Source organism: Numenius arquata, chromosome 1 (genome assembly GCF_964106895.1).
Source record: "Numenius arquata chromosome 1, bNumArq3.hap1.1, whole genome shotgun sequence".
In the NCBI taxonomy this organism is placed as follows: Eukaryota; Metazoa; Chordata; class Aves; order Charadriiformes; family Scolopacidae; genus Numenius; species Numenius arquata.
Window position 1 is genome coordinate 22,571,388 of NC_133576.1, and position 288,358 is coordinate 22,859,745.

The window sequence follows — 288,358 nt, forward strand, 5'->3', positions numbered from 1 at the left end:
GACTTTCTTCTATTAATGACAGTGTTAGGAACCCAGAATTCAGTGCTGACAATGATCTCAACACTGTGCAAAGCACAAATTAAGAAATTCCTTGCCTCCCTGAAAGTCGAAGCTTTGTTTATATTAGTAAGCTTCAGGACTATGATTTACCAGTGAATTTCAACAGAGCTTGCAGTTAACACAGGGTAGAGGCATTTTTACCATTCCATTTAATCTTTCTGTAACGGTGCTGTCTTTAAAAAAAAAAAACAAACAAACAAACAAAAAACCCCCAAAAAAACCCCAAACCAAAAAAACCCCAAAGTTATGTCTGTCCAGCCTTAATGTTCATGACCAGCTGTGGAGAACACTCACTTAAAGCATTTATGTGAAAACAGGTTCTGAGATGGTGAGGGCCTTATCTTGCAAAAACTTTTCTCACACTTAAGACTTACTTTGGAGAGCCAATGTCGAGAGTTCAGTTTTCCTGGAGAATGTGGTTACAGCTATGGAAAATGTAGAGTGTTCACCCAAACCATCTAGAGATAACCCAACTACAGGGAAACCTCATCAGTCTTTTTTGTTCGCAGCATGCCCACCCACACTGCCCTGCAGTCTTTTCTCTCATGCCTGTGCTTTTTCTTCTGTCTCATCCTTCCCGTAAATCAACTTTCAGCCATGAAGAGTAGAAGGCAAGGATCATCTTTTCCTCCCTCAGTGGTTGGGAGGGGCCACATGTCCATTCCTTCTGACTAAATGCTTTTTCCCAGATGGGGATTGCTTTTATCCTGTAGGTGTCCAGAAAAAAAAGACACGGGAAAAGAATTACATGTTTAATGGCATTGCTTTTTCCATAGTTGGATGTGTTGATCCTGAAAATTGGGTTAAAGATGGACAGAGGGCATTCAAGATATCGAAGCAGAAGTTGTCCATGCTAACCAAGGAATGGAATTCTGGAGAAGAGGTGTGAGGAACATGCTTAGTTTGTGGAACATAATGGAAACTAGAACTGTTTGTGGGAAGGGAATGAAAGTGGAGAAATAAGTACAAGACAGGGTCTGAAAAACTGTCGTGTGGGTAGATGGGAATAGAATAGTCATTTAGGCATTTACCTTTGTTATAAATATTTGTATTTCTCACATATGGAAATAGTGAAAAAAGATGTTAGCGGGGCTTTGGTTGCAAAGGCAGCAAATGAAGTCAGGGGCAATTCCATTTTTCATATGGATAGCTCAGCACACATGTTCTGCATTAATTACCTCCATAAATTCTGTTAACCTGGCAAACAATGAAAATATCATGTTGGTGACATCACTGTACTGGAAAATAAAACTGGTTTTAGCATCTTGATTTTCTCAACATGACATTTGAGGAGATTTCTTATGCTATTGGCATTTTACTCCCCCAATTTGCACGAAGATGTTTAGTCATTTGTTCTGTGGGTTTATTTTATCTGTGGAGTAGCTGTGTAAAGACCCAAGAATTTCATAGCCCATGCAAGCTGGAACCCTTGATTCACGGAAGCAGAGAAGAAAAGCTTCACAAACCTCTGTCAGGACACACCTGAGTAGGTGGCTTTCCAAATGCAGTACTTCAGGATTCTCAGAAAATTTTTTACAGGTATTTCTGTATTTCAAACTTAAACAAAACAGCCCACAACCAAACCCAACACAACTATATTCACTTGCAAGGGTTTTATTTTTCTGTGCCCCATACAAGGAATTTCTTAAAAGCAATTTTTTTTTTTCTTTTTTTTGAGTTGTGGCATGCTGCCAGCTGCTTCAGTTGAGGGGATATTACAGCCTTTTTAACAAATGAATGGTTGGTTGTTGGACTTATGCTCTGGTCCCTATCTCAAAAATTTCTGTCCTCAAAGACGTATTGATTACTTGCTGTGATTTTTGGTAATTTCAGGACCTTGAATATGTTTGAACTGCAGTAAAATTTGTAGGAGCTTAGGAACTTTTAGTCATGGGTGCTGCATGTGCCCAGGTGTATTTATCATGACACTTTTTGATGTCTAGAATTCTAGAAACTGAGCATGTCATACTAGGTTTTGAGTTCCCAGATTACCTTAAGTGAACATGGACACTGTGTTGCAACATCTTTTTACCCTTTTAAGCTGCTAGAAGCTGTCCCAAGGGGGATCTTTCCGACACTGTGATAGACCTCAACTCTCTCAGATCTTCAGAGAGCTCAATTCTGCAGAACTAGTGAATACTGAATATTATTTTTTTCCAAGGGAGGAGGAACGCAGAAGTAAAAAGATTTAGTTGTGCATAATCCCTTTTAAGAAGTGATTTAGACCTTATTAAAATGATTTGAATAATGTTTTCATTATTTGTTTTGGCTTTTGGTTTGGCTTTGTTTTGGCCAAACACAGTTTTGGAGTTTTGGCTAGACACAGGCATATGGTGCCATTTTATGTGCCTCAGGATTTGGGCACCCAACGGGACTGGCAAACATGACACACCCTACAAGAGACCCACTTATATTCTGCACTGGGCCGCTTCTATTCTGAAGTGTTTAGGTTTAAGTAACTGAATCTCATCCTTAATTTCTGGTATTTTTTTCCCCTGAGAAAGGTGAACTTGGGTTTTGCAGGTTAAACTCCCTTTTAACGTGGTGCCCCCCACTTTGCATTTGCGTGTGTAATGCTGTGCTTCTCTTAGGTCAGACTTAACACTATAGTGCTAGAGTAGAGTGAGATTTGGAGGATTTGAATGTGATTTCAGCTGAAAAGTAATTCAGGTATGTAAGGGTTTATGCCTCTTGGAGGAGGTACTGGAAAAGGACCAATTGGAAATGTTTTAAAAAAAAAATGAGTGCAAAGAAGTGAAAGCGACACAGTAATTTGGAACCCATTAGGTTAATCCATTTTTAATTTTTATATCCTTGTCTTAATGAAAAGAACTGGCACATATCAACTTACAGGAAATAGCCTAATAAAACCGAAACCTTATTAGGCCCCTTTGATAAACACTGCATTCCAGCCCACCAGTCATATGTTTTTGCATACTTGGAAATTGAGCTTTATGCCACTTTAACAATATTAAGAGAACTCTCATGTTTCAAACTACTAAAAAAGAAATAAAATCTGTTTTGTCTGTGTTCATCCAGGAGAATGGATGGGCGGTTGTCAACATAATGCAGACAGGTACTCTGAGAAAAAGCAGTGTATAGATTTGTCACCTCACTCCTACAAAAAGAGCTGCTAGTTCATATGTCATCATTGGTGCAGAAATGGCTTGTCTTTGTTTTTTCTTTACAGTAGTCAGAATAACTTCTGCAAGGTGCTAAGGTAGGAGGTTCGCATGTATCTGCACACATATATAGACTCAATACAGACTGACATGAGAATAAGATGAAAGATTTATGTATGCTGTGTTGCCTTGGCTATTGCTTGGAGTCCCTCCACAGGACTGGGGGGGACGGCTTTTGAGGTTAGGTGAACACTCCTGAATTTTCCAGCAGCAAAATGTTTACTTGTTTTGCACTTTGAAATCAGCTCCAGTTTTGTCTGCTAAGAAACAGTATAGTTCTGTAGTTTTGTTCTCTGAAACCTCTCATGTAAGGCTTTCATTTTTGGAACTGACTGACATTGTCCTGTCTCCTGTTCAGGAGATTTAGGATAGCGTTGTCCCTTTTCTCCACGGGGGCTCCGTGCATAGTGGAAGGAGGAAGACTGCTGGAGATCTTCTCCTTGGCGTCGTGTGCAGTTGATGAGAACCAGGCTGGCTGGGCTGAGGCACGCATAGAGCTGTGGCGGCATACCGGCTAGCACAGTCTGAGCCACCGTGAAGGGGGCCCAGGAGTGTCGCTGGTGCCTAGCAGTATTGACCATGATGCTGGGAGAGGGCTGCTATGCAGTCATAGAGCCTCCCTGTTTGTCTCTAGTTTTGCAGTTTACAACCCATGCTTTTACTTATAAGCATTCCTGCATTGCTTATCGCTGTCCTGTGTTCCCTCCTTTGTGGCAACCTTTGAGAGAAACAGTAAGTTTCGTGCTTTGGCTGCTTTAGTATTCAGCTGTAGGAAAACCCGAGGTATCTAAATTTGGCCTCAGATGCTCTTGGGGAGTGTGTTTGATGAGGAGAGTAAATCTGGGAGGAAAATGAAACTCTTTCTTTTCAAAAGCTAAAGGCAACTGCCATAAAAATAGAATTTGTCAAATAATCCAAACTGATATAGGAACCTTATATGTTCTATAGAAGCAATAATCTATAGGGTAGCTTGACACTTATTGCTAGTCTTTTCTCTTTTCATCTGAGATTTGTGACACAATCTCTTAATTTTGGAAACAGTTATTTACTGAACTTTAAAATGAAAATAATGGAGGCTTTGGCTATCCAGTCTTCTCTTGTGAAGATTCCTGTGTTTAGCATCGGTGCAACTGTTTTTTAATTCATTTTGGTTTTCCCTTGTTTGTTCATCTCTTGCCCCCACCCTGGTGAAGTTCTTCAGTCAGCAGTTTAACCACAGATTGAACATGACGGTTGCCAAATTTGGAATGTTCTGCACAAAATCATATTCGTATTGTACAGTCTTATGGCGCAGGCAAGAAGGGTTGAAAGTGCAGACCTCACAGTGTTGTGCCTCTCGAAGGACTGTAGTCTGGCTTTGAGCCGTAGCAGAAATCTCACTGAGAAATCTTGCATTTGGAAAATAGTTGTGTAGGAAGTGGGTCAAACTTTGTTGGCACTTGGATTGGCTATGTGTTACAAAGTATGTTCTATTGGGTCTTTTTAGGGGACTTTGTCATATAGTGTCGCTTTGCTTCCTAGGGTGTCCCAGGCTGGAGTGAGACAAAACTGCAGAGCTAGTAAATGGAGACCTAGGAGATCTCTCTTATGCTAAGATCATTTTTTTCTAAGCAGTAATAATGTCTTCACTGCAACATTTGAGGGGAAATGCAGGACCATAAAATCATGGGAGACTTGATTTTAGTTAATGGACAAGCAGCAAACCAGGCCCCAGAGCCAGGCTTCACTGTTGAACATCCTTCCATGAAGAGAGTATTGCATTGGTTAGTGTTCCTTCATGGAGTAGTTTCTTATATAATGATTTTTTTTTGGTTTGGTTTTTTTTTTGTGTCCCTTCCCAAGGATTTCGTGGTCTATCTTAGCATATTTCAGCATGATTTCAGCAACACCAGTATGATAGCTGATCCTAGTTGGCAATTATGGTGAATGCACCAAGGTGCAACTTTGGCCTTGCCTGAGCCCCAGCCTTGCTTCCGGCCTCAGAAGAAACCAAAGACAGAAAGCTGATCTGCTGCCACTCTTATTTCACTTTCACTAATGCTGGGAAGAACAGAGGGTTGGAAAGACTCAGATCTGTACTCATAGCAGGATGAAAATCCAGGTGCAAGTCCCCTTTACCGGGACGAGGGCACCATTCTAAAAATGTACGTCAGGGTTTGCACTGACTCCGCTCTGTCCCACCCCAAAACCAAGCTCTGGCTGACTTCCTGCCACAAAATATTTTCTTTGCTGCTCAGGATTACATGACACGTTTCAATTATGGGCATTCACCATTTTTATATTTTTTTTTTTTGGTTGCATAGCAAATTTAATTTTCCCCATTTGTTGGCATTTTTTTAATAACTAACTAGCATATTTCTAAACTGAGGTTTGCTGCCAAACAGGAAAGGGCAGCAGAGTGGTGGTTTCTTGTTCTTTGGGGTCTTTTTAAACTTTTAATTGGAAATGTTAATTAGTTGGAAAAAAAAAAAAATATGTATCTTACTTCATTGGCTATTGCTCTGTATTTTCTTTGTAAAGAATATGATTTGGAAATGCTTTCCAGTGGTGAAGTAGTTTGTACATTCTTCCTAAGATACTGTAAGTTGCCTCCTAGCAGGCTTTCCTCCCCATTTCTTAGTGAGGGCAGTGAGGGGCATCTCGGGGTGGTTCTGCCTGGCACAACATCTGTTTGTTTACTTTTCACCAGGGGAGGCATTTATACTGTGTTCAGTTCTTTGTAGCAGTCCTTGCTCCACGTGTTTCTGGAGATGCTGCTGCTTTCAGTCTGTATTCAGGTATCTTGTTTGTTCTACAGTTCTCTCTCTTTCATTGACATTACTCCTGATGAAACCTGCTGTTAGTGAGCCTCACGGCAGGCCCTCTGCCATCACTTTCAAACTGGAAGCAGTTTCTGGTAGCGTGAGCAGGCCGGCATGTCAAATTCCACCCAAGCCTCCATTCGTCTTCTGCCTGATGCCATGAACACGAGAGTGAGCGAGCTTTGCATTTCACATCCACCTCCCTGCTCTGGTTGCTGCCAAGAGATTCATCTTTACCTCCCGGGCAGAAATGTGTATTGAGGAAACTAATAACGCTTTCTCTTGCAGTTGTGAACGGGAAAGGCCAGAAGAGTTGGGTGGGAGAGAGCTTCTAAAAAGAGAACATGTTCTTAATCGGTGTTTTCCCAGTATGCTGCCACTTGGCAGAAACAGCGGTAGTGTACAGTACGGTGAGCAAGGCTGATGTATGGAAGGACCAAGTCATTGATTTTCCAAGCCAGAAGTAATGGTTGCTCAGTTTGTATAGCACTGCGGTATTTTAATACAAGTAAATTCTTCACTAGTTTTAAAGTGAGTTAATTGCATGGTAGGAACCAATGCAGGACACTGAGATTATTAGACAGCACTTTATTTATTTATTTATTTAAAGTTGTTTTATGAGACCTCCTCTGTGTCTCCTTAGCCTAACCCATGTTCCTTTTCAAGGCATTCTGTAGGAAAGAATCGTCAATAGCAACAAAACTGTTCAGCTAGTCCAAGGGTTACCCTTAGTAACTGGCTGGTCAACCTCAGAGATTTCTGTAAGAGGTAGCTGAATGATACACTGTTTTGCAGGAGATGGAGATGCAAGGAGAACAAATGAGTTGTGTGAGAAACCCTTAAGCTTCAGAAAGAGCCTGGAAATCCTGATTCTCTTTCATGTGATCTGACTTGTAAAACTACCTCTTCACTGTCTTCTGGAAAGAGTTAATGGGAAGGAAGAAGAGATATTAGTTTTATTTTTGGGACATAATATGCCAACTCTTCCGCTCCTTCTGTTTCCCAATACCCCATTTAAGAACATGAGAGTTGTGGGTAATCAGCCTCCGAAGTTGGGACCATATCTGACCTGCAGTTACGGTTGCTTGCACAGCCATGCTCTTCACTGGCTCGGTTGCTGTGGAGTACCTGGTTGTTACACTTGCAACAAAAGAAAATGTATTGCCTCACAAAGTATCTTGACCTCTTATTTTGTTTTTGTCTTAAGTCATAGAATTCCCTTCATCCTGGTGTGGCTGGAGGTACACGCCTTGCACAGGACAGTGCCAGAAGAGAGGTTAGAACTCTCTTCTCTCCAGTTCCCTTTCATCTGGTAAATCCGTGGCTATAGGCATTTGTAGTACACTTAAACATTGGCTTTCATTTAGTTTTAATTTTATGTGAAAAAATGTGAGAGTCACAATGATATATGTCTGCTGATGATGATCTGACTGAATGTATGCACCTCATGAATTTGTGAGGTCAGTTTTGTGAACTAAGTGTTGCCTTTTGTTACACTAGAGGATTTACCAAGGTTGAAAGAAATTGAAGTGAATCGTGTGAATCAGATACTTGTGTACAGTTTTAATTTTTCACTTTTTACCTAACCCTACAAATCCATGCAAAAAAAAAAAAATCAGACAATGAATATCTAATCCACTCTTTATATATTTCTTCAGTTTTAGTGTAGGGAAATGCTATCTTCTCCTTCACTTATCAGATCAATATGTAATGGTAGGACATATGGTGACACTTGTAACACTATCCTTCCCTATAATTTTTGGTCTTGGGACCATGATCATTGCAGTCTGTAAGTTCTGTATTAATTGTTTGCTCTCTATCGAGGTGTACAACTCTCTCTTGAAGTCACAGGAAAAATGAGTGTCATAGAAGCTTTTTTTTCAGGGCGAGGGAGGTGTTTTTTTTTCAGGTGACTACCTGAGAGGAAATATGTTTTGCATCTTGGCTACTATTAAAGAACAGTAGTGAAACATATATGAGCATGGAAAAGTAGTTTGCCTAGGGATGCCAGTTTGAAGGAGATGAGGAAGATAAGGAAGGTGGAATGAAGGAGAGATGCTGAAAGAAATACTATTCTTGTCATAGATTTCATCCTGATGTATTGCAACAAAAGTTGCCCCATGGCTGAGGCATCTACCTGTTGTGGGGCACACGTGGCGTGCACTGAAGATTTAATTGCCCCCCCATGGCCCTATCGTAATGTCTGTGGGTGTCCCCTGTAGGAGGACCTGGTAAACCTGCTCTGAGAGATAGGGAGGCAGCAGGGAGTCGGCTGTTATGGAGGTGGCATAGAGAGATATGGACAGTGATGCCGAATGCCGATCTTCTGCACCTCGAGGGCATGCTGTAACTGCTAGGCTGCTTGGCAAGTCCAGAGAGGGAAACTACCACCAGTTTGTGAGTCCATTGCCTGTTTATTTTTTCCAGATGAGACTGATGAATTTGGACTGAATTCATAAATTTCAGAGTGGCTGCAATCATGTTTTCAAGAAGCTCATTCTTAAAGAGTAAATACATTGCATAAGTTTACTCCTTAGTGATTTGCCTTAGCAACTTATTGCCAAGTAATTTACCTCAGAAGTCATACTTCCTTCACCACCATGTATTGCAGATGCACAACAAACATATCTGTCTTATCCCAGGAGATCCATAATCTATGGGAATTTGTAGTCACAAAAGCAAGTGCACTTTTTTCTTTTGAATTTTTATTAGTATTTCCTTTTTATAGATGTAAACCTTGCTTCAGAGTAGTCTGCCTAGCACTCAATAAAGGACTAACTGATTTTTCTTTGTGTAGGTGATGGAGAATTTAATTATTGATAAGTTCAGAGCCAAGAAATATATAATACTGGATTATGTTCTTTCTGTAAGATTAGGAATGATATTTTGTTTATTGATGTAGGTAAAAATTCAAAATACTTTTGTTTTCTTTTAAAGGGGCGTATAATTGCAGGGGAAACATTTTTCTTCACATAGATGACAAAGCAGCTCGCTCATGGTAATATAGCACTGCATATGTACACATACACAACACAAATGCGTGTGCACACAAATGTTGACAAACGTGTATATTTATGGTTGTTTATAACATGGTCTTATTTCTGATGCTGTTCACTGTTTTTTCCCTACTGTGTCTCCTCCTGTATGTTCCAATAATAGGAAAAATAAAGCCTTCATAGCTCTCTTTTTTTTTTTTTTTAGAGTGATGTCCAAAATTAAACAGCAATTAAAAGGAGAACGATGAAATAATACAAATAGCTTAGCTTAGCAGATTCATAGATAATTTTCATCATTCCTTTCCTAGTTGTATTCTTTTATGTTCTCTGAGCACCAATACCCAGACCATCTGGTTCTGGGAGCAGTGACAACCCTTCAGGCTTACAAATAGAAGCTGAAGCTGTTCGGACTGCTACAGTAGCCACCTCTAATAGATCCATCATTTTCAGGTGCTAAAATTCCTTTGCATATGATATGATTTATTTCTTTTTTCATCGCCAGTAATTTCTATATTGAAGGAAAAAGAAAAATGGGGGAAGGGTGGGCGGGGACAGACAATGAAAGTAAGCCCAAATTGCAGATAACAAATATTGAAGGGGCATAGATTGGTGCACTTGCAAACAGCATTGTCATGTTGTGTACTAATACTTTATTGGTTTGTATTTATATAGAGGCTTTTTTTTTTTTTTTGTATGATACTATGTATCAGTTCACCTATTCTGCTTCATGTTAATAAAGAAATGGTTAGTTAGGGAACTGTGTGATTAAGCACTTGGAGACTATACGGCCAGGAGAAGGAACAGAATTTAATTTTGAGCTTGTAAAAAAAAACAAAAAAACAAAAAAACAAAAAAAACCCCCAAAACAAAACCCAAAACAAACAAAAAAAAAAACCAAGTAAAAACCAAAGAAGACTATCCTTTAATTTGTATTTATTTATTTTAAATACCTGTCATGTTTTAAAATGGGTTTAAAAACACTATGATTTGATTGACTGCAAAATGTCTGTATCAGACTGTTTACAAATAAATTCTTCATTCTTGCACTGAAGATTGTTGCGTGCCTCAAAAAAACCCAAAGATAACAGCAAGATTAGCGATGAATTGATGGCCCTCTTTAAAAGTAGGTTTGTCTGAACTTGTAACGTTGTAAATAATTACTTTTGTGTCTAATGTGTTACACATGACATTTAGAAAACACTTCAGTACTGCAAGACAATTTGAGAACAAATTAGATCAGAAAGAAGAAAGAACTGCAGGAAAGACTTTAATCAGCATTCATTATTTATCCCTGTATTCTGAGAAAATTATATATGCCAAATACAAGCCTTTAATCAAATAATGATTAAAATATTCAGATCTCACCTATGTAGTTAGATGCATTGACCCAAATTTCAGGCGTCCAAGGGGAAAACGCTGTAGTTTGTGCAGCTGAAAGAAGCTCTCTGTTCCCACCCCCTGCTGTAATTAATTTGGCCAGCGATCCATTGTTTGTTTTTTGTCACTTTTTTTGTTTTGAAAAGTTCCCCGTCTGCTGTTCATACCATGTTTAAGATAAACAAGACGATCCTTTTCATTTGTCTGTCTTTTTCTTCTTTGTAGCTAACTGCCAGGCCACCTGAACAAATCAACTGCTCACAAGGTCCCCAAATAAACACGTCTCTTGGTACGGGTAACTGAGGTTAACTGGACAGATGCAAACGAAACTCATTCCTCTTCATTTTGTCTTCTTTTGTAGTTAATCTGCTGGATTCAAAAACAATTCAAGGGGAGCTGGGCTGGATCTCCTACCCATCACATGGGGTGAGTGCACTAGACTGTGAAATGGAAAAGTGCTGCTATAGACCAATGTGCTATTTAACCATTTTTTCCTCTTCAGAGGACACTGTGCAACAGCACTGGTTCTTTGGAGCTTCAAAAATAGTCTACTCTAAACTTGGAATATATGGCTTATATAGATATGGTGCCTTCTCTTTAGAACGTACATCACACTGCATGTAATCCCCAGGAAAAGCTCGCTCTTATTGGAGAAAATGAAAGCAAGATGTGCATTGATCAAAAAAAAAAAAAATTGTCTTTACATACTTTTCAAAGTGTATTTCTAAAGGTATCATGGGACTGTTTCATAGTATTACTTGCTATTTTATTCAGATGAAAGTAGTGGAAGGTGAAAAATGTGTGGACATAAGCGCGTGATGTAAGTTCTTATTTGATAACTTTTATGCTGAATTGCTCAAGAGCTATTACTTATGAGTTGAAATGTTATTAAAGAAATATCTAAATAATTCCTGAAATTTTTTTTATTTATTTATCGTGTATCTAGATCTAATGAAACTAGGAGTTCTATTTGGAGAAGTTAAAGTGCAGTCTTAACTGCACTTTGAACTTGCTACCTGTGTTTTTGAACTTGCTAACTCCACAATTTTTAATAGCATTTGCCACTGGTCTCTTTTTAAAATTTTTGATGACTCAATAACGGAGCACGGCCATCCACAGGTGCTGATACTTGGTCACTCCCCAGCTTCTTGTGTCTGTGGAATGCATATGTATGTTTGTGTGCAGGAACAACGCATTAAGCTCTTTCTACATTGCATAGTGCAGATAGGCAAGGAGACTCTTGCATTCCTTCACTGTGTCCCCTGGACAAAAAATCCTGCTTGGCAGGCTGAAGCCCTGGTGTCTGGAGCTTCTCTTGCCCTCAGAGAAGCCTGTGCCATCAAGTCTTTGCTGAAAGAAGGCACTCGGAGACCTGTGGCTCCTTCTCTAGCCATCCTGTCACTTGTGCCCACCCTCATGGTGCTTTGTTTCCTTCCTCTGTGGCAGGCGTATTTTGGTTTTCTACCTTTAGGATGACAGCTCCTAGAAGTTTTCATGCGTCTCTGCCTGTGTCTTCTACCCAAGGAGTAAACCTCTGCCAGCGAGTACTGCCACTTCTAAGTCCTTGTCTCTAGGCTTGGTAAGGGTGAGGAGTTGCTAGCTAAGATACCAGCCATTGTCCTTTTTCGAAACCAGCTGCATTTTGAACTCTTGGCATTGGCAGGTATTTGCTCATTGGTTTGTTTGTAGGATCGTGAACATCCACTTTTTGATTCTTCTGCAGCCTTGGGCAAGCTGTTACTTCACCTTTGTCACTTCTACGGAGATTAATGGTAACAGTACTTTTGCATCTCTGACTTACGGGACTCAGTTGTTAATATTTAAGTAGTGCCACCTTGATATTAAGTGTTATGTAGGTGTTTAACAGTATTTAAGGATTAAGGCTTGGTTGTGGGGTTTTTTTTTTTTGAGTTTATATGTGTATCTCTCTGTGTCTCTGAACAAATTGTTCCATTCTCATGGGGAAGAACTGGGAAGAGGGCTCGTGTTTCTTTCTAGTGGCTGTTCCTGCTGACTTTTCCCAATAAGAAATCTCTATAAACAGGATGTCCAAGAGGGAACTCTCCAGCAATTTCTAGCTCATCAGTTTTTTTTTCCTTCGCTTGCATTTTTTCTCCCCCCCCTCCCTTTTTTTTTTTTTTTTTTTTTTTTTTTTTTTGCAAAGCCTGTGTAAGTTTTTGGGGGTTTTTTTGGTGGTTTTTTTGTTTGTTTCTCTCCCAGCTGCCCTGCCCTCCTCTCCTTTACTCTTCTGCTCTGTTCATCTCCTTGCAGCTGTGCAGATCTACTGCTCTGCTCCCTGCAGCTGTGCCTCTCTTGCCTTGGATGCCTAAAGCAGTTGGTAGGGAGTGATACAGCGTATCTTGGGGGCTGTAAGAAAAACAGATGTGCTACATTACCCCACCAAAAAGGGCCCCCAGATCTCTCAAAGCCATTTTACTACCTTCTGCAAGTTTTTGTCAGGTAAATCCAGCACAACTTGTTTATGTGTGTCTGTGCTTGCTGTTCCTATTTACTGTAAATCATGGAATTGTACTGATGTTCTCACAAGTTAATGAAATTCTTAGTTAAAAATTGCACAGTTGTATATTAATGTAGAACATGTACTGTGAGTGTTTTTGTAAGACAACTGAGACTCTAAACTGCAGCCCTCAAATTAACATGAAATTTTAAGCTTACATGTTGAAACATGATTGTAAAGTATAGAAATAGTAACCTCTATCCTACCTGAATTGGTGTTTTGCTGTAAAATGCTGACAACTTGAACATCATGTGAAAGAGACGCCTTCTTTTTACAGCCCTTTATTTATAGTCAATTAATTAAACCTGGTAAATATGGCTGCATCTGTCTCTGAGCTAACTAAAATATGAACTTAAACTTTAGTGGAAAAACATTATAATAAAGATGTCACATCACATTGAAAGATTGCTAATAGCATAGTGATGATTTACAAGGTAAAGCTAATAGAGCTACACTTGAGGCTGTGATTCACAAATGAGAATATTGGTGGTGTGCCAATTCTTCTTCAGCATGCAGCACTGTTCTCATCTGAAGCCATAAATGTCAGTATACTGAGGCTGGTGACTTAAAGAATTTTTAAAAATAATTTAGCCAAAGTGTTTAATAAACCTTTTACTAGGTTAATAATTTTATCTTATCGGTAGATGGTATTGACCGACTTCTGGCAAAATGACCCAAATTGATTGGTTGTCATTTTCAGCACTCAGTGGTGGTTCTTTATTCTTTTAAGTCTGCCTCAACTTGGGCATATATAATAATAGCTTTCTAGAAATTCCTGAATATTCAGGTTAAGATTTATAACTCGTTTGTATTCAAAGATTTCTGTGTCCTGCATAAGAACACACTAATGGCAGTGTTTTAGACCACAGTTAATAATATCACCCTGCAAGAATGTGATCTCTCCTTGAACCATCCCACACAGCCACAGTCTTGGCGTCAGTAACACTGGTCTGGTCAAGCTCATTAAAATCCCTTAAGTACAAAACATCGGCCCCTCTAGATAGCAAGGCAACGGAATTAAAAAATATAATAGCAGGCTTTGCTGATGCTTGAGCATGATTGGCAGCAGCCACAAGGCCTGTATCCTGTACTACCATCTCCAGCACCTGCCTAGGCAACCTTTTTGTAATGCCAATCAGTCAAATACCAGTTCCATTTCTATAGGTTTCATTAAAGGGGAAAGAAAGAAGAGCTACTTAGTCTGTGCAGAGTATATTATTGATATGCTGATTAAGCATAACGCAAGTAATCATTAACTGCAATTCACGTAAATTACAGCAGCACAGATGTGGGGGTTGGGAGGATAAAAAAGCAAGTCACTTTAATAATATACAATAGAAATGTGATGGATAATTCATACGGGACAAAAAGAGTACAGTCTAAATCCTGCTCTGCATATTCATGTGAGTAGTTGTATTGGTTTCAGCATATTTTTTTTTAGTAAGAAAGATGTTTCTTATTTGACACTTGCTCCGTGTTCTTTGGGAAGTTTGGAAAAAAATAAATAAATTTGTGATATAATCACACTACATCGTTTTGCAGTCACCCAACTTGTGACTTGATCTTTACATACTTATTACTCATATTTATGGACTTAAAATTTGGGGCTTTTTTTTTTTTAATGTAGTCAGTACAAAAGTAAAAGGGAAATCATGCTTATCTCGTTTTCCCTCTAGCTAGAGAAAATAATACTCTGGCATTTATTATTGTAATGTAACAGATAATTGTGAAAAAAAAAAAAACCCAAACCAAACAAAAAACCCAAGCCAAACTGTTCTGCACATGACCAAAGTTAGTTAATTGTGAGCAAAACTTTTAAAGACTGGTTAGGAAATAAAGATACACTGTCTTTGATCATGACCGTTTTCTAGGGTCCTCGAGTTTTTTCAGAACCGTTTGACTTTTTTTGTGCTCAGTACCTTAAACTTTTGGGCATGTACTTCAGCTACTGACTGTACACTGAACTACTTTGAAAATCTGATGTGAATAAATTAGCTTTTTCTTAGTGGCAACTCTCGTAATCATTTGGGCAAAACAAGCTGATCATCTCAGTGATGGAAACTGTTTCATAAGCATTACAGGACAGCAGGATAACATTCCCTGCTTCTGTAATAGTTTGTGCTGGCCTAGGAAGGCTAGAGCATGCGTGACTGAGATTAATGAGAGTTTTTCCACCAACCAAAATTGGGTTAGAATCCAAAAAAACAAGTGAGATTGAGGAAAATGCCTCCTTTCTTATATTTCAAAAGCCTGAAAGCAGTTTGTCACATTAGACTGTCTTACTGCCTACCCATGGCAGTGGCAGCCTCCCTGGCTGCATTTGTTCTGATTTAAATAGTGGGCTAATGTGTGGCATTGTAAAAACTTTTTGGCTTTTTTTTGTGGGATATCAAGGACACAGTGACTGAAGAAGCCTGCCTGAATAAGGATTCGAATATCCCTTGTGACTAGGTGAAGGCAGAGGAGAACTTGTGCAGAGTTACATTTTGCCTGTGATTAAGGTGCATTCAAGTAAGCTGCATTCAAGAATCAGTTATTCAGGCCACTGTGAATGGAAGGTTTACCTGTATATATGGAAGATGTTTTAAAGATTAATAAGTATTCCCATGAGCGGGGGAAATAATGAGGTTTGTTTTCCTGCAGCTTTGTGTCTTGTGGTTAATTGCATCCTGTGATTGAAGGGTTTTTTTGCAGTAGGTCCTGAATGCCAGTGGGTTTCCTGGTGTCACACTTCAGCCTTCCCCTCAGCTGGGCACACTGCAAGTTTCTCTTCCCTACATGTGTCTCTGATTTTCACACCACTGCAGAATCTTAGGACAGCTGAACTGTCAAAAAAACTTGAAACTGGCCAACAAATACAAAAATTTATGAAACGATCTAATTTTAGTTTTCTTTTGGTACTGATTGACGTCTTGGTCTGTATTCATTTTTTGTCTGACAGCAAACTTAGCTTGTCGACTTCTAAGTGATACTGTATTTGAAGTGGGGAGTATTACCAAAATCACCAGGTGGTTGTGAAAATGAGTTTCAAAGTAAAACAAATTATATCAAACAATTGGCATGAGACAAAAGATTGAAACTGAAAGGTATCTTTGTAAAATCAAAAATTAAGTACTTTTTCGGAAATGAAAACAGTCAAGTTAACTATTACACGCTTTCTTTTTCCTATTCATTAGCAGTGGAATTTCCTTAGTACTTCTTCAAACAATGCATTCTGTTAAAACCAAGATTTATCTATGTTTTGCCTGAGCTCTGTCTCCTTACAACTTCATGTATTTCCTACTGTCTCCCTGCCTCTCACGAATTGTGGATGAGGTCTGAAATGCAAGCAGACTATTTTGGCGATTGAAACGAACCACTTGGGATTCTGCCTTTTGTGAATCATAGATTTTGTTTTGTCTTACACTGAATATCTGATTGAGAAAGTAATTTTTTTTTTTAATAATATACTGGTATTTTTATTAATATACTTTTTTCACTAAGGTATTTCCTTTTGGGGTGCACTGAAAGTATATATGTTTCATTTTACTCCCCCTTTTTCCAAATAATTAAAGACACTGAAAAAATAAGAGCACTTCTACTATAGCTTTCATAAGTTCTTCCCTTCACCTCCAATTTTCTGTAATCAAATGCATGCTATTTCTCGTTTTTAGACTTTTTGTTTTCTTCCTATCAGAACAAAACTATTTGAATTTTTTTTATTACTGTGAAGTGAATGATTCTGTTTTGGAGAGGGGCATTTAAAAATCTGCCTCTTGAACTAAAATATCTTCATTCATACTCAGAGCCTTGAGCCAGGATGCGGTGGTGGTTTCTTGTCTCTGGGTGCTGCTTTACACGAAATCTGAACATGAGAAAAAAAAATACAATTATTTGTACTATATTTTTTCCCCTTTCTGATAGGTGGGATATTTACTTTTAGCAATATAAAGCTATGAGATATGCCAGATGATTATTTTATATGAATATTGTTAAACTGATGAGAGCATTGTTTGGTACTGCTTTCTGAATATAATATGAAAGTTTTGCTGACGTCTTCAGAAGCAGTATGCGAGTAGTCAAGGGTAGAATGTACTTTTGGTGCACTTCAGCTGGCTTTGACTTTTGTGTACTATCTTCAGCTGCTTGCACTAAGCATTCATTTAAAATGGAAGTTTAAATCAAAAAAATTAGGTGGAGTTGACTAAACAAATGGGGGAAACGTTTTGAAAAAAAATTGAGATCATGTGTTATTACTGCAGAATTATATTTATGCCTGTCTCTTGTTATGAATTGTTACCAGAAAGAAATGCCTTTTTAAAATGTGCTGTACTGTGATATTCTTTAGATGTGTTGTTTTGATAATTGTAGTCTGTATTGCATGTATTGCATTCATTTGAAAAAAATCGATATGATCATAACAGTACTGTGTTTTGGTACATTTTTGAAAAAAGCTTTTAACTTGACATAAAGTAAAAAGTCTGCAAATTGCTATTCCATGATCATCATTAATGGAGCCACACCACCTTTGTTTCCCCCCTTTCATTTTGAAGCTAGCATTTTTACCATGTTACTTCAAATTCTGAGATTTTGATTTAAAAAAAATAAAAATTGCAACAACAATGAGCTTAATGTACAATATGTGCAATGCCCTTGTACCATTTTTTATAATGACAAATATGGCAAAATCTCCCATATTTCATTAGCCTCATCAGTCATTTTATTTACTGGTAATAGGTTGCTGAAGGTTGGGTATCAGTTTTCTGTGGTTTCAAATTAAAAAAAAAAAAAAAAGAAAGTTTTGGCTTCTATTCCAAGAGTTAAATAAAGATTTTATTTAGAGTTGGAATTGCAGATACTTCAGCTTCCAATTTTTCTTTTTAACTTGCAAAGCTTAGAAACGACATCATTCTCTTCATGGGCAGAATTTTATTTCTGTCAGCCCTGTCAGCATAAATGTAGGCTGTTTGTGAGAAGTTCTCTCAAATGGCCTGATCACCATGAGATATTTTTCCCTTTGTATAGAAACGCTTACTTTATAATTTTATTCATTTTCTTTTGTGCTGAATTTATTTGCATAAACCAGAATAGAACAAAGTAAACACAGTAACTGTCATGAAATGCAACATTATTTATCACAGGGGCACACTACGCTTGATTTTCTGACTGTTTTTATAGCATCAAGACTGCGAGAAGAGTAACTACGGTCTCAGTTAAAAATGCCCATAAAGGTTTTCGCCTGATAGCTTTGCTGCGGTTCTGCATTATTTTTTTTATGGTCTGAATAGTTTTGGTCGGTAACTTATTCTGGGTATATATTTTTGTTCTTTTTGGTTGTTTTTCCCCCCCACACACCCCCTCCCAGATTTTTGAAAGCATTCAGTGTGAAATGTTTGTCCCTGTAGAATAGTATTTTCAACAATTTAAAATTGTTCTTCTAAAAAGGCATTGGAAAGTAGGCGTGTAAGCGCAGTGGCGGCTTGCCGGCTGTTGCACTGAAATAGCGGGACTGAGAAGGCAGGAGTTTTCTAGGCAGGAGACCCTCGTGTTGCTTACTTTCCCCCCTCAGTCTCTCAGAGCCGTTTGTGAAAACAACCTGAGGATGCTGTTAATTAATTTCCTAATTTCGCGCAGTTTAACTTCTCCGGAGTGATTTCCCACGCCGTCCCGTCAGCCTTTCCGAAAGGCGGGAAGCAGCAGCGGGGGGGGGGGGGGGGGGGAAGCAGCCTGCGCTCCCCGAGTGCGAGCGGTGTCGGGAGGTGCGGGGGTTGCCGGCCCGGCGGCGGGGCCCCGCGCTTCCCCTTCCTTGCCCCGGCCAGCGCCGGGCCGGCTCCAGCGGCTGGAGGGCAGGTGAGCAGCAGCCGGGAGCGCCGGGGGACACCTGGGAGCTCCTCGCCTCCCGCCCTGTCAGAGCCTGCGGGCCGTTAACGCCCAAACGGCCGCGGCCAGCGCGTGCCCTTGGAGCGGGCGACCCCCCGCGCCTCGGCGTCACCCCGGCGGGGCTCGGGGCTTTTTGCCAGCCCTGGGGGGTCGCCGTGACGTGAGCGGCAGGTTTCCCCGGGGAGGAGCGCCCACAGGGGTTCGGCCAGACGCCGCGGTGCCCGTCTGGGAGGTGCGTATTTGAAGGAGGGAGAGGAGGAGTACGGCGGGATGTCTGAACCGCCTCGCTGTTTCCCTCCCAGCCCGGCCGGGCGGCGGTGGGAGGCCGCTGGGTTTCCTCCCTTGCCAAGAGGCCACGGGCTGCCTCGGGTAAGGGTTAAAAACCTTAGAGGAGAGGGGACGACACTAGGACAACGTTCCAGATAGCACCTTGTCTTTCCGATACGGCCCTCCTACTGTTAGGAGTAGTAGTCAAAGGCGAAAGGGTTCAGCCAGCGCGGCGCGACTGTCAGGGCTCGCACCGAGCGAAGCGGCCCCGGCCGCCCCGCTCCTTCCTTCCTGATCTTTAAGGTCCCTTCCAACTCTAACCATTCTGTGATTCCTCCTTTCCCCGCGGCCCGTCCCGTGGCTGGGAGCGGCGCGGGCGGCTCGGCAGGTGGCGCTGTTCCTTCAGGCGGGCTGCGCCACCGGCTGTGCCTGCCAGCCGCGCTCGGGCCCCTGGGCGAGGCAGGGAGTGGTGCCTTGGGCTAATGGCCGGCACCTTTTGGCTCCCGCATGGTTAGGCTTGCCACATCCTTTTAGGCAGCTGCTGTGGTTGCCTTTTAGGGATGCCATCCAGATCCGGAACGGAGCAAGTGGCTGATATTTCAGTTCTTCGTGTACTTGATTTGGTTTGGAGCGGAAGGTGTTATGGTGAAATGCATGTTTCATGCCTGTGTTCTGCTTTTAATCAGTAGTTGAGCTCTATGAAGGATATGCTGGGGTTAAGGGGCTCTTTGGACTGTTTGTAGATCCTATCTTATACATAATACGGTGATGAAATCTGTGAGTTTCACTCTGTGACATTTGGTCCTTGCATCTGTATGTTAGTTTGCCCTGCTATTCCTTGATGTCTCTCAGACTAGAACTTTATTTCCAGCTGTTGGATTTTCAGGGGCCCAAAGGGTAATTAAGACACACAGAATGATTGCTAGTTGTCTGTTAGCACATGTATGTATGGATGAGTGCTGTGCTGCTATGTGGTTTGTGTGCTGTTGCGTTAGACAAGCAGGGGCAGTCAACACCATTCTTCCTCAGGGGGCTGACAATTGATTTTAGGGAAAAAAATTGGAGTTGTGCTATGTTCTTGTTTTTAAAGAAAATAAAGACCTAAACACAAAGTGGATCTCTTAAGTTTACAGGACAGTTGTTGTTTACAGTAGCTGGAGCTTAGGTTCTAAATTGGATGTCAACATTCACATACAGTGCTTTCTGTCTAGAAAAGCTAGGGAATGGTAGGAATTACAGGTTTTGTATCCTTTATCAATTGTTCATCTTAGAACATTGCAGGTAGATTTTGACCATAAGTCCTTTAATTAGTGCGTACTTACTTTTTGTCATTGATGTTGACAAAAAAATAGTGCTTCAAGTTCTGACGCCCAAAAATTATCACTGATGGGAGAGGTTGATAACATTAGTGCTGGTTATGGATCAGGCTGCAGCATGGTATAAATCAGAATGTACTTTTCACTTGGAATCTTTTTAAAAGTTTGATATTGATATATGTCTCAGTTTCAGAGATGCCGATTACCAGAGAAATCATAAAATGTTGTTTGGAAGAGTGTTTAGGAAGCCCTCTAGTCCACTCAGTCTACTGCTCAGTGTGGAACTGTTGTCAGCGTTGTATTAGTTGTATCAGGTCCACACCTATAGCTTTGGATAGCAGAGTCTAGGAAACCTCTGAGGATGGAGGTACCACAGCCTTTCCAGGCAGCCTGTGTCAGTGCTGCACGGGCTTCTAGTGGACAGAATTCTGCCTGATACCTAATCTTAATATCTCAAGACACAGTTTGTTGCTGTTTTCTTACACCATCTGCCACTACTGAGGAGAGTTTGGCTGTGTTAAGTACCTTTCAAGTTGTTGCAGTCTGCAATTGGATTGCTCCTTAGCATTTTTTTTTTAGAAAACTGAACAAGTGCTGCTTCCTCACATCATGTGCTTTTGTCCTCTAACTGTCTTGGCAATCTCATAAGTTACCATGCCATGCTCATTGCCATAGTAGCTTCCTTAACTGGGGGGTATGAACATGTGGAAAACCTCTACTAGGATGGCAGAAAAAATCGAAGAATGGGAATGAAGTGGGAGTGTAGGTGCTGTATCTAGGTAACTGATCAAGTGTTTCAGTCTAGAAACAGTTCACAGGCAACATTGTATTTTATTTTGCATTCCTTTACCACCCAGGGATTTGACAAGTAGAAGCTAAAGGGGTTCTGGAGGAGTTGAAATTTCTTGGAAAGAGAAGATAACAGCATAGTATGGCTTACTTCTCCACAGCTCCTAAAAATGAGAAGTCTGGTCCTATAGTAGCTTGCTATCCAGAAACACTTATAATGCGAGACATGTTTATCTAGAGTCTGAATGTTTTCAAGGCCTTTTCTGTTCCGAAGAGCTTTTTCCATAATAGCAAAAAATCTTAAGCTTCTATTTTCTGCCTGAAGGGAAGATTATATTTGTTTAAGATTTGGTAGCAGGAGTGCTTTTTGGATTTGAGTATTTTCTTGGTTAATTTTATTTATTTATTTATTTATTAAAAGGCAAACACCTTTCCTGAGAGTGAGTAGGGCACAAAAAAGAGGGCTAAGGATGTAATAGCAGCTGAACTGAAAATGACAACTCTGGGTAGAATGACGGTAAACAGTCAAAGCCTGTGTGTTTCATGAGTGAGGGCAAGTGAAGAATCAAGATTTAAATCCAGGTTGCTTTCTGCAGAATTCAACTAATTTTGGAGCTATTCATGCTAATTTCCATCTGGAAGACTTGGAGGTTCTTTCCCATGTGGCAGTAGGGAATAAAGATGCCACAACAACTTTCATGTTCCAGAGGAAAGGCAGGAACCTTTGACTTCTGCAGCAGGCAGAGATTTTGGGTTAACTCCTAGCTTCCCTGTGACTCTGACTCCCTTCCTTCATACTGCAGAGCTTGATGCAATGATGTTTGTGCCTGTATCTGTTCAAAACTCTGGCTTCATAAACCTCTGTGTAAATCTGTACTAGAAGTTCAAACAAACAGGATTCTTGCTTTTTCACTTTTCACTTAATCTTAATGCAAAATCACAACTCCAACCAGAACTTCAGAAGTTAATTTTCTTCCCAGCCATGTAGTTTGATACATAATGTGCAGTGCATTCCATCAAACTTACGGGATGTGTGACCTGACAAAGCAAACATTGCTACTGGAACTTGAACATTTATGTTCTGTGATGTCCTTGTGTTACCTGTTTAACTTTCACTAATATTTTTGTGACACTTTATTAATAAACATAATGTATCCATGACGGTAATTTAATTTTACTCTGAAACCTGGTAATAAATGTTTGAACAGTAGAGCATTTATGCAGACGTGGTTTAGCCTGAAGAAATTTTTAGAGGAGAAGCTGAGCTGTGCTGCTCCAGATGCCACTGTAATTCAGCAGCGTATATTCAGAAGTAAATGGTTTTCAGATTAGAACATCCTCTTACAATGAAAACATCCAGAGACGTGAACGCTAGTAAGATTGGTTGAAAAGTACTATGTGGATGAAGGACAGGCAGGGATGCTGAAGCAGTGCACAAAGTAAATGTGCAGCCCAGGTGGAAAATTTCCCTCTGCTATGTGACTGATTTGTCAGGACCAGGACTCCTGCATTGTTACTCTCTGTTCAGGAACTAACTGGCAATATCTCCAAAGTACATGTGACTAAACAGACGTATTGGCTTCAAAGCACAGAGGATGGGATTGGATGGGCAGACAACAGTTCCCAAATCTTGGAACAAACCACTTACAGAATGTCAGTACTGTCAGATCTTTAATTTACATAGTGTTTTAAGAGAAGGCCATGCATTGTCTGTCTTGTGCTGCAGCAGAGGGTGGATTGTGGACTACCCCACTTAGTTCCTGAAGAGTTTGTGATTTTATTTTAAAGTATTGATAAATAAAATGTAAGCAGAAACTGAGAGAATAGAGAAGAATTTGGAAATATAAAGTATATGCTGAATGTTGGTGTTTTTAAGATTTTAGGAAAAGTAATAGATATGTGGCATACTGGATCTTGAAAATTCAGTTGTTACGTGTGACTGCACTAGTGCAATGTCTTGGTTTAGAAGGTGGAGGGCAGCATTGAACTCATAGAGCTACTTGGTTAAACCACTATTAATAGAGACACAAAAGAGAGGTCCACAATTTGTGTTACGTAGGTTGAAATGTGGTAACTTTGAGGACTGAGTGAAGAAAATAGTTTTACTTGACTGGGAGTTGTGTTTTAGTCTGAAGAATGGCAGGTCTCCATATAGAAGGTGTAAAAATGTAATACAATCTGTTATTGAGTATATAATCTGTATTAAGTATATAATCTGTGTATGTCCTTTTAAAAATGAAAATAATTCAACAGTAGGGCAAGGAAGTATCTGAACTGAAGATGTGCTCTTACACTCTTGCAGTGACTGGCGTACAAAAGTTTGGAGGATTATGTCTGCCATCCTATTTTATGTTAAATATAAAATGTATATTTAATTGTTTCTGACATGTTTGGAAGTGAACTTTTTTAAACCATATGCATTTTAACTGGTGCATGTTAGAGGTGTTTACAAACACTGGGCCAATGCGATGTAGGTTTGTTTAACCTAGTTTACTAGTTGAGTTAAAGGCAGTGCTGTGACCAAATGTAAACAAGTTTTGGCATGGTCATTTGCAATGTGTTTTATTTAGAAATCAAGTTCATTTAGTAACTAGGGCACTGTTTTGTGTTTGTTTTTTTTTTTTCTATTTGGTTATGCCTTCTTTAGAAAAACTGATTTAAACACACAGGTTCAAGTTTTTCTTTTGCAATCTTCTGTAAAACAGAGATTTTGAATAATAACTTTACAAGTTCTTTTCCTTTTATTTGCCTGTTCAAATTCCGCAAAAGGTACTAATCCAGGAAAGACTTAGGAAATGGATGAGAAACAGTCTGCTTATAATTTCTTTTCCTTTTTTTTTTTTAAAAAAAAAAAAAAAACAAACAAACCAAACGAAACCAAAACTTTTTTATGAAATAAAAAAAAGAGGGAGGGAAGGACAAAAATAGAGCTGCAAGTGATAGCATTTCATTCAGCTTATCTTTTTACTGCTAAATTTCCCTCCTTCACCATTACAGGAAGAACAGACCAAACTTCCTGTCTGTGTTTCTTGCCAGCAAATGCTTTGGTCCCGTTGTTTTCTCTTGTTATATGCAGTGAGATTCTACCAACTGAGCGTTTGCTGAATATAACTGAGTGCCAGGCTTGGAGGCTCCTAAAGCTCCTGTAGGATGGGAATAGTGCAGAGGTCTTCTCCGGTGCTCTGCTATGGATTGTGCAGAATTAACTGTGTGTGTTCTCAAAGTTGAGTGTTCTGGAAGAATGTAATTTATATTGCCTTGTACCTCAGCTATTCCTTTAGAATGTAAATATTCTTGAGTTGATTTGGTGACCTGTCAAAGGTTGAAAGACCACGTAAGGTGCGTTGTCAGTGCAAGGATGTTTTTCAACTGTGGCGTTGCTGCGTATCTCTGGAAAATATGTGTATACAGATACATGCTCTTGTATGCTGTATTACTAAAAATGATGATATTATGTAACTGGAAAAAAAATGGCCATTTACAGAGTTGCAATATTAGAATTGAATCCTGCCATGTTTAGCTTGATCTATTAAGGAAATAGGTTTTAGTAATCCTGATATAAATTTTGTTATTTTTCATCCATTCCCAATAACTTTTGAAGACTGTCCCTCTGATTTCAGCCACATTTGACTGGAGGCAGCCAGGCAGAATAGGTCTCAAACATACTCAATTCCTACATTTCATGTAAAAAGGACTTAGTCTTCTGTTAAGTAGCCCCACTCAAGCTGTAGTTATTAACCATTGCGGTACCTACATGGAGGACAGCCATTATAAAAGTCCAGCTTGGGAAAATCATTTATCTAAAGCTCTGCATCCCTAAACCTAAAGTCACATGAGCACCAGATAAAAATCTGTATGAAGCCAGGCTTCCTTAGTTCTCACATGCATAGGAATTACTTGTTCTGGCAAGTTTTCTTTGATGTTGGAGGGCTTCTAAAGTGTGGTACATGAGATGCAATAGCGAGTGAGAGGTATGACCCCACACAGGATGTACATTTCTGTTTTGTTGCATAAAACTATAATGTGTGAATAGAATTTTAAAAGCCTTAGAAATATGTGTACGTTTGAAAGTTGATGTTATCCTTTAGAAAATATCAAGCATGTGATTCTGCATTTGAGAGAAGTGCCCCAGGGATGTATGTTCATGCTCACTATGTTTTCCACTGAAAAGAGATTCTGCATCCTAGTAAAAAGTTGCATTGGGTATTAACAATATTTGAAAATTATGCAAGGACAACACTTTCTGCAATATCTGCTATTAACGATATAGAAGAAAGTGAGTAAAATATTGGAGATGGAGGTGGGAAGTAACCAACTGCTTCTCTCTCTCTCTATATATATATATACATATATTATGCAAACCTATTTATCTTACATATGCCAGATGGCAAAATGATGTTAGATGGTCTCTGCTTCCTAATGAGGAACATCAGAACCCTTACTGTAGCTGACATAGTAACTTGCCATCTGAATACTTTTAACAATGTGGAGTAGTTGAAAAGGTTTATTTAGAAAAACAGAAGAATAATGTAAAGGATGTCTGAAGGGTTACCCTGATAAATTTCCTAAACTTAGTTCTTAGCAGGAGACAAAATCCCTTTTATCCTAGCAAGTTTGTCACTCTGGACAAAGTGAAGGCTGGACAGAGCTCTAGGGTCCATAGTGTATTAAAGTTGTTGTTAACCTACCTGTGAACCCATTTTAGACATAGGAATTGTGTTCGATTTACATTGTAACTAACAGCAAAATATGGCTTCATGCAAGTAATGCTCCTGTACTGAACAAAGAGACTAGTTAGAGACTAGTTAATGTGGTCTCCCCACGCCCCCCCCCCCCGACCTCTGTCATCCTAAATGTGAGTAGTGTTTTGTAGATGTGATGAACTGAAATGAATATAAACTGTTATATTTTGGTACCACATTTTGTGCCAGACATTCAGTGGGATAAAGTCATGGCCAGAAAGGACAGAGGTGAAATAAATGTCTGAAGAGAAATCATTGGTTCAAAACAGCTATAAATGCCTTTGTTGTGAAGAGAGAATGATACTGAAGTGTAATAAGCAATCACTTGTGGCTGGTGTGAGCAATGTATGTAGTATAGTAGGCAACTGGAAAGGTTATGGCATGGTTAATGGCAATATTAAAATGATGATAAAGTAAAAATGCCAGAAGGTCAAAATAAGTAATAGAGACATATTGTATTATCTGAGAGAGAATGGGCTAATAAAAAAAGAAAAAGTGAAGAATCTTAGAAATAACTCAGAATAATTTAATTAATGTGGAATTTGCATAAACCCCAAATTAGATTAAAGTATTGTTTCAATGTCCACAAATCTCTAAAAATGTGTAAACCAAGAATAATGCAAGAAAGATCATACTGGGCTTGGTGACATTTGACATTTTGTGCGCTGAAAGGAACAGGGATGTGGGTGAAAACAGTAGATAACAATGTAATAGACATTTAGAGCATATGTTGCACAGAAGAAGATTGAACTAAGGAGAAGAAAAGCTAGAGAGGAAATTCAGAAAGAGGGAGAAAAAAGAAAAATGAAGGATACAATCTTTAAAATATATAACTATGTATGAGCAAGCTGTAAAGTGAGAAAGAGAGCCGTGTGGTTTACAGATCAAGTATTCACCTGAAAGGTGAAGGTGAGCAATAGGCTGCTCTCAGAGCAGTGAGTCGTTCCATAGCAGCTCTCTGTAATTTTGTCAGGAGCTGTAGACAGTTTCACATTGAATCACTGGGGTGTTACTCTCTGGGTAGTTGGTGAATCCTTTTGCTGGACCTGTAAAGTAATCACGAAGTGGTGAGGGGTAGGAGTGGGAGACCAGAAGGTAGGCAGGCAGTAGGATCCTGTTGAGTAATGCCTGCCCCAAATCATAACCGCCCATGTGTCATCCATTTAAAATTTGATTTAGTTGATAAAAAAAAAAAAAAAATTACAGTCAGCTCTGAATTTTAATGTTAAGACTCAATGCTTTTAAAAGTTTATCAGTGGCTTTAAAACAGTTGGCATTGCTCTGTTTTTACAAGTCTGTTGTTTCTTTGTTGCTTAATGAAGAGAATAATTAAAAAACCACGGGCAACTATAAGACCTCCTATGCCATTCCAAACCACTTTTTTTGCTGCTGGGAATTATCTTTTTTTTTAAAAAGACTGTTTTTCAAGGTTCAGGAGATACCTTAATGGATAGAATAAATACAGAACCCTGGTCAAAAGTATTGCAATATAAAGCAAAATTGTAATAGTTCTTTGCATACACTTTTATGAACATAGTAGAAGCTCTCTGTGGTCTTTTTTCCTATGAAGGTTACCCAAATGCAGATAGCTGTATAACCATGTACACACTGACTCTTCTGCCTGATAAAGTAGTTGAAAAACATGATTGTGCGGTTACGTACATTTAATACTGTACGCGGCCTTTTCTGTATGTAAACAACCCCCCGTCCCACCCCATTTCATAGCCTTAGAGTACATACACATTATCTGTGAGCTGCATAAGTCTTTACAGTTTGGTTTATAATGTGTTTGTTTAATGAATTAATTGTCAGGCACTTCCAGCCATAGTTTCATAGATTGTTTCTGAACACTGAAAATTCTAAAAGAAAGTAGTTAAAGTGTCATGTATACATTGTGGAAATTTAATTTTTGCCCAAAATTACTCTGACAGAGGCGAAAGATTATATGGTCACAGTTGTAAAAGGACTCAATGTCAGAAAATGACACAGAACTTGTATGTGCAGTATAGCAAGTATTACATCTGTCCGTCCAGCCAGGAATTGATTGAATCCAGTGGGCTATGGACAAATGATATTTTGGCTTCCTTTAAGCAGTTTTAAAATTTATTTCTTGTATTGTTTATGAGAAGGCTTTTCTGTGGATGCAGGAAAGAAATAGAAAACATTTTGTTACTATAAAAGATACCATGTCTCCCTTTTCCGCATAGGTAGCATCTTTTGTCTGTCAAAAGTAACAACGCCTCCCTTTTAGAGATGTTCCTAAACTCTAGTGGTATCGAGAATTAATTCAGATCTCAGCAGTAGGTCGCAGAACTTAGTAAATGTGATTCTAGTTCACACACTTACTTGAGTCTTTAAATAGTCAGCTCGCGTTCTGGATGCAAGTGTTTTTTAATCAGTCCATTTATCTTTCTACGTTGTTTCACCTTCCTTATTAAGCTTTCAAACTTCTATGGACATGACGTCTTTGAGTCAGCTTGCATATTTTGTCATGCAAAGATTTCCAGCAGCAAATTTGAGACATATTCTTGCTCCATAAATGTAGCTTATATTGCAGGTAAGAAAGGATGCTGGGAGCAAAGGCAAAGAGCTCCACATTTATGTAGGAAGCAATAAACAAGAAGGGGGAGAGTGAGAACTGACTATGCAGGGAAAGTGTGCGTGCAGCTTGACGGCATGCGGGCTGCCTTTTCTAGGGAATTTGCAGAAGTGGTGATAATCTTTGGGTCCTGTGGGATTTCCTTCTCTGCAGATTTTTACTTTATCAGATATCTGTGGTACATGCACGCGCACGTGAGAATTATTTACCCCTTCATTGCAAGTATTATTTTAGGATTTTAACCTGAATGACATTGATTGTCATGGAGATCTGAGTTCTCTCTTTCCTTTCCCGTTTTCTGCTACTTGTACCTTGTCCCCAAGAGTAGAAATGGAGGTGAAGTTTCTGCTCTTGAATTTCTGAAGTAATCAGTACCTTGATCTGCAAGGAGCTCTTCTGTCTTCTGTCTTTTTTTTTTTTTTTTTTTTTTTTTTTTTGATTACAATTTACCAATTTAAGACTTCGGATTCAAGCATTCAAGACCAATTTTATGGAAGAGAAATTTTTTCATATGTATTACTTAGTTCCTTCTGTGTTTGGTTCTGATGTGCTATGCTGGTGAAAGATATCTCTCAGCTGTGGAGTAAGGTCTTTCTTTGAGGATGGGAGGGTGAGGGTGGTAGCACCAGCAGGTATCACAGTTATTGTTCAATAGAAGTCTCAGATGTCAGCACTTTGAGAATTTGTGAATTTCTTTCGAGAACAGTTTTTTTGCCTCTCATTTGTATTTTGACAGTGGTCCATATCAGAAGATATAGTCCTTGTGCTGTTTGTAAATACCACTGTTCTAGTAGTGTAAGTGTGAAATAAAAAGCTATTGTCCAAGTTGCTGATTCATGTGACTGGCAGCCAGTACAAAAAGTCCTGCCATCTGCTACCAGATGGCAAAGGGCAAGATGGCAAACATACAGCATTTTAATTTTCAGCTCTGGAAATACAGGTAAGATTTAGGGAGACTGTACTACTTGTTTCAGTAATTTGATTAAATTCATAATGGGGAAATAAAGTATTTGAATCACTTTCATGACAGAAGTTTGGTGTTATGAAGGATTTGCTATTGATCAACTGACCTTTTGGTGCTTGGTGTCGTATGCCAACATGTTAGCTCTACTTTCCTATTAAGAATTTCCCACTGGAAAATGAGCTGTTGCCAGTGATTTTAAAAAAACAACAGTAACATCCCTACTCTGGGGGCATTGTTATAGCTTATAAATTATGAACTGAATTATATGGCACTAAACACAGAAATATCTCACAGATCAAGGTTTTTTATTATTAGTCTGCTATACAAATCTTGTCTTCTTATCATGCAAACATGTCTATGTTTTTTTAAGCATATACAAACTTATTTAAAAAATTATTCCCTAAAAGAGCATGAAGTATGCATACTTTTTCATAACTAATTTTATTACACTAGAACCTAGAGCACTAAGCAGTGTGCTGGTATATCACAGTGTAGTGAATGTGAACTGAAGGAAACACTGCCAAGTCTTGGAAATCAGATATTTATTTTACTGGAAAAAAAGACCAACCAACCAAACCCTATAAATGAAAAAAAGTCTTACCATTCCCAAAGAAAGCATTAGTATTAAAAAAACTCAATTTAATTCAAATGAAGGCCATAGACCGGATCATTGTATTGATATCAAGTTCTTCATGATTTATAGTACAAGAGTGAATGTGAAATTAACTTGATAGTCATTGATCTTGTACTGCAACGTATTGACAAAGTGCAATGTGATTTCCAGAGTTTGACTGCTTTCTTATCACTTTTAAATTTAAAGGTTATTCCTTATAGCTCTACTTCCTACTTATTTTATTTCTTAATATGAAGGAGAAGCAAGAATTCTAATCTTGTTCTCCTTACTGTTTTGAAACACTTATGTGGTTTCACTGGCATTAGATGGTTTGATCTGGACCACTTTTATCCAGATTTACATTTGAGAAATTAAGTCTTCATTAAATGCCTTGCTTCAGAAGTCTGCATAACAAAATAAGACTTACTGGGTGATTATATGTATAAAAGTCTCCTCATGTATGCAGAGTTAAAGTCAAGGCAATAAATTCCTCGTTCTTGTACCAGTTTACTTGCTCTATATTCTCTAATTTGTCTCCCTCAGGTCTATTGCCTTTGTTCCATAGCTCTGAATAGTTCCAAATAATTTCTTTGAAAAGTCATCAAACCACATAAATGTGATTTGTTTTAAAGACTTTGGAATTTAAGTTGCCGAATAGGCAGCATTTAGACATGAATACATTGTTCAGTTTAATGTCACGTGTTATGTTAATGTTTTTCACGATACTACCTCTGGCTACTTGGTGCTTGTAGGCGTAGGAAAACCATTGTAGATATTCTTCAGAGCTTTTGGGTATTCCTCTGATCCATTCAGATCTGCTTTAAGGGCTGACTGCAAGGAGTAGCCATATATATGTCTCTCAAGTATCACTTTCATAGAGAAATAGAAAAACCCCAGTGTCTGTTACAAGTGTAAAGGAAAGCAGTTGCATATTGTACAAAATCCTTTAATGGCTGGACTTTCATACTAGAAATAATGGACGTTTCAGCCTACGTAACAGTTTCAGGTGAGATGTAAGAATATGGTGTGCAATGGCAAAAAAAAGTTCATTTTGTCAAGCTTAGATTCATGGTATTTCTGATCATGGAAACTTAATTTCAATTGTCTGTTAAATCCTAATTTCTAGGAGTAAGATGTAGTAATGCATCTCAATATTTCTGGAGGGAAAAGAAGGAGCTATTACTGTTCTACACTAGTAACTTGTAGTGACATGTGACATCAACCTAGCAGCTCTAATCTGAATTCATTCAATATACTACAGAATGGTTCTTATTTAGGTTCTGGTCTTACTAAAGGTTGGTATATGGAACTAGTTTCACCAACCATTCTGTGAACTCAGCATTGAGTCTTCCAGTGCTGTTAAAGTAAATCCCTTTATGACATGAAAAGCATGAGAATAGAATGTGCCTGTGACTGACAGGCAATTTGCAGTGAGCTTTTCCAGGGCTGCAGTGTAACTTCAATAGCAGCTATAATCATAGTGTCTGAAGAGTTTTGAATGTGTGCATGTGCATGCTCTAGTGATTTGTATTTTTTTTTCCTTCTTCTTCTTTGTTGTTTTAAATATTAATAGGAAATTCTTTGGATGCAAGTCCGATCTCAGTTTTACTACCTTTTACCGTAGCATTAGTGTGACTATTTCAGAGGAACAGCTCTTATATGCTGTGGTTATATCACTATATAACCAGAATAAATGCTTATTTTAGAGTACTGTTAATAAAATAACATTTTCTTCTTAGACAATCACTAAATCTAAGTGGGTAAAAGTATAATAGCAGCTAGAATTGTAAGTTAATGAATTTTTGCTGTTGTTATGATACTTATTTGTGTCAGGCTAACTTTACAGGTTTGATTTTTGATTGAACCTTCATTCACTGACTGCCTTTTTTTTTTTTTTAAGGCATAGGCACATAGTTTTTTTTAACATGAAGTATTGCTGGTTTCTGAAATTAAGTTAGTAATCTGTGTTATTTAGTGATAAATAACAAGATAAAATGTGTTTTCTTTTTAAAGAAAAAAAAAGGCCAGCCAGGGACCGGCAGAAAAAAAATAATAAAACCAGGATTTTTGAAGGTATGAGAAGGTGAATAAGAAAGTAATTTTTAATAAGAAAGTAGTTTTATGTTTTTTGATGATGATTTGTGCGAGTTGCTGCAGTATAAAATAAGATTTAAAATTTAAAAAAAATGGTACAGGAAGTAAAATTACTTGGGTATGGAGTTTTCATCTGAGCTCTTAAACTTTGAATTGTGATTTCTATTATATCATTAAGCATGTCTCAAAAATATGAAGAGTCTTGATGTTTGGAGATCAGTAACTTGTGTAACTGTTGTTATAAGTCCAATCCCTGGACTTGATTTTTGGATCTTCTGTAATGTCATTTTGAGCAGAAGTTCTTTATTTTTCTGTTAATATGGTTTGATACATTCTAAACTACAAGATAATGCTTTATTGTGGTGGTATTTGTAAATAGTAAATTTGGTACCAGCAAAGAGCGTCAGGTAGGCATTTTTGTTGTTTAAAATTAACCATAAATCATTGTTTGACAATGCTTCAATAGGATCACTAACTCATTTTACTAGGGTATTGGACCTACAGGTGTGAAACTTACTGTGTGAGCTGTATCCCCTTAGTCACTCCCTCCTTGAAAGTGCAACTTGCAGCAAAATCCACATATTTGAGGTTCTGAATTGGAATCATTTGCCTACGTTATGTAGAGTGTACCATGACAGTTTGCACAAAAATGGAATACTATGGTACATGGAAGCTGGGGGCATGAAAAATAAGTTGCAGTTTTCCTGAGACATCACACTGTTTCAGTAGGTATAAGCTTAGCTGGAATTGACCCAAGGCAGAGTTTTAGTTCAGCAAATACAAATGTTTTAGTTTGGTGGAATTATCCCAGCAAAAAGCTGAAAAAAATAGCAAAAATTAAATAGTTCAGTGGGCGAGTGCGGTCATTTTAGAAAGAACTGCATTTTATCATGGAGGATTGAGGATTGCTGTCCATTTTTTAAACAATATTATGTAACACTGGGTTCCTCAACAAAACCATATTTAAATTTAGTTTTCATTTGTGCTATGTGATCTGTATTCCATGCACACATGATATGTTTATGGCTAATACATTTATCAGCTGTCACAATGACACATCACATTTTTGAGCTTTAGCATTTTAATTATATTTCTTTGATTTAAAATGCTTATGCACCTCCTTTGGTGGTCAAGTAACTGTGTGTCATAAATCAGAGGAAACCAAAAAAAAAGGATCATCTTTGGTGTTGTGTCTTTTATGACTTAAGAGTTTGAGACTAAAATAATTTTCTTGCCGTTCTTAAATTTGCATGACCCAGATGCTACTTAGGCGTAAAGAATGAATGTGGACCTCTATAGAATATTTTTGTAGGAGCAAAATAGTTAACATTGTATTTCAATCACATCCATAGCTGTTAAAGTTTATATTATTTGGAAAATTTATGGATAATATATTGCAGGTGAGGACTGCAGTGTGATAAGAAAGCACAGGATATTAAAAGAGATTATATGTTTAAAAAAAAAAAAGATTTACTGTAGTCAGGAACTGCAGCATGGATGTGGAAAAATGAAACTGGAAAATTAGCTTGCAGATAAAGAAGAAAAAACTTGGAACAATTGAAGGTCAAACACTGACAAATTTTGCGTTTGAGTGATAGAGAGGGCTTTGTTACTTTCTCCAGTATTCTCCGACTCTCTGCACTTACTTGAACAGTGGTCTACAGCCGAAATAAACTTCCTTAGTCCTCTCCTAAGGCAGTCTTTAGATACATTTATGTCAATGGTAAGTAGAGGCAGCAGTGATATGCAGAGTTTTCCAGGCTTTCCTAGAAAACTGAATTGCAGACTGTTTTATGATCATGAAATAAAACAGCCCTCCAGGTTTTTTTTTGGTTTTTGGGGTTTTTTTGGGAGGGGGGTGTGTGTGTGTGTGTGTGTGTGTGTGTTAGTCTGTCTTTTCATTTCTGAACACCAGCCAGTCTTTTTCACCCTGAATTATATGTATTTCACTACATGTAACTGACACCATAGTTCACAGCATCTCTGAATTTGTTCCACAGGTTGTCATAAATACATGATACTTCATTGTCCTGTTGTTTTTAGCCTGCTTGTGCAAATGCAGTGAGCGGGATTTTCCTTTTTTATAAATATTAGTTTACTCAAAGCAGATGTTTTGTGACAAATATTTTGAGGGTGTAGCATTGAAGAGACATGAAATAAAGCCTCGAGAGCAGCATTGTCTGGAGAAAAAATTGAGGCATGTGGGGAAAAAATAATCCAGCTGTATCAAGCCACCGTAGTTGAAAAACCAAATGTGTTTATTATGGTGAAATTCACTGAGATTAATTTTTTTAAGGGTACTGTGATGTTAGAGTGGAGTTCCTAGTATAATTTATTGTATTAATCTGTTTTATGGTAAGATTTCATTAGTTCCTAAATAATATCTGGATGTAATGAAACAAGGGTAAAATATTTGTAGGTAACTCTAGTACTAAAAATGAGCACTGAGAGGACTACTAAGAAACAGCTTCAGATTGAAAGGGAACAGGTGGATCAGAAACAGATGAAGTTTTTAGAGGCCAGTACAAAAACTCATTACTTTTTTTTTTTTTTTTTATCTTCCACCTTCCTTTGGGCTTGGAGTTGTCAGAGTTTTATAACTAGGTGAAATGTGCTTTAAATACAGAAGAGCAGGAAGCACCGTGCGTTACTGTGGAGTTTGTGCCCAATATGCTACCACAGGAGTGGTGTGAGACCCTTGTAGGTTAGAACACTATGAGTGTTTGTGCTTGGATCGACAGCAAGGTATTTCACCGATCTGTTCCTGAAAAACGTGATAGAGTAGCTAGTACTTGAAGTAGCAGAGTTTTATTTCAACACTGCTGTAGAAAGTAACAGTATAGAATATGTATGTCTTCAATTTACCTTTGCATCTCTCTCATGTTTCCACCTGATACAGAAAATGTTTAAAAGAATGCTACAGGTAGAAAAGAGTTAAAATAACTGGAGGCCATGATTTCATATTCCACCTTGTGGACCCTCACCCTGGCAGGGGAGAGTGCAAACCATTTCCTTAAGGACTGATAACTAATAGTTCTACCTTATTAGTCATACAGCTACTGCGGCAATATCTATAAGATTAGTGGAAATTTTATTAATAGCTACATTTTCAGTAGTCCACCTGAACTATTTAAATCTTGCTATATTGGGCTTCTTGGAGAGAAGCTAATTAGGCCTCTAAGAATTGTGGTCAGGAGGTGCTTTTTTATGGTATTAGACTGTTTTCTAGCTTTTTTTTTTTAATAGGAACAGGAATTCGTAGTATGTAACTGCAATAAAAAAGATTTTGCTTTCTTTAGTTGTTCTGTTTAGCAATCAGTATGTAAACATGCTGGAATAAGCTATTTGTTAAAACCTAATTCGGGCTTTTCTCTGTTCTTTGAAGTGCATGTAGTCTTACTGTTTCACTTTCTTCTCAGTACTTTTCTCATTTCCGACCTTCTAACCAGATATCACACAAAGAAGCAAATAAATCCAGCTAAAGTGGGAAAGTAAGATACTTGAAAGGGCATCTTTCCATCCCCTAGATGAGCAGGTTGTATCCCCGAAGTATGTGTTCTCATATGTTGTTCAGCCTAATTTTAAAATTCCAGCTAATGAGGTTCCCCTGGGAGATCTTTCTGCAGCCTGTTTTATATCTCTTGCTCTTATGAATTATTTGCTAATAATCAGTCTTCTATTTCTTAATAGTATTGCTTTTTTTATGAGTGCTTTTTGAATTTTACCCTGGTGAATCACATGAAATAAGTCCTTTTGTACTTTTTTGCTCTTTAAATAGCCGTTATGGGTAAAGAGCTGGTTTGGGTTTGCTCTATTTAGCAAAAATACATAGTGCTCTAGCTCCTGTTTCTTGCATCAGTCTACCCAGTTTTCATTCCTTTTTTTTTCTTTTGGGTTCTCTGCCATTGTTGATCCCTTTCTGTTGCTAGTACTAAAAAGCAAACTCACTGGTCAGTCTCCAGGTTTTGAACTGATGGAAGCATATGTATCATTTGAAGTAATCTAAAAAGTTTTTTGCCCATAATAAGTAAGTGATAATTAGCAATGAAGAGAAGGTCAGGTGACTATTTATGAGAATGAGTATGTGTGAATTAACAGTGATTGCAAAGGGACTGCTCAAATGAATCCAGAATAATGGAAATAATTCTCCTTGAAAGTACTAGTTTATTAATGATTTATTAATTGCTTACATCCAATTTGTATACAAAGCTGAAGTTACTCTGAACTGTGGTAAATTAGAAATATGGAGATAGTAAAAGAGGGAAAACACTTTGATTTATACAGTAAGCAGGAATGCTAGGTGCTGTGTATCACTTGCAGGAAAATTAACTGTTTCATATTTTGATATCGTCAAAGGAAATCCTCGTTGTACAGGGGACATAAGAACCCTTCTAAGTTTGGGCTTTGACAACTGTGACTCCAATGTACTTGACTTAGAGAACAACGGGTACTTTCATGAATGGTTTCCATAAACATTTTAAAGTAATGTGCACTAGAATCTTAACCCTGCAATTTAAAAAATGTAATTCCTTATAGGGAAGCAGATTAGGCCAGGTTAAGATTTAAATAACCAATTTCAACATAAATGCTACTTCTTGTTCAATTGACTTTGTAATTATTTCATTTTATGAAAATTGTATTTTTCATTTCATTTTACCACATTAAAATCACAAAGTGACAAAGAGAAATTCTAAACACCTTTCATTTTGTGTATTGGTCGAGTGATTAACATGCAGATGTTTCTAAACTACATTCCATGACTTTTAAAAATTAATACTAATTCTTCTGTTGTATATACAGCTTAAACTCTAGTTTCTGTATGTATATATCAATTCTAAACTTCATGTATGGTGGCAGGAAAAAAAATTATGATTACTGGTATTTATACTACCTGTTGGTTCTAGCTGTTTTGAAAACTTCGCTCCTGACAAAGGTTTCTAGTTGTTCATAATAAAAATAAATTTACTTTGAGGAGCATTTAGCAATCTATACCTTACACTGAAGGTGTGTGTGATGGACAGAAAACAGCTGAAAGATGAGTTTATGCTTTTGTTTCCTCCTTACGGAAAATTAAAGTAGAAAAAGGTCTCTTGAATCCTAATACTTAGTCCATCGTTGTTGCATTAGTTCAGTCTTGAAGGACCTGGAGACATCTATTCTACAAATTGTAAAGCAGTTCCTAACTCTTTGAAACAAACACAAGTAGACTGGTAAATAATGAATGTCAATAGTATAAGATCCATAATAGTAAACCAGCCACAACTATATTCAACACAGAATTGAGATCAGACATCAGCATCATCTCTCTCAGCAACAGGAAATTTGGTATGTAAAATTGCAGATGTTCCTTGGAATTGGGCTATGATGTGGGCAAGATAGCAAGATATGGAAATGAAAGTTTCTGAATGTTATTTTCTGATAGAAAATATTTTGATAATAATAACTTTATACCTCAAATGTCAAACAAGTTGTATCAACTATATACACAAGAGATTTTAATGACATGGTGGCCACAAGGATAAACTGTAGAGGAAGTGAATTTATGTTCTTTCCTTTTCCATATCCATTCTTCAGCATTCACTTCTTCACCCTTTTTCAGTTTACTTTATCTGAGGGTTAGAAATACACAGTTTGCTCTGTATAGTTCAGCGGGAGATGCCCTAATACAAAATAATGTGGTGAAAAGACGTCCAATGCAGCTGTCTTTCTAAATCAGGTGGAGATGCCAAGGCATCTGACACTCAAAAGATCTGCACTGCAAGCTTTGTTTTTTCTTCTCCTGTTTGGGAAACTTGGTAAGCTGTAACTTAAAACACATTAGCTTGCTTCGTCTGCTGTCAAAAGTCTGTTGATGATGCAGGATTGTGTGTCAGCTTTAGAACTGATCAGACCATGTAAACTTCATCTGTTAAAATCTTCAGAATATCTGATTTTAATATAAGAGCTATTTATATTTAATGTTTTAAGTAGTTATCCAGAAGACAGCTTGAATTCATGTTTTCTTCTGTTTCCTTTTTAATAATGTCTTACGTTTTGTTACTGAATGTGAACTTTTAAAAAAATTGGTCTCTGCTTTGATTTTCTTTTTTTTTTTTTTTAATTGTCTTGAACCAGGAAAGTACCTGAGCATATCCTTAGCTAAACGACTTTAGAATTTAGCTGGACTGGTAAGACTGCACCTCTTACACTGTTTAATGAACAGTGGAGTATTTATCATCCTTGAGAGATCTGATGTTTGTGTATTCATACCTGAATGGAGGAATTCATAGATGGTTTTCCCTGTGTAAGCAACACTTGTAATTTGTGCATTGATAGCTCTGGCGACTGTTAAATCTTTTCTGTTGTCTCTTAAAGTGACACATCTGTACCGTGTTCCCAAACTGGAGTAGTGTTTAGGAATTATCAGTGGTATGTACGCTTAGTTTTTTGTATGATACATGTTTCTTCTCCTGAAAGTCTTTAGGGTGGGTTTTCTTTCTTTCAGCTGTTCTTATTTTAAATCTGTAATTTTAGTATTTAAAGCAGCACAACAGCGTAGAAGGTACAATCATTATGATGAATGAAATAAGACTGTAGTTCTGCAAAACCTTCTACACCTACATCGCACACCTCTTTAGCTCCCATCGAAATTAACGAGTTTGCTTATCTGTAAAATTAAACAGATACTTCTGAATTTGCTGTAGCAAATGTTTTATCAATTTTTTGTTGTTGTTGTTTAAGTTGTCAGTGTTATGAAAGTCTTCTCCTTTTCTCCATAAGGAGTTAGAACTATAATAGGGAAAGTTCTAGGCACTGAAAAAGCTATAATTTTGGAGCATCAGAATTTACTTTGAGGTTGAGGAAGAGGAATGGTGCTTTTCTAAAGAAACTTGTTCCGCAGTCATACAGGTAGGTTGCATGTGTTGACCTTGTCTCTGAAGTTTTTCCTGTTAGCAAACTTGTTGTCGGGTTGTGAAATACAAAGGCATTGTTAAAAAAAGAAGGAAAAGGGGATTTTATTGGAAATGTTTAAAGCATCATAAAACTACTAATAGAAAGGTTAAATGTTGGCATTGTATTAAAAAAAAAAAAAGTAATCTTGAACTAATTTAAAGTCCGCAATTAGCCTGGATCACAGGTGGCAAGAAGCTTTAATGATAGACTGGCCCAGGCCTTGAGGTAAATTATGCATAATTATTCATAACTGCTATTTTTGGCTTGCTTGCATTTGTCCTAGACCTCTGCCTGAGGAAACAATTTGAAATAATTAGTGTGTGAGTGCATTGACAATGATGAATGAATCAAATGCATCTGGTGCCAAACGTGGATCTTGATAAGAAGCAGATAACTTTGGCAACTGTGGATTTTTTGTTTTTAAATCTCTGAGACTGGGAACAGTTTGTTCATTTTATTAGGCTGACATGCTCAAGGTAGAAAATTACCACTCACTGGGCCATGATCAAAGCACAGCTAGGAATTCTAGCATTGCCAACACGAAACCGTTCTGCAGTCTGTGTGCGCAGATATTCGGGGCAAAGAAAATGATGGGGATATTAAGGCGGAACATTTTGAACGCACGGGTCAGAAAAGCCAAAAGTTAATGTTCCAACAGCAAAATGCATTGCTTATCTTACATAGGTTGCAGGCACATTTTACGTAAATATTCAGCAGCATAAATACAGCTGTATGTCATTACTCGGGGAAAAGCAAAAGCAGAAACAAAAAGATTCTGTTTGGAGTCATGCATTGTAACTTAGTTAAGAAGGCTTCTGGAGTCTTCAGGGGCATTTGTTTCTTTCTCTGGCTTGAGTGCTCAGTTTCTCATCTATGTAATTGACTTTACGTGGTTTTACATGCGGATGAATATGAGTGTCTTTTTAAATGAAAGTGTTTAACGAAGAGGGGAAACAACACACTTCAATTAGTATGCTCAATATAGCTTATTTTTGTCTTATTGGGCTAATGAAAGACCTCTGTTCTGAGTTTCCTCGTAATAAATTGAATAAAACAAGAAGAGGACACAAGACAGTGTTCAGGTCAGTGACTCAGTAAGTTAGCTATGACTGGCAGTCTCTCAACGTAGAGATTATGTGGCTTGTAGTTACTATACTGAAATTACAACATCGGGAGTAAAGTTCTCTGAAAAAAATGTGGCTGTAAAGAAAGATTTTTTCAGCCTGAAATACAGGGTATAAATTTGGCAGAAGAGCTGACAAGTTGGGAGCTGAGCTGTTTATTTACTTTTATCTCTAGGTGTTTCAGGTAAAGTTGTTACAATGAGTATTTAAATTTTCCAGCTTATCAACTGCTGCTGCATGGGCTGTCTTTTAATGGACTTTCTTGGTGACGCACATTTTACACATTTGGTTGGATCTTAAACTGTATAAACTCAAATAGGAGTAGTTTAGTAAGGCTTCTAGCTAGCCTTCCTATCTTCTGCCTCTGTATGTAATTAATGTTTTTCTAGTGATGGAACTTGATGATCTTTGAGGTCCCTTCCAACTCTAACCATTCTATGATTCTATGAGAATCCTAACATTGCTGCAGAAACTTACACCTGTGTGGATAGTACTCACTACAGAGCTCTAATGTGTGGTGGATGCCTTTGGCAGAATATGGATATAAAGAAATTTTTGGCCTATCTAAGCAAAATCTCGGTTCCTAGGAGAAGTTTTGCTGTGAATATATGTTTGTATGGTCAGATATTTTTCTTGTAAACATCTCTCAAGGCCATGTCCAAATCCCATAAAATCACTGAAGTGTTTTGTTTGTTTGCTTGTTCTTTAATCTCAGTGGTCTCTGGATCTGCTGCTTGGTATTAATGTGGGAGTGTAATGTGAAGGGCTGTATGTTCAGAATCCTTAATTGACCAGTTCAGAAACTTAGAAAATGTGAGCCTAAGTACTAAATGCTGACTGAGTGCGTAAGTACCATTCAACTTGTAGATTCACAGGCAACATGTCTGACTAGCATGGGTCGTTTTATATTTTTTCAACTGCCAAAGATCGCAGAAACAAAACTCCTCACAGTCCTGAGGCTACCAGGTTAAAATGTCAAACCAAAGGCTCTGTCACAGTCAGACTGCTGAGAGCTTTTCTTGTTGCCTACATTCTGGATTTTGCCTCTCTCCATTACTGGTGAGCTTTTGTGTCCAGCTGCTGAAGCTGACCATGCTGAAGGTTGTCTCTCTGCAGCCTGGGCTGTCTGCTGAACAGGTGTCCTAAGATGTATCTAAGTGGATACTCCATATCCACTGTACCAAATCCAGGGGCATCTTGACCTGTGGCCAAAAGTTGGAATACAATTTTTTGGTTGCCCTGTAAACTGGCATTCTCCAGAATATCTGAATCCAGGCCAGATCTTACTATTCAGCACGATTTCCCCCTCTCCTGGAACTCAAAGGTCCCGTGGGAAAAAAGATGTATAATCACCTAATTAAGTGGTATCATAATGTATATGCACAGTGGAGCAGAGTCAGATTTCTATGTCTCTAAGAGCATACAATTGATTCACGTTTCAGTGGCTCTTTGAAGAATGAGAGGAGATGCTTTTATTTTCTGTGTTGGTGTCTTCTTGAGGATCTGTTAGGGATGCTCTCTTTCGGTAGGTGTTACTGGCCTTTTAGTAGAGAGTTTGCAGCTCTGGAACCAGCCTACCATTTGTCTTCTGTACTGTCAGCATCTTTTGACCTGCAGGAAAACCCAGCATTCTTGATTCATTCCTGTTTCCCATTAGCACTTGGTGTTCCATGGGAGATGGAACAAGGACAGTGTTTCTTGGTAGGCAAAAGTGTTCGTTGACAGTGCAGTAATTGATAAAGTATGATGACTGGAGCACTGGATGAATGTCTTTTTTCAAGCTAGCAGGACTAAGATAATTAAAAAATGGGTTGTGACCTCTTGTTAGCTGTTGAAGCTGTTTATAATCACAACATTCACGTAGGCTTTTACTTTCTTGAAAACCTTGCCACATGTTGCAAAATGCTAATGCCTGCTCCAGTTCACTCAGCTGTGCTTCCTTACGTGAAGTGGCTTAAAATGTAATGAAATTCAGACTATTTTGTCAGTGTTACTGAATTATATCTTAACAATTAAATTTAGTAGCTTGTTCCACAAGTGGTAGAACAAAGCCATTTTTATTTTCTCCAGACTGATACCTTAATCCTAGCTTGCCTGCAAATGTCTTGTGGTTTCTCTCCTTTGTAGCGCTGCCATTACTCTCGTGTCCATTGTCATTCCTTTTGTAGAGTTTCAAACTGATTCCTGTATACATTAGCTTTTTCACTTTGCACTTTTCTTCCTTCACTGCCCCCTGAACTCCAATGGGCAACCGACAGTCCTCTTACAGAATCACAGAATCTTAGTGGTTGGAAGGGACCTTTGAGATCATCGAGTCCATTGGATTTAGCTCCAAAAAGAGTCTGTGTGTATGCGTGCGCACTAACTGGATGGCAGGCCAAGCAGCTGTTAAGCCACAGTGTAGTGTTGCCCTTCAAAAGGAGCATTGTATTTACCTTTCTGCTATCTTTTACAAGGCCTATAGAAATCCTTTACGACCCCACTCTTCTAAAATTTAGTTGAAATCGTCCAATAGGTTCAAAATGGAGAAGAAAGAAAAATAACTGGTTGGCATAACTATGTAAGAAAAATCACTGGTTGGCATAGCTATGTAAGCAAACCAGACTAAAGCTCCCTAATTTCTGCCTTTTGCAGAGAAAGTAATGTGTGATTAGCTGAATCTTATCTGTTTGTTTGGGACCTTAAAGTTCTTCAAAGTGTGTTGCATATCTGTCTGATTCCAAAAAGTGTCATATTTGCATGCAGATCTGACTAGAACTGAGAGATGTGTGAAATCACTTTTGGTAGTCAGCTTCTTATTCCCTAAACACCTGGTGAGGTTCATGTAGGATGCGTATCAGGAGTTACATGGAGTATATTGTACTAGTAAAACGTTACCTTTAGACACCCTAATCTTTCTGCTCAGTTTGGATGGCATGGACCTTGTGGAAAAGGCTAAAAGCCTTTGCTTTGAACACGTTATTTGGAGAAATTTTGTGTTGGGAGTTTGCTATAGACCATCCAACCAGGATGAGCAGGTTGACGAAGTATTCTATAAGAGGCTGGCTGAAGTCTCACAATCACCAGCCCTTGTTCTGGTTGGGGACTTCAACCTACCGGATATCTGCTGGAAATATAACACAGCAGAGAGCAGGCAGTCTAGGAGGTTCCTTGAGTGTATGGAAGATAACTTCCTGACACAACTGGTAGGAGAGCCTACCAGGGTAGGTGCCTCGCTAGACCTACTTTTCACAAACAAAGAAGGACTAGTGGGAGATGTGGAGGTCGGAGGCTGTCTTGGTCTTAGCGATCATGAAATGGTCAAGTTTTCAATTCTTAGTGAGGTAAGGAAGGGGGTTAGCAAAACCTCCTCCTTGAACTTCCGGAGGGTGGACTTTAGCCTGTTTAGAACCCCGGTTGGTAAGGTCCCTTGGGAGATAATCCTGTGGGGCAAAGGGGTCCACGAAGGCTGGACGCTCTTCAAGAAGGAAATCCTAAAGGCCCAGGAGCAGGCTGTTCCCATGAGGCGCAAAATTAAAGGGCTGGGAAAATGGTTGAACAAAGAGCTTTTGATGGGACTTAGGGGGGAAAAAAGGAAGGTTTATCACCTTTGGAAGAAGGGACAAGCAACTCAGGAGGAGTACAGAGATCTTGTTAGGTTATACAGAGAAAAAATTAGGAGAGCAAAAGCCCAGCTGGAACTCAACCTGGCCATTAATATAAGGGACAACACAAAAAGTTTTTATAAATACGTCAACAAAAAGACCGTCAGGGACAATCTCCATCCCTTACTGGATGCGGGGGGAAACATTGCAACCAAAGACGAAGCGAAGGCTGAGATACTTAATGCCTTCTTTGCCTCTGTCTTCAATAGACAGCCCAGCTACTCCCAGGGTGTTCAGCCTTCTGAGCTGGAAGATAAGGATGGAGAACAGAACAACGCCCCCATAATCCAGGAGGAAGTAGTTAATGATTTGCTTATGCACCTGGACACGCATAAGTCTATGGGGCCGGATGGGATTCACTCAAGGGTACTCAGGGAGCTGGCGGGAGAGCTCACCAAGCCTCTCTCCATTATCTGTCAACAATCCTGGTTGACAGGGGAGGTACCAGATGACTGGAGGGTGGCCAATGTGATGCCCACCTACAAGAAGGGCTGGAAGGATGATCTGGGAAACTATAGGCCTGTCAGTCTGAACTTGGTACTGGGAAAGATCATGGAGAGGATCATCTTGAGTGAGCTCTCATGGCAAGTGCAGGGCAGCCAAGGGATCAGGGCCAGCCAGCATGGGTTTATGAAAGGGAGGTCCTGCTTAACCAACTTGATCTCTTTCTATGACCATGTGACCTGCCTTCTTGATGCGGGGAAGGCTGTGGACATTGTTTACCTGGACTTTGGTAAGGTCTTTGACACTGTCCCCCACAGCGTTCTCCTGGAGAAGCTGGCGAATCATGGCATAGACAAGTGTACTCTTCACTGGGTAAAAAACTGGCTAGATGGCCGTGCCCAGAGAGTTGTTATTAATGAGGTGAAATCCAGTTGGCAGCCGGTCACCAGTGGTGTCCCTCAGGGCTCAGTTTGGGGGCCAGTCTTGTTTAATATTTTTATTGATGATCTGGATAAGGGGATTGAGTGCACCCTCAGTAAGTTTGTAGATGACCCCAAACTAGGTGTGAGTGTTGATCTGCTTGAGGGTAGGAAAGTTCTACAGAGGGACCTGGACAGGTTGGATCAATGGGCCAAGGCCAATGGGATGAGGTTTAATAAGGCCAAGTGCCGGGTCCTGCATTTTGGTCACAACAACCCCAGGCACCACTATAGGCTTGGGGAAGAGTGGCTGGAAAGCTGCCCAGCAGAAAAGGACCTGAGGGTGTTGGTGGACAGCCGGCTTAACATGAGCCAGCAGTGTGCCCAGGCGGCCAAGAAGGCCAACAGCATCCTGGCCTGTATCAGGAACAGCGTGGCCAGCAGGAGCAGGGTAGTGATGGTGCCTCTGTACTCGGCCCTGGTGAGGCCTCACCTCGAGTGCTGTGTTCAGTTCTGGGCCCCTCACTACAGGAAGGATGTTGAGCTGCTGGAGCGTGTCCAGAGGAGAGCCACCAAGCTAGTGAGGGGTCTAGAGAACAAGTCATATGAGGAGAGACTGAGGGAACTGGGCATGTTTAATTTGGAGGAGGCTGAGAAGGGACCTCATTGCCCTCTACAACTACCTGAAAGGAGGTTGTAGAGAGGTGGGTGTTGGCCTCTTCTCCCAAGTGAATAATGACAGGACCAGAGGAAATGGTCTGAAGTTGCGGTGGGGGAGGTTTAGATTAGATATTAGGAAGAATTACTTTACTGAGAGAGTGGTCAAGCACTGGAACAGCCTGCCCAGGGAGGTGGTGGAGTCGCCATCCCTGGAGGTATTTAAGAAACGTGTAGACATGGCACTTCAGGGCATGCTCTAGTGCCCGAGATTGTTGGTTTGTGTCTGCTTGTGGGTGGTGTGGTGTGTGGTTGTGGGTGTTTGTTTTGGTTTGGTTTTGGTGTTTGATGTTCTGGGATTTTTGTTTTGGTTTTGGTTTTTTTCTTTGTTTTGTTGTTTTGTTTGTTTTGGTTTTGGTGGGGGTTTTTTTGGTGGGTTTTTTTTTTTTTTTTGTGTTGTTGGTTGGACTCTATGATATCAAAGGTCCCATCCAACCAAAAATATTCTGTGATTCTGTGAAATTCTTGAGAAAATGTGCGTGCCTTCTAGAGTAAATACCACTGCCTGTATTACATCCATAGGATTCTCTTTGTCAAGCATGCAGTTTGCACAACAAAACGGGTGTTCTGAGGGTTTGAGAAATGCAAATTTGTTCTATTACCTTTATTTTATAGCAGTTTAATTCTTGTGTTCTTTGTCTTAGCTCGTAAAAGGAAACATTGAAGAGATTTTTTTGATTGTAGGTAGGTGTGTTTCTCTGTGCACATGCTCATAGCAGGCTCACCTGCTGCCTTAAGAGGTGAGTCTTGGTAAGTATTTAACTTTTTCAGTAGGTCAAAATGATACTAATGTGGATTTCTCAGTTGATGATTAATAAGACCAATTGATAGTTCTCATAATTAAAACATGAAAAAGGTATCGGGAATACCTGCTGTCCTGAGTAATGTATTTGCAGGTGGAAGCCTGCCAGGTTCGATTTCATAGTGTCATGGTGTAAGTGCAGACATCCGTGGAAAAAGAATCAACTGCTGAATCTGATCAAATGTGAAACTAATCAGGATGAATGATGTTTTCTAAGGGAAAGAAGTGGTCTTATGCTGAGTAAAAAGAGACAGAATGTTTGGGGTTTTGCATGTGTGTTTTTTGAACTTACTGTAATTGATGTTTAATTCTTGTTTTCTCTTTTTTGTTGTTGTTGTGCTTTTTTTTTTCTTATGGAAGGAGTGATACTGCAAGGATTTGCTAGCTTAGAGCTTTATAGGCCTAATTTGCTTTCTGGAGAAAAGGACTGAACCCCAAGTTTAGGGGAAATTACTATTTCTCTTTTACAGCCATTTAAAAAGTAGATTTTCAATGTAATGAAAATTATAATCTTAACAGACTTAAATAAGTAAATAATTTAGCCTTCAAAGGCTATTCAGTGGTCCTAGCATCTGAGGCTTTCACCATCAGACTGTGGACTGAGTATGGTAATAGCTGGCTTGAAAGTTATTAGCATCTTCTTATATATGCTAATAGCCCCACAGAACATTGAGGATGGTGGGCTTTTTTGTTTGGTTTGGGGTGGTTTTGGTTTGGTTTTTTTTGTGATGATTTTTAATATGGGCCTAAACAGAAAAACCTTGTCATTCACCCTGTATCCCTGCTCTTCGTTGCCATGTCAGCAGTCCATGAGGCTAACCATCTCCACCTATTACTAGCTGCCTAATCACATCGGCTTGCAGTGCAGGGCCGAGGTGGGGTGCTGGGGAGGAGAGGACACTGGCACAGTAAAGCCAGTTGCCACTGACAGCCGGGTAGGTAACATGCAATTTAACCTGTCTCAGCTGCACCCTGCTGCAGAGGCAGGCCTGGACAACAAAAGGCACACATGTGTCCTTCATAAGCTTCATTAACTCTTTTAGAAGAGAGAGTGCTACTTTGACATATTAATTAGTTGCCATGCTTTCTTTTACTCCAAGTTAACCTTTGCTTTGGTCACTTGATTCAAATTACTGATAATTGCAAGGCTGTTAGAGGTCTGTTTATGCAAAATGTACTTAAAGGGGCTTTGCTGTCTGAATGAAAAGGCAAATGTTTCATATCACTTGAGACCTGCTGGATTGTGCTTGCCCCACACTCCTCTCCTTAAAAAGAGAAAGAGCAACCAAGGAGAAACAAAGCAAAGATAAAACAACAGAATACCGAAAAAGTTACTGCTAAGGAAACCAGTTCTTCATTGGAAAAATCAATGGAATAGTGGAAAAGTGGTCTGATATGAAGTCGTGAGGCAAAGAAAATATTTCCTGTTATTTCCTGCATTATATTACAATATACTGTGCTCAGAAGTTACTGACTTTCAGGAAGTTCAATACACTTTCTTCATTTTTTTAGATGACTGATGAATAATGTGTTTTACTCCCACAGAAAAAGAGTGAGATTTTGGATTGTTTGTTTGAAACTTTCTGGCTAAAGTATGACTGAAAAAATGTCCAGATTAATTTAAAGTGGTATAGTTTCATGGATTTAAATTCTTTTGCATAAATGTTTAATATTGTGACATATTTATTATTTTCCTTAACAGGTGTAAGACAAAAAACCCCGAATATTTTTTAAAACATACTTCTGTATTTTTTTTAACAATGAAAGCAAACAATGCTTTTCACAAAATGTTCTTTTGACGCTTTGCTTCAACTTTTCTCTACTATTTCAGTCAAAGCTAGTGCCTGAAATCTCTATAGAGTTTTGCCCCCAACCACGATCAGGTTTTTGTTTTTATCAGTAAGTTATTTGAGTGAAAAATTTCACTCTGACCTAATTTCTGGGGTTATTTAAAATGTCTATTTTCTGTTAGCTCAGTATTGGTTAATGAGTACTGGTAGCACAAACAGAAAGATGGTTTTAGCCAAACTTCATCCAGTTATGTCTTCTTAGCTAAGGTTTCAGTTTTCAGAAAACAGTGGCTTAAAAGCTAACTCTGTCGATTTGTATGTACAAACATTTGCATTCAAATGTTACTGAAATGTCCACTTGAGTTTTCTGATTTGTAGTTACTTTAAACCAGGACATTAGAGCTACTGTGAAACAGGACGCTTAGACTGATAAAACCTGAACTTCTGTTTTGAGATGTGTTGTATTCTTCTTCCTGTGATAATTCACTGTAAAAAGCATGGGACCCTCTCTCAAATCTGTGCTGTAAAATAGCATGTACCATTCAGACTGAAAGCTTTTTCTGGGCAGAGATGAGTCATTCTTACATATTCCTATTATGGCTTGCACAATGGGATTGTTCCTTCTTAGTACTGCTGCTTTTCAAGTAATAAATCGAGAAGTAAAAATACATTTTCCTGAACTTATGTCCTACAAAAAAGTGCTATTATCTCACTGTCAGGAACATGAAGTTTTCTTTTTTATTTCTTTAGGTGACCTACTTTGTAGGGTAGATACTTCTTAGAGTTCTTCCCTTTTCCACAACCAGTCAGTCTGTATTCTTTATTGTGTAAATCTCGGTTTCTTTGTCATTTAGTACATTGTAAATAATTTTAGTTCTAGCTAAATCTTCAATTTTAAGTTAATGTAATATTTTGATTGTAAAACAGGAATACTAACATGGATCTTAGGTCGTTTCTGTGAGACAGATTGTTTTTATACAAATATATATTTAAGTTCATCAATGTAGAGAATAAGATTGTTTTGAAAAATTAGAAATTAATTTTGAACTATCATAGTTTCATGCTAGGGTATTTACATTGTTCATTGTAGGAGATTTTCTGGCTGTTAAAAGATGTAAAGCACAGTAGTAGATGTTATATGCCAAAAGAAATGATATTTCAATACCTAAAAATAATATACTGCAGCTTTCTAAACTGGAAAAACTCTTCCAGTCTCTTCATGATCTGCTACTTTTCCAGAAGACCTGCAATAAAGGGAAAGTGACCTCTGAATGGTTTAGTAGTGATACGGGAAAAGAAGGGCTTTTTGTAGTGACAAGACAGCCTGAGCAGAAATGGCATAGGCTCCTGTCCTGCTAGCAGTTTTAGCTGCTAGTTTTGTGCTGTGCGTTCTCCCAAACTTGGTATGAGGTAGGTAATTCAAAATATTTTTCCTGCCATTACACATTTTTCAATATTGCAAGAACTCAGCAAGACCTTTTTTCATATAGCTGTATAGTGTGCGGTGTTGTGTTCTAAGATTTGACGCAAAGGATCATTTCAGCACAGGTATACCATAGCCCTCCACAGATACGTGTGCCACAGGTGACAGGGGTTAGTCTTCACTGTAAAGAATATAATCTATCTCCTTACAATTTTTGAAATTATTTGCTTGCTGGATGGTTATTGTGCAGGGCTGAGGTCTGTTGACTATTGCTTTTCATTTCATGTGCTGTGAGACAACTAGCTGGACTTTTTAGAATGAAGCATGTGACGATGGGACATGTGTTAGCATGCAGTCGTCTTACATGACCATCATTCTGTTCTGTCTCCTTTTCAACTTGTCACAGTTCGTTTTATTGAGGGGAATTCTATCACACTGATATGGTTATCATCTTTCTCTTCCCCTAGTTTAAAAAAAAAAAAAAAAGAAAAAAAAAAAGAAAATATTTAAATATTTCCCATATACTGATCTCAGCTACATCGTCCCAGAATGAGTAGAAGTCTGCCCACTGTTACAGGGCTCTCTCAGTCTGTTTCTTATCAAAGCAGGTGGCTGTGTATACTGTTGATGACATGAGTTTGGCCACCCTCAAAAATGATTTGTTTTTATCTCTGGTGTTATGCAGAGAATGCCTCTTTCTATTTGTAAGAGATACTTGATGTTGTCTTTTTTAAAAAACCCTTTCTTATATGTCCCAGTTGCCCTATATATGCCAATGACTACAGAAGTCTGTTAAAGACCAAATTGTCCTAATTAGAATAGCTGACATGCTTGCTTGTACTGTTCTTTAGAGTCATGAATGAGAAGTTGTTAAATGCAATCTCATTTCATTCTTCCCTACTTGGATCACACATATGCAGTTACCCCAAAATTGTTGTCACGACTGAATTAGTGCTGTTTAAATAAATGACTTCCAAGTATAGCCTGGAAAGAGTTAACAGAAATTGTGTTCCTACTATGAAGTGAGAATACCTTCCTTGCTGATGAAGGGCATGGAGCCCTTAGGGTACAGACTTGTGGAATAGAAAATGTTGATTGAGTCTGAGGGATCATAGAAGAAGGTGTCTGTGAAAGTGCTTTTATGTTAGAACAGAAGACCTTGGACAGGTGTTCTGAACTGACTCCTGTTTCTCATCCTTGGTTTAGATCACAGTTCACTTATAATTTAAAGAAGCAACTTTGTGACCTGTATGCATACAGATGCTATAAAGTGCAGTTACCAAGTTACCAGTTTAACCCTATATCACCTGCAAACTGTGGTTTGTGCTGTGCTTGCTGGTGCTATTGCTAAGATGGACAATTTCACTTGCACGGTCAAATGGTTTGTGCCAGACAAAGGATGCTCTTCTGAGAATCAGAATGAGGTCGTTCTGTAAATTATGCAGGAAACCAGCAGTGCTGGATCTGTTATAAACTCTTTGCTCCAGTGTACATAGTGGTATCAGTGTGGAAAGGGTAGTAATCTAGAAAGCAAGTATGTGAATCTAGGTGTCTTTTACCAAAGCTAGCTGCTTAAGTTTGGGCTATGGTGAATTGATGATGTGCTATGGGCAGGGGAATCCAGTTTTGCTAAGTAAAAATTCAAAGTTGCTTCTCCCCAGGTGCAGGACTTGCACTTCTCTTTGTTGAACTTCATGAGGTTGCTGTCAGCCCATTTATCCAGCTAGTTAATGGCAGTATGACCCTCTGGCACATTAGGCATTCCTCCCACTTTTGTGTCATCAGCAAACTTGCTGAGGGTACACTCAGCCCTATCATCCAGATCATTAACGAAGATGTTGAACAGGGTTTGACGCATTATTGACACTTGGGGTACATTGCTGGTCACTCGCCTCCAACTAGACTTTGTGCCACTCATCACAGCCTTCTGAACTTGGCTGCATGGGCAGTTTCAGTCCACCTGAAGTCTGCTTATCTAGCCTATACTTCATCAGCTTTCTCTGTGAGCATGTTATGGGAGACAGTGTTGAAAACCTTACTGAAATCCAAGTAAACAATATCTGCTGCTCTCTGCTCATCTACTAGTCTGCTCATTTCATCATAGAAGTTTGTCAAGTTCATTAAGCATGACTTTCCCTTGGTGAAGCCAATGCTGACTCTTCCTGATGATTTTTCTTGTACTTTGTGCACATGGAAATGGTTCCCAGGATTGGTTGTTATGCCATCTTTCCATGGATGGAGGCTGACCAGCCTGTAATTCCTCAGGTCTTCCCCACTTCCCATCCCTCTGTTCCTGTCCCAACCATGGAACTCGCGTCAATGCTGTGCTCATTGATCATAGTAGTCATTCCTGGGACTTGTTTAGGGTTTTTTTGTTTTGGTTTGATTTTTTTGCCTTTAGTCTGGTTTTGGTGTGTTTTTGCCACATTGTCATTCAGATGGATTTTTCCCTGTATCAGCTCCGTGCATTGTCATTTTCTCTTCTGCTCCCTGCATTAAAGTAGGAGTAGGGCAGAGCAGAGTCAGCAGTTAAGCTTTTGTAGAGCTGTGACTTCACTTACTGTGCAAGTTCAATCAGTTTTCCATGTGGCAATTAGAGGTCACACACACATTCTGTACGCTTTACAGGAAAAAAGATTTGGCTAGAGTATTATGGCATGGTATTTTGGTTTTGGTGTTTCAATTTCAGCCTGCTGTTACAGTAGTCAGGCAGTGGTTCTTTCTGGAGGGACAGTGTCTTGGCAGTAACTGAATTTTAAATTATGCCTTTAGAGTTTTGTGTTAGACGATCTCGAAAAAACCAAATTCATGTCCCAAATGTGCCATCTTGAGTATTGCAAGATTGTCACTCTTGCCTACATTGCCACGCTCTGTGTTTGGAGATACCCAGTTTGTAGCTGTAGTCAGGCTGCAGTTTGGCTCCAAAGAACATGAGCGTATTGCCTCCAGATTCTGTCACTTTCACAGCCTTCTGATTTAATTAGGAGTTGCCTTCCTGGCTTTTGGAAAGCTGCATGAATTTGCTACACTCTCTCTCTTTTACCTTCATTATATCTACTTGCTGATCCAGACCTTGGTTTCTCTGCTTCTTCCCCACACTTCCAAGTGGCTTGGAATACTCCTTGTACAAACTACCACATTTTTTGCTTACAATGCTTGCTTTTTTTCCCAACTTTCATTCTTTGTTTGTGTCTGTCTCACTTGATTCAATTACAGCTTTCTTTCTTCGACTCCTTTGTCTGTAATAGTTTCTGAATCATACCCACTTTTGCATTGGATTTTATACCATCATTTATTCTTTCCCCTTTTCTGATTGCAGCAGCATTCTTGTTTCCTCATTTCTTATCACTTACTGTCCTCCTCTGTGTTGCCTTGTCTTGTAAGCCTGACATCCCTTTGTCCCGACTTTTTCTCTCCCACCTAGGTTTCTGATATATTTGTTTTAGCTTTTTTATTATATTTCCCTAAAATATGTATTTTTGTTTTCTTTCTACTTGGTAAAAAATATCCTTGCCTTTTGAGATAGAGCAGGACAAACAATTTATAATTTGTTCTGTGCATTTAGATTTCTTCTGTAAAAAAAGTTTGTTCAAACTGGGATTATTCATAAGTATCATTTGAATGTTTTGTGTGAACAAATTTCAGCTGTTGGTGGCTCAGTAGTGAGACATTCTATGTGATTAATCACATACATTGCATGCTGATGTTTCTCTTTCTTTGCTAAGATTACAAAAACTTTGTCAAATGTCTACCTAGAAAACTCTTTTGCTTGCTTTTCTTCTCTGTCCCCCCACACCTCTATGAAATAAAGCAAAAGCATTGCTAAAACCAGTATGTAACCCCTGAACAACAGCAGCAAGAGTAAAAAGAGAATCAGTTTGGGATTTTTTTCTAAGTACTATCTACTTGCTAGTGCAAAAAGGAAAGACAAAACCCCACCCTCAAGAACAAAATTACAATGTTAAACTTGAATTTAAAAACCTGCATGTGCAAAAAGCAATACAAATCGTAACTAAATTATGCTTTTACTCTCTTGTCACCCTTTTTCAAAGCAGAAGGCTATTGTCTTTTTGTCAGTCCAGTGTTTTTTGTGGGAAACTGAGTTTTCATAGAGTTCAAAAATGCTTTAATTAAAAGAGAAATTACAGTACATAATAGGTATTTATGGGATATATAGTATGTCCTTTATAATCAAAAATGGTGCTTCATTATTAAAAAAAAAAAAGTTCTTGTATTATTTTTAGGTACTTGGGCTCTCTGTCCACACAATTATATCTAGCCATGCATCTAATTAATGTCAAAGACTGTTGTGTTAAGTAGACATGTAAATAATATTTTATTATTTTCTTTCCAAAATCTCTGCATATAGTGAATGAAGTGTTAAATCTGGATAAATTATATTCAGGCTTGTGAAGCATGTGTTTTCGGTATTTTCACTGACTTTTTATATTCAATTTAAGTAAATAGTTGCTGATTTATCAATAATGGAAACATAATGATTTTCCTGTTGGAAGTATTCTTGTTTATGGAGTGAAATAGATGCAGTGTAATTACAGTAAACCCAGTTTTTCATTTAGTATGAGATAATACTGCATTTAAAATTAGCAGACCAGAATATTCCAGAATGTTTGATGTATAAATTATAAAACTGCTGGGCACAAAGTGTATATTTAGCATCACCTGCATAAAATACTTCCATGAATTCAAAGATAAGTTGTGTTCTCTTTAGTTGTAAATCCTGCCTTGTTTTTAATTATGAATTTTTTTGTTATTATTATCCTGACGAAATGGAGGCAAAAAAATTTGTATTTTGGGGCTGTTTTTGGGGGCAAATTACTATTACTGTTAGAAATTACTATTTTCATGGCAGAACTGTTAGACTCACCGTTTGGCTTTCTGGTATATGAACTATTTTGTATTTCAGGGTTTTGTGCTATCAAAGATAATGTGTATATTTAACACTTTTTTTTTTTTTTTTTTTTTTTTTTTCCAAACTCCTTTGGTTTTGGATATTGTACCACAGAGGTTCGTCAATAATAATTTTGTTCACTATCCTTTCAAAAATGGAATTCTGTGTGTTACGGTTATCAGCTTCCTACGTTCCCCATCTCATTTTCTGCTGTTGTAAGCTGTAAGTGGCATATGGGGTTCAAGCTGTATTTCTCATTTCCCAAAACATTGCCAATTAGGATGTTGGCTCTGGGACATGTGAATATGAAACAACTATGAAATGCACTTTTGAACTATATTGCATATCAGTAAATCTGTATTACTAGCTGTATTTCATGGGTTATAAATCAGCGATACAGAATTTTTCCTGTTTCCTGTGGCTTGAAGCACATTCCAAATGTTTTCATGTGATGGGATTCTCACTAGGTCCCATCCATCTTGTAACAGAGAGTTCTGATTCCAGCAATGGCGAGGATTCTTGACAGCTCAGATTCTCCATTAGAAATGTTCAGGCTTTCAGTTTGATTCTCACAACATGTTCAGATGGACACTAGGAAGCAAGTGACCAAGCCAAAGATCTGAACGACAGTTGCCTACATATGGTAGCTTTCCTAACCAAGTATATTAAACTGTAATTTTTATCTTCTGGTTTATGGGACTTCAAAGACTTGACTCGCATAAAAAGTCTGTGATGGTCTTATCTCAGAGTCCTGAGATTGAGTCTTCTTTATCAGAAGCATAAATAATTTGACACAGTTCCTGACCTTTGGGCCGGAAAAGCCCAGGGGAGTGAGATAGTGTGAAGGTTAGTTTGTCTCTCGTCCTTTGAGTTGTGATTCACCCATTCCTGTTGAGGTCATTGTCAGGACAATATGGAAGACCATATGGTTACTACTGCAAGGCTACCTTGTTGGCAAATAGAAAGTCTCATTGTATTCTGGTTCTGCATAAACTTTAACCTCTCAAGCCACATTTCATCAAAATAAATAAAACAGTGAAATCCTTGTCTGATTTCTTTTTTTTCTTCTTTTCCCTACACAGTCACAAATGCAAAGAACAGAGTCAAACACACTCACATTTATTGATACACATTCCCAGCAGGCTTTCGTTCATGTTTAGTGCTGTGGTTTGTGGAAAAAGAAAAACACCCACCCCTCTCTCCGGTGCAGTTGTTTTCATTTTGAGCTTGTCACAGTATGTAATCAGTGTCTTACTGAGAGCAGTGCAAGGTTAACTTTTTTTTTTTTAACCGCGGGATCTAGAAGTGAGGCAATTTGAATGTTTGAATACAAAAACAGCAGTGCTGTACTATTGAGTATGTTTATATCCAAGCTAGTTATGGCAAAGAAATGAAGCTTGAGTAAATAAAGGAAAGCTACAGGCATATTTTCAGCATTACAGCTAATGAGCACTGTTTAGTTTTAGAGTAAATCTCTGAACCATATTTAATCTCTGCAGTAAGGTATTGATAGTAATGATAATAATTAGTGTAGCATATCTCTTGAAGCACATCATGCTCTGCTCTACTATAGTAAGCTAAAAAATGAAATAAAAGCCTCATATTTACATATAAGATCTTATGGAGGAATTTTGTTAGTAGGATTATAGGTCAGGGGTTTGTGTTCTTGCCTAACGCCTGTCAGCCTCCCACATAGTAAGTGTACAAATATACCTACATAAATGGATTTGGATTTGAGGTTCTTTGTGAGGCTTCTCTAAAATATGACAGTACTTCTGGTGTTACGTGTATCCTATTCCCAGGAGACATTTGACTCCTCCTTGGACTTGCAATGACCTGTGACCCAGGTCTACAGCAAAGATGCCTTGCAAGATGCAGGTAACATGGTGTGAACCACAGATTTTTTGTCAAGGTTTTTGTGTGTGTTCGTGAGCTATTTTATTTAATGAGCTTCTGTTTACGCAAGACTGAAACTGATTGAACCGGAAAGCTGACCAATGGCTTTTATTTTTCCTACATGTAAAACTACATATTTCTGTGACATTCTTGCTTTTTTTTTTTTTGTAGTTCCCAATGTGTAGTTTGTCAAATAATGAACTGAGAGTTTTTAGAAAATGGTGGATCTCCAACTTACTGCTACAGTATAGAAGAACTGTGAAAATTAGCTAATTCCGTTGCTCCTCAAGAGTCTTTGGTTAAAGTCCTGGTTGAGTTACTTCTGTTTATTTATCTCATATTAAATTAGGCATGAGTTCCTCTTTCATCCCTAGCTTGACATATGAAAAGTAATTGTTTAATAATGTTTCAGAGCCTTGAGAAATTAAGAGCAACTTAGCCAGAGGTTGAGAAGATATCTGGACTATCTCCAGAATTCCCAGTCTAATTACTTTCTTCTTGTTGAACTGAAGTGAATTTATCTTTAGAAAATATGAAATGTCAAGCTATGAGTTCCTGTATTAAACATATTTTTCAATTAAAGTAACTATGGAAATATGTGCATAGAACTAACTTTTCCTAATTGCATGGTGAGAAAATTAATTTACATAGAATTACAGTGAAAATATAGTAATTATAATTACTCTTTTGACCCAGCAGCTGACAAAAGAATAATAACCTTTTTAGAGGTATTTTTAACTTAGCCTTTTCAGCATAATGACTATTCTGTGATTTCAATATGTGCTTAATTTCCAAGACCCTATGTGATAGATTTAAAAAGTAATACCTGTACTGTTTTTATTTATTGCTATTTTTGCAGTACTTTCCAAGCAAGGGATTGGAGGAAACGTTGTACTTTTCAGGTTCATCTCATAACTAATTCTGGCTTATCCCCATTAAAGGGAAGGTGTGATGGCAGAGACGGGATTTCTGACATTGTTTCCTTTAAGAGAGGAGTGTGTGTGTTCCCTTCTAGGAATTAAAAGCCAATCTTAGAAGGAAAAATGTTTGGTTTTATTGATGACTTGTAGGAAGATCATAACATTAAGTACTTCACATTGTTAACAGCAGAGCTGCTGATTGACTTTTGTTAATCTGTTGTCACAGGTTCAGTTAGTTGATGAGGGGAGGTGGGGCCATGTTTGCGTACCAGACCAAAAGCCATTCTGTGTGGGTGAGAATGTTGGTTCTGAATACAGGCCTTCCTCAGTGCCTGAATAAGGAGGTTGAAAGTCCTTAATGTACAGCTAAGGTAAGGGAGGCAGTGTAGGCTGTGGTCATTGCTACAGGTGAAATTTGTGGCAAGGATGTAGGAGGGCAAGTCTGGACACTAGATGAAGATCTGTATGAAAGGCAGCATCTAGGCAATGGGATGCCATAGGTGCTTGCATCAGTTGAGTTGAAACTGAAGAAGTGACGGTCAATGACTAACATTAGTGTATGCCTGTTTAACATTTTTCTATTGGTAGTCATGACAGAACTTTGTAGTTTAAGTAATTATACTTAATAATGCAGTTTTAAATGAAAGTGTGAAACGACGAATGGAAAGAACGGCTCTTCAAGTTGTTATTAAGAAACGATGCTGAACTGGGAGCATGGCGATGTGTAAATGTGGAACTCTGCTTAGCTGAGGAATATCCAAAAAGAACATTACCATGTAAAAACAAAACAAAACAACACACCCCAAATGCCTCTAAATGATGGTAATTACACTGAGCAGCCTTTTATGGAATTGACTGTGGGCTCCATCTGTCATGGAAGTTTTTTGAGTTTGCAGATTAAATTGTTCTCTTATATGAAGTTATGAAGCATTAGCTACGCTTCACTCACGCAAATTAATCTTTCCCATTTCTAGATTAGTTCTCCATCTAGTTTGTGTCAGGAAATTGAAGAAAGTTTCAAAAGAATCAAGGCCTTACAGAAAGGAGTGACAGTACTTGCATTTTGCTGTCTGCTGTGCAGGATTGCATCCACTGGTGTGATCTTAAAGGCCGTTATGTTGGAGGCCACAGATGTGAAGTTTTTCTCAGAATCTATGAAGCGGCTTGTAACAGGGCCCGACTCTTTGGATTTACCGACCCTCTTGAGTTGGACGGAAGACTACTACATTCAGCAGTAATCTGCTGCACTGTTACTGTGGCAACAATGTAGTGGCCTTGCCAACATCAAGTCTGCCAGGAAGCTGGAAATAGGGACACAAACCTTATAGCATGTCCATATGGCAACTCTGTTATATTTGCATTCTCGGGTGCATTGTACTCACCTTCCACTCAACATAGAATTAATCTGCTTGTGGGAGGTAAAGTTGTCCTGCACAAACGTAGAAGAATTGCTTGTGGGAACAGGTATCGCTTCTGGACTGGCTGGTACTGTCTTCCTGTTTTCTGGAATGATCCAGCACTTTCTAAGGAATGAATAATGAACTTCCCCCCACCCCGGAAGCCTGTGTGGTGTCCTGTCTCTACCTCAGCACACTGCCCTTGCCAATTTCTTGTTATTCACGGTCTGTGGAAAATGCTGGTTGAAAGCTAGGTTGGTCTCAGAGCAGCTGGCATAAGGATGCCTGGTGGTTTTTTTCTGTTTAGTTTTGCACTTAGAAAACAAGCAAATATTGTTTGGATTAAAGGAAAAAGACATCTATGTAAAATTTGCTCAGAACTCTTCATCTATCTTTGGTTTAATCATCTAAGAACAAATCAGATTTTCTGTTGGGAAGTATTTATGTGTATTTGTGTTACTTGTCCTTGTGCAGTAGTACTGCCAATTATATTTATTAGCTCTAAATATTAAACAGCTGGCAGGATTCCATTGTATATAAATAAGACATTCGAGACCTGGAAAAATGCCATTTCTAATACAGACAGCTGGTGCTTTTTACAGTTACATTCAGCACAACACTACCGAATTTCACTGTACATTCACTGTTGTGTTAATGACAATAGGAGAACATGGGGTGGTTTGGGATTTCTGTAGGAAATGCCATTGTGTAAAAACACATTGTTTTGAAACACTGACTGTGCCACGGAAATGCTATATTATGCACCTGATTTGTGCATTTTGATGTATATACTTTTGTGGTTTTGTGTTTTGTTGGCAAATACAAAGCAAGAAGCTGCAGAAGCTTTTCAATTGTGAATTTTTAAGTGTTCCTGTGCCACAAATATTTTTCACTTTCTCTGTTGCGGTGGTGTTTTCCTCATTAAGTAATGATTTCATGCTTCAAAATTTCTGCTTGCTGCTGCTTCTGAAATCGTTTGCTAATGGTTTGGGGTTTTTAAAGAAGGCATGATTGACTTCCTGTTGGAGTCCAAGTAATAACTAAAATAGTAATAAACATGTCTCCCCACTGTTAATTTGCTCCTATTTTACATATTAGAAAATTGAGGTGTAAATGTGGACATGGGGTATCTTCAGATTTACCTAACCAGCAAATAGTTTGGAGAACTGGCTTCCATCTATTCTTAAATTACTATACAATGATCATTTCTTTGTCAAGTTTTTCCATCAGTACTTGTCTGGCTACATTGAGAGGTAGTGCTTTAGGTGAAGCAGAGGGTAATGCTGGAGGATCTGATGTTTTCTATTTGTGTTATTAAATATTAACAGGAGCTTGTTGTTATGAGCCGTATAGCTGAAAGTGTTATGTCTAACATGAAGTATGAAATCAGCTCCAGTTATAATTACTGAAGACCAAATTTTTCACCAAACTGCCATGTCCACAGCCTTGGGTGTGTTCCATCTTGGATAAAACTCTGCTTGCTGAAGTACCCATTGTACTAAACAGCTGCTTATTTCCATCTCTGAAACAGCTACGCTTAAAGGCTGAACCTTACCTAGTTTGTACAGCGCTCATGGATGAAAGGTGTTTCTATGGGAGCAGGAGTTCAGTACAGATTTCAACCATGGGGATTGTTGTGTTGAGAACTTCCCAGAAAATCTGCTTAACCTGTGACATAAGAAAGATTGAAACCTGTTTCTCAAGGCGACATGAAGCCTGGAGAAAGATAAAGCTGTAAATGTGTTGCTTGTCCAAGCTCTGAATGGACATTTGAATGCTGGATTCAGATGTCTGTTAGAAAGTTAGACAGTCAGATGTTTTCCTCATTGTAGTGACCTTTTTACCTCACTATGATTTAGAGGATTTTGCTTGGAAAGGGTGAGAATCAGCTGTCCTTACAAGTTTGATGATGAAGTCCTCGGCTGTCTAGCAATTAAAGATGGGGAAACAGATAGCTTTACTTATCTTTCTGCATTTTAATTATTAGTCTACTATTCCCATAATAAGGTATGCACTCTTGCTTTATCACATATTGTGTGTTTATGTGTGCTTAGTACCTTTTAAAGAGTTACATTTATTTATTTTTTTAACCCTACTTATTATGTTATTTTACTTCCCAGATGAAGATTCTGTAAAAACTAAGAGACGTTAGTGCATCCAACCCTTTTGGCGTTTTTGTTTACCAGTTGAGAGAGGAAGAGGGTCAAAATTTATGTGAAATTATGTACATATTTATTATGCCTTGGTGAAATTAGGTTTATTTAATTTGAAAGATATTCAGATCACTGTGGCAGTATATATTGTGCTGTAGGTAGCAGAGGATGGTGCAGTTGTAACAGGAAGAGGGAGGAGGTTCTTGCCCTTTTAACCCTCCTTATTTTTAAGAGTCTTTTTTTAAGGTCTCATATTTCTGACAGACTATGATTCTATTGTCACGTCATGGGACGTAGTTTGTCTCCGGTCCCCTGTCAGATCACATGCAAGGAACAACATGTTCTTGTGGGGAGGATAAGAAGGAGTTTGCCTTTTTTGTTTGTTTGGCTGGTTTTGTTTGTTTTTTAAAAACAACAGGGAAAGTGTTGATTTTCTTTTCCTGAATTGCACTATTTTGGCTTTACTTATAACGGAAGAAAGAAAAGTGAAAAAACAAAACAGGCAACAGGTTAGAGAAGAGTTTTTTCATTAGACCTGGTTGTGCTGGATAATTTATGGTAAATTTGGAGCTCTGCGTTGTATGGCAAAATGCTATATCTCAGCTTTTGCTGGCCAAATTTAATATCTGGATGCTCTTAATGAGTTTCTCATTTCACCTGAATGCTCATCAGACAAGAAATTAAGACTTTGTTTTGGTTTTAATTCTGAAACTGTTTTGCTTGGTTATGAAGAAAACCCAACTTTTAGCTTGAGGATATGAACAAAGTCTCCTAATACAGTGATATGCTGCCAGGTGTGTTTCAGCTGCTCCCACAAATGTGAAGACTTCAGTGGATAACTAAACAGAGAGGGAGAACACCACAGTGGTAATACTAGGTGGATCTTAGATTGAATATTATTGCATGTAACTTTTTACCAATATATCCTCCTTTCAGCCTTAAATTCTCTCTAATACACTTATTTCCTATCACATTAGAGTTTCTTCATTTAACAGTTATGACGGGTTGATTTAAAATCACAGACTAGTAAAACAGCATTAGGAGAAAGTGTACCAAAGTCTGTGTCTTAGAAGGACTTATGTAATGGTAATGATAATTTCACTGTGTGTGTAACTTAGTTGGGAAACTCTTGAAATGCAACTTCCTTCATTTGCAACTTAGAAAAAACTAAAAACAAAAACTGGGGGAAGACCCAGTACCAGCAGGTAATTTCATTGACCTTTGAAAGCCAAATAAAGAAGAAAATTACCATGCTACTTCCTAAATTTATTAAACTTCCAAATCAGATCATTTTCTGTGCTCTGATCTAAGCTGATTGGGATTTATGGGCCTTGCATAAGCGCCTTCAGTGATGTTATGCGGAAAGTGTTTTCATATCGATGAGCTGGTCTGGAATGCATTCTTCTATGATACAGTCATTACAGGATTTTTGTTAATAGCAAGCTTTCAGAGCTCTTGCATTCTGTTACTATTTTGTTAAACTTTTATCTAGTATATATGGGAAAGTTCCACTTCTCATTTAGATTTGAATTATTTTATTCCTAGTCTCAAACTATCCTAAAATATGTGCTAATATTTGTTGGCTGTTTGATTTCCTCACTTCTCAGATTTTTGGCAGCTGTTTATAGAAATCTCTCCTTGAATACATTTTTACTTTCAGTTAACTGAAAAAGTCCTTTTTCTCTGTGTATTGGATACAAATACAATAGTATTTGAGTAGGGTACGTTAGAATCACGTTCAACATATGTGAAAGCTTGATTGTTTCACTGATCTGAATTTGGACGTATTTAACGTTGCAGTAAAAAAATCAACAGAAGATCTAAGTACTGAAACAAAGGAGGCATCAAAGTTATTCCTCTTGTCTTATATCCTGCAACCTGTTTCCCAAGTGTGTGCTTTAGTGGCATACAGATGTTTGAAATTATAGAGTGCAACAGAGAAAGTGTTAGTCTGAAATATAAAGATATACGTTTAATTATGTTATAATTCCCTATTATCATACTGAAAAATGTTTAGGTCAATCTCTCTCCTGCAGTTGTTTTTTTAAAAGAAAACACAATACAAATGTTATTTAGGTAAGTGATGAATATTCCCATGACTGAAACTTTCAATCTTGGCCTGCTATGTTGCCATGAAATAAAGTATGTCAAAAGTTTCATACTTAACACGAATTACATTTTCACTTAATTAAGGTAACAAGCACGAAGTTGTCAGAAAATGACTTGTAGACCTTTTCGGTTCTTTTATAAAGATACAGATGTCTGCAATGGTGATGGTTTTTCTTTTTAGTTGTGGTTTCCCCCCACCCAATATTATGTCTTCAGTTTTTAGTCCTTTCTGAAAGTCTTGCTCATCACAAGGCATCTTTCTTAGGAGATGGAGTTTTATTCCAACATTTCAATTTGAGCAATGCTCATGCTCTTATTAAAGTTAATGGCAAATGTCCCTTGAGAGCAAAATCAAGGATTCTTAGGCAAGTGTCAGATATACACCAAAAACAAATTCAAGATTTGTATTGGGGAGGATTAATTTCCCACACTTAAGATAAATAGCAGGGAGCATTGTGTAATGCTGAAGGGTGCCTAACTATTACAGCAACAAATGTACAACACAATATGATATAATATCAACTTGACAAGGATGTCATTGGAACTGAATTTCTTTGATTAAGACTGTTCGTTGGTAGCACTTCCATTTTCTAAAGTAAGAAAACAAACTTAATGTTTATACACTTCTGGCAAAAAGAAATATGATTCTGGAAAAACTGGAGGGGAAAAAAAAAAGTCAAATACTTTTTAGTAAAAGTTGGTCTCTTATTTTTAATGGAATGAACTTTTCACCAGGAATGTCTGCTTTAAAGTTCTAGTCAGGACTTGTAGTGAAGTGCTGGCAGTAACTTTTTCCTTTTGTTAAAAAATTATTAATTTCACATAAAATTACTCAGGAAAATACTAATTCTAACTGGTGTTAGTATAATATAGAGTAATATCTCAAATGCCTGCTGATCAGTGATCTCAGTACTTCTAGAAATTGAACATGTATTATGCAGCTTTGGAGCGTTTCAGCATTTTTCCAAGTGCTGCATGAAACCCTCAAATGCCTAGCTTCAATCTCATAATAGAACATTTTGACCATTTTCATTTTCTGCTTGCAAATGTAGATATTTCTTTTTTCTATTAAAACCTTAATAGAAGTTCATAGTGTCTATGCTAATCTTAGTAGTTTTTAATACTATGCTTGGCCTGTACATGAAGCCATTGCTTTCTTTTTAGCATAATCTCTGGAGAAAATGGAAACTATACAGGCAAGTATGAATTTCAGTGTGTGTATATGCCAGGGAAAGGAGGATCCCACTTCATAGTTTTTGAACTCAGAGTTTCACAGTTTTTAACGGTTTCACAGAGGAGCAGAGGTCTTCAAAGGCTTAAGTCCCTACTAGAGTTATGAAAATAAGGAATAGGAGGAGACAGAGGAAGAAGGGGAGATACAGAGATGTCATTAATGCTCTCAATGAGGAAGACACTTTTTTCTGCTCAGCTTTTATTAGACATCAGCGTCCATCTTGGAGACCAAGCATGAGACACAGATTTGTAGGAAACTAGGCTTCATTAATTCTGTTGCTCATGGCATGGCTTGTTTGTTTACCTCTTTTTATTGTGATTGCCTGGCAACCAAGGGAGGAAAAAAAAAGAAAAGAAAATATTATTAGCCAGTTGGTATTCTGTCAGTAAAATGTTGCAAAGTTGCATGCACTGGCTATCTGAAATGTGAGATTCCTATCATAATGATCTTTTTGTTTGGGAAGGGAATTGCTTGAATAAATAGCAGAAGGCAGAAAGTGTGCATACACGGGCATGCATACTTTTCTGTCATTGCTCAGTAAGGCGTAATAAAGGTAATTTTTTTTTGCTAGCTGAAAAACTGTACTGCATACTAAGAGCCAGTAGAGGAGAGCAGGGTCAGTTTTCAGTATAAGAACAAAAAGTGTTTTTCAGGTAGAATTTGAAAGGTGATTCTGTAGAGGCTTATGTGAACACCTCACATAGTGAAAAACAATTATACTGACAAAAAAAAAGTATTTTAAAATTAGTTTAGAAATAAGCAATTATTTGACTGCTCTGCTTAGCAAGGGTGGGACATCCTAGCACATGAAGATGTTTTTGCAAGGTTTCAAAGTTATTTCACTCAGTTACTATTTTTCTTTAGATTTCTCAGCACTGTATTTCCAGTCTGTGTTCCCACGTGCACAGTAGTTATGTAGTTTAAGTTATGTTCCATCTAGCCACTATTAAAATTATTACTTTATGTTAAAAGGCAGTTGGACACTACCTGAAATGGTGCTCGTACCAAATTATACCAGATACATCAACATACCAAATTTATTAATGGAGAATAAAATTGTAAATAAATATCGCTAGACTGTTGCTTGAGATTGCCAATGGAGTCTTGGGGAGTTAGCTTTCGGGGTTCCACTGGGGCCTTGAAAAATTATCAAACTCCATTTTTAGTAGGAATTTTATAGTTCAGGAATTTTTATATTAATGTGACAGTAAAAGATAAAATTTACTTTATTGGAATCATGCAGCTGCATATGTGTTATATTGTAAATCACAATATAGCTTTCAATTTCTTAATGTAAACTTAAGAGTTTTGATATGAAGGATAAAAAGTCACAAAAACTGAAGTATGCCACAGGAAGGATGAAAGAATTGAGGAGATCACTCGTGTCCTAGATTCCCACATTGAGGGGGAACTTTTTAGTGAGACTGATCATGGCATCCTAGGAAATGGCCTACATTCACTTCTGTAGATTCCCTTTTGTAAAGAAAATGGAAGAAAAAAAAAAAAAACAAAGCCAGAAGTCCAGCACACTTGGCTAGATCTGTTCTGGAAAAGAAAATCTTTTCTGTCCCAACTTTGTCAGTCAGTATGATTGGAGCATATGAGTTAGACCCTCTCACTGGGGATCTCAGAGATTTTTCTGTACCACTGAAAGCACTCTCTTGTTTCCTACCATCAGCAGTATCCAAAGAAGGTTTAAAAAAATGAAAAGCAAACAAAAGAACACTTTCTAAAAGCCAAATTACATGCTGGGGAGGGAATAGTGCTATGGCACTTTTCCTGGATGTGTTTCAAAAGTGTTTAAGGTGCCTGAAGGCATTAGAGTAATATGATATAAGTACTGTGTAATAATGTGAATTCAGAAATAGTGGTCACACCTCTTCTCCTTCCCTGTTGACAATAGTAACAAATCCAGCACCTAAAGCCTCATATGACAGCCTCAGATTTCCAGCTCTCCGATCATGCTGTCATAAAATCCCTGACAAAATATTATAAATCTCTTTCTTAAAAAAAACCTATATGTATCATCCCTATTGGACTGCTTGGAAGATGGTTCTTTCACTTCATTCTTCCACTACCTAGAAACTGGCTACTAATTTCCAGTCCAAACATACCCAGGACTGATAAATATCCATTCATTCTGCAGCTGCACAGTACTGAGAGGGAGAAATGCCAGTTGGGACACCTTTGAAGTGCAATACCCCATGGACCAGATTTACCCAAGTAATTGCATGTGAGAATTAGGTTTGGGTCCCGCCTTTGTTGATTAATACAGTAAAGTACAGGTCTTTCATAAAGTCATTCTGCCAGCACCTCAACAAATTCTCTTTAAATTCTCAGCCTAACTCCCACCAGCACCCTTCCTACTCAATGGGAAGTTGGGTGGAATGGAATCCTCCCCAGTGCCAATTCCTTCCTTCCTGGCTCAGGTAACCTTCCCTAGGTCTTTCCTAACTCCTGGGAAGGTGCCTGTGCCCAGATTCTCTGCAGTATTTCTCTGCTGTCACTGCTGCATAGTTTGTCTGTCTCTTTGTGACAGCTTCTCCTTCATCTTTCTGCTTATTCCTCTGATACCTTCTAGTTTATCTTTTCCATCTATCTGGAGGATGAAAACTTCAACTGTTCTTACTTTCTCTTAGCAAAGTCTCAACAGGATGAAATTTTTTATGGGAAAATGCAGTATCCTCGGAAATAGATCTATTTTTTTTGAGTTCCAGGTGCGTTTCCACGGAAACTAAATTTGGGTGGCCATACTTTCTTGCTGGATGCTTTCTTGCCCCTTGCATTACGTTCTTGTTCCTGCAGAAATACTAGTGGTTGCATGATGTACTGTTTAGGACAGTTGATTCACTAGAAATTAGCCCCCCACCCCATGCTAGTTTTCCATGGGATAGGAATAGATCTGGGAAGCTGAAGGTGGGAGGAGGGAAAGCTGAGACTGCAGCAGACTGGACTCGGTGCATGAGGTGAAAAGAATTGTGTCCCTTTCTGTCACCTGGTTGCCCTATATAGAGTAGTTTTGAGTTTCAAATCTCTGTTGCATTATTCTCTTTGCATTTCATCGTCTCATTTCCATTTTGGCTGAATTCCTCTTCATGACTTTTCAATCTCCTATTATTTATTATAGCTACCTGCCTTTTGACCCGTTAAAGCCCTTAGCTATCCAGGTTCCTCGATACTTAGAATGCTGTTCTTTTGTTTCTGTAAACTAAGATACTAAGACTCCTTTTAATTACAGCATAGGCACTCTGGACTCTTTATTATAGTTGATTTACCCCCCGCTTCTCAGCAGATCATAATTTTCCTTATGTTTAAAATACCTTAGATACTTTTTGTTTCTAATTTTTTTTTCTCCTCTCTGTGCATCTCTTCTGTTCCCTACAGTAAGGGCACCTTTTCTGTGGCTTTTGTTGTAATGAAGACCTATGTCTTCTATTATAAGGAATATCTTACGTTTTTTCCAGTCTGCTTTTCTCTAAGATTTGAAAATAAACTTATTGTTTATATACCTCTTCTTTTACTTTTAAACTTCTACCTTGTTCTGTTATTGCAGCTAGCTGTTTGGGAATATAGGTCAGAATGTTGCCTGTACAGAGTAAAACTGCACTTAATACTGTACTACTGGATAGGCTATCTGGCCGTGCCGCACAAGAGGCTTGCTTCCTACTGCTGCTTAGCCTCTTAATAGCCAGCATGTTTTTGTGACAATACCTTTCTATAATGCTAACGTATACATTCTCAACTACTAAAGGTTTGTTTTCTTATTGATTTTTATCCTCTGTATAATGATAGTAGATTTTTAGTGCTGAAAAGAAATGCTGTGAAAGGCATAGTCTTGTTTGGGTAGTATCTGATACTTTGTTCTAAAAGCAGCAGAGCTTTTAGAACAAAGTGCAGCATAAGGGGGAGGTGGTGTTACAGGAACAGTATTGTGAAAAGAATAAGAGATGCTAAGAAAGCGTGATTTTGCATTAAAGAGGGCATCTGTAATCTCCTCTTGACCTGAAGTGGGCATGAGTTTAGAAGTTTGCAGCAGCAAAATAATATGGAACTTCTTGATATTGTGTGTTCAGAACAGGTTTATGCTGAGAAGTCCTTATAAATGATGCCTTAAAAGACCTTGACAGGCTTGATAAGAGGGCCCATGCAAACCTCATGAAGTTCAACAAGGCCATGTGCAGGGTCCTGCACATGGGTTGGGGCAATCCCAAGCACAAATACAGGCTGGGTGCAGAATGGATTGAGAGCAGCCCTGAGGAGAGAAACTAGTGGGTCTTGGTGGATGACAAGCTCAATAAGAGCAGATAATGTGCGCTCACAGCCCAGAAAGCCAACCGCATCCTGGGCTGCTTCAAAAAAGCATGGCCAGCGGGTCCAGGAAGGTGATTCTACTCCTCTACTCTGCTCTGGTGAGACCCCACCTGGAGTACTGCATCCAGCTCTGAGGCCCCTGACATAAGAAGGACATGCACTTGTTGGAGCGAGTCCAGAGAAGGCCTATGAAGATGGTCAGAGGGCTGGAGCACCTCTCCTGTGGAGACAGGCTGAGATAGTTAGGGTTGTTCAGCCTGGAGAAGGCTCCAGGAAGACCTTCCAGTACCTAAAAGGGACCTAGAGGAAAAATGGGGAGGGACTCTTTGTGAGGGATTGTAGCAATAGGACAAGGGGTAACGATTTTAAACTGAGATAGATAGATTTAGATTAGATATTAGGAAGAAATTCTTTACTGTGAGGATGGTGAGGCACTGGAACAGGTTGCCCAGGGAAGTTGTGGATACCCCTTCCTTGGAAATGTTCAAGGCCAGGCTGGGTTTTTTTTTTTGTTGTTTGGTGTGTTTTTTTGGGGGTTTTTTGTGGGTTTTTTTTGTTGGTTGGACTTGATGATCTCAAAGGTCCCATCCAACCAAAAATTTTCTGTGATTCTGTATGAGGCTTTGAGCAACCTGGTCTAGAGGAAGGTGTCTCTGCCCACAGCAGAAGTGTCAGAACTTGGTGATCTTTAAGGTCCCTTCCAACTCTCTTCCATCCTTGGAATAAGAATACATCTCTCTCTTGTTGTTTTTGTTTGTTTGTTTTGGTTTTTTTTATTTGTTTGTCCTCCATCTCTTGGGGAGGACTGGGGTAGAGACCATTTGGCCAAACTAGACATACATAAGTCCATGGGCCCTGATGGGGTGCACCCACAAGTGCTGAGAGAACTGGCAGATGTTATTGCTGAGCCACTCTTGATCATTTTTGAGAGGTCTTGGAGAACAGGTGAAGTGCCTGAGGACTGGAAGAAGGCAAATATCACACCAGTCTACAAAAAGGGCAAGAAGGAGGACCCAGGGAACTACAGGCCAATTAGTCTCACCTCTGTCCCTGGGAAAATAATGGAGCGACTCGTTCTAGATGTCATCTCCAAACACATTAAAGATCAAGAAGTTATTGGAAGTGGTCAACACGGATTTACCAAGGGTAAATCATGCTTGACCAATCTGATAGCCTTCTATGACGTTATAACTGGATGGCTGGATGAGGGGAGAGCAGCAGATGTCATCTACCCTGACTTCAGCAAGGCTTTTGACACTGTCTCCCATAACATCCTCATTAGAAAATTAAGGAAGTGTGGGCTAGATGAGGGGCAGTGAGGTGGATTGAGAACTGGCTGTGTGACAGAACTCAGAGGGTTGTAATTAATGGAGCAGGGTCAAGTTGGAGGCCTGTAACCAGCGGTGTCCCCCAGGGGTCAATACTTGGTCCAGTCCTGTTCAACATATTCATCAGTGACCTGGACGAGGGGACAGAGTGTATCCTCAGCAAGTTTGCTGATGATACCAAACTGGGAGGGCTGGCCAACACTCCAGAGGGCTACACCGCCGTCCAGCGTGACCTGAACAGGCTGGAGAGCTGGGCAGAGAAGAACCTAATGAGGTTCAACAAGGGCAAATGTAGGGTCCTGCACCTTGGGAGGAAGAACCCCAGGCACCAATGTAGGTTAGGGATAGATCTTCTGGGAAGCACTACTGAGGAGAAGGATCTGGGAGTCCTGGTGGACAGCAAACTTTCCATGAGCCAGCAATGTGTACTTGTTGCCAAGAGGGCCAGTGGGATCCTGGGCTGCATAGGGAAGAGTGTGCCAGTAGGTCGAGGGAGGTCATTCTCCCCCTCTACTCTGCACTGGTGAGGCCACAACTGGAATACTGTGTCCGGCTCCCTAGTTCAAGAGAGACAGGGAACTACTAGAGAGAGTCCAGCGTAGGGCAACAAAGATGATTAAGGGATTGGAGCATCTCCCTTATGAGGAAAGGCTCAAAGAGCTGGGGCTCTTTAGCCTGGAGAAGAGAAGGCTGAGGGGAGACCTTATCTACGTTTACAAGTACCTAAAGGGTGGGTTGAAGGATGATGGAGCTGGACTCTTTTCAGTGGTTTCCAGTGATAGGACGAGGGGCAACGGGCACAAGCTGGAATATAGGAAGTTCCATTTAAATATGAGGAGAAACTTCTTTACGGTGAGGGTGACAGAGCACTGGAACAGGCTGCCCAGGGAGGTCGTGGAGTCCCCTACTCTGGAGATTTTCAAGACCTGCCTTGATGCAGTCCTGAGTAATGTGCTCTAGGCAACCCTGCTTCAGTAGGGGAGTTGGACTAGATGGTCTCTAGAGGTCCCTTCCAACTCTGACAATTCCATGATTCCGTTTGTTTGTGTTTTTTTCTCCCCCCTAAAGAAAGTAATTTTGTAACTATTGTAACATTACAGAGCAAGTTGAACACATTACAAGTGCAGAAATAAACCAACTACAAACATAGGTGTTTGAGAAACCTTACTTAACAGAAAAAACTCATGGGTCGTGGAAGGGAAATTGTCTTGGTGTTCTTGGTAATCGGTTTAGAATTATGATCACTTGGGGATGGCAATGTGGTAGCTTACTAGGAAAAGTTGCAATGTATGAGCAATGCAAAAAATACTGCTTGTTTTTTAGTTTTATCATAATAATTATTGAAGTCACAAATCTACTTGAATCTTGTACATGTTCTATTTTTGGATGCTCTTCCTGTAGTTTTATTGACCTGTATCATCTTAACTCCTTCTAAAGCAATAGCTGCAATCTCCATGGTTATGTAACAGTTAAAGTATTTTGGTCAAGTCAGCACCCAATGTGAGAATGGTGCTTCCGTTCAGCAATGGTTCAGCATTAAATGATAGGTGTTTTGTTGTTTATATAAGAGGACTAAATTGTTTCCTAGCAATTTGGTCTTCGTTGCAAATTAATGAAGTGATAATTGCACATTGCAACTTCTAGGTGAAGAACATAGTAGTGGTGCTACCTTTATCATGCAACCATACATCTACATTCAGCTGTCTGTACAAGCATGTTGGACAAATAACTTGGGAAAAAAAATTGCAATGAGGCTTGTTCAGAAAAATAACATCTGCTGTGGATATGTTTTAAATTCTACAAGTTCCTGGTTTTGTTTCTGTCTCCCACTGGACGTGTAAAATATGTTGAACTGATTAGAAATTATATGGAAGAGAGAATAAGTAGATCACTTAGGAATCAGTGTAAGCTGCTTTGAAGGTCCATAAAATTATGTTTCATTATATAATCTTATCTAGTTTCATCCAGTTGTTGTAACTAGATTTTTATTAGTGCAGGTAAGACCTGTAGTTAAATAGGTACATCCAGCTTCGTAGGAGACAAATTAGGGCATCTGAATGGCTTTTTGCCACAGGATTAGGTTATTGGCTCAGGGACTGTACTTGTACGAGGGCATCTGTCAGAGGAGGGTCCTCCACTCAGTTTTGGGAACTTGGCGGAGGCTGGTAGCCAGGGTCCATCTGCCTCTTGTGCAGGCAAGAGCTCATCCTTGTATGATGGCACCCAGCTCCCAAGTGGCCATGAGCTCTAGTGCAGGGACTTGGACTCAGAAAGTCCCGGTACTGCTAGCTGTCTTTGGCAATGTAGCATATTATGGCTTGCTGCAGCATTTCAGCCGCTGTATACACATCCAAGATTGTGTTTTTAACTCTGTTGAACTAGTCAGGAAGAGATAAAACTTGTGTATAGTCAGATCTGTAAAGTGAACTAAAATAAACTTTGTTTCAATTAAAGGAAGAGTATTTATACTGCTTTTATCTACTGGTTTAATAACATGATTTAAAATCACAATTTCAGTGGTGTGTGGACAATTTCATTGTGCAGACCAGCTCTTAGTCATAGCAAAACTTCCTTAAGTCAGTGGGTTGGGACTGAGAACTCTCAGATGTTACTCTGATGTGGCCTTTTTTTTTTTCCTTTCTTTCTTTCTGTGTGTGTGTGTGTATGATGCGTGTCTTGTTAAACCAGTGTCCCAGTTTGAGGCCTAAGCCACGATAACCAGGAAACTGTAAAGACAGTTAACACATCTACCTCAGTTTCTTTGTTGGTAGAGTGGGCATAGTATTTTTCTCTTGTAATGTTTGCTCGGCAATACACTAAGATCCTAGCAAAAGGTGCTTAAGTAAAATGACTAATTGTTAGACTGAGATCTCAAATGTAGCATTGATGTGACTTGATTTTTGAGGGAAGATGTTTTTCTGGTAGAAGTTCTTCTTTGTCTTCTTCCCCCAAGAGTGGCAGTGATTTCTCACAACATACTTAGTTCCGTCTACTTCGCATTTCCAGTTTTTGTACCATGCAGCAGCTCTGCTTGAAGCTCTGCTGCTCCCCAGCTGCGCTGCACCTGGTAGCATGGGGCAGCATTTGTGTGTTTTGCAGAGGCTGTGGGTGACAGAGAAGCAAGGATTTCTGTAGCTCCTGTGCTATCGTGTGCTCTGTTAGTATGTGCTTCGTTATCACAATAGGAGTTTACCTCTTTTGTTAGTGTAATTAAGTTTGAAGCGTAGAACAGAAGATTATAAGCTTTGGGGGGATCTTACCAGTGTGGGTAAATGCCTGATGGAAGGGTATAGAGAATATGGAGCCAGATTCTTCTCTCTGGTGCCCAGTGAAAGGGCAAGAGGCAATGGATACAAACGGAAATGCAGGAAATTCCATTTAAACATAAGGACTGACCTTTTTACTCTGAGTACAATCAAACACTGGCATAGGCTGCCCAGGGAGGCTGTGAAGTCTCCATCTTTGGAGATACTCAAAAGCCTGACTGGACAGGATCCTGAGCAACCTGCTATGCCTGACCCTGCATGAGCAAGGGATTGGACTAGAATATCTGGAAGGATTTCTTTCAACTTCAATAGTGGTGTGATTCTGTAACAAGTATTGTTCATTGTAATAAGAGTTTTAATTCTAATGCTTCATCGGTAAGGCTCTTCATTTTGTAATTTAAGACCCAGAATATAAAGCAGCTGCGGTTTTTGTGTGGGTGAAAGCTGAAGAATTGTGATCTTAAAAAAACAACACCAAAGTCAAAAAAATTGGTCCCAATCATTCATCCAGGGAGAAAGCAAAGAAAGATCCATCTTAAGCCACTTAGTTGTGTATGGTAAATGACTAGCAGTACTTATTTACTTTTAAGTACCCCTGTAGGATTTCTTTTTTCCTGTAATTAGTAAATATTCCTCTCTGGTAAGTGTGACTTCAGAAATCAAGTAGGACTGTTACACGAGTAATTCACAAATAGGAAAGCCATTCCTTCCTTACTTGTCTGTGTCAAGTAAGTTTGTCAGCTGATGACTGATGTAAAAACAAATGATCACTATGTATTCTTCAAAAACCATTTTAGCATCCTAGCCTATATAGTCCTATAGAAGATTTCAGTAACCAAGAAACTTACGGTAAGTTTGCAGTAATTTTTAGTAACTCTGGAAACTGGGATAAGCTTGCCTGTTTGGAGGACATATATCCCAAGAAAAATCAATTGTCATGCTTTGAATAAATTTAAAACTGTAACATTTTATTGTGACTGTATGGAATTTCAGTGGGAGCTATTGGCTTTTGTTGGTAAGATTTTAAATCTTGTTTAATCTTTGAAATACCGCTTGATTCTAACAGTGAAAATGTGATGATGTACTAGTGAACCTCTTCTGTTTGAGGTGAGTGTGGTTGTAGGAAAGACTTGGGATCATGAGCGAAAGGACAGTACTGCATATAGCTTAAGAAGTAATAGGGTTTTAATAATGCAAAACAGCTGTAGCATCTGTTTCATGCCATCTTAAAATAACTGGGCAAAAACTGACTTCTTAGTGGTGAATTCTGTGTTTATTTAAGATGTTTATATGTTTTAACAGGAAAAAAGTAAGTGCAAGTTCAATCAGACTTTATTGTCTATTTTATAGTGAGGTCTAAGCAAAGTGATTTTTTTCTATTTCACAGCTTTTGTCTCTAAAAGTGAGTTTTATTGGTATAATCATTAATCTTAAAATATTTTCTTTTTTTTTTTTTTTTTTTTTCAGTGGGAAGAGATTAGTGGTGTTGATGAGCATTATACTCCGATCAGAACTTACCAAGTGTGCAATGTTATGGATCATAGTCAAAACAATTGGCTGCGAACAAACTGGATTCCACGCAATTCAGCTCAGAAGATATATGTGGAGCTCAAGTTTACCTTGAGGGACTGTAATAGTATCCCTCTAGTTCTGGGCACTTGCAAAGAGACCTTCAATCTGTATTATATGGAGTCTGATGATGACCATTTGGTAAAGTTCAGAGAGCATCAGTTTACAAAGATCGACACCATTGCGGCTGATGAGAGCTTCACCCAAATGGATCTTGGGGACCGAATTCTCAAGCTGAATACAGAAGTCCGTGAGGTGGGACCTGTCAGCAGGAAAGGCTTTTACTTGGCTTTTCAAGATGTAGGTGCGTGTGTTGCCTTAGTCTCGGTGCGAGTGTACTTCAAAAAGTGCCCTTTCACTGTCAAGAACCTCGCCATGTTTCCAGATACGGTACCCATGGACTCCCAGTCACTGGTGGAGGTGCGGGGTTCTTGTGTCAATCATTCCAAGGAGGAAGAGCCACCCAAGATGTATTGCAGTACAGAAGGAGAATGGCTAGTGCCCATAGGGAAGTGCTTGTGTAATGCTGGCTATGAAGAAAGAGGCTTTGCGTGCCAAGGTAACAATGCCCTCCATGTTCATAGTTCAATTATTAACAGGGGTTTCACTTTACGTCCCTATTCTGTGTATTGGGTCGTGTTAATTTTCTCCAAATTTTTGAGAGAAATAAATTAGTTCATGATATCACCATGAAAAAATGGGGTCTATTTAATCTGTGTAAATAATTTGCTAAAAATATTTAATAAGGGTCAAAAATTGATTTTTAGTGAATACAATATGTAGTAAATTTAGTCTTTCTTACCAGTCTCGGACTTCCTTTCAGTAGATTATAGTTTTCTCAAATGCATTGTTTGTGTCAAAATATTTGATTTTTTTTGTGTGATTTTTTAAAACTTCGTGGCTTGATGTATAATATTTGCTACTGAGCTGTGTTGATTAATTGGGATTGGTAAGAAAAAACTAGGTAGGGTTGTTTCAGGTAGCATAGTTACTAAATGCAGATACATTTGAAAAATTAATATTTGAACTTAAAAATTGCATTTTCATGAATACTCATATATACTCAAAATAATTTTCTCCAAACTTTTGGTTTCTGCCAACTGTGGTTATGTGAATGCTCCCAAGAACAAGGCTACACCAGGGATTTTGAGTTTTTCCAGAAATGGTCTTTTAAACATTAAAGAAATACATATTTTATTTACCTAGTTTTAATATCAACCAAAATGATGGTGGTCTACATTTTGCTTTTTACAAAAGTATGTTTTTAAAAGTTTTTTGCTAATTGAATCTTAAACCTCTTTTCACAGAGCGCCTTAATGGGTGCTGGCTGTGTCAAAGGGTCTTCCATTAAATAATTAAATAGAAGTTAAACAGTAATATCTAGAAATACCATGGATGGAAGGAGTAGTAGCTGAGATATGAGGGTTGTGTATCTAAGTTTGTGTACATGTGCGTATGCGCATATCCATAAGAACAGAAATTTAAAGTTTTCTGAGCATGGTTGAGAGAGCACCTAGTCCTTTTTCATTGGTCCTACAGCAATCTTTATGTCAAGCAGGCAAGTCCTGGGAATCTATCAGGAGTCCACCAAACAATAGCCAATTCATTGTGAAAACTGCTGCTCAGATTATGGTGACTTTTTCTCAGACATTGCCAGGAAGGTATGGGAGAAAAGGGGCAAGAGTGTGTTTAGTTTGGTTTTGCTTTTAAGTATATTTTAAATTGGTTTTGCCCTCAAAATGAATAAACTGGGGAGCTGAGTCTTCTGAGTACACTTTTTGGCGCACTCTGCATATACTCAATATTAAGAACAAGTTAAACTCTTCTGTTAAGAGCTGAATCCAGAAGAGGATATTTTATTATTCAGAAATGCTTCATAGCTCCTCCTATAGCTACACTTAAAAATGCTAAAATGTTAGTGATACCTTTTCAACCACTCTGTGTAGTCTTGCTTACTACAGAGCCTGTGTACTTGTAAATGTTTGAAAGGTGTTGGTTCAGAATGTGTTGCACATAAGCACAAAAAGAGAGTCACTCCAGAAAGTGTAAGACTATAATTGAGAAAAATTTGAGCTAAACAAAGTCAAATAAATTCTTTTATTAAAAAAGTGCTCAGATGTTTGGGATAGGCAAGGCAGCTCCTATTGAGCGAGTGTGCATCTATGTGTGAGTATATCTACATGATTTGGAAGGCATAAAATCAGGCTATAGGACTACTACCTTTTTCTTTCTTTTTTTTTTTTTTTTTTTTTTTTTTTCCCCCAACCCTTTTTGGTGGGTGTGGTTTGTTTTTTTTTTTTTGTTCTTGACTCCCTCACCAACTGTTGATCAGGGGAGTGATATATGATGAAACCATTAACAATAGCGACAGGTCTTTCTGGTTTATTCTGATTTAACATATAATGTTCTACTAACTTTTATTGGAGGTCATACTTATCAAATATTTTCAGTGTGGTGTGATTGAAGTGGCACTCTAAAAGCAGTCAGTAATTCAAAACCCCCCATTTGTCGGCATCAGTAACTCAGCAGGAGTTGGAAAGCTTGGAAAAAGAGTTCAGTTTTCACCTCAGGCTCGAGGCTGCTCTTGCACTTTTCCTTTTCTTTTTCTTCTCTCCCCTTACTCCTTTAAGGGCTTTAAGGTTTTTTGGGGTTTTGGTGGTTTGTTTTTTGGTTTTTTTTTTTTGTCAATGAAAGGGCAGTAGAGACAGAATTGGTGTTACAAGCATGGGCTGGAATGAAGTCATAATTTAGGAAAAAAAAAGTTTCAGATGAGTTTGAAAGAGTAATAAGGAATAGAAATTCTTGTCTTCTCAGTAGTTGGAAGCATTCAACAATTTAGTGTCAGTCACTACATGATCCTGCATTCAGACTGTTACTGATTTTGTTCATTTGTTTCTGTAATGCTGTTTTCGGAAACAATGTCATTTTGCATTAGCAGGAGATTATCACTAAAGATTAAAATGAAGGACTCTAATGGTATATGATCAGCCTATTGAAGTTTCGTTCAGAACACCTTTTCTTGGTACTTTGAAAAATATTAAGGCATAGCGATGCCCTTAAATAACAGAAATTGTACCATTTTACGTGACTGCTGCCCTTTCTGGGCATAACCAGGAAAAGACGACTTAAGGCTCAAGCCTTTTTATGTTATATGTATATGTGTACATATACATATAAAAACAGATATGTTTTTATATCCTATTTGCCTTTAGGCTCTGAAAAGTCAAGGCTGGACTATAGGCTTTAGTCAGCATATTGCTTCTTGTTGGAAAGACTATTTTCTATTGTGGGTCCTACCAACTAATAAGCATTTTACATTTTTACATTTTACACATATGATATATACCTGTCAATTAAAGAATCAGGACCAATTTTGCTGTGACCATATTTGTCCTTATTATTGTGTGTGTGTGTAGAAATGATTTATCAAAAGTGAGTTGTATACCTTGCTTTGAGGAATTTCTGAGAGACAAAGGAGCCCAGGAAGGCTGGACGCTCTTCAAGAGGGAAATCCTAAAGGCCCAGGAGCAGGCTGTCCCCATGAAGCGCAAAATTAAAGGGCGGGGAAAATGGCCGGCCTGGATGAACAAAGAGCTCTTGATGGGACTTAAGGAAAAAAGGAAGGTTTACCACCTTTGGAAGAGGGGACAGGCAACTCGGGAGGAGTACAGAGATTGTGTTAGGTCATACAGAGAAAAAATCAGGAAGGCAAAAGCCCAGCTAGAACTCAACCTGGCCATTAATATAAGGGACAACAAAAAAAGTTTCTATAAATACATCAACAAAAAGAGAGTGACAGAGAATGTCCATCCCTTACTGGATGCGGGGGGAAACCTTGCAACCAAGGATGAGGAGAAGGCTGAGATACTTAATGCCTTCTTTACCTCTGTCTTTAATAGTCAGACCAACTACCCCCAGGGAGTTCAGCTTCTTGGGCTGGAAGATAAGAATGGAGAACAGAACAACTCCCCTGTAATCCAAGAGGAAGTAGTTAATGATTTGCTTATGCACCTGGACACGCATAAGTCTATGGGGCCGGATGGCATTCACCCAAAGGTTCTCAGGGAGCTGGCAAGAGAGCTTACCAAGCCTCTCTCCATTATTTATCAACAATCCTGGTCAACAGGAGAGGTGCCAGATGACTGGAGGGTGGCCAATGTGACGCCCATCTACAAGAAGGGCCGGAAGGAGGATCCTGGAAACTACAGGCCTGTCAGCCTGACCTCGGTACCGGGAAAGATCATGGAGAGGATCATCCTGAGTGAGCTCTCAAGGCATGTGCAGGGCAGCCAAGGGATCAGGGCCAGCCAGCATGGGTTTATGAGAGGGAGGTCCTGCCTGACCAACTTGATCTCTTTCTATGACCATGTGACCCGCTTTCTCGATGAGGGGAAGGCTGTGGACGTTGTCTACCTGGACTTTGGTAAGGCCTTTGACACCGTCCCTCACGGCATTCTCCTGGAGAAACTGGAGAATCATGGCATAGACAAGTGTACCCTCCGCTGGATAAAAAACTGGCTGGATGGCCGTGCTCAGCGAGTTGTGATTAATGGAGCAAAATCTGGTTGGCGGCCGGTCACCAGTGGTGTCCCTCAGGGCTCAGTTTTGGGGCCAGTCTTGTTCAATATCTTCATTGATGATCTAGATAAGGGGATTGAGTGCACCCTCAGTAAGTTTGCGGATGACACCAAACTAGGTGGGAGTGTTGATCTGCTTGAGGGTCGGCAGGCTCTACAGAGGGACCTGGACAGGTTGGACCAATGGGCCAAGGCCAATGGGATGAGGTTTAATAAGGCCAAGTGCCGGGTTCTGCATTTCGGCCACAACAACCCCAGGCAATGCTACAGGCTTGGGGAAGAGTGGCTGGAAAGCTGCCTGGCAGAAAAGGACCTGGGAGTGTTAGTGGACAGCCGGCTTAACATGAGCCAGCAGTGTGCCCAGGCAGCCAAGAAGGCCAACGGCATCCTGGCCTGTATCAGGAATAGCGTGGCCAGCAGGAGCAGGGAAGTCATCGTGCCTCTGTACTCGGCCCTGGTGAGGCCTCACCTCGAGTACTGTGTTCAGTTTTGGGCCCCTCACTACAGGAAAGACATTGAAGTGCTGGAGCGTGTCCAGAGGAGAGCCACCAAGCTGGTGAGGGGTCTGGAGAACAAGTCCTATGAGGAGAGGCTGAGGGAACTGGGCATGTTTAGTTTGGAGAAGAGGAGGCTGAGGGGAGACCTCATTGCCCTCTACAACTACCTGAAAGGAAACTGTAGAGAGGCGGGGGTTGGCCTCTTCTCCCAAGGGAATAACGACAGGACCAGAGGAAATGGTCTGAAGTTGCGGCAGGGGAGGTTTAGATTAGATATTAGGAAGAATTACTTTACTGAGAGAGTGGTCAAGCACTGGAACAGCCTGCCCAGGGAGGTGGTGGAGTCACCATCCCTGGAGGTATTTAAGAAACGTGTAGACGTGGCTCTTCAGGGCATGCTCTAGTGCCCGGGATTGTTGGTTTGTGGTGGGGTGTTGTGTGTGGGGTTTAGTTGATGGATGCTGCTTGCTTTTTTTTTTTTTTTTTTTTTTTTTTTTTGGGGGGGTGTTGTTGTTTGTTTGGTTTTGTGTTGTGTTTTTTTGTTTGTTTGTGTGTTTTTGTGTTTTGTTTTTTGTTTTTTTTTTTTTTTTTAATGTGGTTGGACTCGATGATCTCAAAGGTCCCTTCCAACCACTAAGATTCTGTGATTCTGTGATTCTGTGAATTCTGGTCTTTATCCTAAAGTGGTATACTTTAGGATAACAGTTTAACACCTACTCTAGCAAAGACTTTTGCACCTGTTCAGGATTTTGCAGGGAGTAGGTTTGTATAAGGGAAGGTAAGATGTGTTGGGGAGTATGTTGAAAAAGCCACTCTTTCACACTGTTTTTCCCCCCCTTAGCTAATACATATGCTAGTTAACTAAATATGGTATATATCATCTGCTGTAGACTGTTTGTTATTACATCTTTTTTAGCACTTGCATCATAGTGGTCCTGTCTTATTTAATCTTATTGTAATATTTCATCGTTGTTTTCATGCCATTTTGGCCAAACTACATCTTTATAGCATCTCCTCTCTTAGAATTACTGTATTTTAATATGTTTTAATTGGAAAAAAAACCCAACTGGGTGGAACGACACACTGAGCCAAATGCTTTCTGATAGTCTCCATGCTATTCCCTAGTCAACAAGGATAACTCATCGTTTCCATTTGTTCCCCATCAAACAGCTGTAGTAATCTGCCTTCGTATTCTGTCTCTGACAGTGGTTAATGGCAGATTCTTAAGGAAGAGTGTAAGAAACTGTACAAAGCAGTGCTTTACTGGGTATACCTTTCAGGTTCTGCCAATCAACTGTTGACTTCCTAAGACTTAAGATACATCTTGTAAGAAAACTTATGTATGATAGGAATCAGTGACCTGTCACCTGTTAATTTGTCTATTTTTTGGACTCATTTATATTTTTTTAGTCTTTAGCCATAACTTGTCTTGTGTGAAAAACATATCTTCTTGCTGTTTTTAAGCTTTCAGTTTTAAGTCAGTTGGATAAGGTTTTCCTTGTATAGTGAAAAAATATCTGCTCACTTTTCAGCTTCTCTACTAACAACTTTCTAGATCTCTTTGATGTCTAATACCTCATCTCTAATACCTGTTTTCCCAACTCTTCCTCTCTACTAGTGCCTTCTTATTTGGAGGACAGGCTAACTGCTCCATATCTCTGCTCATCCTATTTGACTGTCTCTGTACATCTTCAAAGTAAACAATGTGATTTTTATGAAAAGGGCAATGAAGTTTGTGTGTGCTAATTTAGTTGAAGTACACCTGGAGATTATGCAGTGGCATAGTGTTTGGAGCAGCCCAAAGATCAATAAAAGAAAAGGAGCATTCACATCACCTACCCAGTGAGTGATTTGTATGTGGAAAAGCTAGCCTTGTTTTGAATGCTACAGAGAGGAAATAGATCTCATGATGTGAAGGTTGGTTAGTTGGAGTAATAATATCAAAAATAAATGGGAAAATGTAGGATAAATGTTAGAAAAAATGTCATTAGTTCTGTAATAATCTGGAAGTCTCCTTGGAGAAATAATGGAACCTAATTTCAGGAGATGTTTTTTAAAAAATACACTAACCAGATGATAAAGGAAATCCTGCACTGGCAGGCTTGGACTAATAAATCTATTCCATCCTGAATGTGTCTATTCTGTTGTTGGTTTATTTCATGTACTTCAGAAAGACTAGCTGGACATGGAGAAAAATATTTTCCATTATGATATACTTAGCGCACATGCAATGGGCAATTGTTTATCCATGTGGGAGTATGAGTGAGCTCGGATGCTCTTTTGAATGCTTCCAACAGGTAACCCTTTAGACCAAAAAGCAGCTTTGTGGTTTCATTTGTCAAATGGAAAATTAAATTGGTGGGCCTGAACAGAATGACTTGAAAATCACAGAGTTACATTTTCTGCATGCAATCATAGGTATAGTTTCTAAATTTTAGTTGCTTGAATTGAGTAAGTCTGAATTGTAAATTTCCTGTGTAACACTATCTAATAAAATTGTAAGTTTTAACCACAAGTGACTGACACATTTTCTATAACAAAGCCAGAAGAAAAAAGAGAATGTAATCCATCAGTCCTTCCTTATGTATATAATTTTTAGCAATTAATCAGGTGAATTGAATGGGAGAAGAGGGAGTAAGGGATAAAGGAGGGAGAGGTGAAGTTCACCTGCTGTGCCTGGTTATTGCAAAAATGACTTCACAAAATTTCCCCTAACACTAAATTATTCAGTGCTTCAAGTTGTATAGTAAGCATATCCTAAATCATATTTTTCTCTCTGAGTTTATGGGGATATGAAAGGAATGCCATCTGTGGCTCCTAATCTGAACCATCACATACATTGCTTAATTCTTTCAGTAGAATGAATGCTGTACTTGAGATAAAAATATGTAAAACATCATTAATACTAAGGATGAAAAACATTTCTCTAGATTTCTTTTTTTATATTCTTTAAATAACCATTTTGTCTCTGCATAAGTAAATATACTTTTTACTTGCTTATATCAGTAGATAAAAGATAACTTTACATATAAAAAGAAAAAGGTACTGTGCGGAACTACTCAACTTTGTGCAAGTGAGAACAGACGGAAGGCACACGCACTTGCTGCAGCTGCAAAGACGATAACATTTTCCCTTGGAAATAGCCGAGTGGCTTGGATGTGTTGCTTGCATTACAGAAGCGTGTGGTTTTAACTCTTACACTCTGTGTACGGACAATTATGTTTAATAAAATATAGGAACTGATCATGTGATATATAATAACAGAACTATTGAGAGTTTCCTTTTATATGAAATCTGAAAAAGCAGCGATTCACATTTTTTTTAAAGCAGAGGTTTGATGTGTTGGTTTTTTTTCCTTCAGTTTGAAGTATTGGTTTGATTTTTAAAAAGCAAGAGAGATGCTTTTTAAAAGGGACTCTTAATCTTCAAGCTAGTAAACTAAAATGACAGCAGCTATAAATTATGAATCACTTTATTTGTAAAATATTCATTGTTTTCATCCACTTTATATTCTATAAGTACATAGACAGAGCACACAATGAAAGATTTACCTTCCTGCTTGGAATTTATTTAACTCTTACAAAAATTATGTCAGAGATATCCAGATGTTTTTTCATAGGGGAAGAATTATGCTGCTCTGAATACTTCAGAAAGATCACAGCCAACTTTTTGTTTGTAACATTTTCTGACTGTTACAAATTTCTGCTACAGATTTTGAAAATATTCTGCAATTTGTCAATCATAAGCCATAGATTTAAAATGCACGTTTTAAAGGCAAACGCAAGATCTTACGCTTTGTGAGCACATTTGTCACATCCTAAACAAGCAAAAATTAAGAAACATTCTGAAATTACTAGAAAAATAGATTTTTTTGATAAGACATTATACAGATTCTCTAGTTAGAAAAGTGTGGGTTTGGTGCTCTGTAGTTACTTGAGAAGAATCTTTACTAAATTTCTTGCAAATTGTGATAGAAATATTTAAACAAAAACATGATTATAAATATTTCTAGTCACTTTTTAATGTTCAGTGATTAGGAACCTAGTGTCACTGTTCTTTAAAAAAGCTCTGCTAATACTTCTTTCCAAGTTGTTCAGTAGTACAGTGTCAACATGACATAATTAGGTAATTCAGAATTGAATTTTTGTATTTGAAACTAGTTGGGAAATCAAAAGTTCACTCAGAAAATGAAATATTTGCAAAAGTGTTTAAGTCTCACAAAATGCAACTTAATCCAGATCTCTTACCAGTTTAGAGGTGGTGCCCACTATGCCAGATTTTGTGTATTTTGGCAATTTATTTTTTGTACTCTTACCTGCTTTTCAAGAACAAAAAGTTCCTCCCACCCCCAAACTCGAACACAAAAAAACCCCTCCCCAAAGTAGTGGAATATATTGGATATTGATCCAGAGTGTCTACAATTTAGCAAGTATGTGTGAAATACTTGCTTCCTCTTTTTGGCACAGAAATTTTTGCCTTAGTTCTCTGACAGCTATATGTTCAAGATCACTACTGTTGAAGTTTTGTGCAGGATTTTACTGCAAATATCTTATGGATGTCTGCTACAGAGAATCCTAAGGGATCTTGCTGGCATTTCCTTAACCTTTTCATTTTAATAGCTTTACTTCTTTGCAGGCTTTCAAAAGATTAAAAACTAAATTAATAGTATCATCGTGGGCATGTTTTGCTTGTACTGTCTTTGGTGACTTTCAATATCAGCTTAGCTCAGAGTTGCACAAAGATTGTATTGTTGGTGTGAATTCATTGAACACGCGCTTTTTCCATCGGTTTCTCTGCCGCTCTCGTCTGTGTATAGAGCTATTTGACAATCCCTTATTAGTTCCAGAGTGGAACTTATAAAGGCTAACAGGGTTTTGCATTACAACTGACAGCTGGTACTAGACTTTAATAGAGAGCAATTGTAGTGAGAGCTGTAAGTTTTGATAATGTTCAATGAAAATGCTCTTAAAGTAAGAACCATCTTGAAAGATGAGTACAAGACGACAAGAATCTTCTATATGTCTGCTGCTTCTCAGCGTGAAGCACAAGATGTTGTCAAAACATGCTGTTGGCAGACATCTAAATAACTAGTAATTGATATCAGACTCGATTGAAACACTTAGACTACAGGAGAAGTACCAGGACTGACTGTTTCTTTGCATTACAAACTGAATTGCAAGGGTTGCATCTGTAATGTCTCATTTTGCATTTGAAATTACAGTTTTAGTATTGATAACACAACAGAAACATAATAACTTGGACTTCACACAGTCCTTTTGGGCAGAGAAGATGAGAAGTTCATTGCCTCGAATTTGTAGCTTCAGCTGTAAGTACCTGCCTGCATCGGATACACTGACAATTGGTGTAGCTGTTGTGCTAAGGCAAAAACAGACCTGAACAACGACGAATTCTTCATAGGTCAAGGAGGCGAACTATTTCACTGTCATGAATCTGTGGGTTCAGTGGTTGTCTACTGTAAGGTTAAAACTTGATGTGATAATTTAGAACAGCTGCTCTTTGACAGAAAGATTCACTTTCAACAAGGGAAGAAAAAGCCATATGGCAAAAGTTGATACTGTGCCAAGCCTGAATAACTGTAGAAATGATACAGGACAGTTCTCTTCAACAACATGGTTGCAGTAATGCATTTTAACTTGCCATGGGTATTTCTAATCTGTATGCTTTTTTTGAATCATACCTTATCCCATGATACTTCTTTTGTAGTTATTTTTAAAATACTATTTTTTATTAATAATCGTGATTAAGTGACAGACAAGGCTTATGGATTTTAAAACTATACAGTTTGTTCATAACTCTGTCCAGACCACTCTTTGTGCTGTAAAAACATATCAAAGTTTCATAGAATGATTGCTTCAAAATTTTCAACCAAAATTACATGCATTGTTAGAGGGGATGTCTAATACCTGGGTTCATATGCTTCTAGCAGAGTATTTAAGAATTCACTGAAGTCACACTACCTTTATACACATACTTAAATTCTGATAAATTGAGCACGAGTAATGTGAAACCTAATGAAAATGGTCATTTACTGTGCTCAGCCTAAGCTGTAGTGGTCAGTTTATGTGTAGGAGTAAGGTGGTCATCAGGAGTTCAAAGTCCCAGGAAGGATTCATTTGTCCTCCAATTTGGAGGAACCATTTTTCAGAAAGATTAGTTCTAGGTGAAAAATACATAGACACTCTTCTCTTTGATTTGGCAGAGATTTTTGATGGAAGGCGAGTAATAAGAAATTACTCAGAAGTACCAAGCTCTTATCTCTAAGAAGCGCCAGTAAACAAGTGACCAAACCCCTTCCACTAACAGTGTACTTACCTCAAAGAATGCATCTCTTTTTTTGTTCCCCCCCTCTATATAATAAGAATGTGGCATAAAATTGTTTTTTGAGGAAGAAAAAAATTGTCTTTCATTCTCTTAGGAAAAAAAAAGATAAAATCTCTAAGGTGATTATTATAAAGCAGTAAAATATGTTGAAATGGTCATCTGTTACCCAGCTGAAGTAAGACATAAAGTTTGGCAAACATATTAAAGTCAGATATTAAACATGTTCTTTGAAGTTTTGCAACCTTATATAGAATTCACTTGTACACCATTTGACCTAACCTGAACAGTCCCTTAATCTCTGTAGAGGTAATTCTAAGATTTTAGGTATGCATGCATAGAATAGTTTTATTTATAAATGTATTCTTTAGCATTTTTTTAATGTCACAATAAATGTAGGAAGCTGTAGGACACAGTAAATAAGAATTGTTACTTTGCTTTCATAATAAATGGTAGTTATTATTACTATGCAAATAAATAGAAGCAAATTTTCAATAGTATGTATTTCCAGTTTAACAGAGGCATCTCCAGCTGCTGTAACGTGCTTCTTTAGATTACAAAACAACTTGAATTCTCTGAAGGTCTGACAGTATTTTTTTTCTTATTTGGGTAATGGAATCCTAATACTGAGATGACAGGTATGGGCAGTTATTTTAACAAGCTGCTCTTCAAATCTGTTCTAGGAATTTGCAGGTTTTGCTCTCAAAAGAATAATACGGAAAACTAAAGCAGGACTGAGGGGTTGTGACTTGAAGTGAAGTCAAGGTGTATTAACCATGAACATAAGATCACTGTTCCAACTGTAAAACTGGTGTTCATCCTGGAAAAAAGGGGAAAAAAAAAAAAATGTTGTGTAGGAAGCAGGACATATTAGCAGAGGAAGAAAAAGTTCAGAAATCTTAGTTAACCACAGCTAATGAACCTTCTGTTTCATACATTAATAGACCATTAATTAAGCTGCCATTTTTATACAATGTATAACCTCTCTGACTTCTTTGACTGTGAAGATGGGGTCTCCAGCGCTTTCATCTCAAGGTCGTATGAATATGGATTTGTTAACACAGGGGACAGAATTAGAGAGACATATTATTGTTACCTGTGCATGACATTTAATAAGCAATGATGGTCTTGTTTCTCATACTGTGTGAGGGGATGAGCTGGCAGTGAAATTAACAGTAAAAGGAGAATCAGCATCTACGTCTTTTCTCTACCCACACTAACCACAGTAGATTGTGGAAGAAAGCAAGCTAAAGACATCTTTTTAAAAGGGTCAAGACAGGAAAGAGAACAAGAGGAGAGAGAAGAATGGAGGGAAAAATTTACCATGGTAAGTGAAATATACCTGTGTAATTCTTTTAATTGAAGCCTAAATGCTGTAGTTAGTATTCTTTAAAAAATATAAATAAATTAAAAAATAAGAGAATCTTATGAGGAAGGGAAGGATATTGATTTGAGTTCGGGCAGGAGTATTATTTAATGGTGTTTTTAAAGGAAGAGGAGTACCTGTGCAAGTTTGCTTTGTGCCTAATTGCTAAAAAGATATTGAAGTTTCAAGGGGGAAAAGTGTGGTGACCATTTGAAGTCTGAGTTTGGGTATATGGTAGGTCTTGGATGGAACTGTTCTCCAAGTAAAAGTGTAATAATGACTGTGTCACACTGAAAGATTTAAAGCTGATCTGAACTACAGTAAATGAGGACACATCTCCCATGTTTCAGCGATCACTGTCTAAATGAAGTTGCAGCGTAGCAAAGATTTGCTGTTTTCTCAAGAGCCTTTCCTTCATAGGAAGGTGGTGTGCAAATGTTCTGGTTCTCTTCTGGCCAGTATTTTAAGAATATTTCCTTGATATTTATTTGCATCACTGAATTTTCAGGAGCTCTGAGTATATACCTAGCAGTGTCGCAGAAATTATGGACACAACTTCAGTGCCAAAGGGTTGTGTCTTGTCCTGAACTCAGAGAATGTTTTTTTCACAGTACAGCGATTCAAAGAGCCTTCTGTCCTGTGGACTTAGCACTGCTCTGCAGAGTACTTAACAGAGGGGCATGAGATAAAGCACTTGTCAGTGGCCATGTATATATATAGCTTCCCTTTTTAAGTATGATTCAGAGGTGCAGTTTATTATACACATCCTTTGGGAACAGCTGCTTCATGCCGTGTTGGCAGGCAAACAGCTGCTGTGGCCAGGGAGGAGGCGTGTGTGGAGTGGGGCTGTGGCAGGGGTAGTCCTGAGTCCTCCTGGTCTCTGCCCTCTCTAGCCACTTGCTTACAGCAGTGATGAGGAGGATATCAGGTGATGAATCCCCGAGAGGGCTGGAGGGAGAGGGTAGCAGTGGTTTTGGGGCTGAGTAGGAGTTAATCCTTGTTTGCCCCCCATGCTGCAGTCATACTACTGATCCATTCTAATCCACCACCCACAGCAAATCTGAAATGTGATTGTAATATGGATCGCGTTAGTTTTCACTCAGTCAGATTTCTAGTTTTACTTCTGATTCACATCTGCATTGGGATAACAACCTAACCTTTTAATTCTTAATCTCTTCCTGAACAAGTAGACCCTGCTCTTCCCCCCAAAAGTTAAATATTAGTCTTTTAATTAAAAAACACACAAAACTGTCTAAATCCTGTGGTAAAAGCAGGTGTTCAGGCACAAGACTGTTTAGTAGAAAGCTTGTTTAAACATGGATTAAGGGCTTCTTTGGAACCGAGTACATTGTTTTTCTGTGCAATAATTAGTTTCCAGGGCCAGTATGTTTAAATTACTGCCTTAAAACCCAGGCATGCTGTCTATCCCAAATTCTCTTATAATTGGGGATTGTTTTATAGCCTGTCAGTTATGCATCTGTTGGGAAGCTTCCTTGTCTGTCTTGCAATCATAGCAGTCAAGCTATTACCTCACACTTGCATGTTAACATCAGAACCCCAGATGTGCATCCACAGATTGCTCATCCACCAGGTTGGAACAATCATCCAATCTACAGGTGTTTTCTTCTTTTTGTATGGCAGGAAATATTCTAATATATTACTCATGAATGCAATATAATATGTGCAATATAATATATACAATATATTATATTGCATTCATGAATGCATATGTGGTGGTGTAAAAGTAGTTTCTTTCTACTAGAGAAAGAAGTCCCAGGTTATAGTGTTCTAAAAAAGAGAGCAGAATAAAAAGTATACAGATTCAGTGATTTTTCATAAATTATTTTCTATTTGTAGTCTATATTATTTTCATACCATTCTTTAAAATTTCCACTATTTGGAAGGATTTTTTCCCACTGTAACATGGTAATTTGGCTTTTGAGTTGTTGCATCTTTCATTTTCCTCTGAAGCATTGGATTGGCCACAGCAGGCAATCATATGTAGCTCGAGGATACTGATACCCCTCCAAGTTAACTTTTCTTAGGGACCTTTGATGCCATGTTCTGTTCCTGCCTTCTACATTAATCTTGCTGCTAGATTTGAGGTTTGAGGGCAGGAAGGGGACTTTTCCCTGGATAGGTTTGGTCAAGTCACACGTGAACACAAATTTATGTATTCATTGTACTGCGGGATACATCTGGTTTTATAGGATCATTTGGGAGACTTTAAAAAAAAAAAAATTTGCTATTGCTGTGAGCCTTGACTTTTTAGCAAAAATATAGCAAATAGCAAAATTTAGCAAATAGCAATTTGCTATTGCTGTGAGACTTTGGAAATGCTCTTGACATTAAGATGTCAAGATGTGAGATGATGTGTTTTGATATGATTGTGGCTCTTGGTCTTTTATTATGGGTTGTAAATCTGGTTTGGTGCATTGCAGCTTGTTTTGTGATGCTTGATGATGTGTTTTGTCGACTTTCTGTGGACTATTTCTATGAGCTGAAAATCTGACTGTAGCCAAAGTTTGTTTTAAAAACAAACCGAAGAATAAAACCAATGTTGCTTACTGTCTCTGCAACTAATTTAGAAACACTTGTTCTTTTTGGATAACAGTCATGTCCTGCAGTAATCTGAGGAGGTTTCTAGTTGATTAAAAATAAAATGTATTAATCTTTTTTTTCCATAATAATTATGAAGAAGTTTGGAGTCAGACGAAGTTGACTGCTACATACTGGAGGCTCTTGGATGTAAACAGAATCATTCACGCCAGGTCCCATTAGGAGTTTCCTTTATGTCAAGTTGAAAACATGAAAAGGTGTGATGATTGTGATTTTGTATAGAGATTGAAAAAAAATATGTTTATGAAGACAACCATTGACAGAGGTCTAAAAATTTTTTTAGAGTCCCATTGGGAGTCATCAAGAGCATGCTTGCAAGGCTTTCATAACTTCTAATAAAGTGTTTCCTAAAAAATAAAGGCTTGTTCATTCTGGAGGAGTTCAACTGAAAAGAAACTAGTAAAAATGGCCAGTGGCTCTGTGACTACTTATCCTCGAAGAGTGGGGACATGTGGGGAGAAGGCAGGAGGAAGGAGTTATGGTGCACGCAGCATGCCTCACCTTCTGCATCAGCAGCTATTCATAAAATCAAAGCAATCATTTTTTCTTTGTTGTTGTTGACATAACTTTTTACTTCACCTTCTCATGCTGTGATGGACCTGCAGACCTTTGCACAGGCTACTTTTTTATCCTTGTCTCCTCTGTTCCTGTTTTGGTAAGAGAGAGTGGTAGGTAGAGAAAGCCAGCTTTCCCATCTCAAATAGCCGGCAGGCTGCTTGGCTGAGGATTGATGCTCATTGCTGGCTCTCAGTAGGAGTCTGTGGAACCCATGACAGAGACAGATGATGGCACACTGGAATCTGTCAGCTGAAAACGGCAGTGGCCTGAATGAGGAGGAATGCTTTCCTCATCAGCAAAGCTTGCTTTCACCTTCTCTAAAGGTGGGGCATGGGGGAATGGTTGCCTGGTGGAGTATGGTTTTTCTTTTGTCTTTACATTTTACATGCAAAGTCTCTGACTGCATATAGGGGTTGCTCATGCTGTCTCTGAAATCAGTTGCAAAGTTCCCATTGATTGGATGGGAACAAGCCAAGTATTTTAAACAATAAGAAATTCTTGGACAGATGAGAACATATGGCTTTTTGATAAAATGCTATTTCTCTTAAGTAGCAACAGATCACTCTACAGTTATGGAAAGCAGTACACTAAATCAGTGAATAAATTTCTTTTTGTATTTGTGAAATACCTTACAAATCAGATTATGAAATCTGCAAAATTAGGAATGAATCGATTGTTCAGCCAATTTACCTAGTGAAGATCTTTAGCTCTGTCAGTCATTCAAAACCACTTTGTATTACATTGTAATTTAAAATGCAGAACAGTCAGTGAGCTAACAGTAAAGTGGTATTCTTTTAGATTTCAGCTGGCTAGCCTCTATAACTAATATCAACATGAACCTATAAACATTTCAGTGACATATGTAACATTTGTGTGATACTAATTTTAAATGCATGTTATTCAATTAAAAAACAAAAGCAATTGGCCATGTGATTTTGCTAATAGATGGAATCCAACCTTCAAATGATTGATTTAATAAACGAATAAGTAGTTAAAGAGATTTTTTAGCAAGTATTTAGTGTAAAAATAGTGTCTTAAAAAAAAGCAGGAGCTGAGCTTCACCAGCACAAATATTTGCAGTAATAGTGTATTTATGAATGTAATTTGGTCCAGCTGAAACTTAGGTTAGAATACTGATAGCTATGCACACACTGGTGTTTTTACAAGTCTTATTATTCAGGGTCCAATTCTGCCAGCTTTATGTATACTGGATATTTGTAGGAAACTTAATGGAATGTTTGTACATGAAGGCTTTTTAAAAAATAAATATTTGCTATCAGTTATAAAAAATATCACTAGTTATGCTCAAATGTCTTGTTACAGAAGAATTACAATAACCTGAAGGCTTTGTTTTTATTGCTTTTCTTTATTTTACAGATTCCTTGTGATCAGTTTCATTATAGCTAGGTGCATGAAAAATGCTTCAATTAACAATATATTGAAATGGTTTGCAGCTCTCATGCTCCTTTCCTATAATTTAGAAATTTGCGTAGATTACTACAGTCACAGGACTGCATTTCCAGCATGCCTGAGGGCTTTGGGTCTGGTCTTCTGGTTCAAATAAGTCCTTTCAATGCCTTAAAAGAAAAACTGTCCTTTTCTTCCTCTTTTTGTCTTGATATATGTTTTCTCTCTCTCATACCTATACATATATCTCTGTACAGATATGTATGAATACATAGATATATCCCACAAAGAAAAGGACTGAAAGTTTGGCCTTTACTCGCGTGTCTTGGGAGAGTAATTTATAAAATACAGAATAGGGAGATTTATTTGAAAACATATGGAAACCATGGGCGTGAAGCCTGAAGAGGCTACTTGTCCCAGCATGGGACGCTCCATCTTAACCTGAACAGAAGCTGCTGGATCAGGCTAGATGACCCCATGCTGGGGCTGGCAGTCTGTGTGAACCAAGCTTAGTGACCAGGGGATGTATTTGGCTCGCAGGCCGCTGCTGCCATGTAATAGATTGCTCTGTCAATAATGCCAAGTAAAAAAACTTGCAACTGAGTAATTTCAGCTAATGCAAGGTATGTTAAAAAGCAAGTAATGTGTGTTACACATTTCATCTAAAAACACCTGGTGCTAATGCAAAAAGAAATTGAATTTATGTGAATTTAACTGAATTGATCGAGAGAGACAAACTTTGGTATAAGGTAATAATTAACGCTTTGAAATGTGGGAGATCTGTTTTAAAACTCTATTTTAGAGACTTAGCTACCAAGGCATATGCAGTGAAAATAATAAAAACTTGTTGCAGAAATTAAGTATTAGTGTTGTTTAAACCCTCTAGCAGCTCTGGTGTCTGTAGCCAAAAAAATGGTTGTTTGCTGGGCTTAATCAGAACTGTGATTCGGTTACTTTTTTTAACAGCTCTTTTAGTCTGGTTTACACTGAGGAAATTTATTATAATTCGTTATAGAGCACTGTTTAAAAGTAATTATTCAAATAATGCAGTAAATTATTATGATCTGAATGGGTGGCTTTTGTTAATACTTTATAGCTCGTATCTTCTCAGGTTTGCTCACCAATGTTATGTATTCTTTATAAGAGCTGAAATGTTCTCTTTAAGTTGCAGTCTCTTGCTCACACTTTCTTTCGTTCTGAAATATGAGCACTTGAGTCACCATCCCTGGAGGTATTAAAAAGACCTGTAGATGTAGTGCCGAGGGACATGGTTTAGTGGTAACTTGGCAGTACTGGGTTAACAGCTGGACTTGATGATCTTAAAGGTTTCTTCCAACCAAAATGATTCTGTGATTCTCTGATTTCCCTCAGACGCCAGTTCCTGCTAGATTTGTTGAGCTCATGTGCTCGTCCTGCAGTTTTGTCCCCTCCAGTGCTGTGGCGCATCTGAGGTGGCAGCAGGCACAAATCTGCCCGAGGATCTTCTGGGGAGGTGGGTGGATGACATCTGCGGTGAGGTGAGCCTGGATGATCACATCCCCACGACTGCTGATTGCACAGGTGAAAGGGACTACTTCCCCTATCAGAGTGTTGTCATGCAAGGAAGTTTCATACAGGATTTCACCTCTTTTTGGAAGGGGGAAAAATGAAGGCTCTTTCTAATACTTTGTCTGTATGCACATAGCTGTTGCAGGTCACTGGACAGCTGAAGGTGATGGCTCCAGCCAGTTGAGGGTGCTGGGCTCCCATGCTATGCAATGTTCTGCTCCTACTCCACACCGGAATTCCCACCTTCACCTCAGGGTGGATCTTCTGGGCTCTCCTGCAAGCTCCTCTGTGACTTTGTTTCATAACCTACTTTTTATTTGCTTCCTGCCTTCTTTCTTATGTTTATATCCATTTCTCTTTTTTCCTCCCTTTTCTTTCTTCATTGTCCAGTGGTTGTGTAGCTCACCAATGCTGCATAGGTTTTTTTCACTGTTGATATGACCTTTTCTTATCACACCTGGATTCAAACGATGCTCAGGAACTGGCTAGGTGCAGCTCATCTTCTTCATTCAGGAAAACCATTGCTTCTACTATTTATGGTAAATATACCCCTGGGGACTTTTGTAGGGGAAGATGACTCTCCAAGAGTAGCACTGCTTATTACTTTCTGATCTCCTCCACCATGTTCTGTTCTTGTTTAAAGTGTACAAAAAGATAACCATAGTGCAACTTCTGTTAGTGTTTGGAAAGCACACCTGTCCTGGTACAGAAACAACCAGTTTGCTGTTTTTCAGACCTGATTGCAGGTTGTGTGCTTTGGCATTCACAGGTGCACATTAGAGAAGTCAATTCTCAGTAGTGAGAGCTCTTTTTTGATGTGCTGCGTTCCTGTGCAGTCCTGCCTTGGTCTTGCCTCAGTCCCAGGCACGCTGGAGCTCTGTCCTGGGGAGAGGGCTGTAATGAGACCAGTGTGACCTGTAGGAAGGGGCAGGCCGCACAGGTGTTGCTAAAGCGAAAACATCTGTAAACTCAAAGGACTTGAGGTACATGGCCACTCAAAGGACTTGAGGTACATGGCCACTCAAAGAGGAGTGGGTATACTACACCCCAAAAGAGTCATGAGAGGCTGTGTCCCTGTGAGGGCTCAAGTTACTTATATACTTATTTTCTTTACTTTCTCTATTTGGTAAATACAGTAAAATTGGACTTCTGTGTAAAGGCCACAAAATTTGGTGGTTGTAGAAAACAGTCTTTTAGTGAAGATGTACAAAAACACAACTTTGTTATGGAAATACTTTAGCCCTGTTAAATGAGAGATTTCCTGTTTCCCCTGCATCTCATTGAATAGTGTCTCATTCATATTTCATTGTGCTGATGATTATATTTGCAAAGAAGTCTCTTTGTTTAATGATCAATCAGGGAATTTAATTCATTAATCTAAAAGCGCTCTGCAGCATAATAAAATATCATCTACAGTTTACAAATAGAGTATTAAAATAGGAAAAGATGCAGTTCCTTAGTCACATAAATCTGTCGCCCAGTTACAGAAACAGAACCCAGATTTCTTGAGTCTCATCTCTCTGCTTGCTTCATGAACCGTGGCCACCTCATCACTGTTTGAGAATGATAAATGCCTCCCATTTATAAGCGCATATGCATGTTCTGGTAATACAGTAAACAATGAAGCCTTTCAGTATTAAGTATTCGCAAGAGGCCAAGCCTGTGGTCCTTACACAGACAAAGTTCTTGCAGGCTTGAGTCAGAATTTTGCTTTGAATGATTACTAGACCAATCTCATAATGTGTGTTTAAACCTTCTCAGGGGAGGAAGACATCTAGCTTGAAACAAATCAGAAGTGAGATTTTTATTTTTTTTTCCCATGTTGAATGAAGGAGCATAAACGTAGTATCACTATGGATGAGATCCTATGAGAAAGCCCCTTTCAACAGAAGTGAGCTGACTTTTCCCATTCCTAAAATGGCTTTCCTTAAGGTTTAGCTTTCATAGTTCATCTGGCTAGTGACTTACAGAAGAGGTGTTGCTTTTATTTGGTTAGTAAATTATATATGAATGTAATATGTCTTATTCCTAATTCATATTCTACAAAGTAAAATAAAAGTTTAGTGAAGGGTCTCACATTTTGTGTTTTTTTGCATATACATTAATTGGACTTTGGTTTTGAAGGTTAAGTTTCAAATCAAAGGTATTATTTCTTAAAGGTCTTTTCCAATCTAAATGATTCTATGATTCTATTATTAATTCAGCTACTGTGTTCTCCAGGCTGCTACACTTCAAACATATAGAGATGAAAAAAATTATTGTGGACAGTTGTTTTAAAAAAAAAAAAACAACAACAACCACCTAAGCCACCCGCGCTTTACCAGGAAAGCATTCTGGAGGTAAAGATACCTTAGAGTACTTTGGTGATACAAAATACAAGAATGATTATTTTCATCTCCCCTCCTCCCTCACATAAGTGGACATCCATATTCTGACATGAAATAATATCTTCCTCTCATCCTAATGGTGGTTTCATAGCTGCTTGTGAAAAAACCCATAGTGTTTACATTTCCATGTTTTCCTTTGACAATATAGTCTGTCTTTCATTCCTATTATTTTTGTCTCTAACCTTCCTATGTTTATCTTTAGGTATTTTGTACAAAGAAAAATCAGTCATTCAAGAGGAAATGGAATCAAATAAAAGTTGAACGTAAAAGGATACATAACACAAAGCACTTACAAAGATGATATTGAAAAAGGTTAATTCTTGGTTTGGTTTTGTTTTTTGTTTTTTAATGACTTCTTGTCAGTGAATTTTCTGAGTAATTGCCAAGTAGCTAATGTACACCTTCAGTGATGGGCTGTGGTGCTTATATGGGTCCCAGTTCACTGATCTTTTGTAATCTTGCTCATCCCAGCGGTTTGTTGACAGCAGTGAGGGTTCTTTGAGTGTCTGAATTTGCTTGTTTGTATGCATTTCAGAGCAGAGCTTTTTAGCAGTTTGTGCCTATCTTGAGTGTTTGTGCCCGTATTTACATGCATGTAGCATACAGGTGCGTAATTGGCATGGCTATGAAATGCACTTGCACAGGTTTGCAGTGGGCTGTTTATAAAGGTGCAGGGCACAATAATTTTATTGAAATATCGTATGCAGCCATGAGCAGTCTTTCAACTCTCTCCTTTCCTATCCATACAGAAGGATCGTGCCTCATGAGTATTCTGTCATAACAGCTCAATGTTTGTTTCCAGCTGACAATGTGGGGCTAGTGTATGTATGGAATATGAAACAGGTTAGAATATCAGAATCCGTGATTTAAACACACTCAAAAAATGAGTCTTTTTGAAATACCAGATGGTAAGCTTCCAATAACTGTATTTTTTAGGATGACATTCTTGGATTTGTATGCTTAAGCATAGATTGTTGATTTACTTTCTCGCAGTCACCCAAATATGTATGCACATGCACACATCTTGTCAGTTTTGAGAAGGGATTTCAATCTTGATGTAACAGTATTTTTTGAGCAGAAAATTGTTTGGTGAAGGATTTTTCAATCAGCTATAATCTTATAAGTCTGAGTAGCTTTGAAATCATTCTGGTTTTGGAAAAGAAATACGTTTCCTGTTTCAGATATTGAGTTCTCCTACTGAAACAATCTCTTTCCAAAGAAGAAGTGGAGCAAAATTCAATCAGGGATGACTTCTCTATTCTTAAAAGTATCATAGTTTTAAATTGGCATAATTGGTGCCATTAGTAAAAGTATCATTGATTCTTAAATTTAAAATTAAATACTAATGCGAACAAAGCTTGATGAAAGTTTTATCTCCTTGGAAAGAGAAAATTCACGTCTTTCCACTGAGTCTTCTGTTTCTATTCTAGGAGGACCAGGGTTAAGGTTGTGAAACTGCCACATTTCTCTTATATAGAGAAAAAAGAAAGTCATGTCCTTTCCATCTATACCTGCTAAAGTGCAGAACAGCCATATAGTGATCTTGATTTTTAGAAGTTTTCTTGTTTTGATGTTTTCAAGTGCAGGAAATTTACATTCTCCGTAGTAAATACTCTCAGTTTTGCAGGTGACATGATACAGAAAATAATCACAATAAATGTTCTACACTGCTCCAACTTCCTACATTTCCAACTAGTGTAAATGATGCATAATACGGTAGAATATGGGACGGTGGTTTTATTGTCACATTTCTAGAGGACATCTGTAGTTATTTCCTTACTTTAACCTGTTTTATCATTGCCTTATTGCACTTTAAGTTATAGGCCTGCATATTGTAAGACACTGTGGATGCTGAAAACATACATGGATTCAAAAAATGACTGTATAAAAAATGATGGAAGAAAAATCTATCGAAAGTTACTAAATGCAAAGGCATCTTCTCTGGCTCAGGATGTCCCTTTACCACAAATAGCTGAAGTCTAGGAAAATATTCTAAGGAAGCATCAAAACTTCTCTATTGTTGCTTTACTCCTGTCAGGCACAGGCAGTTAGAGAGATGGTCTCCAGGAAGTACAGAAGTCTCCGTGGAGGTTTGGCCTTACTTGGTATAGTCCTTCTTGTAGTAGTTCTTACACTTGTAAGGATAATGGCCATGAAATTTTGTCCTTAAGAAGAAAAGTAATCTTATTTTGCAGCAAACTGGCATTCAGAATAAGTAGACATGAATGCAAAATGCATGTTGAGTAGAGGAAGAAAGGAGTAGTGTAGGAGGTCTTTGGGCTCAGTCCCGTTTTTCTGTTTGTCTAAAATTAACTCAGATCTTACATGTACACTGAATACATCATATTCAGTGCCATATTTCTTATACCATCTCTTAGCAGTGCCTAATATATGAATATTAAAAGGATAATTTTTGGTCCAACTCAGGTATATGTGCTGAGCTTATGAAAGTAGTTACTCTTCCGTTTACTCCAGTGTGGTCAGACCAGACCACTTCCAACACAACAGATCCAAGCTTCAAAAACTAAAAAGCAAGCAAGACCCTCTAGCCCATGAATTTTGTTGATGTGAGGAGGTGGTGTATCTTGGATGAGATTTAATTCTGATGCAACTGAAACAGGCTCCTGTTGTAGAGATGTATTTGATAGGTAACTGCTTCATGTTAACAAAGCACCAGAAGGCAGGAAGAAGGATATCAACTGAATCTTTATCAAACCTGTCAATATCTCAAAGTAAGATCATTTCCTTTTCCCTAGAGCTATGGTAGAGAAGTCTGAGGACAGAGAGAAAAACGTCTATTAAGAACCTAGATATTACTCGCATAGATACAAGGGTGTGAATATTTTCTATTATTTTTCATTATTTTTATTGTGTAAAAGGAGTGTTACTCCTTCATTTGGAAAAAAGAAAAAAAGATTATTATTTTTTTAATAGATTTTTCCAGATGATTAAACCATTCATCAGGCTGGAATACCAGACCCTGGCCTACAGAGCTCAGAACTGGTATAATATTTTTTCCTTTTGTGCCCTTTCTGAAACAGCATAATTAATCAAGGCAATATTTTCTAATAATTTCTGTGAAAAGTAATTTGCTTCTTTCTTGTCTCTCAAGTGACAGATCACTGAAGTTGAACCTGTGATCAGGCGCTTCTTTGACAGACAGTTTCATATTTCAGTGAATGTTTCCCTGGCCTGGTTGGCTTGATTTATAATAGCTGAGGTTAGTGTGAAATTAAAAATTAATTAATTTCAATGAATTTGTAATCAGACAGACTGGCCTGAGCTGTGGAGGTGCTAATAGGTCTCATGTCTGTCCCCTTCCAGCCAGCTGATCCCTCAGAGGGCAGGACAGCTGCACAGGCAACACTGACATCTGAACATAAGCGAAGGCTCAGGGGTCTGTCTGCCAGCCCCACCGGGGACGGGCTTCCTTCTCACGCTTTGGGTTAAGGAGGAAAGTGTAACAGCTTGATAAAATAGCACATTAGTAGGATGGTTGAGAGGGAAGCCTCGGTGAGCTGCCTTTGGTGTTAATCTTTGGTATCTGCTTGCCCTCTGGGGTGCAGGTGTCTCGATACACTTAAATATGTGAGGGACAACGTCATTGTTTTGAATACTTGGGAGCAATATAGTCGGTTATATGCTGATCTGGAGGGGGGGAATTATTTGAAAAAATAATTGGCTTTTTGGAATGAATAATTGGGTCCTTACTGTGGCTTGTGGCTGGCATATAGCACTTCAGAAGCCTCTTCAGGAAAGGTATGTTCATGTAGGTCAGGTAAGTCACTTAGACAAGCTGCAGCAGAGATTTGGATGCTGTGCAGTGCTCCTTTCTACCCTGTGCAGGCTACAACCTCTGTCATGGCAAACAAGTTAAAAAAGTTCAGTCAACAGTAAAAGGACCCCTAAATGCTCAGTGATATGAAGTATTCTGTAGAGGAATACATCATAAATCTGACAATAAAACAAAACAAGACAAAACCCCCAAAAATAGTCATCTCCTTCACAGCATTTCTTGTATTGTAGGGAGGTCATTTTCTGGAAACTGTTCCTGTCAAATGGTAACATGTGAGACAAGATGCATTAGTTCTTTATCAGCTCCTCTCTATTTTGTCCTGTGACAGAAGAAGGAAATGGTAGGTACCACAGCACATTACTTATCTCAGTTGCTTTCTGAAACACATTGGTGGTGTATTTCAATGCAAGATGAGCAATTAGACCACGAAACAGTAAGCTACAAACTGTTTTCAACTTCCACTAAAGCAATAGGTTAAAAACGCAAAAAAGGTGTGATACTTGCCTGATAAACATCAGCTGTCCCACTCTGTTCAAGGAAAACAGCTTCAAGAAGACATGGTTGCATTTTTTTGATATGGAAACTTCAGTGAAGTAGTAGCTGAGTTAAGCCATGTGATTCTATGGAATTTTTTTTTTTAAAAGAAAAAACTCCTTTTTTTTTTTTTTATAAGATATTTTAATTTAGGTACTTAGTGAAGTTTTCAAGTTTGTACCTGTCTGAGGATAAAACAGACCAGATGAATTGATGTGAGAGTAATTTGACCAACTGAAAAGGTACAACTGGATTTGAAACAAACCTATAGTCATAACATTTGACCAAATATTGACTAATTGTTTGACTAAATGCTCCCCGACAAAAAAAAAAAAAAATCTACTGCCATTAGTCTGTATCAGGCTATACATATTAGGCAATTATGAGTTATGCATAAATGTTTCATTTATAAATTTAGCTCTTCATGGATGGATTTCCATTGACTTTTGCTTCTCCCAGAGGACCATGGTTTGGCTCTCAGTTTTGAATAAAATTTAGATCGATCTGTTTAGGGACTCAGTTCATACCTAGTAGCACAGAGTTACCTAGATTATTTCTGATATAAATTGAAGCAGAAAGAGTAGGTCTAACTCACAGGGATGGTAAACTTTCATTATTGGTTCTGTGACTAGTAGAAATACAACCATGACTCTATCTGATCGTCTTTGAAGGTCACTTTAATTCTTTGAAGGCTCAAGACAAGTGTATGCATTAATAAGTGTATCTCCCATCTTCACACTGTACTGCATTCATTTGTTTATTTAAGAATCTGGACAGAGCAAAAAAACCCAGGGGAATAGTCTCATGTAACATCCCTTTAGATACTTGCTAAAATATCATCTTGTGTGTGCACTTGTGTATGTGTATGTATATAAATATTTATATATATGCACATATAATAATTTCTCTGGAACTGTTGTGAGATTTCCTTTCTGTTGAAGGAAGGTAGGTTAGTTAGAGCAAACCTGGTAACAAAGGTGTTTTACCTTCTTTAAAGTTGTTGCATGAAAAACAGAAAGACATTTTAAAACAGCAGTATGAAGTATTTTCTAACATGTTATACCATACATGCTGACTCAACTGTAACGAAGCATGGCAAATATAAATCTGTACATTTGAAATTTTACCTTGAGCTGAATATTCAGTCAGCAGCAGATACTTAAATGAGTTATCAATACGTGAGGTGGGATGTAGCTAAAAAATAAAGGTGAATGCATTCACTTTTTCCCCGTGAGCATATTCATGACTGACCCAAACCGTTAGGCTCTTGGTCTGTTTAAATGTATTTGAATTTGTCCAAAGGGAGTTGACGTACCCTCAGCCGTCAGCTCAGCAAACTGCAGAAATGTGACCCGGCTGGGCTAGGAGTGTCATTTGGGAAAGATGTGACATAAGGGAATTGATTAGTGGCTGCTACTAGAGGTACATTTGGTGGGCAGAACCATGAAGGGCAACCTTCCCAGCTTCTGCCTGCTTATCACAGCTATAAGAAAAAATACTTAGTGAACCTAAATAAAAATTAAAAATAAGACCAACAATGCACACATAGTGCATTCATAAAGGCCCCATATAGGTTCATCCCAGTAAGTATCTGTCACAGATTTAATGGAATGGCTTACAAGTATGTGGAGATAAGGGTTTGTACCTGAAATGCCACCATATATTATTATTTAAATGTAAAAGCACATATGTTTGATCTACTTTGAGATATATAGATTATATTTTTGTATGATAGAGTAGTATTTTTGCTATTAGTGACAATGACAGTTATAATTTTATTAATATTTACTGTGACACTCAGTGTGCTTTTAACAGTTAGATAACTTATAAACACAGGGAGACAGATGGGTTGCTTTCCTGGATACCTTGCATCCTCAATTTTTTTTTTACCAGCCCAACATAATGCGGAAATCTTGCAACAGCATGAATTAATGTTTTTCAGCATTTGTTTTTGATTTTCAGATCCTGATTATTTTTTTTCCCATTGGAAAAGCAGATATCTATATAGTGTATTTAAACTTGGCTGCGGGCTTCCTTTTCTTAAGTAACATCTGCAGAGTATCTTAAAGTAGTCCAAAAGCCATAGGTTGAAAAAAAAAGTCATAAAATACATGAATGTTTTCATTTTAGACCTTTCTTTCCAAAACTTTGATAGCTGACACTGAGATTATGATATCCTTAGATTTTAATGTATGTTTGTCATATATTCCTGAGAACAGAAATTTATTATATTTTAAATATACTGGGCTAGGTGGTGACAAAAATTTGAATAACCAGGATTTTTCAAGAGTGAGGAAAGCTGCCTAATCTGATTGTATAGGATTGATATATGGATGAGATTTGAAATATAATCTAAATAATTTGGGTATACTCTTCTCACAAAGCCCGCTTCAGGTGTCACATTGGAAAGAAGATTGAACCATGCCATAAGATTGTTGTTCCTAAATTGTTTAATGTCCTAAACATTAATCCAGTAAACTCCACAGTAGTACACAGCCCATCTTTAGCAGTTACTGCTTCAAGTAAATCGCCAGAGTGAACCTGAAGTCTAGTTTTTGAAACCTAATGAGTTTTATGTCTTCTTATTTAGAAATGGAGTTTAAAAGTATTTTGATGTGAGAACAATGGCTTCTCTCTATGTGGGCTCTTGTTGTCGCTAATGAAATATTAAGTCCATGTTAATTACAATACTGTGTTCATTAACTGTAGGGCATGAACTCCTTTATCTCTTATGCCATTTCAAGAATGCTCTGAACATAAAATGGATATATTTAAGGTGAGCCTGGGCATAATATTTTGGATAAATATCCTCCCAAATTCATCTGGTTTAAGGAAACGTGGGAGTCTTTAGGGTGTTTTTTCATCTTCCTTCAACGTTCCCAGGTGTCATTCAGTTATTCCCAGCGATAATGAAAGATTTATGGATTGACAAGTGTGGAGGTGAAACGGTGGTTAAAGCAGTACTGCAAGTGATACTCCTGATCCCAGCAGGAGTTGCTGGCATGCTTGCGTATTTGGAAGATTTTGCAGTTTCCCCATGTGAATAACTATAAATTATTTTCTGGAGACTTTTCTTGTGGAAGCTAATGTCACCTCTTCTGGCCTAGAGATTCCTGAGGTGCATAAGAGAAGTTAATCCAGTACATTTGTGCTCAGAGGATCTGAAAGGGTTTTATTATATGAAAAAAAGAGGATTTTCAGGCTTACAAAATAAGAACAATTACCGTCACATAATAGTTTGAATACTTTTTATTCCTTTCACCGACCACTTTAAGAAAGAAGGGAATTAAAAAACCCTATCCAAACAAAGAGAGAGAGAGGGGAAAAAATCCCCAAAACTTTTAAGGACTCAGAGTAAGCCTTAGTTGCTGTGATCGTGCTCTAACTGCAGTTAGTCTCTTGAGAGCTGTAGCATGGATTGAATTCATCAAAAGGAGAATGTGTTTCAGAAATGACCCTATGTATAATGGGGAGAGATCAGGTCCTGGTTTCATGGTGTATTAAAAATAAAGGCTAGTTTCAGGTCTCACCTATAAAGAAAAGAGGGGAGGCTTTTGGGGAGATTACTGAGTCAAGCAGTGATGTTATAAATAAGCACTTGCCTTGATTAGTAGGGCACAGGCTGCACTTCCAAATATTTGTAGTTTTGAATGAGCTTCAAAAGCGCTTGCTGATAGCAAGGAGGTTCTCAGGAGGAAAAAAAAAAACAAAAGCATAAAGTGCAAATCATAAAAATTTGGTCTGTATGTTTAGGGAATGAGTCTATGGTGGGTATCTTTACGAAATAGTTGGATTTCAGCTGTTCTTTCCAGTAGCACTTAAAAACCAATGACTATCATCCTACTCTACATCTCAGTTGTTTCAAAGGCAAGACTGTCCTCAAAGCGAGCCTGCACATAGTGTATGTATCTTGTTTATTTTTAACAGTTGAGGAAATTGAATTTATGGTAATCTGAACTTCATGGGGCCTTTCATCCACGTTTTACATTAACAAAAAAAATGAGGAAGTCTAGCTCATTGTATGCAATGATAGCATCCCAAACCATGGACTTGGGGCTTTAAGATTTTCAAATTCTGAAGTCAAAAAGCTTGTAAGCTTGAATGGCTGGATATCAGTATTTCAAAAATATCATTAGAAAATACTGGTAAAGATCACAGGGGCTCATGGATTGCCCCTGCCATCCTCAAACAGGCTGATAGTGGCTGTGTTATCATTACCACCACCCCAAACCCTCCAGATGTGCTTTCCTATTAAGTACTCTTACAGTCAAAGGCACACTAATGTATAGCAGTTTGCAGTTTAGGTCTAGGCAGCTTCAGAGCTGGATTTGAAAGTCCTTTAAGGGATTTGAATGAAACAAGGCCGTGAAGGAATGTTCAGATGCATTAAGCATATATTTGAGGTATCAAAGTATTTTGTACACCTAAATGGCAGTGAGATTTTTATTTTTTTTTAACCTGTCACTGGCCTGTATGCAAAGTTATATACATAATGCTTTTCTTGATAGAAAATGAAAATAAGACCAAGAGATAGATCAGTCAATGCATATGTGTTCTTCTGTCAGTCTTTTGGGGGAAATTATTGGTCCAAACGCAATTTACTGTTAGCTGTTTCTCCTTTGGAGGCTTGAAGGGCACAGCGGAAGACATGGCTTATTAAAATAAGATGTAGACCAGTCCCCAATTCACAAATGGAGATGCTTATTTTTGGAGACATGACATCCTAAGAGGAGTGTTGCCTTTTTCTAACACTACAGGAACTGGTCTTTTAACCTACTGTCAATCAGCCTACTGTTGTTGCCTCTCCTCTCTGTATTATGATTTGTTTTATACAAATTTTATTCTATGTGGCTTAAAGAAAGAGTTCATAGATGCAGCAAATTTTTGTTTATTATTGCAAAGAGAATGAAGCGTGCCTTCTTGAGAGTGCTCTGGTTGCTCTTCAGCTTATTTGTACACTCCTTCAAATTGCTGGACTGTGAGAAGTTTCCCCAACATCTGTGCAAGTCCATACTCTTGTTCAGAGGGTTATCTACTTCTTGTTTCCTCAGAAAATGAACCAAAGGCCGAAACATGAGAAAGAATGAGATGGGTATTGGTTTTTTTTAATGCTCTCATATACTTCAGTTGACCTGCTTGTTTTCATGCTATCTTAGAGTTAGATTGAGGAGACTGGTGGGGGAAGAAGCAGGAAAGGAGGCAAAGACCGACAGAGGAAATCATGCAAGAGAGTCAAGAAGTGGGATGACACTTGAGGGCAGCTGCTAACTGGGAAATTCCCCATTAACTGCAGGCAGAATTAATAGCTCCAGGTCAGCACTAATGGACTTGTTTCCCCAGGATTAGAATGAAAATTGCCCCAGCCATTAAAAATGCTTACCTAGAGCCAAAAGCAGGGCCTGGACACATGTTGCTGGACATGGAAGAATGCATCGATGCAGTCTGTGTCTTCTGGTGTGACCAGATAATACCTGTGCTGAACAGAGCTTGCTGAAAACATAGGATGTAGGTAGGTGTTTGCTGTTTTGCCTCATTTTACAGTTGTTCTTTTGTACCTTTGAGGGAGGGAAATGTGCCTCGCTCAAGAAAGTCGGGAGCACCTTTGTAGCAAAACGTGAATCAAATATACTGTGGCTTTGGTATTCCTGACTGATATATCCATGGGGGAGAGAGAAAGTGACTATATGCAAAGCAGCACAAGAAATTTAAGAAAACTTGTATATTTTTTGCAATATGCAGCATAAATAGTAAGTGCAAAAATGAAGCAGGTGAAGTATGATAGTCACTGACCTTGTAATTTGTCAAACTCCCCATGCATAACGTTGTTGCACTGCTTCACTACCTTATGATATAATCTATTTTGCTCAGGTACTGAGATCCTCCTACTCAACCTTTAAAGTCCTTCAAGAATAGTTGACCTTTAAAAAATATTTAAAACAAAATGCCAAATGAGGGTTTTCTTAAGTGAAACTCTTTTCCCTACATCCTTTTCCTTCAGTTATTATTCAGATATTATTATTAGACACATTTTATGCTCTCTTGCTATTACAACACAGCCAGGCTTGCTGGTAGAAGCTGAGGAGAAGGAAAAAAAAAATCCCAGACCCTGAGACTGCTCTTTCTTTTCAGTAACTAAATTGTGAATGAAACTGAGTAAAACATGTAGCAGAAAATTAGTGGAAATCAAACTGGATCAGTGGGAAAAAGTAACCTTATCCTCAGCCAAATTCTGAAAGTTACAGAAAATGTTCCAAGGCCTCCAGAAGTAATTTAAGGAGCTGGTGAGCAACATTAATGTTTGCTTTGTAAATGAGTTCAGTCAGCTCTCTGCTGGTGTGGGAGCTTGAGTTCTGGGTAGGCAGTTTGCTGTATATTCACTGAAAGCATGTAATTAATTATCTGTGGTTATTTTATGCAGTAGATAAATCAGACATTACTGGGCCAGCAAACAGGGAAGGAAACAATCATATACTGGCCAAACAGGGAAGGAGGGAGGGGAAGCGAAGGCATGGGCTGGATGACCTAGGTCTTTTCCATCTCCAGCTTCTATGAATCTATGAAATAGGCTTACTGGGCCCTTGGGATATTGTCATTAAAAAAATGAGGAGTCAGCAAATACTCCTGAGATGCACAGCATGAGCAACCACACTGCAATTCCCACTGGAAATCAAAGAGGGGAATGATAGAAGAGGAAATAAGTGTCAAGAACTGCTGGGCTCAGGCCTTGATGCACCAGTCACAGGAAGGGTATCAGCTAGACAGTGTTACTTAACCTGTATTGGTTAAATTCAAAATGCTTTTGAAAGTTTCTGTGACAAATAACAGGAAAATATACTGCGCTTATAGTGTGGTGTCACAACCTGAAGATCTGCTTTGTGATTGACGTTTGTGTTTAGCAAGCATATTCCATTCTGTTTGGCTCTGTGTTTAAGGGGTTTGATTCATCTTTATTTGCAGCTTTGGTGAAACTTTCCTTGCTGTTACCTTGGACTTTACGTGAGGCCTGTGTACTTTTTTTAAGCTTCTTAGATCAGACTTGTGATGTGGATCTGTACCCATTTCTGATTAGAGAACAGTCTAAATAAGTCACCCTGGGAAAGCAAAGTGGGTACCGCACCGTGCTGGGATGCTGTCCTGTCTCCTCCTTTTGCCTCAGCCTCACACTCTTTCAGTCATCCTCCCTGCTCTGGGACATGGAGCCCTGGCCATCCCTCTCCTTCCATCCCTCCAGGGATGCATGGCTGCAGACAGAGGCAGGTGTCCTGCCTGGCAGCCGGAGGAAGCCTCTGGGTTACCTGTTGGACTGTGGCACCCGTGGGTCAGAGAGGAGGGCCAGCTCACAGGACTGTCCCATTCGCCAGTGCTCCATGTTTGCCCAAAGTGCAAAACCCAGAGGCCTTCTTTCTGGACTCCAGCTGGTTTCTTTTTACAGATAAACTGAATTGCCCAAAGCCTCATCAGTCAGGAATGTGAAAAATCAAAGTGTTCAGTTTTCACTGCTTGTACGCCTTGATTCTGCACCTCTGTTGCGCTTCTCCGTCTTCAGTGGTTATGCAGAAGCATTGGTATGAAAGTAGGACATACTTTTTATATGAAGTCATTTATTAGACTAGTTTCAAGATCTTTCATAAAACTGGTCCAAATCCTTGAATAAAACCAGAAACCAAGTTGGAGAAAATCTCTCATTGCATAAGGGTTATGTGGTCTGTATTTTGACAGAAGCATTTCATACAGCCTTATTTTTAACAGCTACTCAGGGCTGACACAGATCCTCCAAATATCAGCTTTCCTCTTTGTTCAAACAGGTGAGGAATGTTCTTCAGAGACATTTATTTATTTTGCCGTGCTAAGAAATTTTCTAAAGAAGCATTGTCAAGATTATGTTTTGGTTATATACATTTGTAGCGACTATGTTTAGACATTTTAGTATTTTCCTAAATGAAATGAAGCTCTGAAGGCCATTCAAAAACTAGGGCTAGCATGCTTGTAGTGTTAAGGAATTAACTTGTAATTGCTTCATAGTCATTCTAATGATTAAAAAAAAAAAAAAGTAGAAGAAGAAGGAAATCCATAGCAAAAATTTCTAATGACAAATTTAGAAACGTCTGAGCTAAAGATGAAAGACCACCTACTGGTTCTGTCTTTTTCTTTCAGTGTTGATTGCTCCCTGCAGTACATGGGGTTTTGTGCTTTGCTTGATCCTACCTTAAATAGATCCAAAGTGCTGAGTTCCGTTGTCTCTTTTGAGAAGTTATTCCGGGGTCTAAGATATGTCAGTCTCACGTACGTATTTCTTTCTCCAGGAACTCATTAAACCTTTTCCCTGTAGCTTCAATCCCTTTTGCTTCCAGTTGATACAGCCTTTTTGGTTTCCCTTCATTTTCTCAGTGGCTGATATTTTTTAGGTACCTTAGATACATATTGAGCCTTCCTACTCTAATAAAGCAGACTGGGGAGAAAATGTGAGACTGTAAAACTTTTACATGACATGGATGGTCAGATCATGGCACGATCAATGCTTCTGTTTCTTAGCTATATCATTCCTCTTCTTCCTTTGTACTTGCCTTCTTACAACTGCTCCTTGCATTGAGCTTTCAGGGCCTGGGGAGTTGGTGTGATGGTATGGAAGACAAGAGGGCGGCCATAGGAATGAGATGCTTTTTATTGTAAGAAGGCGTTTGAGTGTCATACATAATATAGCTGGGCAGTAGTTCAGAGTCTGAGATACTGACTAAAACATGCGTGCACTGTAACTGTAAACATGCCCTCATTTTCTAATTAGAGCTGCCATTGATCAGCTGGTTTTCTGGTATAACTATGGCTAAGGAGAGTTCTGCTGTCGTCTGTCCTAACAGAGCTGTTCAGAGCATTCAGGGAAGAAATAGTTTTAATAAACCGTTGGTAAGGGTGGTTCTTCTGTAAGGTTGATATATCTTTGTTATTGTCCATGTTGTTTCCTTCACTGTTTCTCATCTGGTCGATGTTGATCTCTGTTCTGTGGCCTTCCCCACCTTTTTGATGTTTTCTTGAAGCATTCTTTAGCATTGTATCTTAATGACCGTTGCTCCTCAGACTGAATCTTTTAACCCATTAACTGCGTTCCTTGCTCTTCCAGTGAGTGCACTGTGTTCACGTGTAAACTGTACACCTGTTGTTGGAACAGGGCACCTTTAAGGCAGGAGGTTGTCCTCATGCCTTTCACCGCATCTAGAGCTTTGCGAAAACGCCAACTTTTCTGCCAGCAGAATCACTGTAGTTCTGGAAGGAAAATACTTTAATCCCTTCCTGCTGGTGATACATACTAGGCTGAGTCAGAAAAACCACTGCCAAAACCTGCTGCTTCTCACTCCAGGAATGGCATGGAATTATGTGCTTTTGCTTGTGCTGAAGTGCTAATAGCCAAGCCACTGTTGTTTCAGAAGAGAAGTGCTTTGTTATCAAGGGTTTGATAACAGTTTGACCCCTGAACTCTACCAAATCCCCTTCCCATATTCTTCAGATAGTTTTGGATACTTTTTTTGGGCCTTACTATTCCATCTCTAAAAAGGAGCTAATGTTTCCCTATCCTGGTGAGTGCATTACAATAACAAGTTAGTTTCTCTTGACATGAGAGAACATGGTTGGCTCACATAAGTGTAGAAAACAGAGGGAACTCCATCAGACCTCTTAGGTGAGATTACTGTGTCTTGCATCATAGCTTTTGCTGGTCACTCTTGTGTCATAGCCTGCGCTTTTTTCTTCCTGTCTGCTGCTTCTTTTTCCCTTTTTTTTTTTTTTTTTTTTTTTTTTGCTTTTTCCTGTACAAGTATTTAGAGGTTAGGCATATCCCTCAGTTGTTAATGACTGAGGTAACAGAGAAAATCTGAGCAATGTTCCTGGTCCTTGGATTCAATAGAGGAAATCTATTTTAATGTTTTCACAGGTGAACCCTTTAATTTCAGCAGATAATGTTCCCCTGGAAGAAAATGTATCTTCTAACCTGACCTTTTCCAAAAGGATCAACAAAGCTTATGAATATGCTTCTACAGTGCCTATCTATGTGTAGTAACTTACTGACGTTTTCTTTGTTCATGTAGCCATGTCTTCTCTTCCTGAAAATACTAACTATGATCTGTCTTTTGGGGAGGAGCATGGAATAAATTATAAGGTTTGTTCTTTGGGAAAAAAATCATTTGTACTAAATAATGAAAGCTTTGGCTCCCTCCAAGGTTTTAGGAAAATCTTGTTTGGAGTGAGAAGAAAAAAATGTATCCTACCATAAAGAAATGAAATGCAGTTTCTTCACCATTTCATCAGCAGTGCTCATAGAGCAGTACTTGAGATTGCTAAGCGACTCCTAAGTGAAATAAGAATATGACAATTGTGTTCATCACAATTGCACGGTGTTGCCTGCGTGTAACCACAAAACCTGCTGTTTGAAGTCCCAACAGGGCATCCAAAGGGCTAATAGGATACTTTCACTGTTAAAAATAGGGCTATGGTAAATGGGTTATCATCTTATGTGGAGTCAGACGAAAATTCCCTTGAGAATCACTGGACATGAGAATGAAAGGTCCTTTTTTTTTTTTTTTTTCCTTTCTTTTTTGGTCTTCTTTTGGGCATTGTTTATAATGACTTATAGATTACCTTTTTATTTAAGGAACTTGAGAAGCACAGCAAGACTACAAACTCTGTTTCATGCCTAATTTAGAGAGGATTAAATGTAGCATTAAAAATTTGTTCCTGTACATCTCTTACAGTGCTGAACTATATTTAGGCAACTACCGTTGGCTAATAGACTCTGTCATTGTTTTGTGCAAAATCAATTTGAATCACTTGAAATGAAAAAGTTTTCTTATAGTCTCACACATTTTCTGTACTTGTTGGGCAGTGTACATTTGAATTGTGTAAAGATATTTTTAAATATGTTTGTTTATTTGACCTATGGTTACAGTTTTCCTATGCAGTGCTGATTTCAGCACAGGTCCAGTTTTTACCTCACAAAGCAGAGCAGAATAATCTTCATCCTTTACAAATTTTAATGGGAGGCTGAATGGAATCAGAGACTAACCCCTTTCTTAGTGGTAAGTGTCTTATTCCAGGTTACAGTGCTTTGCCGAAATAGTGCTGGAAAATTTGTATCTGGAATAAAGCTTTGTTGCTTTGTCAACAGTGCTGTGAGTTGACTGCCATCAATTTCTTTTGTAATCCAGTTTTGCTTCTGCCTATCAGACGTCGCTTCTGCGAATCTGGTCACTTCTGCAATTTGGCCACCTTTGTGTTGCAAATGACTAAGAATAGGGCTTTATGATGGTAGTGCTGACATGACCTGACCTATAGCAATGAAAATACTGTTCTATTTGAAAGCAACTTGACTAAGTTTCAGCTGTGCTCTTGGTGTGAGGAAAGAGCCACGTGCCATGCTGAGACTTCACATTCAGCCTTCATGGATTATTGATCATTCTACCTACCACAAGCTGGTAGTTATGGACAGGGCAAAAGGTGACTGAATGGAAGAGAATTTTTAAGTGGTTGCTGCCTGCCTTTGAGGAAAATAGTATTCTATATCCTTTATACAGTATGTCTAATTAAAGCCTGAATAATAACATATGCGAAGGTAACTTGCTGTCTTCTATTTTTGATACAGCAGTTTCACATGAGCTTATGAATTAAAAAATACAGGAGCCAAAAGCAGCAATGAACGGTGGAGAGCTCGTTTAACTACTTAGATGTTGTTTGAAAAAAGCCTTATAAAATATGTTTGATTAAGTATGAGAGTGAGTTTTACTGAGCTTTCTGCATTTGGTAGGAAGATTTATGAGAATAAGCTAAACGGTGCTCTCAGGAAGCCAAAGTTCCCACAGAACACAGGAAATCACGTATTTTTTTCTGTAACAGTAAAGAAAGCATTCTGCATTAAAAGGCATATCTGTGAGTCACTGATGTTCTGAGGGAGTGCAGCTGTGATACTAATCCAGACCACTGTAATTTTACTCCCATTTAAAAAAATAAAATAACCAAGGATGGATTTACATATGTCTTTGGCAAATACATTTAACTGAAGATTCAAACAAGAAAATTAGTTTTCATCTCTAATCTTTAAATGATCCCCCCCCGTTTCCAAATATCACGTTGTTTCCAGTAAGTGTTAGAGCTCACCTCCAGCGTTAATATTTCAAAAGCCTTTTTCTTCTTCTTTTCTGCCATCCTGACAGCTCTTTGTTTCTTTGTGTTTTACTAAAGGACAGTATTTGGTCTGAGAAATTTATTTCTTCTCTCAAACAGCTACTGTTTGAGTTTTTACTGGATGCACTTGTGATGTTGTTGCAGCCGATAGCCATGTTCTGTCCCTGACATCTGACAAAGCGCAAGCACTCCAAATGAAATGGAAAGTCTGATTTAAGATATGTTATTTCAACTTGCTTTCATAACTACTGTTTAATTTACAAAATGTGAACACAGAGTGTTACAGAAATTCCAGAAGATCATATTTTGGCTAAAACTGTAATGGTAGCTTTTTTCTCTATGTGCTCTCTTTCTTTACGTTTAGTGAGCAACACAGTGAAGGATTAAACTTGCATCTTGTAATAGAGTAACATTTTTTAAACTAATTGTCCTATGAAATTACCTTTCTTCCCTTAAAATTTTATAGATTGTAATTTCTTGTATAACATGAAATAACAGGCTTGGCAGCTGAGGGTCATCTCTTCCTGGGAAGACCAGAGCCTCATGTTTAAAAGGAAGTCCCACTGTGAATTTTCTAGCTGAGGTGTTTTGTCATTGAATGGAAGACTTGAAATTGAAATAATGTCTTAAGAAAGTTGGTAAACAAAATCAGAGATGAGATCTTGAGCTACAATCCTGGGCTGAAAAAAAAATCAGACTTTTCAAAGTTTTGGGTATTCAAGTAACTCGCTTTTTTTTTTTTTTTGAACAGCTAAACAACACTAGCTTAATTTACAGAATTGAAATGTTAATATTGCTAGAAAATAGCTGCATTTAAAGTGATCACCTTCTCCTAACTCTGCTTAAATTATAGAAACATTTCCACATGCCTTTTAGATTTTCAAACAGAACTTTGTACTGTCCTGCAGTAATGAGTTGTCAGCTTTTTACAGTTTCTTGCCACTTCACATTTCAATATGGATCTTTATTGTCCCAGATTGTAGGTACCTAAGATCAAAAAAGCTTCTTTTTTAATTTCTTCCTTTAACAGTGAAAGTTCAGTGCTGTTTACCTTAATTTCCAGCTGTGTAAGACCAGAAGTTGAATACGTTTCTTTCATCTACATTTAATACTAACTTGCAGTATCAACATGATAGAAGACAAGAGTTTTTAAGCAGTAAGGAGTTTAAAATTGTCTTGATCCATTCTGAATAAACACTAAATTAGTGGGATTTACACAACCGGATCTATTTTACCTGGTAAAGACCCTCTAGGGGATAAAAATGGCAGAGAGGAGGGAAAAAGACATTGATCTAGAATAGCACTTAAGTATACGCCTTACTCCATAAGATGTGGGTACGTGCTTAAATTAAAGTATACTTTAAGCACACTTCCTGAATCAGAGCTGTAGAGAGCAAGAGCTCCTGGAGTACATACAATAAAGACTGAAAAATAAGTAGATAATGAACTCAGGCAGGGAAAGGGAAGAGGATTCAGATTTTTTAAAAAGTATGAATAAAGTTTGTTATAGAAAGAACAGCTGGTCATGCCAGTTCATATTTTCCAAGCTTTGATCTAACTTGAGGACATGACATCTCTGTCTGTCTTTTTCTAATGGGGAAGAAAGTGACTTGTCATTGAAAAAATAGTTTGGAGTTAAGGAGAAGGTTACAAACCTCAACTTTGGATAAATCTAAGCACAAGTCGGAGAAAATCACAGCATCTTGATTTTCACTAGCTAAATACAATTGATATTCAAACAATGTTGTTTCTGGAAATTTTGTGTGAGATGTCAGCTCAGCTCACAAAGTTTTTAGTCCTTACAAGAAGAGTGGCAACATCTTATTTTACTAGGTAGCTGGCCACGCTTCTCTGTACAAAAAAAAAAAAAAAGTAATGAAAAATTCCCAGATGATATTTGTCCTTGTTTTTAGAAGCTTCACAATGGGTTTGTACTTTTTACAATATGTCTTTGAAATAGCACCTTTTTAATTCTCCCGAAACCTTTTAAAATGGACTTTAGCTTTGTTGCTGAATGAAGATTACCTTGATGTCAGATTTGTGATATCTTTTTTTGCTACCATTCCCTTTTTGAAGATATATTTCTAATCCCAAGCACACTGGAGCATGATGCAAGGCATATTGCTTGATTTTATTCCAGTGCTCTGCTGGTTCCCTATCATAGAATCAGTATCCAAGCATGTCATGTCTCTGGAATAAAGGCAGCAGCAAGCATGTGGTTAGCTCTGTAGGTGGTTTCAGGTCGAAGAAGCTGCCTTCTTTCAGGTGGGAAATCAACCTGTCAGACTGAGTTATGGAAACATGATTAGTTTACTGAGTTCATTAAATGAAAACTTTTGCAGCTCTGGGCTCTCATTGCTCACTGTGTTTGTTACAGTGAAACAATCCAGTTTTTCATTCACTGAGTAGAATACCATGTGTAGACCCAGCGGGAGGACATTCCAGATTCCCCGTTGATTTCCTCTACCAGAAAGTTGTTTTGTGATCTACTTGGTGTCACATATAGTATCTGTATTGTCAGTTCTCTTTTGTGTTGCTCTCTTGCCATTGTGTGTATGCACAAACTAGTGTTTAGATAAAATGTGGAAGACCGGCATGTAACAGAATATCTCAATCAGACTATTGCAGTCCTCCATAAAATATTTTACTCAATACAGAAAATGTGTATTGATACCCACTTAGATATGGGACATTTGCAACCCAAAAGGGTTATACCCCCAGAAGAAATCTTTAACACAGAATATGGTGCAAGATTTAATAAAGAGGGTCTCTCCAGATGTTGCCATCCTTCGCTACTTTGAGCAGCTAAAGAGCTCCCAGGGTTAGACACAGTGATAAATTTCACTTACCGTCAGCAAGGAACAGAAATGTGGTGCCTGTTTACTTTTATCATAGGTTCACTGCTATGTGCTGCCCTCATTCATGAGCTAGTCCTTCCTCAGTGAATGGAGCTACCTGGAGATAGAAAGGGCTGCAGGATGTGGCATCAGCCTGCTGTGGTGTGGCCCTTACGGGGCCCTGTAATGGCAAGAACAGGGTCTGGGAAGTCATTCCTATTACAAGCACTGTCACATGTAGTTTTCATATTTTCCAGTTTGTTATCAGCAGTATTACTGAAAATAAAACCAACTATTTATGCAGGCTTTCAAGGGCACTTTCAAGATGTTTAGCTGACATCGACATTCATTAGGAGTGAGTTGTCTTCATTCCATTTTGCGCCTCTTAAAAACCATCCCTTAAAAGGATTTTGAAGAGGGGCAGGGTGCTTTCTGTTGTTATTTATTTATGTGTTTGTAACCGGTAAGAGTGGCCTTCCTCTTAATGAAACGTATCATGTTCTGTTAAGCTAAAAATGGCCATTTCTGATTTAAAAGCAAACTGTTATCAGTCAGGTATAGATTCTTCTCTGAGCAGTAAGCTTAAAAGGTTGTGCAGTCCTGGCCAATACAATAGCTGCACTCTGCTTGTCTTTCAGGGAGAAGATGGAAAAGGTCAATCAGGTACAATTGCTGTACTGTAATATTTACAGATAGAGTACCAGATAAGACCTAACTTATAAAAGAAACATCATGAGCAATCCATCATTAATTAATTTTATACTTTCCTTTAAACAGCTGTCTATAGAAAATTGGTTAAGGGCTTAAAGATTTGTTTAATAAATGCCTAGGGTAAATGGAGCTGAAAATTCAGAGAAATGGCTCAATTTGCTCAGTATTCAGTGAAATAAGCTGGTGCGTCAGCCAATTGTACGCATAGGATTTTGACTAATTGATCACAAGTGACATCCCGCTGTTTCTTAAATGAGGGCATTCATCTTCAGTAGTGTCCTGTAGAAGTGCAGAGTTGGTACAACATCTACAGTATACCTAAGATAAATGTGCATTATGCCCTTTAGGTGATGTACCCTATCCTCAGTCATTTTTAGTTTGAGTTGGGGTTAAAGCCTTTTAAAACCAGATAAGATGCCAACACGTGAGTACTGAGTATAGAGAACATCAGGAGTACTGCATAATTACATGCAAAACTGAAAAATATCCTCTTTTGAGTCCATTTTGGAATGTTTTAAAAGGAGAAGAATATATGGCTTGAATACAATAAATATGCCTAATCCCCCACAAGTGCTGTTTCTTGATGATAACACTGTTTTGCAGATGTACCTCTAATTTACTTTATTTTTCTATCATATTCTTACATTTCAGAATTAAAAATTAATAACCACTGTTTCTCCCAAATTCCCTAAAGAAAACATTTTTCCCTCCTCAGTATATATAATGTGGAGTTAATAAACCCCTAGAAAACTAGTGAGACGAACTGCAAACCTAGATGTCTGGACCTATTGTCATCCATTCTTTGGGAAGTACAGGGCAAAATGAAAAAAAATCTAAAGGGTACCCAGGATCCATAAATTCATGGTATGGTATTAAATCCATCACTTTTACTCATGTTATTCATTATTCAGTCTCTGGAAAACTCTCTGGAATTCTTTCAGTGCAACATTATATTTCACAAAAGCCTCAGTAAGTTGTTCTTCATAAACTGAGAAAAATAAATCTAGAATGCTGAGACCTTTTTACATAGACTAAGGGTAAGTGCTGCATTAGACAGCCTGTCTGCATCCTCACGACAGCGGTGTAGGGAGAGCTTCTCAGATTTAATACTAGATCAATACAAAGGCTGCCAGGGTCTGGTGAAGCAAACCAGGGGACACGTCGTCTTGTCTCTGCTGCCTGTTGTACAGATCATACAAATCAAAGCGCTTCAGCAGTGACAAGTGATGTTTCTATTCCTATTGATCTCAGCTGAGTGAACTATCCTGGAGGGAATGACTGTTTTTCAGTGTCAGGTGTCCTATGATTTGGTTTCAGACATATTGCGAGCCCCATCAGTACCACTGTTAGAAATGGTTGGAGTTCGTGTAGATACCTACCTACCTACCTCTGCATAGTTGCATGTGCATCATGCACACATGCTGTGAAAGTGGTAGAGTGCTCGCTGTATGTTTTTTAACCAGTTGATCCAATAACCTGAAAGCGGGACCAAGTAAAATTATGAGGGAGTTGGGTAGAAGCCATAGGTGTATTTGCAGTGTTGATGAACCTGGATCCTTGGTTCTTCCAGGTGGGCTGAAGGCAAACATGCCACATGCAGCCAACAGAGCCAAATTTTGAGAAGTTTAAAGGTTCAGCCCCAAAACCAACACATGCAAATTGAAGACAAAAATTAAAGATGCGAAATGGTGAAGCCATGTCGGCTTTGGAAGTATTATGCTGGCTTGTGTCAGCTGGTCATTTCATCAGACACTGCTTTTTCAGCAGAGGTCTTCTGGCATATCAAGGTCTTCTAGACCAGTTAGTAAACTCTTTCAGATTTTAAGTAGATAAGTGAGTATATCTCCTCCAGAACTTCTCCCAGCAAGAGGGCGCAGAGGAGGAGACCAACCTCCAAATATCAGCTGGCCTCACCATTACAGGAATTTACACATAATTTTTTTTTCCCCAGAATGGGATGGCAAACTAACCGAACCTGGCTTCAGCTGATTTTTTCTCTTTCTCAGACAAAAATAGAATTAAAACAGCTAGAGTCAAAGTTGAGGTTAAACAGAGCCTGAATCAAGAACTTACTGGAACACTTACCTGTTTTCAGCACTCTAACATAGCTGATTGTGTGGGATGCAGATTTTGCTCCTGGAATCCTTTGCAGCTACAGTATAAGATGAAGGCACTTGTGGTCACTGCATCAGCTTTGAAAAAGTTTTGTGTGTGGGGAATGAGTTTCTAACTCACAGAAAAAAAAAGAAGTCTGTAATTGAATATTTGCCTGTTATCTTAATATCTTTTCTGTTTGAATTACTACCTGCAATTTTGATGTTCAGTTTCTGGTGTTTTGAAAAGTAAAAGTATTGAGTGGTAATGTAAATAAAAGTTGTAATGTGCTGCTGAGGAAGACAAAAAGATTCACTCTTCTGTTTTCCTGCTTGGTGACAGCCATGAAGAATGGCATCCTATATCTATTTAAGGTTTTAGCTAATACTCTATAGAAAATATTAGTGAAATTTTCCCATACTTATGGGCTTCAAATGGAGATCAGCCAGAAAACAAAGGGAATGATACAATTTTATGTGTATTTGGTTTTTTACCAGCATCCATAAGCGTTGTTATCTGAAGTGTTGATATGTTCTGCAGCATGGAAACTTGTCCTCTTAAGATTGAGAAATTTGCCAAACATCTCTATGGTGGTGTTGGCCCACTGGGGCAACAGTAAGTAATCTGAAAATATCACATCTGTTGTTCAGGATTGTTCTGCTCAGTCATTTGCTGCCTAAGTCATCAGAATTTTCATTCACTGTAAATCCTCCTTTAAGGAAAATAAAAGGAAAAAAAAGAAAAAAGACATTATTAACCTACAGAGATCTAGGTGGGACTGTGATACTCACATACCATGCATTTTATGTCATTATTAACTCTGGGAAGAAGAGAATGAAGAGTATGACAGTGGTAATATTTTATACTGCTTTGCATTCATTTCGCCCTGGTTTCAATTGCTCCATGTCACACAGCACAAGAAATCCAGCTGAGATACTAGCAGCACTAAGCAGAAATGATCCTGCAACATACAGTTTTGGAAACTGATATATAGTTAACTGATAGTCATATGTTGTGCAAGTTTTACAATAGCCGAAATGGAGCATTTGATTGACACCATTTCGTCTTCACTCCTTAACATTGGACTTGCATGTAGGAACTGTTGAATTTTGAAGAGAATGAGGACATCTGTCACAGCAGATCTATTTTTGAACAAAGCCTCTGTGCCAAAACTATACAAAATTCTGACAAAGTATATTTCTTCTAAGTTACATGGTCTGTAACATTAATAATGACTATTTGGATGTGTGGCAGTGGTAAATGTTGCCTTCAGGACACAGACATTAAAGATGCCTCTTTTTTTTTTCTTTCTACCTTTCAAAGTCAGTACGTTACCATTCTAGTCAGAATGAAGAGACATTCCTTTATTTATTTACTGATTTTATGCAAGCACTTAAATTCTGCTGAGGACTTGTATTAAATGCATATACTGTTTGGCTATTTCCTATTTGCAGCAAGTTAATTTTCGGAAGATATTCAAACATCTGAAGTTAGGCTGTTGGCAGTGGTTGGTGCAGCTAGCTTTGAGTACCTCCAGAAACCCGGTTTTAGCTCTAGCACATAGAAGTGATAAAGAGGAGAAGGCGGTGAAAAGATAAATTGCAGCTGGCAGCAGGGCATAGAGGCTTCTTGGCTCCCTTGCTCCATCTTTGACTTACTGCATAACCTTAGACACATTATTCATCCACACAGTGTCTCAGCTACCACAGATACACAGTCATGCACGTATACCCCCTTCTGTAAATGCCTCTAAGATGTGTGCAAGAAAAGTGACAGAAAATGCAGAGTAATATTATTTACACTCTTTCCATTTCCTCATCTGTGGCCGTGTTGCAGCTTTTAAAGCCTTATCCCAGCCCTGGGGTGCTTACCATCCAAGCAGTCCTGTGCTACTTTGATAAGCGTACTGTCTTCTGTGCAAAAGCGTTTACGATGGGCTCTTTGTTCTCTACCAACAAATAACTAAAAATGTTGCTTCTGCACTGAATTTCTTTAATGGCAACTCAAATCATTTTGTCTCTGACCTCTCTTTAAATTTATTTGCCTTAAAATATCTATTGAGGCAGTATTTTATTTTATTTTTTTTTTCAGTAAAAAGCTGACGATAAGAAGTCACCCAGTCAACACAGATTTGAGACAGGCAGGCAGGTAGCCCTTTACAAAATGTGCCGTATGGCACAGGCTCACTGATGGTTTAAGGGGAGTGATGGAGATACCATGAGGATGGAGATGCCCAGGACTGCAGCTGTGAATGTTAAAACTTTGTCTTCTGGATGTTGCCTCAGTACCGTGTGTCTGAATATCACTCTATTACAATACATTCATAAATGTTTGTTACATACGCTAAAAAAATGGTATTTAGACAGGAAGTGTGTACACGTATGCTGGTTTATCTTTCTGAAATAACTAGCAGGACAGGATTCACTTACTAATAAATGGAGCTCCTCAGGATCATGATGGTTACTTTTTCTGATTTTTATTTTAGCATAAAATTCCTATTCCAAAATTATATATGGAACGCAGTATTCCTGTAAGTTATTTATTTGAAGTGCCTTTAGTTCTTCTTTCCAAATTTATTTCTGAATTAAATTATATAATAAAATACCTTAGGATTTCAGTATCTTAAATTTTCTATGAATGTCTGGTGAAAAATGACTAAGAATGACTAGTAAATTGATGCTTAATTTAAAATTAGAAAGTTAACAAGCTTAATTTGAGGACAAGCTCCATTTTTGTATCCAGTATAGCCTTTCAGGAGAGATGTTTTTTGATAGAGTTTCAGTCTGAATTTTTACTATTTTGGGTTTTTTTACTTATTAAAAAGAGGGTGATTACACTAGCTTGCGTTTCCTTGCATCGGAGTTGTTCTGCCTTAAAGGGAGGTTGGTGAGTGAACACACTGTGAAAACTCTGGAGAAAGCAGCCAGATAGAGGAAACATAATTGTTGCGTTTTCTGTTTGGCTTGTTTCTTGGTGTGCCACGTTTAGTATTATTTTTGTGTTTTATTCCCTAAACTACCCACCAAAAAGAAAGTTTCTTGTTCACAAGTCTACCGGTAGGTTTGCTTTTACAGATGATGTTCTCAAGATAAAAGCTGTCAGATGACTAACAAGTGGATCAGAGGATTATATTATTGACGTGACATGAACTATAGTTTAGCTTTCATGAATTTCTCAGTACGTGGTGTAGCTCCTTTTCACGTGTGCATGCCAGTACCTTCTCCAGTGATGTTTAACAGTCTTTAATGGCTTGAAATTGAAAAATTTAAAATAGATATGAATGTTATTAAAATATTTTTTAACTTAGAACTGTCTGTAAACAAGCATATCTAAAACTAGTTGGAAAATTGTTATCCCTTGCTCTTGGGCCGCATCTCTTTCCTGTTTTCATTAGGTCATGACATTGATAAAATACTCCAGAAGAGTGAGAAGGGTCTCTTTTAAGTTGGTCTGGAGCTGGGTTTCTGGTGTTTGGGGTTTTTGGTTTTTTTGTTAAGTCCTGGTTTTAATTTTGTAATGGCTAGATCACTGGAAGTGAAAATAACAGTTGAGCTGAAAAATAATAGTCTTTAATTAAATGGAAGGTCTTGATGTAGTTGATTCTCAGCATGCATTCCAGAATCTTCCCAACTTACTTCCCAGGTTATCTTGCAGGAATAGAAAAGAAAAAGCTCAGCAGGGAGTAGTTTTTACTGTTATCTAATTGTAAACTTTTTAAGACTTTTCTTGGAATGTGGGAAAGTTGTGGTAACATCTCTCTAGGCATTTTTTAATGATAAATTTAATTATTTGGTTCTGGCATCTTGCTTGATGTATGAGCATCCTTTGTAATTTAATATGGTTGGGATTTTTTTTTCCATTCATGAAAGAGTAAAATTTTTTTGTGTTTTGTTTCTTTGAAGTGGTTTGTGCAAGATTCTAATGTGAAGCATGTCACAGGTGATGGTTTTTGGGGAAAATATGTATTTTTATTATAGCTGTCTAGATGATCAATGTAATAACAGATTTGTTATATCTTTCTTTCTTTTTCTTTGATTTTTTCTTTTAAAAGTGAGAAGTAATAGTCTCATGGATAAATCCCTGAGGTTTGTGTGGTTGAGTTTCTGGCTGTCCTGCATCCTTTTGAGAACTGAATCCCCCTGCCTCTTCCTCAGTTCCCTGTCTGTGTTACCAAGCTCTTATATCTGATGGATAGCACTGGGTTTGAAATAAATTGTGATGTGACTGAATTCCATTTAATGTAATATTTAATGATGGGTTGTTTCTTTTCTCTGTTTTTGGTTTGGTTTTTTGTTTGGGGTTGGGTTTTTTTGTTTTGTTTTGCTTTTTTGTTGTTTTTGTTTTGTTTTGTTTTTTTCCTGTAGATGTGTGAGCATATTCTTAGCACAAGTGGTTTGTATGAAATGCAAAATATGGCAGTTGTCCTGGCACTAGCTACCTTACATAACTTCTTAAAATGGCTATGATTCTGGAAAGAGCTATGACTGTGCAGGTGTTGTGTTCATTTTCAGAAGCCAAAATGTTATTGCACTGATGAGAAATGATCCTTCTAACTTGGAATTTAGATAAGTTATAGATTTTCAAACTACGCTTGTAGGATTTGCCATAATCTATCTTTCTTCTTTACAGCAAGTTTGGCGTGACTCCGGTATTAGTCAATAGAGGTTGAGAGACCTCTACCTGTGGTAGTTGGGCTTCAAACCATAACAGTTTTTGTATGCCTTACAAGATCTCAATATCTTGAATTGACAGCTTCAATTCTTTTGCTCTGACAGGAGTAGCCAAGCAGTTTGCTTTTCCTAGAGCCGATCAATATGAGTGGATGGTGTTAGATTACAGGTTAGGGAGTGACCTCTCAGATGAAGTAATTGGGCATGGACTCAGTTTTAACAAGCTGATAATTATGTGGAACAGGGTGACTGCCTTGCTGAGTAGAGGGCTGGAACAGTGTGCTGAAAAGAGATCGGGCTGGAGCCGTGCAGAGTACATGTCCAAACGGTACCTCTGCAACACCAGAAAAGCACATCCTTCTCAACACTTCGGCTGTGCCCAAACCTTGCTCAGGAACCAGAGCAGGGTATTCAAGTATCCTTTCCTTTGCTCCCTGAGCTAAGAAATATTGGAGAATCTCTGTACTTGAAGGGGCAAAGGATCCAACATTTGTGTGTTTTTGCAGATTCCCGTCCTTCCAAAGGAAATAATACTCAAGAGCTGGTCAAAAATCCCAGAGCTACTCTGTATGATGTACAGTGATAAGACAAGTTTCTAGACTACATCTAATTAGAAATATGGTTGTAACTGCTACAGTGCGCTTGTGTTTGATATGCTTGCATGAATGGAAAGAGCCTTACAAAAGCAGCATTTAGTAGCAAACTGTAGGACATTATTTCAGGCTGGAGATACTAGAGCATTGTTCAATTACAGATGTAGGTCTGCCACTGGGATTGCATAAAGTGCAAGTTTTTCTTTGTCTCTCAGTTTCTTGTAGAATAAATGTTACTGTTGCAAACATTCATTAATATAATGCTGCTCATCGTATAAAGACCACTGTGTTTGCCTGTATATAAGTGCTTCAGTGCAGTAGACTTCATATTTTCTATAGCTATTTAAGATAGTTTATGAAAAGGACTGTAAATGCCAACATGGTACAGCACCATAGTACTTCATTTGTGTCAGAGAAGGCATGTTACCAGTTAAATATTTAACCTACCCAGAAATTGTATTTGGCATCCATTTAGGCAGATGTTTAGAATGAAAAGCATATTATGAATGAGATGCCTCTCACTATGTGACTGGCTAGGAAAAATGTGTCAGTCATTAATGGAAGAAAAATGCTATTATTGTATAAATCTGACAAAGTTAGGATGATATTTTGATGTAGAGTATGTACATATCTGTGTGTGTGCATGGTATAGTTTAAGACAAGTGGCAGTGCAGTGGTAATAGAGACCTGAGGGGAGAAAAACCAAGAAAAAAAATTCAGACTTTTTGTGTGGGTCTTTTTCGTAACACATATTGTTTCATTCCTTTCAGCATCAAAGCCTTTTTCTTTTCTCTCAGCATCAAAGGCTGAAATCTTACTACACTCTGTGATTTGTTGAATTGGCAGCCTCACTGCTGTAACGAGAACAGGAGCAGCAGTGCAGTGCATTTTATCTGCTCACTGGACTGCGTCAATATAGAATGGATGTCTTCAGGTTACAGTTTAGTGGGATTCCCTTTGAGTGGCCTAATTGGGTGAAAACTCTATTTTAATAGCTGATAATTAGATGGAACATTCACACATTTTCCATGTCATCACATACCTTTTCCTGAGAAGATGGTGTTGGTTAAAAAAAATGAATTTTCAAAAAGGAGTTCAACATACAGTTGGTTATTTTTAAAGTGATCTCTCTTCAGTCTCCTGGGGAAAAGAGGGCTGTTGATCTGGTCTCTCCGTGGACATGCAAAGCACCTCACAACTACATAGAGGGGTGGTATCATGCAGGTATATGTGAAGCAGCAAAACCTAAGATGAAACCTTTGAAATGAAATTGTATGTTTTAGAAACCTTCAAATATATGTTTTACATGGCCTTGCTCCAGCTGACTCTACAGAGCCACAGGGGCTTTCTGATGTAAATACTTGATGGAAAATTAAGGCATCAGCTGAAACATCAGAAGACTTGTCATTATGTTAGATGTAAAATATAAGAGGCTATCAAGAGGCCTGTAGTAGTTTCTACCATTGACTGTTGGTATGAACTAGGGAAAAGCTTTTAACCTCTTCTTTTATTTTAAAGCATTTATAAAAATCTAATCTACCATCTTAGAAAGGTGACTCTAATAAAGAATTTTAAGGATTTTGTTCAGTTTGGACCTGCGTATGAATACATGAAAAACATTTGCCTGTGTTGAACTGTGAGTCTCATTTGGTTGCTGATAAGGGTTTTTGGTTTCCTGCTGGAAGGCAACCTTGTCTTTACAAGGCCAAATATATAATAAATTTCTGCTTATTAGACAGGATATGGGCATAGGGTAGGAACTCAAAGAGAAATCAAGCATGGACTATTAGCATCTGTGGAATACAGAGAGTACATTTTCTTCACATCAGCTTTGCAAAGCTGTGGAAACACACACATGGCAACATAAGTATAACTCTATGCATAGAGATATGGCTGCTGCTAGTTAGAAATGGTATTCCAGAGCTCAGTTACAGCAGAAGAATATTTTTTTTTTTGTAGAAACTTTAATTCTGATAAATGTCTCCTCTGAATGGAAATCTTTAACTTTTTAATACAAAACTAAACACCTTAAATCAGAAAAAAATTGTTTTTCAATTCATATAGAAAGTCTTGATTAGAAAATGTCAATGTGCAACTGTAATATGAATTCCTCTAATTCTCTGTCTTAGGCTGCCTGTGTAGATAGACTGCATCTAATTAAAGCACTGTGTTGTTGAAGGTATTTTTTTCCCCTGAAAGTCTCTCATTAAAGTAGTTTTCTGAACAGCTCTGAATAAAGGACCATGTTTAACCTTGCTTTTCTCTTACCTATACGTTTAGTTTGGTCTTGTGGGGAGAGGTTAGTTTGTTAAGCTTTACTTTAAGCTTTGTCTGGCAGAAATAGGAGCTTCCCCCTGCAAACTTCTCAGAAATGACTTGTCTGTTTTGGCTGCCAAGTATGTCACGGAAATAATACGTTTATACACAAAAAGTATTTTGTACGGAAGAGCTCTGCCTTATCCCCAAGCAAAGCTGAATTCTAGATTTGAATGAACTGGTCCTGTAATTTTTGAAGTCATGTTTCTTGGTGGTGGGGGTAGGATTTCTTTTCTGCACCTGAGTATAATTAACAACATTTTATCTATAAATTTTATAAAATACATTTCAGCTATTTTGGGCATACGTGTATGATCAAATGGGTTTCACTGAAGTTATTTTGTATGAAACGATAAGGTCTTCTCTCAAAGTTCAGCTTGCGGCCACACGAAGTTTGTAATGCTTTTGCTTTTTAAGAATATAATGTGAGATAGGCTGTATTCTAGCAGCACAAGTTTTTGCTTTAGAAGCTAAATTTTTGGAAGCCTGGCTGTTGCTGTGACCCAGGATGCTACACATTTCTGTAACTTTGCAAAATGATAAAAAGTGAAAGGAACATATCCATTTTACATCATCCATGAAAATATCCAATTTGTGGCATTTGGCCATGTAAGTGAATGTAATTCAGTGTATAAAGGTTCATAGAGTTAAAAACTATTTCTTGTAAAAGTTAAAAGCTTAACAAGCACCTTATGCACTAGAAGGGACTATCACAGATAAATTATTTCAATATTAGGAAATAGTAAAGCCTTCTGCTAACAGGACACAACGTCTCAGAGACATTTAATGGCCTTATTTCAAAGCTGGGAAAATGGATGAAATCAGATGTCATGCTCAGAGACTCGGACTTAAGTCAGTGGCAAAGATAGACTCACTTTTGTTGTTGTTGCCATTTCTGTAGTTGTTTATTTGGGAGCCAAGACGTTTGGCCCAGAGAGCAAATCAAAACCCTAGCTCCCGCGGTGTTAGTACATGCCTTTAGCAGTTTATCTCTAATGTTCAGTTAGTAGCACTTCTCACTGGGCGCATAGTTCTGAGAAGACTAATCCTCACCTTTCCTGAAGGAGAAGGCATTTGCAAACATCTGAGTTATACAAGAAGCTGCTTTCTTTAGTATTCCTGAGGCATGCGGGGGATGCCTGGCTTGGAGAAAAATCGTGATGTTCTAAACCCACAGAACCTAATTATGTAGAACAGCTTGATGTATATGCAAAGATGCTTAAGGAAAATAATAAATGCACTTTTAGTCCTGAACAAAGGCCCAAGACTGGAAGAAAGGGGAGGAAACAGGAGATTTTTTTTAAAGAATATTTGAATAATGAGATCACTATAAGATTGCACATTGAAGATACCTTTTAGGCAATTTAGGTACTTAGGCTGAAGAGTTATTATTAAACCACTAACTGAGGACCTTGAAGTGCAATGTTGCATGAGATTATGTGCAAGGATCATTTCCTGCACTTTATAACTCTGTCGCTTACTGACAGTAAAAAGAAAGAAACTTTGTCTTGCGTGCCTAAAAGTTTGCGCTGATTTATGTGACATGGGTGCCCAACTGGCATGATATATGAAAACATCTCTTCTGCTGATGAACTTCTTGTTGTTTCGCAAGATGTTTGATGTATTTTGAGCAGGTTTACAATCTGCCCGATGACAGCTTCAGTGCCCAGTCAGTGGAGATAAATTGGAGATGGCTGGCAGTGAAATCTTAACAAATGTGCTGACATCCCAGTTGAACCACAGGCGTATGATTTGATTGATTGATTTTTATTTAGTTATTTTTTTCCTCTGGACCTGGGTGGATACAGAGGGTTGCTGTCACTTGAGGTCCCTCTGCTCCATAAGCCTCAGGAGATGAACATTTTTATTTCACGTATGCTGAAATACATCAGAGAGTGCTCTTTTCACTCAGCACTAATGCTTCTGTTACAAACTTCACTAGTTTTCTCTCACTATTATATGCACCAGGCTGGGCAGCTTTTTGATGGAGTATGATCTCAGATGTTGTAATATGTAGTCAGCACTTTCTCATCTGTTTCCCTCTAGTGTAATTATAAAGCCTTTGCAGCCTCCACTATTGCTTCTTTTCAACTTTGTTTAGTCAGGCTTATTTCCGAAACTAAATAAAGGAGAAAGAACTGAAGATATAATACTGGCACCTGCCAGTGCTCGAGTTAATGGGCTATATGAAGGAAAGCCTTGTGAAATTTCCAATTCTTTTTTTCCTTTTATAATTACTCTGTTTATCCTATAGCACCAGTCAGCACTCAAAGTAGTGCTAATTTATTTGCCACGAGTAATCCCATAAAAAGACCTACTTCCATGTGTAATTTCAACCTTTAACTTTTTCCTAACATCTGATACAATTAAGGACAAAGCCTCAGCTTGGTGTTTCTGTCTCTTACAAAAGCAGAGCTTCAGCATGAGACGTTTCTCCCCTGTATGCTGAGCTGGGCACTGTGAAGGCAGTAACTGGCCCTTCAGTTTTTAACTGACCCTCTTCATTGCAGCTCTCTGAGTCTGCTCATACGTGGTTTTGGCCATCTGAGTACAACACCATATTTGTTCTCAGCGCTGCTTTTGGCTGTTGCGTAGGAAAGGAATATTTGAACCCCAAATCCTACGTGGGATCCAGCTAAGATGGTTTGGAAGGGATAAGTCTTGTAGCACTCATGTCCTGAGTATTCAGCAGCAACTCTGCAAGTTGCAGAGTTTTTCTTTGTTTGGTTGGGTTTTTGGTTTTTTTTATATGACTGATATTTGAAATAAAATAATGGTTAAAAGACACATGGTAAGGTGAACTGCATTTCTGTCTTGCTGATCACCTACACTGTGTTTTTGTGTAGACTGGACAGCAATAGGCAGCAACTCGTTACTGCTTCATGCAAGTTAGTGAATCCCATCAAAATATCTCTTGCCTATTACGTTTAAGTATTCAGTTACCTCAGCTTTTTGAAAGCCAAAGCAGCAGCACCGTATCTGTGAAGCCTTTGATCTTAGATTACAATAATACTCAGCATGTGAGGGTGAAGCTCCGAATGGTGTGCTGAGTTTTGGAACAGTGACACAGGAAACAAGAAATATCTAAAGAGCGTTTTCATCCAGATATTCATCAAATAGTGGTTTCATCAATCCAAAGGCCATGTGGGCAGTGAAACAGCAGTCTCAAGAGGATGCTACCTTCTAGCAGGAGAAAACCACCTAATTAAAGGAAGACATCAGTATAGCATGTTAAACTGTCAAAATGACTGTTTATCTGAATTACCAGCAGGTCCAAGCTAACTCTTCATAAGTATAAAAAAATCTTCCCATGGTAGAGTGTTTGCCTAACTTTCTCTATAAAGAGGCGGAAAGTATAACTTTCAGATTCTGTGTTTCTAAACCTTTAGGATTACTACGGTGTAAGTACAATAAGAGGTTTATTTTCCCCTGTCTGAAAGGTAAGTTGCCTCCGTTTTTTGGAAAATTTGTTCATTTTTTAGTATCCCAAAAAAGACACTAAATAATTTCTGAGAAAACAAGCTGTATACTTGTCATGGGGCAGTGAGTAATGGCTTTATTTAACACTTCATTGTTAAAATGGGAATTGCATCTTCAGCTTTCTAATAGCTTTTTTTTTTTTTTTTTGCTGAAGATTGCTATTCTGTCCTTCTGGGGTAGTTGAGATTTTATCTTAATGTTTTACTTTCTGCCACTATTTTTCTTCTCCTCATGTTTACAAGAATTACATCCCACCTGCTTATACATTGCTGGTTCAAAAGTAGTCCTATTTTAGTAGTTGCAACTTAGCAGCCTCTTCCTGAAGTACAGTGGAAATGTAAGAAGGAATTACTACACCAAAAAGGAAATTAATTTTCTCTGTCTTTACTGAGAATGGTTACTTAAAATGAAGGAATTTAAATTGAAAAGATTGAATTATTTGTGAGATAGCCCTACATAAAAGATTTGGGGTTGCTTGTGTGGCTACCTTGACATCTTTCTTTAGGATTATCAAACACACAATAAATAAATAAATAACCAGAGAAAGGGAGATAATTTCTTCAAATTTTCCACAGCCAGACAAACGAAATATTTCTGGTGTAATTCACATGGCTCTATCACAGTATTTATTTGTTGTGTTCTCGTATCTTTTTTTTTTTCTCTTTTTTTTGGCCTAATTTCATATTGTCAGTTACAACTTTGAAGGGTCTCACTGTCCTCTCTGAAAGTCTGAACAGTGGACTGTAGATAATTCTTTGCTCAGTCTGATATCTACCTTTTAAAATCTTTCTCTTTTTTACTATGCATTTAAATCCTTTTTTTTTTTTTTTTTTTTTTTGGCAGGAGTCCAAACTATCTTATTTATGAGAATATTAGGATTAAAGGGCATGATTGAAGGATATTAACTTTCAGTGCAGTTGCATCACTTGGGCAAAAGGAGAGACCGTCAATCTCTCTGTGCTTGCATGAATAGCACCACTTCAGCATCTGCAATGACTATTTAAAATAATAATGAATTTAGTTCTTAGGAAAGCAAAGGATTAACAACAGTAGCTCATGCCAGGATTAGAGTAGGGAAGTGCTGCAACAGCGTTTCTCAACCACTCTGCCAAGACACTTGAGTTTTAGCTGGTAAGAACAAAGCTGTTCAAGTCGTTTAATTTATACTTTGCAAGAGGAGACTCCAAGGTCCCAGAACACGTGTTCTCAAGATGTGGGTCGTAACCACGTTTCAGTGTTTGGTGCTCACGCTTGCTTGTCTAATGGCTGACAGGGAGCAAGGTCATTATGCTTCTTTGTTTATAACAAAATCAAACATGGCAAAGGTTGAAAGTAAGAGTCAGAGATATTAGGGCTGAAAAAGAGCTTCTGGAGTCATTTTGTACTTAGCTTTGGGTTATTACATGATAGCACTGCTAGTTTTCTACAGTAGTTCTTTGTCACATCCAACCTTGAAACCTCTGTTTGAAATGGTGATCTCAGAATCTCCTTTGCCAAATCATTACACTATTTGTTTTTAGTAGTTTCCTTTTCATCTTTTAAGATGTTAGCTTTAGTTTCTTGACTACAGGCATTTTTCTCTTGCACTTGCCTCACTTTTTATGAATACCTCCTAGGCTTTTACGAATCATGTTGAATTTTAGCAGTTTTTTCTTTTCCTCTGGTTAGCTGTTGAAACCACTTTTAAAAAATTGGACTTTGTAAACAAATACAGTTTTTTTTTCCTGACGTTTTCCAGATCCTTTTCCTGGACAGGCTTGGGCATTTCTAGTAAACACAGTATACGTGCGCTTCACCACCAGGTAATTGGGTAGATGGACCAAATTCTCCCAGCATGATGGATGAAAGATTGGACATGCCTGGGAACAGTACTCTTTCTTCAAGTCAAAGCCAGAAATTTCACTGTCCTCTCCCTTACACAGTAGTATTTTTTAATGTTTTGGTAAGAATGTAAGAAGTTCTGGTTGTAGCTTCACTCTTGTTATTGCATAAAGTTCGAAGGCACGATCTTGAAGCAACACATCATTCTACATACCAACCCTGTATTGCCTTTTTTCTGCAGAAGTATCCCATTGCACGGCTATTTATGGCCTTAGTTTAATATTGTCTGCTTTTGGTTAGCTTGTCTTTTCTGTGCAGCCTTGATTTCTCTGAAATGCCCCATATGGACTGACTGAAGTTTTAAATCCATTTATCTAGTCTTGTCAACTGCATTTGCCACATCTGCAATAGCATTAGCCCAGGACTTTTTATGGGGATGGGTAATATGCTTGGAGTTGCCTAGTGGTCCTTGGAGAATTCAGACACTTCCTTGATGGCGTTCCAGTATGTCTCTGAATGTGGTTGTATTTATTTTCCCATTAGTCAGTGCATGTGCTTGTTCTGCCAGCTTACCCCTTTGTCTTGGGAAATACTTTCCATGCAGGTTCTTTACTGTATCTTGGCAGTGCTGTTCCAAAGACCATTTTATTTTTTATTCATTGGCTCAACGAATAAGACTTCAGCAGCTTATTATAACTGATCATCTTTGTATTTCTTGCTCCTTTTTTTTTTCTTCTCTCATTCATTATGAGTATCAAAGTTCAATAATATAATAAACCAGAGTATGTTGTTATTACTTTTCTTCTGTGCTAGGTCTTAACCTTGGTGGCAGAAAATTAGTGGGTGGGGTAACAAAGGGACTTTGCATTGCTTGTGCCCAGCTCCGGTCATGCATAGCAGCAATGTGCAGCCTCAGGAGCTATATATATATAAGGAGGAGTTGTAGGTCTTGGAGTTGGATAATGAATGAATATTTCTAAAGAGATGTAAGAGACTGGAATTCAGGAGGCCGTTTCTCTGAGTGTAGTATAATAGAAATCTTGAACTCCAACAAAGGATTATTCTGAAATAGGAATATGTTTGGTAGTCCACTGCTTGAATTACTTTTATGTGGAAGAGAACCTGAATTTCTGCGCAGTACCACAGGTTGTTCTTAGTAATGTTTGGCAACTCTGTATCTCATATAGTCAAACAACTGTGTTTAGCTTAATTAAACAGCAGATAGCTAAAGGAAATCAAGATACTAACACTGGAAATGATTGTGTTAAGTTTCTATTATTTAAAGTTTAGGAATATAAAACACTAAATAATGGAATATATGCATTGTTCTTCCTAATAAGAAATTCCCACAATTAATATTACTGCATTTATTTATTAGTGCTTATACATTTCACCTTTTATATATAAAAAACGTATTTATGTGTATAAATAACTATATATTTTCGTATTTGTCTGGGAAAATATCAGTTATCAAGAACCATTTGAATCGTCATAGATCAAGCTAACAGAAATCAATCATTGTCCAAATTGGAAGTTACCCTAGAAACAGCTGCATTCACCAAACTTCATGTTAAAGGAAATAAAGCACTAAGCAAAACAGCTACAAAATAAGAATGCTGGATGAGTGGCTTGCACTTTAGAGGCAGCTGTGAAGACAAAAGTCTCATTTGTAAGACAACTGGGAAATCCTTCCTGGCCACCACTTCTAAGGAAAATTAAAAATTGCTCTTTGAAAAATTAGGAAAATTCTTCTGTATTTATGTGATGATAAAACTTGAGGAAATCACAGAAAATGGTCATTTTAATATAATTGTGCAGGTGAAAAGGAGAACATAATGAGAACAAAACTGTGATGTTTTGGTGTGGTTTATTTTGCACACTATGATGACCAGCTAAGACAGACCAAATGTGTGTGAGAGATGTCACAGGATCTAGAATGGTGGTGTGGCTCTGAGCTGAGGAAGAAGACTCAAGAAATGCTCAATTAAGTAAAGCAAGCAAAGTGAAAAAATAGAGAAGTCCTGGGATACTGTTGTGGAAAGAGAATGGAAAAATCAAACAAGATGGGACTCAGCAGTCCTATCCTAAAATTTGGGAAATAAATAATTAAATGGCTTCTGTAGAATTTGTATGGTTTTGGCCTCTTTCCAGCGTGTGTAGGGATTTTCCCACAGAAATTTTAGAAATGCCAGAACCACTCATTTTGTAATATGTATTTTAGCATAGATTTTTGATCTATGTTTATCAGGAAATCCTGTTGGCTTACATTCAGATTTTCCATTAGATATACTGATGTCCTGATTAGTGAGAACAGCTTAATTAGATAATTGCAAACACATATGTGGACATTATTCTGATTTAAAAAACTCTTACTTGGATTTAGTGCTTATATTCTTGTTTAACGCATCAGCAAGATGTGTAGCTTTAGGTGAGGTTGCTGTTTGAAATTGATTTATTTAAGCTAGTGTCACTCTTGTATAGATCCTGGCTAAATTTCAGGCTGATTTTGTTTTAACTAGAATTGATTAAGAAGCTTTTTAAGATAAGGTGATATAAACGACTGTTAAGCAAAAGATGTGCAGAGACACTTACAGTCATGGAACTAAAATAGCTTAATACACACATTTAGGTGATCCATCTTTCTCTAGTTGTTACCTGAAATGTGATTAGCATCAGCAAACCAAAATAAAATAGTGTTAAATGTTTCCACACAGAGCACAGACACATAGTTGAATTACTTTGGATCTTCTGGAACCTCTTGCAATGATTTAAGACAGGTTGCAGTTGTTCTCTTAGAGCTTAGCTGTGCACAGGAGTTATTGCAGCTGAATAAGTCGTAGTGTGGAGGAAGGGTAAGGACCTGCCGTGGCTGTAGCCCACAGTAAAAAATGAGGAAGGCTTATGCCACTGCATTTTACAGTCTTGTATTTACACCATGTGAAGAACATAAACAAATGCAATTACTGTTGCTCAGGATAACCTCTTATGATGTGGCTAGTCACTCATGTTTGAACTCTGTTGTCTAAGTCTAAACACAGCCCGAGTCATAATTAAAAAAAAAAAAAAGAAAAAAACAAAACAAAACAAAACCAAAAAAACCCCCACCAAACAAAAAGTGAAGATTTTAGATGAGTTTTTGAAAGATTTTTTTTATTATTTTTTTTTTTTACAGGTACTTGTTATTATGTATCCATTAGGAATATGTTTCAGCTGCTGGAAAGTAGAAATGGACTTATTTTATTGCTGGCTATAAAAATGCAAAGCTTCTGATTAAAGTTCAAGGTATAGCTAAGAAAAATATTGGTACACAGAAGTTTCTATAGCAATTGCTGAAAGAGAAAAACATACCTTAGCCTATTATACTGGTGTAATTCTACAAAATCTAGGGACTACCATGTAGAATGGATGGGGACAAGTGGTCTTCTAGTCTGGTGTCCTCTTTCTGGTGGTGATCAATCCTACAAGCTTGTTTGTGATCTGTATTTCTACTTCCGAGTATGTGATGATGCAAAGGTATTTCTTTCTCCTGGGTTCTAAAGGCCCATTCAAGAAGTTCCTGGCCATGTCTTGAGGAGGGAGAGAGTAAGGAAGGACCTTACTGCAGGGCCATTGAAATGGCAGGCAGGGGTCTTGAGAGGACTTTCAGACTCTCCTCAGAGGTAGGATCAACTCTACCTACTTTTCCCATGCTGGCTGGTTATTTATCATTTACAATCTCATCATGTTCCCTTTCAATGGTGTCATCCCTGGAAACAGCATTTTAAATTTTCCAGAGGAGAGGTTCCCCCCCTCCTCCCTTCTTTTTATGTTTTTTGTTCTCTTTATCTGCCCCTGAACTAAATCACTGCTTTAGTAGCAGAGCCATCATTTGGGGTCTCTTGGACTCAGAGTTGGACCCTTTTTTCCATATGTGGGCAAAAGACTGGCCTGTATAATAACTTTTTAATAACTTTTCTGTTATTTTGTAAGCTCATTTTCCCCAGTGCTGAGTATATAATTAGAGAGATAAAGTCTATAGATAAAGCCAAGCCCCTACTAATCTGTTCTCACCACTCGACATTCCTGCAGTTGAAATCAGGCTAGGTAGAAGCAAATGCAATTTATGCAAAAATAAATAGCAATTTATTTCAGTGGGAATTCAGGATTTTCAGATTGCAGCTGACTAAAAGCGCTCTGGATACCAGTTTGTTCTAAATTATTCTTGTTTTGCATAACCCCCGAACATATTAATTTGCTATTTAAAACTGCTGCTGTCCGCTGCTTACAATTAGATAACCAGATTGTCACTCCAAGTTTTTCACCACTGAACCTGGCAGACTACAACTGGCCGCCTTCTGTTTCATGTCTGGAAGTCCTTCCCCAAAGAGCCAATGTTAAATTTAGTGAACGTGAAGACTGAATAATCACATGGACTCCTAACTGCTCATCCAGGCCAACTCTTCTCTTGCTTAAGTTGGAACTGCTTCAAGAGCTCTTATAAACTGATTTATTTTAGTAATCTGGAATTCACAGAATATTTCACTGTGAAAATACCATAGGAACTTTTTTGCTGTTTATTAGGAGTGATACTATTTAGATATTGCACACAACTTTTACTTTTTACTTGGACTGTGGTATCTTAGTGCAAATGAGTGTTGAGGTAGTAGGTTTATTTGAAAATAATAGAAAATAAATGGGTAAAATGCTAATTAATAATAGTATAATATTTAGTCTCTCCTGTTGTTGATTTATGATTATTTTCTACTGTTTTCTTTATGTCTTTATATATTTCCTTCCCTCTGTTTATGGTCCAATAGAAAATCCAACTTGACGTTTGCTTACAGGCTTCATTTTGAAATTGTTTTGGCTGTACAACGCTTCTCTGGGATAGAAATTACCTAATCAAAACCTGCCCCAGAAAGGGCCACAAGTTGGTTTTTTTTTAAAAACCTTTTCTCAAGAAAGTTCTCTTTGTAAGAAAATCTGAAGTAGACAAAAGCGTAGAAAAAAATGGAGCGGGAGCTCCATTGTATCTTTTTCCACACGTTTCAGATGCAAGGGGAAAATGGGTCGGTTTTGCTTGGTGTTACAGCTTTCTTAAAATAGTTGAACATTAGCCATACAGAATGAAATCACCATGGATAAGCATTCCTAGTGTCTGAGGGTTTTATTTTCCTTCACCCACCACTTGGAAGTTTTGTTATGCTGTTGCAGAGGCTGGAATTGTGTTGCCTTAACCTTGTGAGGTGAGCACGTTGTAAGCCAGGAGTTTTAGAAGAAAGATGCTTTTTATAGAACACGCTGAACATATTTTGTAGAATATACTGCTGGTTGAGCCCTAAGTCCTGTTCCAACTTTGATGTGCCACAGTTGTAAAAGATGGAGAAAAGACTGTAAGAAGGAGGTAAAAATAAAGTCCAAACCTTATTGGAGACTTCAAAGAGTGAATGGAGAGGGAAGCCGGGGGGTATTTTCAGTATTAAATGCAAATCTAGAATTTGGTAATGCGATATTAATAACTGATATTTTCAAGAGGATAGAAAATTGGTTACAGCAGTTTCAATTCTCTAAGCAGTCACGTGTCTGTGAAGCTAGCTGTCATTTCAGAGCCATCAGTTGTGCAGATATACAAAGACTGATAGGTATAAATCATCCTACAAGCCAGAAGTCTAGAATTTCTGCCCTGACCACTTGTCAGCTGGATGTTTCTTGTGGTGAATTTTAGATAATTATATTTTCCCCCTGCAGATTCAGAGTGAAAGAATTGTAGAATGTGCAGAAAGTGCTCCACGTGTCCCTCTGTTCATTAGAAAAGCCAGCTCTGGGAAGTGCTGTTCCTTCTTCCTCATGATGATCCATTGAGTTTAATCTTTGCTTCTGAACTTCGGAAGTGGCCACCTATTAAATTGGGTGAGACTTTCATACTGAATTGATCACAGTGGCATCAGTCTCTGAGTAACTTCTGAAAAGTTGAGGATAGGAGTCAGAGAACCGTTGCTACCAATAAAGCAGAGCAAAAGGAGGGTGCTGCTGAGCAGGCAGGGCAGTAACGTTTCCAACTGCTTGCAGGGTAGCAGGGGGGATTAATATGATTCAAGACAAATTTACAAGCATTGCATCACTCTTTTCTAAACTGGGACTGTTGGCAGCTATTAAATCAGTTGTGAGTATTACAGCTCTTAAGTTACATTATTCATCAAGAATAACAAGGCTAGTTGCTGCTAACCTATTTCGAGTACACACCTTTAACCCAGTGTTTGCTGTAACCAAGAGAAGAAGTGGGAAAAGAGCAAAACATTCCTTAACAGCGAGTCCTAACATAGAAGCAACATTTTCCTTGTTAGGGAAGAGTTAGAAAATGAACTATAGTTGTATCTGAAAGTGACTGGCTTCCTGGTCAGTGCAAATCAGTGTCCCTATGCATAGCTGGACCATGTGTCCCTGAACACAGCAGCTCATAATCCCTGTCCCAAGTGGCACAGAGCAGTGGAGAAAATTGTGATGGTACTGGAGTGAGCTACCTGCCCTTACGTTGTTCACCATGCATTGTCCAGATAAGGGCATTTTGTCAGAATGGAAGGCAGTCCAAAGGAGGTTCTCTGCAAAGTTAATTTATAAGATGGGAACAAGCCAAAATGAAGGGTTGTGTGTGCTATTTTCTTGGCACCAGTTGGGGATGTGAGTGCTTAATCAGCTGCTATGGTGTGATGTTGGATCTGCGGTGCCAGGTTTATAACTGTGGAAAGCTGTCTTAGTCTTACTTCATGATGTCAGTACAGCAGACCGCAGTATTAGTGACATTCATGTTAGTGGAAGATCATTTCAGATTAGTTAAGCTTTTTTTATGACATTTCACTAATGCACTTTGACAGTACCTTCAAAATACAGTTATACTTGCTTATCATAATCGCTTGTTCTATACTTCTAATCTGACATACAGCGCAGGCAGCAAGGAGAAGAGCAAGAAAAACAACCTATAAAAGCTTTACTGACTTACACAGGCACTGAGGTTTATATTTGCCACAGAATATGCTTATGAATGTTTTGGCATTTATTGTTGTGAGGTTTCTATTATACTTCAACTAACTGGATTCATCTGTCTGAAGCACAGAGCCACTTACATAGGAGAAAACCTGCATATGTACATACTTATTCTGTGGGTTTGGGGGTGATATGAGAGTTCGTGATCTGCTGGAACAAGGCTTTGCAGAAAGGCAGTTTAAGTAACCTCTTCTAGTAGTCCAGTGCTGTCACAAGCTGAATCCTTGAGCAGGCTCTGGACAAGCTACACCAGAGCAGCAGGCTGTCTCAGGAGCTGGCTCCTGCCTGGGTCACGCACAGCACCCCGGCATGGGGCTGGGAGCTCCGGCTGTGGCCAGGAAGCTTATATATGATTTAACTAACGTGCAAAGCCTTTACCCCAGGTGTAGATTTTGATCTATCAGTTCAGGGTTCTCAGAAGTGCACATGGTTAGTAACGGGTGTGGGATGTCTAATCACTTACTGAGAGAGGGAGGAGACTTTTTCCTATTCTTCTCTCTGCATCAGCTTGGGAGGACAGGAGGGATTCTTAGGATCTCATTTGTCTCTGAATTTTATATCTTATTTGTTGGAAAAAAAAAAATCTGTTTAAGTTCTGCAAAGCAAGGTAATGGTATTACCTTCATTTTTTTTATCTCAGTGTGGTCCTGATTTAAGAATCAGGGTCTGTCCAATGCCCATAGTTGTCTACTTCTGGATGTTCAATTGGCAATTTTTTCAAATGTAGTATTTAGTGACAAAAAGCTCACATTGTTGTGTATGTTGGAAACTAGTTGTCCCAGTTGAAGTTATATTAATAATCATAAAATTATTTCTGTTATAACTTCATTTTTCAAGAATAGACTTTCTTTATTTGATTGTTTTCATTGGAGAAATTAGCTACTCGGTTTATGTTCAACAGCATAATCCTTGGTGGTGCTAGAAATATGCTATATGTCCCATGTTAAATAATGTTGTGGTCATCATTCTTTACTATCTATTGCTATGGGTAGGGCTGCTGAGAGTGCATTCAGAAATGTGCTCTACGGTGGGGGTTATTGTGTTCAGTGAGACTCTGTGCCTTCTCAGTCTCCACCTGCTTTGTCTTGAACCTCTGGATGCCCCAGGTTTTGCAAGGAAATCTATGAGAATGAGGGCAGGGAGAGAGTTTCTTGCTGTATGGCATACAGGGTGGTAGAAGAAAAAAGAATGGAATGGAATGGAATGGAATGGAATGGAATGGAATGGAATGGAATGGAATGGAATGGAATGGAATGGAATAGAATAGAATAGAATAGAATAGAATAGAATAGAATAGAATAGAATAGAATAGAGGACCTAGGTATGCTTTTCTTATAGCTTTGCCAAAAGCAATCTCAGAAGAATATTTTTCAGTTATCTGAACTGATTTATTTAACTTGATTTTTAGTTAACAATAAAACAAGTATTTTGCGTCTAATCTCTTAGACACAACAAACATCACATTGTTTGGTTTTATATGCTATTTTGAACTATTTTACTGTAAGTTTAGAGAGTGCAGAGTGCTTCCTTCTAGGTCGATTTTGTTCTTTAAAATAATATAAATAAATACAAATACTGAATATGTGACTTAGCCAAGAAAGAAAACCTTGAAATTAGTTCTACTTTCTATGGCTGTAACTTGTTTTAATTTTTGCACATAATAAAAGATTTAAAAGGCTTTATTAAATGATAAAATATAGGCTTTTCACTAAGGTTACAACCAGATCAAAATATGTCTGTGCTTGAATATATTGGATATTCTTCAGAGGGCTGACTAAACTACTATTTTATTAATATGCAACAATTTCCTGTATTTTATATACATCACCTTGATGGTATATCACTTACAATCTAGACAGCAATGACTGCCATCACCCAGTAAGATTCAATTTGAGTTTAATATCCTACCGTATAATTTACGTCATTATCAAATGTGCTATCAGGTTTTATGACCTGATTTGGTCAGAAAGAGTAAAATAGGTCTTTTAGAAACAGAACTCTGATCAGAGTTTTGCTAAACAAAGTAACCAGCCATAACTTGAATTCCTTGTTTCCAAGATGAAGCAGAGAAATTCTTTCAGCTCAACTGGAGTGTGTGTGGCTTGAAACTCTTACTCAGTACTGAAGGATTCTAGTGGGACTAGGTGGGAATATTCCTAGTAGGAGAAAAACCCACCGCAACCCTTATTCCACATCACTTGTTACTGATAGATGCAGAATTTCATGTCTCATGGTGGATTTGCCTAAATGTTTTCAACTTTTGAGGGGTCTGTACGTCCTTTCAGCCTCCTTGGTTTCTACTTTTGTATCGTTAAGGCAGAAAGTGGAAAAAATGAAAATGAAAACAATGGTGTAGGTAAATACTTTGTGTTTACAATATTCTTTCTTCAGTCAGAAAACGGTATGATGTCTATACAGCAAAAGCTTTTGTATAAAACAATACAGAGTCATTACATATATTTTAATGCTGTTCTTTGGGTGCATATGCACTGCATAAAATGCAGTGATGTTAACTTGCTGCTAGTACTGAGCTGCAGTAGAATTGAAAACTGTTAATTGAATATGTGTCATTTCATACTAGCACACAGTAGTTAGAGAAAATATATCCAGAACGCAATACTGAAAACTTATTTTCCTCTCCCTTATGATGAATTTTCAGCATTGAAAAGTGAATGGTTTTGAAGAATATTGAGTTCTTGTTGCTGTTACTGTTTGTAAAGTTTCCCCACTACAAGGAGAGATTTCATTCTGTAGCAAATGCCCTGTAAAATGCAATACATCAGATTCTTTGTTTTCTAAACAGCTGAGATTCTACCCCCCTTGAATTCACACAGGTATCAGGCTAGTGAATAAAAATGCTGAACTGTGGGGGTTTTTTAAATTTACATTTAACTGGTTTTTTGTTCAGTGGATAATTGCTTACCCTGCAAAGCTAGACATTTTTAATAGACACATAGAAAATACATGTTAAGTAATTAAGAGTTCCCTTTAAAAAAGGCAAAATACCAAGGAAGCACAGATGAAAGCTAAAGCATAAAGCAGTGTATAAATGCTGCACTTGAGTGTTTAGATAGTTTTGCAAAAGCCTTGGGCTTTTCCTTTCAGCTGTGAGAAGGAGATTGTCAGCACACAGATGTCCCCAGAGGCCGTAGCTGTTTAATTTTCAGGCTTTCCACTGGAAGGATGAAACTATAGTCAGTGAAAAGGGCACATGAAGAAGAGAGGTTGTTAGGATGATGATGAAGCCGTAGTGTTTCAGTCTTCTGGTTAAAGCCTTTCTTTAGTAATCACTGAAACCTCTCTTTATGCCTATTTCACGTCCTATTAAACATGGTAAAATACAGACCATAATGTCTGTTTATTGGTGTTTATATGTTTAATGGATTTCCAATAGCAAAATTGTCCTTTTTTTTTTTTTTTTTCCCCATTTCCAGGACTTTTTGAGTCTTTCTTCTTATGGAAATATCTAACACTTTCAGCAATGCTGACTGCATTGAGATATTTGAAGGCTGGTAATCATGAATTAAGTCTACATCAGCAGGTAGCGTGGCCAAGTAGATCAGTAGCGTTAAGCAGTTGATATGAAGGACCCTACTTTCTATATAACATAATACCATAACCATTTCGGCGTGTTTTACTCCAGAATATCTCTAATCAGGTCTGGTAGACTCCCTGTAGCAGGGAGCGCATCATCCAGTGTACCTATTTGTGTGCTCTGGAGACACTTTATGTTGTGAACGAGGTCATGGCAAGAGAGGAGAACTGGGATTTTTCTTCAAAAGTGCTTTCTAGATCTGAACTAAAACACTTAACGTAGATGCACCCATTAAGTGACATTAACAACATCACTAGCAAAGCAATGGCTGTTTCTTGTACGCTGTTACAAATTACAACCATGTTCTGACACACTAAATTACATCCCAAATTTATGTCAGCAAGTAATGACAGCAGCTTAAACCATAGGAATTTTTTCATACAAGTTTAAGCGCCTGCCATTGCAGCAGCATTTCTCTTCTTAAGAGCTTCTTTTTCCCAGCACCACCTCTCTGTGACTTCAAGCAGCAATATGTCAATAGTTGGCAGTGAAAGTAACAGGAAGGGATTCAGTAGCCCTCATCGAATGAGGCGTAGCCACACGATTTTAACTTTTCGTCTCCTGTTAATCCAAGTGCTTAAAAATGCCAACATTTTTTTTTTTTTTTTTTTTGGGGGGGGGGGGGGTAAGGAGGACAGTATAGCATATCCAGCTCTTGCTTCCTAAACTTTAAAGCTTATATGCCTAAAGCCATGTCTTGCCTCCAGACGTTGAATTTAGAAATATCTTACAATTGGAAAAACAGTCCACTATCTTTTGGATACCTTTGCCAATAAGAGGTAAACTGAAAGAACTAACTTTGAGGTGTGAGAGTGTTAGAGTTCATGAAAAATGAATTTATAGATATTCTAGTCAGTGGTCATTAATTGAGCTTTTTTAATTTACTTTTTTTTTTTTTTTTTTTAACCAACAGCTGGAATATTTCAGTATTATAAAATTAATTGTCTTTTTTAAGTCAGTGGGCTGCTTGTGACAGGGACTGGATTAACAGCTTCAGAAACCAAAGTTCTCTCTTTTTATCAATAAAACAGGTTCAGTCAGGGCGTAAAGAACATAAGCTTCCTCCACACTGCTCAATCAATATGCCTCAACCCTGACCCGAAAGAGTATCTCTAAGGGGAAAGGCATTTGTTAAATTTCTTTTCCAATTAATTTGACAGCTCTGCTGAGACTACTAACAAAAGTACTAATTCATGCTAATTGCAGTAGTGGACCTATGTCTCTGGGGAGCTGGGCTGAGCTCTTCGTAACATCACACAACCCACCAGGCAGCATTTTGATTAGGAGGTGTCACTGGAAGAATGAACATTGGGTTTGGAGCCTGTTCTGCATTAATTTTTTCAACTTCAGAATGGGGAAAACAACAACACTCTCCTGTATGTGTTAACAAGGGTGGAAAGTTGCAAAAGAACATTCAGCCTCAGTAAATGCAAAATCATCTTCCCTTCCTCCCAGAGAGAAAATGTAGATTTTTTTTACATCTGAATTAACTGTTTTGGCTTGGTACATGTGCATTGACACAGATGACTGGGAGGGGTAGGTCTGGTCAATGGATTGCTGGAAAAGAAAAACAAAGCAAAGCCCCAAATGTATTAGAAACAGAGGCTAAGAGATAAAATGTAGTCCAATATATAAATTAGTCGGTTTCATCAGAAGCGTTACAAAACGAGTAAGAGCATTTTCGACCTGGTAAATGACACTGCAGAACTCGAGATGAGTAGAATCAAAGGCATAGAAGATATTCCTATAAGAGTTGATTGAAAAGTTTGTGGTTGTTCAAGATAAGTTCATGATAGATCTTTGTAAGGTAAGGAATGGGTTAGAGAGGATACACCAGGAGCAGCTGTTCTCTTTGTCTCATAATAAAACCCAAGGATTCATTGATTGGGCTAAAAGGCTGCCAAATCTGAAGGTAAACTGAAGGAAGGATGTATTATTTCACTTCACATTGGCTACCTAGACAGGAGAGGAATGTCAGAAAAATTCATTGAGGTGGATAATTAGCAAAAAAACATTGGATATTCTATGTGAAGGACAGTACAATGGAGGATTATCGTAATTTATCTTTGTTCCAAAAGAAATTCGCAAATACATCTTTGAAACAGTACCCAGGTTGTAGGGATGAGGATGAAGTAATGAGGGGTGGCAAATGATTATCCCCTATTGGCCTCTCTCTTGCACTTTCACATGGTGCTATTGTTAGATGCAAGATAGACACCAGGCTAAGTGCCAGGGTTAGATGTAATGTGTATGACAATTCATTTGTTCTTTATTTATATCTCCTTTCATATTATTAACCTGTTAATATGACCTGGTTCAGGCACAGAGAAACTGTATAAACATCCCCAAGTTATAAAAGTTGGTTTTCACTTATTAGCCAGATCTAGCCCAGGAGGATTACCAGGCACTGTCTTAATTTTTCCACTGAGCTGGAAAAGAAACACCTTCCCAAGAGCTCATGTCGTGTGGGACAGGGGCTGCCATGTGTACCAGATCCGTTTGGTTTTTTTGGGGGGTTGGAGTGGGTTAGTTCATTGTTCTTGTTTGTGTATTTGTTTTTTTAAAAGTTCTGACATAGAGTAGGTTGAGGAAAGACTAAATCAGAGCAGTACCAGGATTATCCCTTTGTGGTACTCCCGGCTTGCTGTTAGAAAACATTTATTGTTTGAAGCTGTTGGGATCCTATGTCTAGTTTGCCTTTGAGGAGTTCATAGTGTAACTTTAGTTCAAGGAAAAAGTATCTCTTTACTTTTTATCCTTGCCAAATTGTCATTTAAAACTTCCAGATTCCTTGTGTGTGTGTTTGTACAACCTTTTTTTTTTTCCTGTTCAAGTTGGTGCTGGTGAGTTTTTTTCTGGTATTTCTTTAATTTAGATATTTTTTTTTCTTCTACAATGCTTCTTGAATTAGGAAGTTATTTTTCATCTCTGTGTGGATTAAATTAAGTTTTAAAAAAAATGAAAGTGGAATTTCTTTGTTTGACAAAATGATAGCTTAGTATATCTCAATGTGTCCAGGCTCTGCTTCAGGAAAACATCTTGTTTAGGCAAAGTGAAAGACAGTGCTTATAAACATAGGTTTATTAAATTCCCTGTTTAAATACTTGGTTAAATGATTCACTGAGCACGGGTGGAATTAAGGTAGAATTTTGTTTATTTTGCTTTAATTCTGAATCAAGGCTGTGGTTCTCCATGTTTTTCTATTAATGAAAGATTTCTTTTTCCCAAAACTGCCTGCAAAGCAGCTGAAAAGCCTTATGCATTTTGAAACAAGATATTTATGTACCCACAAGCAAGAGCATCTTTCCTGTAATGCTGTTTTAGACCTACTGTCTTTGACATTGCATTTTCAACAATAATGCTGGTAGCAATCGCGGCTGTAATGCACTTCATAAAAAGAGATACAGAAGCCTGCAAGGCATAAAGTGGAGCTATTGCAGACTGCAGTTGAAAGGTGCAGTGTTGTTCCCTCAGGATAAAGCTATCTCTTATGTACATATAATTAATATGTCTGCCAGTAACAGTTATTAAACAAAGAACGGGAATTGTTTCTGCTGACTGACTTGACCTGGGAGTAAAGCCAATTTAAAAAGCATCTGATTAAAATACGTTAAGGTCACAGATCACCATAAAATATGAAGTGCGGAGGAAAAAGCAGAAATTTACCCATGAGTAAGATTAAATACTACTGAATGTGTGTTTTGTGCTAGCAGCAGCTTTCAGGTATAAAAAATGAAAAGTGCTCATTCTGAAGAGGTTTTTTCTAGAGGCATTTCAGTGTCACATTGCACTGAATCCTTGCCCCGTGCATACTGCGCAGTCCGTCCTGCTGGCACAAAGGCTGGAGGAGTAGGAAACGGCGGAGAGAAGAGAGATCGTTTCCTGAGCCCTCAGTTTATTGGCCTCATACCATTGGAAAAGGCCTTCTGATAGAAAAGAAATTGCACCAATTTTGTTAATTGTTGATTTCTTCTAGCAGTGGACAGCTGCAGTAGTTCTCCAAATCTGTCAGCAGTTTAGGCTGTGATTACTGTATTTTCCAGGCTAGAGATGCAAAAGCACACATGAAGCATGTTTCCATCTGCAGTAGTTTTCCCCCCAAAGATGAGTTATAGTAATAAACAGCTGCATTTTTCCAGAGCTATTGCACAGCTAATAATGAAAGGAGCGGTGGGAATTCACTTTATTTAAAATGCAACTTTTAATTTTATGCCTGGATTTTCAGAGTAAAATGTCTATCTTGTGCACAGAAAATGCAATGTGAGATTTTATTGATTTGTTTGTAACACTTAGCAAAAATGACTGGGTTGCTTCTGCTGCTGGTTCCAACACTACCTGTTCTGTAATTACTTCGGGTATTATGTATAGCGTGTTGAAGACCACAGGGATGACAATATAAGAACAGAAAGAATGCTAAGAATAAATTGTAAGTTTCCCCAACAAACAGAACAGACTCTGATGAGCAATGAGGGAAAGCTGATGTCCTTACCTCTTCCTGGGGATATTCTTACCTTGGGTGTAACGGGGTCCATGCCTACCAGAGCTTTTACCCCCCACTAAAGTCTTTCTTAATCTTATTTCCCTCTTCTCCTGAGCACAGAGAGCGTACCTGCCAGTGCCACAGCCCAGCAAAGAGAAAGCGTGCTCTGCCTGTGCAGCAGCAGCCATCAGTGGGGATCCCCGCCAGCTGACAGCATTAGGGCTACCCCTGCTGCCTTCTCCTCTTCCTCCTCCTCAGTTGTCAAAGTGTAGAAGTGACATTCAGCCCTGTACCTCTGTTTCATAGAATCATAGAATGGTTAGAGTTGGAAGGAACCTTAAAGATCATCTAGTTCCAACCCCCCTGCCATGGTCCCACTAGACCAGGTTGCTCAAAGCCCCATCCAGCCTGGCCTTAAACACTTCCAGGGATGGGGCATCCACAACTTCCCTGGGCAACCTGTTCCAGTGCCTCACCACCCTCACAGTAAAGAATTTCTTCCTAATATCTAATCTAAATCTCCCTTCTTCCAATTTAAAACCATTACCCCTTGTCCTATCACTACACCTCCTGACAAAGAGTCCCTCTCCGGCTCTCCTGTAGGCTCCCTTCAGATACTGGAAGGCTGCTATGAGGTCTCCCTGGAGCCTTCTCTCCTCCAGGCTGAACAACCCCAGCTCTCTCAGCCTGTCTTCATAGGGGAGGTGCTCCATCCCTCTGATCATCTTCGTGGCCCTCCGCTGGACCCATTCCAACAGGTCCATGTCCTTCCTGTGTTGAGGACTCCAAAGCTGGACACAGTATTCCAGGTGGGGTCTCACGAGCGCAGAGTAGAGGGGTAGAATCACCTCCTGCGACCTGCTGGCCACACTTCTCTTGATGCAGCCCAGGATGCGGTTGGCTTTCTGGGCTGCCAGTGCGCACTGCCAGCTCATGTTGAGCTTAAGGAGCAGTACTTAACTTTGAGGCCTCTTCCCTCAAATGGTCTCACTGTTTATTCAGATCTGGTAACAAAAAGCGTGCCTTTCCAAGTAAGAAGAATCAAAAATACGCTGTAGTTTTTAGAAGCCTGTTTGGGCTAGGTGGGTGTGCAAGAAGGTACCTAGAGGTCCAGGAGAGAGAGGAGGTGCACATATATAATGCCATAGATTATGTGGCTTTTCATATACTAATGGGCAATGAGAGCTGCTGAAAATGGTTTCCCTGCTCTGAGGGATTTTGTGGGAAACCTGCACTATAAACTGCATTATAAAACATTGTTTCCTGCGGAGCGGGGTGCTGTAGTGAAGAAGGGAGGAAAAAATGAGACTTTTTCAGTTTTGTGAATAACATGTGATACAAACTGAGGACGGACGACTCCAGGCAGAGTTCTACCTTCATTTCCTATGCTTGATGTATCTGAGCCAGAGCTATACCATATCTATATGGTGTTATTTTTAGTATAGCAGGAATAACACATATGGTTGGATATAATTTGTGACAGAAGTGTGAAATGAACAGTTTTGAAATCTTCATTTAAAGTTAGTCATGATTTTCACCTTTTTGTTTTTCTCAAAGATATAAACAAGCTCAAAAAGGGAAATGACGCGCCCAAGGAAAATAAAATGGTTTTGAGAGTTTTATAAGGTTAATTTATGCTGCTTTTGATGCCATCCATTTTCACAAGCTGACAGCTGTGTTACATCTTATTTTGTATGTGCGTGTTTGTATGGGTGGATGAACGTGCGATTCTGTTACTGGTGATAAACATAGTGCTGTTGGCCTCTCCAGAACATGACCGTAATACACGTAGTGAGAAAAAAAGGAGCCATGTAAATGCTTTTAAAAAGGACTTGAGAACATTGCGAAGATGCAAGGCTCTACCTGGGCATCGAGGTGAGCCGGTTGGTAGCATTCATTTCTCAGCACACCTGCACAGCCAAAGGTGATCCTGTGGCTTCAGGTCCAGTGTAAGGACCTCTGCCGCTGCTCATTGGCATGCCATTTCCCCAGGTGACAGCACAAGTGGTTCGCAAAGCCCCTCTAACATGGACTACATGTGTGGGGGATGCTTCACTGTACTGTTGGCAGGGGACAGGGGCAGGAGGCTTGTCCTTGGGTTGCTGTCATCCGCCTCACTAATACAAGTGATGGGGAAACGTTACGGTATCTGTGAGCCGTACAGGTTTATGATTTAATTTCCTTCTTTTCTAAATGCTGCTGTTTAATGCCACAGAGGCATTTTGCCCCCAGGCTCTTTTGTTAAAGAGCAGAGGAACATCAGAAGGAACTGCTTATTTGCTTGGTGGATGCTGCCCGTTGCACGCCCAGTTTCATGGCTGTGTATGCCCGCTCCCAGTGTGCCACGATGCTTGAGCCTTGCCTCAAAGCACCGCACCTCTATTCAGAGTACAAAAAGCAGAGTTCCTGTAGGACCAGGGAGTGAGGCTCATTTTGCAGATAAAGAGTTGCTTTGACCTTGTGCCAGGGGAATGGGCCCTGTCAGGCCTGGGGTACCGGGGCTGGGAAGTCATCTGCTCAGGCAGCGCGGGCACAGGTCTTTAGTTGGTGTTTACGGTTGGGAATTGGTGATAGTGCTCTGTGTATAGGGGCTGCAGGGTCTGAATACTAAAGTGCTCCTATTTGCTAACAGCTTTATATTTTAATTTAAAACTAATTCAAATTGAAATTAATCATTTAACCCTTAATTAGAACCATGTTTTCATCTCAAAGAGATTAGTGTAACGGAGGCAAAATTAACTTTGCTCTTGAAAAGACAGTCACATATCTTTTAGCAGTAACTACCATAGATTGCTACATGCATTTGTTTTTCTTTCACTGAAATAACTTTCCCTGCTTTCTGTCTTTGAGACAGACTCATCAGTTATAGCTTAAAAAAAATCATTTTCATAGTAACAAGGACAACTGCTGTCCTGAAACTCTTACCAGTAGGTGACTTCAATAAAGTCAGTGTGGTTCACACTCAAAGAAAAGAGATTGAAATCAGACTACATACAGTTTTAAAATAATATTTCGGGAGTTATCACAGGAGTTATCAGGATTGACAGGCATTGGGCATCTGACTTGAGGAGAACTTCTCAAAAAGCAAATCCAGACAACCTTGCTGTACAGTTTATATCATGAATGTAGAAACTCTGAAAGTTTACCTTACTTTTAGTGTGCTGAGAGGTTTTTCTTCTCAGCCCATTCCATCTACTTCCTCTTGCATTGTTCCCCATTCTGAGGGAAAGGAAAAATTCTTAGCTTCTAGAAGAAAATGTTGCGAAAAAGCAAGTGTTGCTCACAGCTGCTTCCCATGCTAAATTACAGATTCTGTGAAGACTTTGTGTGTGCTAGTGCTTTTATTTTCAACCTAACTGAAACCAAAGCCATGGTATTCACCTCAAAAAGCCAAACCTTCTTCCATCAGTTCATGTAATCTAATTTTCTGACATGAAAAAAATTAATGCCTTTTGAATTAACAGCTTCATTTTTTTTCTCTTATATATCAGAATTAAAAAATGACCGGGAAAAGAATAACAATAGTAAGTACATTGACAACATTTTCTATTGGCACCTCCTTTTCCAAGCTTCAATTTCAAGTATAATTGCATTTTTTTTTCTCCTTTGGGCTGCAGTTGTGAGTAATCTGAAATTGGTCTGACAGACAAAGACAGAAAGCATGAGACAGCCTGAGGGAAAGACACGAGATTGGGATCCCCTCACTAGGGCATACTTGGGCAGCAGAGGTCTGACCGGCTCATCTCCCTGCCCCAACTGCTCAATCTGTACTGTGATAGCAGAAGCATGAAATGATGAAATCCCTGCCTCTCTGGAAAAGAAAAAAGTGTGATCTCATGTTACTAGGGAGCTTCCTGCATGCTCCTTTTTCTCTTTTTTTTTTTTCTCTGGCCCCACATCACCACCACCACCTTTTCTTAAATGAAGTCTATGGGTTTCCACCTGAGAGATGAGAAATTATTAATGGAACGGTTTGATTCCTTCCTTTCTCTTCCTCACCCCACACAAACCTGTCCACTTCTAACAAAAGCTTGTTTACTTGCATTAAATTAATTGCTGCATTATAATGTTGGTGGTAGGTGCTTTCAAAGTGTCCTAAATAATCAGTCTTACTGTAGTTATGTCCTGTAAATGAATGCTTATGTCTTACAATGCCATGAATAAATTATGCTTAATAAGCAGTGGAAATTGTGTCTTATAGGAATACCAACCACATGACAAAGGTTCAGTTTTAGGTTATTAGTCATTTTCCAATCTTTTCATTGAATTAGTATATAAAATTATTTAAAAATAAAAAAAATATACTGTATATATTCATAAATTCACCTTTGTCTTATGTATGCCTGCACATAAATATAAAAATGGCCCTTCAAGCTGAGTAGATATGGCTCAGCAAAACCATTTGAGTTTAATACCTGGCAGTAAGTTTCCATGGAAAATTTTGGTGAAAGTGCTATGTAATTAGCTGGACAGATATAATGCACTGTTTATTCCTTAATGTGTTTGCTTAGTTACTAGTGCTGTTAAGAGTGGGATTGCCAACCATTCTTTTCTGCCTGGCTCATTGTCTTTGGGCCAGGAATGGCCATGCCATGCCCAGAGACAGTAAAATCATTTGACGCTCCTCTGTCAGCCACAGGGAGGTCAAAGAGGCTTGCTCTAGGTATGGCACATGTATCACGGGGCAGTATTTGGAAGGGAATTGGAGGTATTTGGGAGGAGGAATTTGGGAGCTTCAGATTGGATATTAAGAAAAATTTTTACACTGAAAATGTTATTAAGCATTCAGTGGGCTACCCAGGGATGTGGTTGAGGCACATGGATTAGTGATGGTTTTTTATCAGGGTTAGGTTGATGGTTGGACTAGATGATCTTAAAGGTCCCTTCCAACCTAGACAATTCTATGATTATATGATTCTATGAATGAGATTTGAGTCTTAAAAGGCTGCAACAATAACAACAACAAAGCCAAAATAGCCAACTGTTTCATGCTGCGTTTTCTTCTAGTGGAGGTGTTTAAGAGGGGCTGAGGTTTCCTTTATTTCCTCAAGTTAAACAGGAATCCCAAAATGCCCTTGCAGCCTTTGAGGAGATGGAAACCTGAGAAACGCTGGCTGAAGGCGGACAAGCTGTGCCAGGTCCATCGGGTTGGAGTTAGGCTCTACAAACTTCACCACAAAGTCATTTTTATCAGTTCAGCTTTCACAGATTGCCTGGTGGGCCCACAACTTTGAGGCTCAAACTCGGGATTGTTTCTTCAGGGTTTGCAGGAGAGAACCGGAGTGGGAGGTGTCTTTCCCAGCTGCCTTGCTAGAGTGGAAGTCGGAGGCAGCAGCTGCAGCCAGGCGCTTTGGCTTGCAAGGGCTGTGAAGTGCTGGAGAGTGGAAGAGATTAGTTCTTCCTTGTGAAACGTTTCGTGCTTCTCACACTGTGTTCCATGTGGTTTGAGGAGGTGTTTTATTAAGGTGCTTTGGAGTAGGACATATGACTTCACAGTGGTTTGTTCTCCCTCTGCTTGCCAGCGCATCTCACTCCGGTGTTTGGCACCAGGAACTGACCAAAAACACTTGCCTAACCCAGATATTCAGTGAGATTTTGGTTATGGACAATAACGTGGAAGCTGAACATTCAGTTTAATGCTGCAGCTTCCCTCTCTCCTCCATTACTTACAAATATGCTGGGATTTTTATTCTGGTTTTGGTGTTTTTTTTCCCCACCTCAGGCTGCCCATCCAAACACTTTTCTGTTTGGGCAGTGCATGAATCAACACAAGAGGCCACATAGTCTTGTATCTTGGATTTTATACTGTGCTTATGAATCAGTTCATCTCCATAAGCAAAACCGAGAAGTGTTTCCCTGTTCAGGCTTATGCTAAGACTGGAGAAGCCATTCTTTTGGCTTCAAATTATCATTTAATTCAGTGACAGGTCCTGGGCAATTTTATCTAAACTTAACTTTCTGGGCTCCAGACACAAAAAGTTTTGTTTTAATTTGTATTACTCTTTTCTTTTACATTATATTTGTAAGGAGAATATGTTGGAGTTTTGTGCATGTATGTTAGTGTTTGCTGTGGAACCAAAGTGTAGCAAAAGGTGAATGTGTTTTCAGATGTGCTCTTTTTTGTTACGTTGTCTGGCTGTGTATGGTTGTTGTAGGTATGAGTACAACATACCTGCAGGTGACCACCATCAGCCATGTTTTAACCTGGTAAATTCCATTTGGAGAAAGATGTCTTGGCGGGAAGCAGCAGCTGAACAGTAGCATTTGGGTTTGGTTTCGGTTTTTATTTTTTATTTTTTTAAATGGTGATATCTTCTTGGTGGAAAGAAGTCAACAGTGTTATTTCACTGCATGGGTTTTGTCATAAAAAGTTATTTGCTAAATTGTTCATTTCTGTAACTTCAAAGGCTGTTTTCTTCTGATGCAGACGTGACCCTTAATCAGTCTAAAATGCAACAGGAGTCAAAACAGGGAGTGTGCTAGTGTTAATGAAACATCACCACCCAGAGCTGTTTTTTATAGAAACAGCTTTTAAGGGTTCAAGCACCATCCCTAGAGGACTGGGTTAATGTATAAAACATCCTCCTCGTACAGACCGTGCAAGTTCCTGATAGTATCAGAAGCAGCTCATTGAGCCTGATGCATGGTCCTTCAGCAATGCAATAGATGTTTCACTGTTCAGGTTATTTTCTTGATTTTGGCTTGCTTAGTCCTGCTGAACTGATGAACATAGTTTACAATCAATGTGCCCTTGTAAGCAAACCTTGGCAGCAGAAAGAGGATAAAATTAGCTTCTTATGCACGATAGGGCCAATATTTGGTAAATTAGCTAGAAGAGAAGAAAAATAAGTGAAATTCTCAAAATGCAACACAGAAAATATTTCTTCTTAGTGGTCAATACACTGTTTTGTTTTCCAAGCAAAATTAAATGCAAATCCAAGTTGACACATGAAGAGTTCCATTCTACTAAGAGATTTTCTTTCCATCAGCTTTCTCATTATGAGAAAAATCTGTATTTTTAGGCCTTAAATGTCTGCAAAATTACATCTACGTATGGATAGGTCTCATGACAAAGTCACATGTTAAAAGTGAGGAGATGTCCATGGAATTTAAAACTATACTCCTATTATTTTGCAGGTTGTCGACCTGGTTTCTACAAAGCCTCTGCTGGCAATGTGAAGTGTGCCAAATGCCCACCTCATAGCTCTACCTATGACGATGCGTCTCTGAACTGCAGGTGTGAAAAGAATTACTTTCGCTCTGAGAAAGACCCACCATCCATGGCTTGCACCAGTGAGTAGCATCATTATGCTCGGGGCTGTCATTCTTGCTCTTCCATCTGTATCTCAGCAGCTTGCTTGCTTCCTCTCATGTCCCATTGCAGTCAGACATCCACTGCCTCCCATGTCTTCTTACACGTTGGACAGGCTACCAAAAATTGGTGGGCTGAGTTTAAGTCTTTCTATTTTAATTTTCTCTTTCTTGTTCTCTGTCAGACTCAAGAAGGAGAGCTAGGATTTTTAAATTGCTACCAATATTTTCAGTCTTCAGTCCTGAATTGCACCATGAGGGTACTGTCTGTCTACAAGAAAACATGGTCCTTGATAGTCTAGACCTGTGGTCCAGTGAAATATTTCAGGAGTCTTCTACAGGAAATAACTAGAAGAGTTTGGGGTTTTTATGGTTTTGACTTTTGTATTTTTGTGCCCTTGTTACTCCCATCTTAGAGCACTACAGAAAATCTCATCCCTCTGATTTCCTATTTCTTTTTATAGGACCACCATCTGCTCCAAGAAACGTTATCTCTAACATCAACGAGACATCTGTTATCCTGGACTGGAGCTGGCCTCTTGACACTGGAGGTCGGAAAGATGTCACTTTCAACATCATTTGCAAGAAATGCGGAGGAAACATTAAGATGTGTGAGCCGTGTAGCGACAATGTGCGATTTTTACCCCGTCAGACTGGACTCACCAACACCACAGTGACAGTAGTGGACCTTTTGGCACATACCAATTACACCTTTGAGATTGATGCAGTCAATGGGGTTTCTGACTTGAGTACACTTTCCAGACAATTTGCTGCTGTCAGTATCACAACTAACCAGGCTGGTGAGTCTCTTTTTGATTACTCTTTCTTTGTTCAAAGCTACTGAGATGTCTGTACCTTTATTTCCTTTCCCTGTTTTACAGGAGTTACTCTGACCGCTCGTGTGCTAGAGTAACTAATTGATTTGAGTATGCTAGTAGAAGTAAAAGCAGAAACAAACCCAGTGTGCGTTGCTGTCAAAGGACCTGGCAGCATGACTGTTATGATTAACTCCCAGTTCCCATTTAATAGTCTCTAATAGCAGACTCGCATGATTCCTTAGCCAGAATGTGTTTTAATAATAAAACCAGATTTTAATAAAACACTCATTTCAATAATCTCCAACATAAATTACTGTAGTAATCTTAGTGATTAATTTTGATTAAATAGAAGTGAAAAAATGCTTTGATGTTAGACACATAAAAAGCTAACATTAAATTAGAGAGGTTTAAAACACTGCTTTTTTTTTTCCGTTTACAAGTTGTCTCACCAACTCTGAATTATTGCCAACATGATGGGGGTGTGGACCTGAATACTGAATTAGGTCCTGGTGTCGTAGCTGATAGTGTACAAAGGGCCTGCATCTGTGGAGACTTTTTAAAGTCATTGAAGCCCTGCATGAGCACAGCAGTATGCCCTGACTGTTGGATCAGAGCTTTTGTCACTGCTGCACTATTCTACCATTTGCTTCTCATTTGACAACGTTCCATTTATCTGAAAGATGTGAAGAATTTAGACTCTTCTCTAGCATTCGTTTAGGTACCATTTTTTTTTAGGAGCTATGTTTGCCAGGGTAGAGAAAGACTAGATCCTGGAGCTTCTGTAGTTATATTCCATGAGGTTCACCGTCAAGAAGCTTTGTACTGAAAGCATGAATGTGTGCAGTAAGTCTTCTCCCACCTCCTCCCATCCCACACCCCATCACCAAAGTACCTACATTTGTGTCTTCCTCAAAGCACAAACCAAGTTAACATTGTTCTAAGTAGACGTCCTCCTGGTGAGCTACGTTATTGCAATGTTTTCCGCTGTAGAGGATATATGTCCTCCCCAGATCACAGATCAGCTTTAGTGGGAGGCATAAAAATGTGAGAACAGACTGTTTCCTGACAGCAGTTACTACATTTCCGAACGCTCTGAGGACTTTACTATGCAGTATGCAGACAGGTGAATTGAAACATCTTCTCATGATTTCCTTCTTATCTAGGCAGTGACTTCAGCTCTGAAACTTGCATTTTATGTATAGTTACATTTTTTTTATATTTGTGTCAGCAACTTGGGCAGCTTTTGTTTAGTTGCTCTCTTTTCTTCTGTTTTTTATATCAGAGATATTGCCTTTCAGCCTGTTCATCACTGTAGCAGCCAGAAATCACCTGGGGACACTCCATAGAATGAACTGTCTAGGATCAGTGAAAGGTATTTCTCTGCAGAGGCCCCCTGCTTTGCAGCGTGCTTCCCCAGGGAAGGTGGATTTTGATTTTATTTTGGAACGCAGACTTCCTGTGACGTGACAGAGTCAATAGATTTCTGGCAATAACAGCTTTGTTTAGTGCAACCCACAGGCTGCTTAAGCAATTTGTTTGTTTGCTTTCTACTTTTATGCATAGCCCATTTTTGCTCTAACTACATTTAGGTGGTGTGGGATACTACAGGCTTAATTGTGCTATCTCTTGTTCATGCCGATTGGTTTACTATATTAGAATTCCCCTAGAAGTTTTGCAGTTGCTAAAATTAGACCTTAAATATATATAAGTAATCTTTTAAAGCATAATTACAAAAATACAATTTCTCTTGCGTTCCTTTCCTTGTTAGATCACAAAGGGGACACAGCAAAAGCATATTTTTAGCTAATGTCATACTTAAACACCTGGGCAGGAGGTCGGGGGAGAAAATCTGAAGATCTTAGATTACGTTATAATTAAGGGTTTAACTGGGGGGTGTTTCAAAAAAAGAATTAAAGCACTGTTGAGCTGGATCTGGAAGAGACCAAAAGACTCCAAAAGCCAGTCATGACTCTAGGGTTATTATTTGTGCTGTCTGACTTTAGGTACGTTCCTTTGAGGACAGAGGTATCCACCAATTGGATAAAGCTTTGGACAAATGACTGAGCTCTGGTGAATGCAAAGTAGGAGAGGCATATTGCTTTGGGAGGTTATTCTGTGGGTGTAGTATGTTCAGTACGTGCAGTTCAGTTCAGTACGGCCTGCTAGATCCTGGGGACAGAGCTCCTGGCAAGCCTGAAAAAGGAACGATGTCAGTCAGTAAGCTGTGAATTTTGGAGAGAGGATTGAAGTATAGAAGGTCCCTACAACCTGAATCTCCTCAGTCTCTCCTGAATCCAGGCTATTTCACTTCTGCCAACCTTGATTTGAGAGCCCTGTACTGTTGCAATGGATATGATGAAGTTGAAGTTTTAATCCTGGATTTTCAGTATTCATGTGCTTTTTTCAAGCACTGTCAGGGCCCATCCCAGCTTAGTGAAAGCTGTTCTGCAGAATACTCCTCACCCACCCAAATGCTGTTTTTTGAGTACGTGGGTTTCCAAGAGCCTGAGGCAGAAGTGCAGAATGTTTTATATTTTCTAATGACAAAAATGTGATTTTTGTGGCAGTTCTTTCGGTGGTAAAAATCAGACATTGTACATCTTTGCTTCAGATGAACTCAGTTCAAGACAGGCATCAGTTGGCGTTCCATTTGCTGTATCTCTGAGCTCCAAAGGCCCACTGAAAACTGAACAAACATTTCTTTCCATGTTTCTCATTGTACACGTGGGCATTTCTGCCTATGAATCCATCACCAACCTAATAGATCAGAATGTGCGTGGTACTGATTTTCTGTAATGCAGCAATTGGGATATCTGCCAGCATGTGTTAAAATAAATTCAGCTGATATGTTAGGAGCAATCAGTTTGTGCAGCAGCTCCATTTCTGTATGTAAACAGATCATATACACACATGCATGCAGATATTTGTAAATTAAATATACATGTAGATATATATACACACAAAAAGGGTCAGCTTAAATGTTGCTGAATAATTTGCTGATACCTTTACAGTGATTCTGAGTTCTAGGGTCTGCAACTAACAATCTCAATAAGATTTTCCTGGAGAGTTTTCAAACATGGTCTAGAAGTAAAAGAAAGGCCTGCTTTGCTGTTACTTGTAAGATCTGAAACATCCAGAGTCTGATTCTGCTGGTGCTGTGAAGGCAAGGACTTTTACAGTACAAAACTTTTGTAAAGCCAAGATCTAGTCCCTTGATCCGAGGGAAATTCAGAATCATTTCAGAAAATGGATTGGGTTTTTATTTCCAGCTGTCTGGCCTGAGTTTTGCTCTGCTTTTATTGCACTTTGTTCCAGCAAAGGTTAATGAGCTCTGAAAAAAAAAAAAAAAAGTCTTTTGCAAAATATGGCTAGACAGATATGACACAGCAACATTTCTAATTTCTATAAATCTTTCTGTCTTAGGCATGGAAGTAAAAAAGAAAGGTAACATGTTTCCGTTTAATTTAGTTTGTTGATCATCCTCTTTGATTGCACTGCAATACACGCCTCCGATTGCTGCTGATACGGCTTCTGCTGAATTGTATTGAAGCAGTGTGCCGCTGCCCAAAGAAGGCTCTCACCTCACGTCAATATGTTGCACCATGCAGATGTTATCTCCTAATAACGCCAATCAACCCCATTTAGAAAGGGTCACTGGCTGCTGCGGGAGAGGATATAGAATTCGGTACCCCTGGAGGTGGCATGCTAATTGTGAATGTGCCACGCAGAGAGGCTGACAGCTGTGCCATGCTGCCTGGCTTGTTGCTAGCATGATCAGGGGCCTGGGCACAGATACTCTGGGTTCGCTGAGTTTTCTGACCACAGTTTATGGGCTTTTTTTTAAATGCATTTATCTGTAATGGCCAGAAAGTTGTGCAGCCCTTGGAGCTTTATAAATAATCCAAAGGGAAAAGACATCCAGTCCACATCAGGGTGGTTCTGTATTTACTGCCTTTGGGATGTACCAAGTAGGAGACTCCCACTGGAGCCCATATTGGTTTTAAATGGAAATAGAGTGTGGAATTCACTTAAGAAAGACTAAGACTTGGTAGGAACACCACAGTTGAACTACTGGATAATCAGTTTACAGCAATGAGGGAGGAGATTTTCCAATGCAAAACACAGCCATTGGGCCAGGAACATACATAAGTTTTTCAGATGCTGCATGAGCAGTTAACAGTTTTGCTGCCATATTGCTGCTTTTATGGTATCACACACTCTTACAGAGATTGCAGGTATGACTCAGGAATGCTGAGCAAAAAGTTTAATATTTTAACCAAGGATCTAATATCTAATTGATTTAACTACATTTTAAGTAGACATATTCCCTGCAATCTAGAGGAGACAAGTGGAACTATCAGAACTTGCAGAAATCTGCACCGTTAGCAGATATTGATCTATGAAGTAGGTCTTAGGAAGCCTTGGCCATCTCACTGGTATTGCAGCACACATAGTGCTGTCCCTATCCCTTCCTTCCTGCAGATCTAGTGATAAGGTTTACTATACAAGAAGTGGGTCTCTTTGTTTGATCTAAAATCTGTTTTCTCAGTTTTGTTTAGTTTTGTATTCATTAGTTCTAGCAACTTTAAACTCATGCCAATAATACGATAGTGGCAGGTCTAATAAATAATAAATACAGTTCTCTCTGTATTTACTGTGTAAAACAACACAGATACTGAAAGCATCCTCAGCTTGTTGAATCTTGGGGAAGCCCCAAATTGAGCAATAGCAAATAAAACTTGCTCTATTTCTGAAGAGAGCTGCACTTCCAAGATAACATATAAATGTGGTATCTGCAAATACAATCCATACAAGTCTATTGGATATAAGCATATACTTAATGATAAAAACCTATTTACCTGCTTAAGAACTAAATCAGAAACAGCTAGTGTTCACTGGCCATTACCTTCAGAGGCTCTAGGTTTGTTTGGAAAATGTGTTAGAATTGGTTTGTAAAGAATTCTTATTCTAGGTCTGTGTCCCAAAGTTGAATAGGATAATGTGTAAAATTGATACAGAACACTTCCTCAACAATCATGGTTTTGGCACTGTGAAGAAGCTTAGAGTCTTTGTATTTTCCTAACTTTCCAGAATGTAATCCTTGTGAGTCTCCTCCAGTATGCTATTTTCAGTGTCAATCTTTAGCATTCCTGTAGTTGAGTCCATCCTGCACCTGGGGAGGACTAACTCCGTGCACCAGCATGTGCTGTGGGCAAAGTGCCTGGAAAGCAGCTTTGCAGAAAAGGACCCGGAGTTCCTGGGGGAACATCTGGGTCTGAAGCAGGAAGAGCACTACCAGCAGGTTGAGGAAGGTGATCCTTCCTCTTTGCTCAGTACTGTTGTGGCCATGTGTGGTGCCTGCAGCGTAGTGCGCACACACACACCCCTGCCCAGTACAAGAGAGACGTGGATATACTGAGGCAAGACCAGTGAAGGGTCACTAAGATGATTAAGGGAGAGGAACATCTGTCATACGAGGGGAGGCCGAGTGGTGGGACAGCCCAGCCTGGAGGAGAGGAGGCTCAGGTGGATCTTATCAATGTATATAAAGGCCTGATGGGAGGCTGTTAAGAAGACTCTCCTCAGTGGAGCTTGGTGACAGGGCAAAAGGTGATGGTCACAAACTGGAATACAAGAAATTCTGTTTAAACATAGGAAAAAACTTTTTTACTCTAAATATAATTGAGCACTAAGACAGGTATCCCAAAGAAATTGTGGCATCTCCTCCTGTGAAGGTATTCAAAACCTAATCAAAGACCTGAGCAACCTGCTGTGGCTGATCCTGCTTTCAGCATGAGGGGTGGACTAGGTGATCTGCAGATGCCCCTTCCCACCTCAATCCATGTGTGATGATTGCATGCGAAGAGGATAGTAGCAACTGGAAGGAGGCCAGGTAAGGGTCTGTTCAGTAATTACTGTCCTTTTTTTTAACTCTGACCTTTTCATCCATGTAGCAAGGCCTTCTCAATGAAATTTGAGGGAGTAAACTACCCATAGGCTTATCTAGGTTGGAGACAGAGTAAACCTATGGGTGCAGAGGGGCTGTAAACCTCAATATCCCCACTTTGAAGAAATTCAGGAGAGTTGTTTGTTTTGGTATTTAGCAGTGATAACCTCAAAACTTTTACCATTTGTCACACCACATAAAGTTTATGCATACATTAATATGGAAAACTGCAGTAGGATTGGCTTATTTTGCAGAATACCTCCATAAGACTAGATGGCTTTAGAGAGAGAGATTTTATTTAGCTAAATTGCCTGTGGGTTACCACCTCCTTCCTAAGCTTTTTCATCAGAGAGACTGCAGGATCTAGTCTTATTCATCTGTGTATTGTACAGCATTATTGTATGCTATGCTACTATAGCAAATGGCTATGGTACTCCCCCTTGGAGTCAGCAATGAGCAAACAGAGACCTACTTTCCACTAACTAGCTTTCCCCATGTGAATATTAGGATATCTGATTAAGGGGGGGAGCAGTTTTAAATTGCATGTGAGCATTTCAGTTAAAATGCTGCAAAACTCTGCACAGTCACACTTGTGTTACTCTAAGAATTAGTTTTTTCCTACTTTTTCATGTTAAAATAATTGGAACGCTCTAAAGGAAGAGTGCCTGTTTTGGGATTTGAAACTATCTGAACAGATTAGTTTATAAACAAGTTTACATTACACTAGTACAGTTTTACTATGGAGACAGATAATTTATGTTTAAAATGTCTGTGGGCTTCCTAACTGTAAGAACTGCGTAAGCTCTAGAAAATTAACTGCCGTCCCAAGAGAGCTTGTCTACAGTTTTATCTTTAATTTCTATATACCATATTCAAATGGCTCTGAGTCACCATGTAAGGTTGGAAATTCAGTTGTCTAGGTTAGACTAGAGCATCCACAGTGGCAGAACAGCAACAATGAGCAAAATTGAAACCCTGTACAGGATAGGCGGGAAGAAGGGGTTAAGTCTATGGTCTTCTTTCTGCAACAACATTTTCCTGGATAGAACAGCTTACTCCGTGTCAGGCTGAATATTCTGTCTCCAAACCCCAACTTTGCATGTGCGTCTTCCTGAGCTCTTACCCCTTCTATTATTTCCGATATGATTCAGTGTCCAGGGTTCCAGCAAAATAATTATTAACAGCAAAGTTCAATGAAAAGAATTACATTTTCTGTATTTTACAAATATACCTGTGAGGATGCCAAATCTTTTTTATTATTTTTTTTAATTATTTTTTTATACCTCAGGTCTTTACTGCATGCTTTCTGGATAATAAAATAGACTGTTTTCTTTTAATCACTAAAAGCACAGTGTAACAGCTTTAAATGTAGTTTTATGTTTGATTAGTTCTTAAGGACTTAAGGCCTTGTAAACCAAGGTCTCAACAGTGCAGCTGTAAATGGTAGTAGCAACTGAGTTCAGGTAAAATAAACCAGTGCCAGTACTAAATCGATTCCAAAGAATTTTGTGCTGTCACATAGCCTGGCATCAGAAGAGGAACAAAGCGGACATGTTGTAACAAGAGACCCCATCAAACTCTACCCTCAGTTCAACCCAGCTCTTCCATGTAATCCATATAGGATTCAGACAGTTGCAAAAAAACGCTAAAATCAGAGTATAAATACGACTCTCTGCTTACCTGCTGTGGAAAGAAATGCAAAGGAAACCCAGGGGTTTTTTGGGGGGGGTAAATTCTACCTTGACAAGTCAGTCTTTTTCTAGTATCTATAGAAAGTGATTATGCTCCTCAATTAAGTGCCTAAAAATGCCTAAACCTGAGTTCTGGTCCCCCCACAATTCAGCTGTGAACTTGTAAAATGTTGATTCCTTTCTCGGTATGGCTAAGAAGCTTAAAGAGAATAACTACCCCTGGATCCAGACCCAGGCATCTATGCACAGCCAGTGTATAAAGAATAACAAAAGACCAGATATACTCTATATCATCTCACGCTTCCCTAGAAGAGCCTTAGTCTGATTATCAGGAGTCTCCCCCTTTATCTTTTTTATTTCTAAAACCCAGCAAGCAGAACAATTCACAGAATCACAGAATGATATGGGGTTGCCAGGGACCTCTGGAGATCATCTCGTCCAACCCCCCTGCCAAAGCAGGTCCACCTAGAGCAGACTGCACAGGAACTTGTCCAGGCGGGTTTTGAATGTCTCCAGAGAAGGAGACTCCACCACCTCTCTGGGCAGCCTGATCCAGTGCTCTGCCACCCTCAAAGTAAAGAAGTTCCTCCTCATGTTTAGATGGAACTTCGTATGTTCAAGTTTGTGCCCGTTTCCTCTTGTCCTGTCACTGGGCACCACTGAAAAAAGACTGGCCCCTTCCTCTTGACACCCACTCTTTAAGTATTTAGAGGTGTTGATCAGATCCCCCCTCGGTCTTCTCTTCTCCAGACTAAAAAGACCCAAGTCCCTCAGCCTTTCCTCATAAGAGAGATGTTCTAGGCCCCTAATCATCTTTGTAGCCCTTTGCTGTATCCCCTCCAGCAGTTCCCTGTCCTTCTTGAACTGGGGAGCCCAGAACTGGACACAGTACTCCAGATGCGGCCTCACCAGGGCAGAGTAGAGGGGGAGGATGACCTCCCTTGACCTGCTTTGCCACACTCCTCTTGTTCCACCCCAGGATACCATTGGCCTTCTTGGCCACAAGGGCACATTGCTGGCTCACGGTCATCCTGTTGTCCACCAGGACTCCCAGGTCTTTCTCCTCAGAGCTGCTCTCCAGCAGGTCAGCCCCCAACCTGTACTGGTGCATGGGGTTATTCCTCCCCAGGTGCAGCACCCTACACTTGCCTTTGTTGAATTTCATGTAGCTTGTTTAATCATCTTGCTTAATCATTTAACATATGCATGAAAAGGTGTAGGAAAGCAGATGACTGCAGTAGTAGCTGTGCACATGCCGCTGCATGTGGCAGTATGAAGTCTGGAAGCTGACTCTGTAATCCGTTTTTCTCTCTCTTTTTTTTTTTTTTTTTTTCTGTATTAATGCATAGCAATGTGATAAAAACACATCAACCAGATATTTTCTTCAACTGTAAACACACAGCCCAGTCTGTTACATACATTGAATCAAATTTATTTTTGCTCCTCTTTCTGTCTCTTTCTTAAATGTATTAGTTGTCAAATCTAGCAGTTTTGAAACACAGAATATTTATGTTTGTTTAAGGAGAAAGTATGTGATAAGGCACTACAGAATTTTTTGCAAGGGGCCAGGATGAAAACTGTTCAAGAATGCTTGAGAATAAAACTGGCCACTAGGTACCTGCTGTACCCAACTAAATTAAGATCATTGGGAGAAGACTCTTAAAGTGTAGACCTAGCTGGTTTGTAATATCTCAATTTACACGTGTCATTTGCAGATCAAAAATTTCAAGCCAACCTTTAGTGTCAGCTTGGGAGTTAAACATTTAAAATGGAGGAAGAATCAGTAAATTTTTCAAGCGCCATTATAAGCAAAGACTCACTTGGATCCCAGGAAAAGTTGTTAAAACCTCCTCAGAACTAGAATTGCATTTGCCTGAAATTTGTGACTTCAAGGGAATAAATTCAGCTTGGTACCAAGTTGAGTACCAAGCTTTATTTCAATATATGTCTTTGATTACTTGCAGGAACTGTGATGCTATTTATGCATTCAGCCTTTACTCTGTTAAGCTAGACTGCACTGTCTTCAGCAACTTGCAAATGATGTGTGATGCTCCCTGTTTAAATAAAATCCATATTTAGAAAGGGTTGTGTGCACTTTACAATCTACATCCCAAGACAGGTCCCTTAAGTAGATCTGTCTTCTAAGAGAGACAATTTGAGAAAGCCACAGATGTTTGCTGTGTGATATATTTCTTTCTCTCCCTATGGTCCTTATAAAAAGGACAAGAAGATAGACTTATTAAAAGTGAGCTAATGACATGATGTAAGGAGTCTTTGGTTCACTGACTGTTATTACAGCTGTGCCCCATTACATACTCAATACCTAGGACATGCTTCTTTTTTTTGAATGACATTTATCTTTTGAGTTTCAAACATTCCTGGCATAAATAAAGATTTTATGCTTTTCAAATGTGTTTTACAGTTCAACCCAGAGGCTATTCAAGGATCGTTTTAGCTCAATAAAACTCCTCCTTCAGGGATATAAAAGGGAAGTGTTTTAACAATGTCACTCCATGCATAGCCTGTTATTAGCTAGAGACGTTCTGCCTGCAAAGCCTTTGATCCCTTTTCCCCTGAACGTCAAGGAAGCTCTGCCGAGGCTTCAAAGTCTGTGACATACATTGGTCTCTTCTGTGCACACAGTCCTTGTGAACGCTCATGACCTTAGAGAAAGTTCGCAGGTGAAGTTTGTGGCTCAGCTAGTGTTTTTCACTTCCAGTGCTTTTAGCTACCTTTTCCACAGATCATGGTTAAATTGTATTCTGCAATCAGTGGATAATGGTTTTCTCTACTTGCTTCTATTACAGTCCTTAACATGAAGCTGTGTGTGGAATCTCATTTAAAAACTTGGTTTGGTGAAATAGTAAAACTAAAGAAATGTAGGTAAACAGGATGCTTAGCACTCAGATAAATAATATTCCTTAGACTTCTGACTCTCTTTCCCTTATCTGTGCTAGCATTCTCAGTAATCACTGAAAGAAACAGTCTGTATTCCTCTTGATCGTAAACAAAGCTGTCAACTTCCCTTGCTTCTTGAAGCCATTCCATCTAGACAATTTGCAGGCTGGGGACATCTGGGAAAAAATGTTACTTGTTTCTTTGGATTTGGGGACTATTCCTGTCAATGGGAATTATTAATGTAATAATTATTTTTTTAAAAGCATTTTAATATAAAACCAAATTATAGTTTCAAGGTTATGTACCCCTGCATGTTACAGTCATCACATACATGCAGCTTTGGTTTTACGCACACCAACTACAAGCTGATTTAAGCCTGAGGATGCTCATGAAGACAGGTACCCTCTGAAGGCAGTAGACTCTTGTGAAAATTAAGGACTTCCCTATTTCTCACTAACACCAGCTTCTCAGTTTTGAAAAGTGAGTGTCCTCAGAATTTGAAAGCTTAACATCTGAAGTCCCCTAAGCAAGTTATATTTCTTTGTTTCTTTTTACTTTTCTTTCAGTGTCTAATTCTACAGCAGGGTATGTATGAAAGAGTTTTCTTTCTAGCATTCCTTCTACTAAACTATGCTTCTATATAGAAAGAAAATGTTTAAAACCAAATAAAAATAAAGGTTAAATCATCCCAAAATCCAAAAGAAAGTGAAAAGAGATGTGATCACCTTTCAGGTCTTTTCCATCAGAGATTCTCCTGCCCTGGTTAACCTTCACCAAAGCAGTTTGTCCGAAGACATGTGTGAAACTACCACAGAATGATAGAGCAAGAAGTTTGAGAAACATTGTTTCCATTCATAACGTTTTCTGACCAGGTTGAAAAGACTCTGATGGAACTTACTGACAGACCGGTTCAAGAGCTCTTGATGATTACTTGAAAGCAGAGGAATACTTTATATCATAAATTACTTATCTGAGGGTGTTTGCCTTCTCCAGTTTTGTATACTGGCATTTCTAGAGATGGCTCCTAAGTATACTTCTGAAATTGTGAATGGGATTTCTCTGGTTGAGGAAATAACTAAACTTTCATGGAAAGGGAAAGCCTACTCAGCACCAGACAGTTGATGTTATGGGCAGGGTGAATAAATTCTTCTTTCTGAAAACTTCACGCCAGGAAGCCTGAGGCTCTAACGTCCTATAAAGTAACGTAACAATGGGGTAGGAAAGGCAAAGCAAAACTGTTTATTTTAAACTGCTACAGTCTTAAACACATTCAGTGAAAAATATGAAGTATTGCAAAGCTCCCACCATCTCAAACAGAAAGAATAACATTTGTGTTATGAGTACCTTTGGGCTGAATCCTTATGAAAGCATATACGGCGTTTGTCTCCTCTCTGAAATAACAGCTGTGAACACCATGCCACCATAATTTTCAGTTTCTGAAGTGAGTGCCTTGTGCAGCCTGATACATCCCAAATGGACATGGCATTTCCATGATTTATGACACACGTGCTGAACATATGAGCAAGTCTAACATTTTGTTTGCTTTGTGGAAGGCATTTGCTATCTCTTTTAATAAAAAGAGGGAGAAATGAGAACATGAATGTTCAACACTTAATGAAGTTTGCTTTTAATTTAGAATTTATTTGTAAGAGTGAGAAATGAGCTCTGATAATCACTTGTCCAGTGACAGCTGCTGCCCAGAAGGTTGCCTTTCTCCGCACTTGAGAGCGAAATCAAACAGCTGCCTTTTAGTGTAATTCCTGCTTGAAGCTGCTTGTTTTCTCCTTTCCAGTTCCCTGCTGCCTTTCCTTCACGGCACCTGTGCAATGCCTGCAGCCGCTCTGGAGTCTGTGACCACAGGCTGGAGGCCACCAGCTTCCAGCTGCATTGCCTGCTATAATGCAGGCAATCATCTATTAAAATGACCATGAACAAGTCAGTCTTTAATATGTTTTGTCCTTTTTCTGGGAGAAACATATGCAGCTCCCAGAGACAGATTTGTTTCATCCAAAGTTAGTCTGCTTCTATTTGTCCCTAAAATTTTGTCCTATTTATTTCCTTCTGCATTTTAAATCATAGAACCATCGAATAGTTTGGGTTGGAAAGGACGTTTAAAGGTCATCTAGTCCAACCTCCCCCACAATAAACAGGGACATCTTCAACTAGATCGGGTTGCTCAGAGTCCCATCCAACCTGACCTTGAATGTTTCCAGGGATTGGACATCTACCACCTTTCTGGGCAACCTGGTCCAGTGTTTCACCAACCTCATCGTAACCTCATTTCTTCCTTGCGGCTAGTCTAAATCTTCCCTCTTTAAACTAAAAGACATTACCCCTTGTCCTGTCATAACAGGTCCTGGTAAAAAGTTTGTCCCCATCTTTCCTGTAGGCCCCCTTTAAGTACTGAGAGGCTGCAATAAGGTCTCTCTCCTACATTTTGATGTGTGTAAATGCCCAGATCTTGACAGTCCTCTCCCAGAAACTGGGAACCTTTTCACCCACTTCATTGTGGTTGCATCCTGCTGGGATCCAGCATGAAGGTCAGGTACACTGACATGGGCCTCTTGCTGGTGGGGTGGCTAGACTCCCTAATGCGGGGTCCCTGGTGACAAGAAAGGCCAGGGAAGGTGCATTGTGTTCTGGCTGACAGTCACCTAATGATGTTACAGAATCAGATGACATTTTACAGCCCAAGTCATAAAAATATATTGAGCCTGCTTCAGCTCAAGGAAAAGGTGCAGGAACACAAACACAAGTACTGTGCTAGTTTAACTACGTGTCCTGCAGATTAAAGGGCAAAGGACTGTGTCTGCAGGCACACTGAAGAGGTGGGTAATTGTATCTGGAAGAGGAGCGTGTAGGGTTTAGCAGGTTTCCAAAGTGTTGTTAAAGCGTAACTGTTTCCTCCTCCTCCTGCCTCCTGGGAGGCACCTGGGGACCCAGCACTGACTGGGCCTTCATGGAATGTGCTTGTGGGATCAGCCTTGCTTCTGCACAACCGCCTAGAGGGAGGCAGCGCCTTTAACTGCACTTAATGGAGAAAGTAAATAGTAACACAATCAGAGGAGGTTTAAAATAGTGCAACTCCTGCTTTCCGTGAGCAGGCTTCTAAAATACACCCCTTCGATGTTAATCCACAGACTAGATTAGCAGTTCATCCTAGATGAACTAGATCCACAGGCGAGTATAGCAGTTCATATAGACGCCACGTTAATGTGATCGCGTCATGGAGATGTGATGTCGTTATACTGATTTGCGAGTCGTTGCTTAGGACTGTCACGAATTGAATGCTGGTTGGTAGTGCAATGGTTCAATGAACCTAAAGATAGAAAGGCTGGTTCACAAAGCCCCACATGTCGAGCTCTTGTTGAGCGAGTGAAATGTGTATGGCAGCATTGTGAGTGGTGCCAGACAGAGCCATGCACGGGTACCTAATGCTTGCACCGGGGAAAGTTCTCTCATGTATCCTGGCTCTGCGGATGTGATTCCGGTTTTCTAGAAAAATTGCCTCTAAGCAAGAGATCAGTTTGTTTGCACAAACACTGGTATTTCCACTTTGACTCTTATGATAGAGGACTCCAGTGTCCAAACCACAAAAGTAAGACTTACAGACTTACAGATTTGGTTCCCAGTGGATCCTACTGTCAGAGGCAGATTTAATTTGCAGATTATGAACTTTATTTACTGCTCTTGTTCCACATTACCTTCTAGAGGCATCGTAGACATTAAATAAAATTTGTACATTATATCAGATGACAGTATTATGATTAGATAATCAACAGTTTTCTTCAGAAAGAAAAAGGAACAAGCTTTCCATTTATTCAGCAGTGCAGAAGAAGTTGCAATTTGGGTAATACAGTCAGTTCTGCTGGCTCAGATATGCTCTTGATCACCATCTTTCAGCACAGCTTGGAATATTTTACATTCTAATGCTGATAGCTGGCTGCAAGCAAAAGCTGGAAGTGAGCAGGCCATGGTTATTTTAGAACGAAGTCTTTCCCTAAAATTTAATTTGTGATCTAGAGACCTAAGCAAGAAACAACAGGACTTTAAATATTTCAGCAATTGTACACACATGGCTTCCCAAAGTTAATACTAAGTTCTGTCACAGGACAGGGAATTTTCTTCCAGTATATATATATACATCTGTAAGCCAGTCACATATGAAAACAATAACCAAGGAATAAGGAAAAAGTCAATAAGGAGATTTATATACAGCTGCTATTAAACTGGAGGAAAACAAATGATCTGTTGGGGTCAGTTTCGCTGGGAAATCAATTTGGGCAGAGTTTTATTGTTCTCTCTGCTAGATCCTTCATGTTATTTGCTTGCACCTTTAATAGTCATGAGTGAGGAGGTTTTTACACTTGTGAGTCTAAGCTCCCTGGATCATTGCGTTCGTTACCTTTTCAACATCCACATTCCCAGTTGTCAGAAATGCTACCTAACAACATTGAGCGCTCAAAGTACATTTCCCCTTGTAACTCCAGGGAGTTTTGAAAGTTCATATTAACTGCTTAAACGAGTCATAAACCAGTTAGACTGTACTACCATTCAAATAGTAACCATCTGATGCATAAAAATGCCTCTATATGCATTGCACGTGACTATTGAGAATAAACCTCTTAATGCATGGCCACACAAACCCAAATGATAAAAAAAACAAACAACTCTTATTCAGTGAAGAACTTAAGAGCACTAATACGTAAAACACCTATAAAATTGTAAATATATAGAGGTATATGAGCCACAGGATTTATCCAAAAATCACTGAAGCTACATTTGTTCAACTTCTTAGTCTAAATAAGTACTCTTATTAAGTTTTACCTTGAAATTTACGTTTTCTAAACGATAAATTAATTTAAAATAATTTTCTGTTGATATTGATGCTTTAATACAATTTTTACAACTTCTGTTTATCTGAAAATCTTCATAATATGTCATTTTTTGCTAAGCTGTAGTGACAAGATTTTTTTTTCTCAATGGGAGCTGCAGACATTTAAAATATGTGTTCCAGCATTCTGTTGTTGCACAATCTAATTGTCTTTTAATTTAAGAAAGGAAAATCCTGGAACTGCAATGAAAAATGGATGTTCTAAATATGAAATAATTATTTTCTGTAGCCTGATTTTGAATTCAGTCACATCTCATCCTGCTGTAGTTATTTAATGGTGTTCAGGAAACAGGAGGCTCTCAGCTCCTTCTTCCTCATCCATAAGACTAAAATCTATAGTTTTTATAAGCATCACCAAATATATAGTCTTTATATGCATCACTGCTCATGATGATGCCTTGTATAACAGTTTATAACGTTAACTTCCTTTAACTGCAATTTCTCTCTTTGCTGCAATTTGAGACCTTTCCAAGTAAACAGCAAAATACAGCTATTGAGCTGTTCCGGTGAGGAGGGAGGACTAGTTGTGCTACAAAGTAGAAACTAAGGCTGACTTCTGCTTTGGGCCAGAAATGTTTGCTCTGAGATTAACATAGCTTTCTTGACTTGATTAGAGGTAGTCCTTTTCTGCTTCACAGGATATATTCAAGAACACTTGAGAAAAACAAGGGAAAAAACCCACCCTATTTGAAATAAGTACATATCAGAAGACAGTATTTAGACCACAGTTTATGTGTTTTGATTTATTACATTGTATTCTAGGGATGTGTACATAAAGAAATCATGGAAAATTAGTGCAAATGTCAAGCTATTCCTCCTAAATGCACCCCAAACCTGAGCTGGGTCCGTAGGTCAGAAAGGCGCTTCTGTTGCATATGACTGTCCCTGTGCAGGACAATACGTACTTACAGGTTATCTTAATTCTTCCTGTATCTTAAATCCATTGACTGCAGTAGATTTAAGCGTAAGCTTAGAAGTCATCTGAACAAGATGTTTTCTTAAATTAGGGGTCAAGGACTTCTGACACTTTTCAAACCTTCTTATCTAACAGGTATAGCAGAAAACCAAAAAAGATTGCGTTAAGATTTAAAACTTTAACAGTTTAAAGCGTTGCAGACCAGCAAAAAAAGCTTATGCCATGTACTGTGCAAGTTATTTTTTATTTTATTGGTCCTTATTTTTATATTTGGTCAAACCAAAGGATAATTGGCATGAGTTTCTCAGTCAATCCCTTGTCTCAGTAGAGAAGTCAGTTTTGGATGTAGGCAAAGGAACAACTTAGTAAATACACAGAGACGTGACTTGTGTGGGATAGCAGGCACAGCAGAAGAGCCAGGCCACCTCTGTCTCTTGGCTTACAGCAGAGTCTGATCTGGGGAAAGCCAGGCTGCTGCTACAGCTGTGATGGGCCATGTGGGATGGCAGCCCCTCCAGGCACAAGATCCCGACTCCTATCTCTGCCCCCATCAGCGGGGGTCTGCAAGGCTGGCTATCAGGGATAGACACGTCAAGATATATCCTTGTTCCTCCCTACTTGCCTTTTTGTAGAGGAGGGTCCTGGTGTTGAAATCGTCCCAGGAGCAGTACAGTTCAGTTTTGCCTGTGCTTTGAAGAGCCATGAGCCTGGCAGTTCTGGGAGAGGAACTGCTGGGACAAGTTCTTGTGAGGGCTGTCCTCTTCAGGGCTCTGTTTTGTGCAACAGAAATGTAGAGGGGAATCAAAATAAACTACTGCTTGTGAAATCCAATGTCAACACTCAGGGATGATGGGAACAGCAGGAAAATTATGAAATCTATACCCAGATGTTGAGTTTTTGTTTTTAGCAGCTTGTGTGCTTCAAAATTAAAATACTCAGATGATATACAAGATGGTTTAACAAGATGAGAAAAAAAGGTAATATAAAAAATTAAAAATTAAAATTCTTACAAATACGTATCTTCCTCTCTGAACACAAATAGTGTAGTTCATCTTCTAGAAATAAATACTTGACCACTGAAATATCTGAAGACACTGTTCCTTTATGCACTGAAGATTAATGCCTTAAAATTAGGTAACTTTTGTATTCAACATGGTTAAGTTATTTAAAAGTCAGGTAGACATGCTGCTTAGGGACGTGGTTATGGGGTGGTTTTGGTAAGTGTTACATTAATGGTTGAACTCGATGGCCTTAAAGGTCCTTTCCAACATAGAAGATTCTATGATTCTAATGTAAAATGATGGTTTAAACAGATTTGGAATACACAATTTCCATAGCTCAGAGGTTCAGTAGCTGTTGGAGTGGCCTGGCATGAAGCACTGTGTTGCAGAACTCGGATCTGTTCTGTGCATGGGATTAAAAGTGCTTGAAACTTTGTGTTCCCTGAGATTATCCATCTCCCCTCCATTTCCCCATGCAGTGGGATGCAGTCTCTTCCGGACACTCTGTATGTGTAATTTCTAAGCAGTTTTGGGAACCCCAGGGATTAGAAAAGGTATATGAATGTTTTATAATGTTATTGGTAACTGCAGAGCAGACGCTTTTCTAATAAACTGCTGTGAGATAAGTTACTGGTAACATCTGCAGTGATGTGTGTAAATGACCTCAAAATAATTAATACTGTGTTAGAAGAAAGATTTTTTTTTTACAGCACATCTGTATTGGAGCACATAAGATTATTTCAGCCTGCCGTGAGAATTTGTTATAGCACAAATTACCATAATTTATTAGGGGAAAAGCCATTTCTGTTAATCATATATTAATTATTCATAAAATCTGTATTAATGTTACCTTAATGGGAAGGGTTACCAGCTGGGATACTGAGCTTGGCAATGTATTCACATACAACAAAAGATGAATAGCCTGACTTAAAAAGAAGACATAAAAATGACTTACAGGAGCATAAAAGCAGCAAGCATGCGTATGTGAGTTAACATGGAGCTGGCTACAGTAGAGCAGTCCAGCCAGCTAACCACTTTGTATTTTGGCTGTAGCACTGGTTTGTGCCTGGGTGGAATTCAAGTGGAATTACTGAAGGAAGTTCGTTACAAACCAGTCCTGTGTACCTTGCCCTAAAGCTTTACAACTCTTCAGCAAGCACAGATCTGGTGAGTCTGAGTAAAACAGAAGAAACTCTTTCCCATTCTACTTTTAAAAAACAAAGCAGCTAACTAAAACCCCAAAACAACTCCAAAATCTGTTTTCAGTAATTTAAATTCAGGACAAATTCTTCCTGCTGGGAAAAAAAAAAAAAAAAAAAAAAAAGAAGAAAAATAGCACACAAAAAAAAGGATTTTTGCAACTTTTTAATCTTCTCATAAAGCTATTGTGAACCATGTGACATGTGTGTGAAAACGCTGCTCAGAGGATGTGTTTCAACCCAGAATGAATGTGGAAATGTGTATATACTTATGTGCTTGTGCAAGTGTATGTAGCTTTTTAGATGTTCTACTCAGTTAAAGGAGGATGTCAACATTTATATTATGACTCAAGGCTAGAAGGTAGGTATGTTTTGGTGGAGGTTTAGCAAAATCAAACACAGAATGAGTTTTCCAAAATTTATTTTAATTAAAACTTTTTTCTTTTGTTTTTTTTCCTCTGGATTTTGAAAGTTCTCTTGCAGGAATGAAAACCCAAACAGAAAGGGCACTGGCTAATGCGTTCAAATGTGTAATGCCTGTAAAGCACAACTAGTTTTATATGAACAGTAAAAGCTTCATAGGATTCAGCCGAAATTAAACTGTTTAGATCAGCTAAAGCCTTTTTATTAGGACAGCACAATGTTGAACTTATAAACACATTTGTTTTACATATTAAGATAAAAGGCAGTTTATTGGTAAAAGATTTTTATTAAAACGACAGTTACGACCTTTAATGTGTGATCTGTAACCTATCATCTGATGAATTTTGGCCAAAGCCATGGAACAAAAGCATTTGGAGTGGGAAGCCAACCCAAAAGAAACAGAAAAACTAATTTAAAAAAATGCATAGTTTTCAGTGAGTCCAGGAAACCTAGGCCTGGTCTTGGAACAACGTGTAGAGCTGTGTGGTCTAAAGCTGAACTGATGTTCAAGAATCTTAGGTAATTATGATTTTTTTCTGTAACATTGATAGTACTTCCAAGTTTTGGGTGGTGGGTGAGTCTGTGGCATGCAATCAGTTGTCATGCCTAACTGATTAATACAGATCAGAAATGAGGTTACTTTCGACTTTAGATTTTTTTCTTCAAATTTCATTTTCAGAGGAATGTGGTAAAAGAGAAGTGTATATGGGAGCAATTTGTATCTGGAGAGCTTACCAAATAACATTATAAAAGAGGCTGTATTCTGCAATATGCTGATAGTTATTACTAGCCGTGGATACCGGGAGCTCCTTGTACGTAATGCATCTCAGCACCACTTTACACTTGCATATGAAATTTTATCAGAGTTTTGCAGGGTCTGGTAATGATAATACTGCAGCATTATAAAAAATAGGTGGTACTGTTATTTTGTTCTCTATTTTATTATATCAAATGTATTTCATTGCTTAGACTGTAGTAGCAGATCGAAACCATCTGCTGTCTTGCCACTGGTCCGCCAGTCTAACAGAAAATCTCAGTTCATTTTCCTTGAGGCCAGCATGCTTTAAGGCATGTGTACTAGGACTATAATCCAGCTGCTGAATGTTGATACAAGTCCAGATCTATGCTCGTGAGTCTTTTAAATGGGAACAGTACTCTTTGCCAAGGATTGGAACAGAGATAAACTCAGTTTGCTTTTCTCTCCTCCCTCCTCCCCCCATCCCCTTTACAGCTCCATCCCCCATCACAATCATAAGGAAAGACAGGACATCCAGGAACAGCGTGTCTCTGTCTTGGCAAGAACCTGAACATCCGAATGGGATCATCTTGGACTACGAGGTCAAATACTATGAAAAGGTAGGAAGAAAGTTTGAAGGGGAGGTTTTTGTGCTGGTAATGCTATAGTGAAATTATTGGATCTTGCTTCTGCTAAATATTCAGAGACATCCCTGTTCACTTACTGTCTGCCTCAATAACATCAAGTGTTGAAACTGTTCAATTTTTGCTAAGGAGAACATCACGAAAATATGAAGTGAAATTTTTAAGTTGTGTTGTCTAGCAAGTTCATCCCCAAATACACAGAAAGTAATGTGGACAAGCCATAATACTTTTTTTTTTTTCTTTTTTTTTTTCTTGAGTGCAGTTTACTTATTCAGTTCTGTTATTCTGTCAGTGTTCATACATTTATTTGTCAACATCTATATGTTCATGCTTCCCTGTGGCACAAGCATCATTTACACAAAAATGATTTGGAAAAGAGATGAGCAATCCTTTTAGTGACTGGTTTGCGCTATGAAAGTTTCCACTTTTCATGAATAACTGAATTCTTCCTAAATTTTACATAAATAACTACAAATCAAAGAAATTCTGCCATTAAATAGTTTTTGCTTTATATTGACATTTTCTTGTATTTACAACTGTTGATTTCTACCTCATATATAGATCTGTATTTAGGAAAAAAATAAGTCTTCAAAACAGAATGGGGTTTTTTAGTAAATCTTACTGGTAGAATTGAAAAGACCATAAATTGTTGTGAAGATTGTGAAGAGTGGTATTAGCCATTTTTAGATTGGTCAGAGAGACCTTTTGATAGCATATATTGCTACTGAAGTTGACAAACTTTGAAAAAATGTGAGAAGTAATGATTTAATTTAGCATTTACTAAAGCTGTTCATATCTAAAAATCAGGCTGATATTTCATACGTATCAGGGAAGATGTGCCAATATCCACTTAGACACTGCTGTTAAAAAGACTCCACAGGCATTCAGATAAACTTTAGAAAGTTTTCTCTTGGAGCTTACCAGTAGGACAATGTGCCTATTGATAGGCCATGCCTGATGTCCAGCCAAAGAATGGGGACCGGAAGGCCTTATTCTGAAAAGATTTCTCCCAAATTAAGATGTCATCTGATCTTGGGTGGGGTTCTTTTGGTGAGCATTTGAACCTTCAAAGAACTTGGTAAAAATCTGAACACAGGTAGTACTACTGATAAAAGGGGAAAAAGAAATCTTCCTAAACATTTGAGTTCAGTCTCACCTTATCAAGCAGTAGCCTATGGACTTTCACTTTGGTTTTTTTCTGTTATTTCAATGGGGATAGGATCAAGTCCAGATCCTGGGGTTGAGAAGCAAAAGAAAACTGGCTTATACATCAGATTGTCCCTATTTGTACATCCTCACCACTATTCTGGTTTCTCTTCAGGTCATATAAATCTTTCGCCTTCTACTAAAGATTTCCGTGGAGAGGAACACCACATTTGTATGGTTGGACTCAGTGATCTCAGAGGTCCTTTCCAACCATGACGATTTTGTGATTCTGTGAAGAGACACAGGAATTATTTAGGCTCTCTTGTTTCTGATTTTTTTAAAGAGAAGAAAATAGATACTGCTTTTTAGTAAGATGTATTGCAAGATGTATTTACCTCACAAAGAGCCTACGTCTGAAAGCTCCCAGAGCTTCAGCCTGTTTTGCATAGGCCAGGTTATTTATCTGCGTGATTAACTTAAGCTTTGTTTGAGAGCAACCTGGCTACCCCTGCTGCTGGTGGCCATACCTTTGTTTTCCAAGAGTTGCGGCAGGCCAGTCTGAGCTCCACCTCCAGTGTCCCCAGGTGGAGAGTCCTTGCCTGGGTGTCCCTGTGCCAGTTCTGTGGGGTGCAGGATGATACTGTTGTGTGCACAGACTGAGCATGTGGCTGCTGTTCCTACCGAGTATATCCACTCTTATGGAGCAACTGGCCGTCATAAGACAGCTTTGTAAGACAACTGGTCTTATGAGGCTGATCTTGCACATGTGTTTCTTCCCTTTGAAGTCTGTGATCAAGAGTTCACATGCAGCAGACAGCCAACTGCTTGACAATAGGAGCCAGACCATTTAGAGCAAACGGTTTTTAAAAAACAACCTTCTGACACCAGTGTTTTTAACGTGTGGTCTGCAGCCCCTTGGGGAGTCAGAAGCCTATTCCTCAGGGTTTATGAAAGGTAACTAAGAAGAGCAAATCCGTTGTCAGGAGGCTTAAATCTATTGCCCTTTTTAGGTCTGCAAATTGAAAGAGGTTGAAAACTACTATTTCATACACGATAAGCTTACCTGAGGTCAGAGCAGCCCATGCTGGACTGTTTCTCTTCATTTCTTCTCTGAACACCTTTGGAAGATGCTGTTTTTCAGTCTGAGATCTCTAAGCAGCCCCCTTCTCCTCCTCTTTTGAAAAGAGAGCTTTCTTTTTAAACTGGTCCAGTCCATTTGATTTTCTGCTTCAGAAGTCATCTTGGTTGTGCTCATCAAAAAACCCGCTGCTGTTAAGTGGCAGCTGCTAGGAAATAAACCCTTCACAGTTAGCAATCTGGGTATTTCTCCTGACAAGTCATAGTTGATTGCTGGTAGATGATTTATGTTGAGGCATTCTTTTCCCTCCTGCTTGTTTTCACTTGCCATACCTTTTGTAACCTCTTAGAACTTTATAAACACAGCATTAGTAGAGTAGTACAGGTCAGCCCAATTTTGTCGTACACCTTGTCCGTGCAAATGTGGATTATTTTTACTTAATTAAGTTGTTCTTAAATTTCAAAGAATACATTATATTTATGGGCAACTGCATGTTACTGATATTCAAGATGTTAGAATAGATTTGGAATAAAAAACCAGAATGTCCTGTATGTAAGTTATGATATGATATAGTTTTTCTAATGCATTACTGATATGTGGAAAATATTTATTTTCTGCAAGGGTAATAATTAACCTAGTCAGATTTTATTTCACCAGTGATTTCACTTGTGTAAGTTAGAGAGAATAGAGCTTTAATTGTTTTTTCTAGGCAAATTAGGAACTACAGTTTTGGGACACTGTTTTAACTCTTTGGAAAGAACCTGTGAGGTTTTAAAGCATAACATTATGAACTGAGTGTGACAGTCTTTCAAACTCATTGTTTGGAATAGAATTGCATTTTCTGTAAAAATCTATAGGACCTGATTCTGAGGCCCCAGTTACTACTTATTCAAAACATTTAAAAGAAATAAAGTCTTCATTCAGAGGAACACTGTGTGGAATTTCTAGGCACTTACTTTACGGTAGGGCATAACATTTTATGTTAAGTTAATGACACCAAATGACACCCCAGTTTAGTCCTTCCGTATAATACTGTGCTGGATTTTAACTGTCTCAGCTGTCAAAGTGTATGTATAACAAAAGTCGTCTTTTCTTTTTTTCTTATACAAGCAGATTTTTTTCTTCCTTGTCCTTGTTTGCATAATTAAGTTCTCTGGAAGAAGTATCTTGTTGTGCATAACAACCCGTGTCTCCTAAATACCACCCATAAACTATTAATTGCTTCATTTAAATATGTGGCGTAGAATTATGATGACTAAATCCAACACAAGTTATTAAGGTGAACTCTGCTGCAAACAATGAGTGAAATTTAATTGCAGTATCACGTTAGTAAAATAGATTTGCCTTTGCCATCATTGAAATTGTGTGCTCAGTAGACTGGTTAAAGCCAACAAACAAATAATGATATCTAGTTTGTGCTCTTTCTGAGGCTGAAAAAGTAAATTATATGCAAATGTAATTAGTTGCTTTTAAACTCTTATTATTATGACTTTGAGGGTAGGTAGGCCTTCTATACTCCATGAGGTTTGTAGGAACTGTTGTATCAATGAACGGTCCATACCTGGCAATAAGGGGAAGCAGCATCTTTGGAACTGTGGGTTCCTCCCAGAGATGTGTAGTATGGTCTGGCATGGCCTCTCAAGTGTACATGCAGCTGATGGAGAAAATGTTCTTCCTCGTATAATATAAGCACTTACTGTACTTATCTGAAAAAAGACATACCATTCACTCTCACTAGTACTGCCACTATAAATGTTAAATGTATCCAAAATATGTCTTTCCTAAAACATATTTTAAAATTATAAAATGTCATTTGCAAATGAGAAACTAACGCAGTGGGATTTGCTTCCCAGTAAAGACTGTGTCTGGTAAACTATGCAGAAATATTCAGGAAGAATACGCTTTGTGCATCCAAGTTCAAATTTATCATCAGACAGAGTGTTTGATTAAAGTTCTGCTTGGCAAAACTGACTCTCCTTTTTGTATATTCCTTCTGCTTATGGCAGCTACAGTGCTGTATCTCTGAAGTTTTACTTCATCCCCAAGAAAGATAAACTTGGGCTTTTATGTGGTGTTTCACTGATTTGATTACTAGTAACATAAAAAATGACTTACAAAATATGTGTGTAAAAAGCTTACCATAAACTAAGATACCATGACATCCTCCATACCATTGTTTTAAACGTTTATTTTCCAAGTTCCGTTGCAGATTTTTAACAGACAGGGCCATGGCTATATTTTCCCTTGCACATATGTATCTGCACAAGAAGGAAATGTTTGCCTTTCATAAAAGCAGCCTGAAGTGAGATCAAAATGAATGTCCAGTCATAGCATACACAAAAGATTTTATGTTTTAAAGATAAGATTATTATGTCTTTGAAATTAAAATAGTTGCCTACAACCAGCTGAATGATGAGATAAGGAAAGCCTGCAAATTATAATACTAGCCCTTTGTTAGTTCAAAAATAAATAATTTTACGCAAACCTGTTAGCTCCTTAGAATGTCTTCCTGTAAGTTTTTTCCCCTGCATTTATAATAGAAAGCTTTTTCAGAGAAGTATCGGGAAACAGCAAGGAGGTCCAATGCTGATTTCCTTTTTATTCTTAGTGTGTGATGAAAATGGGCCACAGTAAACATTTTTATAGTTGTTCTTTGAAGACTATGTCCCGCTCACTCTATTTGAGGTTTTGATTCTGGATGGTAACTTTTTTAGCAGGTTTAACTGTTTGGGTTTTTTTGTTTTTTTTTTCTCCCTTCGCAGTGATCACAGAATCGTAGAATCACAGAATCACAATGTGCAAAATGTTGAATATTGTGTGGAGATTCTGGCAATTTCCCTAACTATGGTGTAAATGTTTCTGTATCTCTCTATAACAAAGACTGCCAAGAACAGGGTAGTTAAGCTTCTGTAGCACCAAAGTGAACAGTTTCTGATGTCAACCTACTAACTTAGAATAAACCTAACTTTCTTACTCTAGACAGCACTGCAGAGCGAACAGCTCTAGTCACTGGAACTTTTCATGTGAAGATGAGATGGCTTTGACAATGAGTGTGTTGAGTATTTTCCAACCTCCATACCTGTGCACTGGCACTTTAGTGTTGTCAGAGTTAAAATGCTAGTACTGTGCAAGCTAATGCAGTGTCATAAAATATAGTGGGATTTAGGTGAGATTGCTTGCATCCAACATACGTTAACTTTACTCAGTTTCTGTTTTCAACCAGGCAAAACTCAATGGTTTTAGTATATTTCAGTGTTCAAAGTAAAAGGGCAGCATATGAAATCCCCACCACCTACAGAATAAAAATGTTCATCGTTGCAAATCTGAAAAACTGGGATTCTCGCAGTCCCCACGTGTGGCTGCTATCCAAGATTTTTTTTGAGGCAGTTCCAGCCGCCATTTTTAGGAAGCCAAAAAAGCTCTTTTGGTACAGGATGGCTTTAGTAAAATAAGCAATACCTCAGGCTCCAAATGCATGCATAAATTTTTAAACTATGTGCTTACAGTGGGACTGAGACATACTTTTATCAGAATTAGCTTTTTACACAGTATGAAGTGTGTCCAAACTTAGTAAATTACAAAACAGACCATTTCTTATTTTATATAAAATGTCGTTATGTCAGAAATATGTGACTATTAAGCAGAGTGTGGTTGTGAGCATATCATCTGTACCGGACACCCACCTTGCTCTGTAGCAAAAAGCAATAAGGAGCAAACACGTTTCCTTTCTCACTACTAAAATGAGATATTAATACTCATAAAGAGACTCATTCAGGAGCAAGTTCAGCGGGGTTTTGCCCAAATGACGATGGATGCATCAGTTTCATAGGTTTTATAGCATAATAGAAAAGCAGTTATATTTACCTGTTCGCAGAGCTGAGGTGAGAAGCCTGAATGGAATTTCTCTTCTGACTGTTATAAAGGTAAACACTGTCTTGTAAAACATGAGGCAGTAAAAACTGCATCCTGCAATAGCTCTGCAGGGTCCTAAAATGTCTAAGTAGGCCTATTACAACTTCTAGTTCAGTATGGTAGGACAGCAAATCTGTTTTATGGTTTTTAAATAACATTTTAATTTTCATTTTCTTTTGTATTACAGAGTATGGAAAAAACAATGCAAAGCTATTTAATGAAATGCCCCATCCCTGGAGGTGTTCAAGACCAGGTTGGATGGGGCTTTGAGCAACCTGGTCTAGTGGGAGGTGTCCCTGCCCATGGCAGGAGGTTGGAACTAGATGAAGGTCCCTTCCAACCCAAACCATTGTATGAAATGTCATATACTCGGCCTGTCTAGTATTTGATTTACAGCACAAGGCTGTAGAAGCTCTAATGATTTAGATTTCTTGCTAATCAAAAGACTTTTAGCTGATTGAAAATGAATGGCTGTACAAGCATTTGTCAGGCTATAAATATTAAAAAAATATGCTGGTGCTCTTCAGGTGATTTGTAGTAATTTTGTACCAACCACCTCTCATTTCTGTTTAGGGTGTGGTTTTAATCTGATAACTTCTCTTCCCAAAAGCAGGAACAAGAGACAAGCTATACTATTCTGAGAGCCAAAGGCACCAATGTTACCATTGGTGGCCTCAAACCTGATACCACCTACGTCTTCCAAATCCGAGCCCGAACTGCAGCTGGATATGGGACAAACAGCCGCAAGTTTGAATTTGAAACCAGTCCGGATTGTATGTATTTGTTCAAATCATTTATACTGACATCCTGCCCAGCTTCTGACTGTTTTGAATGGCCGCTTTTACTCCCTTTCTAGTTTAGTAAATGCGTCTCATAACTATTTATGATGTGTCTTTCTGGGTAGCATTACTATATAACTTTATGTTTTATCATTAAACTTGAAACGTGCTGTAAAGTGTGTACCATGAATATCACAGGTGGTATTTTCTTTCATTCCCTACCCAATCTCTGCCTTGTGCCAGAATCGATACATGCCGAGAGAGAAAGTTTAACAGAAAACCGGATTCACAGCCTTGTGCTGTTCCAAATTTTTGGCCTGAACCCTGCAGAGTATAAACCTCTGCTCCAAGAGAATTAATATTATGTTGGTCCATTGCTCCTGTGGGTCAGTGTGTAATTCTCCACGTTGCTGCAAAGTGTAACTGATGTCTCCTGCATAGCCTTGAGATGAAACTAATACGCACAGGCCGGGAAGGATGGTTCAGCTGAGTAGCTGGTCAGGGAGTTGAGCAGTTTGGATCCGTTCTCCTCTCTGTCACTACATTTCTGAGTGGCCTCGAGAAAGTTATTTACTGGTGACCTTATTGGTATTCTTTATAAATTCTGTTGTTATATCAGAAAGATTCTTAATAGAGCTCATAATTTTAAATGTTACTTCACTTGACACTATATAGTAAATCAGACCTTTTGTTTGCTAGAAGCAGAAAGTGATTTAACGCATCAAAAAGTCAGCCTCTGTTTAGGTACCCAGTTACCTATGTAGAATAATGCTGTGTAATCAAAGACTGTTTGCTTTTTAGAAGGTAGGACTTTCACAGGAGACTCATATCTGTTTTTCAGAGTTATAACACAACTAAGGACTGTAATTCTGATGCACTCTCATAAGGCTTATTCATGTACTCATGATAAGGCTTGAGAACCCATGGTGTAAGAAGTGCTCTGCTAAAAGCAACAAAGTTTTAACCGAGTAGCATAAGCCAATTGGTCTTGCACTTGGCATCCACCTATTTTTGAGACGTTATGTATATCATCCCCACTTCATCCTCGCCCACCTCAGCTTTTATTCTGAAAAGCAAAAAAGCTTCTTTTAAAAAGAAAAAAAAGTTACAAATTGCTGTTATGGTGACGTGTAGCTTTGGCTTACTGGATGAAACTGGAAATCAAGATAGGACAGACAAGTACAGCAAGAAGGAAAAGACCAGTTACAGTGGTAAAAAATTTAATGATTTAGAAGTTAATGAGTTTTCTCTGCAAAGTAGTGTTAATAATAATAATGTAGCTGACCAAAAGTTTGGAAGGTGACAGGAAACAGTGGTGCACAACTCAATAATGAGTGTACAAGTTACACAGACACCAAATTGCGTAACTTGATTCCTATTGCCAAGTTATCATAACTATGCTAGTATAGTTGTAGGTCTGTAATAGGCAGAGGCTTCTTCCCAAGAGGAATGGTGTGACTTCAAGCAATCATATAGACTAACCATTCAGTTTGTGGGGAGTAGAAGGGCTCAGTTTGGACAGCTAACTTGAAGCATAGTGCTGAGGAGCCTAATTCTGCTATGCTCGGTGTTTCAATACATCTGCTGAAGATTGTTCATAACACGCAAGATGTAAAGGTGTTCTGTCATTGTATAGCAGTCTAGGACACCAAAGCTCCATGCTTAGGGTTAGGGACTGCAGGGAAGCATCCAATGTAAGGCAGAAAATAGCCCTTCTTTTTTTCTATAGGCATTGATTAACCATGGATAATTCTTCTGTCTGCTTCTCTGTGCCGTGGCTTTTCACAGCCTTCATGGGGATGCTGTCAAGCTTAACTGGGAAGCTTAAATCATTAAGGCACTTTCCATCATACAGACGTGAGAGTAAGAGTGATTGATTATTGACTGGCTGGGGTTTCTTGCCAAGGAAAAACTCCTTACTGACCATGACAAAATATATGTATGTCATGGTATGTATATTTGTATTTACATATATGTTTATATAAAGGTATCAGTTTAACAGCAGTTACTATAATCAGCAAGGGTAAAAATCAGCTGTAGCAGAAGCAACTTTGGTAAATTGTCAAAGATGTCCGGAGTTTTTTGTTTTCTTTCCATGTAGTTATTTGTCAGATGAAAAATTACTTAGTAGATTAAATATTTGGCAGGAGACCAAATGCTATATAGTGATGACTTAATCTGACTGTTCCCCATATGAGTGTCAATTGTGATGTAATCAGTGTCTTGTGTGTGGGGGTTATTTATATATTTTTGTGTTAACTTTCCAGCATTCTCCATTTCCAGTGAGAATAGCCAGGTCGTAATGATTGCCATTTCAGCGGCGGTAGCCATTATTCTCCTCACAGTTGTGGTGTACGTCCTGATTGGGAGGTTAGTTTATCGCCTGGTTTGCACATTTGCTCCCGCTTCCATTTCCCTGAGGTGCCTTGATGAGCATGGCAAATTGGGTGTTGTTGGGCAGTACCGTGGCTGGTTTGCACCTTCTCCTTTGTCTGCTGCCCAGGAGCTCCAAATACTGCTTCGTGCTTGGTAATGAGCAAACTAATGTTAGCAGCCCCAATCATGGAGCAGTTGTTAAAAAATGCTATAAACACATTCTTAGGCAATTGTAAAATTAAACTGTAGGGGTCAAAAATCAACAAATCCTCTCATTAGCCAATTTCCTCAAATTCCCTGAGAACATAGCATGCCTCCATAAGGCACACAGAATGTAAATATCATTAAATTTTCAAACAGGCATTTAATTGTGGAGGGAAAACATTTTATTCTGTTTCCACCTGCAGTTAACATAAAATTCTCTATATTAATTTTTTTTTTTATCTGTTGCTTGTAGATTCTGTGGATACAAGAAGTCTAAACACGGCACAGATGAGAAAAGACTACATTTTGGGAATGGCCATTGTAAGTTACTGAGGTCTTTTAATGCTTCCACATCTGTTGAATTCATCCCCTAGATAACTGGTATTTTTCAATTTAAAAAAAAAGTCACACCTCACTTAAACCGAGGTGAAATTGGGAAGAGAATTATCTCTTCTCTTGTGGGCAAGGAGATTTTCCCCAAACAATTTTTCTTTGTTTCAAATTTTCATTTATGTTCACATTAGTAATGAGCAAAACATCGCTGTCTATGTTCAGACAATGCGTGCGGTTAGCAATATGATATTGATTCTGCTGTGCGTTACTGAAATGCAGAGTGTAACTTCAACTTCCTCATTATCAGCTGTATAAAGTCTAAGAAATGACTTTCTTTTTTCCCCAAGGCAAAATATAAAATCAATGAAACCTGTCTTGATGACTACTGAAGGGACTGTGAAAATTGCTTGCTTGACAAAGTTGACCCACTAATAATTTAGTTTGGAATTATTCTAAGCATAGACTGAAAAGTGATTTGGAGTAGTTTCTTAAATTAAGAATAACTACTAAACAAGTGTCACAAATTAATGAAATTTTTTAATCCAGGTCTATCTACAAACATGTTTTGTTCAAGTCCTGATTCCCTGTTTGCGAGAATGAATATGTCTACGCTTTCTTTGCATCTCATCGAGGACTAAGAAGAGAGACTTTCTATTTTTCTATTGATTTACATTGTCTCTTTATCACAAAAAAAAAGTGTATGTAGTTAAGGGTGTTAAGATTTTGCTCATCCTGAGGATTCTGGGCTACTTTTGAAACTTATTCAAAAGCCAAACCCAAGGCCTGTCTGATGTTTGTATACTTATTTTCAATAAGGTTAAACAAGAATTTATTCATGGCTACTCTGGATCGTTTGGCTGTTTCCTGTGAAAGGAATGGTGTGGAGCAAGATCTCATCCAGGAGATGCTCAGGGGAAGAAGTGTTGATTTTCTGAGCATGGGCATGTGTCCTGATTACCAGGAAGAAGTAGCTTCCTGTGGCTGAAGGGGAAAGTTGTCCTGCAGTATTTCAGCTCCTCTGTGATCCTGGATCCTTTCTACAATGTGCATAACCCCGCAGTACTTTTCCACAACAGAGGAGCTGTGGATCATGAAGTGAAGAGTAGATCACAGTCAAAGCTGCATCCATACCATCTTTAAAATATAAATAAATTAGTTTTGGAGCAGGAGAAGCTGAGGAGAGAGGGAAGTGATAGTTTAACATTCCTGATGGGGGGAGTTTGTCTTTGAAATGGTTTCAGCTCCAGATGAATACCCTGCTACACCATGTAAACCATGTTGAACCATTTATTTCTACTGCTTAGCATGTTATAAGGTTGATGTATGTGGGTTTTCTGTACGCAACAGTGGCACTGTACCATCTGCATGAAGAGACCTGTTGGTACCATAATCAAGTGCTTCTCCACCAAATATAATTGAATTAATGTTTTAATCAGGGTTTTACCTGCAGTAGCTGGAAATTAGAACTGCTTCCTAATCCCCATGACAATGGAGTAACTGTTCTCATGACTGTTCATATTATTATTATTTTAAGTTTGGAGCCCCTCCTTATCTCCAGAGAGCCGAGACCATGCATATCCACAACACATGTGGCTCCTTCCCCTGCCCTGTCAGGGGATACACAAGCTGTAACAGGGGGTTTGCTTCGTGCAGCCCAACAACCGCTAAGCAGCTAGTTTCAAAAAAAAATCTATATAGTTACATGTGGCCCATAGAATTAATGCTTCATCATCCAAATTTAACGAGGTTATAAAATAAAAGCAGCCAGTAAAAAAAGTGTCACAGACAAATAACAGGTCAGAGTTTGCTCTCCTTACTCCCACACAATGGAAAGTTGCAATCACTATTCTTAAACATGTCAGTGCTGTTAAATTCCTGTGGATTAAATTGCTTTTAATTTGGCTTTAGATATTTATGTACTGTTTTCTGAGTAGTGCCATGCTGATTCACTGTGTAGTGAGAACTGAGCCAATCATGGACCTGGTATTTCTGTTAGAAATCCTTGAAAATGATTTATTGAGTTTACAGATATTTATCTGTTAGGATTTGTATGTATGTACAAGTGTGGCTGTTGAAACTTTATTCTACTAAATTACAGTCTTTCTCAAAGAATAAGAAAATTGCTCCTATGAACTAAAAAAGGATAAAGTAACTTCCATGGCTATTGTAAACTTTCAACATCTTAAATACAGCAGCTGGTTTATTTCAGTCAGTTTATTCTGAATTACTTTAAAAAAGGTTCCAGCCATGAACTATTCCCAGCAGCCTTATTACAAATCCTATAATATTACTTCAAAGGAGCAAAAATGTTTCACCTCCTCAGATCCTCTCCCTTTGCCTTCTTTGGCTAGGCCCTTTTTATTTTTTTGCTACCTTTAGGGCAAATCCTGCTGTTAAAATGAAAATGTAAATTATTATGTTTGCACAGAATGAGCTGTAAAGTAGTACAGCTTAACACATGTGCATGTGTTTATTATCTGTTTTTCATGACAGAACCCAGTTACTATACAGGCTGCCCTTAATTATTGGTGTGAAGGGATTATTCTTCTTGCAGTCACCATCACCTGATCTTGGGAACCTCTAGGGTCAGCATTAAAAATCTGCAGCCAAAATCCCCACAGTGCACAAGCTTTTAATTGTTGTTATTTTTATTGGGGGATTGAGGGAGCCTGTAATGTACATTCAGCATGGACGGAAAGCAGCATTTACAAGATTTTTAACCAACAGCAATATACAGCCAATTACTTTTTGTTTTACTTGCAAGTAATTCTGTAATCATCAGGATCTTGAAGGAAACACAGTCAGCATTTAATGCCATGCACACGCAGCCCTTGTGTTAAGAGCATGGCTCTTAGTTTGCATTGTTTTCAAGGCAATTAGCTTAGGAACTCAATTTTATCATTTCTTTGTCAATTCTGAGGCCAATAAATCTCCACAAAAATTGATTATTTTTTTTTTACATACACTGGCTATTGTCTGACAAAACAATGGTGTGCTCTGCCTAATGGTCCAAAGTTGGAGGGGGGGTTCCCATCTGTGTAAGGCCAGCAAAAAAGGTTTAAGTATTCTAGCAGTCAATGAATTGAGGTAGTCTAATAATGCCAAGCTGCAAAGGAGATTTCTGAGTGGGATAATGCAGTGTTTGTAGGAAGAGTTAATATCTTTTGCAAGACCTACTAGTACAGTTAGGAAAAGCTAGGATACATGTCCAGGAATGCAGGTTTTGTGTCAGAAGCAGAAAACTGCCCAGGAATGCAGGTTTTGTGTCAGAAGCAGAAAACTTCAAGCTGGATGTCACAGTTATTTCACTTTTTGTTAAAAAAACATCTTTGTGTTCTAAAATGAATACAGAGGCAGGCACACAAGGTATTGGGTGCAAGCACAAGCAGGGCCTTGAGCTGGGATGGGGGAACGAGGCTATGCTTTGCCTTCAGCATCTTTGCTGGAGAGAAAGATTGGGAATGACAATATGTTCCTCCCACCCCCAGTCCTGCTGGAGGAAGAGATGTAGAAAGCTTGAAACTGCCCCTGAAATCATTCAGCCATTTGAACTAGCACTTGCCCTGAACAAACATAATGATCCCTGGCCAGGACACTGTAGAGGGGGACAAAATAATAACTTGGATGTTAGGGCAACTAAGCACTAGAACCAGACTTTAATAACAACTGGCTGCCATCCTTGTATGTACTAGCAGAAGGATTGAGGCAGATGTGCATTTGTTCATGTATACTTTTATTTTCATATGCATCTTGTAGGAGGACACAGAAAGAAAAAGTTTGAGTTAATGTGCTCTCCTTAATATATTCCTAAGAACTTTTCAGGTTGACTGTAGCATCACACATTTTGTTCCTTGCCTTTTTGTTGTTACCTTGAAAGGGATGATATAAGGCAGCATCTAAATGTAGCAAGCTGGATGGGGTGGGTAGTATTTTAATATTTGAAAAGCAGTTAAATATGGCAAGTGCAGATATATTTAAAATCAGGTTTCAGACTTCTGCGCAATAACTACATTAGTGTCTCTGGCTTCACACTGTATTAAGATTCCTGAACACCCATCAAAAGCAGTTTGATTTGAAGAAGCAGTGTACCTTTTTCTTCTATTGATTTGATCTTTCTTTTAGAAGGATTAATTAAGTCTTAGTAACATTTTCTCTCTGAATTTGTTTTTACACAGTAAAACTCCCAGGCCTGAGAACTTACGTAGATCCGCATACATATGAAGATCCCAACCAAGCTGTGCATGAATTTGCCAAGGAACTAGATGCTTCTAATATATCCATTGATAAAGTAGTTGGAGCAGGTAATGATCATCAGATATATTGAACTAAAAATAGCTTTTTGCTGTATATACTCTTTTACGTCTTTGGGTTTATACTTGTGACTAGGAAGAAAACTTTCTACAGTCTTCAGATTAGTAGGTCATATTTGCAGCTGACTTCGGTGCATGTGAAAAGTTAAGGGCACAAAATTCTTTTTCCCCAAAGAAAGCAGATAGGAAGACAGTTTTTTAAAGGACACCCATCAGCGCACAATTGACGCAGCGCTGTTGGGAGTAAAAAGAGAGTTCAGCCTCACTTCTCTGTTTCTCTTTAAAATCTGTCAGCACAGAAAACGGTATCAACTGTGAAGATGTTTTCTTTTTTTCCCTTAAAAGGACTGTTGACTATTATGCCTTGAGTGAAACCACAAACTCATTTCATACCAGTCACCACGCATCCATCAGACTGAAATGACCTTTGGTCATTGGATTGATTTTGGTCACTGCTTTGGATTTGAATTATCGATTTAGGACGAAAGGGTTGTCTGTCTGATAACTGATTGTCTGAACCTTACAGACTCCATAGATTGTTGGGTTTACAGAAAACAAACTGTCAAAATAAGCAGATTTTGTAGCAGAGGAGCCAGATTACAGAAAGTCTCATCACTGTGAGTTGTCCATGTTGCAATGCAGCATGTAGTTCCTGAGAGGATGTGTGCTTGCTCCTTGAAGTTAAGTGGCAGATTGTCTCGTCGAGTCAGAAGATCATGAAGTGTTAGCTTTCCTGCTAAATTAAAGCATTTGTGAGAGGTACTGTTGATTTTTAATCCATTGAAAATTACTAGGTTTTTTATTATTGATTTTTTTGCTTCTCTCTAAATTTACTATTTGAATTAAAACCATGAGATGAGAGAGGCAGACTTCTAGTTCACAGTAAAAGATTTTAATTTGGAAAAAAATGTAGAACCAAGCTACTTCACTCAGTGCATTTCCTGAATCACCTAGTAATAAGAAACAGTATTCATCCTCTCGTACTGCAGCTATTCAACTGCTTGTCTGAAGTTAGGTTATTTTCTACAAAGGTAGAATTCTTGTTCCTTGCTGATTTTAATTTTGCCCCACAAGAGTGCACTGTTCTCCATCATCTTCAGTCAAGACAGAAAAGCTCTGCTTGCTGCACATCATAGAGAATTAATATGGGGATAGAGAAGGAGCTACTGAAAAGTGAAGTCCAAGAGCAGTATCTTTCCTTATAAGAATTTCAGGAGCTTTCATTCACAAATGTAAGCTTTCTAAACTTGAGTTGTATGAGTATATGAATCTAGAAAAAAAAAATCAGAAGAATCAACAATATGTCATATTTTATAGCTCATTGTTCTGACCTAGTTTTAATCAGAATCCACAGGAGAATGAGAGGTAAACCAATATTTGCCAAATAAGGCCTCTGAAAGTGGAAGTAGAGTTTTCTGAGAGGAGGGATGTATCCTAAAAGAGTCAGGTGATTTAAAAATAAGTCCTTTGCTCCACTCCAGTGGAAGTGACAGTAGGTTCCTGCAGGTCCTCTATACTGAAGCTTGGACACAAGATATAATAAAGCCATTTGTTGGAGACCATAACTCAGATTCAGGTAGCCTAAACTACATATGACATTACAGTTAGCATTTCTATTAGCAGTTGCCAGAGATGCCAATGGGAAGAGCCAGGCAGGGAAGAACAGATGAAAATCAGGCTATAGAGTGCTGTGAGCTCCCAAAATGCATTCGTAGCATCACTTTACACTGCTGTCACGTTCATCATGTGCTAGCTTTTGCATTTGGAGTGGGTACCTCCAAGGCTGCTTCTGCAGTAACACTTCTTTCCTCCCCAAAAGCAGAAAGGCATTTCCTGTCTCTTGCTTGAGTCAATGACTTATTTGAGTGAATGACTTGGTCTTTTCCTGCCCTTCTCCTTTACAAATGCAAGTGTGAATGAAATTATAAAAAGACAGTGATTTGAGAAGAAGGGATTCATTTAACTGCATTGAAGTGTGACGTAAGTAATGAGACCTTCAAGTCAGGCAAGTAATCTTGATATTCTGAGGTACTTTTCCAAGTAGTTTTTCACAGCTTTAGCCAGAAGTCTCTGAGAATAGAGGGCAGCTTATATAGCTTTGAAAACATACCCAAATGCAATAAGGAAATACTCCTGTCCAAAAGAACCTCAAGAAAAACACAAGGGATTTTAGTGGGAGGCTAAGCATAAGAAAATTGCGGTCAGGAGCCACTTTTTCAGATTTTTCTTTACAGTAATTCTTTCTTCTAAAACAACTCACTTGTTTTTATGGATCCAGTTCAGCAAATCACTTTAAAAGTTCAAATCTGATTGGATAGCAAGAGAATACTACAGAAAGTACTTTCTTGATTTGGGATAGATTTAAGTATGTGCTTTGCTGAACATCAAAGCGAGCATTTGCTTTTCTTTCAAAGTTTAAACATACTTGTAGCATAACATCCTGTTGATCAAAGTGTTTCTAAAATCTAGGGGCCACCTGCCCATGAACTTATTGTGAAGGTTTGTGAGTGTCTTACTGAGGGGCTGTAAAACGTTGCTGAGGTTCATGAAACATTAAGCTTAGGTGCCTCTCCAACTCTGAGGGAGTTCTGTGCACAGCAGTACAATCATGATTTAAAACACAGCAAAGTAAAGGGAGTAGCTGATTTCACAGAATCATCTTTTACTTGTCTCCTGGGTCTAAATGCACAGCGAATGCCATTCACTGATGCACTAAGTAGCCTATTTAAAAAGAAATTAAGATCTCCTGAAGAGAGATATTTATATCATGAACAGCCCTCCTAATAATATCTATTTGCTTTCCACGTGTAAATAGACATATCAGTCTGCAGAGCAGGTTATACAATGTTTATGTGTAGCATAATTAAAAATAAACACTTCAGAAAGGTTTTACATGAAAAGCCGTCAACCTCACCTCTTAAAGTCTGTGTCAGGTTTTCCACCTTCCAACTCAAACACAAGTCCTTATTCCTCCTAAACAATACCTGATAAGATCCAGTCCATTTTTTACTGGGACCATATAGCATTTGCAGGAAAAAGTTGTAGTGTAACTGCATGTCACTATGGGTGTTGACCAGGTATATGAAAGAACCAAAGGTTAACGTAGTTGGGCTGCCCAGTGAGCTTTTTCCAGCAACATCATTACAAGAAGGTAAACCCATTACATATTGACAACAGCAAGCTCCATTGCTATGAAGAGTCCAACTTTTAGTCTCCTGGAGCATCCGCTGTCCTTGAGACACTCGTGGAATCCAATTAATCACCCAAGTTCTAAATTGTGCAGCCACGGCTAAATGGGACTGTGTTGATGGACATTAGCCATAAGCTTTTCCTTCCCAAAAGTCAAACAAATATCAGACATACAATTCCAGTCAGAAATGAAGGATTGACTGCTGGACTGCAATTTTTTTTCCTGATCTAACTGACCTTTATTCTAATTTGCAATTATTCTTTGGTTTGCCTCTTATGTATAGAAAAAGGCGTTGGTGTTCATCTCATTTATAACCACAGTTTTGATAAGCCAAAACTGTTGTCATGGCTCTCTCTTCCCATTTCTTGTTGTGTATAAATAGCACCAATTCCTTGAGCTTTGACGTGAACACCCAGCCCTGACTTTTAAGATTCTGGTTATTTTTATTACTCCCTTTATCATTCCTGTATCGCAGTGCCACAAATAGGACATGGACTCTAATTCCAACCATATTGGTGGCAAGCTGGTAAAAGAATAATTTCAATTTGCAGGTAAATGGGATGAATGTAACATCTAAAATGTACACCACATCGTATCATGTATGAAGTCAGTGATGAAGGGCTGTCAATCCATCACATATTTCTGAGTGTTAAATCTATGAAGAGCAATCTATGATTTCAATTTGCCTGTTAAAAATATCTTATGGGTGGGGTTTGGTCATTTTAGTTTTCACAGATGTTGTTTGATGTAAACAGTCAGCTGCAGAGATAAAGAATCATTGTGGGCAGATGAGCTCCAAGAGCCTTTGCTCTTTAGAAGCATAGTAATGCTATTGCATTTAGTATTATTCCACATTAAATTGGGAAAAGCTCATATGTAAGCAGTGTAATCACTCTTTCCATGATATTTCACTCACAAATAAAAACAAAATTCCCAGTTTGCATAAAAATGATACCAGCTTGATTTATATTTATGGGGTTTGTTTGTTTCCTCGTCAAACTTTCTGTGCAAGGCCACTTGACAAAATATGGCATATGAGGGGCTATTTATATATAGATCTCATGCATTTTGACAAAAGAACCAAAATAGGCATGTATTGTTGGAAAATGAGTGTTAAAGCCCTCCAGCAACATCCTCTAGTTTCTTGAAAGAAAAAAAAAAAAACAAACAAAAAAACAAAAAACCACACAACAAAACATTTTTCTTCTCTGTTCAGTAAAGTGTTTTCCTTGTCTTTAAGTGTAAATAATCACGTAGGGCAATTCTTGCCATAATATATCTTATATATTTTATCCAGTCTCTGTTTTTATTGTCATTTTCATTATTTCAGTTATTTTGTCATTAAAACAAGGAGACAAAAAGTTGCTATTGTATTTTTAGCTGGGATGTAGTGTGTGCAGTTTATTATATCAAATGAAATCTAAGATGCGGAGTTGCATAATTAGGAATCAAAAGTCAGCTGATGCTCTAATGTTTTTTAAGATACTGAAACTTCCTTACATGCTTTATGTAATCATTAGTTAAATATAGAAATACTCAAGTGAGATGTTTTCTTCCAGCAATTTGTGAACATATTTAATACTTGTTCATTTGAATGCTAAGATAATTTTCCCTGTACGCTCTTCTTGGATGTTACATAGCAAAGGATAAACCACGTTGTATAAAAGTAAACAAGTAGTTGCTGTCTATCATTTTCTATTTAGGTATCTCACACAATATACAATGGGCATAATATTAATGGTGGACTCTCAGGTCCCATAGTCCCATAGTGATGGTATATATTTGGATTATTAGATTCACCTGAATAATGACAGAACAAAGATAATCTGTATGGATTTCTTTTTTCTTTGCAGCTGTGTAGGTAAATTATTTTGTTATGTATTATCTTGCTACTGTAACTGAAATAAGTAAAATAACTGAGAACCATACTATCTCTGGTAGAAATGAAGAGTATAATGTTCACAAGGATGCATGACTATTCTGACCCTTCTGCATTAACCAGTTAGCCCTTCTACTATTGTCTTGAAGTGCATCAACTGAAACAAAAAGGGAATTTTCTGGTGACATTTATGCATTCCTCTGCTCTGCAGTCATCTGGATACGCAGTGTAAATAAGTGTCATTATCCAGTTTGACAGCTGGAGAACTCAAGCATGGAAATGTTAAGTAGTTGTCCGAAGGTTTCTTTGGAGCTCTGGTCTGTGGCCCACCAGTGAACATCACATTTCAGGGACTTTTGCTGGATGCTAAGTCTTCTTTCGTAAACCCTGTGAAATAACTACATTTTCACCTTTTGTCATTTTTCCACTTTTTTAGGGGAATTTGGAGAAGTGTGCAGTGGGCGCCTAAAGCTGCCATCTAAAAAGGAAATTTCAGTGGCTATCAAAACCCTGAAAGTTGGCTACACAGAAAAACAGAGAAGGGACTTCCTGGGAGAAGCAAGCATCATGGGACAGTTTGACCACCCTAATATCATTCGATTAGAGGGAGTCGTCACTAAAAGTAAGCTATGACAGGGACATCTGTTTTGCATGAGAGGTGTCACTGGAAGTCTCTTCCACCCTAAATTATCCTGTGATTCTCTGATCCTTCAAGGAAGAGCAAAAGCAAATAAAAACCTGAATCATCCATGTTTATGCTCTGCAAACCCTTCCAGAAACGTTTGTGGTTTAACCCTGTTAATATGTACCAAATATCCTTCAAAAGAGATAACAGCAGAAACATGTAGCTTGGCATTTGCAATGTATATTGTATTTCTTCAAAAGCAGGAAAAAAATTACACATGTTCAAGCATCAGCTAAGCCCAAACTGGGATGGATCCAATGAGGAATGGTGTTGGAGGCAATTGCCTGCGACGCAGCTCCAGCACCTTCACTGTCTTGCTGCTCTCAGGCTGTTGAGAACTTAAAAACAGCAGCCTGGGTTAATGAGATGGGGAAAATCAGGAAATAAAAATGATCTGCTTGAAAAGATATAGAGAACATGGAGAAAAATGAGCATTTCTGCGGAGCAGTGCAGCTTGGTAATAAAATGGCAGGTTAATAAACTCCAAAGCTACAAATTGCTACAAAGTGGCCAAGAGGCACTTGCTGATAATCTGTTAGGAGTCATGGTGTCTGATGTCCCAAGGTTTCCTAATTGCACTGAAGCCATATGTTCTGCTTTCAACTAAATTATTAGATTTTATCATGAGCACGAATTAATGAACCGCCTACCTGGCTACAGCAACTGATAGTATATCAATATATAAGTGCAAACTTTTTCCTACATGGTTTTCATGCAGGGAAAATACTCCATGTGATACTCACTATGTAACTAGTGTGAGGCATTTTAAAGATCCCAATCCTGTAGAATTTATACCTCCTAGTAAAAATCTCCAAAAAAATTTTGGGCCTTTAAGCTGTTAGTAGTAAAATTGATTTTATTTCTTTGATAACATTTATATTTTTACTAGTAGACATTTTCTTAATCTGCCTTTGGGTGATTTTGTTGTGGGTTTGTTTGGGGCGGGGGGGGTTGTGGTTTGGTTTGGTTTTGTTTTTTTTTGTTTGTTTTGTTTTTTAAAGCATGTTTTTGCCTATGTTTGTGATAACGAATCACCTTCTTGATTTGAGGCAAAAATATAACTGAAAACTCCATCCATGCTTGGTACCTTCCTGGGAAAGTAGCATATTCAAAGAACTCTCTCCAGGGATTTTGTTAAGATAACAGCAAGTTGTCAACAGGCATTCCTGAACGGTAGCATCAGGCTTAGAGCTTCTACTCAGCTTTCCCATGGCAGCCATGGTAGCCTCCAAGAAGCCACTCAGATCCTGCATGCTCTTCTCCTCATGAGCAGCTGATGGGATTTGGTGCTGGTGATGCTGCCTCATTTAGGCAAGTTCTGACTCTTGTTGCTTATGCTGCTGATAGTCCTCTACCTTGAGGTGGAAAGACAGAAATAGTTAGTAGTAGAAGAGAGAGATTGCACGAAGCACCACAACTGGTTTGTTTTGTAAGACGTAAATTTGGAGACTTTCTAAATTGCCTTTGCAGCATAAGGTGCTAAATTTAATGATCAAAGATTTTATATGAAGTATTCTTAAAAGAAAAAAATAATTCAGGACTGCTCTGAAATTTTACAGGGAAGTGGAAAAAGTTGGTAGGATGTTTCCTCGTTCATCCTAGAGGACTCTGCTGGCAAAGCAGCTCCTTGTCATTTCGGTGAACTGCCTGGAATGTGCTGAGGACATTTCCAGTTTAACTGGGTAGAAGCATAACAAATACTTTGTTAAGTAGATCATTTTATTGGTTTTAAGGAATCGTGCTTTTAAAATTGCGTGATTCAAGGTTTCAAAAACATAGACAGGCATGAAAATTTCATAGCTTACTGCAAGAAATTGTATGAAATAAAAACACAAAAGAATGTGTCTAAAAATAACTAGTGAAAGGTATGTAAAACCCCATATGTTATGAAGAGACATAATTACAATAATAATGCTTTCTCGAGGTGTGATTCATGAAAGTCTATTTTGCTGATTTAAATAATGAAGGAGTTATTCTTCAGCTTAGGTTTCATAGTCCCATTAGGAAAGGACAGCCAGATCTGCCTGTGTAAGTCCAAGTTATCACCTGCTTTGTAACGGCATACGCTTTATGCAGTCAGAATAACAATTACAGTCCCAAAATTATTTGAAACACCAGCATCAGTCTGTACACAGCTGAGCTAAAATCTGTTTTGTTACATTTTGTATTTCTGTGGCACTTGAGGAAATAATTTAATTGCTGTGCATGCAGGAATTTGTGCATTGCTTTTGAATGTGCATTACTAATTCTGTCTGTATCCTGTAGAAGTGACTGTTAGTAAGTTTGCTACTCAGCTGTATTCACAGCAGACTGCTATCGGTTTCGGGGGGGCTGGGAGTGCCAGCTGCCTATCACGTTTAAGTATGAGAGAGCAAGCTCTGAATATTCCCATCTGAATTCAATATAAGCCTCAGGGATACAACACCCTTTCCAGACAGCTTGAATACAGCAGTTGAGAAAACTGCTCTGGAACTGTTTGTATCCATTTTACTGGGTAAAATTATATGGCATAAATGCAAGTAATAATAATTTATTTTCTTTAACATTTGGTAGGGTGACAGAAGGACAAGAAGGTTGTGGAGTTTGCTTTTTTTAAAACAAACCAATATACTGTAATAGCAAATTAGCAAGTGTTCATATTTTTTAACGATAGCTATTAAATCACCCTCAAAAGTGTTAGTTTATGTACAGTCAGTATAGAGCCTGTGGATTATTTGCTGGATTTCTCTCAGTACAGGTAATGCATGATAAACTGGCGATATAACCTTTTCTTCATTAACCAAATTCTTTTAGACAGGTGGCCCTTAGCAATGATCTTGCTTTTCATACTAAGCAGATCTTCTGAAGCAACTCTTAATAACTGCAGTTGTCACGATCCCTGTAACAGGACCATTTGGTGTGAGAAGTTCTCAGGCTGGGGTGGCTGTGGTTTGCCGGCGGGACAAGCCACCAGCAGAATGAAGGGGGTTGTACCCACCAGATAAGACTTCAGTCCTTTGCTCCAATACAGAGCTGTTCCCTTGCTTCACGTTGATTTCTGTTCTGCACTTTCCTGATGCACCGGTCTCCTGGGCGCACTGTAGGCAGTAGTCTTAATAACCAGTGCACATGTTCTGCTTAGTTTACTGATAATTTACAGCAATTTGTAGCCTGTTAGTATAATAAATTTCGGCAACACTGTTGACACAAGTTGTTATCATGTATAAACGGCTGTGCTTTGATAAATGAATGCAGAACACTCCTTTAAAAGTGCACCGTGTTGCTTCAGAGCATATGCTTCTTATTATGGACACATTTCCAACTGAACAAGAGTGAAACCCTGCACTTAGGGCTTTAAGACTGGGTGAGCAAGGCGGGAGGATGCTCTCTTAATAATTTGAAAGACGTATCTTAGACGTCTCTGATTTCAGTCGTCTGATGTGTCATAAAATTGACTGAGTTTATACAAAAACCAGGCCACTGTCTCCTGGTTTCAAAGTACATGGATTTATGATAGAAATTTTTGGATAGCCCCACTGGTGCACTGCCCTTTACTTGAAAGATCCAGCAGCATTTTCTGTGCATTACCAGAAATGCCTTTGGGTTTATGTTACACGCACAGTGTGAGGTACATTTCCTTGCACTGCATATTTCTTGCTAACAAGAGTAAGGAAGCAACAGAAATTTTTTGGAGGTTTTACATCATTAGGTCTTTTATCTCTAGCGTATCCTATATAATTTAAGATTAATGTTTTGGATAAAGAGTTTATTCCTACTAGGTAGTGGATGACAGGGTCAGTTACCCATTAGTGTGACTCCCACAGTATAACCCATCATTTGCACAGCAGAGAGAAGATATTTTAACCCATTAAACCATGCAACGAGGACAAAGGATTTTCTTCTCATTATATTAAACTCATTCATTGAAATTAATATTTCTCTTCTAAGAATTTCTATTTGGTGAAAGTTGTAGTTTCTGAAAAACAAACAAAAAAGGAGTTGTTACTATTTACTTTGCTTTTTTAATGGCTTTCTTGCTTTTAATTATACTGGATACCTCTTTCAAGCTTCATGCTGTTCAATTTTAAAAGTTAAAAATATCACCATGCCTGCTATACAACATGCAGGCTTTTGTCATGCTTTTATGGTCAGATGCCTTCCTGTATTATATGTGAAATAATAATTCATCTCCTTAAATAACTTCATGCTCTTACCCACCTTTCCCTCCACCACAAACAGAAAATAAACAAAGCTTTAGAAAATATTATGAAATAATAAAATCCATATGATGGTAAAATATTAGCAGGGCAATGACCTTTGTCTGGAAACTTCACCGTAATCACATTAATTTCTGCATTCATTTCTCTCCCAACATGTCAGAGCTCCATATAAAATCTTGGTTATGTTACAAAATACCTTAGGGTAGAAAGAATGGTCTGAATTCTGATCTGAATCTGCACGGACAAGTTTTGAAAGATACTAGAGGCTTTTCAAGGACGGAGGGCTGTTTCTTTAGGGCGTGCCGCTGCCCCGTGGATGCAGTGTGCTCGGCCCCCGACTAAGTCGTGCTTGGCAGGAGGGGAGGTTTGTGTTATCAGTGATCCCACCGCAGAGGGAGGCAGGACTGCCTGGACAGAGGCCTAACCCCCAGCACTGGAGGGTGGCTGTGTTACAACTCTGCTTTTCTTTCCAATGCCCTCTGTTACTTCTACTCTGCACTTTCCCTTCCACCTCTATCTCCACCCCAACATTTTCCTTGGCTTATGCTAGGAAAATACTGAAGCTCTACAATTTAAATGCATTGTAAATACCCTCCTGAGGAAGAGGGTTTGTGCTACTGCCTCCGTGAATGCTATTTAATCTCTCCCTTACCGCAGTATCTGAGGAACATATTGACTGTGCCCATGCAGACCAAGGACATGGTCTGGAGACAACCTCTGGAGAGAAATTGCAATGCCCTCCACAGCAAGCGCCCGGTTGCCTTCTAGAGGAAACCTGGGGGCAAATGCACGGCAGAATGCACCTACTTCATTACATAAATTCAGCAATTATATGAATGATTATGTTCAGCAGTGGTGAATAAGACACCTCATACTGAAAATGCTTCACTTTGTGTCCTGGGACTTGAGTTGCTAAAAATTGTATCAGTCTGTGTTGAAATGACTGTGTTTCTGTCGATGTCAGTGAAATCACAATTATGTTGTAGACAGAGCTGGTTTTGCCTATGCATCTTTTGCTTTCTTTCTAAATATAAAATTAACCTTGGGATTTGGAAGGTTTGGGCACACTTCTGAAATGCCTGTTTTCACTGATCATTATGCATTCATTTTAAATGCTTGACCCCTGTAATATATTTGCAGGTAAACCAGTTATGATTGTTACTGAATATATGGAAAATGGTTCCTTGGACAGCTTCCTACGGGTAAGTGCAATAGAGAACTAGATGATGCAGGACTGGCTCCTGTTCTGCATTTTTTATGAATTTGCTGCCACTATACTCTGATTCATCAGCAGCTTTTGTTGCTTGATACTTCATTATTTCCATTTGGTTTTGTGTGCGTTATGATGTGCTCAGATAGCCAGGTAGGGATCTGCTAGTCCCTTTTGACTGCTTGCAGTAAGCATTATTCCAAAATGAAGAACATTTCTGTTTTATTAGTACGTCACATCAATAAAAACAAACCAAAACAAAACAACATTCTGGCACACAAAAATGGAAATTGTTTTTCTGAGGACTGAATTACTACTGTAATGCAGTTATGCTTATTGGTTGGCAGCCTGTATGTCTTAGCAAGCGATTTCCAAAGTGAACAGATTTGTGGAAATTTTATCAGTAAACCAATAGTACTGAGCCAAGAGCCTTTTCCTTAAATGTGAACAGTTTAGGGAATAATCCTATACCTGAGGGTGTTTGAAATGTTTTGCTAGCAAACTTTATTGGCCTGTTTTCTTTCCCCAACCTTAGACATACTAATACTGTTGTTGATTTATCTTTGTTTTCTGTCAAAGTTGGTAGCGAGCCTAAAAAAATCTGAATGCTCCCTGTGTCACCAAGATTTACTTGTGGCAAAACAAGAAGTGTAGCAGAAATGAAATCCCATCTGAGGGGAAACGCTAGTTTAATTTTAATTTGTTAGGGCAAACTCAGTTGTGGCTGGGAGACTGCTTTGGTTCTGCCATGGTTGAATGACATTATCCCCCAAATTCATAACACTGAACTAGACGTTTAACCCCAAAAGGGGATATATTGTCAACCTTAGTTTCAGTATGTACTATATATGTTATGATGTCCACTGGAGCATGTAAAATACATATAAATAATGTGTCAGTATATCTGAATGAAATATGTCTGTACTGAACTGTATATATTTTGTTTAGGCTAAAAATCCTTGAAGAAAGCTCTGAGCAAAGGAGAATTATTTCTGACTGTACAAAACAGTTGTTCACCTTGTTCGTTCATTTGAGTGTAGATTTTTTGTATTATTTTTTTTACTGCTGTTGTGTGGAATCGTAGATAAGAACTTTGTGACTCATTAATATCACAGGCAACCCAGGCAATACAACCCTTTTCATAAATGCCTTTTAAAACTGTATAGCTTGCTTTCCCTATTGCTATTAAAAGGCTATCTCAGCATCTCATTCCTTTCATGGTTAGAAACCTTCTTCTGATTTCTAGCTAAATCTTTTCCATGGTCCTCTTGTTTTGGCTCTAGTTAAAGGTTTCGTAACAGGGAACTGCTAAGAGTCTTTTATAATAATGAATTTCTTCATGAAAGGGAATTCTGAGAGGCTCTTTAAGCATCTGCTGTGCCATATATTAGTCTAATGTTTACAGTGCTAATATCACCCCTAAGTATATTAATCAAAAATGAAATTAATGCAATCCATCTTGGAGACTGATTCGTGTGAGCTCACCCCACATGGCAGAGCCAGCTCCCATGTATTTAATAAAATTCTGGAAGAAGCGGCAGGAAGAGCTGGAGAGCTGCCCATGATACATTTACAGCACTGGGGGATTCATCTGAGAGCTGGACTAGGACGTACTGTTGTCCTGGCATCTACGTATCATGATATATATCAATATCAAAGCTAGATGTTAACAAACAGCATTAGTAAGAGCTGGGAGATTTAAAACACGTGTCTAGAAGTAGACAATTAGAGATATATGCAACTATTTGTTTCTAGGCTAAGTCACAGTGTGTTTAAGTGATTTTTGTGTTTCTGAAGTTGAGGAAAATTTTGAGGAATAAGTTTAAATTTAATGAAATTTGAAAGCCACTGAATGAGATGAGCATTTGCTTTTGTTAGAAAAAAATGCTTGTGTGATAGAAAACTTTCATTAGTCCGTTGGGTAAGGCTGGGATTTTCACTAAAAATTCCTATGACCTGTCGGGGAAGTTGGACATCTGTTTCCCTAATGTCCTGACACTCCAGTCCCGTGAGCACACACCACTTAGATTTATGTGACACTTTCACACAGGTCCCATCTAGGAAATTAAAATTCTGATGACAGCAAGACCTGAAAAAAATGAATTTTTAACTGAATTGAAAATCCATCTCCTTCCCTCAGCTGACTGGGATATTATCCAGATCAAAGTAGTTCCACACATTTAAATCATGACCCCTGACTCATGAGCTCTTCACTCGAGGAGCTTCTAGGGTCTTTATCAAAAATTCTGTGCAAGGAGGGACATGAACAATCTCTGAAATGACATTTCAAATGTTTTCCAGAAACATGATGCCCAGTTCACAGTCATCCAGCTAGTAGGCATGCTTCGAGGGATCGCATCTGGCATGAAATATTTGTCAGATATGGGTTATGTCCATCGAGATCTAGCTGCTCGTAATATCCTCATCAATAGTAACTTGGTATGCAAAGTCTCAGATTTTGGTCTCTCTCGTGTACTGGAAGATGACCCAGAAGCTGCTTACACCACAAGGGTGAGTTTCTGTGTTTGTTTAGCCTTTTAAATTTCTTGTTGATTTTGACAAAGTTAGACTGAATTCTGAGGGAATCCCTGAGGCTTGTACTCTGGGTCGCAGGGGCCATCCAGTCTTGACAGGCCCAGAGATGTTCAATAAACCATAAACTCATCACAGCTATTTTTTAATTCATGTTTAGTTCAGAGAAGCTAGAAAGCAAAAAATTTGGTTTCTGTTGGTAGATTATTTTTCTTAAAGTATGCAAAATTCATGGCTGTTTCTTTCTGCTGAATGTGTAAAGCAGTGAATACCACAATTAAGACATGACTTAGTTTGGCATACAATAATGTAAGTCTTATGTGTGCTTTGGGCAGGTTTTGTTATACTGCTGATTTAGCTCCCACACAGTAATAAGAAATCCTACCCAGAATTCTGGTAGGCATATGGGACATATGCCTTATTCGAGCATACTGATATCATTGTTCTGCAAAGGTGTATCGGTTATACCTGCTGTTGTACCCCTAACTAAAAACTTGAGTAAAACAAAAAATGAAGTCTTGCTTAACAATGTAATAAACCTCCTGTTCTTTCTCCTTCTTATGTCATATTTATAAAGTGGTACCCATCTCTTAGAGTTGTAATGATATCAAGGAGGAGACTGTTTCATCCTGAGATAGAGAAACTTTTATCAGATAGGGGACTGTCCATACTGTAGGCTGCTGCTTGTTTCTTTTCTGGATTTCATTCTGCCTAAATAGCTAACTGGAAGCTATGCTGTTGGTTTAGAGCCTTAGAAAAGCCACATTGTCTTCTAAATACAGCTGTGCTACACAAACCAGGACAACACCTCTTGTTCTCCCCTGAATAACTCTTCTGGTTTATTGTGGAGACCTTGAAGGCATACATTTAGCTTTGTGTATGTAGATATTACACAGGGATGTCTGGTTGTTCACTTTAATCCTATTGCAAGTGGATTTTATTAACTTTAGAAAAAGTGGCATTAATCTCCAGTATCTTAGTCAAGTGTAATTTGCAGTGATGCCTAGTAATCATCTCCTCTTCACTGTACAAACCAGATTAGAGTAGAATGTATCAGCAAAATCTTAATGTGTGTTTTCTAGGCCTTCCTTCATTCCTGATCGCTGACAGGAGCAATCAATTATTGTGGTAGTTTGCACGCTACCTTCTTCATGATTGAAATAAAATAACATGTGACAAATGAGTAAAGAAATCCTAGCTGTTTTCTTACATATTATATATACATTATAAACACATACATTTATAGATACATATTTATCAATCATGCCTTCATAACTTACCAGGCATAAAGACTCTATTCTTTATTTGACCTTTCAGTGCTTTCTTTGACCTCCGATAATCTCTGGCATGTTGTGAGAATTATGCAGTATATAACACTTTAGAAAACAGTCTGCAGAGATCTCTCATGGCTCATATAAAGAGACATTAGTAGGAGCAAGCAGTTTTCATGCCCAGTATAGGTGCAGCATTCATAAGTAAATATTAATATAATGCAAGAATTCTTCAAAAGAAAATAGTCTGTAATTCAGACAGAGGTTTATTGCCTTGTCAGGTATGCTTGCCTGCCCTCTTCTTAAAAAATCCTGTGAAAGTAATGGGTGTTAGCGTCTCCGAGGTAAACAGTTCTAGATATGGTATTTATCTAGTCTCATATTTAACTTCCCTCCCCCAGGATGTACGCTTGCAAGCTAAAGCAATTACTCTGTGTCCTACCACTACTGCCCATAGGCAGGTGATCGATCACCACTTCAGAGCAGCTGCCTATATGCATGGAGATTGCTGTCCTCTTCACATGCATCCCTCCATTCTTTTATTTTCTGAGCAATTTTTCCAAACTTGCCCTTCTTGCTGGTCTCCTTTAGATTCTTTTCAACTTAACTACATTTTCCTTAAATGTGATGCCCAAAAGGGGATACTAATCCCCAGCACCAAGCATAGCATATATATCTCATGTTTCTTACACATGCCCTTTCTGTTAATATCTCTCCGGGGGCAAGAAGTCTCTATGTCTCCTTCCACACCCAACACAGCTTTGCCACATGGTTGGCTCCTGTTCCTCTGCTCAGACACATACCTCTGCCAGGCTTTGAAGTTCAGTCCTCTTATTCCAAAATTTATCTGAGCATGCAAACTCATCTATAACTTAGTAATGGCGTTTTATGTATTCACATAAAGAGCTGAGTCCTAGTTAACTTAGATGCATCAAACTGCATAGCATACAACTTTACAAGGGAAGCACACTTACCTGAAAATGAAGCGAACATCAGTGACTCTTATCCATGGGTGAGCTAGGACAAACCAGGGTGCAGAGGGTGTCAGTGTTTCTGGCCACTGTTACATGTGAATTTCCTATGGCTCAGTGCAGTGTTGATTATTTTTTTTTAATTCTTCCTCTTCTTCTTCCACCTATTTTCTAAGCCTGCTTGCCTATTTACATTTGGATTGTGAAATCAGATGGAAAGAAACTATTTTGTAAAGTGTAATCATCTGTATTTAGTAAACTCCATCTGGCATTTATGGTGTATCTGCAAACTCCTGCAGGAAGATGCTCAGATAATTAAAACCTTCAAATACAACCTAGGAAACATCTAATTTTCTTCAAAATTCATTGCTGAATATATCTGTGTCACAACTTGACTCTGAGAGAAGGACAAGGCTATTTGCTAGTCATCTTTTTGCTTGAGTTTCCTTTGAAGTGAATCTGGTATACGTGTTCAGGTAGTGTGTCGCTGGGTATGTTTGATCCCCAGCTTAAGCAGCTGGGGATCATGAGTGTGAAACGGAGCTCCAGTCCACTGGAAGAAAGCTGGGCAGTTCATATTCCTGCTGTTTAGTCATATCACAAAATACAGTACCTAGGCTGCTTCTAGTGCGTTTCACAGGCACTAATTATATGGTAAAACCAAGACAAAAATAGTGCCACTTTTCAAAAAAATGGCATCATGCCAAACAATTTCATGCCTTAACAACTAAAGGATGACAACTACCCTGTAGGATCTTTGAAAAGATAAAAAAAAAAAAGTAATCCAAGTTATAACACAATTCCAAACATTCAAACGGTAAAGAGTGCATATTATATTAATGGTTAGAGACTTTTGCCTCCTCTCCAACTCTTCCCACTCCCGGTTCTCCGTTTAATACCAGGGGTACTAGGTAAATTTATACAATTAGCTGCAAAGAGTGAGGTTTTATCTATTTAGCCTCCTCTTCTACCGCTATTTTCCACCTGTAAATGTCAAAGCCTGAGAACAATTCCATTGCTTTAATTCATGATTGCAATTCAGGATTGGTGTACCCCCAAGAAGCCCAGTCAGTCCTTCAGGCTTTCAATACACACCACTGAATGGGTGAAATTTTATGTTGTTCTGTTCTCAGAAGCTATATCTGAAGCTTTGCGTGGAGGATATGAACATCTATTCTTTTATATATCAATAATGTATGTACCCCTTTATATATCAATACATAATCTGTGACATTCATGCTATTGTACAAGAGCTCTGAAGGACAATGCAAAGATCACAGGTGGATATGTGAAATACAGGGAATCGAGAGTTGTAAGAAAACTTTGCTACCCGACAGGGTCATTTTTTACCTCTTGAATTATTGTCACTGACTCGATACCACAAAAAGCCTTTGGCAGCCTGTGGTCTGCCTGCTTACAGAAGCAGAAGCCAGCATGTGAATTAGATTGACTGTTTGGATTTTTTTTTTTACTGAGCCTTTGTGCTGGAGGGTATGTACTGTAATTATCTATGTTCTCCGCACCTATTCACTTTTAATTGAAAGGCCAAGATTGTATTAAAATTGTCATGGTCAAATTGATCCTTTTTATTCTTATTATTTTTAGATGTCTGTATGACAAGTAGGTGGACTAATGACACAGTATGAAGTGGAAGTAAATTTAAACCATCACACATGTAGAGGGACTGTAATTATGTCTCTCAAAGGCATAATATTTGGGTAATCAGTAGACGAACTTTGACTATTTAAATGCATGTTCGTGGCATTTCAATGTAAAACACTGTCCAGTTATTATATTTGCATGGATAACTTCTCATTAAATCTACATCACTTCAAAAAATACTGTGCTTTGATGGCAAGTGTTCTGGTAGCCTGTGCCCCCAGGTAACAGTGCCAGAGCAGGGAGAGCACGGCAAGGCACTCCTCCGTTCCGTGCCACAGGGAAGGGCACACAGGTCCTTTTTGTTATGCACACATTACTGCAACTGGCACTTGACAGAAATTTATCATGGTTTGTTCATTCCCTATATATGCAAAAACGCTGTAATACCGTCTGAAAGTATTGAAGGGTGTGGTTGAAAAAAAAAAGAAAGAAACCCCACAAATTCCCTTGCCTGATAAGCAGGAGGAGAGAAGCAGAGCTCTGTTATCATTTACCACTCGGCAAGGACATAATGTCAAGATAAAATATTCATTAGTAAGGGATGAACAAGTAGTATCAGGTAATTTTCAGATGCTTAAGAGGGTAGGTCATGCTCATCTCACTCACATGAAACCGTCTTGCTCTGTACCAGTAAGATATCTCCTGAACTAGCCTAAGTCTTCATGTAATGAATTAATGTCAGGCTTTTACCTTCAGGTTTCCCTGCAAAGTTCTTCTGATAATTCTGTTAGAATCCATTTTTCTTGATTCTCCTCTCCCCAGGCCTGTGGCTTAGGTGCCTGTGGCAGTCGCCCTGTAACAGATTATAAATCAGAATATTGGAATGGGTTATGAAGGCCTGGAAACAGCTGCCTTGTGCCGGAGTGCCAGACGTGCTAGAAATAAATTGAGGACTTCATTGACTTTAGACGAATTATGCTGAACAACCAGATACTGTAGGAATCACAGCTCCATCCAGAGCAGATAAAACCTTTGGTTACTGCTGGCTCACTAATTTCAAACCTTGAGAGTGATTCTCTGACCTAGACTGTCTGGGATTTTGAGCTGCAATAAAAAACTCCTACAATTTCTAGTACTGATGCTTTTCTACTCAAAAAACTTACTTGGCTTCATGACAAGCATGCTCTTAAATGAAGACCATGACAAAAATATATAAAACCTGTATTTATCTTTAGAAAATAGTCACTATATATATTACCAATAGCTAGTGATGCATACACATGTAGATTTCTCTTTATAATCCTGTACCGAACAGATTTGGGCAAACCTTTTTCCTAGGCATATCTACAATGATTTTTCATATAGCAAGCTTGTCTCACGTGCTCAGTCCTGATAGTACTAATTTTGAAGGGTAGGAGTCCAGGAATACCAGCCAATAATATCAGAGTTTCAGATTTTCCAGTGGAGGATAATTAACAGAGATAGCATAAAAAGATTAAATTGTATGAAAGCAACCAATACATAATTTAAAAAAGTCAAGCAAGTAGGATTTCTTAGCACTTTCATCGTAGCAATTTACAGAGCAGGAATCATTATATGCATTTTAAATATTGGGAGACTGGAGAGAGGGCATAAAAACCAAATTAGTAAAGAAACAAGTATGGGAGCTTAGTTTTCCCAGCTCCAGCTCTATGATCTAAGAGAAAGTGTTTGGTTTAATTTATGCAAAGGTAAATTATGTAAGATATCTTTGATCCTGGCAAAGGATATTGCAAAGAAAGTCCTGATTTCTGGCAAAGCAGAAACTTGAAGAGGTGATATGTGTCCAAATGAGATGTGTATTTCTCAAAAATGGTGGAAGTGAGAAGGGATTTTCTAATGCTGAACGATCATGTCTTTTTAATTTCAAAATAGACTATTTGAATTACAGCAAGCCTTATCATTTTCAAAGGTAATAACAATAGAAAACTATGTATTTAGTTTGATGTGATTCTTCAGATTTTATGCATATGTTGGTATTTGGACATCTGCTAAAATGTGAATGTCACATAATCCTTTGGGGGGAACTGTTTTTGTGTTAAAATGCTTATTTGTCTAAAAAATATTTACCAGAAATTATTTTTTTGCTCTTTGTCTTAAATTATTCAACAAATTAGACAATAAAGTCCCCTTTGAAATACAAACATTGACAGTTTTGTGAGAAATTGGAAAGCAGAATAGCAAAATTATAGTTTTACACTATTCAGTGGCAGTTGATTTCTTCTTTTAGCTACATTTTAATACTCTCCTTATTTTACTCTCATTTATGGTAATGCTACATGTAGCTTGTATAGAGTTGCATAGAGTTACATGTAGATTGTACATGTAGAGTTACATGTAGACTTGTATAGAGTTACAGCTGAGACTTAGCAAAGAAAATTTATTTCTTCATAGTGGAGTCTAGAGTTGATGTACCTTCATTTTTCACTAGAACAAACAAAGCTAGAACTTTGTTTCATTAAGCTTACAATCTTCCTTAACCTGCAATAAAGCAATCCCAAAATGTTTGGAGACTAATTAATGTCATTTTACATAAATGCGTTTCTCCAATTGTATAAATGACTTTTTCTGTAAGATCACAAAGGTAAAGACCTCTTCTCAAATATAATATTTCCTGCCCTTGACTAAAATGCTTATATTCTAGGCATGAGCACATTTTTCTGTGTGACATCTGGCAATTATTTCTCAAGGGTTCGGCAAGAAGGGCTCCATTTTTGTGTCTTAACACGAAATTGAAAGAGTGAGCCTAAAGCCACCCACAGAAATTCGGATTCTTGAGAGTAAGGTTCTGAAAACTCCAAAACGGTACTTCTGTGTTTCACAGAACAAGCCACTATGCTGAGGCAAGAAAAACAACATAACTGCTTCCTGCCTCTAGGGCTTTCTTATGTGGCACATCCTAGGTATTGGTTCTGTCATCCCTCTATTCAAAATGTAGCTGAAGCAATTGATGGAGAATGAGGCCCAACCTGGCTACATTGCCATAAGCCCACTGATGACACCTAGCTCTGCATCTCACCTTCTTTCAAATCAGATGGCGCAGCTTCTTTCCTGGAAGGTCTGATGCCTCTGGGCACAAGGGGAGGGATCAGCAGAGGTGAGAGGAGGCTTGGGGCTTGTCTGAGTTGGTAGTGCTACCGTCAGAAGCAGCAAGGATCAACAGTTCCCTCTTTTACGTCTCCACCTGGCCAGGAATTTGAAATGTTTCATCTCAAACCGAACGCCAATGTTGGTCTGGTGTGGTCCCTGCCGGACATGCCCATCTGTGGGAGTGCTGGCAGGGGTGTGGAGCTCAGAAGCTCCCACCAACCATGAGACATCGTGGTGGCCCCTTGTGCCTGGGCTCCAGCAGCCCCATGAGCTACACATTCCTTTCCAGATGTAGTCCATGGGATTGGGTTTGACCTGTAAAAGTCCTTTGCAATTTTCATCTTGGGTATAGCACAGAGGCAGTTTTTTCCTGGCAGTTGAGATGGGCCAGGGTGGGCAAGCACCCTGTAGACAGGTCTGTGCTGGGAGGGCTGCTGTCCCGGCACGCAACTTGGGCTTCCCCCCGCCCTCTCCCCTGTGCAGGCAGTGCCTGGGAACCTTGGCCTTGCAGCTTCAAGTTTGCTCCAGTTTGCAAGTGACTTCTGAGCCTGTGGGACGAGTGGGAATGTTTCATTTGGAAGCTCTGTCTGTTCGTGGCGGTGGGTTTTTGTTTGTGTAAATTTAGGATATGGCTTTCCCCCAGCACTGACATTCTTTATTGGAAATTAAAGTTCACTCTACTAGTATGTGTAGAAAAAAGGTTGAAAAAGTGGGATTGATTTCTTTATCATCCCCACATCTAAAAGTTTAAGTGGATTTGTTGTGAAAACACTAGGACACAGGAGAGCTTTCCTTGTTTCTTGGCTGTGCCTTGGACTCACTGAGGGACCCTGGACATTTATAAAGTGGGTATACTATTGCTTCTCAATAGAGTATGAGACAAACAATATTATTTTTATGTTCTCAGTACTTTTATGGAGTAGCACTGGGAATTGAGAATAACCTTACAATGGATAGAAAATACGATGTACTTTTTATGACTAAAGAACATCATTGTATAGATTTCCAAGTTTGAAAGAAAGACAAATCACGTCCTTCACTTGGGCTTCTGTGATGAAACAGTGGCTTCAAATACTGCTATTTATTTTCTATGTCCATTTTGTTGGTCCACAAGTAATGTGGAAATTTACCTAATTTTAAAGGTTGTGTGTGAAATGAAGATTTGTCTTTTCGTTAAGGTAGGGAGTCTGCTTAATAGAATGGGGTCCATTAAAAAAGTATGCCAAGATAGATTCCCTCTCTGACCTTTGCCAAGCCTCTAAGACATATCTAGTGACATTTTGGAGGTCTAAATTGTAGCCTGAGTCAGGCTTGCTTGTGTTGCTTATACTTAATCTAATTTGTGCAATGTTAGCCATGAAATTGCCGATACTTGGGTTCCAGTGTATATAGGCTGTATTTAGTTCTCTAATTAACACTAATGTCTGAATTTCTATTGTTAATCAAGCTAGTTAATCTAAAGCTGGTGAGTGTATGGCTACCCTCAGTGCAGGTACACTTCTGGAAGTGTGGGCAAAGCATTAATATCTTTACATTTTATTTCTCGCTGATTATTCAGTGGAAATAGGAATGCTCCCTTACCACACAGGTTATTGTGAGTATAGGTGTATGACTACAGTATAATGAGGGTTGCAGAGGTACATCAAATAGCTAGTCTACTGTGAAATCTTCAGAGTATATCCCTTTATATGTTGTGCATCCTTGGAACTGGAAACACCTTTAAACTCTCACAGTTTTCTGTATTCAAATATATTCACTCCAGAATTACCTTAAGTAACAAATTTTGCACTGCTATCTTTTAGACCTTTGTTTTCTCACGTGTGACTCACAAATCAGAGTCTTAAAAACCTCTGCCAAAGCTGGCACCACTGGAAATTTTCTCTTTCCTCTAAGTCTCATCTTGCAGAAACTCAGCCTGAGGCTGCTTGTGTGCATTTTACTAATTTGACCTATGACACCAAGTGGTGGCCATAATCAAAGAGAGCTGTTCCCCTAAATGCAATATTAATTGTAATGGTTGCTTTAATTCTTTTCAAGTTTACATAATTTAATGATGACTTGTTTCTCTTGCGACTGTAAAAAATGTTTAAGACTGCTTCCCCAGATTACATCTTTGCACTCTCCCCGCTGATAGATGACCCTGTCAAAATCTGTCTTTCTGTGACTGTCTCTGACGGCTTTGGAATGGGAAATTTATGCATGTGGTCACAATCACTGCCTTGTGCAACTAGAGGCTCGGTATTAGTGAGGCTTGGCATTAGTGAGGGGCATCGTGGCCCCTCATTTTCCTTTAATGTCCTAGAAAACATTGGCTGAAAACATGGTGAAACCATGTGCATTCCACACCAACAGGGAATTCAATTGAAATATCTTGCAAATAGCCAAATCCAGCCCTCTGCCCTGTGCAAAGGGATTTAGCATGTAAGCAAGGAGCTCATACTAGCTTTTTCATCCTTAATGCTGTATGACTGTCTTGCCAGTTTCCAAACATTTTGTAACTGAAAATCAACCATACTTAAGTTACCATTTATTATTATCTGTGCATATTATGCTACACAGAAATATGCACATAGTATGTATACTATACTATATAGCTTCAGTAAATTTTGCGCTGTAGTGTATTTTACTCTGCATAGTGCACAAGAGGCTTTCATGACACATGGCAATAGCATTTTCCAGCTTATACAGTTTTTTTGACACTGATATAATGATAACTGAGAATCTCAGAGATAAAATAATCAATCATGTAAAATTATATTCATTGTATTACAGTCAAATGGACTGTTTTATTTTGTTTTGCTCCTAGGGGGGCAAGATTCCTATCCGATGGACATCACCAGAAGCCATTGCATATCGGAAGTTCACATCAGCCAGTGACGCGTGGAGCTATGGGATTGTTCTCTGGGAGGTGATGTCTTATGGAGAAAGACCATACTGGGAGATGTCCAACCAGGATGTGAGTATATTGTTATCTGAGTTATGTTCTCAAATAAAGGATCAAGCTGTGAAAGGAAGCGAAGCATAATGAAACCAGGTGGCTCTGAGTTTTTGACGTTGTCATTGAATAAGATGTAAAAATTAAAATCTCCAAATCTCCCCCGTCAAGTAAAAGTCCTAATGAATTTAACAAAAAATCCAGCATCTTTATAGCAGGGTATTTTGGATCTCCGAAAGAACATATTAGAGAATTTTATCACGCTGGTGGTTTTCAATAGGATGATTTAAACAATTCCACTTCAATGAGGTCATTGCCTTTTACATTCCTTAGCTTATTATTAGAAAACCCTCCTAAATTTCTGTTGATCCCCTTTGGTTCCACTTGTATAATATTCTGTAGAAGTTTTCTGTAAATATCAAATACACAGAATAAGCTCTTGGAGCTTGTGCAAAAGAGAAGCAAAGCATTTCTACTAAGAGTTTAATGAAACCAAAACACTTCTGGAAGTAATAAATGGATAAAATAGAGAAGTAGCGTGATCTTATTAGAAGACTTCAAATACAGGCTTCTTTGCAACCTTAGTAAACTATCCAAGCCTGCAATTGAAATGATTAATGGATGTCTCCCAGTATTTTTGTAAGAAGCATAACATTTCCTCAAATAATATTTTTACTATATCTATTTTGCGTTCTTTTTCTGTCATCTTATTAATCCTAGATTTATTCCACAGGAGTTACGAACCGAATTTTCTGAAGTACAGTCACTAACACAAGTAGATTTTCCAAGGGATTGATATCTATCATTACTAGTACTAAATTAAAAAAAAAGTCAGTAACATAAATGTAGTCAAACATTTTCTGTACTACAGATGAGGAAATGAGGAAAATGAGGAAAAAGAGAAGAAAACTTCTTTTCAAATTAGTACCTCTGGAACCCAAGTTTCTGCAAAAAACTGTGCATTTCTTTTAATTAGTCATGAACATTTTTTCTATTGTTTGTGAAGATTAATGACTCGTGTTACATGGGCTGATATACTAGTGGAATACCTTTAATAATATCACATTAAAATCAGAAACAGAAGGATTAACCTATTTTGGGGCCTCTGCTTCATGGCTGCTTAAACTATGGACTGTTTTCCTATCCCTGTTCTGGCTCAGAATAATTTTTCCTGCTTTTGAATTAACTGATCCAGATAAAAAGGAAAGATAACAGAATACGGCTTTATAATTTTCTACTTAGAATACATTGGGGTTTTATCCATGGTGCAATAGATACTGTAGGACTGATCAGGAGGTGTTATACTCAAATGAAAAGGTTGTATTAAAAAGCTTCGTAACAGAGTAAATTCTGGGCTAATTTTTTTTTTAATCAATCTAGACAAATGGTAAAAGAATTGGCCCTGCACTGCCTAGTAGGAAATGTACAGTTATCCTTGTGGTAAGTTTTAAAAATATTTTCTGGCCCTGTGAGAACGTCCACAAGACCTTCTATCTATCAGTTCAGGATGTACTGTGAGAGAGTAGGCTGGCTTTCTGCAGAGTGTAGTGTCCACTGGGGAGTGTGGAAAGCGTGTGTTTCTAAGGGTGATCAGACAAGAGATATTCCAGACCTTTTGAAGTCTGGCATAATTAAGTAAGCACATTACTAACTGTAGCTTTTGTTTATGGATTTAGTTCAATCAAGTGTGAGTTTTGGAGATCCTTTCTAGACTCTCACCTTCCTCAAAGTCACATGCTGTATCTTAACTCCCCTTCTTTGTATGCCTAATTTGCTTCCTGGTTTACTTTGCAGATAAACTAGAGGCATTGCATGACAAGACAATTAGTGAATAAACACATTTGTTTAAACACAGAATGTCCATGTTAATGTGGTTCACAGAACTGATAAAAACAAGTTAAGTGCCTTTAAGTTTTCAAAAACTTTTATCCTTGTGCAGGTGATTAAGGCTGTTGATGAAGGGTACCGCTTGCCACCTCCTATGGACTGCCCAGCTGCCTTGTATCAGCTGATGCTGGACTGTTGGCAGAAAGACAGAAACAACAGACCCAAGTTTGAGCAGATTGTCAGCATCCTGGATAAACTGATCCGTAATCCCAGCAGTCTGAAAATAATCACCAATGCGGCAGCAAGGTGACATATTAGATCTTATATTGCACATAAATAAATGTCTTCGATTACTTCATCTTCCATAATTAGAATTTGTTTACTTTGTTCACCCTCTTCTTCAACTTTTAACCATAGCTGTTTGCAATCTTGAAGGCTAGGACAAGCTTCCTGACTATCCCTTTGTGAGAAGGATGATTATTATTATTATTATTACTACTATTATTATTACTATTATTGCTCTTATTTATTAATTATATGCTATTATTTATTCAAAATGTGAAAAGCATTATCTATGCCCAGACTAGCATTATGAAGCCCATTGTGAGACTGAGCAGAGATTTGGGAGAAAAACAGAGTTGGCGATTGTTGGCCATCGTGAGCTTCATTCTGACCTTATGTGGTGGTTTAAGTGCTTAAGTGTTTCATAGGTTACAGCTAGCCATATACCTAAGTATCTTTCTGAATTGGGTGCAAACACATATCCTACACTCTTATGCTCTGCTCTGACAAGTCACCTTAACCTTAATCATATGAATTACCATTTTGCTTTCAGTGGGACTCACAAACTTAAAAATGCACTTATGTTCCCTGTTAGATCAATGCCTTAACAAGGAATTCACTTCCAACCTGTGCAATATTCCTACTTATATTAAAAACATTTATTTATAATCCTGGTTATTCAACACACTCTGGAACATCACTATTATGAGACAAGAATTATCTCTTAGAGAGAGAGTAACTGAAGAGTGTGTTGACACCTAAGGACACCATGAGGATGTGGTGAAACAAGAGATTTGGTTTAGTGAATTGGTTTATATAATGCAAAAAAAATGTCATACTCTTACTGAAGTGATCTAAAAAGACGTAAAATTACTTTTAGCATGAATGCTAGTGCAAAATCCTCTGTTCGCAAAGCGGGCAGAGTCAGGGACAAACACACTCTGCTGCTTCAGACCCAGGTCTTGGGGAGTGTTTCAGTGGGCCAGAGTCTGACATGACGCAGGCTTTAAAAAGGAACACAGCAAAATATTCCTCTCAGACCTTTACTTGTAACACAGAACGCTTCTCGCCGTAGCAATCAAATGGGAAGGGACAGAAGGGAAACAGAGCAAAGGAAGAACCGCATTGATACTGCAGCCGGCTCTGCAGGTGACTTGGACCTTGCTTCCTTTTCCTGGCCCCTGGCATTGTGCTGCATCCTGAGCTAGAGGCTGCCATTCTAATTACCTCCTACTGCCACTCCAGAGAAGTGAAAAAGAAAGCAGAGATGGGAGGAGGAAGGCAGCCATAGCAATGGGCTTTGCTTTTAAAAATATGTAAGAAGAGTGTTTGAACAGTAATTATGTTTCAGTAATTTAATTGGTGAGCATTTAACACATAGTAAACCAACATGTTTACCAAAGCAATTATTTCTGTTACCTGCCAGGTAGCAGAAAACAAAACAAACCAATCTTTGAAAAAAACCCAAACTGTTTAAACACTATCTCCTCAAACACCTTTCTTCTAAACATCTTGCCACCCCTGTTTGGCAAATGACTGGTGCAAATAGTTATTTTATAGGGATACACTGCAGCAATCTGCTGAATTAGGGGAGTTGGGAATCATGACTATCATGTTTTGGTTTGGGGATTTGATTGCAGAAACCAGTGCTGCATATTTTGTATTCCAAACAGAAGCAAAATGTTCCTTGTTTACTGTCCTTCCAGTTAGGGAGTTGAACCACAGCAAGGCTGAAAACAATGTCGAACCAACATTTCCAGTTTAGCTGTTCACAGCCAGTAAAAGCTGATATCCTCTAATGGAGACCAACTTCAGTCCAAGTGCTGCTTGCACCTGCTGGGTTCTGCGCAGGAGCATCACGGTGCAGTATTGCTCCCTCCCGTCTCTCTCTTGCTCTTTGCTCCCCTTCCATTATATGGTTTCCTGGTGCGGGCAGCAGCAGCTGCACATGGGTACCATGATGCTGTGCTCTTTGCTCATGGCACAACATCGGGAAGGAAGGAGGCTGTTACCATGGTAGGGGCCTTCTCACAGCTGTTTTAAGTGAGCTCTCAGTAAAATGCTCCTCATGGCAGACTGCTGCTTTGGCTTTGATGTAGAGCACATTTCTAAGGAGGGGAATGTCAGAGACAGTTTTTATTCCTTCCTTCCCAATTATCTTTCCACTGCTACATCCTTGCACCCTTTACATTCCCAAGCAGTGCAGCGTATCTTCCTCTCTACAGCTCCTCACGTCCCACTGACGGAGGGGGAGCTGTGGAGTCCAGGTGGTGGGCACACCAGCATGGATAAGCCCAAGCAGTTCAGGGAATGTGTGATCTGTGATCCCTCCATCTCAGTCTCCCCATGTTGGTGTCTGCAGCGCAACCCAGGGTGTCCTTAAACTTGAGTATGGCCAAGAATTAGGGATGACAACATGAGGGGTGCTGGGCAGTCCTATGCAGATCTGGAAGTTCGTGATCACCCCCATGTAACCATTGCTAAAACTGACTAATCTTGAACCTCAGACTGTCTGAAAAGCTGCAGACAGCTCCAGACCCCCTTGGTTTCCTACAGAGGAGCACTTCTGCCAGGTAACATGCCCTCCTTCTGCAGCCGGTAGTGCTCCTGGCTGGGGAGGGCTGGAGGTCCATCCAGCATCACCTTCTCACAGATTGACAGAGAAAAATGAAAAGCCAGACTTAAAATAGGTTTGCATCTTGCTGTAGCCTTACGTGCAGAAATATGTAACTGATACAAAAGGGCGGTGAGTCAGGGCAGCTCCCAGAGAAGAAGACCCGCAGCTGGATCCCTGCCGGGATGCTTGTACTGCCAGCAGCTGGGGAAGGACAGGCATCACTGTGGACGTAAAGCCCTCTGCGACCCAGCCACAAGGGCTCGGGGGGTTACATCAACTCAAATGGCTACTCTCAGTTTTTATTTAAGGCTGCAGCACTCCTGCAGCACCTCTCCCCATACCCATAATAAGCAATTAATCTAAATTATAAAGGTCCCAGCTCTCTTTTACCCATGTCTGTGGTGCTACTGGAAAAATGCTAAAGCTTTATGCCCACCATATGCTCGTAGGTGTTCAGCATACACTTGGTCAGGAAAAATGTTTGACCTGACAATGTCTGTTGCAGATGCAAAGCCTGTCTCTTCTTACAGATTTTAGAGCTGATGTTTGTTTAAAATAGTCACGGCACTGTTGTATCCTATTTAAAAGCACATTGCTAGAGGTGCATAGGATATCCCTGTCCTCTGGTACGTTACTGTTAACTGATTTCAAGTGAAGGATGTGCTTGACTATATATATATGATTCCAGGCAATATCCCAGGCACGTTTTACACTAATACCTCATAGGAATACAGGAGTGGAGTCAAATCCTTCAATTCTGTATTTTCTTTTCAGTTTTCTATCCCTTCTGGCCACTCCACAGCATCTAATAATTTCTTAATACCCGGGGGGATGTTTTTATCCTTATTGATCGTCTCTTTGCAGACTGTTCTCCATGCTTGTGAGCCTCACATTGACAAAAGGTTTTTGTAACCTCAGCACAGTAAAAATTTCATAAAACCTTTCCTGGTGTTTTGTTTCATCTCAAATTCACATGAAAATTCCTTTTCTATTCCTCGTGAAGTACAGAATATAGCTGATTTCTTTCTTACCTGTCAAAATTCGCTTTTTAATCAGGTAGCCACCTTGAGCTTTTGCTAACAAGACCTGCACTGGTTATGGACACATGGGTCTTTTGTGTCCTTTAGGCTGCCTGGAGTTATCTAGCTCTGTAAAGGGCTGTAGGAACAGAATTTAGTACACAAAAAGTTATAAAAGTCATGCAGTTTTCTAAAGCATAACCTCATGATATTTTTATTTGATTTATGTCTTGCTGTTCTTTCCTGTTTTCTGAGCATGATGTTCATTTTTATAACAGAGTCCTTAGGTTGTTTGGATATCTTTAGGGTGGAAGTGAGTTCATAGTTCTACCAGTTTTGATCAAGTTCATTATTTTTCTTCTTGAGCTTATTATTTTTTAGTCCACTGTGTATTACTTCACATTTGTGAACATTTCATGCAGATACAAAGCAGATGGAAAGTTTTCTCAACTTGAGTAGGAGAGAGAGAATCACTTCACCCACCTGCTAGCCAGTTGGTGAGGCTGTGGCCTAAAAGGGCTTATTAGTGGTTTCGTTTGTGTGGGAAAAAACTGTAACCTAAGAATCACTCAACTGGAAATACTTTGTATGCACTACAAATCTTAAATCGAGTCATAGCATTTCATTTTCTTTATCTGTTTCTTTTTTTTTTACTTATTTGTATTTCTAATTTTTTCTTGTTTATATTTCCAATTCTAATCTTTTATATACATATATGTGACAGCTCTCTAGAGTTACAATGTATATTATAATTTTATATATATGAATCTTATTCTTGCACAGCCATTTGGAAAAAATATATTTAAAACATAGTGTATAGTTAGAAATATATTTAAAGCATTTCTAGTGAATTAAGATGTTGTAGGATATTGTGACCTTGAGGTATAAGGGTTGTGATATGGGATTAAGGCAACCCAAGTATTATGGCAGCTTTCCTACAATTGCTGTGCATGTTCACATCTGTGATGTAGGTGTGACTAAAGGCACTTAGTCTTCATGAATCTGCTATAAAACAGGAATAGCTGAGTTAATCCACAGCCTCTGCCAAGAAATAGCATTTGAAAAAAATTGAAAAATGTTTCTAATTCCAACACATGATTTTTAGAAATTCTGAATTTCTGCCAGGTCTTTGATTGATTTCAAAACTGACAAGGAATCCACACGAAACAACAACTTACTTCTGTATTTGCTTTTGTTTCTGTATAATCTTTCGGTAAAGTGAAAGTCAGTGTCAAGTATTGCTGCTGTTGTTTCTTTATACTGAAAGAATAAACTTAGGAGAGGAAGAAAGAAATATATTGCAAACAAGGTAAGAAAACTGTCTGAGAATTCAGGATATTTCTTTAAGTGGTTTGTGACCATTTTTTGTGTGTTTCTAGCTGTATTAATAGCTATATCTAAGTACAAGAATTGCAAGAATTTGTCTCATATATTGAATGCAGAAAATAAACAGCTGATAGTCTTCCTTGTAGAAAAGATCATTATTTCACGAGTTGCTCAGAGTTAACAGCTGACAATTTTGTTAGTTTCTTTGGGTCTTCACAGAAAATGCTACTTATTTTGCATTGCAAATTGAGAGGAGGATCTCAGAGGAAGGAGATTTTAATGGGGCATTTATCATTCAGTATCTTTATTCTCAGTTCATATCTAGCCCAAACATCTAACATGGAAAGTCATTATCACATCTTACTGCTTACGGGGAGTTCTGTAAAATTATCTTGTGATTTTTGTCCACTTAATAAGGTGTGGGTAGTGTGGTTTCAAACACATTTCTGAAACAGTTTTCGATTTGGAAATGCAGCTAGCAAATGTTTTGCAAAATCTGTTGGTCCTCATTTTATTTTTGAAAATGTCAAAACATTATCAATTTCAAAGGTAGCTGCCTTATAGGGACTTTTAAAATGTTTATTTTGTTTAGCTAATTTCTCTGTCTCTCTGAAAATTTAAATTACCTTTCTCACAGGAGGATTAATTAGCAAGTTTGCCCCATATCTTTGAAGATGAAGGTGTTACTTACAGGCTAACAGCAGTCCTTAATAGGATTCAGCACCTGTTTCTTCTAGCATGGAGCTTCCTTTAGTATGAAATACATAGAAAAGACAGAGCATGTTCAACAAGGGCAATAGGCTTCAGTAAAGCCATTTGATTTCATAAACAGAGACAGGAGGCAAGGCTGGCTCTCTCGCACTTTATAGACTCCTCTCCCTGCTCTCCAACACTGCTTGTACCATTAGCCAGCCAAACTGCTTTCCAGTCAGTTCTTGTGTGTAAGATACTTTCAAAGAATTAAAAATCTGATTGTGTGTTCTTATGTATAGAAGCTTCTGAAGCAAAATTTTATTTTGTAATTTCAAGTATTCATTTTAGTCCACTAGCCTTCTCTGGATAACATGATAAATGTTCCACGTTGCGAAATATAGAATTTCTGAGTAGCAGACAAAGTGAAAAGCTGAATCAAAAAAGGGAAACCAAACCAGATTTTTAAAGAAATAATGCTGCATACCAAAGTATAAAGACATTTAAAATTATCTTTATGATAATTTGAAAATGAAGACCATTGTGCATGTTGAATATGCACCTTTTCTGTGCATAGAACTTAAATAAAAGTTAACCCCAGATTTCTTTTTTCCAGAATGAAGTACCTCATCTGGAAGGTGAGGTACCTCAAGCTCAGTCAAATTATTCTTGATTTGCAATAATGAATACGCAGTTTGAACTTATTCTTTGTGTTTATGAATGACAATTAAGGTATGAGGATAAAACATCTTAAGATTTTATTGAAGGCTTTGGAACTGAAGTTTACAAAGCATGTAATTGTCTCCTTGGAACTCCACTCAGAGTCCTGAGATTATATATCCCTTATTATTATACAAATTTCGCATCTTCCATTAATTTCCAAGTTCCAATTCTGTGATGAGGAAGCAGTGTGCCTGTCTATGAGAACAAAAAAAATTAAAGAAAATAATCTATGAACAGTTATGTGGATTTTTCTTTAATCCCAAAATGTATCTTTTTTTTTTTTTTTTTTTTTGGTTAATTCATGACACTGTGTAACTTTATTGAAAAAAAAACAACAAAGCAAAACCAAAACAATATTGTATCTGGGTTGTACTGTAGCATTGGAGGTAGATTTGTTTTCAGATCTCTTGTACATGTTAGAAGTTCTCAATTTAAGGTACAAGTTCTACTGCTTTTGTTATAGCTAAGGCTAGAAAAACAAGAAAGCCACTTATTTTCAGAAAAAGCATAGCTGAAATTCTTTTAATATAGTTCAGGAAATTTAGGGGGTCAGGGTCAGTTGCTCTTCTTGATGAAAATATGAAAGTGTTTGAAAATGTGTATGAATAATTCCTCATATGTTCTTTTATGTGTTAGCAAGTTGTTTACAACCCTGTCCTGATTTTCTTGAATTTGATGTGTTGTTGGAATTATTCACCACAGTAATTTCCTCTAGCACTTTTGGCCTACCTGTTATTTGCAAGTAGTTGATTGCAAGTGTTCGCTGCTAAACATGTGCTTTGTTGGCTGTCATTGTGGCACTCTCAGTGGTGTCGAGCGTAATGTTTGCTCTCAAACATCCAGAGGCATCATTTGCAATTTAAATTTTGAAGTTTGCTTCTCACGAAGTTTGTTTCCACTTAAAATCTGATGATTCCGTGGAAACTCTAGTATGCTAGCTTCGTAGGATATTTGGGAAAATTAAACTCAGTAGGAACAGAGAACAGGTCAAATAAAAAATTCAGGCTGTTCCATTATGCAGCATAATTCAAGCCCTGTTTTTACAGTAATATTTGCAACAAAATGACTATTTGTGTTGGCTGAACATTTTGTTGAAAAGTTCCTTTTTTTTGCCATTCAGGTCAGAAGGTTTCAGATGCTTGACATACATTGCTGAGCTGCCACAATATTGCTTGTCTGCTTCTCCTTGGTAGAAACTTTCAGGCTGAAGGACTGAAGGAAAGAGCTTTCTGTTTTATTTCGAGTGTTTCAGAGAGGACTTACGCTTTGTGGTTGTCCAGGCAGTAACAACATGGTCTGGGTTTGGACAAACGCTGCCTAAGGCAGGCCTACATGTGATTTTTTTAGCCTCATTCAGAAACCAGCAACAATATATTCCATGTCCTAAAACGGACTGTTCGCCCTAAAAGAATTCAAGTAAAGTAAGCCTACAATACTATCCCTCTTTTTGAAGACTGTTAAATGTAAAATAGTGAGTTTATGGAGGGGAGGGGAACCTAACTGCACACAGAAAAGTAAAAGATTACAGTAAACAATACTACTTGGTATCTCTATATAATCATAGTTTGGGTTGCATGGAGAATCCAGGAGTTGGACTGAGGAGATTTTTAGGGACTTTAGTTTAGTTTGCACGCTAGAGACAGAAAAGCCCTATTTTCACCTGATTTTTTCCAGCAGTCATTAATACCGTGCCTGAGGCAGACACAAATCAACCGTTGTTCCTTCAAAGTCAAAAGTTGCTGGGGCTCACTGCTAACAGAGACAGTAAAACATCTATTTGCTCTTCCGTACCTCTAATTTGACTGTGCTGGTGAAATTCTGTGTTTCTGCTGTGAATTCTTGTCTGATTTGGGTACTGTATAATTTAAATAGCAATGCAGTCAGGCCAGCGGGTGGCCTGATAGTGAGCGTTTGCAGTTTACTGTGATTCTGAGGGATTATGTTCTGCTGTTCTCAGCTCGATGTGCTGGGTTTACCACGTGAAGCTCTCATTAGCGTTAATGGTAATTCTGCACTGGAAATGCTGGGAAAAGAAAGTATGTAGAGCCATTGCCTGATGTAGTGAATGCTGTGGCGAAAGTCTGTAGAAATTCACAGTGTGGCCAAGTGTGAGATATTCGGGCAAGTCGTACACAGCAAATGGTAGATGCAAAGAGCCAGAAAAGCATTCTAAAAGCTCTCTGAGGCATTTTTCTCTCCCCCTTTTAAAAAGCCTACAGACTGTTCTAACAAAAATGACTGGTTGTCGTTAAGGGTCTGTCTCTGGGCCAGCTACGAATCCCAGGAAATGGCCATGTGACATTACTTCTGTGGCTTAAAAGCACAGCTTAAGCTGTATTATGAGAAAAAATCAACCATTTCAGCAACATGCTGGTATTTTTTGCCTTCAGTGGTTTTGGTGGGGGGAAAAAGTAAATTGAGGAGCATTGGTACACCCAGGCATATGATTTATTACCCCACCCGGATGCTGAAATGATATAAGTCCCTTGAAAAGCATGTTTTGAGGGGCACCTAAAGGAGTAGGGAAGATTGACAGACTGACCTATGGGGCAATTGAAATTTTCTTTGATCATTGTCCTAGAAGAAGCTGTGGTAAGTTTTTTGCCAGCAGACAACATGGAGCTAGGAAATAAGAAGTTCAGGGGGACATTTTGGAGCAGGCCATCAGCCTCACCTGCACTCTTTTCCCCGTTGGTTATTTGTATTACCCCTCTTTGTTCCTCCATCTCTCTTTTGACTTCAAAGAATAGCAACAACCTGCTTATTCTGATGGTGTGCAAAGGTGATATGAAACCCCTTGGGAAAAGCAAATGTGCCACTGTAAGAGGTTCATTGTATTTTAGGGACTAAATTACAAATTTTGCTAAGGGTACCTTAAAAATGGGCATGAAGAGGTGAAACTCCAAAGATTCTTATCTTTAAGGTCCAGGGATAATGAAGTAAACACAATGACTCTACTTCTCCTCACAACTGATTTATTTCCTAGTCTTCTGTTGATACACTTGTATACTTTTGGTTCTGCTTGCTGTAGAAGATAAAAGTAAAATTTGCTTTATGTGCCAGCTATTGTTTTTTGGTTTCTTTTTTTCTTGAAATATGAGGTGTCCTTCTTGTTAGACCTGAATTCTGTGCTTCAGCTTGCCATAATCACAAAGCACATAGGATTTATGTTCAAACCAGGCCTGGCTCCCTGCTAGGGAACAATTTCACTTTACAAAATCAGCTTATAATTACCTAAAATTTGCCACAGGAAATTACTTTATGTTTTTTAAATGCTTTCCCCTTTGAAAGAAGGTGACTGTGGAAGGGGAAGTCCAGATTTAAAAACGGAATGTTGGTTGTGGTGTTTGGAGGAAGGGATGGAAAGAGAGAGTCTACTGCAGTACCAAGTCCAGGATCGTGTGTGCACAACTCCTCTATTTGCAGAATACCAGCCTTGCAAAAGAAGTGGCAGGATGTTTTCCTTCTATTTGTTTCAGTTCCTGGATTTTACAAGTTAATGTATCCCATTCTGGCCAGGCAGCAGCTGACCACAGACCAAGATTTCCAAGACCTATTGGGAAGGGTTCTAATGATGTTTTCTGTGGTCTTTGCCATTACTATATGCTACAGCAAAACTTTCCCTGTGTTGTGACAAAAATCTGTGCTAATGATAACAAACTATTATTCTCCCTGCTACTGCAGATGACTCAAAGGTTAATTCCAACTGTTAACGTAATGGGGACATCCAAAGAAAGCTTTCAGCAACAGAGAATTTTGTAACTGGCATCTCACTGTTAAATTTGTCTCTCTACCCTGAGTCTTGCTGATTTTTTTTCAGGGCACCACATGTCAGTAAATATAACTCCATAGATAGACGCACAGTCAGGATGAACAGGATAGAAAGTCTTTCAATGACTGTTGAAATATAGTACAATGGAGTATATTGTAGTTGGTCAAAGCAACAAAATAGAGTGAGTTAAAAGAAGAAAAAAAAAAGGGGGGGGGGGGGGGCGGAGAAGACGGAGGGAAATGTTCTATTTCACTTCCCCTGAGCAAACATGTAATTTCCATGATTTCTTTTTAATGACTCTCTTCTGAAGCTAGTAGGTACTGATTTATGAAAAGCTGTAAAAGATCAGGTGGAACCCTGCAGGACGTCGTTTACAGCTGCACGGATTGCAACCCATCTAATTTGTCTAGTAAAGTGTGAGCTCATGGCGCACATCACCCAGACCATAAATTTCATGTTCAGACCTTCTGTCTAGGGGCTGGGTCAGGGGGAAAAAAACTGCCGATGTGTGCAGATGCTCTGAAAGCCCAGCTTTCCCTTGGTGCACGCAAGGAGACATCACAGATTCTTCACAGTGAGACAAATTCCTGTTCATTGATAAACTGTCCAGATGTCCTCTCTGAGGAGGAAAGTAACTAATTTTTGTTAGGAATCCTACAAGGAGAAAAATGATACTTTACAGTGCTGGTTATTCTGAGGTCACTTGCATTAAAATTAGGTCATATTTTTTGTCCTTATGATGCTTTGATCCAAGTAATAAACATAAAAGCTCTTTTGGGCCACTCTAATTCCTAATCCTAGAGACCTGTTCTATTTCAACTTGTTTATACTTTTTTTTTTTCATTAGTACTTCTTGAGTCAGGCCTTGTTTTATTAGATTTAAGTTGAAAAGATGTACTAGGCTGGAAAAAAAAAAATCTCCATGCTTTATCACTAAGAACACTTCATAAATACTCTTAGTAAATGTCTTGGGATTCCAGACACTATACCCAGAAAACTATAAATAAAAAGCACTGACTCTTCATGGGACAAACAGTAGTCAGGGAGATGCAGGCTGTACAGCTACTGAAGAAAAATATTTTGAGCCTGATTATCTAAAATGAGCCTTTAACTGCAAGTTGTTTAAGGTTATCACGTAGGTGCCTAAGATCTGTTTTTAGTATGAGAACAATAACCTTGAAGTGTGCTGCACCTTCTGTCCTTAGCTCAGTCTTTGTGTCGGTGCAGCCATGCTGTGCTTTCCCTTCTTTATTATTTTTGGGGCAGAGCAGGTTTCTGGTGTCTTCTGTTACTTTCCTTTTCATCAATGGCTATTCTCGGGATGCGAGGTCCATAGTTGGTGGCAGTGATCATGGTCATTTGCAGCAGCTCCTTGTCCTGGCTGGGCTCCAGAGGGAAGGCAGTCAGGCGAAAGGGTGCTCTGAGACCCGGTGAAAATTAATGGTGAATCTGCAACGGTATTATGTCCATTTGTGGTTTTGAAGTTAAAATTTTCAAGCATCTATTGAGCTCTTTAATTATGGCCTGCAATCCCAGCAGGGAAGAAGATATTAGAATCATTTTCTGAACCTGAAAGAAATCAGCTGATTGATAAAAATCAATCAAAACATCATAAGTAAAATGTGCTGTTTAGTATGTAGAAAATACCGTTTAGCAAAGCTATATTGTTCTTCTCTTCAAAGGTAAGAGGCAAAAGTCTCGGTACAGCTGCTGTGGTATCTCCAGATTCCAGTTCAAGTCAGATGTGCTGCACGGTTATGCTATTGCACTGCTGCTGATCTTGATGAGACTTAATGAAGGCTTGTGTTGTGATTGAGATGTTTTGTTTGGATTTTCTAGGCTGCTTATTCACTGGTATTTAGACACTTATTTCTCTTTGGTGCCTTTACAATCTCCCCCTTTATGTTTTTTCCAGTGCTCAGAAATGGCTTGGGTTTGGGGAGAAGAGGGCATTTTACAATCCAGATCAGTTCTCCAGTACCAGTAACTGTCACCTACCCATTACACTGCGTAATCACTGCCTTTAAATTGCAGTGTTAGTCTAACCACCTCTGATTTTCACTTCTTTCCAGTGACAAAAGTCACTTCAGATGGATTCAGCTATTGTAGTCAGACTCCTGTGCAGATGCCGTTTCACTAGAACCATGGGGAAAAAGAATTACGGGGCAGAAAATAGACTGGAAAGTTATAGTGTGAACTGCTTTGAACATCCTCTAGTTCTATCTCCTGTGCTCATGAGTAGTACCATCATAGTAGCACAGAGCTAAGCACATTGTTAGCTTTAAGCATGAGATAGACACCCATAAGTTACTTTACTTAAAATGGAGCATGTATATTTCTGAACGGGGGCTAAAAAGCTGTCCCATATGGACACGTTTGTCAGTTCAGGGAAAAATGCAGAAATAGAGTTGATGTCTCTAGTAACACCTGACTAGTAGAGGAAGTAATTATTGTACTAATTAGCACACAGTGAGAAAGCTAACTAGAATTGGTAAGATACTTTGTCAGTAGAAAGAAATTACTGATTGTATTGCTATTCAGGGGCTTCTCGCACCTCTTCAAAAGAATAGCAAGTCAGTGAGGAGGAACAGCTGAGAACCTCTCTGAAAGCCGGGTGTCTTCTCCAAGCAGTTTGCCTGGAAGACCTGTTTTCACTGAATTTCACTGAATTTTTAGAGTTGGAAGGGACCATAAAGATCATCTAGTCCAACTCCCCTGCCGAAGCAGGATTGCCCAGAGCATGTCAGAGCATGTTACTCAGGACTGCATGCAGGCGGGTCTTGAAAATCTCCAAAGAAGGGGACTCCACAACCTCCCTGGGCAGCCTGTTCCAGGGCTCTGTCACCCTCACCGTGAAGAAGTTTCTTCTCATATTTGAGTGGAACCTCCTATGTTCCAGCTTGTGCCCGTTGCCCCTCGTCCTCTCACTGGCAACCACTGAAAAGAGTCTGGCTCCCTCCTCCTTCAACCCACCCTTCAGATACTTATAAGCATTGATAAGGTCTCCCCTCAGCCTTCTCTTCTCCAGGCTAAAGAGTCCCAGCTCTCTCAGCCTTTCTTCATAAGGGAGATGCTCCTTGAATCATCCTCGTTGCCCTTTGCTGGACTCTTTCCAGTAGTTCCCTATCCCTCTTGAAGTGGGGAGCCCAGAACTGGATGCAGTATTCCAGTGCAGAGCAGAGGGGGAGAATAACTTCTCTCGACCTACTAGCCACACTCTTCCCTATGCAGCCCAGGATTCCGTTGGCCTTCCTGGCCACAAGAGCACACTGCTTGCTCATTGTCATTTTTCTCTCTACCAGGACCCCCAGATCTTTCTCTTCAGAACTTGACTCCAGCAGGTCCCCGCCTAACCTGTATTGGTGCCTGACATTCTTCTTCCCCAGGTGCAGGACCCTACACTTTTCCCTGTTGAACCTCATGAGGTTCTTCCTTGCCCAGCTCTCCAGCCTGTCCAGGTCTCGCTGGATGGCAGCACGGCCCTCCGGGGTGTCAGCCACCCCTCCCAGTTTGGTATCATCAGCAAACTTGCTGAGGATACACTCGGTCCCCTCATCCAGGTCGCTGATGAATATGATGAACAGGACTGGACCAAGTATTGACCCCTGGGGGACACCACTGGTTACAGGCCTCCAGCTTGAACCTGCTCCATTAATCATTATCCTTTGGGTCCTGTCACACAGCCAGTTCTCAATCCACCTCACTGTCCTCTCATCCAGCCCACACTTCCTTAGTTTCCCAATGAGGATGCTATGGGAGACTGTGTCAAAAGCCTTGCTGAAGCCAAGGTAGATGACATCTGTTTTAGAGAAGAAAAATTCCCTGCCTGGAAGTGCTTGTGTCTTTCCATGGATTGCAACAATAGTTCAGAAAACTAACTGGGCCTATTTCTGGTATTTTTAGATAGCTAAAATGAAGTCTGGTAGAGCCTGACTATAGTGACTTCATGGGCAAGGGCTGGCATTTAGTTTTAGTCTTGATGCTCTTGAATAAGAAGGTACAGTACGCTCACAAGACCATGAAAACAAGAGTATTCATACCTGACAGAACTGAATCTCTGGATCAATATGGGAGCAGCCATTTTTGCCATTTACAATATAAAAAGTGCAGTGTCAGCTGCAATATATTTCTTCTTGATAAAAAATTATACTTTTAATCATTATTTTGAGAAGGTTATGTTTTTCTCAATAGCTTATAGACAGGATAGACTCTATAGCATATAGACTTATGCAGGTGGAAAAAAGTTTAAATGGGCAAAGAAGCGTGGACATATGTTTTGCTTGATTAATTGTGTTGGGTTTGTTTGTTTCTTGCTGGTTTCTTCATTGTTTTTTAAGATAACTTGGGTGCAAATCTTGTCAGTTCAGCACTCTTCCTGAGCACCAAGTTAATTTCAAAGGCAGGAGATGATTCAGTTTTTTACTTCTAAATTGTTTGTGTGATATCTTTACAGAAGTTTAGGGTCCTGGAGCATCTCTCTTATGAGGAAAGGCGGAGGGACTTGGGTCTTTTTAGTCTGGAGAAGAGAAGACCGAAGGGGGATCTGATCACCTCTAAATACTTAAAGCGTGGGTGTCAAGAGGATGGGGCCAGTCTTTTTTCAGTGGTGCCCAGTGACAGGACAAGAGAAAATGGGCACGAACTTGTACATAAGAAGTTCCATCTAAACACGAGGAGGAACTTCTTTACTTTGAGGGTGGCAGAGCACTGGAACAGGCTGCCCAGAGAGGCGGTGGAGTCTCCTTCTCTGGAGATGCTCAAAACCCACCTGGACAAGTTCCTGTGTAACCTGCTCTAGGTGGATCTGCTTTGGCAGGGGGGTTGGACGAGATGATCTCCAGAGGTCCCTTCCAACCCTATATCATTCTGTGATTCTGTGAAGTTTCAGTCTTAGAGTGAGCATCAATTTTAAACTGGATATGGCAATTGCATTTTACATTTGGCTAAGTGTATTTATTAACAAACTTCCTCATTTCTGCCTCTGTCCGCTGCAGAATGCAAGCCTCGTGCAGTTACATTTGTCTCACAAATTCACTTAACATTTGATTTTTTAGACTTGGTACAATTTTTATAAAGCCACTAGTGTCTTATTATTTGTGCTTCTGACTCAGTAGTAGCATTTAGGATTTGTCAGTGGGCCATAATACTCTGAACATTTGATACGTGTAAATTTTACCAACACCCTCAACTTGGAGTCTAGAGTGTGCATCGTTTGTGTGTTGTTTGGGACTAGGTGAATCACAGAAATATAATCTAAATTAGGCTTATCTTTGCTAATGCTTCACACATTAAATTGTAAGGTAGCGATACACTTCATGAATTGGTGATGCTTCAGTGATTTAAACATGGGCATGAGAAGCTGGTGCTCTTAAGCAGGATGATTACTCAGCATTCCTCAGAGCTGCCAGTGTGAGTACCTGTGGTGGCCTCAGCAGCAGGTAACTTCCACAGATAAACAGAAAAGCCACATCTAGCCTGGAAGCTCCTGCCAATGCCAGTGCTAAGTTTAGACACAAAATAAACCCATATGTATCCCTACTCCCTAACATTCATCACATTCTTTTTTTTATTTCAGGCCATCAAATCTTCTCCTGGACCAAAGTAACATTGATATTTCAGCCTTCCGCACGGCAGGTGATTGGCTCAATGGTTTTCGGACAGGACAGTGCAAAGATATTTTCACAGGTGTGGAGTACAGTTCCTGTGATACAATAGCCAAGATTTCTACAGAGTAAGTTTGAATTGGCTACGGCTTTTAATCATTGTTGTGGATGAAGGTACAAGTTTAAACATAAGCATAAGAATAGTGGTTTTGTATGGAGTTTCCATTTTTTTAGCTAAAATATTCTTACATTTAAAGAGACAAATGTAAATTATTGTTGTAGTTGCAATACACATGCAGGAAACTTAGATGCTCTGGTGATCGCGTGAAGGCCACGGTCCCAAAGATTTTTCTCACTGATGCCAAGGAAATACCCAGTTTCTTCTGATACAGTAGCATCATGCATTGTCTGGTACAGCAGAATCACTTTCTTTCACTCACAGTTTAGCAGTTTCTGTGTTGATTCTTCATATTCTGCCTTTTATATGGGGACCTCTCCACAGCTGGCACATGTGCCAATCTTTTCCTTTATTGCCCATCCCATATTCCATCAAACCAGGTGAGTCAGAGCAAGCACTGTGTAGCTGCTTTCCTCCTACAAGGTAGTAATTATTCAGGGAATGAACTCCTTCCTGCTTCTAGTTTTGATATTTAAACATGCTAAACTTTTAAGTTTACTACTTGCAAGTTTATTATATTTAAATGTAATCTGTCTTTGTTCTTGTGATAAAAAAGAGTAAGGTAATGTTCTCTCTGCACCTGAAAAGGCATCAAATACAGTTATGAACTTTCTGTTAAAGGAAATCTTGACTCCTTGTTCAGCTAGCTGGATATGTGACAAGTTATGAAGAAGTAAGCAGCAGCTGCTGTTAATTAGTGTATTATTGCAACTATAAAAAGGCTGCTAATGGCTTTTTGTAACAATTACCCTTTGGGGACAGTGCAAAAATCCTCTAGGAATGCCCAATTTCCTGTGAGCCTGTGTTAGCCCTCCGCAAGTGTTAAACCACTTCCATGTCACGCAAGGAACAAAGAGACTGGACGGCCTGGAGAAACAGGAGGTGAAAAACAGGGTAGATGCTGGAAGTTTGGCCATGTAGCCATTACTCTCAATGCTGATACCAGAGTTAAGACTGGTATCAGAGTCTTAAGATTATATTAAGATTCAGAGGGCTCGGCTCATACCAGTGAGATGTCAGCGTCGCTCAGGAACAGTGATCAGGCTGATAGGGGGGTGGAGATAATAGAGAGGCTCAAGATCGCAGCTGACCCAAAATTGAACACCTTGCCCCTAAACCCCAGTGCGTGTATCGCTGGAGAACACTATTTCATTGTCTTTTCTTCCAGGTAAGCAAACACAACAAAGCTAAATGAGTTTTTGCTCTTTTTTTGCAGCCTCCTGCTGTTTTCATACTATGGCTCTCAGTATTTTTCATACCAGGGTTTGTGTTTCAGCAGTATTGCCGTACCTGGAGGCTCCTCCAATACAGCAATATAATATAAGATGAGCGAGTTGATTTTTGTTTTCTCACATCAGCCCTAGGAAACACAGAAACTGTATGCTCACTCACCCAGTGCATCTTCTCTTTTTTTCCAGTGACATGAAGAAAGTTGGCGTTACAGTTGTGGGGCCTCAAAAGAAGATTGTTAGCAGTATCAAAGCTCTAGAAACTCATACAAAGAACAACCCTGTTCCTGTGTAAGGTACCAAAATGATGTTACTCAGGACAGAAAAAAAGAGAAAAGTTGCGTCACAGGGCAAAAGCAATGGCTGATAAACGACAGAATTTAAAGGAGTTCTTTGCAAGAGCTTTGGAAACGTAATGGTTGAAATTTCAAACCCACTAAGACACTCAAATATTGAGTATAAATGCCTTAAAAAGAGGAGTGAACTTGTTTTCTATCTGTTGATCCTAAAGGGTGGGTGCTCTTGACTGACTGTTAATGCAGATAGTAAATATTGAAAGAAAAAATATGTAAAAAATCCTTCCAAGTAAAAACCAGTGATACTAAAACCTAGAGCCATTTGAATATTAAGTGACTGAATAATATGAAAACCCATGGACGCAAAAGCTGTGTATTTGATCTATACAGCAAACAAGAAGAAAGACTTGCAGTATTTTTATACAGAAGAGATCTGTAACAGGTATTTTATTTCTTTAAAAGCAAGGAAAATAGAGGACTATACCTCACTACCTGTGTGGCCATATTTACTATAATGTCATTGTAACTTCATTCAACTTCAGAAAGGAACACAGAAATAAAGTTTGTAGTGACTTTTAGTTGACAAAAGATTTTCGCCATTGTTTTAGCTACCCTAATTGTGTTCATTTAAACAGAATCAAGTCTTAATTTTTAAAAGACTTATTTATTTCCTTTGTGGGTTTTTTTTCCATTATTGTTTATATTTATGCTTAAATACCTTAACCTGGCTGTAGTATTGCCAAGTGCCAAATGTTATCAAAGCTTCATTGGTTCAACCTGAGAAATTGTCTGAGGGTTAATTGGTAGATTATTTTATACTCATAACATCATATACGAAATACAGAAGGAAAGAAAGATGATATTTTTTCCAGCTCTGACTCTAGATAAAGCATCTGGACTTCCTGAAATTCCGTGTGTTTGTTGTGAGGGGTATTTTACCCCTGACTTGAGTTCTGGCAGAGTTGTGTGCATATCAGTCTCTAGATCAGTATCTGGCCCATTCAGGTACATATATTTCATTTACTTTCCAAAGGCCTGCTTCCCTGTCAAAATAAGGACCCTGGTTCTCAAGTGATGTCCAGGTGGGAGATTTGCCTAGCAAACATTAAAAAGTGTCAGGGTTGCGTCCTGCGTTAAATGAGGGTGCTTTTTGAGTTCCCTGGGGAGCGGTCCATTTCTGGCTTCCAGCTGGCAGACTCTGGTCCCAACCCTGGGAACTGGTAGTTATGCTGAGATTGTGACTTGCAGTGGAGGAGAAGTGGATAGCTTAAAAGGATGACTTAAGCTTGTGAAATGGGACTTTGGTATGTATTTTTGCCTAAATCTGAGCTAGAAGACCTAGGTCCAGGCACTGCCATCTTTCAGGAGCTTTGCTTTTTGCACAGGTTCCTTAGGCACCTGTTCCTTGAAAGAAAGCAGAAAGGAACCTATCTTTAGGATATAATTCACATTTCCTGGTGGAAAAAGGAGCCTGGAAGGTGGGATTCGAGGGTCCTCCCCCATCTTCAGCATCTTCCCAATAGGGAGCTCTTAAGCTGTTGCTCCGGAGCACGTCAGTCCTGCCGTGACTCTTCAGTCTGAAAGTGAATGGTTTAAATTGCAGTGTGAGGCACTTCTTGTGCTTCTTAACACTCTAGATGTGATGCCAGGCACGCAGACGTCAGGCTTTGGACACTAGTGGAGACCACTCCGATTCCCAACTTGCCACGCTGGATTCAAAACCTGATTCTGATGAATAGCAGCGAGTCCCTGTAAGTCCAAGGCTGTGTGGGAGGCAGATGTGGCATGCCACCTTTGGCTACGCATGCAAAAGCAGGTGACTAGTTGTGCTTTCTTTGTTATATTGGTTTGGTTTTTGAAGGTCCTTGTAGCATAGGGCACATAAGTAAGAGAAGAATCAGTTCCTAGGGTTTGTGGGGCTGAATCAGCTTATAAATTGTCCTTTGTGGTTCCAAGATTTATAAAATGTAGAGACACAACATTTATCACACATTGCTAAATAGAAGAAGAATTAGAGACTTTTTAATGAGTGCTGGCAGTGAGTATGCTGTAAAGGACTGGATTTGAAACACACTCACAGGATAATAATTAGTAATATTTACTGAAAGAAAAATGAATGGGTCTGAAAGTAAGTTGAAATAAAAAATGAAAAATGGAAGAAAATTAAAATAAAGCACTTAAAATGTAAAGAACACTTCTCCTTATCTGCCGTAATCTACCGTGAAATGCAGCACACTGAAGAGAAAAGCTGTATTTTCCGTTGCTTAGTTCATTCAGAATCTTTCTTTTCTTTCAGTTTTCTTCAGTTTCTCTAAATCAGACATTGATAATGCATTTAAGTCACCAAAATCCATTTGCAGACATTGTCTGTGTGGGTACAGCTTTTTATAACATACTCCTCATGACGTTTCTCTTCAGCTTCATTATACCACTGGAGAGTTGGGGAGAGGGGCCTGGGGTGGGGGGAAGACATCTGTGAAATGCTTCTGAAAATAGAGAAGCAGTTCTTAGAGTTTTAGATGATGACTGAAAACTTTGCACCAACCACCCTTAATTTTCTTTTAGTATCATGTCATGTTCCTTGCCCACTGTTTCAGCATGCTCAGCATAAAAGATTAAATCTCACTGATGCTTGGGAAAAATAAATTCAATTTTGCTTTTCTTTGCTATTAGGAGTAGAGTTTTAAAATACGTTTAGTTTTTTCTCCTTGTGAAAAGTTGATTTGTACTGTAAGTGGCCTCTGTTGCAAGCATCCTATACTCCCTGTCCCCGTGTACATATGTATACATAGCAGTGTACAATTCTTCATTGTGGAGTAGAGAAACTAGAATTCGTGTGGCCATCTTCCTGTACAGGACTTGCTTCGGTTATCGACATCAAGCAAAATGCAACTACTCATAAAATGACATGCCATATTATTGGTTTTGTATCTTTAAATATAGTTTCCATTCTATTTATTTCTGTTAACATATCTAGTTTTGTGCTGTTATTTAGCATTCAATAAGCAATGTATAGATGTGATTTGATTGGCAATATGTATTTACGTTAACTTGTATTTCAAAGCATTACTTACTCATTTAGATTATATATTGTGCAATTGTAGATGGCCTCTTACTAATGTAAAATGATTTGTAGTGGAAACATTTATATTTTTATAATAAACATAATGAAAGTATTTTTTACATACTGGAATACTGAGGTGATTGCTTGGAGGACAAAGTAAATTTATTTGATTAGAAAAGTGTGATAAAATTGTAATTAAATATGGATAAATTCTGAGTGTTAAAGCATGGGTTCAGAGTGAAAGCTAGATATTACCTATATTATCTATTAAAAGAAACAAGTAGTGCAGGTTTTAGCTAGGTAGACCAGCATTTGTGCTAAACTGACTTATATCAGTCAAAGACTTTCTCCATGGATATGGGAAAACGGTCTACTATAGCCTGCCTGTGGGATATTGAAAAAGCTGTCATTTATTTTAGTTGTATCAAGTATTTCCAAACTTTTGCTTTTCTTCCTCCCTTGCCAGTGGACCTCTTTTCATCTTATTACTATGTTGAATCCAGTAAAAGATGTACTTTTCAACAAAATAAAAAAAGCCCACCGCTTACTGTAATTTAACCCCATGATCATTTCTTGCCTCTGAGTATCTGTATTAGATAATGTTTTGCTCCTGTTTTGTTTTGTCCCTACGGAGTTGTTTCTGTATGCTTCACTGAAGTACACTGTCTTTGAAAACACCAACATACAACTCAACTTCACATCTCAGGAATTACCTTCCTAGAAAAATAGGAGTGGGTTGAATGTTCACCAGTTACTTGAGGAGTGAAATTACAGAATCTTTCTGTACCATAAATGGTTTTGCATGCTTTTGTATATTACTGTGCTTACTGGTGCAAAACAATGAATGAAGCAATACCTGTCCTGGAGTCTGTAAGTTGATAAACTTTATGGACATGGATGTGGCATACTTTTTTTTTTTGGCATTTTGTCTTGGTATCTTCAATACCAAGGGGAAGCACCAAAACCAGCTACTTAAAATTAGACTTAAAGTTAAGTGACAACAGCTGGACTGAAATCCACTTTTTCTTCTTAACACCAGTATGCCTCACGCTGTGCTGCAGTGGGTACGTACATGGTCATTTTAACTTCTAATGAGTGGGTTTCGATGCTATACGTGAGTGATGGGAGCAGCTCTATTGGTCTAATCTATGTAGTATGCAAACTATTTACATTACAAATAGGTTTCACTTCAGCAGTTGTGTTACACTGACTTGTGTCTATCCCTTTAGTCTTACTGGTACATTGTATTTGCTTCATATCCCAAGGGGCACAGTGGATATTAATGCTTTTATAACTGTTGTGTTTGTTGTAAAATGGTATTAATACTCACAGCCAGTTCTGGAATGGCGGTAGGATGCGTTCACGTGAAGAGCAGCAGAACAAGCAAATGCCTTGCAGCCCACCACCATGTCTCAGCTCAAACCTAGAGGGATAAATTGCTGATAATCAATTCCACAAATTCGGATATGCCTTTTTTTTTTTTTTTTTTTTAGTAATGTCCAAGTGACATTTTTCCACTTTGCATTCCTTCATCCTAAGGATGATGCCCAGACCTAGATATCTACACCAGTAAAAGCCTGAGCAGTGCCAAATGGAATCAGACAATTACTTCTGCTGTCTCACGTGTGCCACTCCTGTTAATTCAGACAAATATCCATCCTATTGACTTCATTTTCTGAGCCACTATAATTTCTCAGATGATTTCCAAAGTATCTCTGCCTGGTGAGTAATTCCCCATTTATATGTGTGCACTTAGTTCTTTTTTCAGTCCTCAGTCCAATCCTTTGGGTATTTCTTAAGGAATTTTACTTTCCTAATTTAAAAACACTTTTCCTAGAAATATTTCTCTCAGACTTGATTCATTCACACATATAAACATGCACACACTCATCATCCAGGTTACTCATGCAAATGGTGAAGAGCAAAAAACACGAAGGACAGGCTTCTCTTGGCTCATTTGTTATGCTTTTCAGATGGCCAGAGAACCTCTGATAAATGAAGAGTACTCAGTACGCAAGTTTTTTCAGCTCACTCTGTTTTCACATTACAATGATTTCATAATAGCCCATATTTCCCCAGTTAGCTCATAAGAATGTCATGTGGGACAGCACCAGAAGTCTTACTAAAGACAAGATAAATCACATCTACTACTTTTTAGATTATCCTGTCACAGAAATGAATTAGATGAGTTTGACATGATTTGTTTATTCTTGACAAATCTTAGTTGGTTTCTTAAAACCTTGTAATCCTCCAGCTGCTTGGAAATGTATTGTGTGATATATACATATGTATCTTTCTGGGTATTTGAGGTTAGCATACCTAGTCCATAATTGCCTGACTCTGCTTCTCTCCCCTTTTTTAAAGGTCAGGATGATCTGTGCTCTTCTCCAGTTGCCTGGACTCCATGACTTCTCCAAGGAAACAGCCAGTGGCTACCCTTGGACTAGTCTCTTAAGTTGCTATAGTAAATCTCTCAGACTCTGCAAACCTGGATGCAGTGATCACTTGTTCTGATTCCTAATTGTAAAATAAAAATAAAATACATACAGGCAAATGTTTTTATTGCATGCCCAGGTTTTCAACATATGTCTTGAATTTTTGCAAGCAAGCAACTACTAAGAGTCACCATTAAAAAAGCATGTAGTGCCATCTGTTTGGTTAGCAAATTTCATTATTTGTTTTTAATTAGATTGAACAACTGAGGTTCATCACTACTGTATGATGAAGTTGGATGATAAGGTCAAGCATCATACAAAGCTAGTTGGGATCCACTCTCCGGGATCATTAGAAATCTTTTAATTCAGTCTGCTGCTATCTACGCAAGGGGAGAAATATCCTTTATCTCCACTCCTCTTCCATAGTTTATCCTAATATTATTAGTAAGCTCAATTTTTAAATCTCTTCAGTAAGGTGAGCTACTTCAGTTTACCCACCATGGATTTGTAATTAATCATGAGTTTAGTTTCCAACCCTTTCAAAAGTGTATGTTTGCAAACCAGCATGAAATAACCAGAGCTTTATTTTCTTAATATTTGGGGATTTAGGGAAGCAGATGTTGAGCTTGTATCTGAACTGATTCATTGCTAAGCCATGATATGTAGCAGAAATTTCAGTTTTAGCAACAGTAAAGCACATTGGGCATAAGGCATCAGACATGAAGTCTCAGGGAATCCATAGATATCTTCCTCCTGTGTATATAGGCGCCTGTGGGTTGGTACTCTAAGAAATATTATGTATCCTTCTCATAAGAAACTGTGCTGTAGCTATACATTGAGGCTGCTTCCCAGTTGGCAATGCATATGTGCCTCTGTGTTACTGAGCAGCCGTGCGCCCTGTGAAGGGATGGCATCTTCAGTGCCTCAGCCAAAGTGGCATCCACCTTCAGAGGGCTGCGCTGTGGTCCTCACCCAAAAACGCTGCATGGGCCTCAGTCTCATGCGCTGCAGTCCTCCCCACGGGGCTGGGTTCCTCCCCACAGGGCTGAGTTCCTCCCCCTGGCACAAGGCCTGAAAGGAAAGCATTTGGTCTCACTGCATTCACATGAGCACAGAGTATAATATTTAATTTTAAGGCAATGACCTGAAGTGAAGCCAGAAAAAACATATATATGCTAAAAACTATTTGTTTGAATGAAAAAGAAAATGGAGGTCTAGTAGCTTCACACCATAGTCTGCCCAAGGCTTCAAATAAGCATCTCTGAGGCTAATTTTCCTGTCATCCCCCCTCCCTACCCAGCAGAAATGAGTCCTTGAGTATAGTTTACAGCTTGAAGTGATTTATTTTCACAGGGTGGTTCACTCTTTTCACTTTCATTACTCTCAGAGCTCCTATCTTCCCTCATGCAGTTCAACACGTCCTAAAATTAGGCTTAAATCACTAACTTTTTCTGTGTCAAAGCACACTTTCCTCCTGCAGACTTTCCTTGGTACCCACCATCCCTTGTCATGCCCACCATGCATCATTCTGACCCCCTCCTCTCTGAGCTGGTGAGATAGGGTCCCCATCCACTGTGGCTTATAGCCCAGCCTACTGGAGAACCCAAAAGTTAGGGTGGGAGATGACTGACGTGATATTTTAGAGTCGAAGCAATATTTCAAAAGTTGCACTGTTAGTTGCTTGCCTTGCTGTGCTTTCCATTTTTGATCTCTTGCCATACAAGTTTAACTATGTGGAATCCCACCAGACATTTAGGTTTGCCTGTGATTTTTTTCCCCATAAATCACATTCAGTGTATACATTTCCTCCCACTTAGGATTTTGTGGTAGAATAATAATTTTAGCTACAGACCAGTATTATTTTAATAAAAACAGATTATACTTAAAGCATAAGCAAATAATAAAAAAACCCCAAACACAACACACAAAATCCACCAAAAATCCAGGTAACTGAGAGGGGTAGTGCCTCTTAAGCTCATCTTTTGGACAGTGAATAGGTGTCCCCTACCCCAGACTGGTAAGGTCAGGATCCTGGGTGTTCTCCCCATCTTTTGTTTGGTATCTGGGTGGCTTTTTTGCACAGCTAGTGGGATGCATGCTAGTGAGTTTGGTCACTACTAACACACGCAGCTTCCCCTAAGGCTGGTTGTCAGCTAATCAACATTAATGATTCCCTGCTTTTAGTATGCCCCTTTAAAATTGTATCACCTTTTATTACTTTACTATTTTTAATCTCTCTCCTTCACTCTTATAAAATTTTTGTTTGGGGGCTTTAGTGGAGGACTAATCCACAATCCCCAGTTGTATATACTTTTTTTTAAAAAATGTTATGCCTCATTAACTGACTTAATACTTACCTAATTGTAATAGCAAAGCAATAAAATTCAATCCCTACAACAATGTGATACAGTAACTTCCTTTCCTCTAACTGATGGAGCACTGGGCTACCTGCCAAGGAAGTCAAATGGAAATAGGAAACAACACGACCAAATAAAATCTCTTTCTGATGTTTAGGTATAGATTTTTTTCTTCGGGTTTTGGGGCTCGGGTTTTTTTTGTTTTTAATCTTCTGCCATTACTTGATTAATTTTTCTTTCTCTCTGTTTCCAACTTTCATTCTGTCATTGGCCCACAGAGGAATTATTTTTATGCCCCTTTTTACCTCTTCTTCATATATAAATTGTCGCCTTTGTATAAGGTTCCATCTTTTTTTTGAAAAACCAAGCATATCAAAGGCACCAAAAATGTATATCTGAACACCTCCCCACCATGGACAATATAAAGAATTGTAACTAAGCCAAAGAAATAATTAGTTTCCATCAAATAAATGTAAAATAAAATGTAAAATAATATAAGATAAAACAGAGATGAAATCAAAGTAAGCCTCTCTCCCTGGCACCAGCCAACCATTGTACCTTCTAACACAGCTTTATAAATTTTGTGGTGCTTATGCTGCAAGCAGGTCAAGTAAATAGTCAGTCAGAGACCTTCGCTAACCTTTACAGCCAAAACTAGAGCGTATAGTTCCTCCCTTCTCCTGATGTTTCTATACACTGTATCCTTTGCTGGCTAAGCTATGCATTTGTACTGAGAAAAGATATTTAATAGCACACACATGCTACCTGGGTCCTCCATGGTAATAGTGCTTAAGATAAAGTTGTCTGGTACTAGACGGTGACCTAGATGTGCACTATATAGAACAGACTCCATTATCTCAGCTGTGTATGTTGTACATAAAGTATATGAGTATATACAAGTAGCTCTTGAGCTTATTCTCTTTGGCTGCCACAATACCCGGTGCTGTTTGTTTTTTAGGCACTCTCCATCTGAAATGCATTTTGGCAAAGTTGCCAAAAAAAAAAAAAAAAAAAAAAAAAAAGGTCTGAATGTATATATCTACTCTGTTTTTAACTATGGCAAGTGCAACACCAAAAGCACAACACCATCTTCCCCCATCCTCTCTCCCTGCCCCAGTCTACCTGCTTCAATGATGTGCCGGTTTTCACTGGTGTTTGTTAGGTGCCTTTTTACAGGAACCTCTCTCCCAGGATTCGTTCCTTGGCCCAAATCTTTAAGTTTAGTGTAAGCACCCACTAGCTGCTTTATGGCCTCCTAATGAGACCATATAATGATTTTGGCTATAGTCTTTTGTTGCTAAGTGCCTTCTAAGAAAGCACTAAAATTACAACTGAAATACCTCATCACTCTCAAAAGAAAGTTCTTGTGGATTACAGTAGATACTGTGCTACAAGAGGATATGTTGTTCAGAAAAGAACAGAACAAAAGTTTTCCATCTTGTGAGAAACTAGTGAAACAACCAACTTGGAAAATTTTCTCCTAACCTTTCTGAACTTACTGAAGCAGTCTGAAATGCAGATGAGATGCTTTCTTAGTCTGTGTCCTTGGTGTCCATACAGTATCCTGACTCACAGGCACAGAGCCAAATGAATCAATGGTCAAAAATGTCATAGGGGCTTGCCCAAAAGGAAGCTTTCAAAACCGATTACTTGTATGCTATCGTTTTATCAATAGACATGACTTCTTTCTCCAACTAACTGTGCTTGACACACTGTAAAGCACGTTGAGTTTGCTGTGACAGGGCTGTCCATGTGTAAATGGTCTGAGTTAGTATGATACGGAAACTGTAATTTCTTAAATATTTATCCAATAAAAATGGCGTAGGCTTGGATAACTAGACGTATGAAATGCACTTAATGTTTTAGGCTAAATGTTAGCCCTGTGTCTTGAGGGAGAGATTGCCACTCCTATGCAGACAAAAACTATATCTTCCAGTACAAAAGAATCTGAAAAAGCTCAGAGGAGTTGTCAGAAATTTCACCTACAGTTTGTGAAGAACTGATTAATTTTCCAATGGGAGAGTGAGAAAAAAAAAAAGTCTCGTTGAGTACCTGAAATACCAAGCTCAGTAAAATCAGAGGCAGAAGTAGAGGACTCAGGGGAAGCATTCCTGTTTCCTTCATTTAGCCTTGGATGAGTGTGGACACAGGGCTAAAGTTACCGCTCTCTCCAGAGATGCTACGCAGGGTCTTGCATGTGAAACAGGAACAGTGCATTATAAATCTCTTTGCCGAGCATAAGAGTGTAAGATTGTTGGAAGAAAAATATATTGACTCTTTTGTCATTTAAGGGTTGCGGCATTTCCAACCTTGCAATAATTGCCTAGCACTTCGCATTTGTGAGAAAGTAGAATGAGATGTCTTAAAAGTGGGTTCTGCATATTGTAAAAGTCCAACTGTGACTTGGAGAAACACCCCTGAGACTTATTGCTACCATTATAAGCTTAGAGTAATGTGCACATATTTTTCTTTTTAGACCATGCACATTTTATCCAACCCTCAGAGGGAAAGAAAGAAAGAAAGAAAGAAAGAAAGAAAGAAAGAAAGAAAGAAAGAAAGAAAAAGAAAGGAAGGAAGGAAGGAAGAAAGGAAGGAAGGAAGAAAGGAAGGAAGGAAGGAAGGAGAGAGAAGAAAGAAAAAGCCCTGTTAAATTTGAAGGGTTTTTTTCTTTGTTTTGATCTTCCTGAGTCAGACACGCCAATGCATGTCATGAGTTCAGCTCAGCTGAAGGCAAGGGCTCCTGTTATCTGGTTATGAGGCCCAGCCACCCATCACACACCGCAGTGCCACAGCCTTGGGGGGGCTGTCTTAAGGCTACGGTTTCACTGTTGGGGCTGGGATTTCCAGGCCTGCTTCCCAGATGCAGAAGGGCCCAAAGCAGCAGCCAGAGAGGGGTGGCAGCAAGGGAGAGGGCTTCATTCAGGCTGCAAACTCAGGAGCTCAGTGTCAGGTTCCCTGTGGGTTACCAGCACCTGGCGCAACAACTCCCCAGTCCTCACTGGGGCAGAGCCAGTTTTGTCAAGGCAAAGTGGTGAACAGCGGTAGAACACTTTATACAATGCTCATCATTTGAATGTCATTAATTTCATTCTCCGTGTATATTGGTTGTTGTGCCTTGGCAGCAGAGAAGAGCCAAGGTAGCAGCATGGATATTGTTAAACACCTCAGTAGCTTTGGTTCTCATTGCATTTTAGGAGATCTCAGGCCTACTTTGTAACTTAACAACTGGAAAATTTCTTCTTTCTGTTCAAATTTCTTAACATGCCTTAAGTCAGCTTTATACAGAGGGTGGAAATTACTAAATCACAGCAAATAGGAAAACAAGTACAATGATAGGTGTAGCTGCTGAATAATTGAGAAGTTTCCATGTGGACACTAGCTATGTTTCACAGTCAGCAGCAAAAGCAGTTATGAAACCTTTATCACCAAAGTTTTTTATGAAAGCTGTAGACTGGGATCTCACAGAAATTGTTTGGTGTACCTGAGGCATGGCCTGAGGCAGAAAACTTCTTGGTCTTTTTGGCTTCAGATTGAGTGCTTCACCCATAGTCACACAGCTCTTCCCACCCCTACTCTTGAAACGTCTTTGGACTAAAAGAAAAATATCATCATTCCCATTTCCCTGGAATGACAGGCACAGATGGATGACAAGACTTGCTGGAAGTGTCTCAGGTGGACGTTAATATTGCTGATGCCTGAATGAGGGCTGATTCCCACCCAGTACAGTCACTCTGCCACTGGGCTGCTCTGCCTTGCCCTGTTATTATTATAAAATACTGACATACTATGAGAGTTGCAAAGAGGGGGAAAAAACAAAATTGCATATTGCTCTGCTGCTGCCCATCAGTCCATAGCTTTTCTCTCACTTGCCCTCAGCCCTCCACCCTTACCACTTTTGTAACAAGAGAACAACCTGTGAAATCTGTTCAGCAAGAGAACAACTCATCTGAGCACAATTTCCTCTTCTCTGTTGTTGAATATGACTTCCCTTGGGTAGGTGAAAATTTTGGCAGTCTGTACAAAGAATAGCAGAGACTGAAGCAGAAGCTGTAATAGAGCTGTTATGACTTGACAGTCCTGTTTTGTAAAACACAGGGGGATTCTATTACAAGTCAATTGTAGCTTCAAGAAATTTAAAAGTATGGCATCTGTTTGTATGATTTTTTTTTTTAATGTTTAATAAATGAAATTATAGTATATTTTAACATGGAGACTATGGCTGTAGAAAGCCTGGATGACTTAATAAAAACTAAAATCAATCAGACAACTTGATTTTGTTGGCAAGTTTTTGCTTTGTAAGTGGAAATAAATGTTTTTGTAGCTCTAATAATTTCACATACATTTCTTCAGGTTCTAGCAAACCACTGTATTTTTATACTGTTTACTGAGGGCATTGTTTTTTGCTGAGTTTGTGTTTAAAGAGCATCCTTTTAAAGATCACTTAAAGGAGCCTTATGAGGACCTGTGTCACTATAGCATGTGTCAATGATGACCAAACACTTGAAGGAAGAGTCCTGTGGCTTGAGAAAAGACTTTTCACCTCCCCACTCACTGTAACCTTTCTTTTTCTTGAATTAACTATGGGGGACGTTGATAGCAATTAAAGCTTTAGATCACTGGCTTCACATAGTCGTAATATAGCTTATTTTTATCATAAGACAATGGGTCATAATGGTGGCAGGAAAAGGGACTACATTTTAGAAAAGAGTCAATTACAGGTTCTTTGCTACCAATGACAGGTGAAGCGCAGGCTCTGGCACATCAGGCTCTGACACCTGTCTTTGGACAGGACTAATAATACTAGTTATTAGTATTGTTGTGGTGGAGTGTGTGGTATGAGCCAGCTGAAGAAACGAGGCCCCTGGTACCACCAGAAGACAAGCCAAGCTCACACTGAGCCCTGCCCTCGGCAGCCTGGTGTGTGAGTGAGACCCCACAGGCAAGAGCAGGGCCCAACCATCCTGCCCCCATGGGAAAGCCGAGGCCTGCTGGAGGGCCTGGAGCTGGGACTGCAATGATGGACTCGCAGAGGCTGCCCCTCCACTAGCCTTTCTAGGTGTTTTCTTTTTTGGTATATTTTCAGCTGCAATCCTATGCAAAGGTGTATATTTGTATGAGTCAGATTCCTGTGCAAAGCCCCTGTTTAATGTTATTGTGAGCATACTGTTGAATAAAATTATATAAATTATATAAAAGTATATACATTGGTGTTTATTCCTTGGCAGAGCAATGGGACATAATCAAAGGCCTATCTTTGAAAGAGTTTTTGGTTTGTGTCTACTCTTAGCCCTTCACTGGGCTGAAAGACATCATCCTTTAGAACCAGGTAGGTGCAATACCTGTTATAATCTCATTATAGTGCTGTAATACTGAGCTCTGTACCTTGCTGTGTTTCCCTAGAACTTAGCTCAGTCCCCTAGCCTGGCTTAATCCACAACTGTTCATAGGACTAGTTCCTCCAGCCTGCGCTGGAGACACTACCTATTTCTGTAAACTTCTGACATTTGCATGAAAAAAAAGTTTAGTTAAAAAAAGGAAAAAAAAAAAAAAAAAGGAAGAAAACCAGAAAGTGTTTGAAACAGTCTTGTTGTCCTGTTTTGAAACAAATGCCTCTGCCTGCATCTGGGAGCTCAGAGTTGGTTTTAACAATAATTTAGGCATCACAACCGCAACCTAGGGAGTTACAATACACCATGTGTTTGTATTTTTTCCCTGCAGTTAGGAACAGGACCTCTTCAGTGGATACAGTGTTACAAGGTATGTGATACTCTTGCTGGCAGTTATCATAGAATCATAGAATCGTCTAGGTTGGAAGAGACCCTTGGGATCATCGAGTCCAACCATCTACCCTACTCTACAAAGTTCTCCCCTATACCATATCCCCCAACACCACATCTAAACGTCTCTTAAACACATCCAGGGATGGTGGCTCAACCACCTCCCTGGGCAGCCTATTCCAGTGTCTGAGCACTCTTTCTGTGAAAAATTCTTTCCTAATGTTCAGTCTAAACCTACCCTGCTGGAGCTTGAAGCCATTCCCTCTTTTTCTGTCATTAATTACCTGTGAGAAGAGACCAGCACCAACCTCTCTACAGTGTCCTTTCAAGTAGTTGTAGAGAGTGATGAGGTCTCCCCTCAGCCTCCTCTTCCTCATACTAAACAGTCCCAAATGGGTACGGAAAAATCTCATGCCTTGAATGCCACCAATAGGCATCACTCACACCTCAGATATGTATTAATTTTCTTAGTATATGATCATTAACCACCGTTTTAGATACCTGATGTTAAAGCAGCATTTCAAAACAGGTGAAAATTAGGGGTGATGGCATCTCTAAAGCCTGAAAGTTACCATCCAGATAAGTTGAAGTGGTTGTTATATTGGAAGGAGTCTGTGCATCTCGTGGCCCTGGGCAGAGAGCAGAAGTTGTCCTTTGGGTAGAGCCAAGTGGTGCCCAGTACATTGCAGGACATGCAGCTGGAGGGTGCCTCCACCTCACCAAGGGTGCTGCTAAAGCCAAAGGGCCAGGCAGCACCCTCGAAGGAGGCAAAAGCCCAGCCTCTTTTTTAAAAACAAACAAATAAACAAACAAACAAAGAAAATACGACAACAACAACAAAAGCGTACAGATGGCTGTGGATTCCACAGCATTACCTTTGGAGGATTTTTTGGGCACTCCTGATTCTCAAGGCCTCAAGGGATTTCTGGTCCATGGAGCATAAAACCCCAAGGAAGCCATAAAAAATGGGTTTTCCAGCTCTGCTGAAGACCTGAAAAGCCCTGCTGGGATGCCTGCCAGCATGCAGGACTCCCAGACACCCAAAGGAGGACAGTGTGGGTATCCATGCCCACCTGCCAAGAAACAAAATTTCCAGGAGCTCAAGCCAGATGTGTAGCTGGAGTTCATATGGCTTCCTGTGCTCCCTTAAATCCCTGGCTTTCCGCTCTGAGGCAGCCCTCGTAGTAGAGAAACTGAGGTGGGGACATCTGTAAACTTATTAGCTGCTTATCACATTGCTTTGGGGATAAATATTTTTAGAATGTTCACAGAATATTGGAATTCCCACAAATCAGCATTTCCTAATGAGAAGGTGTTTGCTGAAGGGCATTGCAAGCAATCCTGCTGAAAACCATGCACCTGCAAGGTGGTGGGACAGGAATATACAGAGGACACAATATCTTAGATCTATCCAGTACCATACGCAATGTTTAATCTTGATTTGTACCCGTGTGAACATCTGTGCCCTGCACTGTGGGTGTTTGGAAATTGAAGAAAATTAGTAGATGTATACTAGATTTATACTGAGTTCCACTATTTTCTTCTTCACTCATGGTCTCATTTTTGGAGTACATCAGCTCATTCATTTAAAACAGCCTTTGGGTGTGTTTCTGAAGAGGGCTACTATTAGGGTATTTGGCAGTATGAGGCCTCACCAAATCCATCTGCTGATGTCCCCCGCCGTTCTGCAGGTATCAAAGCCAGCTGAGGGCTCCCACACACCTACACACCACCTGTACCTTCTGTTTCACCTTCCTGATGGACTTCAGCACAGTCCTCCCCTTCTCTGCCTCACCCTGAAGGAAAAAAAAAAATAACTGCATACATAAAATAACAATTTTGTCATCTGACCACCAAAAGGGCCTGAGAGCAAGGCAACATGCAGCCAGCACCACCAAAGCCAAGCAGTCCCAGGGCTTGATGCTTTGAGCAGTGCAGGTGCAGACAGAGGAGGACTGACATTTTTAAAGAAGTCATCAGCAGATCAGTTAACAAACACAACAAAACCAATCGGTGTTTTCAGCTGAGTGTCATAGGGAGGCATAGTCACAAAGCTGAGAATTTTGTTCTCTTTTGACTACAGTGTACAACAAAAGATTTGTCTTGTTAAAGCCTCTTGTTGGACAGAAGGGGATAAAAAGGTTTGTGTCATCAGTGCAAACTTCAACGTCACACCCTGACCCTGTTCTTTTTCTCCTTATATGCAATTTCATGAGCTACAAGCAGTATAAAACCTATCCAAAGGCAAAACATTTCCCGTATAGCCTTGAGCTCCTTTGCTTTTCAGGATTTTTCTGACAAAGAGAACAAGACTCCTTTATGGCGCGGTGGCTCTGTGGTGGAAAGTGGCCTCTGAAACAGAGAGTTGGGCGGAAGCCCACCAGAAACACCGCTTTGTTGTATCATGCTCAGATTTGCAGGTGTGCCTCTGAAGGTGTTGTGAAATCCCTATGTTGGATCTCTGCAGTCTTGAACTCCAATTTTACATTAAACGCAGTTTCTCAGTGAAAACCAGCATCCTGTTTCTTGCCTGCGATGAGCTGGTGCACTACACTGCCTTTCAGGACACTGCAGAGTGACAGAGATGGTGAAAGCATGAGCTGCTATTTATTAACTGAGTGATACCACATGTAGATTCAGTGGATGTTTACAAAACGGCGTGGGTGGGTTGATCAAACACACGGGGCCTACCCTTTGGTTTAATTCCTGTTAACTGATGAGAGTGAAAAAACCATAACCAATAAAATCAAAACTAACTGGGCTGCAGCCAAACAAAAACAAAAATGAAAGATGATCAAATTGTATTGTGCTTGTATCCTGGTTTTTTGAGGCTTAAGTAGAAAGATGCCTGTCCCCTTTCTTGCTATTCCAAGCCTGGAAGGAGCATTGCCTTCCAGCCTGGCACAGCTGGAGCCTCATGTCCCCTCAAGATGCCTAATGACTTGCAGATTTATTCCAAGGCAGTTAAGGGATTTACCTCCTTCCAGAAAATACTTAGGAAATGATCATCTGTTATAGAAGGAGTGGTTTCACGTATTGACATATGAGAGGGAAATAAGTCATGTGCCCAGGGGCCCAAAATGTGTCTACGAATCATCTAGATGGATATTTCCTGATGCATGAAGTGCTCAGGAATCCCTTGTCATGGACCCTGTGGTCATCGGGGAGAAACGCTGGAGACTCAAGCAACTAGAAATTTGCCCTCCTGTTACAGGAACCTCTGTTTCTGTTGTTATGAGCTTAACGTTTGACCTGTGCAGCTTCAAACTTTTCCTTTTAGCATCCACATATCTTTAGGGGAAGCTGTGTAGCCGAGCCTTTAAACGGTATCAGTAGCCACTACCTACACCTGCATCCATCTGCAGTGAATAATAAAGAGAGCTTACATTTAGATATAGAAGTGTATATTTTCCCATGCTGTAACGTGATTGTCTTCCACAGAATTACACAGGGGACAGATTTGGGTAAAAGTAAATCCAGTCCAAACTTTTACTCAGGGAAAAACTTATATTGGGATTAATAGGTTACTCTGGTTTTCTATCCCGCAGAATCAATTAAAAACAGTTATAAAGAAACAAAAAAACGCCACCCCTGAGGTTAATGGGCCTATTTTTTATGGCCTTTTATCACATATAGTCCCCAGCACCTGTTTAAAATACTATGTAATCTGAAAGCAGCTTCTTTGCATGGGTGTAAATGCAGGTTCCCCTGTCACAGCTGTGTATACTTAAAGAAACATGGGGGAAGCCTGGCTGGCTCTCTCTGATGTCCAAGAACACCATGACTTTGTAAGGGCTGCTCTCTGCTGGCTGACAAAAGGTAAAATAACCTCTAATATTGTCCTAGTTGGTGCTCTCAAATGTGAGGTGTGAACCTAGAGCTGTCTTGTAGCAGATGGTATGGGCTAGCCTGTAGGCTATCACAGGTTAAAATCTGGCTTGAGAGGCTGTGATGTGGCAGCTGAGAGGAGGGTTTCCTGACATGGCTGCTGTGCTGCAGGTAAGCTGGAAGTCCCCGAGATGTGGAGGTGGAACCTATCTCTATAGGGAGCCTCTTGGTGTGCCTGGCCCTGTAACCTTGGGATATTGCATGTGCTAGGAGTTCTGCTGTGCCTGCCCTTGCCTTGGGGTGTTGTAGAGGTTTCTTTGCAACTTGAAAAGTGAAAGCTGCTGGACTGAAACCAGGAGTGGTGGCAGCCCTCCTTTGTGACCCTGCTCTTGTGTGACCCTGACTGCCTGGACAGGCAGCAGGCTTGTCCATGGATCCCCATCATTCTGATCTGTCCTGCTCTCTGAGTTTAAAAAAAAAAAAAAAAAAAATTTCATATTTTATGTTTTAGTAGCATCTAGTGTTGGAAAGTGAAAGGCTTGTTACTGTATTTGGCATATTTGTTCAAAGGAAACAGTGTGGACAGATGTAAGTTTGGGTTGACTGATCATCATAATGTGGTTTAATGCCCAGTAAGTGCTATGGCTGCTAGGAGTTGAGCTTTTGATGGGGTTTCAAAAAGTAGTGAGAATTTTCACGTAGCATTTCCTAGGCTCTTCTCATGGCACTTGGATGCCTCTTGTGCTTTTAGCATAAGCCTTGCACCATGCTATGGGAATGCTGATAAAATCATCCTCTGCATTTGTGGAGGTGACTGTGTTAGGCTTAAATGCAAGGCAGTGCAGAGAGCAGCTTCTTGTGCTTTTTTTTTTTTTTCTTTTTCTTTATCCCTTTTGCTGAATGTGGGCTCCCTTTGCCCTTGTCACTCCCTCTGTTCCCGCCTGCTTTATGGTCTTTGCTTTGCCACCCTCCTCCCCAGGCACTAATCTCCAGGCTGTGCCCTGCTGCCACGTTGAGAGTTGGTGGGCAGCCATGTGTGGCTGCAGAGCACCCAATTGTGCTGTGAGGGGGAGCAGTGGCTCTGGGAAATGATCTCCCCAGTCATCTAGAGCTGGTACGAGCACAGGGCACTGAGCTGGGGGGACCCATTTGCCATCCTTGCAACGCCAGAAAGGTGGCTAAGGAGCCAGTGTTTTCCTGTGTCTCTCTTTCCCTCCTGTGTTTCACTGACCCTCTCTTTCTGCCTCAATCCTTGTAGTATTTTGCTTCCTGAACTGTTGGGGGTAGGGGGATTTAAATTTCTTTTTGTTAGATTTGCTGTGCCCCTGTGAGCCCTGAACTAGATATCCCTTAGGATGGATGCTTGGCTCTGCTTAGTTAGACCTGATGGTTTCTGCTTTTATGAAGTACATTATAATCCATAAAGTTTACACATATGGTGGGTATATCATTTTATGGTATGAGCTCTTATTAAAAAGTGATAAAATATTTTTTTCACGGTGGAAATAGAACTGTCTTCCCTCTTTCCCTTCCAGACTTCCTCTTACGACCCTTACCTGGGAAGGCAGGTGTTAGGCTACCATATTATAAAGATGTTTCCTAAATCAAAGACTTGTATGATGGTAGGGAAGGAAAGAATTTTATGCTTAAAGACACCTGAGGGATTAGCAGCATCTTAGATACTACCCTCAGCATTGAGAGGGATGGTCTCAGCCTACTTTGCAGCTGCTTGGTAGCTGCAGATCTTGTGTTGAATTTGAAGTTGTCTCTTGTGAATTGATGTATGTTGATTACTTTTTTTTTCTTTTTTGTTTCTTAACTTGAGGCTGGGGGGAAGAGAAGGCTATAGTGGAAAGGCAGTGAAACAAGTTGATCTTTTAAAGCAATACTTTGCCCAAATCCCTCCTGTAAGCAGGAGTGCTTTATGTTTTACTCTGAATGCTGTGTATGTGTCAGAACTATGGATGCCAGACACAGCGGTAAGTAAAAAGATCACACAGTTAATTATCTTAGCAAAAAGAAAGAGCAGTTCTGTGGTGCTAAAACACAGAAGGCATTCTTTATGGAGGACGTGTGGGATAATCGTGTTGCTGGTCTGTTGCAGGCTTTTGGAGTATCGTTTACCCTGTGCACAGAAGGCACTAATGCCGCCTCTTGTCAGGACACTGAATTGAATTACATTCCAGGCTTGAAACTCAACCTCCCACCTTGACAAATTGTCTGTGAGCTGAACATGATTTGAACCACTCCAGTGCAGTTTTGCTCTGCGTCACCCCTTGGTACCCTATTAATAGAACGTGTTAGCATCAGACATCTTGGTGAAATGGTAAATATCACAGAGCACGTGGCCGGATTGTCTCCTTGATGGTAAATAGGTTGTGAATAATTGAATAATGCTATAATGGTAAGGAGGATCTGCCTAACATAAGGCACAAATTACGCTTCTCTCTCTGCTCCAGCTCAAACATTTCAAACTCCTTTTTCTTTGCCATAATTGGACATAATCAGTAACACAGTCAGCAACTAAAGACTGTCTGGTATCATTTTCCGTATCCAAGAACCACAACATCTAGATTTTGAAAGAGTTAATGCTCTCTATTAGCTGATTAGTTCAGTTAATTTGTTGTGTCCCATGATGATTGTAAAGTAAATAAGAAAGGGTGCTCTGTTTCAAATATCTTCCTGTAGCTCTGTGTGTGTTATGTATATATGATCCACACATATGTGTGTATCTACAAGCTTGCCTGGTAGCTGAAGGTGTTGAGAAACTGCAGCTTTCCCTGGAAAGCTTTTGGCTCGGGACCTCCTAAAGAAAAGTTGTCCAAGAATATTTAACCTAGTCCAAAGGGAATGACTTGTTCCATGGAGTAATACAGAAAGAGAAGCATACACGAGTTCTAAGATTTGTCTCAATTTTTATTTCTAGATATAGCCTGTATGTCTGCCTTGTTGGCTGATGAAAATGTTTTGGGCAGGACTCATTTTCTATAGAGATGTGACCTTGCTTGCAATTTAATAATAAGGATAATACAAACCTTCCTTTCTCCCCTCTCCATGAATGTTTTCCATCTTGCTATCCCTAGATTTCAAAACACGGAGCTGCTATGGTGGAGCCAAAAGTGGCTTCTTCAAGCGTAGACTACTGATAGGTTAGGTACACATTTTCTTGTGATTTAGTTCACTAGTTACAGGTTTCTGAAGTAACCCTTTCCTTCTCTCCATCAATGAAAGACTATATTTTACTATAGTTGACCCATTGGTGATGCTGAAAACACCAGAGAGAGTTTATGTAATTGCTTAACCCCATGGATGTTGGAGGGAGAAATGCTTCCCATTGGAAAATGGCTTCCTAGGGTCAAATTTTATTTTAACTTGGAGACAGATCAAGGTTTGTCAGAACTTGAAAGAGAATCTCTTGCATATGTATTTGGGGTGTATGAAGAAGACGGCCTTTGGCTCCTGAGTCCCATTGTGTTGATCCCCATGCCAGCACTTCAGCATGTTCAGTGCAGGATGAAACCCTCTGGGTGGCGGAGGAATGCTGAGCTCCAGGACTATTTTCTTCCTGCTCTATGCTGTTAGGCACCAGCAAATTCCACTGACTTCTATATTAATCGTTATGCTTGCAAATAGGCAGAAATGTCATTTTTCACTCTGTGACAGCTGTGGGGTGGCTTGTGACGATGGGCCCAAGTGCGGGAGGTGCTCACAGCCTGGTGGGGAACAGCAGCTTGTAACAGTACCATGATTAAAGTGTCAAGTTACTGCTCTTTTGTTATATGTAGACTGTAAAAGATTAACGCAGGGTGATTTATCTTCTGTTGGATTCGCTTGACAGTGAACGAGACTGTAACCAATTTGCCTGGAGCAGGGGAGCTCAGAATAAACCCTGGAGGTTCAGGGAGATTGCTCACTAGGGGGACAAACAGATGGACAGACCCCCTCATCTGGGCAGCCCCCTGCATCCTTCCATGTCCTGGGGAATTCACTTCTGAAAATAGTAATGGAGCATTTTGTGGTCACTTTCAACTGTTGAACCTTAGTGTTTTGAAGCTTCAAATAACCTTTTCCATAAAGCTGTCTCAGACCAGCAAGTCCCATTGCCAGTCCAGGCTGTAATACTTCAGTTTACCCACACTTTCTGCAACTTCCAGGTTGCCTGCATTTTTTTTTCACCAAAAGTTTTTCTGAATGAAAACTGCCTGTCAAGTTTATTTTGTTCTCTGTTTGTGGGTTTTCTTGGGTGTTTTAGTCTAAAATTTGCCTTTAATTCTGTGAGGTGTGGAGTGTCATGAAATCTTGTTCCTTCTGGGCACTTGCAATAGCAGTCCCTAGCAGTATTAGGGAAACATCCTTAACCCTGATGGTGACCAGATTGTGAGCACTGCCATTTGCCTGCTGTGAGCACCATGTGCATATTTTGTACTCCTGGTTGTTAGATGGGGATATATAAATGCAAGAGCCGAGTAGGGAAGCACTGCTGATTGGCAACCAGCATTAGCCAAAGGTCAGTGCTAATTACTCTGCCTTGTTTGCATGAGAGGCTTTGAAAGATAGAGAAGAAAGTGTCTGTGGCATTTTCTGCCAACAAATTAGTTGGCTGACAGGAGGATGTCACCGCTCATCAGTACTGATAGACTGCAAGTTGGTACTTGTGCGATTAAGCAGGATAGAAATATTGCCTTGGAGAGTTAACTTTCTGGGAATAATTACTGTAGGTGTCAACATACACTGATGAACAGGAAGAAGATGTATTTACTACAAATGTGAATTAGGGTTATGAATGATTAGACAGTTGTTTAAGACAATCACCTTGGTCTCTATCCCATCCTTTCTTCCTCTTGTTATTTCATGTTTTACTGCAGATTATGCAGGGGATAGAGGGCCACATCTACGTTAATTAGGCACTGCTGATCAGAGTTTTGACTGCGTCTCATCTAGGTGAACCTTGTGAGCTTTAGTGAGAGATTTAGGCTTTCTTTTTTTAGCCTTGCCCTATAGACATACCCCCACAGTTCCAGTAAAGGCATTGCAGAGCTGAAGTTGGAGCAACTGAAACAGTAACACGAGGGAGGTCTGGAGGAGCTAAAGGAAAAACTGACTTTTGGAAGAAATCTGAAGGCAGGAGGCCCCTAATTAATAAGAACAGTGGCTTTGGATGTCTCAGCTTCTGCATGTCAAATTTCCATTACTAGAATTTCAGTGGGGGCTAGGGAACTGGGCTCTGGAAACTAAACACCTTAACGGTGTCTGTTGACACTGAAGGTGAAGAACATTTTTATTTATTTTTTTTAGGATGTAAAAAATAACTTCCAATGAAAGTTTTTGTTCAATAGCGTTGGTACGATGAGACTTGGTTCCAGCAATTAAAATATTGCCAAAGAGATGTCCTGGAGTGTCTCAAGTCTGGTCTATGTCCATGTTACCTTGGTGTACTTGTGACTCTGTGCAAACACTGCTGAACCTCTGCCATTGAAGAGCTGGGGTTTCCCTTAGCGTGAATCATGTAAATTCAGTTATTTAAATCTGTATGCTCTTTTTCTTTTTTTTCTTTGCCTGAATAAATCGGAGCAGAAAATAGCAGTAGCTTCTTGAATTTCAGTTGAGCTGACAAATACTTTTTTTTTTTTTTCCAACTGTATCCCAAGCTCTCCTGTGTTATTGTTATGTATTTAAACTAGGTGTATGGGCCTACCTACCTACTTATTAAGTTACAGTGACTTAGAGTTTTGCGGAAGCAAAGTGTCCATTCTGCTGTCACTGAATGAGAGATGAGTGCATGTCCTTTTTGCTACTTTGAATGTCACCACCTTTGTGCTTGTCCTGTGCACCAGACATGAGCATGAAGTCTAAAACACACACCAAACCCTGCCTTGCAAAGTAGTAGCTGTAGCCTCACATAAATCAGAGCTTTGACTTACCCTTTGCATAACAGAAAAAAAAAACAACTTGGAAATTGTACTCGGAGACAAAGAGCTACATGTCGTCCTCTGAGACAGTACAATTTATCATACATTAGGATCATGTGTGTGGCCAAAGGCAATGCTTAGTGGAGCAGGGCAATGAATATTTCTCCTGTCCTACTGTGGCACCTGTACCCCTGTGTATTAGGGAATTGTGTTGTGTTGTTTTCCTCCTCCTTTTGGATGTGACAGGGCAGGTGTGGCATCTCCTCAAGATGGGGGCGCTTTGGGGTCCTGCCCTGGCAGTGTGTGAGCAGGGCTTGCTGCACCTGAGCCTTTGCATGTCTCTTCTGGTACGGCAGCTACACCCTCCCTTCTCACCAAAGTGAAGAGCCCAGCTCTTCCCGGAGAAGTAAAGGTTACCATTTTCTTCTTTGCAGGAACAACTTGGAATCTGTTTATCTGTTGGTAAAATGCCACATTGACTGCCTCAGCATAATCTAATACAGGCTCAAGTTTTTGGGGTGTTCCAAAATTGCTTTGTTATAAGCAAGTTTCAGTGCTGATTTAAATGATATTTCAATGTCTGAATAAGCTTCCTACTGAAAGGAGTGAGACAAAATTTGCTGTCTCTTGCTTTGCTTGGTTGCACAAACCTTAATATTGTCTTTTGTAGTTATGGTTATCAGATATTACTCATGTTTAAAAACAGAACTTGTACAACATTTAAGTTATAGGACAATGTGGTGAGCTGAATGGTTAAATCAAACTCAAAAATCATCTGATGGCAGAGCACAGAGGCTGAGAAATGGAGGTCTTGAGCATAAGCTTGGAGAGGGGTCAGAAGTAGGAAGGCACAGTTATCATCACCAGAATGTTTAAAAACATAGGAGTAAATAAGATCTAGTAAAAAAGGCAGAAAGAAGAGGAGGCTGAGGATAAATCTTATGGGTTTTGGCAGGCAGTAAGAGAAGCACTGAGGAAAATAAGTCTTGCAAAAAGTGCTAGGACTAGAGACTGCTACCTTGATAGAGTTGAGGAACTTCTTTATACCCGAAGTTTACATAGCATTTTTGGTTTTGACTGTGCTGTGGTTTGTTAAAGACTTCCAAAATCCCTTGTTTACACTTTGATGCTTGGTCTTCTGATAAAAAGAAAGGAGAAAGACGTTTACAGCAAATGATAATTTCCAGATGGAAAACCTTTCATTAATTTCTTACTCAACTCCATGAGAAGTATGTGAGGTTTTATTTCAAGTCCCTTCATAAACTAAAAGGTGTTGCTGATGGCATGCTTATTTTCATATTTGATTAGTAAGCACACTAAAAAATTACTAGAGCAAGACTCTGCAGGGGGGGCATTCCTTTCCACTCAGTGCTATCATTTGTCACTCAGTGCTGTTAGATTAAAAGCAGCGTGTCTGTAGCTCAACTATTATCTACAGCCACTTAAAGGCCAGCAGTTCCAATTTTAAAACCTTTTACATTTCTGTGGGTTTCAGTAACACATCTTCATCCATGGCTGCTCAACTTTTTATTCACTCTGAATGAGGGAGAAATGGAAAGCCATCTCTAATGTGTATCTTGAGGAGTTCCCAGCAAGAAGGAATGCTTCAGTGTGTTGCGTTTGGGTGTGCTGTTTGTGGGTTGGTTTTGGGGGGGTGGGAGGGTTGTGGTGTGGTTTTTGGGTTATGGTTTTTTTTCCTATTTCATTTTTTGTCTTTGGAGTAGAAGTGGGGCAGTAGCAGTGGGTTGAGTGCCAGAGCTGAACACCACTGTGGTCACTAGTGGGAACATAGTGATGGAAGCAGCCTTAAGTGTCTGCTACAACTACTTGTATTCCTTCCATTCCTTTTCCTCTGTAAATGCAATGATACCTTTCTGGTAGGGACAAAAAGACTTTATTAAAGGGAGATATTTACGAAGTTGATATCACTGTTTATCCCATCTTTTCTTTCATGTTAGTCAGTAAATCTCAGTTAATCCTATATAGCAATAAATGTCAAGGCCTATGGATGGGGGGGTTGTCTACACAAAAACTTGGACCTCTGTATTTAAGAGGGGCTGGAGAGGGGGCTGAAGGATGGAAATCCAGATGGGTTACCTTTTCGTATACTTCCATAGTCATTTCTTAGGCTCTCATGGCTCCCACTGAACAACTGCACCAATCAACAGAATAATTGAGCTGAAACAATTACAAAGAATGTGTTCAACTCTCTCATGACATGGACTATTTTAATGTGCCACAATGAAACTTATGAAGAGTTCATTACATGGACAGTTGAGTGGTTGTAATGAGGAAAAATTGCATAGTTATATATTTGAGGATAGAAAGTAATTTACAGACACATGGCTTAAAAGATCTTAGATCCCTGAACCAGAAGATCTCCTAGAGTTTTACACTTGGAGAGACCAGAGACCTGGCAAGGTAAGCTTGTTAGGATCAAACCAATTTTCATAAATGATCAAGTCCTGAAATATTTTAGTATTGACAGAGATAAAAGTCAGCTAAGGGAAGAACAATTGATCTGGCTTTTCGGTGATTGCCTAGTGGTGCATAGCTATTTCTAGTAAAAGCAAATAAGCCTTCAAGTCAAGGGATACTTGCAATATTTTTGCTGTGAACAGTGCCCTTAATTGATAGGACAGGAATTCAGTAAAGTAGAAAGAGGATAAAATCTCAGAAGTAGCTTTACAGAAACAGTTCTGCAGCCCAAAATCCTGATGTGAGACATCTCTTTTTTTTTTTTTTTTTTTTCTGAGGTTTATTCTATCAAGAACGAAGTCTTGATCTAAAGAAAACCCCAAAACCTCATAATAAAGCAGTCATTTTGTGATGTGTGTGAATTACTTTATCTAAATAACACTAAAGAAGTGCCTGAGAAATGCAATTACATTCATCTTATGGAGCTTACAGGTTTGCTCTGTGAAGAAAAATGCTTTGCTTTTTCTTGTGCGCCTTGTTCTTTTGAAAGATGATACAGCTGATCTAACAGGCATTTAAACTCTGGCTATCGGTTGATTGCAATGAGAATTGAACTTGAGGGCAGAATACCCGAGTACAGAAAAGGTTTAGATAGAAGTCTAAACCTTAAGGTTTAGGTCTCCCCCTGTCAGAAGTATGCAGTTGAAGGAGCGGAGGGGATACCTGTCTGTTGCCTTGTCTGGAAACCCTCCTCTTCCACCCTACTCCACAGTTCTTGTTCATACTGAAATATTAGGAGAAGAGCATGCATCCTGAGAGGGCAAAGGTGAGCTTAAGGGTAGCTTCCTTTACATTTCAGCAAATGTGAAATGATCAGAGACTAAAATTAATGTTATGTATTAGAGAAAAGGCTTACTTAGATAGTAGAGCTGTATTCACTGAGACCAAACACAGAGCAGCTGAACTTACTGGAGACATATTTTGAAAACCTTTTGATTCTTTTGAGCTGCTCTGATACTGGCTTACCAGATGCAGAGCTCCCCAGCCTGCTGGGAAGGTTTCTGCGGAACAGTGATGTCTTCTGGAGTTATCGCAGCTCCGTGGCGGTGCTGACTCCCCAGCCTGGAGTCACTCCTTTAGACAAGAAGCTAGAAATACGGATTGGGAAAATATTATTTTGTGTTTGAATACGGAAGCTCAATATTGTTTAGATACTGGCTAAGCATAACCTTAGACACCTTATAACCACCTTACACTTGAGTAAGAAGTACTTGTGCATTGTAAAATAATCAAATAATAATAATCAAAAGCAAGCTGCTTTTTTTTTTTGGACAAAGTGATATGTTGGTGAAATGAAAACAAGTTAGTAAAACAAAACGTGGGACACTGCTAATTTTTTTTTTTTTCCTTCCCTACTTTTGTTCTCTGGGATGAAGAAAGAAAATAACTGTCTGACGTTATGGCCCTGGTATTATTATGCTAGGTAAGGGTGCTGAGCTCTGTTGCTTCTGCCAGTAAGTGTGGCCAGAGTTGCTCACAGGAGGTGGTGAGGACATTGCTATGAAACCCTGGAGAAAATGACTTCCTGCTTGGAACTTCCTTGCCAGGGAAGTCCTCTCCCCACTCTAGCTGTAGAGGTTCCCCTAGCCCAAGAGCAGAGCCTCTCAGAAGTGACACAGGACGTTGAATTTCCCTTATACAGTCATTCCAGGGCTGTAGGGTCCAAAGTGTGTGTGTAGGGAGTGGGCAAAAGGATTCCTGCTTTGAATGGGGGTTCATCCTGTTTTCATAAACCACTACTGACTGACTGACTACTTTGAAATGGTTGCAGTGATTTCTGAATTGCCTTTAAATTGGAATTTAATGTCACTGCATTCTAAACAAACAACTTCCGTGTATTATTATTTTTTTTAAACCTTTGAGTTTGATTGGTATGGTTTTTTTGTTGGGTTTTGTATTTTTTTTTGTACCAGCTTCAGCTGTTGTGCTTTTAGATTCAGCGCCTCTGAGGCTGTAGTAATCTATCTGACTGTGGGGAACACAAAGCCCTTAGTACTGTGGTGGGCTAGAGTTCCCTGCTTGTACTGCCTCTGCTGCCTAGGACTTGATGATCAAAAAGGAAAAACCAAAAAAAAAACCACCCACCCCAAACCTAACACCAACCCCCACACCACAATCCCTCCCAAACCTCCCACAACACTAAAAAGCAACCCCAGTGCAAAACCCTTTTCTTCTGTGAGTAGTGCTATACACAGGCTTTCTGTGAATCAATATGCAAGTAAGTAATATGGAAGTTCAAAAGCCAAAGTGAGTCGAGGGTTGATGATGACTGTGCAAGGAGCCTGTGTAAGTCAGCCAGCCACACGCTGCTTGCTCAGGCCACCCTTGCCCCAAGGAAACCTGCCCCCAAAATCCTTCTCTCAGCGCTTCCTCCTTCTGAGATGTTTATTTTTACTGGCATGTGCTCTACTGTGTCATTCAGGCTAAAGCTACACCAATCACTAATGTTTTAAAGTGCATTCAAGCCTCTAATTATCAGAACTGAAGGAGATCTTTAGCTCATTATCCTGTTTTAAAATTCCAATGGAATGGCACTGAAGCTGTTGTGATATTTTTGTTAATATGGAACATGTAAAATTTTGAGACATTAAAAATGTAACATCACATCTCCGTTTGCAGGGTAAAAATCTGATGTTATTATGTCTTAAAAGTAGCAACCAAAGAGGAAAAAAAAAATCCATTCTACTGCTCTGTACTCATACAAGTGCTTTTATGTTCTTCCTTTCAGCCTGGTACTATATAATCCATACAATACTCAGCCAAAACAAAACCAACGACCAAACCTAAACCACATCAGTAAAAATAATTACTAGGGATGTTACAGGAAAGCTAGCTTTAGATGTAGTATTCTTCACCCTTTTTTTTTTTTTTCTATTCTGTCCAAACTCTTTGCATCTGTGGCTACAGCAAGAATCTTTACACTGTTTCAGGGTGCAAGATGCCAAGAACAGCTTGTGTGGAAAAGATCGGAAATATTTGTATTGTTTTTCTTGGAGGTTCCACTTAAGGAGTCTTCTCCCAAAACCCACAGTAAATACAGATAGAGATATGCAGTCTGTGCTCTAAAGCAGCTAGATCCCAGACAAAACTGACTAAACTCAGGGCAGGGAGGGAGAAAGAGCAATTCTATCTGTTTTGTGTTTTTTTTTAATATATATATGTACTCTGAGCACAGGGATAAGGAGTCTAAACTTTATTTACTACTAGAAACTTGTATGCCCTTGTAACTACTTTAAAAAATGGAAGACTGATATTGCCTATTAGTGCAATGCCCTTAATATTAATGTACCTCTGTGACTTGCTTGATGTTACACAAAAAATTGCTTGAAAACTTAGGACCTGAGCCCTGGTGGTGGGATGCTGCTGTTCTGAGGGGGCTTCGAGACCCTCCTTCCTTCTTAACTGGCATTTGGTGTAGAAACCTGGAATATTGTGTTTGCAAACATAGTGGCTGCATTATGTGACTTAACTGGTATCAAACAATAGACTAGCACTATTGCAGTCTGCTTTTCTTGTACTAAGTGCAAAATTGGAGACAAAGAGGTACAATACTGCTGTTATGAAAGTAGGTATGGTGGGAATGCATGTGTTTAATCCTAGAGGAGTGCAGGTCTTCTGTGATGCTTTGGCTTTTGGAATTACTTCACTAAAATCCTAATTTCATGTAATGGCAATATTTTGAGTTATGTGATGAGAATGGTTAGCAAAGATTAAGTACAGTGGATGTTTTTAATACTGATGTCTCCAGTATAGCTACGGGCGGTTAATAAACATCAGATCTTATTTCTCAAAGAAAAAATTGGATTTTTTCATCTGTGTGATAATACTGTAAGCAATGGATTGTTATCCTACACGACTTCAGTATTTAATGTAACTTTTTCATTAAGTTTAATAAAATGTGCTTGTGTACTGAATGTGATTGACAGCATCTAGTAGGCTGCAGTGAGATAAACAAAGGAATTTGACGTTCAGACGGGCATGTCAGAGGAGTCTTAATAATTAGATCCAACATTCAGAGGGTCCGTTTCACCTTGAAAGGATGTGGGAGCAACCTGTGAATTTTGTGTACTGCTGATATGCGGTTGCACTTTAATTCTTTGGTTAAAGAGTGGGTAGTGTTTCAAGTCTCTGTAAAGGACAAACAAACAGAAACTTTTATGAAATTATATGATATCTCTACAGTGACTTCTTCCAAGCATCATTTTGTGACTGTATTACTCAGCTGGAAAAACCTTTGCTAGCATTCAGTCTTTCCCAAGCACGAGGTCTTTATCCAAAAACAGGCATCCCATTGACTGGATCAGGCAGCTATCAGTAATCTCTTCCTGATGAATTCACGGTAACTTTAATGATGCATTTTAAGAGGCATGTGTTCAATAGATATAGACATTCCTAAATTAGTCCAGCTTTTCGATCAGGTTGCAGATCTGAATAATTAGAATACAAGCTCTGAAACAGTAACATTTAAACATTTCATTTTTGAAGGATGATTGTGTGTAAGTGCCCTCCCTGAAGATTTTTTTTTTTTCCTCATGATTAATTTGCTTGCATTTGCTTTAATCTGTTGCCATGTGCAGCAAAAAGACAAATTGTGTTTACATTACCCTAGTCCCTCCCTTCATTTCCAAAACAACTGCTTTTATGCACTTCAGGCAGCTTGAATCAGGCCTAATTACAAAGTCCTACATCTGCTTTCAATCTATGGGCTAGCATACAAGGTTGCTCTTGTATTTAGGCTTACACAGTGGTTTCACTTGTTTGTTTATGTTTTGCCTGGAAAATGTATATGTATAAACATCCACAAGGACAACAACATCCTAACATCTGACATCCGTCATACAACAGCTAAGAAGGATTTCCACTTCCACGCTTTGCTGTCTCTTCAAGGCACTTGAGCTCTGTCAGGACAGACACAAAGCTCTAGGCTAACGGAACTCACTGAACCCATACTGGGGTTCATTAATGTTAGTCTCTTCTTGTTTCAATTTGTATCAGCTGTCTTTGGTTAACAAGGAGGAACCCAACTGGCTGAAGACTTGAATAAAAGCTTCCCTCTCTCGACATTTTGAGTTGGTTTGCTCTGTGCTGCAAAAAGTTGTGCTGAAATAAAAGATACTGTGTAGTGGGCAGAGGGAGGAAAGATACCTGTCTGCTAGGGCAAGCTTTCTTATGGGATGCATTGGTCTCACTTTTCCTTGAAATGGTCATGCATCCTTGAAGTTCCGGTCCCCACTGCAGATAAGAAGACAAAAGGCATCATGGCAAGATAAAGCAGCACACTTCACTGTAAAAGCGATAAGCACAAATCTTGTGGGAGGGAAAAGGAAAAGCTTTAAATTTTTTCAGCTTTTCATTTTATGAAAAGTTTTAACACAAGATCAGGAGCAAGAACCAAAATACTGAAGCAATAGTCTCACAAAGGGTTGAAGTTCTGGATTTTATCACTCCTACCCAATGCCCAGTAGCCCCTTACTCCTGCTGAGCACCATTTAATTGTGAACATTTGCCCACCACAGATCAACACTGGGCTCTGTGGGGGCTGCTTGGCTACCCGGTTCTGCTCCCTGTGGCTGAGGAGCATGAGCCCTGCAGTGGTTTGAGAATTCAAAAGAGAGGTGAAGAGGGGGAGAGAGTGAGGCAAAGCCAAGAACATTGTTTCCAAAAGTTGGTCTTGTATCTTAAAACATAAGGGATAGGCACTCCTATAATTCAGTGCAGATGCAACTTACTAGTGCAAGATGCAACTTACTAGTGGTGTATTGCACTTGTTTAGTCACTTATCAACAACACAGCCGCCTTAAGCATGTGCTGAATCTCTTTATCCCACCCTACCATTCCTTTGTTCTTTTCCTTAAAGAGAGAGAATATAGGGATGAATAAGAGCACGTAAAATACATGCAGATTTAAGGACACGACTACTTTGTGTGTTATGATAGCTCATAAAACTATTTTTTGGCTATGATGCTTGACAGCAAGGATAAAAATTCTTTGCTAAGGAATAGAAAACGTTAACAGATAACAGCAACAGACCTTAAGAACAGTTCTTCAAGCATCATGGAATTATGTATGAAGCTGTGGAAAACCGTTTCTGAGAATTTCTGTATTAAAAGGTTACAGTAGGTGAATGGCAGAAATAGACTTAAAGAGAGAAACAGTTACTTAGAAGGTCATTCTTACTACAAACAACATCATGTGGATCAGTAATAAGTCAACTTTATGCATGAGGGAAAGTCTAAAATTTATTTAGTAGAAAACCAGGATCATATGATATGCCTCTTATGGCAGGTGGCATTGGTGCTGGGGAAGTCCAGGAAAATTGTTTTCTTTCAGGAAAAGGCCAAAACCAAGAACCAACACAATCTCTAGTTTCCTATATGGTCTGGATCAAGATATGGTGCTGTTGTTTGGTTTTGATAAACTGTTTTCTCAACTGGGGCAGCAAAAGTTGTGGGATGAATCTGGGGTATAATCTTTTTATCTTGTCTCTTCCTGTAGTCAAAGGAGGAAGGGGTAAGGCATGAGCCCAAAGTGGGATCTCAGTAACAAAATGCTGTGAGTTTTCTGGTTGCCCCCTTCATCCAAACTATTGTATGCCTAATGAAATATGTTTATGTTGCATACAGGTGCAGTATCAAACCAAAAATGAAACGTTTCTTTTTCAGATGTTCTAATCTTTTCTCGTCATTGTTGAAAGTGTGCAGCCTTTTCTGGCATTGGAATGTTAGTTTTGTTCTCGTCTGATTCCTTGACTTGTTTGTGAAGAACAGTGTTAGTATTCTTTCACCTTTTTGAGCCAGTTACGGGGTTTTTTTATGCTTATAATTATTTCTATTATTGTTATTACTACAGAGTATCTCTGCTATGGAATAGACCTACTGTATCTGTTTTGTTGGATATATTTTACTATGCAATAATATCGTATAAAATTGAGAAGACTCCTTTGTTGCATTTAAATTACCTTCTGTCTTAACATCACATTCTTCATTTCCCTCATTTCCTCAGTGACTTAATAACTACTTAAATTGACCAAGAAAAATGTTCTAACACAGAGGTGAGGAAATCTAGAGTTAAAGCTGCTACTCTACTCTTAATTTACCGGGTGGTGCATAGGCACTCTATTAAGAAAGCCACAGAACAGCAGGTGAGCTTTTATCTTATGTTTCTGCAATGTATATACCATATGTGCTCCACAGTTCACCGCATATGCCATGTACGATCACCCACTGTTTTGGACCCCTGCTGTACCAAGGTACAACCAGGTGATGTAAGAGGATGGGGAATGACTGCCTGATTAATATATTTCTGTTTTTCTTGATGAACTCTCTGCTTGCAGCACATTCTTTTAGTGGAATGGGACCTAAAACCATATTTCCGCCCCTCCAGTCTCCTATTCTTTCACTCTTTTCCCTCTGTCATGTGTGGAACCTCTTGTTGTGGTCTTCTGCTCATTAGAAACAGAGACCCTTTCCTCAAGCAGTAAAAGCATGCAAGCCTTTCACGTTTCCCAAATTATTCTTATGGTTGAAGAAATTAGGCCTGGGGTATGATGGCTTTCATGTTGAGGAATGCCACTGCAATGATGAATAGGGAATGCAGATAGCTGCCTCCTTTTGTTTCTACTCTTACATTAAATGCTGTAGCATTTTGCATTATGCTCTTATGGGCGAAGCTAGTTGTTTTCACGCAGTACTCCTCTGTAAGTTATTACGCATTTAATGCTTAGTAGTTGATTAAAGTAATTCACTCTGGGGTAGCTTTCCAGGATGTAGGGTCTTAATGTCCAGTAATACTTTCCTTGCAATATTATTTGGACCAGAGTAAATGTATGCAAGACTGTTTCAGTCTGATTCTCCAGCCTTGGCTTCCCATCAGCCTAATCTGTCAAAAATAGCTGACCAAGTGTGCTTCCTCTCCTGCTGCCCCATCCCCAAGGCTGTACAATGCTATGAGACACACAAGGTTGCCTCCCTGCCGCTTGCAGGGGACCAGCAAAGCTATTAAGCATCCGTGGCGCTCTGTGTTGCTAATTTCTAAGTCTCTGACTCCATTTTCTAAGACAGCAAAAGAAAAGGTGAGGAGAGGGTGAAGTCAGAGTAATTCCTCTGACTGCACACGTTGGGAACTGGCTGCGAAATCTGTGTAGACATACTGTAAACTGCAGTTACCCTCGTTTTGAAAATGCATTGATCAAAGGGACTCTGTCAGTATCTGATTAAGGGCCATGTAAGAGTACTGAAGACATTTCCTTCTGGTTAACAGCTCTGATTACAAGGGGGCTCCTGGAGCGAGTTTCCCTGCTAGCAGACAGGCTTGTCTCCAGGCTCCACCTGACGCTATAGGGTTTCTCAATGGCATGGCTTCCTGTTGTTGAAGGCTACTATTCATTCACAGCTTGTAAATCAGTGGCTTGTAAATCAATGGATGAAAAAACTACTGTTAGAGAAATGTTCCTCAGCAAATTCCTCTCCCTCCCCCAGATATTTGTTTTCCCAGGGCATATAGTCCATGATCATGGAAAAATATTTTAAAATTCAACATGTGTAACTAATGATAAAGGTGGAAATGAAGGACCATATCTTCCTCATTACCTGGGAAATTTGCTGTAACTACTTTAATGTGATTTTAATTTTTGTTGTTGTTGTTGTTGTTGTTGTTTTTGTTAGGATTGGGTTTGTTTTACAGTAGATCCAAATTAACATTTTCAATGCTAACAAGAAATTGACTTGCATATCTTTACAGCACAGTAACCAGAATGAATGAAAGCTTAAAGTAAGCAAGAAGTAGAGAGATTTGGGGTTGCTTAGTACAGATTTTCCTGCATAAATGATTGAAATAGTGTTAAGAAGCTCTGCCCTGGTGAATGCATCCAGGTGACTATCAGCAGCTGCTACTAATGCAGAGAGCACAATACATCCAGCGCAAATATCTCACAGGGGCTAGAGAATGCCAGGAAGCTATGATAATTAGAATGCAACATTTGGTAGCCAAACCTCAAGAAACACACATATTTAGAAATATAACAAGCTCAAACTGAATTACTGCCAGACATGCTGCTTATCTCACGTAACACTGAGAAATGTGCTGTGCATGTCATTTTTATTATTAACTCTTTTCTGTATAAGACAACAGGCAGAATTGTGTGCTGTCCTTTGTGGTTCATGATGCACTCGCAGAAATCCACTTGCTGGGACAAATTTTAAGTAATCTTGGTAGTTAATACCACTGACCTGAGTGCAGCCCACGCCAGCATGGGCAGGCACCTACAAAAGGCTCAGGGCCCCCTGCTCTGTCGAAGGAGTCAGCGGGGCACAGAGGTGCCTCCCTGTCCCTCAGCCAGATGTGCTCCTGTCCTTACCCCAAACAAAGCTTGGACCTGCCTTCTCCAAGCAACCAGAGCAACCCCGCGTCAGGCCACCTCTGCAGTGCTCTCATTTCAGATTGTGATGTCGATGCGATGCTCTGAGGGTCTTGAACGAAATCTGCAGCTAGTGCTTATTGTGCTTTACGCTTTTATGGCTAGAATAGTCCAGCATGGTTAAAAATTATATTCTCGGTATCTAAGCTCATTTAACATACACCAGATGGTTCTTTTTGTACTGAGTCCCAGCATTTGCTACAGAGCAAGTGAATGACTGGAAAAGGGCCATCAGAGTAGGGGGTGTGATGCTACCACAGCCATAGCTCTGAAAAAATTGATGTGATTTTGTAGGGGGAAGGAACGGATAAAGAAGACATGGAGAACAAGCTAGAGCAAGAATTGAGTGAGCAAGTGAAAGACAGTAAGGACTGGTTTAAGAAAGAAAGAAAGGAGAAAAGTTTGAAAAGGAATATAATTTTTCATTCACTTAAAAGCTAAAATACATGGCTGTTGCTTAACTTCCTAAAGGACAGCGTGGTGATGGAGGATAAGGTCTACAATTTCTGTTGTTACTGATTGCCAGGGTGTCTTTGAGAAATATTTTCCTGCATTAGAGGTCCTTAGTTTTCAAGTGTATGCTTTAGAACCAAAACGAAATAAAATAAAAGCTTCCATGGAAAGTAGGTTGCTTTCTGAAAATAAGCTCATTCAGTTGAAATCACAACTTCTGGCAGACAATTATAGTTCCAGTATCCCATACGTACTCAGCTGTATTTCAGTTGACAGAATTGCAAAATGGTAGTCTAAGACTGATTTCAACAGACTGCCTTATTTAAAAAAATAAAATCAAAACACTCCCCCCATCTCCCTCTTGGTGATGTTTACAAGAAGAAATGGTGGCCTGAGCGCAGGTGGAATTCACATAACTAAGTATAGTGTTATTGGCACAACTTCACTTGGAGTAGTTTCTGCTTGCACGATGAGTAGGAGCACCCTCCCTCCCTCCCTCCCTCCTCCAGTAAAGGTGTTGCTTTGGCTTTTTTTTGAGTAAGTTTTCCAAAGGGAAAGAAAAACAGTATAATTAATCTTAGGAGTTATCCTCTTGCTTCTCAAAAGAGGTGATGTTTGCTTTCTTGTAGGAGTTAGTAGGTATTGGGTAGGTATGTTTACGTTATGGAACAGGAAAGCAAACTCCTTTTTCTACGAATCAGAGTGTTGCTACAGTCAAAGATATCAAAAAGCAAAAAGCTGGTATAAACTAGCTATGGCTAAAAAAGAAAAGGAATCTTCTTGGTTTTGTCTTGTCTATAATCATAAACCATTAATCTTGAACTTTAAAATACTTGCTATATTATTACTCTTGATTATCCACTTAGTTATGCATATTGTGAAGTTACTTGTTCCCATAAGAAAAATCTCTAAGTGTACTTTGAAGTGAGATATTCTGAGACGCAAGAAAATGCGCTCCCTAAAATGTATTGATAGCTTTCAGTTGAGACTGAGATAGCAAGAAAACCTCAGCTAAGGAGAGAAAAATGTGCTTAATTTCACAGTTCTTAGAAGTGTTGTTTCCAAAAGCTCTCTGTCTATGCTCATGCATAACTTGTATAGTGAATGCATAAATCTCTTTGGATTCATGTTCCTAATAAAAACAAGTCCAAATCCTTTTCATAAGTGAAATCAGAATTGAACTTGACATATAAAATAGTTGGATGATGTTTCTCTCTTCTCCATAACTTCTAATTTTCATGCTCATCTCTATTTCTTGGTTTTAGTGGAGAATAAATACAAACATAATGAAATGCCATGATAAAGGGTTGCATTTGCAGTATTTCCATTAGTAAAGGCTAGAAATTTGGTGGCACCTCATCCAGTTCTGCATGCTCAATAAGCCTAAGAGGTTAACTCAACTTCTGGGTGTTCACATAAACCAAACTCTTGGATTTCGAGGTTTTCCAATAACTACAAATTGAGAGAGATTGCTTGTTCTCTAGCTTTCTCCCCTTAGCATCTAAGAACTTCTGAAAATGATTATTTTTATTACTTTTGCATCTAGGAGTAAAATTTCCTGAAGATAGATATTCACAAAGGTAGTCTTGGTTCCATGCAGATGAATTAAGCATAAAGTCAGTGCAAGACCACTCAAACCCGGTGACACTTGACCCTTCAAAATCTGCTCATTCACCTGAAAATGCCGACCTGGAGTTGTACACCTTTTTCCTGTATTCTGCTGTGTCTTAGTGAAATCTAGTGCACTTTATTCTGCTTGGAAATACTGTGACTTGTACCTACCAGTTTCTGAAACTTCTATTACTTCTCAAAATTGGACCTCTGGACATAAATTCATGTAGAAGTAATTTATTTCTAAGCCATTTTAACAGGCTTAGGTACTAATTAGTTTCGATTTCTTGATTACTGTCTTTAATCATTTTGTGGCTGGTCACTTGACCCTAATGACTCAATCTTTCTAATTTGATTAGGAAGCTATGGGCATTGGTAAGACTAGTTGCGTGGATATAAACTGCTTCTGGAAGAACCTTTACCATAAATGTCAAAAGAATAGTTCCTTAGATCCATCATTTTCCTCTCATTTGTACGTAGTGCTTTCCCAATTTAGTAACCGAGTACTTAGAGGAGACCTGATGGGCCCTCAATCCTTTTTGATGTTGTGCTAGACATACACCAAGCTGAGTCTAGACGTAGCTGGTACTTCATCACTGAGCAGGAGAAAGACCTGTATGTAATTGCTGGGTCTGTTCTCATGATATAACTGTTTTCCCTAAAAAGAGTCCTTAAATAGATAAAACAAGCTTAATATCAGTAAGTGACTCTGGTATGTCCATTCTATTAGAGTCAAATTACAAACTTCTTTCCACTACCTGTGATTGGGTAGGAATTTAGCATTTAGTTTTCCTTTCGTTCCTACCATATCTCTTATTTATGTAAATAGAAGACTTACAAAAACATCTATGTACTGTATTTTCATATCAGGTGAATTGAGGGGGTTTTTGCGTGTGTGTTGCTTAGTAATTTTTCAATTTCTTATTGTATATGAGTCTGTGTTTTCCTTTTTTGAGTCTCTGCTTTTGGTTGTTGTGGTTTTTTTCTTCTTTCTCTGTCAAACATTTATTTTTCTACTCATCATATTTCCTTCTCCTTCCCCCACCTTTCCCTCCCTCTGAAGTCCTCATTGATTTTAACTTGGGTCTTATATAATCATTGCATTACTTCTTGGTAAGATTTGCATAAGAGGAGATAATCTGTGATATTAACATAAAACAAATCATGGGACTGTATTCCACTTTCACTTTTTTTCTACCGTTGGAGTTTCTATGTACAAGGGTTAAAAGGCATTTGGCCAAGAACGTCTTATGCTGCCCTTGCAAGACTTTGATGGACTTTAATGTATTAAAGAAGTGTGTAATCAAGGCAAAGCTGCTGAATCTAAGCACTTGCTGTAGTGCTATAACTTCAAAGTCTTTCAGCAATTGTGTCTTGTTCTTATAATACCTCTGGAATGTGATTGTTTAGAGCTTCAATAATAATTTAATTAGTCATTTGGCAATCTTAAGTGGTTGAGCATTTTGTTCAGGGGTACTGATTGGCTTCATTTTTGCAAAAATCTGTGTTTAGAATGTTACTGAAGAACCTCAAAGCTGCAGCTGAAGAATATTGGTTTTGTTGGTTTTGGTTTGTGTGGGGGTTCTTTTGTTTTCTTCTTGTTTTTTCTTCTAGCTGGTATGAAGGCAGTAGTCTCTGAGAACGCGGTTGAGGAGTTATTCAACACTACAAATAAGTTTTTTAACATCCCCCCCAAGATTTATAAGGAGAGAAACAGACACAACCATTAGCTGGCTACTGATCTTCATGGTGTGTTAGCCGAGATGAAAAACTGATTATAAATGTGAATGGGTATTGTGAGCCACTGGGAGGTGTAAAACATGTCAATTATTTTCCAAGGTGATCAAGGATGTTTGGTCAAGATGTGTATATTTTTTATTTTATTTTTTCTGTCTGGAAATAAATCAGAAATGGTAATAAGAATGTGAAGGAAAAAACTGATCGATATACATGGAATTTAGTTCAGACCATTGAGGCTGTGGGCAATGGGGTTTAGTTTTGGTTATATGCAGTACCAAATGAAACAGGCCTGTGGGTCTTGTATGAAGCTTTAAGAAAAGCTATAGTAGAGAAATGTTTACTAGGTAATCAGTCTATGATAATGCACATCTCCAAGAATCTCTGCTGCATGCCGAATGTTTGTGGTATAAGGACACTTTCAATCTTGAATGGGTGAAATACTAATGTACGGTATATAAGGACACTATAAATGTTGGTAAGAATTCATGAAGGCAATAAGCTTTCTTTTTCTATCATACTATATCTGGAGAAAGAAAAATACTGTTAGATTGACAACAGCTTTTCCCGTGTAACTTCTTCATACTTTTTTCTGTGTATAACACTTATCTCTGTGGTTGCTTAAGCAGCAATCTCTAGCACACATCATACAGGGTTCTCTATTCTCTGGAGTCTGCAAGTCACTGCAGAGAAATATATGTTCTTCAGGTACACTCCTTTCACACCACTTTTTCCTTCCTCCAAAGACTTCTTGGCCTCTTTTTCCTGACCCTCCTTCCCCGGATCCTCTCATGAGTTATATACATTCCAACAGTTTGATTATTTTTTTTTAATATATTTTTTTAGAGGGAGCTAAACTCTTATTCAACACATTTCTAATGATAGCACTGCATTAGATTCTCAGGGGGAGTAAAGGGGGTGGGGAGTGAGGCAGGGGCAGACAGGCAGGAACTTCGTATAGCAGTTTCAGGCTTCCAGCTGAAGCATACTAGCTGCCTATTCCCAGTTGAAGTGTTGGCGTTTTTTTGTAAATTTAAATGTCATTCATCTGTAGGGGATTGCAAGAAATTTATTATGAGATGGCAGCTCTGCCTCTTGTGTTTAAAGCAAAGATTTAAAGTATTTTCTATCTCTCATTTTGTTTCCCCATAGCCTGTATCTATTCTGCATTTCATTAATAAGTTGAAGCCCTTATGAAGAGACAGAACAGCCCAGGGAAGAAAGCAGTGGAGTTAGGTCTCGGGTACGTGCAGTTTACTGGCTTGGCTAGTCTGTTGTGTGGCTCTTCACAACTTACTTCACTTCCCTGTGCATATTATTATCATCATTTCACAGTCCTTCAAGATTTTTTTTTTCTGGAAGTGCTATAGAAGAGTGGCATATCATTCTAAGAGAAAGAGAGGGAATGACAAAGCTGAAAAAGACCTTAAAATATCTGTATCTCTTCCTAGCACCTTTTTGCAAACATGCTACTAGAAATCACAAGAGTTTGGAATAATCATTACACAGTCTGATATCTTTAAAGAGAAATTAGAAAAAATTAAAAGCCCAAACTCCTACCCACCCACCAAAAACTTTCCAGACCATGCTATGGAACAGCTTGTTACTGTTAGCTTTATCTCATCTAGGAGGATGCTGTCCACAATAAAATGAAATTGGAAAAGATTACAGAGCATCCCACCCTAGTATTTATAACTAGAGATCATCATTCCTGGCCTGATCCCCTGGAGGTGCAGGAGAGCTGCTGCGGACAAGGGAGGGTATCTCACTATATCTCATGGGATGCTGCCCCAGATCTGACAGGTGGGCTGGGGGATACTGGCAGCTGCCACCAGGAGGAGTGGGTTTGAAGAAATGGATTAGGGTACCATGGGTACCATGAACCTGCATAGCCTTGTTACTCAGGGATGGCCAAAGTCTGCAGCTGATATGAGATGGGAGGATGGAAAGCAAAGACCTGGGTGGAAAAGGCAGGGAATTCTGTATCCCCACGGGACTCAGTGAGAAATTTAATTTTATTTTTTTTCTTAATTGTAAGATCCTCTGTGATATTTTGCTTTCCAGTTGGCTTCAGAGTGTTGAAAGCTTGCATGGGGTGTTCCTCTAGTGACTTTGTTGCAGGCTTGGGTTCAGTTTCTGAATGGTTATTTTAATGAAACATAAACTGATGGGATGCATCCAACCCTATCATCAGGGCATAGGAGACCTTCAGTGTTGAGGGAAGGTGGGTCTAAATCTTTTTTTCACAGAAGGCCAGGGCACGCACTTGTGTAATTCTTTTTTGTTTTTCTATATATACATGTTGTCTGTTATATATTGTCAAATTCAAAATATACCATGAACTCCGCTTCTGAATGCACTGATAGAAGTGCTTTCTGTTGTGGTTTGTTTGTTTGACTTGTGGGTGAAACACAGGGAACCCACAGATGGCATCTAATATTTAGGCAGGAAGAAGTCAGCATCAATATCACAGAGGGAAGTGTTATAAATAGAAAATGTGTCTGTAGAAGAGCTAATTAATTTACAGTGAAAACTCTAAGCAAGATCACTGGTGCCAAATTCTCACAGGAATATTTTAAACTGACATTTCTCAGTCTTTGGAATAACTTTCATTCTGCTTCAGCATGAGGAAGTGTAAAGAAGCTGTGAGAAGTCTGGCAGTGTGTTGCAAGCTTTTCTGCATACTGGTTCTACAACTTAAACTCTGTCTCTGTTGTACAGCATGTGCTGGTAAGAAGGAAATGTGATCAGCTATTTCGTAGCTTTTAGTTGCACAAAGCATTCTCCCTTACCTCTTGGGGAAGCTCAGGGATGCAGTCGGCTCCATCACAGTGAAAAGCTGTGCAGCACACTGGAATTTCTTCCATGTTGATGTGCAGCTATAATCGAGTTAACCAACAACGACAGATGGGTTTGTTCACTTGTTTTTTTCCCTTGGCACACTTTAAGATCTGGATTTAACATCTATGGTTAAATGATACTTCACCTTACCTCCCACATCTGGCCCTTTCCTTTGAGCCCTGGATGCAAATGAATAGCATGTCTGTTCCATGTGCCTTGCCTTAGACTTGAGATCTGTAGCGTAATTCAGCCCCAATTTGATAAGATGCAGACATGAATTCAATCTGCTGTAACTAAACCTTGCCATTTATAAATCTCTTGATGATACTGACACTTTAAACTTTTTTTTTTCATTTTGTGATATATGGGGTAGAAGCAGGTCTGGAGTAAATGCTAACTAAACAGCAGTACGATACCTCTGGTCATGCGCTTGGGGCACTGGCCGATTTGCTCACTTAATCCCCAGCTCATGCCAAACTGCTCAGTTTTTATCGGCTTGCTGGCAAACTGGAGAGAATCTGCAGTGCTGTTCTGGGGGCACCAGCTAGGAGTCTTGAGCAGCTCCCACAGAAATGAGTGATGTAGTCCACAGTGAGAGGGACCGAAGTCCCTTTTTCTGTCTGTCTTCTATTTTTCCTTATTCTTGACTCACAAGGAACAGCTGTTTCTCCCTGAGATCTTTTTGCCTACTACCTATGGAATTTTTTTTATATGTAAGTTTAATCAACAGAAATTTCTCTCTTGTTTTGTCAGTGCACTTCATTTTTATGTAATTAAATAGTTCTTTTTAATGTTGACTTTAAATATACTGCTTTAATATCCAGAACTTTTAAATTTGCTTTTCTGTAGTGGGAGGCTCTCACCCCTTGTTGAAAGTATGGACTTTGTGACTTTGAAATAACTAGAGAAACCTTTCAGGGCAATAAAGCTCTTCCTGTTTGAAATAAATTTACTTATAGTGTGTTGTTCTGGGTCTTGCAACAGTGCAATGTTTAGTAGCTCTTGAAAAATAGCTACAGGAAATATCTAAATAATGAGACTAAAATATTTTGAAATTAAATATTCCTAATTTTACTTTCAGGATTTCTTTTATTGTTCAATTTGCGTGCTCATCTGACTTCTTCAGCCACTCTAGTGAGCCTGGTAAATGCAGTATCAATGTTTCAAGAGTCCTGCTCTCTCCCTTTAGCATTTGACAAAGTCGCTGTCTGTTGGACTTATCTCTGGAAATAGCATTCAGGCCTCCTGATGCAATGCTCTCATTCAAATGTTCAGCAGCTTTCATGGTTTTTGGCCTCAGTGTAATTTTCCCCTTCTTTCCCTTCCTTTGCCTCTGCCCCCCTCCACCCCCAGTCTAAAACCATATGGACTCCTTCATTCTGAGCCTTAACCTTTGATGAATATGCCCTTTATTGCTGCTCACTCCCAGAGTTTGCAAGAAGCAAGACTGATTTTGCAACTGGTTTATTTCATATCATAAAATCATCCTGAGTAAGTAAGGATCACAGAAGTTCTGCATCTGAAAGTTGTTTTTTACCCAATGAACAAGTTCACCAAAGTTAATCTCTTCATAGGGCCCAAACCATTCCTTACTAATAAGAACCACGTGCACATCAAATAGCACAGGTCTTGATGAAAATACTTTGATGCTACAAATACAGAACATCTTCAAGTTAAATGTGCCAGTGGACTCCCGAAAGGACTTGCTTGATCGACCCAGCCTGCGATGGGCTGTGGGCTGGATCCTCTGCTGCCTCGGCTCTCCTGCTGGTGCCTGCTTGTGTGCTGCCAGCTTGCAACAGAGGCAGCCAGCCCCTCCGGGACACCCACCTTGCACAGTGGCTGGGAATCCCCTGAGCACTGGAGAGAGCTGAGAAGTCACCCATTGCTTCGCACTTTGCTGCTCTAAAGGGTGGGAGAAAGTGAAAGTGAGGGAAAACAGGATTTTGGAGATCAGCGTCAAAGTTCCGTGTTGGGAGACAAGAGCAGGTGGCAGCTAAGCTTGTAGTGTTTCAGTCCCCTTGTGTAGGGGGTTTATGCTGTATAAAGCTCCAAGCCCTCACCAGAGCAAAGTATCTCCAGAACTCGCTTTCTCAAGTGTGTTACATGAAGCATATCTTTTTTGGCTAATGCATTGCAATTGGAGGCCAGGAAAGATACCGATGGTTTGGGGAATTGCTGAAGAAATGTTTTATACACAATCTAAATTTGAGGCTGTATTAATGCTGATGTCATCACTTGCGATGTCACTCAGCTTTATTTCCCATTCAGAGTGGAAAACCGAAACAAACTTGCTGTCAAACTGGAATGACTGTTTGAAAGAGTTCAACCATCTATCTGTGTTTTATGGGAGCTGGACAGGGATGGGGGGGAAGGATGGAACAAAATCCAGTTGGACCAGGAGCGTGGGGAGGAAATCACAACTGCATGCAGGCCATATGCTGTGCCTGGCGGGTAAATGTGCAGGCTTTTTCTACATTTATAACCAAGATTAATTATGTCTGCTTTATTACTTTCTCTAGCATTGCAATGAGCACACAGCTTTAAAAGTTCATCATTTGTGCATCACGGTGTTTATATGAAATGTTCTGGCTTTATTTCTTGTATTAATTATTCTTTCACAGCTAAGGACAGCTCTGGCACTTATACCTATGTAAAACGATGCAGTTCCATTTTCTATCACTTCTAATAACTAGACACAATAGCTAATCCATGCCAAATAGGTCCCTGCAAACTGATCTGCTTTCCAGTTGTTTCCTTAGCATTGCATGGGATGACTTCTGAAGTTCCTGTCCTCACATATCAGAGACTAAAATAACTGTGTGGGTACAAATGAAGTATTTGGGCTGAATCCTCAGATGTATTACTGTAGGAAATGCACTGAGGATTTTAAAAGTGTTTTTTCCACCCTTACTGTTATTGAGAAGCCATTAGACCCCTGCATAAATTTTACTGGTTCTTTTGTTTCTGTATACTGTCATCCAGAAGACTCTTCCCAGCAGACCAGCGTTGCCATCACACAGCCTACTTGGCTCAGCTTGTGTGCTCCATTCTCCAAAGGTGTGTGTGTGTGGGACGTGTGCAGCACTGGCTTTATTTGAACTAAATCCAGTTTAGAGTCACTTTTGTTGCTAAAAGTTTGCAAACTGGAGTTAGCCCAGGGCAGGGCATGGCTGATGCTGTCTCTGCTAGCCTCTCGCACCTCCCCTGCTCCTTCCACTTTCCTCCTCCTCTCTGCCTCCTGCTACTATCAGTCCATCTAAAGGAAAGCAGCCTGTTAAGCTTCAGGGTCCTAACCAGGATCTGCCCTACTGCCGTGACACAGCTCTTATTTGCAGTTATACTGTGTGCATCTGTAGCTTTATTTTGTTTTGCAAGTCAACAGACAGAGGGTATTGTTGTGCCCTTCTCCCTTGCTATGTGCCTCCTCCAGGTGCAATTAGGCAGTTCAGGTTCCAGGAGCTCCACCTGGAAGCCATCCTGCTGCTGCTCCCCCTGCCCACCCTGCAGGGAGTAACTGCGTAATAGTTTACACGTGTATTTCAATTATCTCTTCCCTGCATTCAAGCTATGTTACCTACCATGCATCTATCATTATGCAATAGCAGATTCGGGTACAACATCAAGACTACATTAAAGCCCTGCTTGATTGATTTCTTATAAAGATTAAGGTTGCTGACATTTTCCGCCCTAACTCAAATAGTGCACGCTGGCTTTGATTATTCTCTGTTCCACACCGGTATAAATCTGAATTGGTGGACTTAAGCAGATGTAAGGAGAAAATCAGACGTGCCGGCCAGGCCTTTTGATGTCACCAGCTGCCTGCTCTGATTTGCATGTATTGCTGCAGAAGGAAAACAGGAGTTTTCTTTGTAACTAATCACTCCAATTCAATAATTAATCTAAGAGTGCACAATCTATGTCATAGCTGGAATTATTGTGCCAGGTTTCATCACTCTGCCTTCATTTGTATCTCCCTGGTAACTGGCTATGACAGGGAAAACAATCAGTGGGTTTGCTTAAGCAAAATGTTAATATGGAAAACACATTTAGCTTTAGGTGCTAAAACTTTTTCTAGAGAGGGAGAGGAGGAGGGGAGTGGGCATGGAAGCTTTGAACCAATGATGCTCACCTTAACACCAGTGCTTTTATATTAGCATCCTGCAAGCAAACCCCTTCCAGCCTTATTCCCGTTCATATTTTTCTGTTGCTGCCTCCAGCTGTGAAAGGGCACGAGCTCCAGTAGAAACCAAGCAAAGCATGTTTTACTGAGTGCGTTGGTTCAAACCCTCTGCAGCATTGTGCTGCAAGACACACTTCCTCCAGATTCCAGGCAGCCCATGGCTGCTCCAGGGTGGCAGGGTGCAGGCACCTCAGCTGCTGCCATATTTGACTGTGGGATGTCCAGTTGCCTTTGCTTACCAGTTTGTTTTCTTTGTAAGTGGAAGGGAGAGGGAGGGGAAGACCCTGTAGATACTGCTGTTCGTCTGGACACATGCCTTTACATGAGGCGTAATTACTGAATTAGGGGGCTTAATTTGCTAATTGTCATAGCTGATGCAGGTAGTGGAACTATTCAACCTATGTGAATCTCTGCTTGTCCAGTATGGTTACCAATATTTTATCAGTATACTTCCATTGATATTTTCCTCTTTAGCTTGAAAGTTGATAAAGGATGTCATCTTGTTTTTATTTTCTGGCTCACAAGATATCTCAATGAGCCAAAGTTGAGGGTTTGAGCCCCTGAGCAGTCTGGGCGCTGCACAACTGACACTCCTGGTCTAAGCTCTAGGATGGCTGTGCAACCTATTGCAGGAGGCAGTGATGTCTCCTGGGGACTTGCAGAGCTATGTACAGCTTAGAAGGAGTCTAAAATGACCCTGTGATCCACAGAGGGACAATACCGTAAAAAGGTTGAGGGGAAGAGGTGGAGCTTAATGCTTCAGTACTACTAATTGGTAGGTCCTCATCTAGGAGCTGGTATTCCCTGTGCACTTTCTTTCTTTTGATTCAAGGCTTCACCCAAGCCTCCCTGAAGGCTTCTTTGAAGGTGGCTCTCCTGGCTGGCTTGGAGCCTCTTCATGCTTCTCATCAAACTTGAGGCAGATAACCAAAGAGTAACTGGACCAGAGAAAGTAAATAAGAGAAGTCATCTTCCAGAACCTCCTTTGTGTGAACTATAAACCCAGGCCACAGGAAAGCATCTGGTACTTGAGCCTGACTGACTGAAGTCCTGCCTAGTGGAGGCATTTCATGTCTTAAATAGAAATGAGAACTGGCAGCACATGCTGTGCATGGACCTAACTTGAAAATGTGCATCAGAGGTTTCCAAAGACTGCCTACTAAACTGCCTGCCCTTTTTTCCCTCCAGGAGATTAAAAATTAGATATTTTTCTATTTATATCATGAGCCCTTTATTTTCAAAAGGAGCAAGGGACCAACCTGCGTCAAGACTGGGACAATGCTATATGTGCCCAAAGGTATAAATGTAAACCTTTGTAGGATTTTTTTCACTCTAAAGATAAAACTAGAAAAGGCCGGGGAACTGGAACTATTGCTGCCTGGGCCACAGATGGCCGTGAGCTTTTAGACCCACAAGCTAGATTTGCATTGTGGGTCTTCAGAATAAGCCTCATTTTGAAATCTGAGTACTGAGGATTGCAGGAACTTGTGATATTGTGACCAATTTGTTACTAGACTGATAAGTGAGCAGAGGAAAGTCTGCCTCCCTGCTCAGCTCTCCCCCATCATGTACCTTTCCTCCCTGGCCTTTCTGATTCATATTTCAAACCACAAATCATACAGAAAGATTCCCTCTATAAGCCATATTATACAGTGGTGATTTACTTGCAAATGCTACCCCAAGTACTTTTCTGTCAGTGTGCCTTAAATCTCAACCCTGTTGTTGCTGCAAGTCTGCAGCCTGTTAATCCCCTGCAATGGGCAAGTCTATGGTTTCTGATTATAAATCCGCATTACCATATTTTGTGTAATAGTTATTTTTCATTATTGCTTTGCAATTTTCTTGTGCTCTTACCACCAAGAGAAAAAAATCAGGTCTTCATAAATTGTGAATAAGCTCCTGTCACTTGTGATCCATTGGTTTGTAGAAAACCATTAATTGTGATTCCTCCTCATTAAGTCTGACTATGAAGATCATGCAGAGACCAGTGTTGCATTAAGCTTTTTTGTTGAGAGACAGCGGTGAGCCATGACCTTATAAAGCATAGCAGTCAGTATTTTTATTAGTATATAAGATATGATGCATTATACCTGCCATTTCTGTTATGTTCGTGGATGGTGCATAGCTCTTAGAAACTTGGTACTTGACATTTAAGATTGATACAGCACCAATTAATTTAAAAATACAACATAGTACAAGATTCCTGGCTATTCTAGTTATTGAATTAGCACAGTATTGTGAATTGTTTGCATTCTGTGTGTAAGAAGCAATTTGTAAGCAGGTTGTCAATGTTAATGTCGTTTTGACCTTTGCTAGTTTGCTTAAGGACATAACATTTGATGAGATACTTACATCTTCTGGAAAAACTGCTCATTTCAGCCAACAAAACTGACCTGTTTATTGGTATAGTGATGAGAAAAATGTGCTTGGGATACAGGTTACAACCTAGATATTCTGATTTTCAAGCTTGCTTAGAAAAAGCAGGCACCTGGTAGCAAGACTGTGGCATTGATGGTGATGGGAAGACTGGGGTCGGAGAAAAAGTGGTGGCTGGGAGTTAGTATCAACTACTTATTCTTAAGATAATTGTTCTGTTGCTTAGAGAACATCTTTAGAAGTATGATGAGAACTCTCAGCTGAGCTGGCATAGCCCAGCCATCTTCTAGACTTTTTTAATTCACTTTTCCTCCAGTTCTGCTAAACACTCTGTAGGAGTCTGCTGCTGTTTCCACTCGTATCTAGGTATGCATGTGCAGCAGAAGGAAGCTCTCTGTTGAATTACGTTCTCTCAGTGAGGAGAAGCAGCTGCGTTAAGGTACCAAACAGCCAAAAAGTTGTACCTCGAATACTCTGTATACTGTGCAAGAGAGAAAGCACCTTTGATGTACCACAGATAAGACAGGGTGGTTATTTTAATCTGTCTATCTGTGAGCCTGTTAGAATGAAGATGATCTTCTAAAGATTAACTTTGTTCTGGCTTTGAAAAGTACCCATATCAGCAGCCCATGAAAAGTTAGCTCTGTGGGTGTTGCAGCTGCAGGTCTCATCTATGAAAACTATTGTAGGTTTTACCTTCTCTGTCTGCTCCTTGTTTTAACTGAACTTCCCTAGAAATGTATGAAGTCATTGGAGGGGGATCTGGGGTAGTGTTCAACAGACTGACCTTGGTAGATACCCTTGGAGACAGGAATTGGAGGAGGAATAGGGAAGTTTTCAAACCCATATTTTAGTTGTATTTACTTTGTAGGATCCTTACTGGAAATGAGACTCATTATAAAGAATGCACCTTTAGGATGAGGTTTCAGGGTCAGTGATCCAAATACTCAGATAGGGTAGCTCAGATTTGGATAATAAGCACAAACTGCCATGGAAATTGCTTTGTTTAAGCTGATGAGGATACAAACCCTGCAAATTTGAAAAGTAAATAAAGGTTAATAAAGTGTATGCTAAGCCACCAAGCAGAAATAATTATATTCAAGTAGTTGCTGTACTAGAGAAATTACTAATTGCACCTCCTGGGTAAGCAGGATGGGCTTTGGGCATAAGCAAAAGAAGGCAGATGCCTCAGGCAACAAAATTGGAGCCTTAAGCCAGTCAGAGAGAGACCTTCTAGGCTTCTCAGCAACTGTTGTAACTTTGGATTCAGCAGTGGTGAAAGGGTGTCTCTCTCGGGCATCATCTTCCCCACAGATTGGGGCCATGTCATCTAGGCTGTTTTGCCAGCCATGGACTGGCCAGCCCTGAAGTAGTGTGCAGGTAGTAAGCCATCCCCCTGAGCAAGGAAAAGGGAGAAGAGTCAGCGATTTTGCTGTGTTTCTTCTCATTACCTTCCTCCTTCCTGTCCCAGCCACAGGAGGCAACTGAAGCAGGGGAGAGCCAAGCTGGGTAGGGGCTGCCGGGACAGCAGCAGCTCTGCTGCACCAGGAAAGTGAATGTAGGTGCCCCAAGGAGAAGCAATCTAAGCATGTCCTCTTCTTAATGGTGCATATGCTTACAGCTCAGTACAGGTCTGACATTTTGGAAATCACCACCCAGTAACTCAGCTGGTAGATATCAGAAAAGGCAGTGGTCAAGTCTAAAAGAAACAAAGTACTTGCAACTCTTTGATATACCCTTTCATTTTTCTTTGCTGGGTATGAAATAACAAAAAACCCCGAATGCCATCCTGGGACCCAGGTCGGTTTTGGAACCAAATACTAGAAGGATTTTTCTGAGCTTGGCAGGGTGATGCTGGCTGCACTCCTTTACACTGTGTGTGAAAGCCCTGCAACTGAGTGGGTACTTGGTTTGCTCAATAGCTGAAGGGTGCAAAGATCCAGCTTCTGTGTCCTTAAACCACAAATAACTTGAGACATCCTGCTCTTTGACAGCCAACTCTTCCTTAAAATTGTCAAATAAGTTGAGTTAATGTCATCAGGCTAAAATGTAAGCTTTCTGTCATCTTTGATGTCTCCAAAACCTTTTTCTTTTTAAGTTAAAAGAAAGCAAAGGAAGAAAAAACTTAAGAGAGCTAGCACCATCTGTTGTGTTGAGCAATGTAATAGTGTAACTCGCTAACACACCTTATTCTTTCTTTTTTTTGCTTGAGTTTGTCAGATCTATTATATCAAGACTGTAAACAGTTATGTCTCTGCTTACCTCAAAATTCAGTCTAATCTGGTGTGATGTATTCCCTAGGTCCCATATGAAAAATGAAGAATTTGTCTCTTTAGAAACTGCTTCACTCCTAGGCCAAAATATCCATAAAGGAGTAGCTACTGTTTATTCACTTGCCCAGAAACATCTATGATGTTTTACTATTTTTGGATCCAGTTGCAAAAAATGTCACAAGCTAAATAACAAACCTTATTCGTGGAGATCTGCCTACATTATTGATAGTGCCTCTAACAAACAGGAAAACAAGTAAGGGGGCGGCAGTCTGGCCTCCGCTTTGATGTCAACATGCAGTGGGGAAAAGCGTCGGCCAAACATAGAAGGTATGCGTCAAAACAGTGGGATGAAGGAGGACATCGGCAGGACAGCTTTTGACCTTCTGTCCAAAGACTGCCAAAACCTCACATTTTTTTGTTGATAAATGGAATAGCTTTTAAATACACTGCGACTCCCGTTCATTCCCCTTGCTGTTACCCCACACTAGACTTGTGGTAGCTTGCAGGTGATTTCTCTCAAGAACTGAAGTGGAACTATCCACTGACAAGGAAACCTCTGAGCCAATTCATTCACTATAATATTCATTCACCGCATACCCTTCTGGTCCTCAGGACTTAAAAGAACATAACTATCTTTACTGGCTCTTCTGCAATAGTATATTGTGTTAATTTGTCAATCTAATTAGTTCTTCAGATGTCTGCTGGAGATTAATGTTCTTTGGGAACAAGGAATAGAGCTGGGAGGTGATTTGGGAGTCGGCGCACCGAGAGCTTTTCCCTACAGCAGAACACAAGCTTTGTCTGTCCACGTGGTATCATTAAACACTCTCAGCCCTATACAGGGGACTTGGTTCATTTCAAACAACCAAGCTGTTCCGGCTTTGGAAGAAGCAAGCATAATGATTGCCATTCCTGGAAACCATTTCTCAGTCTTGAACCTTGATTACATACCCAACATAAAATCATAGTAAACTATATATACACATGGCTCTTGAAAGAGATGATGGAAGAACAGTGTGGTCTGCTTCCAGCTACTCTACTTCAGGTAGAGGCTTATGACTATGGTGACTCTACCTTTGCCTTATTAAACTTCAGACCTCATGGTGGCCTAAAACTGAAACTCCCATTAACAGTATCTTAAACAAAAGGCTGTGTCCGAGCTTGGGCATCGCCCCTCTACAGTGAGAGAAGACCTGGCTGTTGCTCTGCACATGGAACACAGAAACCAAAACAGAGTCAAAAATCTAGGTTAGTCTGCATCTGAGAAGTTAATGCCTGACCTTGTGAGGGTTAGTCTGCAGGTCAATTTCTTCTTAAGGAGCTTGTTTGCTATGAAGGTGTGGGGTTGGCTTAGCGCTGCACTCTGTGCTCTTTTCTCCTGGGCCATCTCTGTGTGATACTTGAAGCTTTTTGATCTAGGAAGTGTTGCAAAAGTCATAAAGCTATATAGTGCCTACAATGAGCTGCTGATTTACCTCTTCTATTCCAGCTAGTGCTGGCTCTGTGGTGCTTATCTAAAAATATTTTGCTATAAATGAGCTGTGAGTATCTTCTATTTGTTGCAGCAACAGGCAATTGAAAGGCTAAAATAAATGTAATATTTTCAAAATAAATCTAGGGAAAACCAACAGCCTATCTTCAGCATTTTGGCAGCTAGCATTGTATTTATTTTTCTTTTCTCTGAGTCAAACTGTGACATTTTTCTTCTCTCAGCAGGAGGAAGCCAAAAGCATATATTGGGGTGGTTCTGTGAATGGCTGAAGCATTTATGGCATTCAAATAAGCGTGTTTTGCCCAGCTGTTTAGGAGAATGTTGCATAATTGGTGTAGCATAAACAAAGTGACTATTGGTGAGCACAGCTGTCATTTTTATAGGCAGACTTGATGGAAGGTCTGGAAGTAACTTGTTATGGAAATCTGGTGGGTCTGTTTTGTCATTCTTAATTTGTAAGCTTCTAGAAGAATCTAGAAGATTTCTTAAACATGAAGTACTTCTCTCTTATGCAGGGAAAACCATAATCACTTTCCTCATTGAGATACAACACACTTTCCTTCAGACTCTTATTTTTAGGGTCCAAAATTAATTTATAACAACACTGTTAAATTCGTGTGTGCAAAGGGAAGTAATCAAATCAAACCTAATTAGTGCTTCTGAATGTGGGTTGGGGTTTTTTTTGTTGTGTTTTTGGGTGGTTTTTTTGGTTTTTTTTAAGTGAGGATAGGGGATAATTTTTAAAACAAGAAAGTAGCTGTTGTTTTAAAAGACCATATTCAGTAATCAAATCTTAAAAACTTAACGTGTTGAAAAGACCAGTAAATAACTCCTTGGATCACATCTTTGCCGGATCTGAGCTATTTTCCTGAAGATGTGAAGTAATAAAAAACTTGTTCAGAGTAGGAATCTCTCCAACTGCAGTAGTTCCCTAAAAGGATACGCTATAGAAATCATCAAGGGCTGCTTCTCCTGATGTCATGATTTTCCTGCCAGAGAAAAAAGAGAGAGCATTTTGATAGATAGACCTCTTCCACACCAATGAATGGGTGGAGAGGAACTCTGCCTATTCAGTTACTGGTATGAAGCACCTTCTGTTTTCAATAAAGAAAATATTAAGTTATGTACCACTAAAACATATGGCTAATGGAATCTGGGGATAGTACAACCACCTCTCCCTCCACTGACCTGCCAATTGATTGGACTACACTGTAGAAGACAGGACTGGAGAGGAAGACAAAGGTGACAGATAGAAGGACAAGGTCTTTCTGGAGGGCTTTACTCCCTAAAAAAGTTGCCAGGCAAGCAGTGTAGGAACCAGTGTTGGGTAAAAGTAGCTCATCTTGAAGTACTCAATAGGGTTTCTAAATGAAGACTGTTGTGGGACTCAAAGCTACTGTAATCTTGGTTCTATGGTGTTTTCAAGAGTCTCCCAGTTATATAGGTTCACTTTCCATGTAAGTGTGGTGCGACTTAAGGTCTATTAGATGGATGTGCCTGGATGCTATCCTACTGCAGACTCCCCAAGGGAGGTAAAGGCTTTCAAAATTGAAAAGGGAAAGATGAGGCTTAACACTTTGTAGAAAACTCAGAAGTGAAGAGGTAAACAAGAAGAGAAGTAGAAGGCATGTTGCACTGCTATGTCACTGTGTTTTTGCAGATGGATCCTCTTCTCCAGGTTCAATTGCAAATGCTCAATGATTTTGAGTTGAAGATAAGGCTATACCCCAGGGAATTTTTCCAGTGACCTCTGAGGCTTAGCTACCTGCTCACTACTTCTTAACACAGTCCCTTTGTGTCCATCTGTGACCTGTGACTCTGGCCCCAAAAGTCCAACTAAGACCCCCCAACCAGAGGAAAGACTCATCCCCCTGTATCTCTGTCTTGGGAGAGATGTCTCTCTTCATCAAATCTATTACAAGGAGCATGTAACGCAAATACGAACAGAGCAACTAAAACCAGACATTGTCCATCACAGTAAGAAATCCTGAATGAGAATTAGCTTCAGCTTGGGAAGATGGCTGTATTACTTTTTTTTTTTTTTAATCAAAGACTTAGAACTTACAATAGAACTTACAATATGAAGCTAGACTAACTTTTTTTGAGGGGGAAAAAAAAAAACCCACCAAAACCCACACCCTAAAAAAATCCAATAACCAAAAAACACAACTGAACCAAAAAAACCCCACCAAAACACCAAGACCCCCCAAAAAACAAACCAACCAAATGAGCAAAAAACCCCAACCCTGGTCACTGTGAAGTTCTTAGTGTATTACAGCCTTCTCTTGAAAGCCTATAGGCAGAAGCTTAGGTAGCTATGGAAGAGACCTGATGAGAAACATGTGAGGTTAACCTCTTTGAATAATAATGCCATCTGCAGGAGTTTCCCAGCTATCAGCCCTTGTCCCAGAAGACCATTTGTACTTCACAGCATTAATATTCATTAGGTGTAACACCATATGTTGCACAGCAGGATGCATTGCCAGCAGACTGTTTGTCATAAAGCCAGATTTAATAAAGCATTGTAAAACAAACATTATGATGATAAATACAAAATGACAGACTAATTAAGAGAATCTTAATTGCCATTTTTCCGTAATAACATTTGTTTAGTATGTATCTGTCTTGTGCTAGTACCTTCCTTGTACAGCTTTTCAGTCTGTATTGGCTCCATAAGGGAATCTGTGCTTTGTATGATTTAAGGCACTTAATGTTCTGTTGCAGGAAATAAATTCAAGATTAATGAATTGTTGCTACACTATAGATGTGCATAATCATTGATCCCTGATCTTGATGAATAAAAAAAAAAAACCCACCCCTGAAATATAGATTTCAGAGGGGTGTGAGTTATTTGGGGACAACTTAATGCCCCCTCTTGGGGGAATAATTTGAAAATGCAGTTGCAGTTATTTGGATAGATACTGTGCAAATCTCTTACAGAAGGAGCACTTTTCAGTGAGCAACTTGGATATAAATTGCAGTTTTCACATAACAGTGCACAGACTGAAAGACCTCTTTGTTCCTCCTTCACTAGAGCAGAATTTCATTATTGCTCCATTCCCCTACACTGGTGACTTCATGGGAGAGGAAGAGACTTAAAGAATATGCAATGATATTACAAATTAATGCAGAGAAATGACACCTATTTTTTTTCTTCTTGCTGTTACCTTTTTATCATAGTAGTTGCTGCCAGAGTGTCAGAAAGTTAATATATCCTTCTTCAAACCTGTCAAGGTGGCGAGTTACGAAACTTCCAGAAACTTTTGTAGTATTTCTCCATGTTCCTTCTACATTATACAATATCTGTATTCTGACAGTTGCCAGACTGTTATGTGAGGAAGACAAAAAATCACGACCTGAGAAAACCACAGCAAAATTTGTTTGGGAGGTTTGCCCATCATAACTGTGGTTGTAATTGGGGTTTAGTCTTCATCTCGGTGAGGTTTCCTCTTCCACAGGTGCCAGTTTCTACTGTAATGTAGATCACTTGGGCTTCTGCCTCTGACTGTGTCCTATTTTGCAGAGATAGTGTGGTGACCGTAACCAAAACCAGGTACAAAACTGAGAGTCAGGGAGGAAAAAAACCCCTTTGAGTACAGTGACATGCTTTGAATTTTATTACAGCATCTTTCTGCCTGGATATATTAAACCTGTCATTCATTTCTCAAAACAACATATCCTTAGGGACAAAAAAGAGTAAAAAAGGGCCAAAAGATTGTAATTCTTTAATTGATTTTTCAAGTGTCTCTTCTGCTATTGTGCCTCAGATGGAATAGTTTTATGTAGCTTGTACTGTAGATTTTGAAATGGCAGTGTTTCAGAAACTGGACTGTGCTTAGTTTTTTTTGTTTGGGTTTTGTTGTTTGGTTGGTTTATTTTCCCTCCTCTCTCTAAATTGTAACTGCATGTATATGCATCAGGCCTTTCCAAATGCATGAGGTTTTTTGTATCGAACTAATGATACTGACTGCTTAAGGAACTCCTAAAACTAAAATCAATATCTTATTCACCTTCCATCTCATCTTTGTCACCAGATTAATAGATTAGGCATAAAAAAAAATTTAAAAAATCTGGTGAGCTGTTAACTGCTTTTTTCCTTTCTATTTTACTAAGCATTTAATAGAATAAGCATGAAAAGTTTTGACCTATAAAGGAGATGGCTGTAGGGAGTACATTTTTTTGTTTGGTGCAGGTGTTTTTGGTTTTTAGTTTTTCTGTCGCTTTTTGGATGGATGTAGGTGAAAAAGATTTTTATTTCTTCTGCAAACATTTCCTGAACTGAAATTTACTGTTCTTCCCAGTCTCCCACCTGGATTATCTCCCAGCAATACCTTGTATAACATTTTGCTCTTGGTTTTCTCACTGAATACTAC

The 288,358-nt window shown here is 39.0% G+C and overlaps 1 protein-coding gene and 1 pseudogene across 1 annotated transcript; both read left to right on the forward strand.

The window, feature by feature from the left end:
- The first annotated feature begins 10,783 nt into the window (after positions 1 to 10,783).
- On the forward strand, positions 10,784 to 233,892 carry EPHA3 (EPH receptor A3). Its single transcript, XM_074148921.1, has 16 exons — positions 10,784 to 10,842; positions 74,464 to 75,124; positions 153,113 to 153,268; positions 153,751 to 154,086; positions 174,305 to 174,429; positions 181,200 to 181,362; positions 183,636 to 183,738; positions 184,202 to 184,269; positions 188,457 to 188,582; positions 194,097 to 194,282; positions 199,685 to 199,746; positions 202,056 to 202,265; positions 212,066 to 212,215; positions 214,134 to 214,327; positions 230,026 to 230,181; positions 231,650 to 233,892. The coding sequence occupies exons 2-16, from the start codon at positions 74,530 to 74,532 to the stop codon at positions 231,753 to 231,755; spliced, it is 2,736 nt and encodes a 911-aa protein (XP_074005022.1). The 5' UTR covers positions 10,784 to 10,842; positions 74,464 to 74,529; the 3' UTR covers positions 231,756 to 233,892.
- LOC141473683 (U5 spliceosomal RNA) lies at positions 175,755 to 175,843 on the forward strand (annotated as a pseudogene).
- Positions 233,893 to 288,358: the final 54,466 nt, after the last annotated feature.

What these genes read in the sequence shown, in the direction of transcription:
- EPHA3 (XM_074148921.1), top strand. Translation starts at nt 74,530, where the DNA reads ATGGATCATAGTCAAAACAATTGGCTGCGAACAAACTGGATTCCACGC. An exon ending in ACCATCCATGGCTTGCACCA is followed by an intron (nt 153,269 to 153,750) that starts GTGAGTAGCATC and finishes TTCTTTTTATAG; the next exon opens with GACCACCATCTGCTCCAAGA. An exon ending in ATAGCCAAGATTTCTACAGA is followed by an intron (nt 230,182 to 231,649) that starts GTAAGTTTGAAT and finishes CTTTTTTTCCAG; the next exon opens with TGACATGAAGAAAGTTGGCG.